The 223,071-nt window shown below is 40.3% G+C and overlaps 7 protein-coding genes and 1 non-coding gene across 17 annotated transcripts; 2 read left to right on the top strand and 6 right to left on the bottom strand.

Moving 5' to 3' along the window:
- The first annotated feature begins 27,875 nt into the window (after window positions 1–27,875).
- Window positions 27,876–35,575, top strand: ctdsp2 (CTD (carboxy-terminal domain, RNA polymerase II, polypeptide A) small phosphatase 2). Its single transcript, XM_061982430.1, has 7 exons — window positions 27,876–28,551; window positions 30,021–30,184; window positions 31,193–31,294; window positions 31,637–31,693; window positions 32,275–32,367; window positions 32,568–32,753; window positions 34,025–35,575. The coding sequence occupies exons 1-7, from the start codon at window positions 28,491–28,493 to the stop codon at window positions 34,148–34,150; spliced, it is 789 nt and encodes a 262-aa protein (XP_061838414.1). The 5' UTR covers window positions 27,876–28,490; the 3' UTR covers window positions 34,151–35,575.
- An 890-nt stretch (window positions 35,576–36,465) lies between these two features.
- Window positions 36,466–48,339, top strand: tegt (testis enhanced gene transcript (BAX inhibitor 1)). Its single transcript, XM_061982419.1, has 10 exons — window positions 36,466–36,701; window positions 37,931–38,007; window positions 38,086–38,194; window positions 40,231–40,351; window positions 42,855–42,903; window positions 43,665–43,762; window positions 45,456–45,535; window positions 45,611–45,711; window positions 45,777–45,852; window positions 47,548–48,339. The coding sequence occupies exons 2-10, from the start codon at window positions 37,952–37,954 to the stop codon at window positions 47,569–47,571; spliced, it is 714 nt and encodes a 237-aa protein (XP_061838403.1). The 5' UTR covers window positions 36,466–36,701; window positions 37,931–37,951; the 3' UTR covers window positions 47,572–48,339.
- Window positions 48,340–49,008: 669 nt separating this feature from the next.
- Window positions 49,009–133,872, bottom strand: nckap5l (NCK-associated protein 5-like). 3 transcript variants are annotated; one of them, XM_061982389.1, is made up of 14 exons: window positions 133,736–133,872; window positions 85,659–85,770; window positions 85,443–85,527; window positions 70,541–70,681; window positions 62,560–62,628; window positions 62,454–62,492; window positions 62,259–62,378; window positions 57,109–57,201; window positions 54,246–56,947; window positions 54,039–54,156; window positions 53,829–53,901; window positions 50,676–50,954; window positions 50,261–50,412; window positions 49,009–50,031 (listed from the first exon to the last, which is right to left on the bottom strand). In XM_061982389.1, the coding sequence occupies exons 4-14, from the start codon at window positions 70,679–70,681 to the stop codon at window positions 49,771–49,773; spliced, it is 4,047 nt and encodes a 1,348-aa protein (XP_061838373.1). In that variant the 5' UTR covers window positions 85,443–85,527; window positions 85,659–85,770; window positions 133,736–133,872; the 3' UTR covers window positions 49,009–49,770. The 3 variants fall into 3 exon arrangements, with proteins under 3 accessions (XP_061838373.1, XP_061838382.1, XP_061838390.1); XM_061982398.1 differs by having other exon boundaries at window positions 50,676–50,951; XM_061982406.1 differs by lacking the exons at window positions 70,541–70,681; window positions 85,443–85,527; window positions 85,659–85,770; window positions 133,736–133,872 and adding an exon at window positions 65,156–65,215.
- A 1,375-nt stretch (window positions 133,873–135,247) lies between these two features.
- Window positions 135,248–162,339, bottom strand: kansl2 (KAT8 regulatory NSL complex subunit 2). 4 transcript variants are annotated; one of them, XM_061982362.1, is made up of 10 exons: window positions 162,198–162,339; window positions 147,682–147,942; window positions 147,368–147,540; window positions 144,807–144,921; window positions 139,718–139,881; window positions 139,472–139,635; window positions 137,850–137,946; window positions 135,817–136,070; window positions 135,533–135,739; window positions 135,248–135,461 (listed from the first exon to the last, which is right to left on the bottom strand). In XM_061982362.1, exons 2-10 carry the CDS (start codon window positions 147,933–147,935, stop codon window positions 135,405–135,407), a joined length of 1,485 nt encoding a protein of 494 aa, XP_061838346.1. In that variant the 5' UTR covers window positions 147,936–147,942; window positions 162,198–162,339; the 3' UTR covers window positions 135,248–135,404. The 4 variants fall into 4 exon arrangements, with proteins under 4 accessions (XP_061838346.1, XP_061838354.1, XP_061838337.1 ...); XM_061982370.1 differs by having other exon boundaries at window positions 162,189–162,323; XM_061982353.1 differs by having other exon boundaries at window positions 162,194–162,284.
- Window positions 137,643–137,775, bottom strand: LOC133573446 (small nucleolar RNA SNORA2/SNORA34 family). Its single transcript, XR_009810922.1, has one exon. It is a non-coding gene; the product is annotated as a small nucleolar RNA SNORA2/SNORA34 family (small nucleolar RNA).
- A 1,895-nt stretch (window positions 162,340–164,234) lies between the features above and the next one.
- Window positions 164,235–169,032, bottom strand: ccnt1 (cyclin T1). Of its 3 annotated transcripts, none has more exons than XM_061982342.1 (9): window positions 168,784–169,032; window positions 168,126–168,207; window positions 167,930–168,058; window positions 167,391–167,451; window positions 166,765–166,827; window positions 166,617–166,662; window positions 166,324–166,487; window positions 166,122–166,192; window positions 164,235–166,029 (listed from the first exon to the last, which is right to left on the bottom strand). In XM_061982342.1, the coding sequence occupies exons 1-9, from the start codon at window positions 168,954–168,956 to the stop codon at window positions 164,779–164,781; spliced, it is 2,040 nt and encodes a 679-aa protein (XP_061838326.1). In that variant the 5' UTR covers window positions 168,957–169,032; the 3' UTR covers window positions 164,235–164,778. The 3 variants fall into 3 exon arrangements, with proteins under 3 accessions (XP_061838326.1, XP_061838310.1, XP_061838318.1); XM_061982326.1 differs by having other exon boundaries at window positions 166,617–166,672; window positions 166,766–166,827; XM_061982334.1 differs by having other exon boundaries at window positions 166,617–166,669; window positions 166,766–166,827.
- A 14,517-nt stretch (window positions 169,033–183,549) lies between these two features.
- sarnp (SAP domain containing ribonucleoprotein) lies at window positions 183,550–202,805 on the bottom strand. Of its 2 annotated transcripts, none has more exons than XM_061982315.1 (11): window positions 202,680–202,805; window positions 202,059–202,158; window positions 199,505–199,548; window positions 199,355–199,428; window positions 196,607–196,658; window positions 194,100–194,164; window positions 193,685–193,722; window positions 193,583–193,608; window positions 184,624–184,692; window positions 184,448–184,534; window positions 183,550–184,368 (listed from the first exon to the last, which is right to left on the bottom strand). In XM_061982315.1, the coding sequence occupies exons 1-11, from the start codon at window positions 202,710–202,712 to the stop codon at window positions 184,327–184,329; spliced, it is 630 nt and encodes a 209-aa protein (XP_061838299.1). In that variant the 5' UTR covers window positions 202,713–202,805; the 3' UTR covers window positions 183,550–184,326. The 2 variants fall into 2 exon arrangements, with proteins under 2 accessions (XP_061838299.1, XP_061838293.1); XM_061982309.2 differs by having other exon boundaries at window positions 183,554–184,368; window positions 194,100–194,173; window positions 202,680–202,787.
- A 2,457-nt stretch (window positions 202,806–205,262) lies between these two features.
- Window positions 205,263–220,826, bottom strand: hsd17b10 (hydroxysteroid (17-beta) dehydrogenase 10). Of its 2 annotated transcripts, XM_072913529.1 has the most exons (7): window positions 220,734–220,826; window positions 220,162–220,326; window positions 207,507–207,671; window positions 207,311–207,439; window positions 207,046–207,154; window positions 206,765–206,915; window positions 205,263–205,653 (listed from the first exon to the last, which is right to left on the bottom strand). In XM_072913529.1, the coding sequence occupies exons 1-7, from the start codon at window positions 220,755–220,757 to the stop codon at window positions 205,563–205,565; spliced, it is 834 nt and encodes a 277-aa protein (XP_072769630.1). In that variant the 5' UTR covers window positions 220,758–220,826; the 3' UTR covers window positions 205,263–205,562. The 2 variants fall into 2 exon arrangements, with proteins under 2 accessions (XP_072769630.1, XP_061838291.1); XM_061982307.1 differs by lacking the exon at window positions 206,765–206,915.
- Window positions 220,827–223,071: the final 2,245 nt, after the last annotated feature.

The raw sequence follows: 223,071 nt of genomic DNA, 5'->3' as shown, positions 1-223,071 counted from the left end.
CACAAACAATCATAGAACCAATCAAGCTTGTAACTCAAAACACTAGTATTGCGCATTGAAATTATTTTTAATTAATTTAATCTGTGTTTGGCTTCGCACAAAACGGCACAATTGTAGCATGTAACATGTCTTTTAAAAATAAATGAAAATGTTTAGTAGTTTATGAAGTAGTGTGATAAAGTACAGCATTTAGCTGGGAGACAGTGAAGTGAAGTTGGTTTCATGTCGGTGGTTGGATATTTGCCTGCTCTGTGATGGTGCAGGGAGATTGCACTAGAAGTGCCACTCTGGACGTTGGCCGTTAAAATTTAGGAGAGCGGACTTTGACAGAATGTAAGCATTCAAGTCCCATCTTAAAACTCATTTGTATACACTAGCCCAGTGGTTCTTAACCTGGGTTCGATCGAACCCTAGGGGTTCGGTGAGTCGGCCTCAGGGGTTCGGCGGAGGTCAAAACACACCCGACTCATCGTGTAAATAAAAACTTCTCCCTATCGGCGTATTACGGAAACGGCAACAGCAGAAGTCAGACTGATTTGCAGGTGTGTAATTTGTTGTGAGTTGATGCACTGTGTTGGTTTTGGTGTTTGAACAAGGTGATGTTCATGCACGGTTCATTTTGTGCACCAGTAATAAAACATGGTAACACTTTAGTATGGGGAACATATTCACCATTAATTAGTTGCTTATTAACATGTAAATTAGTTACATATTGGCTCTTAACTAGTCATTATTAAGTACTTATTAATGCCTTATTCGGCATGGCATGAGGTTATTAGGTGACCACAGATGACGCGCCAGGGAGGGGGTGGGGATGGGTACCCACATCTGCGGTCCACTCCAAGGTTTCTCATTGTAGTCCATTGGGTTGAGTTTTTTCTTGCCCTGATGTGGGATCAGAACCGTGGATGTCGTTGTGGCTTGTGCAGCACTTTGAGACACTCGTGAGTTAGGGCTATATAAATAAACATTGATTGATTGATGTCCTTAAAGCTGTTTTGCCGTCAAACACACCATCAACACCTTCTCCATATTTCCATAAATACATTTCCACCATCTAGATATCATGTTATATAATCCTTGGCTGGCACAAAAGCTGGTTCCTTCTTCAGTACCTTACTGCACATACACACACATATAATGCCTACACATTCACATATAATCAAAAACATACGCATCTTTTTGATTACCGGTCTAATTCAATGAACATCACTTTCTCCATTCCAATGCTTAGAAAAACAAAGTTATGAAGAGCTTTAGCTATAAGCTAATGCTAGGAAGTAAGCCCAGATGTTTTGGCGCGGATCTTACAGGGTTCGTTCTGACATTGACTCTGCCAACTAGCGGTGGAGAAACTCGTAACTTAAATTTATAGTCACAATTTATAGCAGTATTTTTTAATTAAAGTCTTCTCACTAATGGAATGTGTTTTCTGGAACATTAGGCACATAAGACATCACACCAACACAAAAGTGTCAACGGGCAGTAAATTCACAAAAATGCAAATGTGACATTTTCATTTTAAGCAAGAAATGCAAATAGCTTGATTGCACCCTCTGTCCTAATTCAGTGTATTTTATAGAATGCTCACACTATTTAATTTCCTCTGAGGGAAATGGAATGCGTATGTCACTTTGTCTGTCATTTCACTTCCTAAACTTCAAAAATAATTTTCTTATGTATAATCTGAGACATATAAAATAAACAAAATAATCTACCAACAGAACAAGACAACTACACTTTCCAAAACACGGTGTTGTTCTGTTTTAAGAAGTATAGCTCTCAGACTTTTAGTGCAAGACTTAAATGAAAAAGAAAAAACAAGAACTAGGATTTCCCTCGCCCGGACACAGGTCACCGGGGCCCCCCCTCTCGAGTCAGGCCCAGAGGTGGGGCTCAATGGCGAGCGTCTGGTGGCCGGTCCTGTCCCAATGGGGAGGTGGAGAAGTTCCGGCTGGATCTAGTCGGACTCACTTCGACGCACAGCGAGGGCTACGGAACCAGTTCTCTCGAGAGGGGTTGGACTCTCTTCCACTCTGCTGTTGCAAGCAGTGAGAGGCAACGGGCCAGGGTGGCAATTCTTGTTGCACACCGGCTCAGAGCCTGTACAGTGGAGTTTAACCCAGTAGACGAGAGAGTAGCTTCCCTCCGCCTTCGGGTGGGGGGACGGTCCTGACTATTGTTTGTGCTATTGCACCAAACAGCCACTCAGAGTACCCGCCCTTTTTGGATTCCCACAAGGGATGGAGAGCTCCCTCAGGTGAGTTCCTTGTTCTGATGGGTGACTTCAACGCTTACATTGGCAACGACAGTGAAACCTGGAGAGGCGTGATTGGTATTGTGGCCTGCTCAATTTCTGTTTCATCTGACATCACATGGACAAAGATAAGACCTTCTGGAGGAAAGTTCTGTGGTCAGATGAAATAAAAATTGAGCTGTTTGGCCACAAAACCCAGCAATATGTTTGGAGGACAAAAGGTGAGGCCTTTAATCCCAAGAACACCAAGCCTACCATCAAACATGGTAGGCTTGGTGTATATATATATATATATATATAAATATTTAGGGGTTCATATTGATAATCTTCTCTGCTGGAAGACACATATTGACAAACTGTGCAATAGACTGCAACAGAGGCTATATTTTTTGCGAAGATTAAGATTGTACGGCGTAAGCAGCCACATCATGATGATTTTCTACCGTGCCATTGTAGAGAGCATCATTAGATACGGGATCACCTCATGTTTTGGCAACCTAACTGTTAAGCTAAAAAGCAAACTGGCCGGCATGCATAAAACGGCAATGAAAATCGTAGGGAGGAAAGAATATGAGCCTATACAGAGCATCTATGAGCAGGCAGTTAGGAAAAAAGCTAAGAAAATTATTTCCAACTCACAACACCCACTCTTCTTTGAATATGGAACCCTGCCATCAGGGAGAAGACTCCGGGTCCCACTATGCAAATCTAACCGCCTTAAATTATCATTTGTCCCAGCCTCCATTAAGCTGACCAACAATGTGCAATAGAATGTTAATACATAGGTTAGCACTTTTTTAGCACATAGCACTTTAGCACATAGCACTTTAGAACTAAGCACTTTAGCACACAGCACTTTATCCATGAGCTCTAGTGCAATGTACACTGGTACTTTATCTTTATCTCCATACTGTAGATTTTATGCCTACATCAAAGTGCCACCTATGTCTATCAAGCTCCATGTTCTGATGTTTAAATGTTAGTTGTCTGGTTGTGGTTGTGTCTGTGCTTGTGTTTTTGTTCTGCTGTTTTTGGGTATGTTAAGAAAGCAATGATGCACTGTGCCCAAGACAAATTTCCCCGCGGGGACAATAAAGTTGAACCTTGAACCTTGAACTTTGAACCTTGGTGGTAGTATTATGCTCTGGGCCTGTTTTGCTGCCAATGGAACTGGTGCTTTACAGAGAATAAATGGGACAATGAAAAAGGAGGATTACCTCCAAAATTTTCAGGACAACCTAAAATTATCAGCCCGGAGGTTGGGTCTTGGGCGCAGTTGGGTGTTCCAACAGGACAATGACCTCAAACACACGTCAAAAGGGGTAAAGGAATGGCTAAATCAGGCTAGAATTAAGGTTTTAGAATGGCCTTCCCAAAGTCCTGACTTAAACGTGTGGACAATGCTGAAGAAACAAGTCCATGTCAGAAAACCAATACATTTAGCTGAACTGCACCAATTTTGTCAAGAGAAGTGGTCAAAAATTCAACCAGAAGCTTGCCAGAAGCTCGTGGATGGCTACCAAAAGCGCCTTATTGCAGTGAAACTTGCCAAGGGACATGTAACCAAATATTAACATTGCTGTATGTATACTTTTGACCCAGCAGATTTGGTCACATGTTCAGTAGACCCATAATAAATTCATAAAAAAACCAAACTTCATGAATGTTTTTTTTTGTGACAAACAAGTATGTGCTCCAATCACTATATCACAAAAAAAGAAGAGTTGTAGAAATTATTGGTAACTCAAAGCATCCATCACATTATGTCCTTCACAAGTGTATGTAAACTTTTGACCACGACTGTATTTATAATATATACATATATATATATATATATATATATATATATATGTCTTAATAAGGTTATCCAAAAAAATAGTGCTCGATACCGTAGTAGAGCGCAATATATGTATGTGTGGGAAAAAAAATCACAAGACTATTTCATCTCTACAGGCCTGTTTCATGAGGGGGGGTACCCTCAATCGTCCGGAGATTTTAATGGGAGCATTCGCATACCATGGTTTATATAGGGCACAGAGTGGGTGGGTACAGGCTGGCCTAGGGGCGTGGTGATTGGCTCATGTGTTGCCTAGGAGGTGTTTCCGTCTATGGCGGCATGTTGTTACAATTTCGCTGCGCTTGTTGAGGGATGACAGGTCTGGACGGTAAATAATAAACAGTTTCTCTTTCAAGCATAGGTTGCATCTTTTATTACCACTATTGTAAGGTGTGCTGGATGCAAGAATTTGCCATGTTATTGAATATTCAACATTATTGTCTTTGAGGTCCCAAATGTGTTTGCTGAGTTCTGTGGTATTTCGCAGGTTTTTGTTCCTGGTTGGTAGCTGTTATTTCTCAGGTTGAAAGTGACGTCAAGGAAGTTGACGGTTTGCTTGTTGGCTTCAATCGTGATCCGTAGGCCGTTCTCTTTGATAATAAACCCAACTAAATCTGAAATAGGAAAAATCAGCAAAATAATCCTGGACAGAGTCAACACAAAAATCAAGGACAAAACACCACTCAACCAATGGAGAAATACAGCAGCAGTAATCAAATGGTTCAACAACATCCAAGACAAACAACAGCACAACTTTATCTCCTTTGATATCGAGGAATTTTACCCTTCCATCACGCAAGACCTACTGACTCAAGCACTAGACTTCGCCTCAGACTACGACTCAATCACAGGCAACGAAAGAAACATCATCATCCACGCAAAAAACTCCATTCTCATCCACAACAGTACACCATGGCAAAAAAAGAACAATGCAACATTTGACGTCACTATGGGAAGTTTTGACGGAGCAGAAACGTGTGAACTCGTTGGGAGTTTCCTCCTCTCCCAGCTCGCTAGCCTCAATCTGAACCTTGGTATTTACCGTGATGACGGACTGGCAGTGTGTCGCGCCTCACCAAGGAGCAGCGAGAATACCAAGAAGCGCATATGCCAAATTTTCAAAGAGAACGGCCTACGGATCACGATTGAAGCCAACAAGCAAACCGTCAACTTCCTTGACGTCACTTTCAACCTGAGAAATAACAGCTACCAACCATTCACGAAACCCAACACAACACTCCAATACGTGCACCATGACAGCAACCACCCACCCACCACCACGAAAAGAATACCTACCGGAATCAATAAAAGGCTATCGATGCTGTCATCTAGCAAAGTTGAATTTGACCAAGCAACCCCCCCGTACCAAAAAGCCCTTGATGAAAGCGGATACAATTTCACCCTCACCTATGAACCCACGCCAGGAAACCAGCCAAAAAAGAACAGAAAACGGAACGACATCATCTGGTACAACCCCCCATACAGCAAAAACGTCTCAACGAACATTGGACACAAATTCCTCAATCTGATTGACAAACACTTTCCCAAAGACAACATCCTAAGAAAAGTATTCAACAAGAACAACATTAAATTGAGCTACAGCTGCATGAACAATATACGACAAATCATCTCAAACCACAACAAAACAATTGCAAATGAGCCGTCGGCCCTCAGACAGAGTGACTCCAAAACCAACAAAGGATGTAATTGTCGAAAGAAACCTGATTGCCCCCTCAACGGGGGGTGCTTACAAACATCAGTTGTCTACCAATCTAAGGTAATACGCAAGGACATTAACACATCCGACACATATGTAGGATTAACCGAGGGAGAATTCAAAACCAGATGGAACAATCACAAGGCTTCTTTCAGGAACAAAAACCTGCGAAATACCACAGAACTCAGCAAACACATTTGGGACCTCAAAGACAATAATGTTGAATATTCAATAACATGGCAAATTCTTGCATCCAGCACACCTTACAATAGTGGTAATAAAAGATGCAACCTATGCTTGAAAGAGAAACTGTTTATTATTTACCGTCCAGACCTGTCATCCCTCAACAAGCGCAGCGAAATTGTAACAACATGCCGCCATAGACGGAAACACCTCCTAGGCAACACATGAGCCAATCACCACGCCCCTAGGCCAGCCTGTACCCACCCACTCTGTGCCCTATACAAACCATGGTATGCGAATGCTCCCATTAAAATCTCCTGACGATTGAGGGTACCCCCCCTCATGAAACAGGCCTGTAGAGATGAAATAGTCTTGTGATTTTTTTTCCCACACATACATATATATATATATATATATATATATATATATATATATATATATATATATATATATATATATATATATATATATATATATATATATATATATATATATATATATATATGTATAGCTCCTTAGTCTAAAAGTTTGGGGACACCTAGCTTAGAACTAAACTGCTTTTTTAAAAGGTTTAAAAGGTTATAGAGGGGAAAAATGTTCCATTTGCAAGGGAGTATGAGGATGGATTAAGCGACAGTGGAAAAGGTTATATGGTATAAAAGAAAGATTCTGACTTAATAAACCCATTCTGCTGTCAGTGTGTGTCGTAATGAAAGCAAAAGGCTGCTTCACACTGCTCCATAATGTAAGATGTCTACATGTTTCTACATCTTCTCCACCAGTATGTGAGAGAGAGTGCGTACCAAAGCCAGCTGCTGATGAGGATGTTTGTGCCTTATTGGGAAGACTGTGTTCCAGTCCAGCTCACTCAGGACACCGTAGGAGCTGTCATCATGCCTCACGCCTCACATCACTTACCTCCACTCTAATCTTTTTAAGGTGAGGATTCCTATTTTCTTGTATGAAACTGCATCAGCTAACCAGCGTCACACATGCTCTTTTTAGTCTCGAGAGGTGGATCGGTCGAACAAGACCGATGTCAAAGAAGCCAACACATATTTCTTCATTGAGTCCAGTGTCTCTTTCCTTATTAATGTGTTTGTGGTGACCGTCTTCACCGAGGCCTTCTACGCTCGCACAAGTATAGAAGTGGTGAGTTTATTATCCACATCATCTTTGGCTTTTTCTAGCTACGGTACATTGTTTCTTTCCAGTACAGTGTCTGCAACAGGAAGTCTTCACTGACACCCGTTTTCTCTGAACAATGACAGTCTAGAAGTGGACATCTACAAAAGGGTAGGTTTGTGCTTGGTAACATACAGTATTACCATTGGTTCAGTTCAACTCTTAACTCACAAATACCATTTTGTAGTATTCATAAAAGAGATATGTCATCATGCATAACACCTAATTGTGTTCTTAACGATAGCTGTCAAACTATTAGAATATCTAATCGCGATTAATCGTATTTTGGCTACAGTTGGTTGAAGTTTATTTCGAACATGATAGCATTTTAAACATGTTACATCACATGTTTTCTATTTCTCTTTACAACATGCTTGAAAAGGAGTAGGAAGAAACAGAGCATATTTAAAGGCCTACTGAAATGCGATTTTCTTATTTAAACGGGGATAGCAGGTCCATTCTATGTGTCATACTTGATCATTTCGCGATATTGCCATATTTTTGCTGAAAGGATTTAGTAGAGAACATCGACGATAAAGTTCGCAACTTTTGGTCGCTCTTAAAAAAGCCTTGCCTGTACCGGAAGTAGCAGACGAGTAGCGTGACGTCACCGGTTGTGGAGCTCCTCACATCCGCACATTGTTTACAATCATGGCCACCAGCAGCGAGAGCGATTCAGACCGAGAAAGCGACGATTTCCCCATTAATTAGAGCGAGGATGAAAGGTTCGTGGATGAGGAAAGTGAGAGTGAAGGACTAGAGGGCAGTGGGAGCGATTCAGATAGGGAAGATGCTGTGAGAGGCGGGTGGGACCTGATATTCAGCTGGGAATGACTAAAACAGTAAATAAACACAAGACATATATATACTCTATTAGCCACAACACAACCAGGCTTATATTTAATATGCCACAAATTAATCCCGCATAACAAACACCTCCCCCCTCCCGTCCATATAACCCGCCAATACAACTCAAACACCTGCACAACACACTCAATCCCACAGCCCAAAGTACCGTTCACCTCCCCAAAGTTCATACAGCACATATATTTTCCCAAAGTCCCCAAAGTTACATACGTGACATGCACATAGCGGCACGCACGTACGGGCAAGCGATCAAATGTTTGGAAGCCGCAGCTGCATGCGTACTCACGGTACCACGTCTGCGCATCCAACTCAAAGTCCTCCTGGTAAGAGTCTCTGTTGTCCCAGTTCTCCACAGGCCAATGGTAAAGCTTGACTGTCATCTTTCGGGAATGTAAACAATGAAACACCGGCTGTGTTATCCGGCACAACAGTCAGGGGGTGCATTCTACGGCGGGGGTGCATTATCCGGCACAACACCTGCCGCAATACACCGCTTCCCACCTACAGCTTTCTTCTTTGCTGTCTCCATTGTTCATTGAACAAATTGCAAAAGATTCACCAACACAGATGTCCAGAATACTGTGGAATTATGCGATGAAAACAGACGACTTAATAGCTGGCCACCATGCTGTCCCAAAATGTCCTCTACAATCAGTAACGTCACGCGCAGGCATCATCATACCGAGACGTTTTCAGCAGGATAGTCCGCTCGAAATTTAAAATTGCACTTTAGTAAACTAACCCGGCCGTATTGGCATGTGTTGCAATGTTAAGATTTCATCAGTGATGTATAAACTATCAGACTGCATGGTCGGTAGTAGTGGGTTTCAGTAGGCCTTTAATACTACCCTTTTTCCACATCATAGCATTTCACTTCCTGTTTTCAATTTGTAGCACAGTTATAGCAATTTTTTCTAAATACAACAGTTCTCTTCTTAAATAGTTAAGCCAGTTACGATTCACATACAGATATGAATCATATTTTATTTTCAATAATTATCATTGTTCCTCTTCCTTACACTTTGTAAACACTTTTAATTTTCTCATCTATAATTATGGCCCAAAATTTGATTTGTGTTACTCTTTCAATGTCTACGCCATCTATTTGTATTTGTGTCTGACTTTCTCGTCTGCTGATAGCAAATAGCATTATTTTAGTTTTACTGAGAGTCAAAGATAGTCTGTTTTTGTCAAACCATCTTTTAATTTGTTCATTTCTTCTGTCATTGTTTGTATTAGCTTCTGTGTGTTTTCCCCTGAACAAAAAGCACTTGTGTCATCGGCAAATAATACTAACTTGAAGTCCTTTGCAACTTTCCAAATGTTGTTAATATACAGATTGAACAATTTTGGTCCCAGTATTGATCCCTGGGGTACGCCGCAAGATATCTCCAGCGCTTTTGACATGTTTTCACCTATTTTAACAAATTGCTTCCTTTTGGTTAAGTAACTTCTTATCCAGTTCAAGACTAGCCCTCTTATTCCATATCGTTCTCATTTATTAATTTAGAAATTATGATTAATTGTGTCAAATGCTTTAGTTAGATCCATAGATACTGCTGCTGCACACTGTTTACCATCTATTGCATTTCCTCTGTTATTTTGATTAATGCCATTGAAGTTGAAATGTTAGCTCTGTATCCGTATTGGTTCTCTGCAATTGTTCCACATTTATTAATTAATTTGTGCAATCTGTTGTTGAATCATTTTTTTATGATTTTAAAGAAAAAGATCTGTAGTTTGTGAATTGGTGTTTGTCTTCAGTCTTATAAATCGGAACAACATAGGCCATTTTCATTTTGTTTGGGAATTTTCCTGTTTGAAATGATAGATTGCTAATATTCTTCAGTAACTTTTTTTATGGCTTTCATATCTATTTGGTGACAGTCAGTCTTGGATATACATTTCTTTACAAGTTTGATTTTTTCTTCTTTTGTCACACTATTGAGGAACATAGATTTGTGATTTCTGTCTATGGTGTCATTCATGTACTCGAATGACCCCGGATCTGGAATCTTTTCCTTTAGATTTGGACCAATTTTTACAAAGTACTTATTGAAGCTTCCTTCATATTGTCACTTTTTACATATCCATTTTAGGGATGTCCCGATCCAGGTTTTTGCACTTCCGATCCGATACCGATATTGTTTTTGCACTTCCGATCCAATACCGATACTGACCGATACCGATAATGACCGATACTGGCCTATCCGAGCATGTATTAAAGTTTAAAGTTATTTAGCCTACTTAGTTGTCAGAATCATGTTGAAAAGGGTTTTAGTACTCTTGATAACAACTAGCCAGCTGAATTAGGGGAGTTTGAATAATACACAATGGTTGGTAACAAGAAACTGACCTGTTTATTCAAGGATAAACACAAAATGGACAAAATTATACATGACAAACAGAAATGGCATCATTGAAACTAGGGCTGGGCGATATGGCCTTTTTTTAATATTGCGATATTTTAAGGCCATATTGCGATACACGATATATATCTCGATATTTTGCCTTAGCCTTGAATGAACACTTGATGCATATAATCACAGCAGTATGATGATTCTATGTGTTTTGATTGATTGATTGAGACTTTTATTAGTAGGTTGCACAGTGAAGTACATATTCCGTACAATTGACCACTAAATGGTAACACCCCAATAAGTTTTTCAACTTGTTTAAGTCGGGGTCCACTTAAATTGATTCATGATACAGATATATACTATCAGATATATACTATCATCATAATACAGTCATCACACAAGATAATCACATTGAATTATTTACATTATTTATAATCCGGGGTGTGGAGGGGGGCGCCGGATGTAAGTGTCAAAAAGACAGCCAAAAGAGTTTGATATGAGAATAAATCTAAAGTTAAAATATAGGGTAGAAATGCACCCATTTGCAGGAAATGTAGTCTTGATTTTCCTAATTTTCTTTCAAGGCTTGCATGTCTACATTAAAACATTATTCTTCATACTGCATTAATATATGCTACTTTTAAACTTTCATGCAGAGAAGGAAATCACAACTAAATAGATCACTAATTTTTTCATACGGTGTTGATCTGGAAATTTTTGCCTCTGCATTTTGATGGTGTGGACGTGTGGCACCGAATGTAGATAAGCGTCTCGACAGACATTACAATATTTGAACAATGATGACGAAAACTGTTTTCTCTGTCGTGTCCGTGTGTCGAAAATTGTTATGCGCTTATTTTTTTATTTGATTTTGTGCGTGGCATATAATTGCTATGCGCAGAGGACGTTTGAGCAGGTGCGCACCTTAGCGGCTGCGCTCGCATCACAGCTAACGTTAGCCATGCTGCTACCTCTCTGCTCGGGGAGGACGTATACGTATGTGACGTATGACGTGACAGTATGTGACATGTGTAAGAAGGTGCGCTCGCTGTCTGTGAGAGGGAGACACAGGAAAGAGTGAGAAGAGCCTGTCGTGTAATGCCAGCAGCTAAAAGCAACTGCGTGAGATTCCACAGACCTGTGGATGTGTTGAAGGTGTGCTGGAAAATGTGGAACGGAAATTACGGAGCAGCAGAAAAGTGGAATGTATTATTTAAATCGGTGCGTTGGAAAACACGGACCGGAGTTTTTTTTTAAACTGGATTTGGATTGGCATTTTCCCATGCCTTGCCGATACGCATTTTTTGGCAAATATCGGCGGTCGATCCGATCCAAATATCGGATCGGGACATCCCTAATCCATTTTAAAGGTATTGAGGGTGTCATCCCTACTAGCAACATTTTAATAATACTATTTAGGATGCCCCATGTTGCTCTCATGTTATTTTTGTTCCTGTCTAATAAGTCCATCCATCCATTTTCTACCGCTTATTCCCTTTGGGGTGACTGTAATATATTTTTTTCTACATGTCTGTAAAATATTGGTTTAAAATGTTGGTAAAATATTTATTGCATCTTTTGATCTTTGTGTTATGTGTTTTTATACAATGTATTATTTTTAATTGTAAGCATTTATCAATTCCTTTGTCATCCATGGTTGATGGTTCATGGTCTTCTTTTGCTTATTACAGAGTTGTTTCAATGGACAAAGTTTGTCATAAAGCATCATGAAAGTATTTTAAAAATTACCATTAGCATCATCAACATCATTTTCAGAGTACACATTGTCCCAACTTTGATCACTTAGGTCATTCTTAAAAGAAATCATACTTTCCTTTGTGCATATTCTTCGAAATATATTTGCGTCATCAATTTTCTTCTTTTTATAGTTTTCTTCAGAGATTTGGAAAACCTGTAGATGATCACTTGTATCAGATATTAGCAAACCACTTGTTGTATTATAATCAAAATCATTAGTAAATATATTATCAATAAGTGTGGCGCACTGCCTTGTGATTCTACTTGGTCTTAGGATTTTAGCATATAAACTCATACTGCACATTGTGTCTATGAGGTCGTCAATAGTTCTATGCTTATTAGGGTTCAGGAGGTCAATGTTAAAGTCACCACATAAGAAAATTACTTTTTGTCGGACCTCAGTGAAGGGTGCCATGATCCAATTTTCTAACATGTCAATGTTTGACTTAGGTGATCTATATATACAACTGATTTTTGCTTTTTTCATGACATATTTCAGTAGTTATACATTCCAAAATAATGTCAATAGCAAATTACATTTTATTCACGACTTTGTACTTCAAGTCCTTCCTCACATGCACAGCTACTCCTTCTCTGTTCTTGTTGGTTCTGTTGATGTAATTCAGTTCATCTCCCTCCAGTTCAAAATCTATTCCTTTTTTATCATCAATCCATGTTTCTGTGACAGTGATCACTTTGAAGGGGTTGTTGAATTGTTCCAAAAAAAATGTCATGGTGGTGTAATTAGAATAAAAGCTTCTGATGTTGAAATTAATTATTGACAGTTTGTTGTTGGCGTTAATGCTGTTATTATATTTTTCATATGTATAAAAAAAGCAATTATTTCTGATGTGGGGAAAAAAGTTTTTGTCTGGATCCATATAATTTTCCAAGTCCAGATTTGTATGTTCCATACTGCAAAATGTTTTTAATTCCATATTAGGTTGAGTGCTCTCAGTGGATGTGCGTAGACGAAGTTGAATGAAGTTAGTCCAGTTCTCCAAGAAATCAGGTTATTTCGAAGTGTATGTGTTAAAAGTATCTGTCCAAGTCCTCAATTCTTTTCGCCACCAAAACATTTGCTTCCTCCGGTGAGCCATATTCTTTATGAATATTTTACAGTTTGATACCCAGTTGTGTTGTATTTTTCCTTGTTTTCTCAAGTGTCTTGCTTTTTTGCCAATGTCAGCATTCTTTTTGGTGAAATGTTTATCTATACATGTGTCCCTTTCAGTTTATGTCCTTGCTTCACCAGTGCAATTTTGTCTTTTCTGCTCACAAGCCTCATAATGACAACGTGTTTTTTTTGGTTTGTTCTTTTGGGCAGTGGGTGACAAGCCTCAATGCTTTGCTGGTCCACTATTATTCCTTTGTTTTGCAGGAATGATCTTACCTGTTGCTCCGTTGAGCCTTCGACTTGTTCATTGATGTTGCTGTTGTGCACCGCCACAGCGCCCGCGTACAAGCACGGATTCAGCAGTGGTGATTACCACATCGTTCATACGGGAAAATTGTTCCATATTGTTCATTTGTCCTATCTTTCTCGTCATTCTGGAGCTTCAGCCATTTGTTTGACCTCCCCCAGGAGATCGAGGAGCTGCCTTTGTTGCAGTCGGACCGCCTCACCTCTTCTGTCAAGAAGTCAACAGATTTGAACGCTTTACTTTGACAGCCCTAATTCTAATAATGTAACATGTTTTAAACAACTGAGGATTGACTACAGAACTGTCAAGTGGATGAGTTACACTGTAGGAAGTAAATGCATGTTTTTAAGTGACTATGTGCTCATCACTAAGGAGTCTGAACTTCCTGGAATTATATTGGGAGGAATTTGGAATAGTTAATCCCCTAATTTTGAACCTCAAAGCCCAATCCTAAATTGTGAGGATTAATTACAAGAATATTGGATTTTTCTATATTAATAATTTTAGAGTGTTGTTAAAAAGGGAAGATAATATTCAAGGTTTTTGTGTTGTTCACACAGGGTGTGTTAGATAGGAGGAAGTTTTCAACCGAATTGTATGTGCCATCGTCTTTGTGGTCGTTTACATACACAGTTTACGCTGAACTGTATGTGGCTGTATGTGCTGGGGGCGTTCCTCACCATAGCATATCTGGCCTTTGTGGGATATTATACATATGTATTTGTTAGGTAACAGTAATGCATAACTACTATTCTTTCATGTCTATTGGTGCATACTAAAAGTTGATGAGACATGGTTTACTAGGATAAAAACATGTCTTATTCCTATTTGTGTCTGCATTTTTTGTGTTGCAGACGGGGTTTTGTCTGATATGTTGCTCATGGTGCATGTGTATGTTATCGTGCCCTGGAACACCGCTTCCAATCATGCCAAATAAGCATAAGTATATTGTGCCTGAGTGCAGAAACAATACATCATTAATTGATCTGGACTAATTAGCTGCTTCATGCTGCTATTTTTTTTTTTTTTTAGATAAAATGCATTGATGGTCGTTGTCATTACATTATCAGTATTTATAATGACAAGAAAAGGGGCTGATGTTCAAACATGCATGTGTTATGAGTTGGTTTTGATAGATTGATGCAAAATCTTTCTCCAAATGTTCTATTGTTATTATGTCAGTATAAGATGGGTCAAATGCAGAGAATAATTTCGCCACACCTAGTGTGTGCGTGTGTGACAATCATTGGTACATTAATTTAAAAAAAAATGTATATGCAGTATTTTACAGTGTAATATTGCGTTGTTTGTCCCTGCAGTTACTCTTGAGTCCACTGAGTGGCGTCGCAGGCTACCATAGAGACCAACAGAATGATACCATTGACAACACACCTTGAGTGATATTACCGCGTTACATCATGTTTGACAATCTGCTATATCGACTGAACAACAGTATCACGTCTTTAGATGTTTTTTGCAAGAAATTAAATGCAACATTCTAAAATGTTTAATATGGAAGTGGCCTGTCTTTGTCATACCTGTCAGAAAAGTATTGAGCAGTCGTAATTAAACATTGCTGGTTTCAATTTTGCTTAAATTCCAAAGGTGAAGTGTCTTAGACAGCAGGGGAGTGGCGGACGGACAGGTTTTTTCTTTGCATTATGGCTTTTTTCCCTCTCTTGTCATCTGTCATGGAGGCTGAGTTATGTAAGAGAAGAGAGTCTTTCCACCGCCCCTCTCTGTTTTTGTTTTTCTCAATGAGCCAAATGTCTCCCTGCTTAGGCCTCACAGCCTGTCGACGAGGCCCCTTTCCTGGAAACTTCTAGCGGCAGGCCTGCAGGATGGGCAGGGAGGGAGGGAGGGGGGTTGTTGGTGGTGGGTGTTTTCTTCGAGCAAGTCGCATAATTGTAGACCCTACTGTACCATCCTAGGCCTGCATGAGACTAAGCAGATTTGAGCTGCTATTCCAGCTGCACTCGGGCATAAGACACCCATACACCATGGACAAGTCGCCACTTCATCGCAGTGAATAAGATTATCTTATTTTTAGTAGGTTCAAAATGTCGATCATGATTCTTCTTCTGTGTACATTGTAAACACTTTGAGTTTGAACAGTTGCTTAAACAGGATCATATTATCACTGTTTGATTACTTTGCTTAATCCATTCCAAAATTGAATACCACATACTGATATACTAAATGTTTTAAATGTTGTACGCGCATGCAATTGTTTTAAATTACATTTTTCTCTGAGGTTACATTCCTAAAGATAATTGTTGTACATTCTTGGGTAGTAAGTTTTAGTTTGCTTTGTGCATAATTTTGGCTGTTTGCAGATTCACTATATCATTGAATTTCAGTATTTTTAATTAAATAAATAAAGAGTTTGAATGTTCTCTATATCCAACATTATTTAAAATTATAACTGACCTCTTTGTGTAATACAGTTAGTGAGTGAAGCATACTTGTGTAGGTATTTCCCCATATTTCTACACAATAACTCAGATATGGGAACACTAGCAAGCAGTAGAGAATATGGAGTTTCCAATACACAGTGTGCTTTATTGATTATTGATGTATTTATTGCCACCTTGTATTGTATATTTTTTATATGAGCTTTCCAGTTAATGTAATCTTTTATTACACGCAACATTTGATTTAATTAACTCTTACAATTTCTACTCTGTCTATTTGTATTTGTGTTTGACTTTCTCTTCTACTATTGGCAAATAGCTTTGTTTTAGTTTTCCTGGGAATCAAAGATAGTCTGTTTTTGTCAAACCATCTTTTTAATTTGTTCATTTCTTCTGGGTTTTTTTTGTTAGCTTCTGCGTGTTCTCTCCTAAACAAAATGCAGTTGTATTGTCAGCAAATAATACTAACTTTAAGTCTTTTGTAACTTTACAAATATCATTTATGTAAAGATTGAACAATGTTGGTCCCAGTATTGATCCCTGTGATATGCTACAGGATATATTTTTCATTGTAAAGTGTGTTTGCCTAACTTCACATATTGCTTCCTGTTGGTTAAGTAGCTTCCTATCCAGTACAAGACCAACCCTCTGATGCCATACCGTTCTATATCTTTTTATTAAAATGTTATGATTAATTGTGTCAAATGCTATAGATAGATCCATAAACACTGCAGCTGCACACTGTTTACTCTCTATTGAATTGGTAATCTCTTCTGTTATTTCCATTAAGGCCATCAATGTTGCAATATTAGCTCTGAATCCATATTGGTCCCCCGTGACTATTCTATATTTGTTCATGAATATGTCCAATCTGTTATAAAATAGTTTTTCATTGATTTTAGAAAATTGTGGACGTAAAGAAACAGGTTTATAATTTGTAAATTGGTGTTTGTCTCCAGTCTTATAAATCGGTACAACTTTAGCTGTTTTCATTTTGTTTGTTTATTTTTATTTTTTTATTTTTTTATTTTTTTATTTTTCTTCGATCAGTGGTCAACAAAATAAAGAAACAGTTGTACATTCATAGATTGAAAATGAAAATGTTGCAGAATTCCCAAACAAATCCCCATCTGTTTGGGAATGTGCCTGTTTGAAACGATAGGTTTACTAATATACATAAATGGTCCTGAGATCTCTCAATAACCTTTTTATCGTTTCCATATCAATTACATTACAATCAATTGAAGTCTTGGATTTGCAATTATTCACAATTTTAACATATTGCATATTGTGGCAGGTTATTGGAGAAAGTTGAGATTCATTTTGGATTGACTGATTTAGCCAAAGAGGATTCTGAAGTGTTGAAAAAGGATTTCACCCATTTGCTGAAAACTTTGAGCTGTTTGCAGCCTAACTTGTACATCAGCAGACCAAACCCTACAATCCGCAAAGGAGATGGAGGACTTTAAAGAATGTACTCTTTAAATATTTGTTGTCTTTGGCTTGTGCTGCCTTTTCACTAAATTTGATGGAAAATTTTCAGATTTTTTTGTTGAACGTCGTCATCGTGTGTCCAAACTTTGTCTGATAAAGACAAAGGACATGTATTACATTGGAGAACAAAACAAGGAAAGAACATGGCTTCAATGAGTTTCTATCAAGAACTCAAAATCACCAAAATGAAGAGGTCAAAGAATCCCCCACGCCCCAAAAATTACCTACTTCCATTTCATCCAGTTTCTCTTCTATTCCTGCCTTCCTGGATTTAATTGCCCAGATGAACGATCTGGTTCTTGCTGGCACTAGAATGACATGGACGCCAGGGGAGGCGTCACATGCTTTTTTGTTGTTGTACCAGAATATGATGAAGCATTTGTAGCACTTGGCTTCACTGTAACCACGGTGGGAGACAAGGAAAGACCGGTGTGTTGTTTCCTTTAATGTTAATAAGCTCACAATGTTTTGCACGGGTTATAACAATTTTAAAGACAAATTATACTACTTATAGTCACGGTGGAGAGTGGGGGGGCCAAAATATTTTTCTTCTTCCAAGAGGGGCATAACAGAAAATATTTGAGAAGCACTGCTTTAAATCAATATTCCAGTACAATGAAATAATAAATATACAGTATGTCGTTCTTACTGAAGGGTAATTCACAAGTTCCGTGTTTAGTCGTTTACAGACCCCCAAAATATTCTGGAGAATTTGTGAATGAGTTTGCTAAACTGCTATCAGTTGTATGCACTGAATACAACTCTTTGATAATAACAGGTGACTGTAATATTAATGGAGACAAGTATATGGACAATACTGCCAAATAACTATCGATCAATGAATCAAATATTATTTATATAGCCCTTAATCACAAATGTCTCAAAGCCCCCACCCCAATATTTTTTTGAAATTATTGCTAAAAATGTCAATGTGAATCCTAAATCGGATAGCCCCTGAATTACTGTCAACTGGAAAACGCAATGAATTTGTTTGTTTTTTGGTGAAAACATACACTCAATAAAGTCAAACATCAGAACAAACAAGCAAAATATCAAAAGGCTTGAACACCTTCAATCACTGAGGGATGAGTCAACTACAATGTTTATTGCAATGAACCCAAAAACGATAGAGGAAACTGTTCAACAGCTGAATCCAACAACGTGTTGCATTGACACCCTCAGTGTCAAGTTTGAATACCCTCAAACTTATTTAAATCTGCTGTAAAGTCAATTGACATTGTTTTGTGTCCGATAATTAACTGTTCAATCAAGTCAGGCACTGTACCAAAATCCCTAAAAGTAGCTGCTGTGTTGAAACCTTTGTTAAAAAGAGAACACTTGATGCCTCTATACTGGATAACTATAGACCAATATTCCATGCATGGCCAAGATCATTGAGAAGGTGGTCCCAACCAACTGAGTCAATTCCTAACATTCAACAAAATAGTTGATACATTTTAATCAGGTTTTCGTTCTCATCACAACACAGAAACTGTTCTGATCAAAGTGATCAATGAGGTTGAAGACTGATTTAGGAATAGTATCTATTCTGATTCTTTTGGATCTTAGTGCTGCATCTTACACTGTGGACCATGTAATTTTGTTGCATAGATTGGCAACACTAAATTGGCCCTAGTGTGTGGATGTGAGTGTGAATGTTGTCTGTCTATCTGTGTTGGCCCTGCGATGAGGTGGCGACTTGTCCAGGGTGTAACCCGCCTTCCGCCCGAATGCAGCTGAGATAGGCTCCAGCGCCCCCCGCGACCCCGAAGGGAATAAGCGGTAGAAAATGGATGGATGGATGGATTGCAAACATGGGTTGGATTAAATAGGAAAGTACTGCAATGGTTGTAAGTCCTACCTGGAGGAGATACATTATTTTGTAAGCATTGGAAACTTTTAATCTGACGGATAACTAATGTCCTGTGGGGTTTCTCTGGGCTCGGTTCTTGGACCCCTTCTGTTTAGCCCTTAGGACAAATCTTACCGAACTGTAAGGTTGATTATCAGAGCTATGCAGATTACACACATTATATACTGTATATCACTGAACCCAGATGACTACGGTTGCATGTGGCTGCTTAGAAAAAGTAAACTACTGGATGAGTGAAAACTTCCTTCAAGTAAATAATAATAAGATGGTGGTAATTGTGTTTGGTAACAAGGAAAAAAGACCAGCTGTCAGGAAGTGCCTTAAATCTCGATCTCTAAAGGCTAAGGACCAAGTCAAAAAGTTCTAATTGACACAGATCTGACATTCAGCAGTCAGATCAAATCTATCACAAAAACAGCTTTCTATACCACCTAAAGAACATCTCAAGAATGAAAGGATTATTGACTTAGAAAGATCATGAGAAACTAGTCCATGTGTTATGTGTACAGGGAGGAGGAGACGGCACAGACAGGGGGAGTGTTGTTTAAACTAAATGTATTTATATATATATACAGTATATATATATATATATATATATATATATATATATATATATATATATATATATATATATATATAAACAATAAATTATAATATGAATAAACAAGGGAATGGAGTGTGACTAAATCCAAGAGTGTATGGTGTGTGACTATGTGTGGGAATTAACTGCTGAGTGTTACCGTGAGTGTTTGAGCGAGAGAGGTGGAAGTCCAATCGGGGCAGAGCAGGCTCGTAGATCCGTGAGCAGGCAGGAAGTCGAGGGCTTATAGCAAGACGTCGAAGGTCTGTGTCCAGGCGGGATGTCGTGATCCAAGAGGCAGTCAGGGAAGCAGAGGGAACGCGGGAAGACAAGACACACAGCTCATAACGTAGGAACGAAGGCAGGCTGCAGGGAGGACGACAAGGAAGACACAAAACCAATCAACACGACGGGGAAGAAGCACAGAGAGAAAATGCGTAGAGCTTGGTTAGTAGGCTTACTGTACTGGAACAGATGACTACGTTCTGGCGCGGGATAGCAGGTTGTGCAGGCCTAAGAAGGCAGGTCCTCTGACCAGTGACAGGTGTGCGGATTGCTGGTGATTTTATTGCAGCTGCTTGCTGCAGCCAGACTGACACGCGCCCGGCGCGCTCCCGGAGGTGTGCTCAGCGCAGCGCACACGTTAATGCGCACTGAGGTGTGCTTGGGCCGTGACACCATGCTTTTATTTCCAGCATACTGGACTATTGTAATGGTCTTCTAACAGGAATCCCACAAAAGAGCATCAAACAGCTACAACTGGTTCAGAACGCTGCAGCTCGGGTCTTAACCAAAACAAAGATGTCTGAGCACATTACTCCAGTTTTAAAGTATTTACACTGGTCCCCAGTCAGTCACAGAGCATACTTTAAAGTTATTCTGCTAGTGTATAAATCTGTAAATGAGTTTGATCCAGAATACATCAGAGAAATGTTAGTCAGGTATGAAACCAGCAGGTCTCTGAGATCTATGGACACAGGTCAGATAGTGGAGCCCAGAGTTCACAGAAAACATAGTGATGTTGCTTTTAGTTGTTATGCTGCAAATAAGTGGAACAAATTGCCACCAGAGCTGAAATCAAAGCTAAAGACACTCTTTTTCTCTACTTATGTATGGTTGCGTATGATTGAGAGGGAGATTTTGGTTATGTTGATCATGATGTAATGTGTTTATTGATTATTTAAATGATTTTACTGTTGATATTAATGTGTTTCTGTTGTTCCATTAGATAATGTAAAGCACATTGAGCTGCCTTGGGTATGAAATGCGCTATAGAAATACATTTGCTTTGCCTTGCCTAACTATTCCCTCTTGAGTCACGTTCGTGAGGAAGATTGAGTTCGGATTCCTTGCTATGGTGTCATTGAAGTCCTCAACTGACACTGGGTCTGGAATCCTTTCCTCCAGTTTTGGTCCAATATTTACAAAGTAGTTATCAAAGCGTTCAACTACTTATTTCATAATATAATTTTTTACGCCTCCATCTGAAAAGTATTGAGGGTAATCCCTCTTAATACCATTTTTAATAATGCTATTGAGGATGCCCCATGTTGCTCTCATATTGTTTTTGTTCTCGTCTAATAATTGACTGTAATATTATTTTCTATGCTAGTTAGCTTGTTCTTATACTTTTTGTACTTATGTTCTGCCTCTATAGAGCTTGGTGTTATGCATTTTCTGGATAACGTATTTTTATTACAAGCATGATTCAATCCCTGCGTCATCCATGGTTAATAGTTTTTTTTCTGCTTCCTACTGAGTTGTTTCCATGGACAATGTTTGTCATAAAGCACTACGAACATGTCTAAAAATACCATTTGCTTTATCTGTGTCATTTTCACAGTACACATTGTCCCAATTTGGCTTTTCTAGCTCATTTTTGAAAGCAATCATACTCTTCTCTGTGCATGGTCTTCATTATGTCTTTTTTGTCCTCCGTTTTTCTCTTTCTATAGTTTACATTATAGCTTGTGAAAACTGGCAGATGATCGCTGATGTCGGTCATGAGCAGACCACCGGTAGTATTATTTTCAAAATCCATCCATCCATCCATTTCCTACCGCTTGTCCCTTTTGGGGTCGCGGGGGGTCGCTGGAGCCTATCTCAGCTGCATTCGGGCGGAAGGCGGGGTACACCCTGGACAAGTCGCCACCTCATCACAGGGCCAACACAGATAGACAGACAACATTCACACTCACATTAGGGACAATTTAGTGTTGCCAATCAACCTATCCCCAGGTGCATGTATTTTCAAAATCATTGGTGAAAATATTATCAATGAGTGTGGAACAGTGTCTTGTGATTCTGCTTTGTTTTTTGATTTTAGAATATAAACTCATGCTTTACATTGTATCTTGGTATAGAATGATTTAAGTTATTGAGGTAGAATCTGAGATTGTGTGCTTCATGTCTGCTACTATATAATATTTGATGACAAGACAGACCTGCATCTAGTTATTTTTTAAATCTTCTTAGAGGCTATTAATTGCATTTTTATCACTGTGGTCCTCTACAATTGATAACAATATAGCATGGTATTTATTAAAATATGTTGCATGGGAAACTAAGCAGCCACTGTGAAGACAAACAATAAACCACAGAACTGTGTTTCAAGCACTGCACGTCTGGATCATCATCATTGCATTTTGTGTCCTTTTTATCCCATCACTTCTCTAAGCTCCATTACCCATTGTTGTTCTTCTGCATCAGTTGTGAAGATGGATTAAATGTGTTTTTAATAGTAGCCTATGTTACGATACAACTGCAGCACCCTCTTCCAATGCAGGGCCTCATCTGAAGTTTTTGCCTTCTTGTAGGAATGCATTATTTCACGGGAAAGACCGAAGGACCACGTTGAATTAATTTCAATTTGTTTTTTGCAAACAGTGGCACCATATTTAAACCACATGACATTTTCCAGCTGTGTGCCATTATTTTTAAACTTGCACTGTTTTGTACACAATTGTGTGTGCTCCTCTTAAATGCACAGCTGCAGGAATGCAAACAACAGACTGTTCTTGTTTGTGTCTTCATTGCGGCCACCATGAGCACTGGCTCTCATCTCTTTGTAAACCAGGCGTGTATGTTTGGAATAGGCCATTTCTTCTCTGAACATATTTCTTTATGGCTGATTATCACAAGCAAACCAGTCACCTACAGTTTGTATCAAGCATAGAGGCAACACATGCCAGTTATATTCGTAATGTAGAATATCCTTGCAAATACCAGGAGACCAACTGGTGTGTCTCATTGCATGATGTCACATCCACTAAACAAAGTTTTAGTCCAAATAACCATAATCTCATGTTAAATAGAAATACAGTGTTCCCACTGCAGTGTAGGCTCTTATTGTCATCAACTAACATTTAACTTTGTATTATTGTCAAACAAAATCTTCGTTCTGTAATACAGCCGATTTCGAAATCGATTTTCAAAATGATTCACGATTCTTAATCATTTTTTTATTTTCCTCAAAATCTGTCCTGTCCAGCCACTTTAGTAAATGTTTGGGTAGAATTATATTAGACAAAACCCGTTTTTTTTTTAAAGTAATACAGACATTTATCAGAGCTGTTTATCTAGTATATGGAGAGATGTAGTTAGTCATAAAACTGGCACCCAATGTTATAAAAAAGCATTAATTTTGAATCTAAATTCTTTTTGAATTAAGAATTGATTCTGAATCGAGTCGTTACCCCAAGAATCGAATCGAATTGTGTGGTGCCCAAAGATTCACAGCCCTATTAGCTAATTAGTTTGCCTACACTGTAAAACCTTACCATTTAATAATGTTTTTTTTTTTTACAAAATACTGCACTCAAAATTTACTGTAACATTTAAACAAATGACTGTAAACATTATGATATTCTTCTAGTTCACAGAAATGAACTGTTATTTCATAGTAAAATACTGTAATCATAGTCCTGCGTAATATCATAACAAATTACTGTAAATTCAAGCTGATTTGTCTGTTAAGGGGCTGTACTACTTGCACATTCTTGTACAGTAAGTGGTGGTATGCTGTTAAACCGAGAGAGTAATAAACAAAATAAAAATACATTTGTGAAATTACGCCATTTAGTTGTAAATTTATTGTAACAAACTTTTGCAGCTTTTAGTTGTAACTTTGTTTTAATTAACTGTAAAGTTACAGCTCTGCAGTTACAGTAAATTGCTGTAAAAATACTGCAATTGTTAGCCATGAATTTGATATGAATTTATAAATGTCTTACAAAGTGAACATCCGGGACGGCGTGGCACAGTCGAGAGAGTGGCTGTGCCAGCAACCTGAGGGTTCCTGGTTCAATCCCCACCTTCTACCATCCTAGTCACATCTGCTGTGTCCTTGAGCAAGACACATCACCCTTGGTCCTGGTTAGCGCCTTGCATGGCAGCTCCCGCCATCAGTGTGTGAATGTGTGTGTGAATGGGTGCAGGGCCGGCCCGTGGCATAGGCCGTATAGGCAAATGCTAAGGGCGCCGTCCATCAGGGGGCGCCACGCCAGTGCCACAAATGTTGGAGAAAAAAAAAAAAAAAAAAGTTGGTACTATTATTTCTAAATACAAAAAATAATCCCACGTTAATTAAAATGCAAATTAAAGCCTATTTAATAGAAATATTATTTGTTACAACATTACGCCCCCCCCTTTCCCCCGCACGGTGCACGCCCCCCCCCCCCTCAGGAAACAGAGTGGACCGACACCAGCAGATGACATGGCACCCCAAACCATCACTGATGGTGGAAACTTTACACTAGACTTCAGGCAACGTGGATCCTGTGCCTCTCCTGTCTTCCTCCAGACTCTGGGACCTCGATTTCCAAAGGAAATGCAAAATTTGCATGGTTGGGTGATGGTTTGGGGTGCCATGTCATCTGCTGGTGTCGGTCCACTCTGTTTCCTGAGATCCAGGGTCAACGCAGCCGTCTACCAGCAAGTTTTAGAGCACTTCATGCTTCCTGCTGCTGACCTGCTCTATGGAGATGGAGATTTCAAGTTCCAACAGGACTTGGCGCCTGCACACAGCGCAAAATCTACCCGTGCCTGGTTTACAGACCATGGTATTTCTGTTCTAAATTGGCCCGCCAACTCCCCTGACCTTAGCCCCATAGAAAATCTGTGGGGTATTGTGAAAAGGAAGATGCAGAATGCCAGACCCAAAAACGCAGAAGAGTTGAAGGCCACTATCAGAGCAACCTGGGCTCTCATAACACCTGAGCAGTGCCAGAAACTCATCGACTCCATGCCACGCCGCATTAACGCAGTAATTGAGGCAAAAGGAGCTCCAACCAAGTATTGAGTATTGTACATGCTCATATTTTTCATTTTCATACTTTTCAGTTGGCCAACATTTCTAAAAATCCCTTTTTTGTATTAGCCTTAAGTAATATTCTAATTTTGTGACACACAGAATTTTGGATTTTCATTTGTTGCCACTTCAAATCATCAAAATTAAATGAAATAAACATTTGAATGCATCAGTGTGTGTGCAATGAATACATATAATGTACAAGTTACACCTTTTGAATGCAATTACTGAAATAAATCAAGTTTTTCAAAATATTCTAATTTACTGGCTTTTACCTGTATATATACATACATATACATTGATATATACAGTATATAATTTATATGTATTTATTTTGCTGTTTTTGTTTACATGTTAAAGATGTTTTAATGAATATACATGCATGTTTAACATATAGATTCCTTTCTTTCATGCAGACTAGAATATAAGTTGGTGTATTACCTGATTCTGATGACTTGCGTTGATTGTAATCAGACAGTAGTGATGATAACGTCCACGTTTTCAAATGGAGGAGAAGAAAAGTTCCTCCTTTCTGTCTAATACCACATGAAAGTGGTTGGTTTTTGGCATCTTATTTGTCCAGCTTCCATATTCGTTTTTATACACTTTACAAGAAATATATTGGCGTCAAACTCCGTAGCTTGCTAGCTTGTTTGCGCTGGCTTTCGGAGACTCGTGTTTTGAAAGCGCAGGCGCGATGGAGCGGCACTTTTATTGTGAAGACAGGAACGTCCTCATGTGCGGTCAGTCTTGAGGCTTTTGACGGGATGTACGGTTGAAATAAAAAAAGTATATTTTTTCCTTCACACTTTTGATTGATTGATTGGAACTTTTATGATTAGATTGCACAGTACAGTACATATTCCGTACAATTGACCACTAAATGGTAACACCCCAATAAGTTTTTCAACTTGTTTAAGTCAGGTCATGTGACCACCTGGCTCTGTTTGATTGGTCCAACGTCACCAGTGACTGCATCTGATTGGTGGAACGAAGTGAAACGTCACCAGTAACGCAGGCACTTTGAAGGTATGTCTGACAGACCAAAACAAACAAAGCGTGCATTAACAGATCGATAAAAATTAGTAGCAAGTAGCGAGCGGAATGTAGATAAAAGTAGCGTTCCTTCTCTATAAATATACTTAAGTAAAAGTAAAAGTATGTTGCATTAAAACTACTCTTAGAAGTACAATTTATCCCAAAAGTTACTCAAGTAGATGTAACGGAGTAAATGTAGCGCGTTACTACCCACCTCTGGTTGTAAGTAAAAAAAAAGGTCAAAGACAAAGCTATTCGGTTTCTTGTGAGTATATACACTTCACTGCCGATGTGGGGGGGCGCCACCTAAAATCTTGCCTAGGGCGCCAGATTGGTTAGGGCCGGGCCTGAATGGGTGAATGGGTGAATGGGGAAATAGTGTCAAAGCGCTTTGAGTTTCTTTAAAATAAAATAAAAAGGTAGAAAAGCGCTATACATGTATAACCCATTTACCATAACCCATTTAGTCAGACATCCACTAACATTGAGAAAATGAATGTATTGTACTTTATGTGTGGTCAGGGGCGCCAAAAAGGGGGGGCGGAGGGGGGTAAAGGAGACGGATTCTAAAGTTAAAGTTAAAGTACCAATGATTGTCACACACACACACTAGGTGTGGCGAAATTATTCTCTGCATTTGACCCATCACCCTTGATCACCCCCTGGGAGGTGAGGGGAGCAGTGGGCAGCAGCGGTGGCCGCGCCCGGGAATCATTTTTGGTGATTTAACCCCCAATTCCAACCCTTCAATTCCAACCCTTGATGCTGAGTGCCAAGCAGGGAGGTAATGGGTCCCATTTTTATAGTCTTTGGTATGACTCGGCCGGGATTTGAACTCACAACCTACCGATCTCAGGGCGGACACTCTAACCACTAGGCCACTGAGTAGGTAGGGGCCCAGAGAGGCTTCTAATGATGATGAAATTATAATACAGAAAAAATAATGACACTGTTGGGGGCCCTGTAAAGATTATTTTCATGGGGCCCAAAATCCCTAGCGGCGCCCCTGTGTGTGGTATTTTAGTCAAGCTTTGAAAAAAAAAGATATTATTGTTGCCTCATTGCCGTTTTCAAATATTTATGGCTTATGTGACATAAATTATGTCCAAGTCTCCATATCCCCTGAATGGGGTTCAGTTCCTACTAATGAAGAAAAATAAACATCAACAAGACTGGCCTAAAAATAAAAATGTTTTATCAAGAGTATAACTCGACATACATTAACAGATTACAGTACGAATGGAGTACAGATAGTTTGTATACAGAGAAACAGTGTATGGTACATTACGTAAAACATATGTTGAGAAACATACATTCATACTGTACTGAGATATTGATATTTTGATGACGGATTACGTGTGTTCATTGCTTTTTTTCCAAGCATAAGCGAAAAAGGGCATGGCACGTTGACTCAACATTCATTAACATGTGATGGTGACGTTTGTTTGTGTTTATCTAATAATAAACACAAACAAGCTCCATATAGCAGGAGCAGCGCCGGAATGTGGCGCTTGCAGGATGGGGAGGAATGCCTTGACCACGCCCCTTCACCGTGGCCTCTCCAATCAGAAAAGCTGGTCGGTTTCAGGGCACCCGCCGAGTCCCAACAGGAGAAAAACAACGCGTTGGATATTTGACAAAACTAATATTTTACGCCACACTTCGCCCGGGAGGCAACTTATCTGGCGTGGGAAGTCACTCCAACGCCGAGCTGAGAGCTTTTTTGTTGCTCTTTCCAACCGTCCGGCCGGTGTTGTTTATGTGTAGTAAGGGGGAGCTTGAAACCGGCCTCCCTTGCCCCATTTCCTCGGTTGTTTTCCTCCTCGCGCCTGGATTCTCCATGTTGTTGCTGCGAAAGTGACGACTTGGCGGCGACGGGAGAAGGGGGCTGCCCGCTCGTATCACCACCGAATAGCTCAGGAAAACCGAGGGGGTGGTCACCCATATATCACCCGGGGAACATATCCATGTGCCTTTCCCTCCTCCTCGATCGGTCTGCGAAGGAAGAAGAGCGAGGAAAAACGGCGGGGAAATAAAGAAAGCGAGGGCACCTCATCGACGCCACTCTCACCGAGGCGGCTGACAGGCGAGCTGGGTGACTACTTGATTGGTCCGTGAAGACAAAACCCAATGAGGGATGCCCATCAGCGCCCGGGGTCAGGTTTTGTGGAATTTGAGGGCTCTGTGATTGTCAGATGGAAAGTTCTGTTATCACCCAAGTGCAGAAAGAAGACGTCCAAGTGTCACCAAAAACAGGTGAGTCGATGTGCTGTTGTTTTAACCCTTATTCCTCCTTCTTTCGATCTGCAATCCACGTTTAATGCTCATGGGCACAATTGTGGGTATACACGACAGTCGCAATAAGTGTAAAATAAAACTACGAACTGCGCACTCAATTTGAATGTGATCTAAACTTTGAAGTTCCCAGACGTCTTATCATGTGCTGCTGTGATAATCGCTGCAAATATTAGTGTTCCCAAAACCAAGGTGCTCAGTATTTATTTGTCTCTCAAGTTGCAGCTTGTTTGGCACAAACCCACACTTACTACGAGAAGAACAGGCAAAAGTGCCGCCAAAATCGGCAGCCTCACAGCGGGTCAAATTACGAAGGGCTTATCGGTACCCATCCAGGGATTGCCTTGCTTTTTTGAGTGTTTGCATGAAGCCACCAAACACCGTAAATAACCACGCTGCCATTGGAGAATGTGTATAGAAAAACCAGGTGCCGCGGTGCTGACAGCGGAATGCACACCCCCACTGCACACGCCCATTGTGACGCCGTTCAAAGATTCTGTTTGTGCGCTTTTCTTGGCCTTGAAAGCGGCTCAGCTGCCTGATTCATGTTTTGCTTGTTAATGTAGCGCACAATGCATGATTGCACGTAGTGTTGCCTCAGTAACCAGGCACAGTGTGTTTAGGAAAGGGTGGCTCCAACAGATAGAAGGGCATTGGATTTGTCTGTGGAAATAGTCTTCTTCCCAGGCGTCCAGCAGCAGAGGATATGTGAAATACACTCTCACTAGTCTTCCTGTTGGAAATCAATAAGCAGATCAGGTAACAAATCATTGTATTGAAAGTCTTTGAAAGGCTTTTGTTTGTGACTGTCAATCAACAAATGAGGATCTGTGTTCTTTGTCTCTTAAACAGTGTGTGTGTTCTGCCTGCCGTCTTTACAGCACGGAGGGTTAGCACAGATTACACATGATGAAATACACAGCTGGATCAGCACACTTTGAGGCTGTTTTACAGCAGTTCCTCTTTCTAGGAACCTTGAGTAGGCCTTGCATTGTGGGGCGTGATTGAACTTGTCACACAGATCACAGAAGAGGTCTTGGGAACAATCAAAATAGCAATAGCCGATCATAGCTTGTAGAGGTGTGACCGCTGGCCGGGGGAAATAGAAAAGGCCTTGGAATGTTCTCTGTCTGTGCTTTCTGTCAAAAGTACTGCTGTAAAGTGTGGGTTTTCCCGCCCTCTGTGATTACATAACCAGCACCGGCCATTTGCAGCAGCAGAGGCAGCCGCATTAAAACCAGATTTCATGTTGCAGGCTTTCAGATGGACGGCGGACGCACATGTTTGCAAATGTTACAAGCTCCGACTCATAAGACTAGTTGATACTATTTCATTCCTGGTGACTGGTTGTAACCTGTATATGTCCAAGAAAAAAACACATTTTAATCACTGTCCTTTTTCCCTGTGTGTGTGTGTGTGTGTTTGAACAGGCCAGGTGAGCCGCTCTGCCCTGAAGCAGCCTCGGAGTTGTAACATCTTCAAAGCACTCTTCTGCTGCCTCCAAGCTCAGGATGGCCCCAAAATACCCCCACCACTGCCACCACCCTCCCAGCAGGCCTTGTTGGAGGCACACGAAAATGGGACAGTTGTCAAGGTAACACAATTCTCATTCCAGAAACAATTACAATCACACTGAAATAAACTTACCAGCCAAACATTAGATTCACCCGCAAAATCTAATCAGATCCAATAATGGCTCAGTATGAAAACATTTTTACAGCCTCGCAAGCTTTTACAATAAGCCTATTGTTATATTAATTCCTCTCTGACAATGTCAATCAAAACTACACATCGCTTTCTTTTTGTTAAAATGTTTCAACTCATTAGAATCCCACAAGAGGTGCAAATACCTGATGTTATGTCGTTTTGAGAATGATTCTGAATACATGTATGTGTCAACACAACATTGTTTATGAATATGATAACACATCTGTAAATGTTAAACGGCGTGTGTGGAATGTTGATTCTACCTGGATGATAAGAATTAAAGCAGACATGAGTATCGGCTGTTCAATGGGTGATTAAATTGCTGAAGTGGAAGGGATAGAAAAAATAAGGAACAGAGCGTTTACTGCACATGTTTGTGGATGCTCTCATCTTGATTAGATTTTTCATCACCATTCGAGGCATATTCATGAGATCCCTTGTCGTAATCTTTACCTCTCAATGATATGCACGTTAGGCAACATAGCAATAATTCATGTCAATCTGACAGCAGACATGAATAGCAAAGCTCACAGTGACAAATAATTTGAATTCCATGTATTTTTATGTCCCACATGATAATTTTAAAGGGGAACCTGTTTTGATTTTAAAATTTTAAAACAGATAGACACCTGGGACCACAAATAAACAATTATTCCACTTTAATATTTCTGACTTTTATTTACACAAGTATGATACTGTTTTTTTAGTTACAGTGCCTTGCAAAAAAGAGTTGGCCCCACCTTGTTAAATGTGCTTGCCATAAACAATAAAGCTTTGGTTTTCATGTGAATTGCGCCATTTTTGTGACTGTCATGCTCTTAATTTACAAACAAAGCACACACTGGTCAAATGACTGAGATGAAAGTAGCATTCAGAAGTATGTGTGTGTTCTTAGTTGTGTGAACCCAGCCTCCTGCCTGAGGTGAATGTCCAGGACCAAGGAAAGATCTGCGTGGTCATAGATCTGGATGAGACGCTGGTGCACAGCTCTTTCAAGGTGGGTAAAAGTCTTTACATGCATTGTTGATTCCAAATGTCTTCTGTGTTTTGACCTTTCAAGATGCGTTCTTAAATGACAAAAAGTAACATTTAGTACATACTTGTGTTTATTCAAGCTCTAAATAGGGTTAATAAGGTTCTTGTAAATGCAAATGAAAGTTTATAAAATCAGCGTCTGTAAAGCATGAAGTACATTATGTTTGTGCAGTCAATGCCATGTTATTTATGGTTGCAGTGTGGCATCCAAGTGTTCAGCTGTTATGTAACGCCATGTGAGCATACACAAGGGATTCACGAGCATGCGCATCCCAACCGTCTCCTCTTTGTTTCCCCCTTCCAGCCAATTAACAATGCAGACTTCATTGTGCCTGTTGAGATAGAGGGGACCACACACCAGGTAAGCTACTGTGCAAGTGTGTTTGCCTCACAGGTTCAGTGGGTGCGGGGGTTGTGTGTGTGTGCTGTGCTGATGTCTTTTCAGCAGTCACTGAGCTGGAAGGGATGGGTCTCCTGGCTCATGATAGCTGTGCAGAGACCTCTACTGGCCAGATGTTGAACAAGGAATATTACCAGAATAGGAACAGTAGCGGGAAGAACCTCAACCTAGACCATCCTAGATGTTGTCAATAGGCGATGCCCACATTGTTAACTGTGGACGAGGGTGTCTACAGACTTTGTGCAATTCCCTGTTGATGCTAACTGAGACTTATGCAACATGTAAAATATGTGCTTGACTGACTAAATGTGATCCCTGGGATGTCGTATGCTGCAAAAGAATCTGTGCAGGCCTCTGCCTGGTTCAAGTAATCCAGGATAGGCTGGTTAACACTGGCATGGCCTATTCTTGATTACTTGTTTCAGGAAGTGACCATCAGCAGCTAATGGAAGGAAAGAATGCCTCCGATTTTCTAATAGACTAAATAAGCTTACTGTGACATATTCTGACTGTACACTTACTGACGCTCTCTGTGTTCCCAGGTGTACGTGCTGAAGAGGCCGTATGTCGACGAGTTCCTGCAGCGAATGGGGGAGCTGTTTGAGTGTGTGCTCTTCACCGCCAGTCTGGCAAAGGTAGACTTTCACAATTTAGTCCTCTCCACGTGTTGTACCAGCTATGGTTTAATGTCTAATCTCATTTTGTGTCTCCTTACACTATGATAGCAGCTGCCTTAACATGATTAGTTTGCGTGCTCATACTGTAGTTGTTGAAATGTTAGTTTCCTCAGTAGCTCCCCTCACTTTCTCCCTTACTCTTCACTGACTTCCACCAGTACGCTGACCCAGTGACGGACCTGCTAGACCAGTGCGGTGTCTTCCGGGCTCGGCTATTCCGGGAATCTTGTGTCTTCCATCAGGGCTGCTATGTGAAGGATCTGAGCCGCCTGGGCCGGGATCTCCACAAAACCCTAATCTTGGACAATTCTCCCGCCTCCTACATCTTTCACCCGGATAATGCTGTGAGTTTAAATCTGCTCCAAGTAGCCCTGTTGATGTGAAACTATGATGCATCAAATGTTGTTAAACAAGCAAGTACAGTCAAACCTCTTGTTAGTGGCCACAAATATTTCCCACGCAGAGAAAAGTAGTGTTATAAACCTTGGATATAGGGGCTACCTGTTTTGTGTCCCAGAATGGTTTTGTCACTTTATATCACAGCCACTAATATCCACATTTGCTGCAATGATGTTAATAGATGAAGTCTCAATTATTGTTATTCTAAAATTGTTTACTCTTTTTAGGAAAAACTTGCCATTTTATTATTTATTTTCCTGTAAGAATTGCTTTTTTACATAATACTTACGTTTAATAATTTAATAAATATCAAATTAGAAACGATGCTCACTTGCGGTTTACTTAAACCTATTACGGACATTTTCATGCACGTCATATTGTTCCGTGCCAACGAGTATTCTCTCTCATTTGTTCTCAAACTTTTAACGAATCCGTTAGCAGCAGCTCTTTACTCTTGCCGTCTCAATAAATCATCGCCAATACTAACGTCTCATCCCGTATCCAGCTTCAAAATCTGAGTTCGTCATGGCTCCATCCATTGTGAAGCCTGGCTCAAAATGGCTCCCAACCTGCATACAGTGGCCCATTTTGTATTTTCTCTTGGGTGGTCACTATAGACAAGTTTGACTGTTGTTAATTGTTGTTTTTTTGACGGAATACAACACTTTATATGTAATAGTGGCAATATTCCAATTGGATTATTATAACACCAAATTATGATAAAGTTCTCATATTTTGTTAGTTGAGAAGTAGAAGGACTGGGGTGACAGATTAGACATTAAATATTTGTCCATGTCTCAGGTTTAATGCGTAGTTCAAATAGTTTTACTGCTTGAGACATATTCTAGACAGATGTAGAATTACTTGTAGGGTGGCGCGGCTCAGATGGTAAAGCGGTCATCTGGGAACTGGAGGTTTCCTGGTACAAATTCAGATTCTGCCATTCTAGTCACTGCCGTTATGTCCTTGGGCAAGACACTTCTCCCACCTTGCTCCTAGTACTACCAATTCTAGTATCTGAATATTTTGACTCTCTTGAAAAAGACATTCCTAATCTCAATTGAACTTAACTTAAAAAAAGGTAAAACAAAAAAATTGAGATCACACATTTCTTTGGTCAAAAATATATATATATCTATTTTGAGGCAGAACAATTACCTACTTCTGCTAATTAGTTAAGTTGGAACCCTTGTAAGTGTCCCTGTGTTGCCCTCAGGTCCCTGTGTTGTCATGGTTTGATGACGTGGATGATGCTGAACTCCTCAACCTCTTGCCCGTGTTTGAAGAACTTAGCCAAGCGGATAACGTTTACACCCAGTTGGACCAGCTTCGCGGACATTAAGCTGCTCAGCAAGCAACCTCTGTAGAGCTCCTCTCCAGCTGCAATGCAACCGCATATCACACATTGTAACCTGAGCTGTTGGGATGTTGTTTATTCCCACCTCCGCACAAAATCCTCTGTTAGACAATGACATTAGCACGGGCTTAAGGAAATTCCAGGCCTATAAAGCACAAAGTCTGTGCCTCAATTTACAGAGTGCATTCGAAGGCCTTTAGCATGCTCTTGATCACGCCAACCACTATTGGAAATCACCACCAGAGTGAGCAAACAACAACCAAAGCGCCACCATCAAAATCACTCCTGTTTGTGTCAACAGTGCAATGGTTGTTTTGGCAAATCAGAAGCCTGTATGCCCTAACATAACTTTGGAACGTGGTTTTATTGAGTGTGCCTTTAACGAACGACTTAAAAACTATTTTTTAACATTTTCACCAGATTTTATACATGATTAATTTTTTGATAGGAGAATCTATTTTTTTAAACTGTTCTATGCAAGTCAGTTTTGTCAATAATTCCAATGAGTACATCAACATTAGCCTTAACTAAAGTTGAGCATCAAAACAAATGTGTGTTTTATTAGTACAGTTCTACATTCATGTTTTCTACATGACATTCTTTAATTGAATTTCATATGAGTTTCAGATTGAAAAACGGGGCAAAAATCTCCTTGATATGACTGTACACACTGGAATATTGTTGGCACATAGCATGATCATGAATACCAGATTCAATCAAACTTTATAGTTTCCTGATCATCATATGACAACACATTTTTTTACAGAAAATGCTTAGATCTAAAACGGTGCCTTTCTAAAATTGAGACCAATAAAGATGATCTGCCTGAAAGAGATTGGATGCATCATGCTGGGCATGAGGAAACACTGTCGTAAGCAAGTGTGAAGCCATGAGGCTGTGGTACTTGCATTGTAACACTTGAAAATGTCCCATTTTTTTTATGTGAGTGTTTTTTCTATATTTATTGGCCAAAATCTGTATCGTCCAGTAATTGCTCAAAATGTTGTATGGTTTATATTCCACTTATTAACTTTAAGGCTGACCTTGTGTTTAAAGGTAATACAGTATCTGTGCCTAAAGTTCAATAAAAGTCCAACTTACATCTGCAATTCAATCAATACATACATGTTATTTCAGCTGTCAGTCACTCAACATGTTTCAATTTTAGGTGTTTTTTATTTTGGGTATGTCTCCTGGGGTTTTATGTGATGTTTAATGCCTAATGCAATTATTGTTTGCATGTCAAGTAGTTTAAAAAAAGACAATTGAAATGTACCTTTTGTGATGACCCAAAGTATTTGTCTTTGTTTAAAATGTAAATCACTGTGTCTACCATATTTGACCAAAACTATAAAACACAAGGTGCTACCAATTTTTAATAGCAATAAAAATTGGTTCTATTTTCCTGTATGAGTGCTTTTGTGTCATTTCTTGCCTTACGTCAATATATTATACAGCAAATAAATCACCAATTTAAAAAAAACATTTATTGCAAGTTATTTGTGAAAGAAAAACAGTCTATAGTATGTAAATGCACAAATGTGGATAATCACAATATATAAAGTCAGATAACAAAATGCCGGATGAGTTAACAAGCTTCCAATCAGAACTTTTAGAGAAATATTGCAACCTTCAACGCAAGAAGGATGATATTTTTGACAGAAAAGCAATTATGTCATAACATGCCACAATTTACTAGGACCCAATCACACTTGCATGACGTCATTACTAGTTTGCTTGATAGCGATGATGGCTTTAAGACACTGTAATCTATCATAGTTCAAAGAGCATTTCTCACCACGTCACATTGGGGCAATATCCATCTATCAACCTTGCATTTTCAGGTTTGTTTTAAAATGCCATATCTGTGTTGTAATGTCACAACTATACGATGCATTCTTAACACAGAACACAATATTTACCTTATCATCGAAATAAGTGACCAACTTGGGTTAAACTAAACAGTAGGTCGTGTTAAGGTCATGACAAAGGGATCATAATTGAAATACGTAAAAACAGTGTAGTTCATTCATTTCCAACATTCGAGCTTTGAGGCCCGTGTACATGTTATAATCGCGTCTACATAAAGCTTGTCGATTTGTTCAGTCCATCTTAAGTGATAGTCTCCAGAATGAATGGTTGAATCCTTGTATTGTTTTCAGTAGGCGGACGTAAGCTCTTCGTGTGCTCTTGCTACCAGTGATGGTGGTGCAGTATAAGGTGTCGGCCATTTTAGGTAGTCGGTGACAAACTGCGAAGCACTTTTCAATTTAGCTTGTGATATTATTACAGATTCGCATTTATTCTTACGCGTTACCCTAAACCAAAGTCGCCGTCGTGTGATTCTCAATTGACGTTAGACATTACTTTCATTTATTGCGCCATCCTCTCGCCGGAAATAGGTCTGCAATTTTCTGGGCGTTTCCATGGTGACATCAGCAGGCCCCTGTGTGACACGTCCAGTTTAGCTCCCGCAAATCAACCCGAGACAGAAAGTAGAACGGCACACAAAACGACCCACCGGAGCGCAGAACAGGTGAACGGAACTTACATTACTTGAGAAAACATTGGCATGTTGGATTTTGAGTGTAATTTCCATGTGTTTTGGTTAATTGTCGAGATAACTGAATTGTGGCCACAGACCAGCTCGCGAACACTAGCTTAGCAGGCTGCTGTTATGATAGCGCATTTGGCTAGCACCTCTAGCTATTAATAACACTTAGCAGCCGACAAACAAACTGTTGCGCAGCGTATGTTTTTCTCATTTAAATGCTTATTTGTTTTAATTATACGTAAGTGTCTTATGTTTGTCGGTCATTTTATCGTAAAACCAACTGTTCTGTGTCTTTGCTTTGTCTTTTGATTTGTGCTAGTTTAGATACGTAGCACGCAGTTAGTTGTACGACACAAAGCCAAACACACATTTATGTCCTCTTTAACAGACCACAGGTCATTTTGTAGCTTTTATAATAACAATGTTGGTGAGAAGATGACTTAAATTGTAATTCCGCAAAGCGAAAACGATAAACGAGAGTATTATATTTGTAGTATACGTCCGCGTTTCACAGGAGCGATACTTGGTACGAAGAACTTAGACCAGGGGTCTGCAACCTTTACTATCAAAGGATACATTTTGTTGCCTCTTTTACTGAGGAAAAATTGCGCAAAACCTAACACAGCATATACACTTTTAAAAGTTTTCATCTTTTTGATTTTACAGGAAACTAATCTGTCTATGTAAAATTTAACTATTCATGGTGAGCTTACCCAAGGGGTTGTACGCTCCAGAAGCTGAACTGAACACACAGGCTTCTAGTCTCTCATTTGCCTCCCTTACACCTCATGACTCAGCCTGTGCGCATTCACAGCCTCACAAACACTTAGAAATTATAAAACTCTTTTTAAAAATTCTAATTTTTCTCACTCCGGGATTTAAACAAATCTAAGGGAGCCACAACAAGGAGGCAGAAGAGCCACATGTGGTTCCAGAGCCGCAGGTGGCAGACCCCTGACTTTGATCAAATTATAAAAATACTTAGTCTTCACAAAAAGTCTAGTAATAGCAGAGTGTCTATATGGGTTATGTGTTACTGCTGTACTCAAGTCACTTTCTAAGGTTCGAGACAAAGTAAATAACTGGTGATAAAGTGAACTCTGAGAGTAAATGTTGTCATTGTTGCAAAAGAAAGGCTTGCTGTTACTTCTCAAGGTTAGTTTTCATTGTGAGCAATAATGAAACCTTGAAAATGTCCCTTTCTTTTTCAGATCTCAGCTTCCTGTTCCATCATGAATGTGTTTGATCGCAACATCAACTTTGACGCCCTCTTCAAGTTCTCCCAAATGTACGTAACGTGACACATGTCAAACCTGCTCCTAATCTACATCAATAACCTTCCTTATCAATGCTTTTTGTCTTGCAGATCTCATTCCACCCAGGTGCACTTGAAGAATGTGTATTCCAGCTTGGCTGTGTGTATGTTTCTGGCTGCAGCTGGCTCCTATGTCCATGTGGTCACCCGCCTCTTCCAGGTAATAAAAATACATTTGGCCGGGATTTCTCTGTATAATGTAATTTAACTTGATTTATATTCCTAAAGATGTAGTAGGTACGTGACCTACTTATCTCCATTGCAGCGGTGGCTAGTGCCTGCTCAGATCAAGGTGGTTTGCGACGTGCGACATTATTTTCTGTGTGGGGTGCGTTATTTTTGGACTAATTGGAGAATACAGAGGTTAATGACGTAGTTCACATTTCCTAGAAGTGCCCCGACTTCGAAATTCCTTAGTTTGATTTCTGGAATAGCCATTAATCAACACACAAAATTGTATAGCTCCAGATCATACAACATTAAACTCTTAAGATAAGTTTGCAATGCTTTACTTATATTTTAAAAAAAGTGTATACTGTTAGTATATATCTATGCAATCCTGAAATATGAAGTCAATCTGAGCATTAAAACATGTTTTTTGTGCTACTTAAAACTCTGTCCGCAGCAGCCAATATTAAAATCTACAAAAATTGTGTAATATTTTATCCAGAAAAACTCCATTATGGTCAGTAATGGTGATAATCTTTGGGCACCTCACGATTCGATTACGATTCGATTGAAAATCGACTATCGATGCATCTTTAATTTATGTATATTAATGGAGTTTAACTATTCTCTTTGTTTCGCTAAATAAGTGCTTTTATCACTTGCAACTTTTAAAAACAGAAACAATTAAATTAATTCCCACATTTATTAAAGTAATGGAAATGTGTACAAAACTGGAACATAAGTGCCCTTTGGCTCCCTGCGGTCAGCCAAAATTTTAAACTGTCTGCATTACTTTATTTACAAAAAATAAATCGACTCGATTAATGACATTTCATATTAATGGACAATTATTCACTCTAAATGGTGTTTTATGATGTTTTTTAAACCATTTAAAACGGCATGCCTGTATGCTCTTGCCCCTAATTAACTAAATAAAATTATAATTAATTATTTTTTCATTTTTAAGTGATTTTTTTTGGCTTACTGAACTAACTAAATAAACCAACCATATGCTTTTTATTTCATGCATTTATAACAAATAATAAGGGAGCTATGTTGTTTTGAAGGTAATTTTCCAAAATATAGGTCACACATTTTCTATGGTCTTATTGGATAAATCAAGATAAAAAAGCGACTGATTCTTTAACTTCAAAAATTCTTAGCTTTCTTAATATTTGGCTTATCACAATGGTTCTTGCAAGTACCATTGGAAAACATTTTCCAAGGTCTTTAAATGCTATCAAATGTTTTGAGATATATTGCATTAGAAATTTGTTGTCACGCACCTAAAATATGTGTTGATGTATCCACAAAAATGACATAAAAAACTTGAATTGGGCGTCAAAGGTTTGTATATGCACTGTGGTTGACTGGCTACAGACCCAGGTTGTAGTCAGCCCCTTGCCCCAAGTGAATTGAATTGAATTATTTATTTCAAACCTGCACAGTACAACACTTTTTTTTTTTACATTTTGGCAGAGACATTTATGCAAGGCTTGAAAAGGGGTTGGATGAAGCAAATGCTTATAATATCCCAACCCCTTTCACTCATTCCACATTTAACATAAACAATATAATACAAGAACAATACTATACAAACAAAAACAAGAAAAGCTCCTGTACACTAACAATACAATAGTACCACTGTTACTATGAGACAAGACAAGACGAAACAAAACACACACACACACACAGGCCCAAACACTCTCTGACCATACACCTCTCTCTTATCGCTCTGTGCTGAGGGCATCACTCTCTTTCCTCCTCGTACTTCTTCAGTACTTCTTTTTTAAACAGTCTTTTAAATTGAATCATGTTAGAACAGGTTTTTAACTCGTCCCCTAAGTTGTTCCTAAGTTGTTGTTACCTGGGACACGCTCAAGTTGAACTGTGAGGCGGAACTGGTAGAATAGGGATGGATGAAGAAACATTTCTGATCACGATTGGACGAAAGCACAATGATTGCTTGAATAGCAGAGTAATGTGTGTTCGGTCCTGTTCTCACCTTGGCTGTGTTGTGGTCATCAGGGAGGAATGCTGTCTGCTCTGGGATCTCTGGGAATGATGATCTGGCTCGCCATGACACCACACAACCCACAGACAGAGAAGAAGAGGCTGGCTATCCTCGCTGGATTCGCCTTCCTTACTGGTACCCTGACTCATAACATTTCTATTTTGTCAGAATTAACTAATGTGTTAACGCACATTAATCCAACATCAGAAAATGCGTCTGGGGCAATAAGTATAACTATAGATTAAAAGATGCTAATTCAAAGTATAATAGTGAATCTTCCAACAACCCACGATTCGATTCCGATACTTGGGGTGACTATTCAATTTAGAATTGATTCTTGTGTCAACATTCTCGATTTATAAAAAAATATTTTCAAAGCAGATTACAAAAGCACCTCTTGGCTGCTGGCATATGATATATACCGTATTTTCCGCACTATAAGGCGCACCGGATTATTAGCCGCACCTTCTATGAATTACATATTTCATAATTTTGTCCACCAATAAGCCGCCCCGGACTAAAAGCCGCGCCTACGCTGCGCTAAAGTGAATGTCAAAAAAACGCTGCGCTAAAGTGAATGTCAAAAAAACAGTCAGATAGTTCAGTCAAACTTTAATAATATATTGAAAACCAGCGTTCTAACAACTCTGTCCCAAAATGTACGCAAATGTGCAATCACAAACATAGTAAAATTCAAAATGGTGTAGAGCAATAAATAGCAATATAATGTTGCTCGAACGTTAATGTCACAACACACAAAATAAACATAGCGCTCACCTTCTGAAGTTATTCTTCATTCGTAAATCCTTCGAATTCTTCGTCTTCGGTGTCCGAATTGAAAAGTTGCGCAAGCGTGGGATCCAAAAATGGCCGGCTCCGCCTCGTCGAAGTCATCGGATTCAGTGTCGCTGTTGTTGTGCAGCAGTTCTGTGAATCCTGCCTTCCGGAAAGCTCGGACCACAGTTGTGACCGAAACTATCTGCCCAGGCATTTACGATCCACTGGCAGATGTTGGCGTATGTCGACCGGCGCTATCTGCCCGTCTTAGTGAAGGTGTGTTCGCCTTCGGAGCTGTGTGAAAAAAGCCACCCGGCCTCTTCGCGTAAACTTCCCTTAACCACTCGCTCATCTTTTCTTCATCCATCCATCCCTTCGAGTTAGCTTTTATGATGACGCCGGCTGGAAAGGTCTCTTTTGGCAAGGTCTTCCTTTTGAATATCACCCTGGGTGGAAGTTAGCATGGCAAGCTAGAACCACAGTGAAGGATGACTTCTCATTCTCTGTGGTGCGAATATTCACCGTACGTGCTCCCGTTCCACAGTGCAGTTCACAGGAATATCAGTTGCTGTGAAATACGGTAGTAATCCGTGTGCGGATGGAGAGATTGCGTCTTTTTATGAACCGGATCCTTGTCCTTTGTAGGAGCCATTTTGTGGTCTTTACAGATGTAAACAGGAAATGAAACGTACGGTGATATCCGCGCGTTTTTTCTTCTTCTTCCGGGGGCGGGTGAAGCGCTTCCTGTTCTATGGGGGCGGGTGAAGCGCTTCCTGTTCTATGGGGGCGGGTGCTTTCCTTGGCGGTTGCTTGCGTAGAAGAAGAAGCGCTTCCTGTTCTACCGGGAAAAAAGATGGCGGCTGTTTACCGAAGTTGCGAGACCGAAACTTTATGAAAATGAATCGTAATAAAGCGCACCGGGTTATTAGGCGCACTGTCAGCTTTTGAGAAAAATTGTGGTTTTTAGATGCGCCTTATAGTGCGGAAAATACGGTATGCACAGCAAGTAAGCACGGAGATTAACTTAAAAAGCGTATTTAAAAATGGATTACTTAAAAAAAAAAAATATATATATATATATATATATATCGTATTTTTCGGAGTATAAGTCGCACCTGCCGAAAATGCATAATAAAAAAGGAAAAAAACATATATAAGTCGCACTGGAGCCTGGCCAAACTATGAAAAAAAACTGCGACTTGTAGTCCGAAAAATACGATATATACATATATATAATTTTAAAAATTATTAATCTATTCAGAATCGCGATTTGGATGTGAATCAATCTTTCTCACCATCCCTAACTGGTACCTGGGATTATGTATGGCTCCTCAACAGTACTAATTTCGTGTACTTTTGTCTGTGGTCGGTCATGAGTAGCAATGTGAATCCTCCAACAACTCAAGACCCAACTTGGGGTAATTTGATTCAGGAGCAATTCTTGATTAAAACTGATTCCTGCAAAATATTGTTGGGCATAAAACATATAATTAAAGCTTTATTATATAAAGATAGATTACAGGCTACAAAAGCCCTTCTTGGCTGCTGACGTACAACATACGCACAGAGAGTAAGCCTAAAAGCATATTTTAAAAAATGTACCGGTAATTGAAAATTATTGATCAATTCAGAATGAATAAACAGTTATTGTGAATCGATGTTTGTTTGTTTTTATACCCCGAGTGCAGAATCACTGAAAATCTCTGTATTGTCTCTGAAAACACATTTCGGGCAGTAATTATTTAAAATTATTCCACAGCGACTCTGATTTATCTGATTAAAATGTTTATTATTTGACAGCCCTGTTTATTTTACGACTCACTTGCCCTAACTAATTTGAACTTCTCCCTTCTCCCTCCAGGTGTTGGCCTTGGGCCCACCATGGACTTTGTCATCGCAGTCAATCCAAGGTATGCCAACATTGCTGTAATGTTTAACTTGTGCAGCTAATAATCTTCGGGCATAAAGAGCATTGGCAACAATTTGTCCTCACATTTCCTCTCCACATCTCACATAATCTTGTGTTCACTATCATTCTCTGGAAGGTTGCAAGTGAAAACTGATTTTTGCATCTTATATGGTGCAAAAGTGATGACATTGAGTGGCATCATCATTGTTTAGCCTTCATATCAAACATATGTTCATGGCCTGTCATAAAATGTGCCCAAGATTAATATTTATAGTCTGATTTTCATAAATGCATATTTTATTGTTAGTTCTTTAACACTAGGGTTTTCAAAGTGTCACGGTGAGTGAATTTAATGCAGTTATGTATTACAGTTGGGGCCTCTGAAACATTTTGTGAAGTGTTCCTTTTTACTGTAGGAACTAAAAAATAAAACAAATATCCTATTACCCTGAGACATAAGTTAGTTTAGCAGATTTGAAAAAATATATTTTTCAACTTTTGTCAAGTTGCCTACAGTGAAGTTTTTTGTTGCCTCCGTAACATTGTGCAAACCTGTTTTATACAATTTTACCCTTCTACTAATATTTTTTAACATATTCTTACATCTATTAGTTCAAATATTTGATTGGGAGCAGTTTATGGGTATATCAAGTATTCTTGTGACTTTTTTTCAACCTATCATGGATGTTTTTTGTTAGGATTTGTGTGTCTTCTGTACGGATAAACAAACTCATGTTTCATCTTCTTTTCTCTCTTTTGCAGCATCATTTTGACAGCATTCTTGGGAACCTCTGTTATTTTCATTTGCTTCACTCTCAGCGCCCTCTATGCCAAGCGCAGGAGCTACCTGTTCCTCGGAGGTAAAGTAACTCCCAGACACTAAAAGCATTACATATAATGTATGTATGTATGTGAGGCTTCCTTGCATCTGCATGCATACATTGTATGGACAGAGTATTTGGACACCATCATTTACACATTCAGGGACAAAAAGGTTCACTCAAAATGATTACACTTTTTTATGTGGAAACTAAAAACTCTAAAGGCATTAAGCAGAGTAAGGAAAATATGTCATTTTTTCTTAACTTTTTAGGTCAAAAACAGACATATACGGGGCATTGTACTCATCTGCTGTTGCGGACATAAAATTAGCCTTCTTCAGGTCTTTGAACAGAGTCTTCAATGCATCTCTAGCAAGTATATTAACTTAAAAGTGTCTGAGAGGGTTGTTTTTAAGTGTTGTTGTCATACTTGTCATTTTGTTGTCATTTATCACCTCATCTACAATGCCCCGCCTGCATTCTTTCATGGTTTCAGAATCTGCAGAGCTCCTCCCTCTTTGCTAAAATCCAAAAACGCAAAGGAAAGCTGCTGTTGCTCTCTCTAGCTGTGCACTGTTTGTACGCACCATGGTGGTACAGCTGCTGTAGGAAGATGCAAACAAACTGCACTTTTGCTGCAATGTCTCTAAACATTGTAGCTGTAGTAGTGCAACACTATCATTACAAATGAAACATCCTTTGGCGTTTTGTTTTTTTCGTTAACCCATGCAGGAATGAACTACATTGTGGGTGGACTGTTGCTATGCTACGCATAGTGTTGTACTCATGGTCTATACCAGTGGTTCTCAACCTTTTTTCAGTGATGTACCCCCTGTGAAATTTTTTTTAAATTCAAGTACCCCCTAATCAGAGCAAAGCATTTTTGGTTGAAAAAAAGAGATAAAGAAGTAAAATACAGCACTATGTCATCAGTTTCTGATTTATTAAATTGTATAACAGTGCAAAATATTGCTCATTTGTAGTGGTCTTTCTTGAACTATTTGGAAAAAAAGATAAAAATAACTAAAAACTTGTTGAAAAATAAACAAGTGATTCAATTATAAATAAAGATTTCTACACATAGAAGTAATCATTAACTTAAAGTGCCCTCTTTGGGGATTGTAATAGAGATCCATCTGGATTCATGAACTTAATTCTAAACATTTCTTCACAAAAAAATAAATCTTTAACATAAATTTTTATGGAACATGTCCACAAAAAATCTAGCTGTCAACACTGAATATTGCATTGTTGCATTTCTTTTCACAGTTCTTTTTGACAGACATTTTAGTGACCAACCTGAGCTTGTGCTTCACTGAGTTTATGAACTTACATTCATATTTTGTTGAAGTATTATTCAATAAATATTTATAAAGGATTTTTGAATTGTTGCTACTTTTAGAATATTAAAAAAAAATCTCACGTACCCCTTGGCATACCTTCAAGTACCCCCAGGGGTATGCGTACCCCCATTTGAGAACCACTGGTCTATACCATGTAGATATTTTCGCTGACAAATAGGGTTTTCAGTTGCATTACATAGCCCTGCAGGGGGTTAGTCCATTTATAATGTATAGTAGCTTAGATTTCAGATGAACAAATGAGCTCCTGGCTTTACTTTTGTTGGATCAATGGATTACCAAAATGTGCTTTGAAACACGCTTTTGTCCTTACAGTGTATTAGTCCCCTCATGGTCTACGTGACATTTGCTCAATGTTTGGTTGTTGTCAGGCACATTGATGTCAGGCCTGTCCATCCTCTTCCTGATGTCGCTCATGAACATGTTCTTTGGATCTGTGATGCTCTTGAAGGTAAGTGCAGCATTGTCTCGCCACATATTCAGCACACTGCCGAGTTAAAGCTGACGTGAATCTTTCCCCCCACAGGCTCACATGTACCTGGGCCTGCTCATCATGTGTGGATTCGTCCTGTTTGACACTCAGCTCATCATCGAGAAGGCAGAGAATGGAGACAAGGACTATGTCTGGTGAGGACGTTAGCCCGTGTCCTCATGATAGGACACAAACTAACTACATTTGTGGCCTGGTGCAGGCACTGTGTGGACTTGTTCCTCGACTTCATCACCATCTTCAGGAAACTGATGGTCATCCTTGCCATGAACGACAAGGTACTTTTGCTGTTGTCGCATGTTTGCTGATGCTCGTTACCGCATAGAGCAGGGGTGTCAAACTCAAATACAGAGTGGGCCAAAATGAAAACTGAACAAAGCCGCGGGCCAAGGTTGAACAAATTAAGCTTTTTCATAGGGACCCAAACAAGTTTTGCATTAAATATTGAACAAGCAAGGCTTACGTATATAACTTTATAGTGACATGCAAAATCGAGTTTCAAATAATAATAATAATAATTAAAAAATATCAATGGCATGTCAAATACAATTTAAATAAAAATTGAATGCCTCTTTTTCTATTTGCAGCCTTCTGAGGTAAATATCAACATTAACTTTTTCCACAGGCTAATAAATTTGAAAATAAAATAATGAATAAACCAACCATTCAGGACTTTAAACTGCTCAGTTTGCAACACACTGATCTAATCTGATGTGCCCAAGCCAGATACCTGGCATCTTTTCTTGGATGCTAGTTCATTAATATCGGGGCTCAGGCCAGGGGCGTCACTAGCTTTTAAGGACAGGGGGGGCTTAGCCCCCAGGAGATGCACAGGATGCGAGCGAACGTAGCGCACGAGCACAAATCTTCACTAACGGCTAACAAAGACTTAGAAATGATTCATTCTTATTATTATTATTTCAGTCGGTTTATTTTCAATTTGTGTTCAGTACAACAACAAACATGGGTTTGCACAGTGACATTTTGTTTACAGCATCAACAAGAAACAATTACTTGCATGATCCTGAGCTGACGTAACGTCCGCTTTTCATCCCTTCCAACAACGTGCCCGCCCAGTCACAAGATATGTGCGGCTCCTGTACGCACACACGTAAATGCAACGCATACTTCATCAACAGCGATACAGTTTACACTGAGAGTGGCCGTATAAGCAACTTTAACATTGTTAGAAATATACACCACACTGTGAACCCACACCAAACAAGAATGACAAACACATTTTGGGAGAACATCCGCACAGTAACACAACATAAACACAACAGAACAAATACCCATAACCCTTTGCAGCACTAACTCTTCCGGGACGCTACAATATACACCCCCGCTACTCCCCCCCCTCCCCCCCACCACCACCACACACACACACACACACACCTTGTAGCGTCCCGGAAGAGTTAGTGCTGCAAAGGGTTCTGGGTACTTGTTCTGTTGTGTTACTGTGCGGATGTTCTCCCAAAATGTGTTTGTCATTCTTGTTTGGTGTGGGTTCACAGTGTGGCGTACATTTCTAACAATGTTAAAGTTTTTTATACTGGCACCCTCAGTGTGACCTGTATCGCTGAAGATCAAGTACTCGTTGCATTCACTTCTGTGTGCGTGCCAAAGTCGCACATATTATGTAACTGGGCCAGCACTCGTTGGACTGGACGAAATTGGGACGTTACAATTCTCGGGAGGGGCACTGAAATTAGGGAGTCTCCTGGGAGGTTTGGCAAGTATGAGATTTAGCGGTGTATTGCGGCACCGCCGCTGTATATAATCGGCAGGACAGCTCTAGTGTTAATTTGATGTCGCCTCAATTACACGGTGGGCCAAATTTGGCCCGCGGGCCAGAGTTTGACACCCATGGCAGAGAGCAAACATTGTCACGCTATGTCAGCCATCAAACATCTAAGGAATTTGTTAACAGCAAATTATCCAGAGTTGACTTTCATTTTCTCTCATCTTTCCAGGATAAGAAGAAGGAAAAGAAGTAGACGATTGTTGGCTGAAAAAGCAAGCTAACCTGTCAAAAGACGGCACAGCTTGCAACACACGATGCTTTTGTCTTTGTTTCTTTAATTAACTCCTGTGGTCTTATCTGATTTAAAATAATTTCATCTTTTTCACCTTCCAAGGGTTTTGAATGTTTGTCCATGTATACTCATGTTAGTCCTGTGAGGTGGCTGTGAGCAGGGAGTAGACTTAATGCTGCAGTGAACATGCTTGGCCTGTAGAGGGGAGCGTTGTGTCGTCAAACCTCCCCTCGTGGAGCGTTGTGTGAAGATTTTCATCATTCTTATTGTTTAGTGCCATGACTTAATGATAGGCTCCTTTTAGCCAGGTCACGTAAGCTTCTGACAGTGAAAATCGTTTAAGTTGAAGTCAAATAATTACATCCACCGATTTGCTTTATTTATGATTTTATGATTTATGCATGTCATAACACAGTGACACCAGATTCATTCACAAATAAGTAATGTTTTGAATGACCTCAACCAGGACACAGCAGAGTTTAAGATATTTTCTTTTACATCGCTTATTAAGGGGTGAGTCGACGTTATCTTTTCAACTCTGACAAATGATAAACGGGAAAGCTTTTCTTTCCCTACTGTAAATTCCAGAAAAATCTGTTAGTTTGCCAAATTAGGTGATGCTATCCTAACATTTTTGAGTGTATACTGTGAAGAATTTATTTTGTTGATGTAAAATGTAAACTAATAATTTGATACATTTGCTCAAATAAATGTTGAATGCAAAAGTTATTTTAAGATCATTGTTCATAGTCATGCTAGTTTTTCTTACTTTGAGTCTTAAGTTATGTTGACAGCAATTATTTTAATACAAGTCAAATCATTTGGAGAGAAGGCAATTCCAATCAAACTACCCTGTAGAGCAGAGCCATTCAACTGGCAGCCCAGAATTGACACCATAATAGCACCTGAGCCGAGCTCAAACTTTTTTGTAGCAAATGCCTAAAAACAGTAGAGTGCTCCTGTTGTGCAAGGAACTTGGACCACTGTAAACACATTGGCAGATACTTGCATTGACATTTTAACCTTGCTGGCAAACAGAACATTGGGGTCCAAACTTGTGATCTACATAACTGAGGTGTTCCTTGAGGCACCCTGTTTAGTACCGGTACTTTCCCTTTTGACAGTTACAATGTTCCCTTTTGACAGTTACAATGTTCTTTGTAATGGGGTTTAGAAACGTTTCTAAATTGCATTACAGATGCTGTATGTAGTCATGTGTTAACTTCTGTGATTGTACTTGTTTTTTCTCAAGGTTCCATTTTAAGTCCTCTTTTCAACTGGTGGCTTGTGAGTTCAGGTCAAAACTTTTTGCAGCAGATTAAATGTTTTTATGCTAAACTAAAAGTTGCTGTGGTCAGATGACAGCAGCATGTAAGAGCATGAAGCTAATACAACTGGTGCAGATCAAATGAAAACCTTTTTAATTATAAAGTTGAAAAACGGCAGTACGTACAGAGGATCTACCATCTAGGCGACAAACAGCAACACATGTTGAAATGAACATCATCTAAGCGAGGACATGTCCATTTTCAAAGAAAGGACAAAAAGATGAGAATGATATACATTTGAAATAAATAATACAAATACATATTCATTGAATAGTGTAGCCATTTCTCTTTCTATGTTATTATTGCTGGTATATATTACCTTTTTAAATGCATTAGGTTTTAAACAGACATTTTTCTGACAACCTTCATGGTCGCAAAACAGTATCAACATGATTGATAAAATCATTTTCATTTACACAAAAAATGTGACCGTTTTTAGCAATTTAAAAAATTAACATTCTCTTTTGTTTACTTTTTTGAACTGCCACATTAAATTAAAAAAAAAAAAAAGGATGTGAACATAAAGGAACCAGGATGGGAGAGAACAGACATGTTGCTCACTATCTAGCGGGATGACATTTGTGCTATTGTTAGCTTGGCCATGCGTTTGGAGTCCTGTACACGAGTCCACCTTGCACAGAGGTCAACGACCATCATCTGGTGGTTTTGGTTTCACTTTGTCGGGAAATCCTGAGGAGAAGTCACATTGATCCTTTTTGCTGCAAAGCAGCTATCAAGGCGGAGTCATCACCTCCTTGTAAGGTTCCTTTCCTGCCAGATGACTGCATGTTGCTGGATCAGGATGAGAGTGGACTTCTCCAGTCTGTTTGCATCATCCTTGGCTGCCGCACGATGACAGACTGTCGTACAAAGAGTCGCTGAGGGACTCGGGCGTCTCCAGAACCTGCGGGCGGCTCGGGGACAGCGCCTCCTCAGGCCGCTCCCTGAGCAGCTCCAGCCCGGCCTCTCGGCTCATCTCGGGAACGCTGGGCGTGCGAGTCTTCCCCCTGCGAGACATTCCAGACTGGACCGGGACGGGCAAGCTGCCTGGGTCCACCACACGGCTGGAGGACGGAGCGCTGGCCTTCAAGCTCTGATAGGAGGCGGACCAAGAGGAATTTTAGGTCATGTGCTCTTATGTAACAGACATCAAGAGGGTTTGAGAAATGTGTGAATTATTAAAATCCTGCTGATGAATTATTTCACAGGGAGAAAGTACTTCTGTGTTCCAACGTTATGTAAGATGCCGGTTTAAAAATGTATCCACAGGAGGTATTTTTAGCGCACAAGTGACAGATTAGTGCGAATCAAAGCAAGCGTACTGCTCTGAAGGGCGTGCCGAAGGACACCACCTCCTCTTCCTCCTCTTCCACAGCCAAGTACACCTCCGCTGGTCCTGCTGGAGCCTTCAGGTTGGGGAAAGTCCAAGTCTTGGAGCGAGGAGAAAACATGTTGGCTCCATGAGCGTCTTTGTCTGCAGGGAAAGACAAACAATACAGAATTCACATGCTTACATATTTAAGCACTATGGTTGTGAGAAACAATTAAGAAAATAAAAGTCCACGTCATGCATCTTTAAACTAATCCAATTAGTCATATTATATTATCATACACACTTGTGGCCCCACTTCCTGTAAGTGATTCATGTGTGTATCCAATGTGAATAATAATAAAATAGGACAATAAATCTTAATGAAACGTGGCTTTTGCAGGTCTGAGCTGGTCGTGTTCCTTCACCTTCGCGGATGAGGCCGGCCGAGCCTCTTCCCTCCATCTTGGAGCTGTGCTGCATGCTGGGAATCAGCTGCTTGTGCGGCGTGCAGCTCTCCTCCTGAGGCGTAGGCTCCCTGTCCAAAGTACGGGCCCTTCGCCCGCCCTTCCCCGGGGAACCAGAAGGATGGTGGTGCTCGGCCCTCGTCCTGGCCGGGCCCCGGCTAGCCGCGCCGCTGCTGCAGTCGGGTAGAGGGAACGTGCCAATTCCGCTGTCCAGAGTGTAAGTGGAAGCACCAGATCCTGCTGGGACACGATGGAAGTGACAAATGATCAACAGGTAACTGTTATTCACCACAAACATACAACATCCATGATGGATTCAAATAACCAATCATTTTAAAACTGGGATATATTACTCTAAATGATCTACTAATGCAGCAACAACATTTGACTTGCTTGGTTTCTCTAGTGCACAGACTTTAGAGTGAGTGAGTGAATGGGTAGGTGGGTGACTAACTTGTTGAGTGAATAAGTGAGTGAGTGGGTGAGAGGCTAAGCTGGTGAGTGAGTTATTAATTAATTGAGTGGGTGAGTGAGTGAGAGATTAAGCTAGTGAGTGCGTGACTGGGTGAGTGATTAATTGAGTGAGTGCAACAATATTTGACTTGTTCTATTTCTCTAGTCCACAGACTTTAAAGTACAGGGGTGGGCAATTAATTTTTACCGGGGGCCGCATGAGAAACCCGAGCACTGCTGGAGGGCCACATCGAAAATATTTCAATTAAATTTTGCTCAATGTTATTTTTGATATATACCGTAAGATAAATAATAATAATAATAATAATACTTTCATTTAACCTAACTTAACTTTATACCAAAAGCACTGCTTTGGAAATCATTTGTACCCCTTTCAGAGATCACATTTAGTTCCCCTTAAACATCCTCATGTTGCACAATGAAATGTAAGCATAGGATGAAGTGTGCATTCCTGTAACTTTCTCTCGTATCAGCATTCCATGATTAATATAAATAAATTAACATCAATAATAAATGACAGTAAAATAAGCACACGTATGACTGAGGAGTCATAGTGTAACTTTGTGCGGTGTTTGAGTTGTCCGACTTTTTGTGTGGCCATAAACGCACCAGTAGCTTAGTGCTATGTGTGTTGGTGACAGATGACAAGTTGCTTTTGGCCTGGTTTGTACGGTAGAAAATGACTAGTTTTTCCAGATAGAAGTGTTTTACTCATGTTTTTGGTGTGGTTATGGCCGAATATAAACAGTTTTGCTCAATAAAGTGATCGATATAATTCCTGGCCTCGGAGCATCTCGATAGACGTTACAATAATTGAACGGTGTTCAATTGAACGGTGTTGACGGACACCGTTAGGGCCGCTTGTTGTCACTGTCACTCAGAGTTGCATTGCAAAATTACACAGAATAAATGTGTTTATTTTGTTTAGAATTCAGATAGGATTTGATTTGGTGCGCGGCATATATTTGCTGTGCGCAGAGGACGCTTGAGCAGTGCGCAATTGCGCAGGCGCACACCTTAGAAGGAACGTTGCTTGGCAGTCCATGTCTTGTTGAAAACACGCCAACTTTTCTCTTTTTAGCGTCTCGGGAGTAACCGTGCATCACTTGTCGCTGTGCACCTTCACTCACAGGTTACACACGGACATACGCCCATAAATAAGACTTTTCAAAATAAAAGCAGCACAGTTGTATTGCGCGCACGACATAGATGTTTTTTCAACTTTATTTTGTAATTTGTGATTGCAGCTGTTCACATTCACTCACAATCACGCACGCGCATACGTCCACACGGAAGTAATACAAAAAACGCTTTTCAAAACAAAAGCAGCACCGTTGTATTGCACACTCGACATAGATACTTATTAAAATTTATTTTGTAATTTATGATTGGCCTCACGCAGGCCGGACAGGGACGCACAAAGGGCCGGATGTGGCCCGCGGGCCGCAGAATGCCCAGGTCTGTTAAAGTGAGTGAGTGAGTGACAGGGTAAGTGGGCGAGAGAGTGATTGATTGAGTGACAGAGAGTGAGTGGGTTAAGTGAGTGAGTGAGTGAGTGACAGGGTAAGTGGGCGAGAGTGTGATTCATTGAGTGACAGAGAGTGAGTGGGTTAAGTGAGTGAGTGAGTGAGTGACAGGGTAAGTGGGCGAGAGAGTGATTCATTGAGTGACAGAGAGTGAGTGGGTTAAGTGAGTGAGTGAGTGAGTGACTGGGAAAGGTGGGTGAGTAACTCAGTGAGTGAGAGAGTTAGTGAGTGAAACAATATTTGACTTGTTCGGTTTCTCTCGTCCACATACTAGTAGGTGAGTGAGTGGGTAGGTGGGTGAGTGACTCAGTGAGTGAGTGAGTGCAACATTTACAATGCAACATACCTTAAAATGAGTGACTATGTTGGTGGGTGAGTGAATAAGTGAGTGATTGAGTGAGTGGGTGTTTGACTGTGTAGGTGGGTGAGTAACTCAGTGTGTGAGTGAGTTAGTGAGAGAAACAATTTGACTTGCTCTGTTTCTCTAGTCGATTGACTTTAAAGCGAGTGAGTGAGTGTGTGAGTAACGCAGTGTATGAGTGAGTGCAACATTTGACTTGTTCTGTTTCTCTCGTCCACAGACCTTAAAATGAGTGACTGGGTAGGTGGGTGAGTGAATAAGTGAGTGAGTGAGTGATTGAGTGAGTTAAGTGAGTGAGTGGGTGAGTAACTCAGTGAGTGAGTGAGTGAGTGAATGCAACATTTGACTCATTCTGTTTCTCTCGTCCACAGACCTTAAAATGAGTGACTGGGTAGGTGGGTGAGTGAATAAGTGAGTGAGTGATTGGGTGGGTTAAGTGGGTGAGTGAGTAAGTGACTGTGTGAGTAGATAGTCTAGTGAGTGAGTGAGTGAGTGAGTGAGTGAGTGAGTGAGTAGGTTAGTGTTTGAGTGAGTTAGGGAGTGAGAGAGTGAGTGGGTTAGTGCGTGATTGATTGGGTGAGTGAGAGAGTGGGTTGAGTGAGTGGTGAGTGCGTGCGTTACTGAGTGAGTTAATGGGTGAGTGAGTAAGTGAGTGGGTGAGCAGGAAGGTTAGTGGGTGGGTGAGTGAGTGAGTAGGTAGGTAGCACTGCCATCATCAGTACAAGGTTCCTTTGTGTTAAGACTTCCTCTTACCAGCGAAGTGTTGGGAGTGAACTGAGTCTGTGAGGTTCTCGTCTGATGTGATTTTACCGAGTCGGTCTGATGCCTGTTTGTGAAAAATCACACGAGTTACAAATGTCGCACTTCAGAAAAAACACTTTACGGCCCCCACTTCATTCTTGATATGAGAAGAATGTGTAGAAGTTTGCAATGTCGTCATCTTGTATGAAGACAAGAACTAACCTTTTCTACGTCTACAACGCCAATGATGTCGCTGTGCTGACTGAAGACCGGTCTGGACGTCTTACAGTCGAACGAGAGCCGCCGCTGTGGCATTAAAATGGGCTCCTTGCCGTCCACCCTACAACCAGGAAGTATAAATGTTGGCTCATCACTGCTAAAAGTATTTCAGAGTGCGATGGAGAAGAAAAAAGGTGAAAATGTGGTCACCTGTTCAGCAGCTGTTGCATAAAGTTGTCCGATCGTCCTCCTCTGTACATGACGGCTAGCTGTCCCTGAGTCTGGTCCATCACCACCTCACAGGAATGACCCCTCCCCGACCTCTCCACGTACGCCCTCTCCTCCTCCAGCGCCCTCCTCAGTCCCTCGGCCTTCTCCATCAGCGTGGAGATGTTCAGTCCTTCCACGCCCTCCTTACATCTGCTGGCCAACTTCACAGAGTCCTTGTTCACCGACGGGATGTTTATCTTCCACTCTCTCTTCTCGTCCTTCGCCTTGGGGGCGTCGGCCTTGCGGCTCAGGGCGGGCAGCTTGCTCTTCTTGCGGCCGAACCAGCTGGCGATGCCGTTGGACGCCTTCTGCTTGACCTCACCGCCCTGGCCCTGACCTCTGTCCTGCTCCTGCAGCTTCAGCATGTTCTCCTCAATGCCCTTCATCACCTTCTGCTCGATGGCCGACTGTGGGCTGGGGACCGGCGGCGGAGGCAGCGGCTTGTCGCCCTCAGACACAGGGGGTCTGGGCGGAGGCGGCGGGAGGCTGTCTCCATACATGGGGTTCTTTTTACCTCTCCCGCTCATTTTGGTTCTTTCTTCTGACTTGGAGGAGTAACGAGGGACGTCGGGAGGCTTAGCCGCTCTGTGGGCGGACGAACCCTGGGAAGGTTTGGACGGTGACTTGGGGGGTACCTTGTTGGGGCTGCTGCTCCCCTTCACATTATATGCCAGGTTGAGCGAGCTGGGACACTTGATGTTGTTGCGTAATACTTGAGGAGCGTCTGTGTTCGGCGATGGTAGACCGAGTTTGCTCTTGGAACTTTCCGTCTTGCCCACACAAAGGGCGGGCGAGGGAGAGAGCTGAGAGGTGTACTTCAACCCGCCGCTGCTCCCTCTTGATTTCCCATCCGAAGAGTCCGAGAACTTAGAATGTCTCTGCTCCTCCTTGTGGAGCGCCGCTGTTTGGCTTTTTTCCTCAGCGGTCTCGTTCACAGCGTCGACGCCTCCTAAACCCGCTTGGAGGTCCTCGGAGCTACGCAGCTTGCCCAGCGCTGCCAGCCTGTCCTTGAAGGCGTGGTGACTGGAATCACCCTGAGACCTCGAGGGTCCTGTCGCCGGCCTCTTCGGGATGGAAGATGAGTCACCTCTTCTGGTCAAAGGCGGTGGCGGTGGCGGCGGCGCTTGTGACATCTGAGCGTGCTCAGAGCTCTGCTCTGTGGCCTCCTCTCGGGTTAGGGAGGGGTTAAGCTTAGCATTAGCATTAGCCATGCTGTGATGGTTCACCCACACCAGACTGTCTTCGTCATCTTCATCGTCTGATGTCATCTCGAAGGAAGAGGAGGATGACTGCTTTCGCTGAGGAAACGTGGCGAGGACGCTCTCAGGAAGTGATTTCACAAGCTTTCTTTCACCACCGTTTGCTTTCGCTTGAGCTGGAAGAGTGGTTCCTTTCTCCGGAGCGTGTGTGGGCTCCTCCTCTCCAGAGTTGGAGGACACTTGACAAATGTTTTGGTAATGTGGTATATTCTGACATACTTTAAAAGAGGATGTGGACGAGGGAGCGGCCATTTTAGAGGTGGCTTTGGGTGCGGGGAAGCGGCCATAAGCTTCATCTTTAGGCGGCGGGGAGGAGCAGGCGTCCTCAGGCTGCGGCGGAGAGGTCGGTGCAGAGTGCGTGGCAGGGTAAGACTCAGACCTCGTGGGCGGGGGCGGCGGCTGCCTGCACCGCTCAGTGGTGGTGGCTCTGCGGGTGGGGACGGGAGAGTGGTACACCTCGTAGTTGTTGGTGCGACAGGGGATCCTGGAGCTGCGTGTGAGTTGGGGGCTAAGACGGACGGCGGGGTTGGAGGTCTGACACTTCTCGCTTATGGATGGGATCTTCAGGAACTTAAGCAGTTTGGATGGCGAGTTGATGGCGGCGGCTTTCACGTCACTGAGGCAGGAGGAGCTCGGGCTGACGGAGGAGCCGGCTCTCACATCGGTAGCCGGAAGATCCGCACAATCCTTCTCGGGAACGGAGCAGAGAGGGTCCTCACTGGAGTCACAGGCGGGGACCACCTCCAAAGCAGGAACATGAGGGGCGGGAAAGAAGTCAGTGAGTTCTTCACTGTTATGCTTCTGCTCTACATCCTCCACGCTCACACTGCCGGTGTCTGCGCCGCATTCTGGTGGCTGCTGGACGTCATTCTTGGTGCTTTGTTTAGACGGCGAGACCGAGACGGATTCCGTTGTTCGGCTTTTACTGTGACATTCATTCGTAGCAGCTGCAGGAGCACCGTGGTTTTGGGTGGCGGCGGGTGCAGGGCAGGGGTGAGCGCATGTCTTTGGAGGTCCGTCTGGGCTCCTCTTGCAGTGCAGACAGCAGGTGTTTCCCCCCTCGCACTTCGCCGCCCCGTCACCGTTGACATGTTGGAGTGTGTCGACGTCAGTGCGCGAGCAGTGGCAGTGCAAGTGGTGGGATTTGCCCTGCAGGGGGTCCGCCGAGGCCAGGACGGCCTCGGTGGACATTAGCACCTGGCTGTAGTCGCAGAAAGACAAGCTCGTGGTGGTCGGGTGAAACTTGAGAGGGTCCGTCTCCTCCATCTTGCGCAGGACCTCCAGAATGTGTGCTTTCTTCTTGAAGAAGGGAGAAAGAGCCTCCATGGAGGCGGCGGGACCTCGGTGGCCAGGAGAGGAGTGTTGAGCGCGGAAGCCGTTTCCCTTTGGACAAAAAGAGAATAGTTTCAGCATCGACAACACAAAAGATCTTCAAGTGCAAGCGTACAGGAAAGATTAGAGACGTGGGCTATTTGTAGAAACAATAGTGCAGCAAATGTCAGACACGTCAGTGATTACGTCGTCATGTGGTTTTCTATCATCACCTTGGCTTGTGCTTCAGTCTGAGCGGCCTCCAAATGCTTGGCAGAGTCATTGTGCAGCTGTGCATTGTAGTCTGGGAGGGGTCCTGCCTGGACCTGCAACCAGACACTCATGAGGCAGCCATTGTATATACATTGGCAGCTACTGTATACGCAACAACCACACACTGCGTTGCCCTGCTTCCTTCGGGAAATGTTTGCAGCACAAAAGATACGATCCATTAGTCAGCTAATTTTGGGAAGTCAAGGGTGTTTGAAGCCAACATTTCCCACAGTGAGACAAATGTGTGTGAGGTTCAAGCAGGTCTGTGGCAGAGAATATAGTCCACTGATCAATGCGCTTCAAAAAACCACAGTTGTAAGGAAGCATCCTCAAGTTGCCTGCATGGCGTTCTTATCACCGACACGACCTGAGGCACAGCACCAGAAATAATATCTTACCACTAACATATTATACATGCACAATATGTAGATTGCCTTCAATGTAAAACACTTTATATGGTCAAGCAACCGTAAGTCAATGGTCCAAACAAGTTAGCATCAAGAAGGTTTGAAACTGAAGTTTTATAGAAAAAAATTGCTTTTTTTGTTATTTCTTACAATGGGGATGAAAACATAATTGTTTGGTAGCCCTGTATATGTATATGCTATATTTAAATTATTGTATAAGGGATCTACAAACCCTAACATTACACATTAGGTTTAGCAAAATTCAGAATTTAATTCAACATGTCTCCCAAATTAAAATCCAATCATTTGAATTGAGGTTGCACACAGGAAGTAGAATTGCAAATCAAATGAGAGTTGAAGAAGGTGGAGTTGAAATTGTATGATATGTTGTGTATTTCACAATAGTGCTTTGCAGTACACTGCAGTGACGTGCAGTCACTAGAGGCAGGTGAGGCGGGGCCTCACCTGCCATCATGGAAAGAAAAAAAATGTAAAAAGAAAACATTTTTATCAAATTGTTATATGTATCCAGTGATTATACTATAAAGTTATTTTCAATTTAACTTCACCAGTTTTAGATTATTTTTATTCAAAATCGCTGAATTTTCACATTTGCCGTTCAAATACTGAGAAGAGACGGTGCGGTGAACAGCAGCCAGTTGAGGCACGTCACTCATTTGTGCCTCAACATGGATTGCGGACTCGGCTAACTGCTGGCCTGCTGTGCAGTGAGACCGTATTGCTATATGAACTATATTATACATTTCCATAGTTTAGTTAGCTGAGGTATATAATGTACAGTGTATTTTGTCAACAACTGTATGTGTGTAACGTATTTCTTGTGCTGAGCGATCATAAAACGGCTGCAAAAGACGCATTGGCTGAGGCTCCAGTAATCCCGCCTCCTGCACCCCCGCCGTAGATTGTAACCCCTGACGGGAGTGTTATATCAACTAAAGCCCACACTTAAACTTTCCACGTGCAAGATTGAATCTATTTAAAAAAAGTTATTTCATAAGAAGCCAAAAAGTGCAAAAACAATAATGTTCGTGTTGGAGGAGTTGTGAATGACTGCAGGGCCACAACATTAGGTACACCTGCAGACTGCAGGTGTACCTAATTCATAACTTCTCCAACACGAACATAATTGTTTTTGCACTTTTTGGCTTCTTATTATATAACTTTTGTAACCTATTTTTATGGGATTTCCTCTTTGTGTTGTTAAGTTCCTGTTATGCGCTGTTATACAGTAAATGCCTTGAGCTCTTATTTTGAAGGCGCTAAGAGCGGAAGTGATGACATGGGGGGGAGCGGAATTTTTTGAAAGAAGGTAAATAAAGTGGTCCTCGTGTAAACTGGAGCCTCCGTGTTTGTTATTTTGTAGTTTCATACAGTATAGGCCAGTGGTTCTCAAATGGGGGTACACGTACCCCTGGGGGTACTTGCAGGTATGCCAAGGGGTACGTGAGATTTTTTTTAAATGTCTGTCAAAAAGAACTGTGAAAAGAAATGCAACAATGCAATATTCAGTGTTGACAGCTAGATTTTTTGTGGACATGTTCCATAAATATTGATGTTAAAGATTTCTTTTTTTGTGAAGAAATGTTTAGAATTAAGTTCATGAATCCAGATGGATCTCTATTACAATACCCAAAGAGGGCACTTTAAGTTGATGATTACTTCTATGTGTAGAAATCATTATTTATAATTGAATCACGTATTTATTTTCCAACAAGTTTTTAGTTATTTTTATATCTTTTTTTCCAAACAGTTAAAGAAAGACCACAACAAATGAGCAATATTTTGCACTGTTATACAATTTGATAAATCAGAAAGTGATGACATAGTGCTGTATTTTACTTTTTTTATCTCTTTTTTTTCAACCAATAATGCTTTGCTCTGATTAGGGGGTACTTGAATTAAAAAAAATGTTCACAGGGGGTACATCACTGAAAAAAGGTTGAGAACCACTGGTATAGGCCACATTTATAAACCCTCGGTTACACTTTTTTAAATAGATTCAATCTTGCACGTGGAAAGTTTAAGTGAGGGCTTTAGTTGATATAACACTCCCGTCAGGGGGTGCATTAATCCAGCACAACAGCGGCGAATGGACTTCATTTATAAGTAAAGGTAAGACCATAATAACGTTTTTTTTATTAAATGTGCTTTTTTGTGTGCTACAGTTTGTATGTGTAAAGCTAAAGTTAAGTTAAAGTACCAATGATTGTCACACACACACTAGGTGTAATGAAATTTGTCCTCTGCATTTGACCCATCCCTTGATCACCCCCTGGGAGGTGAGGGGAGCAGTGGGCAGCAGCGGCGCCACGCTCGGGAATAATTTTTGGTGATTTAACCCCCAATTCCAACCCTTGATGCTGAGTGCCAAGCAGGGAAGAATGCTGGTATGAGCTTTTAAACATAACCCGTTAACTGCTGCCAATCAAATGGTGAATAAGATACTCTTTAGGGTTCATATGTTTGTAAATCTGACTGTGATAAAGTCAGTGCCTCACCAGCCATGAACCTCACCGCACGTCACTGGTACACTGTATTTCATACATGGCTGACTTACATATTTCATAGAAATATTGTTACTATAAACCTCATATACATATCATATTTTAATTTCAGAAAACATTTTTCATTGACAATTAGGAACAAAAAGATCTTCTATAAAACAGATCATTGCCATTGAACATTCCAAAAATATTAACTGCTCATAGGGTTGAACTTGAAATGGTGACATCATATAAGTACTCGGGGATTTTTATTGTCTTCTAGATCACACATTGAAAACCTTTATCAAACCTTAAAATGTAATTGGGTTTTTTTCTTTAGAAACATGTCTTGTTTTACCCTACAAGTTAGGAAACGCTTGATCCTGACCACTTTCATGCCTTTGCTAGATTATGGACACTTGCTTTTTATGAATGCTCCTGACACTTATTTGAAAAAAAATTAGATCGTGTATATCACTGTGCCTTACTTTTTATTACTGGTTGTGGCAACCTTGCCCCCCTCTGCGCTTTGTATGCAACGGCAAACTGTCCAGCTTTGTCTCTTTGCAGATTTTCTCGATGGATGGTTTTTATATATAAATCACTTCTCAGGCTTGTTCCCACCTATGTGTGTTCTTATATGTGTAGAGACTCCAGTTGCTGCAAATTTTTATCATGTTTGTTCCTAGAACCAACACAATTATTGGGGGAAAAGCCTTCAGATTGGCTACGCCCTGGTCTTGGAATGACTTACAAAAGGTTCTGAGGTTAACTGAGCTGATCAATTTGAGGGAATTTCAGTCCAGTTTATAAGGATCAAGAAACCAGTTGTATTAGGCACTGTACTTGTTTTTACTGAAACATTTAATATTTTTTTGACCTGTCGTGTCATGCTCATGTTATAAGTAATTTATATATTTAACTGTGGGGTGTGACTGCTGCGGTTTTTGTTGTATATATATTTTTGTAACCTTGTTTTGCTTCCCTCTTGGCCAGGCCACCCTTGGAAAAGAGATTTAAGCTCAATGAGTTTTTACCTGCTTAAATTAAGGATATTGATACATTTTGATTTATTGTATATATTTTAACTATGAAACGATGGAAATTTTTGGAAAAATACTTCATATCCTAGAAGTATTCAAAACGGACGGTATTAGTGTGTGTTTATTGTGTTTCTATTTTTAGTAGTGCTGTCAAATTATTGTTTTAACTACAGGTTATTGCTTGCTTGTATAATTTCAATTAACTTAAAAAGGACCCCAATATTTGGACACAGATGCAATGTTCTTGTCAGAGTGTCATACAGGAACATTTTGTTAAATGTTTTACTTGAATGCACAAAATTTATTTGCTCAGAGCTTGGTAACAGTTTTATCTAAAGTCCAGTCAGAGTTTATTTGAAGTGAAATTTGCAACAGTCGGAGTCTCCTCACTTATCATTGCACTGACGTATGCATCGACCTGATCACTGACCGTGCAACACCACACACCTTTTTAGGAAACCATCTGTGGTTAAGGAAAAGTAACATGAACGGTCAAAATAAATTGTGTGATTAATCTGTGTATACGCATGATTAATGCATTACTTTTTTGTGATTAATCATATGATATAACTTGTTATTTTTGGCAGCCCTAATTTTTAGTATTTTAATCCAAAACCTTTGTTAAAGGTGTCGAAAACGTCCTGTTACTTGGCTCCAAATTTATAATTGTGCACAGTTTTATTATTGTCTATTTTCTAAGTGGTAAGCACTACTCTGTTGGGGATGTTGGTCTTAGGGTGGGATTTGGGATGCTGAGTGGCTTTTGCAGGTGTGCTTGGCATTTTCTGGGCTTTGGGTGCATGTATTTGGCTTTTTGGTGTTATGGTGCTTTTGGTGCGGCTTGCTGTTCTTTAGGGCAGGGCAGCAGTAACAGCCTGCTGGTGGCGCTCCCTGGAGCTCTCGGGTCAGGGGCCACTTCCTTCTGGAAGCATCCTATTAGGAGCCTCACAAAGGTTGATAGTTGATTGTTGGGTGTGGGCGGCACAAAGGTTATATGATCAGGAAAAAAAATCGGATTGAATACGCTCTACTTCTTCCTATTCCTTTTCGGACATTGAAATTGAATTGTGTAAGTGTAAACAAACCATGTGACATATTCCATGCTTGTTTGAATAAACTATTATCTTATTGCACGTTGAAGAAGAGGAATAGTCACCTGGTAGTGAGCAGTAGGATGATTGGGCAGCTTCTGCTGAAAAAGCTCACAAAGTGCTCGGTTCTGTCTCTCTAGGTCAAACACCAACATCTTCAACTTGATGCATTCTTCCCTCAGATCCTGTTTATGAAAACACACAGAATAGTAACACGACACTAACACACCTTGATGCCACTGTAGTGTATCGTATGTTACCTTCTGATTTAGCAGAGCTTGGACTACATGGTTGGCCACCTGAAAACCAAAACATGATTTGTACTCTTGTGTTGATTGGAAATGTTAATTTTTGTTTGGAACTCACCTCATCCAAGCATCTCTCGTACGCTTCTCTCTGACTCTCATTGGCCAGCATCAAGGAGGAATTTTCTGCCTGTGTGAGAGAGAAATGATGCAACTTTTAACCCCCAGGTGACAAAGGCTGACTTTTTTGTCCTTTCAGTAAATTTTTGCTGTGTTTTTGGCCATCATTGTTGTTGTTGGATTGTTTTTCATGTTAAATTTAAAAATGTCAATGTCCAATTCTTTCACATGTGTACAATACACTGGTAGTTATTCCACAACACCCCAAAGCCAAACAGGACATAAAAGTCCTTCATTTTTCAAAAGGCATAAAAATATTTGTATTTCTTTTTTTTTAAATTTGTTTGCTCAAATCTCTCAATCAACTTCAGCCGAAAACAAAATTATCCATCCATCCATCCATTTTCTTCCACTTATCCGAGGTCGGGTCGCGAGGGCAGCAGCCTAAGCAGAGGAACCCAGACTTCCCTCTCCTACCGGTCGGACGTGCCCTAAACACCACCCCAGGGAGGCGTCCGGGTGGCATTCTGACCAGATGCCCGAACCACCTCATCTGGCCCCTCTCGATGTGGAGCAGCAGCAACTTTACTTTGAGATCCTCCCGGATGACAGAGCTTCTCACCCTATCTCTAAGGGAGAGCCCCGCCCCCTGACGAAGGAAACTCATTTCGGCCGCTTGTACCAGTGATCTTGTCCTTTCGGTCATAACCCCAATCTCATGACCATAGGTGAGGACGGGAATGTAGATCGACATTGTTTTCTAGAAAAGTCAGGTGTCTTCAGAATAAAACTTGTTGTGGCACTGTCACGGAGCTTGCTTTGTCAATCTTCATCAATCATACTTGCAAGCGCCATTAACAGTACTCCTTGAAAACAGTACTTTTTTAATCCACAGGGATTTCTTCCTTTTTGCCACACTGGTCTGTTGGCTTTTTACTTAGGATAGGATAGAACCTTATTCATCCCATCCCACAAAGGGGAAATGATGTGGTCGCAGTGCAGATACAAAAAGTCCACAAAAACTAAGATAAAAACACATGAAAACAAGAGGGAAACATTAAAAAGCACAAAGAATGGGACTTAGTCAGCAAAATGAAAAAAGGGGAAAAACACAGAAAAGGTGTGTCTTGTGAGTGGAAGGCTCCGCCTCCGCTAAAATGATACATCCTGCGTTTTTGTAGGTAGGCGCAGGCATACTTGGCCTGGTCCAAAAGTTTGTAGATCGAAAACTTCGCAAATAGAGGGGTTCGTAAATCTATTTCCACTGTATTGTAGTATACATTTGCATAACATGATTTATTTTACAAATTTAAACTTGTGACATTATTAGGATTAGGATTCAATGTATTGTCATTACACATGCATAAAAGAATACAGGCTAACGAAATGTGGTTTAACATCAAATCCAGAAATGCATTAATTTCTATACAGTATTTGTATGTACAGAATAAATCATTTGATTAAATTAGATGTAATGGAACGAGAGTAATAGATATACACAAGCTATGATATGAATATTTAAACGAGATTATAGTACATAACTATCCATCAGTATTTAAAACAAGTATACATTATGTTCCAAACATACAAATGGGTAAAATCCTTAAAATCAGTGTGAATATAATGAATAGGATCAGTGGGAGTGAAGGAGAATCATCTCATCAAAAGGCCTTCAAAGGGGTCATTTATTTATGTGTATATGTATATATATATATATATATATATATATATATATGTATGTATATATATACACACATACATATACATATATATGTGTATATGTATATATACATACATACATATATATATATATATATATATGTATACACATATATATACATACACACATATATATATATATATATATGTATACACATATATATATATATATATATATATATATATATATATATGTGTATACATATATATATATATATATGTGTATACATACATATATATATATATATGTGTATATATATATATATATGTGTATACATATATATATATATATATGTATGTATATATACATATACACATATATATGTATGTGTGTGTATGTATATATATACATACATATATATATATATATATATATATATATATATATATATATATATATATATATATATATATATGGTTGCCGATACGATACAGGGACGATATACATTTTTAGAACGATACGATCTGGAACGATTCATTGAGTTGAAATCGATTCAGTAAGTTTTAAGCAAACAAAAAAATCAACCGGTGTGATTGTGAAATAAATACTGGATACTGCAGGTGAAGTTTCCTATATTCATGTTATTTCTTGTAAGGGAACTGGGTATACATAAAGTCAACAACAATTTATGGCCAAATGCATTCACATCTTATTTAAATAAAGTGCAACCAACAGGTTGAATTAACAAGAATAAACCTTTTCTGCTCACATTTTCAACATGCAAGCAATTTTCAATAAAAGTACAGAAACCAACACTTTAACAGTAGATTTACCTGCTACCTCTGCTTTTGTTTTTCACCATAAAAATATTACAATATAAATATGAAAAATAAAGTGCAATCAACATCTCTTCAGGTTGAATTAGCAGGAAATTTACCTGAGAAAGTAAATGCAACCAAATCATTCCAGTTTAAAAGAGCAGTGGTTTGACTTGCTCCTACTCTCATTTTTAATAAACAAGAAACATCATAAAGACATAACAGAGCTGACAACAGACAGGTGGAACCGGACTTAAAAGCATTAATGGGAACTCTCCAAAACAATGTAAATGAGTTACGAAGTGATCTCAACAATCTCTATGAATAGATCATCAATTGTTTACAAAAATATGTCACAGATCTCCAAGAACAGATTATCAGAGACAGAAAAGAGTCTTGTGATGAAATGATGGAATTTAGAAAGTTCAGAGAAGAAATGACGATTCTCAGTGAAGACAACACAGCATTAAAAAGGGAGGTGGAGAAGCTGAAAGAGGAGAGTGCAATATTGCGCCAACAGTCGAATGACAAGCAGGAAGACAACACCCACTGGGACAACAGCAGTGTTGTGGAGAACATTAAAATGGAGATAGCAGCAGTGCGCCAACAGTTGCAACTAAATAACACTGATTTGAAGAAGTTCAGGGAGGAGATGGCTGCATGCGCGTGGGGGAACAAGCTTTTTTTTTGCCATACCAGAAAATAATGAAGCACTTGGCTTCACTGTAACTATGGTGGGAGACAAAGAACGAACGGTGTGTTGTTTCCTTTAATGTTAAATTAAATTATACTATTTATAGTCACAGTGGAGAGTGTGTGTGGGGGGGAGGGAGCGTAACAGAAAATAATTGACAAGCACTGCTCTAAGGGAAGAAGATCTTTACTCAGACATTCATAGGGCAACACAAAAGATGGCTGAACAGGAATGTATAGAACTGAAAATCTTCAGCAGCATAGATCACAATAGTCCGGAATTAGAATTAGATAAGGATATAGATCCCTATACAATTTTTTTCTTTCATACCAGGAATAACTGTTTTTAATATACAGACGAACAATACTACATTAAAATCGACAACAAACTGTCGATTATTCATTTCAAAAACAAAATTTTGTATGCAAACTACAATAACGTGAAGCATTTTTTTGGAACGATTCAACAAACCCTTCAAAGTTATCGCTATCTGAAAAACATGGATAGATGCTAAAAAGGGTTGGATTTTGAACTGGAAAGATATGAACTAAACTATATCAACAGAGCCAACAAGAATGGAGGGTGAGTGGCTCTGTATGTGATGAAGAACTTAAACTACAAAGTGGTAAAAAATATGTCATTAGCGATTGAGAATATCTTAGAATGTATCACCATTGAAATGTCATGGAAAAGGCAAAAACATACTGATCAGTTGTACATATAGATCACCTAAGTCAAACATTGATACGTTTGAGAAGTGAAATAAGGCAACTTTTACTGAAATCAGTGAAAAATTACGTTTTTATGTTTAGATTTCAATTGACCTCTTGAACCCAAACAAAGAAAAGTCCATAGATGACTTTAAAGATGCAATGTATAGCCTGAGTTAATTTCCTAAAATCACAAGGCCAAGCAGAATCTCAGGACACAGCGCCACACTTATTAATAATATTTTTACTAATGATTTTAATAATAATACCACAAGTGGTCTGCTAATATCCGACATCGGCGATCATCTGCCAGTTTTTATAATCTATGACGGAAACTATAAGAGGAACATTGATGACAAAAAGACATTTCGAAGAATATGCACTGAACAAAGTATGAAAGCTTTCAAAAATTAGCTAAGAGATCAAAGTTGGGGCACTATTGTACAGTGAAAATGATGTAGATGTTTATGGTATTTTTTTTTAATACTGTCATTATGCTTTATGACAAACATTGTCCATTGAAACAATTAGGAAGAAGCAAAAGAAAAATAATCAACCATGGATGACAAAAGGACAGAAAAATGCTTGCAACAAGAAGAATACATTTTTATAAAATATTTATAACACAAAGATCTAAAGGAGGCAGAAAACAAGTACAAAGCATATAAGAACATGCTAACTAGCATACTACGAACACATAGGAAAGAATATTACAGTCAATGATTGGACCGGAACAAAAACAATATGAGAGCAACATGGGGCATCCTAAATAGCATTATTAAAAATGGTGCTAAAAAGGATTATCCTAAATACTTCTCAGATGGAAATTAATAAAAAGACAATATGAAAAAAGTAGTTGAAAGCTTCAATAAATACTTTGTGAACATTGGAATACATCTGGAGGAAAAGATTCCAGATCCCGAGTGAATTGAGAAATTAAACGACACTATAAGAAATCCCAAATCGATGTTTCTCGAAGGTGTAATCAATATTGTGAAAAAATGTCAATCCAATACCTCAACTGATTGTACCGAATTGATATGGAAACGAGAAGACATTTTATTGAAGCGATTTCAGAATCTTTAACATAAATCAGCAACCTATTGTCACGTGAGGGTCGCATCTTTATGCGGGATCGTTCTTCCGGATGCAACACGGACACTCCGGACGAAAACGTGAAGGTAGGATATGATTTATTAATCATAAATAATACACCGTACCAAAAAGACAGAAACAAACAAAAGAAAAGTGCGCCGAACGTACGGGAAGTTAAGGCAACAACTTAGGTCAGGAATCGAGAACATGAATAAACCAACTTAACAATAGCATACCGCAAACAAGGAAGCCAGACCGAGTGTGGCGAGCAACGTGAATAAATAGCTCTCTGATTAGTGCTCAACAGCAGGTGAACGTGCCGAACACTAATCAGAAGCAGGTGAAACCAATTAGTACCCATGGTGACCAAAACAAACCCCCAAAGTGCACAAAACAACTAAGGAAGTCCAAAACTAACAGAACATAACTGAACAAAACATGATCCGACCACGGATCATGACACCTATCATTTCAAACAGGCAAATTCCCAGACAAAATGAAAATAACAAAAGTCATACCAATTTATAAGACTGGAAACAAATACCAGTTTACAAACTACATACCTGTGTCTCTACTTCCACGACTTTCAAAAATTATTGAAAAACTGTTTAATAACAGATTGGAGAAATTCATTAATAAAAATGAAACACTCACAGACAACTAACACGGAAGGATACAGAGCCAACAGTTCAACATCAATGGCATTAAACAAAATAATGGAAGAGATCGCCAATGCAATAGATAGTAAACAGTGTGCTGCTGCAGTGTTAATGGATTTAACAAAAGCTTTTGACACAATCAATCATAATATCTTCATAAACAAATAAGAAAAGTATGGCATCAGAGGTTTGGTCTTGAACTGGATAAGAAGCTACTTAACCAACAGGAAAGCAATACAAGAAGATAGGAGAAAAAACGTCTACAGAGCTAAAAATATCTTGTGGCGTACCTCAGGGATTAATACTAGGACCAAAATTGTTTAATCTTTATACAAACGGCATTTGTTAAAGTTACTTAGGACTTAAAAGTTAGTATTATTTGCAGATGATACAACTGTGGTTTATTAAGGAGAGAACACACAGAAGCTAATACAAATAATAACAGAAGAAATTAACAAATTAAAAAGATGGTTTGACAAAAACAGACAATCTTTGAATCTCAGTAAAACTAAAATAATACTATTTGGTAACAGTAGAAAGGAAAGTCAAACACAAATACAGATAGACGGAGTAGACATTGAAAGGGTAAAAGAAAACACATTTGTGGGTGTAATAATAGATGATAAAATGAACTGGAAACCTCATGTAAAAATTATACAACATACAGTAAATAGCAAGAAACACATAAATAAAGAATAAAGCAAAATATGTTCTGGACCAAAAATCACTCCATATTCTCTACTGCTCGCTAGTGTTACCATACCAGAGTTATTGTGTAGAAATATGGGGAAACAACTACAAATGTGCGCTTCATTCATTAACCGTGTTACAAAAAACAATAGTTAGAATAATTCATAATGTTGGATATAGAGAACATGCAAACCATTTATTTATTGAATCACAAATATTGAAATTCAATGATTTGGTGCATTTGCAAGCTGCTAAAATTATGTACAAAACAAACTATAACCTGCTACCCAAGAATGTAAAAAATATTCTCAACTAAAGAGGAGAAATATAACCTTAGAGGAAAATCTAATTTAAAACATTTGTATGCATGTATAACACTTAAAACCTTTAGTATATCAGTATGGGAAATTTAATTATGGAATGGATTAAGCAAGAAAATCAAACAATGTACTAATATGATGCATGTTTAGGAAACTGTTCAAACTGCAAGTGTTCACAAAGTATGAAGAACAATTATCATAAATATCTTGAACCTTAAAAAAAAAGAGAGATGATTATTTATGTTTTTAATATTGATTTACTTACTTACGGTATATTTATTTATATATCAATTATTTATTTAGCTGGGATAGGCTCCAGCCACCTCTGCGACCCAGAGAAGGACAAGTGGTAGAAAATGGATGGATGGATTTATTTACTCACTGTTCTGTTACAGAGAACAAAGAAATGGGATAAAATTGCTATGATATGAAAAGGGGTAGGGTTAAATAAGCTCTGCTTCTTCCTACTTCTGTTCGGATATGTTGTAATGAAACAACTGAAAATATGTGATGCATTACATTGTAGTTGTATTGGATGCATGTTCGAAGTTAAATGAACTGAATTGAACAAGTTTCAGCGACTTAAGGACCAAATGGCCGAGGGTAGAATCAGAATCAGAAATACTTTATTAATCCCCGAGGGGAAATTCAGAATGTAATGAACAAAGTTGGAAATGTAAGTAAAGGGTGATCACTTTTTCACTGACAAATAACTTTTTTTAAACTTTTTCAATAATACTAATATACTACCGGTATGTTCATTACACGGTTCTCAACGGGGGAGGAAGTTGCTATGTCGCCGTTGTTTGATCCGCTGTCACTTCCGTTTTGTCCGTCGCATCCTTTGTGGTTTAAAGTTAAGTTGTGGCTTTATATTATTGTTTTGTGTCCTTTTTATTTGTTGCTGCTTTTACAATCGTGGCGTTGCTGGAAATTTTTGTGTTGTAATTAATGATATTGTCTTGTGGAGTTTGCGTTTCTCGATCACCGTACATACCCGCCGTTTTTGTTTTGATGACGCCGCAGACGGACAAACAGACATGAATAACTTTTAAAGTCTATTCAAAAGTGCTAAACTTCAGACAAAGTCTGCCGTTCTTTAATACAATATTTTTCTTTTTCTAGTATTGATAATAATACAATATATTGCCTTTCAAAACGATCTCTGATCGATACCCATCTTCCAGAAGGCAAACTTGCCAAGCATAGATCGATTTACTTGAAATTTAGGAATACAAATTGATCTATCGATTTGTTGATCACTCGTTACATCCCTAAATATAACCCAAATAATAATGTGCTAAACTTCCCACTTCACACATCTCGGAGTCCTCACCTCCAACTCTTTCAGGCGGTCCATAAGCTCGCTGCTGTTGTCCTCCAAGTAAGACTCCACGTCCGCCTCCTCGCCCTCCTCGTCCGAGCAAAAGTCCTCGTCACACATTCTCTGCTCTGTCTCGTCAGACATCGTTTTCATCTGGAACACAGTGCATGTAAATGAGAGCAGAACTCATATGAAAAGGATGAGGACAACAAAGACGGTCATGTGACAGCAATAGAAATCAAGTGAAAGCTAACACTTTGGTTATCTAAGAAAACCCAAACAAAGGCTGACTTTGGCCTGTTTCAGATCAAACAGCGTGACGTTGTTATCATCGTGATCCTCTGACAACACTCATTCTCACACTAATTTTAGGGTGTCTGCGCACAAGCAAAATGTTATGCTTTTTTATCGCCTCTGCAACACAGCCTGACTAATAATTCAGCTTAGTCTGACACGCTCACTGGACTCTGTGTTTTGAGCAAACTGCCACATATCCCTCAACACAAAAGTCCTCAGGGCGACACAACCACCAGACTGACTGACCGGCTGGTTGGCATCAGACAGACTAGAGGAAGTAGGAGAGTCCACGTGTGCACAGATCCAACGTCACACCTTAAGGAGTCATTAGAACGGATGATGAGAGTCTGATGCTGTGGCTGAAGGCCAATCAGGGAGCGGCACAGTTTCTAGTCGGGTTAAACCTGACTTGGACAGCTGGCACACAAAACAAGAGCTCTGAATAATAAAAAACTGCCAAAAGTAAGTCACACGGTCTCTCTCTTGGTTGGACCGCCTGTAACTGTTTGTATATGCTAATGCAATGTCACTACTAGCTTTGACTAAATATCCTGCAGGCTGTCAAGTTATTTGTCTTTATAAGGATACATTTCTTTATGGATGTTCTAAAGTCCTCTGTTCACAAAGTGTTGGATTTAACTCAACTTTCCACAGCTAACAAGTGATTGTCTCTCGACATTTTTAAAAATGAAATGAATACATCATTAATTAGATATATTATTAGATACAGTGGAACCTCCATTTGTGAACCCCTCATTGTGCAAACTTTTTGATTTACGAACCACAGGACGAATACAAATATGCTTTATTGTTAGAATCTTGTCTCTGTGTACAAATGTTTCTTCCACCCATTTTGTGCCCAGCAGCACATCCATTGCAGGCAGCTGAATCTGCTGTTAGCTACTGTGCTACAATGTGTGCTTTTCAAGTGTTTTATTTAGCCTTTTTAAAGCATTTTTCTAGTTTTGCTAGCTCAATATGAGTCCAAAGAAAGCAATGGACAAGCTATGAAACATTCAGGAAGTATCCACCGCGTTGCTCCCCCTACGCTGCCCTGTTATTCTGCTGCATGCAAAGAAGATTAAGCGAACAGGTAAAGTGGATTTTATTTATCTTTTGCTAATCATTGTAGCGACCTGGCTGTTGAAGTTAGGGAGTTTTGTGATTTCAAACTGTGAGTGCACCACAGGGCTAGTGACAGTGTGTTTGTGTGGCAGCAGGGTGGCTGCAAAGGAAGGACAGTTCAGCGAGTTGTTGTTATTTTGGCTCTTTTCCTAAATAGAAAGTTGATCCATCACCCTTTTTATTCAATATTTGTTTGACATATAGTACTGTATAGTGTTTTATATTGCTTTTAAATTGTACAAACGTTTACTAAAATATGGACTTTTGTCGAGGCTGGAAACCTTTATTCATGTTTACATTGTTTCTTGTAGAGAAATATGCTTCAATATGAAAATTTTCTATTTACAAACCCTGTTCAAGAACCAATCGAGGTTCCACTGGATCACATTAACTTGCTTTGTTGCTTAAAATGCAAAGCTAAGATGTGGATGTTTGTTCAAATATTAGCGCAAGAGTAATGTCAGAAAAGTTCCAGGACTCGGGTCACCAAAGACATTTCAAATGGAGTCTAACACACTTATCTAGCCTTGTCTGCCAGGAATTTGTGCACTCCTCAAAGGATTTGTTCAGGATCCTTCCACAAAGCCGTTGTCGTTTGCGCATTGTAGAAAGCAAACCCTGCAGGATCTCTTTGTAGATGGAATTAATAATATTCTTCTTCTGTGGCAAGAACTCTCAGTGTCAATGGCACTCAATGCAATGAATATCAACAGTCCTGAAATGTTTCTGACACGCCTCATTTATTGAACTATATGGGTTTGGTTTTACCATCTTTAATGTACAAATTGTCTGAAAGTGGCCATGCACACCCTTGAAGTTTTATTTTAGCTGAAATTACCACTGCTGGTTACAACCACTTAGTCGGGAGGCTAAAAAAATGTATTCATATACAAATCGCTATTGTTAGTTATTCTGATTCTAAAATCAATTCATGGTTGTCAATTATTTTTATTTTTTTTAAGAACTCGAAAATCGTGTTGAACGATGAATTGATTTATAAATTAAAATTGTCAACCGAAAAATTGGAATCGAGTCGAATCCTGACTTGTAAGATTGCCTACAGAGTAAACCTCATTTTGCCTCAATTCCACACAATTGATATTACTGAACAATCACTTTGTCAATATATTGTTCATTATCCCCATCCCTAGTCACAACATATATTAATGATTAGAATTGTTGGTCACAGTCTTCTATAAATTGTATAGCTGTGTCATTTTCCCTGCTGCACTCTTAAACAACAGTGAATCCTGGTATTGCCACTTACAATGTATCCAGGCCATTGTGGAAGAAAAAGATGCATTGATGGAAGAACATGATCAATTGAGTGTATTCTAGTAGTCATTCGACTTAATTTGGAGCACATTCTTGGACCTAGATGTGAGTAAATGAAACAAGCTCGGTCAATCTTCGACTAGGGCTGCAACTAACAACTAATTTGATAATCGATTAATCTGTCGATTATTCCTTAGATTCATCGATTAATAATCGGATAAAAGAGACAAACTACATTTCTATCCTTTCCAGTATTTTATTGGAAAAAAACAGCATACTGGCACCATATTATTTCAACTTGCCAAATAAAACAAGGAAAATGTTGCAAAAATGTTTAGTTTTTTTTATAAAGTGCAACATTGTCATGCACAATAGCAATAATTTTGCTTGGGGGAATTTCAAACCTGGCTACTACCTATTCCAACCAATGTTGGATGCTGAATGTCTTTCCTCTAGTGGCATGGTCGTAAGGCAGATTGACTACATGTTCCATTCGTCTCCAATGCATGTATTGCCAAGGTAGGCTTCCGTGGCTACACTTGTCTACACGTCAATAGTGAGAGCAATTTTGCAGCACCTTCATAACGTTTAGTTACACTAAAGCGTCACTCAAATCTAAATAGATTTATATGAAATATAGTATTTATATGTGTTATATGTGTTTTATGTTGCACGATTGCACCAAGAAAAATTCCTAGTTTGTGAACCCGTTTTCAAACAATGGCAATAAAAAAAAATATTCTGACTATTCTGATATAGCTTTATCGGCTCGGCTACATTGATCCATTATGAAACGAACTTGAGATATTTCTGTCCGTTACGTTTATTTCGAAATTGGTAACCGTGCGTTTTCTCTCTCAAAACAGAGTTAAATGTGCCGGAGACACATTATCAGCCCCGCGTTGCAACAAAGGGATAACGTTAACGTTACTCACAAAAAAGCTGAACTCATGAATGCCTGTTGCCACTCAAAAAAACACAGAAAATGTACTCTCCAAGAAGTTCCTAACACTCTGAAAGTTAATACACAACAGTTGCTGCTTCGCTTCCTTAAAAAATCTCCTCGTCGTCACGTGAGCTGCACATGACACATCATTGGCTGGCTTACTGCCACCTCATGAGACGTAGCCTCAGCGCCCCCCTGGCGCTGTTTTGTACTGTTTTTGTACTTTGATTATTGTTTCTCAGCTGTTTGTAAACGTTGCAGTTTATAAATAAAGGTTTATTTAAAAAAATAAAAATAAAAATAAAATAATAAAAAAATGTAGCCTCAGCGCATGCGCATAGCATAGATCCAATGAATCGATGACTAAATTAATCCCCAACTATTTTTATAATCAATTTTAATCGATTTAATCGATTAGTTGTTGCAGCCCTAATCTGGACTCATCCGACTACATGACTGTTTTCATCACTCCATAGTCCAATCTTCAAGCTCTAATCTCTGTGCTTTTGAGCACATTGAATACTCTTCCCCCACTCTTGTCAGTTTTATTTACAGTGGCAATGCAGTCACTTTCTGGTGCAAGCCGTGAGGGCTACTGTTCATGATTATATCAATATATTTCACTAGGCTTCACGACTATCCTTCCACGTCATTTAAATTAATGTTTGGTTACGAAACATACATTAAAAGCCAGAGTTCATTGCAAAGCATCTCAGTAGCTTCGACAATACATTCACATCCCGAGGTAGCGATTCCTATAAAATCTAAAAAAATAAAAGGCAGCCTTTACCGCATAGGTGTCAAACTCAAAGCCTGCTATCAATTGATATGGCCTGCGAAAGCCTGTAAATAATATGAGTCAATAATATGCAATATATTTTCTTACTAAATGTGTATGTTCTATTTTCACACATTAAATTGCATGTACTGCATTAAATACACTTTGATATTATCTAATATTGCAACAAATATTATATTACCATATGTGTATTCCAAACATTTTTTTAAATAAATACCGGTAAATAAAAATATGGATGGCTGGATGGATGATAGATGATAGATGATTTAAAAGCGAGGTATCCATTAAAATTGAACACTGTAAAAATGACAATGATTGTTGAGTTGATTAAAAACTGGCAGCTCAGTTGGAAGAACTTTACCGTGAAAAAATAAAAACTGTGGTGCCGATTCTCCATTTACAGGAATACACTGTAACACCAACCGTTGATTTTACGGTAAAAAACTGGCAGCTCAGGTGCCAAAATTTTACCGTAAGAAACAGTGGTACATTTTTTCATTTTACAGGAGTGTGCTGTAAAAACCACCAGAATTTTTTTTTTTTTTAAATCAACATTCTTTATTCTTTTTTTTACAGTGTATGTGGAAAAAAAACATAAAATGCATTGGCAATGATATTGTCTAATGAGGCAAATCCTTACACAATAATCTTCATATATTATCCTCTGGTAGAAGCGGCCCTTTGAGGGCAGCCATAACTGCGATGTGGCCCTCATTTAAAACAAGTTTGGCACGCCTTTTCTACCTACTGACACTGACAGTAGCACATTCTTACACTCTTACAGTGATAATACGACACATGGATCTTTTAATAGCAGGTGCATCGCTGGTAATATTATTGAGCATGCCTGAAATATCAGCACTACATTTTATAGCAACACTTCAGCTTTCTCTAGAAACCACACATATGAACCTAATGGTGTCACGAGATGGAATAGTCTTTGTCATTAATAATTACATCATGGTCTTGTAAAAAAATAGCAAAGCATTACATGGAAGAGTTTACCTCCAGTAGAGGTGACATATGTGTAGCGTATATGCGTACGTGCAAGATCATTCATTTGACTGCCATAAATGGTCTGCAGGACCAAATCTGTGTTTAATAATTCCGAACACATGCACTGTTAATGCTGTTTAAAAAGTATGTTAAGCATGTTAGAGATCACTTGCTATCCCGGCCATACATGCAAGCACAAAGTTTTCTGAAGAGGCGTCCAACAGTTCCATTGTGCCACCGGAGCTGTTTGCAGAGTGTTTACAGGAAGATTATTGAAGACTGCTGGTAACCCCCACTGGCAGACCTGAGTGCTAACGACAGTGTCAGTTTCTCATCGAGCACAGTCCTACTATAGAAGAGATACAACGTGTGTCGGATCCATTCTCAAGCAAAGAAGACATTAGCTATTATTTCACCCTGGTTAACAGAACCCTACTTAGAGTTTAGAGAAGCGTTTCCCTACACGGACACATAATGAAGCTCACAAGGTTAACATAAAAATTATAGCATGCACAAAAGACAACAAAAGGGATGCTAAATAAATGTTGAACTTTGCTACCGCAGCTGCTGTGGTTTGCTTTCATGAGCAAACAACACATGATAAGCTTCAGACAAAACTACAAATTGTTTTAAAATAGTCACACATCACACAGAGATAATCTGCATCCAGATTATTGTTACGGCTTTAGCAGATGTCATTAACAAGCGGATAAATAGCAGATAATTTAACAGGACTAGTTGATGGGTGGTTGATCTACCAGCTGATTGTCTTCAAACAGATATTTTTCTCTATGTCAGTGGTTCTTAACCTTTTTTCACCAAGTACCACATCAGAAAACACTTGGCTCTCCAAGTATCACCATAGTGACCAACACTGTAATACAGTAGCGTAGTAGGTCCAAGTATTCCTTATTTAACAAGTATATTATTGGCCACTTTAACATTATACACAATCCACAAACATCACCAACAATGATACCCCATATACAGTACATATTTACAGACTTCTCTGGCAAATTACGAAATGCCGCCCACAAATTGAGAATAACTTTTCTATATAATAATACGCTAATAATAGACCGGATTCATGCAGCAGGTCTTAATAAATCATGTTTTTAAGTGATCTATATGTCTGACATCACTGTGCTTACTGAACACTGTTCATCTGACTAGTGTGAAAACTCCATACCACACTAAAGAACGACACACTTCAGAGCAGATTGAAAGAGTTGGGCTGGGCAAGGACATGATTGCTCATGTAATGCTAAGAACTACAGTAGATACGTCAGCAATCAATGCAATCTTTCCTCCCATGAACAATAATCCTCAAAGGCAAACCCTATAGAATGCTTTCTTATGCACGCAATAAAATCTACAGGATTGTTCTTCCCCACTAGTTATTAGGGATGTGCCGATCCAGCTGCCACCGATCAGTATCAGCCGATTTTCATGAAAAAGAGTGTGATCGCCATTGCACATGAATGATTTTTAATGTCGATCACAAACGCAGATTCCCTCTGGCTAAAACTGTCATGACCTGCCTCCACAGGTCAGACTTTATGTGTACTTTTCCTGTGTCTTTTGAGTTTAGTTAGTCTCAGTGCTCCTTCCTCATTTTTTCCACTCCCTGTGCCCTTCTCCTGCCCTGTCAGTCAGTATGACGCACTGATTGAGTACACCTGCCTCTGGTTAGTGATCAGAACACTTACCTGCCGCTGATAATCAGAGGACTTCATATGCCAGCCTCGCTTCCCAGTTGGTGCCGGATCATTGCAAAACGGTTTATGTTGCACGTGTGTCGTATATGGATTTGTTATGCCTTGCTGTTCCTTGGGATTATGCTTCACGTGCACTTCCTTGCTGCACTCTATTTACGTTTGCTACAGTGAAAAATTATTCCTGCCAACACGCCGTCTCCTGTTTCCACATCTTGGGGTCACAACTACCGTGACAATGCGCAAAAACTATTCATTCTTAGTCCCCTGGATGACAAGCAGCTAGCACCTATTTGTGTCTCTATACACTCCACCCCATTGCGGGGAAAAAAAACCTGCATTTCTTTGTATCTCAAGGAGGACAAGGCTAAACGTATTACACAGAGTAAGCCAGGGGCAGGCATTTTAATAGCTAAGCTAATCACTACACTGGTTAGAAACAACAGAAAAAATAAGTGCTTAATAAAGCTTAAGAAGTGTAAATGGAAGCACGTTAGGAAGTAAGCAGATATTAACAGAAAATTAACAAGTAGATTAATAAGAGTTAGAGAGAGGATAATATAACAACTGTTGTTGTTATATTGTGTCAGCATTGTCACAGTCAGTACACAACATGTATATAAGAGGAGGGCGGATCGATCCATAAATTGGTGGTGTCGACACCAAGGGTAGTATCAGTATATGATCGATACTAGAGTGATTAGATCAATATTTGTATTTTCTCAAAAATAATTACCGGTAGGGACCGCAATGTCCCATTGGGACAGAGGACCCTATTGTAATTGTAAGGTTTTATTATTATTATTCCGCCGCCTCTTTGAGCTGTAATTTGACCCTCTTAACATGCTTCAAAACCCACCATATTTGACACACACATTAGGACTGGCGAAAATTGCGATCTAATCAAAAAACCTAGCCCCAAAACTCAAAATTGCGCTCTAGCGCCCCCTAGGAAGAAAACACAGACAACACTGCCTGTAACTCCCACTAGGAATGTCATAGAGACATAAAACAAAAACCTCTATGTAGGTCTCACTTAGACCTAGATTTCATACACTGACATCCTTCAGCAAAAATCAACAGGAAGTTTGCAATTCCCCTTTCAAAACAAAAGTTTTGTAAAAACAGTCACTTTTGCCTCTTTGAGCTGTAATTTGACCCCCTTAAGATGCTTCAAAACTCACCAAACTGGACACACATCAGGACTGGCAAAAATTGCGATCTAATAAAAAACCTAACCCCAAAACTCAAAATTGCGCTCTAGCGCCCCCTAGGGAGAAACCCCAGACACAACTGCTCCTAGGAAGTTGTGTCTCAACTCAGACAAAACTGCCTGTAACTTCCAGTAGGAATGTCGTAGAGACATGAAACAAAAACCTTACTTAGGTCTTACTTAGACCTACATTTCATTCATTGACAACCCCCAGCAAAAATCAACAGGAAGTTTGCAATTCCCCCTTCAAAACAAAAGTTGGGTCAAAACAGTCTCCTTTTTTTAAACATTATGTCCTCTGAGCGCGTTTGTCGTGTCAAACTAGCACAGGTGAGAGATTGAACCCTTCTGATTAAAAGTTGACGTAAGAGTTTTAATTACTGCTCCGGTTTGTATTTTATGTGCCGTCAAAGTCGGTCCCATCCATCGCTGCTTGCAGCTTAAATTTTTCTTGTTTTTGTTAATGTTTACAAACTCAAAGGAACAATTCCCTAGACATAAGAGAACATCAAGGCAAAAACCAAAGGATTTAAATGAAGAGTAGATAGTAGTCTTTGCATTTGTCTACTACAGTAATCCTTCATTTATCGCTATTAATTGGTTCCAGACATGACCACAATAAATGAATTTCTGCAAAGTAGGAATGATTCATAAATGGATCATTGTCATAGCGAGAGCATAAAACACTGTTTATTATCTTCTAAATACATTTTTCAACATTATAAGGAGCCCTCCAGACATGAAATAACACCTTTTAATCACCTTTACACTCTTTAAGGCAATATAGTAAGTTTTGCAGCAAAAACCAGCACAAACGATTGGGACTGGTTTGAAGAGATTTTGAAAAAGTGGGGAGAGTAGTTATGAATCCTAATTCATTAATAACTTAAAAATTATAGTTAGACCAAATTTTTTGCAGCACAAACCAGTACAAACGTAACACAAACGAATGAGACAAGTTTGGGGAGCTTATGACATGGTTGGGCCAAGGACGGCTCTATATAAGGGACAAGAGGGGGCAGAGCCCCCTCTAATAAATGCCTTGCCCTCACATCAACATTTTTGAAGTTGGGAAAGTACATTATAATATACACAACATTAAAAAACTACAAGTTGACAACATTATTGGCAGTAGCGGAGAAATCAGCTGAAAAATGTACACGATAGACTTGTATCATCATCCCTCATCTTTGTCCCTCAGCTGTGTCAGGTTAAATAAATAAATAAATAAATGGGTTGTACTTGTATAGCGCTTTTCTACCTTCAAGGTACTCAAAGCGCTTTGACACTACTTCCACATTTACCCATTCACACACACATTCACACACTGATGGAGGGAGCTGCCATGCAAGGCGCTAACCAGCACCCATCAGGAGCAAGGGTGAAGTGTCTTGCTCAGGACACAACGGACATGACGAGGTTGGTACTAGGTGGGGATTGAACCAGCGACCCTTGGGTTGCGCACGGCCACTCTCCCACTGCGCCACGCCGTCCCTACAGGTTCCGCGAATCTGCTCACACACACCCCTCCCCCTCAGCCTTCAGTAAACCAGTGTTGACGAATGAAAACAAGACGAAAATGTTGTCAAAAACAAAATCCAATCATGTTTAATTTAATCTTGTAGAAAAGTGGGATAAGTTGGGAATATATCCAATCATAGTTATTTAATAGCGTCAAATATGACAAGGGTGGGGGTTAGCTACGAAGTAGAGCCAATCAGATGCCTTTCCTTGTCAGACAAGAAAGTTAATTTCCTCACCGGCGGAACCAAACAAAGAAGTGTGGATTTAATGTGTTCAACATTGTAATATGTGAACACAGAGGAGAAAGTGAAGAGGACACATTTTATTTTTGACGCTATATGATGCCATCAGCAGGAGAGTCACCGTGACATCTACACAACTGTAAGTTAGCTATGTGTGTTTGCTGGCTGGTTATGAATACATTAACAACTTAATAACTATAGTAGACAAAACATGTTTGCATCACAAACGTAGAACAAAAGAATGGAACAAGTTTTGGGTGATTTGGACCAGGTGTGTGTGTGTGTGTGTGTGTGTGTGTGTGTGTGTGTGTGTGTGTGTGTGTGTGTGTGTGTGTGTGTGTGTGCATAAAAACCGTAATGGCACAAACGCAAATTTTTGCAGCACAAACGATTGGGACAATTTGGAGAGATTTGGACAAGGAGGGTGGGGGGGCAACTTCACACAGGTAAGGTAGCACTGGACTGAGAGCGCCCTCACAGTGCCACAAAGGACCTTTCACTGCGCTCGACTGACTGACTCACAGCTGCTGGTGTTACAAGGAAAAGAGACGTGTTAATGCTAGCAGCATGTCAGCATCACTCGTGGCCTCACTGGTGACCTCACCGCTGTGACACCCAAGTGCCATTCTGTCTCGGACAACTGAGTGTGTCATCTTATTTAGGGGGATTGTATCCATTAACAACAAGCTCACGTCCTTGTAAAATGAAAGTATAAAAATGATAACACAAAAAAGGGGCTATGGCCGATAATGAAAGGGGGAAAAAACAATAATAGAAATCAGATAAGAGCAAGGTCAAACAGCACACAAAGCTTTGCTGATGTAAAAAAAAGCCAAATGTAAACAAAGAGCGACGAGGCGTCACGTTCACAGCATCACCTTGCAACCACTTAACAAAGCAGAGCAGATCGTGTGTTTACCTCTGAGCCAAGTGAGCATGTGCTGCTTTTGTTCGTCCTAAAATGAGTATAATGGATACCTGCACATGAAGAATGTGAGCACCCAGAATGCTGAAGTGCATTCATCCTCAGACAAACTAAGTGCAACTTGACACCAGAGCAAGACTAACATGCACCCTAAAACAGCAGCAGAGTCCTTTAAAACCCAGTTAGCCAGCAGCGACAGACCGCAAAAGTGCGGTTTAACTTTTCATGGTTGTGTGTCACCGACACAGAACGCCATTTTTTTCCAATTCATCTTGCAACATGTCTGATGACGAAAACCAGACAACACATCATTTCTTGTCATCACTGTCTCATTGTCTTGAGAAAAAAACTTAAGTGTAGTTGACAATATCAAACCAAGTGCACCACTGTCAAGGAAAAACAGACCTGCTAGGTATTAGAGATGTAACGATATGTGTGTGAATGTGAGTGTGAATGTTGTCTGTCTATCTGTGTTGGCCCTGCGATAAGGTGGCGACTTGTCCAGGGTGTACCCCGCCTTCCGCCCGAATGCAGCTGAGATAGGCTCCAACACCCCCCGCGACCCCCCCAAAAAAGGGACAAGCGGTAGCAAATGGATGGATGGATGGATATATATATATATATATATATATATATATATATATATATATATATATATATTCCTTGCGCACTAATTGACTAAAAGAGCGCACACTTGCCGCTCGCCCGACACTGCCGCGCGAGTGCGAAGATGTCACTTTATGGATGGGAAAATGCATTTTTAGACAATATGATTTGCCTGAGCGGCTAGGAGACACAGAGAGTAACAAGCGGTAGAAAATGGATTAGAAAGGACAGATTAAAAAAAACTAAAATAAAAACTTTTTTTAACTTTGGACTTCCCGCAGGCCGGATTTTGGATGCTGGCGGGACCGCGGGCCATAGTTTGGGGACCCCTGGTCTAGATCAATAAAGTTTGTCTAAGTTTTAATGGGAAAATAAGTTAATGTCTTTTCTATTCATATTAGCATTTAAGCTAGCTAGTGCTCGCTTGCTTCTCCAGTAAACGATTAGTGTCACCAGTCCGTGAGTTTATCAAAGTGTTATCAATTACGGTTTTACGATCTTTTTATTTAAAAATGGTAAGACTACCCGTGACAAGTTTTGCCTCGGTTTATCATTTTACCGTTAATCGTTACATCCCTACTAGGTATACAGGTGTTGTCCACAAACTGCTCTCTTAATTGATGCTACCCTACACTTTCATTAAATTCGGTGGAGTTCAGTTAAGTAGTAAGGTACAGCAATGCCCAATCAAATTAATCGAAAATACTACAGTTCATTTTGCCATTTGAATGCACCACACTGCTACGGTAGGTCTGGCCAAACAATCAAAGGTAATGTGGCACTTAATGCCTGTCCTCCATAGTTTTGTACATAGCAAAGCGGTTTAGCTTGTGCATAGGGATGAGTACTGAATACAGTACCTTTATAAGTACCCCCCAAAGTCTGTCTGTACTTTTAGTTACCAATTCACGTAAAATCAAATGCTGCCATATTTCGATACCTGTATTGCATGTAATGTCACATTCGGTTGCAGACGCTGCACCGGCCTAAGCCCTTAGCTGGGAAACAAGCAGTCAAGCACTCAGTGCGGACTCAGCCGGACTGCTTCTAAGTTAAGTCATAATTGCCCATGCCAATAGAGCAAAAAAAGACACTCAAAAGTAAGGCCCCACTTTTCAAAAGGTGCTTGCTGTATGCTAATTTACACTGGATTTGCCATAAACATGCTAAAGATTAGCATTAGCGATTTTAATTGCCAATTTCAACACCTCCAAATTTAGTAAAAAAAAACTACAACTAAGAAAAATGTAACAATCAAACAGCCGATGTGTAATAAGTACAATTCTTACAGTATAAGCACTTAGTAAGACTCAACAAACCGCAAGACTGGCATATTGAATTTAATGGCATAAACTACTTGCAGACTAAGGCACTCCAGACAACATTGCCTATACTAGGGGTCGGCAACCCAGAATGTTGAAAGACCCATATTGGACCAAAAATACAAAAAAAAATCTGTCTGGAGCCGCAAAAAATTAAAAGCCTTATATAAGTGTTATAAGTCTAAGTCCAAGTCTAATGAAGGCAACACATTATGCAAGTGTCTATATTAGCTATAATAGCCTACTATCAAAATGACTGTCGCAGGCTGACGCAAATCTTCTCTGCCAAAAATGTTGACGTGTAATATTTACAGTATTCTACACATTTTTACAACATTGAAAAACATTAGTGGAACAGAGGTTTCTCAGAGGATGAGATAACTTCTGGAAATAACTGGCTTGGAATGACCAAAGGCATAGATGTGTGTGTCCAAGTTAAAGGAAACGGCAGGCTGTCTTCTTCTAATGGATTTACTACAATCTTAGCAAGCTGGGTAAAGTTTGCTGTGGTCTATACCGGCACACTAACAACTATCAGAAATGCAGTCAATATTACAATTACATAATATGTCATGAGACATGCTAATATAAATTAAATACACAGAGGACATGAGTAAAGGAAATTAAATGAGCTCAAATATACCTACAAATGAGGCATAATGATGTAATATGTACATGCAGCTAGTCTAAATAGCATGTTAGCATCGAATAGCTTGCAGTTATGCAGTGACCAAATATGCCTGATTAGCACTCCAACAAGTCAATAACATCAACAAAGCTCATCTTTGTGCATTCACATACAGCATAAAAAGTTTGGTGGACAAACTGAGACAAAGAAGGAGTGGCATAAAACATGTCTTTCTGTAACAGCGTCACAACTTTTTAATTGTTCATAGGGCGGCGCTAAAGCGGCTCTAGAGCCACGGGTTGCCGACTCCCGAGTTAGCAAGTTAGCTGTACATTCAGAAGATGGACGGCTTGGATCTCCATTTGGATATCTCTGTGTGGAGTTTGCATGATCTTGCTTTGTGTTTATTTCGGGTACTCCCACATTCCAAAAACATGAAAATCATGTAATCTTGTCCAGTCTTAACTTCTGAATCTTAATTCAGTGATGGTCATTTTCAGCCTTCTTTACTCTGGCCATGTCTCAGAGCACTTAACATCTTGAACTCGTAGACACGTTGTACATGTAAACAAACTACGACTCTAAGCCGCGGGTTGCCGACCCTCAGCCTATACACACCGGCCATCTAACGTCTTGGAATTGCAACTGCATGCAAAGTCTAATACGGTTTAACATAATACTTGAAAATGAGACTCAAAAGTGAAAGAAAACACGCTTTACAACTTAACAGCACAGCTGTCACAGCTACCAATTAAAATCGGTACCGTTGAATACCGCTATCCATTTTTGGTATTAGGAATTGGTACCGTATGTGTTCTAAAGTAAAAGGTGTCCATGCCTACGCGTGTGTTAATTTAATCAGTAAACAAAGCCGTGTGAGCACACAAACAATGTTCTTGAATATAAAAAGAGTGCCAGTACGTGCCGTTGTAGAAAAGCATGGAGCTGGCGTTCGTTTTATTTATCCATTTCTTGTGTCTTTCATGTGTTGCATTATTTTCTACATGTAACTCTAGAATTATTATAAAAAGTGTTTTGAAAATTTTTCGATTTGGTTTTCAATGGACCCTTTGGAACATATTTGCAGACAACAAAGAAAACACAGCTAGGTATTCATATTTACATATTCATATGTCATAATTTCATGACCATACATTCTATCATGGATTGCCTTCTATGGGCACAATCAATAAGCGATCAATACAGAAAACAATAGTCTGATAAATGGAAGATAGAAATGGCCTTAAATACTTTCATGTAACTGCTTTGTGAAGGACATTATTTGACATGTTTTCACTCACCTGTGGTTTCACCTCTTGTTTGACCCGTGAAGAGGATTCACACTGCCATCAGGCACCCCGGTCTCCCAAAGACAAAACCAAGGAACTGAGGAAGAAAGGAAAAGACGACACTTAAGACCATTGATATTTTAGTCGCGTGACATCCTGGCATGTCCTTTATTAGGATATACTGAGGAGAGGTGAGTGAGAAGGACACCGGGAGGAGAGAAAACCCACCGCTCTCTGGAGACGGCGGCGCTCAGCAGACGCCAGCCAGGCCGAGACCACAAGCCCCCTCTCCTCTGCATCCTCCGCATCCCCCTCCAGCGCTCCTCCTCTCTCCTTTCATCTTGAGTCATTGGGAAGCGTAATGAAAGAAAGGTGGATGAATAATTCAGCGGCGTAAAAGATAAGATCTTCTTTTGTGTCCTTTTTCTGATGTTTTCACTTGTGTGTGATTTTAACCTTTTGGCCCGCTAAACTTCTTAAATAGGACGCCGTGTCTGCTGCAGCAGTTCAGCCCCATCAGCGCTGATTTCTTTAGGCGTCAAGCTAGCGCCTTAACTCCTCATTCGCAATAGCCGTCGAGTGGCGAGCGGTGCCTGATCCTTGGAGATCATGTCAAACTGAAATGGGATTAGAGGTGTGGAGCATCTGTCCACCCGGTCAGGGTCTTTATAGAGCACGGCTTCTTGCTACACCTGGTGTACTGCACAAAAAGAAGGCCCTGATATGTGGTCCGTGTCCATCACGAAGGTGATGGCACCACTGACTATGGATGGAGATAAAATATTGAGGGAGGTTTGGCGAGACTGGCAATGAGGGCAAGCCCAAGTAAAAGAACCAAAATATTAAAATAGAGTGGAATACAAAAACAGTTAAATCATTTCAGTGGCACTCTTGAGGATTTGGTGAGACCGAGTCAGGATACGTCAAACGCCATGCTTCCATTTGCCAATGTGGAGCAACCAACACGTCTTCTTAGGCAAAGTGTGTAGGCAACACATGTAAACAATGCCACACACAAAAAAAAATCTACCGCCCCCACTATGACGGGAACCGAACAAAATCGGGGGATTCGTTCCTTGAAGAAAATGTAGGCCAAAGTCGGGCGCTCCATTCGCCGTCATTGTCTGCACGCCTAAGTTTGTGATGAACATCAAAGAGCTGTGGAAATGTGGGGGAGACAGAATCGGGCTGCCGGGGCTCCCTCGGCAGTGCTTCCTGCCTGATGTTTGGCGACGTGAACCAAGACGAATCGTACACAAGCAATATTTGGAGGGGTGCGGGGGGGTGGAGCAGAGTTGGGGGAAGGGAGCTTGCCTTCCCAAAAGGTTGGATGTTGTTGCCATGTACAACTAGGGAACGATCACACAAGGAAGCTTAGATCTCTCTCTCTCACACACACATACACACACACACACACACACACACACACACACACACACACACACACACACACACACACACACACACACACACACACACACACACACACACACACACACACAAATAGACAGGAGGAAGCGCATCGTCAACTTGCAATTTTTGGTGGTATATTTTGTTTTTGTTTACACACACACTACAAAGCAACCCCTCCACTACTTGTCAGATTTACAATGTTTTGCAGCCATAACAACGTTATATTTGAGGCCACAACAGTAAGCATGTGCTCTAAGTAAGCAGCTCTAAGTGCTGCGTGCATGCAGCCATCAAAGCAAGTCCCAGCGCTGCATTACTCGGATTTATTTCAAATTGAGTCAGTGGTGAACGTGGCCATGCAGCTCCAAATGTGCAGCTCACCTTGGGGCTAATGTTCTCTGTCATCTAGTCAGCAGAGCTCTCCTCCTGGCAGCATGGAATTAAGGCAGCAACAAGAGAGAGAGACAGCAGCCTTACATTTCTCTGATGAAATGATTTCTCTCCTCCCCCTCCAGAGCTGCGGCGAGGAAGCCGGTTTCCTCTATGCCGCTGCTAGGACAGACTCATCCATGGGCAGGGGCGCCGTGTGTATGCAGAGGCTGCCATGTCTCCTATTGTTCCAGGACCAGCGAGGAAGGAGGCTTCCTAGCAGACCCTGCCTACTACAACAGCTGGGGACCAGCCCCCCCCCACAACTCCTGCCTCTGCCTCTTCTGCTAAACATTAACCCTGCAGCTGCTGGTTGAGGTCGTAAAGAGGAGAGGGGGGTTGTGTTGGTGACTGAGACCCCTCCATGAAGGGAGCACAAAGGAACAGGAGAGGGAAGGAGAGCGAGGATATCCGACGAGCACAGAAGGAGAGAAAAGCTGTGTTCTAAGAGGATTGTCTCTCTTGGTCACTTTTGTGATCAGTGTTTTAACTGTGGGAAGGTGCAGTGGAGAGGATGTGCTCCAAGAGAGTCAGCCACACTAACACTTTGCTAATTGACCTGCTTGATCCAAATGAAGAAATGGAAATCAGTGAACACTGAAACAAAAACCATCAAAATATGTCCGTCATGATGATGTTTCCAATGAGGATGTGCCAATCCCACCGAAAATCCACCGATCAGTATCGGCCGATTTTCGTGAAAAAGTATGTGATTGTCATTGCCGATAAATAACTACCGGTCGCCCACCACATCTGCGGTCCCCTCCAAGGTTTCTCATTGTAGCCCATTGGGTTGAGTTTTTTCTTGACCTGATGTGGGATCTGAGCCGAGGATGTCGTTGTGGCTTGTGCAGCCCCTTGAGACACTCGTGATTTAGAGCTATATAAATAAACTTTGATTGATTGATAAATGCCTTATAATGACAATATCAAAAGCCAATCCCCTCTTGCTAGTGTTGTAGTAATTTTCAGTCTTCTAGCTGACAAGCTAGCAGCTAATTATGTGTCTCCATTCACAGTGTGGAGATGCTCCCGTAAGTCAGTGGTTCTCAAACTTTTTTCACCAACTACCACCACAGAAAAACACTTGGCTCTCCAAGTACCACCACAACGTCCAATATTAAAACAGAGTAGCGTAGTAGGCATAAGCATTTATTAAAAACAAGACAGAGGTTTTATTTAACAAGTATATTTATTATTTGTGGCCACTGTAACATTACACACAGTTTGAACAGTAACACTGTGTTTGAATCACTGATGTGATTGTTTGGCGTGCCACTAGATGGAGCCCGCGTACCACTAGTGGTAGACATAAGTTAATATTAATCACCTCCATTACAGTAAATAAACTGCATTTCTTAATAGTTTAAGTATCGTTATCAATTATGGAGGACGAGGCTAAACATGTTACACACCGAGAGCAAGCAGAAGCAGGCATGATAATAGCAAAGCTAACCACTGAGGTAGCTTGAAACAACAGAAGAAACAAGTACCTAGTAAAGTTTAAGAAATGTAGATTGAACCAGGTTACAGCAGAAAGTAAGCAGTTATTACCAGGAACAAGTAGATTAATAAGTCGAGAGAGAGAGAGAGAGAGAGAGAGAGAGAGAGAGAGAGAGAGAGAGAGAGAGAGAGAGAGAGAGAGAGAAGAGAGAGAGAGAGAGAGAGAGGATAATATAATAGCAACTGTTGGTATGTCAGCATTGCCACAGAGGGTGGAACGATCCATTTATTGGTGGTGTCGACACCAAGGGCAATATCACAAGAGTGATTTGGTCAATATTTGTATTTTATCCAAAAAAATTTTTTTTATTTTTGTTCATGTATACAAACTGTGGAATAGTTCCCTGAACACAGGACAATTTGGAGGGCAAAAACCAAATCATCTAAATGCGTAGCAGATAGTACACTAGTTTTTGCTTTTGTTGAGTTAATGTGTGCTATTGACTTTGTGTTGCTCAAAAAAATGTATCTAATAAAAAAATAAGGAACTACTTAAAACATTGTGCTAATATTGTTAAATTGTAAATAGCACTCACAATAACATTGAAAGATTTACAGTTAATGCAAGTGATCGGTGTCGGCCGATCTCACTCATGGATAATCGATATCGGTATCGAAATCGGAATCAGCAGGATAAATCCCCGATCCCTACTTTCCATCTAACAGAAGCAAAAAGTACATGTCACACTGAAAATGTTTCCAAGAAGGTTGCAAACGACTTAAACGACTGATTAATGTTGTATTACGGCCAATGGCTTTCATTAATGATCACTCCAAGTCACACGCACACGCACACGCACACACACACACACACACACACACAGCTGATAGAAAGATACAACCTAGTAGTACAAAGAGGGGGTCCATGCAGCACAGATCAAACATGCACAAGAACTGCGAACTATATGAACGTTCTTTAGCTCAATTGGCCCTAATTAGGTAGACGTGCGTCGTGACCTGCATCGACATTACACTAAACCAGACTTCCTATAGTCTAAATCAGACACCCTCGGGCACATCACATGATCATGTCCCTTGTTTCAAGCCATCGTCATTCACACTGGACCAAAACAGTCAACCCACTTTGGCCAGCAGAGAAGCGTCCCAGATTCAATGGCTGCTTTTCAACAATGTCCACAATGATGGAGTCCATGCGGTAAGGTCAAAATATAAAAAGACGAAGGGGGAAATTGACCTGAGAAGTATGCTTAAGTCATATTAGACTAACTACAAAAAATGACCACATGTTAATTATTACTTTAAAATACTTCAATCTATCCTCACCAAAAATACATGTCTTCTTAAGGTGCACCGGACTATAAGGCGCACCTTCAATGAATGGCCTGTTTTAAAACTTTGTTCATATATAAGGCGCACCGCATTATAAGGCGCATAGAATAGACGCTACAGTAGAGGCTGGGGTTATGTTATGCATCCCGTAGTTGCGAGACCTGTTGTGGCTCAATATTGGTCCATATATAAGGCGCACCGGATTATAAGGCGCACTGTCAGCTTTTGAGAAAATTTGAGGTTTTTAGGTGCGCCTTATAGTGCGGAAAATACGGTAGTCCGTTTGCAGCTATTATTGTCGAAATAGCTGGGAAAAATATATTTTAAAAAAACAGTTGCTGAAATGTGAGGTGTGTACTCATATTTCTTGTGTACTACATATGACTCATCCTGGCTGTCTGGTCACCAGTGTGAGTTCACACAGCAGACACTAATGATGTCACTTCACAAATACTTTTCAACTACTTGGTTAGTCTGCCTAAAATGTCTCTAATTCCTAAATGGTAACAAATGCCACACTGTGGCGAAACCTCTGGAATTAGAGGTGAAAACCGACACTTTTTGCGTATTTTGAAATTATTTGTGGTGATGTATAGAGGCAAAATTATAATTTAAAAAAACGTCACCAAATTGTACAGAGACAGTCAGCTCTTATTTGTGAGTTGAAAAATTTTAAAAAGTGAAATTATAGACTTTAGATTAGGGTTCTTCCAACCTTTTTTTTTTTCTGAGAGATACTTTTACCAAATAAAAATGACCCACGAATACTATTTGTTTTATTTTCATTCGCTATTTCAACCCAAACAAAGGAAAAACGCTTGTTTTGCCAGATCATGAACGAAATGTTGGTATCCACAACTCACATTTATTATTCTAAATTGTTGTTTATTTATATACTATATTTATTTCTAGTGCGTGTTTTTATTACTTGTTGAGTTGGTTTTACAAAAATAAAGGGTTTTGTGTTTTATATGCATGGCAACAGAAAATGTGTACGTGTACTTAAATTAGGCAGCAGATCTCCAATCCAACAGTGTGGTAATTGTCTTTATACCGTCTTGTGCTTATTAGTCAATAAACATGTCTGATTTGAACAGGTATACAGTAAAAATACTGAGCATTTAAGCAAATATTCTATGACTTTCTTTGTGAGCCGCCCAACATCACCTGACAAGCTACTGCTCGGAGACTCCTTTATCACCGGGGGCCGTATGGCGTAGTAGGTAGAGCGGCCGTGCTAAAAACCTGAGGGTTGCCGGTTCCCTCCCCGCCTCTTGACATCCAAATCACTGCCGTTCTGTCCTTGGGCAGGACACTTCACCCTTGCCACCAGTGCCGCTCACACTGGTGAATGAATGATAGGTGGGGGTCGGAGGGGCCGTAGGCGCAAATTGGCAGCCTCGCTTCCTTCACTCTACCCCAGGGCAGCTGTGGCTACAAATGTAGCTTACCATCACCAGGTGTGAATGAATAATGGGTTCCCACTTCTCTGTGAGCGCTTTGAGTATCTAATAATAGAAAAGCGTGATATAAAATCTAATCCATTATTATTATTATTATATCATTATGTCACAAAAAATCAATAAAAACAAAATACACAAAAAGTCAGTGAAACACAGCAATCAGTATGATCTCGTGCCATACTGTACAAACATTTACCTGAAAAAAAGGGATTTTCAACACAACCCTCCCACATGATTTTTGGGCTTCTCTGCTGTTGTTTTTATGTCCACTCTCTTTGTCCCGTTGTCAATTTGAGTTGATTACGTGACAAGCAATGTACACCAATGTTTACTGAGCAGACCGGAAGATGTGCCGATCTGGCTGCCGGCAGTACTGGAGAGGATTTTGTTTATTAATGGATGGTACAAATACGAGAACGGGATACAAATGAGGGTGTTCCTCTAGAGAAACGGGAAGTCTGTGCAGTGCACACTTGAAACTAACATATTGTTAAATTACTACCTCTGATCAATCAAAACTGTGCATTTAAACCAGGGGTGCTCATTACGTCGATCGCGAGCTACCGGTCGATCTCGGGGGGTGTGTCAGTCGATCACCAGCCAGGCATTAAAAAAATAGTCCTAAAAATGAGCGATCATAAATCTTCACTATGACGTCACTTTCGTCACTTGATTGACATTCACGGCACCCGAGGGTCTTCTGAGATGACGCTGACTGCTGCCAGCTCATTAAAATTACCGACTGGAAGGCGAGAAACACTTTATTTCAATAGACTCTGGCGCCGTACCTGTCGTCAAAACTCCAAAGACCGACTGCACAGTTGCACAATAAAAGCTCTGCTTCATCCTGCCTGCGCTACCAAAATAAGAGTCTCAGAAAGCTGGCATGCACAAGCTAGCAAGCTACGGAGTTTGCCGACAATGTATTTCTTGTAAAGTGTATACAAAGGAGTACGGAAGCTGGACAAATAAGATGCCAAAAACCAACCACTTTCATGTGGCATTGGACAGAAAGGAGGACTTTTTTTCTCCTCCATTCGAAAATGCGGACATTATCAGCACTACGGTGTGATTCCAATCAATGCAAGTAATCAGAATCAGGTAATAAACCAACTTATATTCTTGTCTTCATGAAAGAAAGGAATCTATATGTGTTAAACATGCTTGTATTATCTTTAAACACCTTTAACTTGTAACAATATTAACTATATGTGTTAAACATGCTTGTACTATCTTTAAACACCTTTAACTTGTTAACAATATTAACTATATGTGTTAAACATGCTTGTATTATCTTTAAACACCTTTAAGTTGTTAACAATATTAACTATATGTATTAAACATTCTTGTATTATCATTAAACACCTTTAATTTTTTAACAATATTAACTATGTGTTAAACATGCTTGTATTATCATTAAACACCTTTAACTTGTTAACAATATTAACTATATTTATTAAACATACTTGTATTATCATTAAACACCTTTAATTTTTTAACAATATTAACTATATGTGTTAAACATGCTTGCATTATCATTAAACACCTTTAACTTGTTAACAAAAACATATATTTCATAAATAAGTAAATATAAATTATATATATGAATGAGGTAGATCCCCACGACTTGATCAATTGAAAAGTAGCTCCCCTGCAGAAAAAGTGTGAGCACCCCTGATTTAAACAATTGTAAAGGCATTTAACACGACTGGTTTATGTGGTTAATTGTTCACTGTAAATATTATAGATGATATATGGACAGTACTTTTACTGCCTATAAAGAGCATCGCCTATTAATTTTTGATGAATGAAATGATAACAGTTAATAAGGCCTGAGCAGTAAGCATGCATCACACAACTTAGCCTTGCAATGACTTCAAATAAGTGGATGAGAGATTGTTAAGACCCTAATGCACAGCGACATACGTATGGGGATGAATGGGACAGCGAGGGACTCCCTTCCCTCCTAAGAGGGTCTTGTGGCTGAACAGGCCTGACCTGAATGAGAGACAGTCACATGGTTCCCTGGAGCGAACACAAGCCAGAGAGGATGACTGTGGAGATAAAAAGGCCTATTGTCACACGCTCTGCCATCCCCTTTTTTTGACACGCTGAATGCTTGACAAACTCAATGTAATGTGAGAGCCACACATGAGGAAGTCCCTGGGCAGCAGAATAAAGCGTCTCAACGGAAGAAAAAGTGTCTGTGGACAACTTCTCCCCTAGGAAGTGACACGTGAGAGAAGTCACGCGGAACACAACACACTGAATCTTAACAAATGTGTCTGTCACAGAACATTTCATCACAAAAACAATAATAAAGAAAAGTTGCATCGATTGCAGCATGTCCGTTGATGTGTGATTCCGTTTCACACATTTTGTAATGGTGCGCTAGAGTCATACCTCAGTTTTAATTTCTGGTACGGCGAGGGAACAAAACCGCTTAGACTTAAAGGGGAACTGCACTTTTTGGGGGCTAACACATCCGCTTGCGACGGCATTCTATGGCATTAGCCGTAAGCTATCTGCTGTGTCAACAGCTGAATTGCTTTTGAGTTTATAATGCACAACACTGCGATAAGACACCAATCTGTATTGACTGAAAAACATGAACAATCATATTACAGTATCTGTAAAGTATTAGCCCACATTTCATGTTTCGTTTGTACACAGTAGCTTGACAGCATATGTACTGTAGTTGAAATAACACGCATGATCATGATCATGTACCACTCGATGGACGGTTGTCTATTTGGTGCAGCTAGCCGGGGAAGTTTTTCGCAGTTGATTTTGGGTAAGCACGCCTTTTATGTCGGTATAGCTTGGCTTCAAGTTCCACATTTGTAACGTCCAGTCATGCCAACCTCACTCACCCAGATTGCGTCTACTGAAACGTTTCACCCTCTGTTCGTGCTCGCTTCTATAACCAGCAGTTCATCCTCCGTATATTCAGCTTAAAAAAGATAAGGTTGTGAAGCTTCAACTGTCCAAAAATAGTCGTCTTTGTTGTCTATTACCAAGTCTGCCATGATTAGAACACACTTGCGTTTTGTTTCCGGAAGTAGGAACATACATTTGTTGCCGGAAGTCGGAAGTGCGCTGCTATTGGACCGGAAATAAATGCGGTGAGGAAGGAATTTCAGGTAATGTATAAAATAACCAAAATACTGTAAATATTGTACATATTACATATTGTTATAAAGGTGTCTGTTACTACATTATATATAGACTTGCAGTGTGGCCACAATCATTCCATTGCCTAAAAAACCCACAATCTCCTCCCTCAATGATTATCGCCCCATTGCACTCACCCCCATCATAATGAAGTGCTTCGAGAGGCTGGTAAAGGAATATATTGTCTCCAGACTTCCCCCCAAATTCGACCCATACCAGTTTGCTTATCGCCCTAACCGCTCCACAGAGGACGCCATCTCCTCTGCACTCCACCTGAGCTTAGAACATCTGGAAGGAAAGGACACACACGTGAGGATGTTGTTTCTGGACTTCAGCTCAGCATTCAACACCATCATCCCGCAGCACTTGGTGAGCAAACTGGCCCCCCTTGGATTCAGTACCCCCCTATGCAACTGGCTGCTTGACTTCCTCACAGACAGACCCCAGTCTGTGAGAGTGGGCAACAACACCTCCAGTGCCATCTCCCTGAGCACCGGCTCCCCCCAGGGCTGCGTCCTGAGTCCGCTGCTGTTCACGTTGATGACCCATGACTGCTGCGTCAGGTCCACTACTAACCACATTGTGAAGTATGCGGACGACACAAGAGTAGTGGGCCTCATACGTGACAACAACGACATGGACTACAGGGAAGAGGTGAAACATCTGGTTTACTGGTGCAGAACCAACAACCTGGTCCTGAATGTCAACAAGACCAAGGAGATCATCGTTGACTACAGGAGGCACCAATCCAGCCACGCTCCACTCTTCATCAACGGCACAGCGGTGGAGATAGTAAGTTAAAGTTAAAGTACCAATGATTGTCACACACACACTGGGTGTGGTGAAATTTGTCTTCTGCATTTGACCCATCCCCTTTGATCACCCCCTGGGAGGTGAGGGGAGCAGTGGGCAGCAGCGGTGCCGCGCCCGGGAATCATTTTTTGGTGATTTAACCCCCAATTCCAACCCTTGATGCTGAGTGCCAAGCAGGGAAGTAATGGGTCCCATTTTTATAGTCTTTGGTATGACTCGGCCGGGGTTTGAACTCACAACCTACCGATCTCAGGGCGGACACTCTAACCACTAGGCCACTGAGTAGGTAGTAAGCAGCACCAAGTTCCTGGGTGCAGATAACTGACAATATAACCTGGTCCCTACCCTACACACCGGAGCTCTTGTAAAAAGAGCTCAGCAGCGCATGCACTTTTTGCGTCGGATGGAAAGAGCACAGCTCCCTCCCCCCATTCTCACCACATTCTACAGAAGCACTATAGAGAGCCTACTGACAAACAGCATATCTGTCTGGACTGGAGCCTGCAGTGCCTCAGACTGGAAGTCTCTCCAGAGAGTGGTGAGGACGGCGGAAAAGATCATCAGGACTCCTCTTCCTCCTATCCAGGAGATCGCAAAAAGCCGCTGCCTGACCAGGGCTCAGAAAATCTGAAGAGACTCCTCCCACCCCCACCAAGGACTGTTTTCACTGCTGGACTCTAGAAAGAGGTTCCGCAGCCTCCGAAGCAGAACCTTCAGGTTCTGTAACATCTTTTTCCCTCAGGCCATAAGACTCTTGAACGCATCATAATTATCCCCTCAACTCCCCCCAAAATGGATTAACTCGCTGTAAAAAAAAAAGACAATATAACATACATCCATAAACGTGGATGCATATGCAAAAGGGCAATATATTTATCTGTACAGTAATCTATTTATTTATTTATATATGCACCTTATTGCTTTTTTATTCTGCACTACCATGAGCTGATGTAACGGAATTTCGTTCTTATCTGTACTGTAAAGTTCAAATTTGAATGACAATAAAAAGGAAGTCTAAGTCTAAGTATATCAAACGGTTTCGAAGTTGTTTTAGAGGGCTTTGAAGGCTACAATGTGACTACCATTAGCTGCATCTTGCAAGTGTGTTCTTGTCTCATAATGATTGTAAACGATAGGCAAAATTCCAAAAAAAGGGCAGTTCCCCTCTAAATGATTTAAAAAATAAAACATAAGAAACGTCAAACAGCTAGCAGGTATTTATCTAATGAATAAAATTCTCAACAAAAAAATACATCAAATAGGACTGTCAAAATGAACACGTTAATGCTGATTAATCTATCATCAATATTAAACTGATTAAAAATGTTGACATAATTAACCAATCTGCAGCGCAAAATGACTCAAAATCCCCAAAATGTCTCTGGCAAGGCATTTTGAGCAGTTTTTCCAAGTAGTGTTAGCTCCACGCTTGTGTAAATGGACAGTTGATATGATAATGACAGGCTGCAGAAGCAACCATGTCAATATGGAAGACGCTAAACAACACAAATCACTTCTTTAAATACCACATAATCAACAAATTAATGTGAATAAATATTTGTTAGAAAAAACAGATAGGTTTTTGTTAACATAAACACGTTTAAAGGTGATTAATAAATGTGTTTAGTGCATTTGTATATTCCCTTCTTTCTTTAAACACCAATAATATGGATAAAAAATAAATCATATCTAATCACGCTCAATCAAAATTAATCCACAGCAACATTGTGATTAATCGGATTTGTTTCTTTTATCATTTGAGAGCACTAGCATGAAATTATATCTTGTCACACTGGTAAAATAATTGACTAAGTAGTTTTTTGTTCAAATTGTTGGGTTTTTTGCCTAAATCATCTCCTCATGACGCCAGCCACCTATTGTAAAATCGCCTATATCCTAAGTTGTACAGATCATGTGATTTTACCCCTTTAAGATAATGGCCTCCGTGTGACTTAAATGGAAACTGCACTTTTGGGGGGAATTTTGCCTATCGTTCACAATCATTATTTGCTTGACTTATGATTTTAAAGCAAGTTATCCCTCAAATTGCACAATGTAAAAATGACAATAGATTTTACGAAAAAATTCTGGAGACTGAGCTGCCAGTTTCGAACTGTAAAAAACAGCTTTGGTACCATTTGTCCATACACAGTAGGTAATACATTATAAAAAACAACATCCGTAGATTTTAACGGGAAAAAACTAGCAGCTTCGTTGCATGCATTTTGACATGTAAAAAAACAGTGCTACTGTTTTAGCATTCCATTTACAGTTATATCCTGTAAAAAAACAGCTAATTTCGCGGTAAAATTCTGGCGACTGAGGGCTTGATTTACTAAAGTCCAAATACCATGCGTTAACCAGCGTGTGCAAAAAATTTAATACGGTAGCTATGAGGGGGCGTGTTGCTTGTGATCTACTAACACTGCGTGTGCAATTGAAGCGTGGCGCAGACCACCTTATTTAAATGAGGATTTTGCGTGCATATGGGGCTTTTACCACCGAGACATTTCATTTTCTGCACATTCATGTTATCATGCGACTACCTGTGTGCGATGTGTTGAACCAGCAGCACACATCTATAATGTGTAACAACTTTTCTGAATCACAATCTAGACAACAGAAACATATGCACACTGACACTTGATTCTGTGCGTGAGGCTGTGGATCCCATCAGAAATTACTCAAACGCAAGAAAATGCATATTAAAAGACGTATTTTTATGTAGGACATATATTATAGTAATATATTACCTAAATTTAAAAAAACGAACTACATTAAAAAACAATGGCAGTAAACACCAAAACACATTAATTGAATTAATTTTAATCAGCCCCTTAAGTTCTCTAGCAGCAATACAATTATGAAATGAAATTGCTAAATAGTCTAATATTTTCATTTCTGATCGTCCACCAAATTGTTGACATACACACATAGGACGTAGGATTCTCATCCAATCCTCATCTCTGTGTGTAGATAAATCACATTGCACGTGCTAAATATTTATATGTACATTTTCTTCTCCCAGTATTATGGGCGTTTTGATGATTAGCATATATTTCGCATTTTAATGGAGACGGAGACGCAGAATTGATTCTCTGCCTTATTCTGGTCACTTAACAGATACAATCCACTAAACACATGCAAAGCTGATCTACTAAACGTGTGCAATCAAGTTTGCACGTGTTCTAGTACACGCAAACCTCAAGTAAATCAGGCCCTTAATTGCCAGATTTTTTTTTAGTAAAAGCTAAAGATTTGTATTTTTTACAGCAAACGTAAAAAAAGATAAGCAAATGCATAGGCAATTATTTACAGTGACTATACATTTACATGTATATTCTTATATCATTCAGTGTTATAAGCAGCCCTCTTAGGGTAACCATAACTGCGATGTGGCACTCAATGAAAACGAGTTTGACACGCCTGATATAGAGTAATCGATAGATTACTCGATTCCTAAAGTGATCGATAGCTGCAGCCCTATTGCAGATCAATTTAAATATTGAACGATATTTGTCTCATTGTATATTTAGCAGAGGTGAGTTGGTGAATAATTAATATAATTAATTACAAGTCCTGATTCTGTAAATGACTCATTCATGACTAGCATGTCTCTCCAATGTGCATTATCACAATAAATTTCAAACCTCTTTTGTGGGTTTGTATCGTTAAACCTAGTATAAATACATATTGTTTCTATTGTGCATTACCAGTTAGGAGCGTTTGGACATTGCAGCGTGTTTGCCTGGCAGCCACCGTACAATCGCTAGCCACGTCTCCTGCTTGCCAAAGGCCGGGCAACATTGTATTTGTGATACTAAGCGCACTTCCTGTCCCTCACTCACTGTGTACGGGCAGTGGCGGTTCTAGCTCTCTCTCCTAAATGATGCAACAATTAACTGCAAAAATAGCCGGAGGGTTAATCAATAATGACCAAAAAAAAACATTGTCTGCCCCCACCGAGCAAGCGTAGCTAGGGAGAAGCAACGGTTCATCAGCACATGGTTGATTTGAATAGTTTCTGTGCACATAATGTGAGACATCATCCTTGAATTAGAGTTGTAAATCAGACTTGCAGGGTACAAACGCTCATTGAGGGCCTGGACACTTTAATGGGTAGTAATGTGCACAGCTCCGTGTGGGGATAGAGCACAGCCACTCCATCCCTCCCTAAAGACGTGTGCAGGGTGTACAGTTGTGATAATAAAGCTCCAGAGGTGTTTATGTGCTTATTTGCATATATCGGCCCTCATCAGGCTGGAGCTGTAACCAGTATGCTGGGCAAGTGTGTAACGTACACCAACGAATTGTCTTATTTTACACAAACGATGGATTACTACAGATCCACCATTGACTCTTGTTCATTAGCAAAAGCAGCTACGACTACCATGCTAGTTGTATTAGCTTGTTGGTTCCAAGCAGGCTAAAATATTCCCATTAGGCTGACATTAAAAACACTGCTGGTCGCTGAATTTGTTGAGCAGATTCATTATCGTAATGTTTTTGTAACTTTTTGGGATATTTAAGTAGAAATGACATAAATAAACACACAGCTTACCCTGATGCTGTGCCACATGTGCTTGTTAGCATCTGGCTCTGAATGATGCGTTTAAGGGGACTTGGTTATGGCGGCACTGTGTTGAAGTTGTAAATGAGGCGAGTGAAAAAGCGACAATTTGGTGCTTCAAATTTTTAAAGTTTCAACTAAATTGTCTTTCCAAAGCTACAGCAACCTTCCTAAATCCATCAAATGCATCATCCCTGGGAGGCAGTGAGTTACTAAACTGTATAATCCTGTTTATACATCCATCCATCCATTTTCTACCGCTTATTCCCTTTGGGGTCGCTGGAGCCTATCTCAGCTACAATCGGGCAGAAAGCGGGGTACACCCTGGACAAGTCGCCACCTCATCACAGGGCCAACACAGATAGACCGACAACATTCACACTCACATTCACACACTAGGGTCAATCAACCTATCCCCAGGTGCATGTCTTTGGAAGTGGGAGGAAGCCGGAGTACCCGGAGGGAACCCACGCAGTCACGGGGAGAACATGTAAACTCCACACAGAAAGATCCCGAGCCCGGGATTGAACCCAAGACTACTCAGGACCTTCGTATTGTGAGGCAGACGCACTAACCCCTGTTCCACCGTGCTGCCCTCCTTACGGCATGTTTATAATATTGAAATGGTAGAAATTAGCACATTTTACACTTCAGCAAACCAGACAACCAGCATAAGCATTTGCGTGATTGGACAGCATATGTGATGTGTACGTTGTCCAAATATTTCAAGTGTACTGAATTTAGTATTTTTGTAAGCACCGACCCAATGCTGTCTGTACTACCGGGTATCGATTTAAGTAAAAGCAAACGGTGCCATATTTCAATTAGAGCTGCGTCGATAAAACGATATCAATATATATCGCAATAGAGACGTAATCGACATAAAAAAAAATTGTTAAATTGTTCGACATATGTATATATTTTCTTGCTCGGAAGAAACCGGAAAGAATGAAACATTGTTGGTAGCATGAACAAAGGCACTCACGGTCTGATAACCAAGCAAAACAGGAAGTGGTCAGCGAGCAATGGAAGGGACAAACTAAACAAAAATGGTCGATAAAACAGGAAAACACACTTCAATAGTAAAGCAGTTTTTTTTAAATGGACTGTAGTTCTTTGCCACGCTCATCTTTACTTTTCAAACCTCATGCGTTCCCTATTCGGATGTACGGAAACAACAAGTAGGAACTAGAGTGCAGGACTGTGTGGAAAAATAACTGGCGGCACAGTGGGCCCGCTTCTCGGGGTCCTGTTGGTGGCCGGCCTGCCTACATGGGGCCGGTGGTTCCTGGTTACCTGGATACCGCACCTGCTGTTTTGGTTTGGGCCGTACTTTGGTTCCCGCACATACTGGCAGACAAACATATTGTACATACTAACACACATACATATGCACACACACGATTATTCATACATATGTACATTTATTCATACAACATACGTGCACACATAGGTACGTACGCTCGCACATACTTTGAACATACACAAATACAGTACATACATACACACAAACGGTATATACATACATACTGTACATACATAATGGGGCATTCCATCAAATTTAAGCAAAGTGCTATCTCTTAACCAAAAAAGGGTTTAATAAAACAAGTAAGTAATGATACATGCATTTTTACTGAGATTATATTATGATCTGTTTATACCCAGGGCACTCATTTAGATAGTAATAAGATAAATAAATACAAATCATCTTTTATAGGGTACTTTCTATTAACAAGAAGCTGTAACCCAATTGTGACCCCTAAATTTAAATGTATATAAATTCCACATAAAACATTTTTTTGATTTGTTTCAAAGGTGGAATTTAAAAGATCTGGATGATTAAGTTTAAATTGAAGTTTACGTTTCTATGTCTTTCAACAAAGGTTTAAAAACACATTTATTGTAGGCTTATTTTTTTAATTAAAAGACTGTGCTCAAAAAATCATGTCCCTAGTTTGTATGTCACTACCGAACCATAAATGCTTTAGAGGCGTGTCTGTATCTAAATTTAGGCCACACCCCTACATTTTTGACCAGGAAGTGACATTACGCATCTGCCCCTCATGGTTGAATGGTAAATCACCTAATCCTATAGTTTTTAAATAAATGTGTTTAGAGATGTCCGATAATATCGGCCTGCCGATGTTATAGGCCGATAAATGCGTTAAAATGTAATATCGGAAATTATCGGTATCGTTTTTTTTATTATCGGTATCGTTTTTGTTTTTTTTATTAAATCAACATAAAAAACACAAGATACACTTACAATTAGTGCACCAACTCAAAAAACCTCCCTCCCCCATTTACACTCATTCACACTCATTCACACAAAAGGGTTGTTTCTTTCTGTTATTAATATTCTGGTTCCTACATTATATATCAATATATATCAATACAGTCTGCAAAGGATACAGTCCGTAAGCATACATGATTGTGTGTGCTGCTGGTCCACTAATAGTACTAACCTTTAACAGTTAATTTTACTAATTTTCATTAATTACTAGTTTCTATGTAACTGTTTTTATATTGTTTTACTTTCTTTTTTATTCAAGAAAATGTTTTTAATGTATTTATCTTTTTTTTTTTTTTTTTTTTTTTTTTTTTTTAAAGTACCTTATCTTCATCATACCTGGTTGTCCAAATTAGGCATAATAATGTGTTAATTCCACAACTGTATATATCGGTTGATATCGGTATCGGTTGATATCGGTATCGGTAATTAAAGAGTTGGACAATATCGGAATATCGGATATCGGCAAAAAGCCATTATCGGACATCCATAAATGTGTTACAAAGTCTGAAAATCAGTGTGTATCTTTTAATACTGTCACTACCGAACACATGTTCTCTTGCATTATGTAAACGTTTTCAGCTTTTATGCAAAATATTATGTTTTTACGAGTGTACAACTCTTCCATAATGTGTTTGCTAGCCATATGCTTGCTAGCATTATTTAGTTATGGTCAAAATTAGCTAGAATTGTCACACCCAAAACATATGATAACGTTTTGGTGCAAAGTAGTTTAATCCTACTATTTTGAAATAATGTGGTCACAAAGTCTTAAAATAAGTGATTATTTTCAAGAATCATTGTTTAGATCATCTATTTAAAGCAAATAAGCATGTTTTTAATGGAATGCTGGTTTCTATTTGTAATTGTAGAGTTCATAGAAATAATCAACACAACAACATCCATCCATCCATCCATTTTCTACCGCTTGTCTCTTTCAGGGTTCCTCATCGCAGGGCCAACACAAATAGACAGACAACATGCCAAAGCCAAATAAAAAAATGGAAAAGAAAAGTTGAGAGAATACAGAGAAAGAGTGAAGGCTGATCCAGTTAACACCAAGAACATTTGAAGAAGGAATAAGACAGAAATAAAAAAGAAAGGAAGAAGGAAAGTTTGAAGTCATCAACGATTTATCGCCCAGGGAGCAAAGGAAGGCGAACTCTAGACCTGGAGGTCAAAGACTACGTGGTCAAAGTGGACCGAATCTGATTTTTTCGAGATCTAATTTTTTACAGCTGACTGTTTAAATAATAAGTAACATGTGATCTTTATCAGACTCCAGTATAAACGTGCACAGGCCCCAATGTCACGTGCGCCGTTCTATAAAGTGATAACAAAGGAAGTTGACCAGATTCTTTAAATGAACAAGGAAGTCACTACATGGCCACCACAGATCAGCGTGTTAGTGGGTTTGTGACGTGACCGTTGTGTAGAGGAAGTAGTCAGATGACGGAAAACAACTGAAGGAGGAGGAAGAAAAGCATTGCAGAAAGGAAAGTGACCAATGACGTAGCTCGACCAAAGAACGTCAAAGTTGCAAACAGGTCACATTGCCGTTTAAACTGCAGTCACATTTAATAAGATTAGATTCCAAACACATTCGGACTGCCTCCTGATGTGGCCCAATATGATACGAAAATATTAGACCTTGGAGCGTTTAGACTGGCAAAAATTATCCAATCTGATTTGGTGTCCATTGTAAACAGAGCCAAAGCAATGCTCATTAGTTTTCAGAAATTTTGTGAAAAACCTCAAGAATTATCTGTCTGGTTTTTGTTGCAGTGCCTGGTGTCTGGGTCACGGGTCGGAGCCACCTTCACGCAAACCTGATTCCCATTTCCTCCTGACTACTTAAGCTCTCCAGTCCATTCACTCGTCGCCAATAGATTCCTGCAGGTTCACCCTTTCAGTCGTGTTCATCTCCTCTGCTTAGGCTCCACCTTACGATTCTCTTTCCTGTAGCTCTGCTGCCGTGTAGTGTTAACTGTTTCCTGTCCACACCTTTTGTGTGCGATTTCTGGTTTTTCACACCTTTCGTGTACATCCTTAGTTATTTTTCCCTCACTTCTTTTTGAGTGCACTTTTTGTTTTTTTTTGTTGTTTTTTTTCTCTGCGTTGGCGTCCTAACGCACAAAGCTGACCGTGACACTGCCTTGATAGTTGAAGGGCTTATAATTAGAGGAAGGTTACATTTGAAATAAAAATATCAACATTTAATATATTTTTCTCCTGGTCCATATTTTCCACAGGTCATAAAAAATATCAATATTTATCGATATTGACCAATAAAATCTATCAATTTTCTACTGCTACTAAGAACAAAACTTATATCGTGATACAGTTTTCAGCCATATCGCCCAGCCCTAATTTCAGTACCTTTGATGCTCCTGATGTCACGTCCGGTTGCAGACTACCGGACGGCTCAAACACTTGGTGAGGAAACAAGTACTCAAGCAGTGCAGCCAAACTGCCTCTGGTAGTGTTACAATTTTCAATGCCAACAAAGCAACTATGCCTGATGAAAAACACTCAAACAAAGTGGGGCCCCCTGTTTTCCAAAATGTGCTAGCTTGATGCTAATTAACATTGGCTTTGCCTTACACATGCTACTGATTAGCATTAGTGATTTTACATGGCAATTTAAACTCCAAATTTAGTAATAAAAACTCCAACTAAGATGTACGTTACTATCAAACAGTTGTTGTAAAAATAAGTACTATACTTTAAATAGTTTAAAGTCACAACATGAGACACCATTAGCACATTTCACTTAATGGCAAGGACTACTTCCTGACTAGGCAACACACCGTAGTCCATACACTACTTTCATATAACGTCTTGGAATTGGAACTACATGCAAAGTCTACTAAATAATACTTGCAATTGAGCAGGTTATTATAACTGTGCTGTCGAGTTGTTATATCTTGTTTTCTTATTACATTCCTGAGTCTTAAATAGATTTAACTATTAAACAATCACCATTTATTAACACACACAAAAGTACTGAAAATAAGTTACCTCTATCGTTCAAAAATAAATATATGTATCCCTACACGCAGCTGAGATGCAACAAAGAGGATATAAAAGATCTAAAGACATCAAAAAGGTTCCTGGAGATGTATTGCAAGAAGACAACATTTCCCAAGACTTGTGTGAACTATAATGAGTGACACAACTCTTTTGTTGAAAAGAGCCAGGAATGTTATTTCACTCTACTTTCTGTTGGGTGTTGCTATGCATCACTCGGTTATGGTCGCATTTGGCGACATCATATCTAGTGTTTTGGGCCGTCGGTGCGGTCGGCGTTCACGCTTGCCTAACTGGCACGGGCAGGCGGAAAACTAACACTCAGGCGGTCTCGGCCCGGCATACAAACCAGACTAGCAGAGCGAATTAAACAAAAATGACAAGAGTGAACACACTCTTAAAGACAAAAAAAATACACAACAAAGGTCATGTAAACACAGACATGAAGATGACCTTCCTCAGTGCACAAGCCAACTAAGTGTGAACAATGTGGCAAACCCCTACAACCACTGCTATGTAGAGTCAAGTACATCGGACATGACATTGTGGTCTTGGTGACATTTGGGCCCAAACACAATCAGCCTCCTCCATGGTGTTACGAACATGCTGCGTGAGACGTCCAGGGAACAAAGGAGACACAGAAGAGTCAAGGAGGCGCACGCGATGCAGCAATGCGCAGATTCACCACATTTTGGCCACGTGTAAGTAGCGGGATTTAGTAATGTTATCTCAACCTCCTCTCTCACTGCTCAGTCTAAACGGTAGAACTATTTATGGTATGGAATCAAAGACAATATGGATGTGCTTGTTTAAGGCACACTGATGTTTTGGATGGTGTAGATTGGAGTGAAGTGCTCACTAAGCACATAGTGGGAGAGGCTTTAAGGACGGTGGGGGTGAATAAAGCTGCTCAGTAACAACCTATTTCCAAGCAAATGAAAATAAACTGCAGGGGAGTACAAAGGAAGACTGTTTGGAAAAGGCAATGCAGCCTCATTATGGACTGTATAGTTTTCCAAGCACATGAACTCATCAAGCGGGTCACAGAAAATACGGCTCGGACCCTCGCGTCAATCCCTTCAGAATGGGAAGGGCCTAAGTTTGCAGTTTGATCCAACATATCCAACTTTATAAGCATTGTGACAATTTGATTTATCTTTTTCGACAAATCTTAACCCAAATAATGTTGCTGTTTGAGGCAAAGGTTTTTAACTTATGCAACCTTGGACAGATTTGACTTGAAAGTAAAGACATGACATCAAATGTGAACAGTTAACAAACATTAATTATGTAAAATGTACTTTTTAATGATTTAATAAAGTTATATGTGTCTCTACAGTAGTGCCTGTTTTCAAGAAATTCTCGCTTTTCAACTTTTCTTGATGTCTTCCTAATGGTTGTTGTACCACCTGTGACCCGCACATAGCTAGATTAGCCTGCCACATGTTTATGCCAGTAACCCATCTATCCATCCATTTTCTACCGCTTGTCCCTTATGGGGTCGCGGGAGGTGCTGGAGCCTATCCCAGCTGCATTCGGGCGGAAGGCGGGGTACACCATGGACAAGTCGCCAACTCATCGCAGGGCCAACCCTGATAGACAGACAACATTCACACTCACATTCACACACTAGAGCCAATTTAGGGTTGCCAATCAACCTACCCACAGGTGCCAGTAACATCTTTGTTAAAAAAAAAAAAAAAAAAAAAAAAATACAGGCTTCGCTACACATCTTAAAATTAAGCCTGGAGTTCTGCCAACTGTCAGCTACAGGCGTGGAAGCTTTATGTTGAATATTTTGTTTTTCTTCAGCCAATAAGCTAACCCAGCATGATGTAATGACTGTAATGTGGGGATGACGTGGGGTGGTCGGGAGAGTGGCCGTGCCAGCAACCTTAGGGTTCCTGGTTTGATCCCCAGCTTCTACCAACCTAGTCACGTCCGTTGTGTCCTTAAGCAAAACACTTCACCCTTGCTCCTGATGGGTCGTGGTTAGGGCCTTGCATGGCAGTTCCCGCCATCAGTGTGTAAATGTGTGTGTGAATGTGTGAATGTGGAAATAGTGTCAAAGCGCTTTGAGTGCCTTGAAGGTAGAAAAGCGCTATACAAGTATAACCCATTTTTGTTAACATTGTAGCTCAAATGGTTATGCTAATGTTACTGACGTTTGCATGCTAACTTAGAGATGTCAAAGTTAACGTGAAAATAACGAGATACGCAAATTTCCTTTAACGGCAGTATTTTTTTTAACGTGCAATCAACAAAAGCCCAAATCGTAAGTGCGGGAAAACGTACCAGCGCTGCAGCCACAAGCGGGTAAAAACAAAGCACAAATGGACAAGAAAGGGGCACACTGAAGAGCAAGGCTATCCCCAAAGCCCAAAAGTAGGGTCTCCTGACAATACCAAAGCCATGTGGATTTGACACCGCCACGAGCCGAGTCATCACCGAAGCAAGTTGTGTCCCAAAAGCTGCCAGCAGATGCAGAGTACCTCTGATCCTACCAACAGAGGCAGACCATGCCAGTAAGCCCACAACCGATTAACATTTCACAGAAATTGCCGAATTGGGTGTCAACAGCCTCAATGCTACAATATAGTGTAGTAGGAGGGGCCGCCCACAGCAGTTGCATTGTGGAGACTCAGGACGCACACCATCGACATGCACACATAGGCAATTTTTTTAGTTATCACTTCTATTTGCTGTTTTAACGTGACCCTTTGTCAGAAGTGGTTAGCATGTGTTTGTTTGTGTGAGATTGTGTGCGTGTCTGTAAAGAGTGTTTGTGTCCGTTTTGTGTTAAGCTGTTTTAAAACAAAAAGCATAATGTCTAAAAAAGAAACATTTGCATTAAGCTAACAAGTCCAAGGTTGATAGTAATAAGAACTTGAAAGCCATCAGTCGATGGTACTTAGACTTAGACTTAGACAAACTTTATTGATCAACAAGGGAAAATGTTTCTACACAGTAGCTCAGTTTCAAAGGATGGAAAGGACAATGCAGGTATTAAGTACCGGTAAACTAAAAATGTACCATAGTAGCAATATAAAATATAATATCCATCCATCCATCCATTTTCTACCGCTTGTCCCGTTCGGGGTCGCAGGGGGTGCTGGAGCCTATCTCAGCTGCACGTGGGCGGAAGGCGGCGTACACCCTGGACAAGTCGCCACCTCACCGCAGGGCCAACACAGATAGACAGACAACATTCACACTCACATTCACACACTAGGGCCAATTTAGTGTTGCCAACCCACGCAGTCACGGGAAGAACATGCCAACTCCACACAGAAAGAACCCGAGCCCGGGATTGAACTCAGGACTACTCAGGACCTTCGTATTGTGAGGCACAGGGGCGTCACTAGCTTTTAAGGACAGGGGGGGCTTAGTCCCCAGGAGATGCACAGGATGTGAGCGAACGTAGCGCACGAGCACAAAACCTCACAAACGGCTAACAAAGACTTAGAAATTATTCATTGTTATTATTATTATTTCAGTCGGTTTATTTTCAATCTGTGTTCAGTACAACAACAAACATGGGTTTGCACAGTGACATTTTGTTTACAGCATCAACAAGAAACAATTACTTGCATGATCCTTTAAGATACACTGAAACACAATGAAAGTCATGGCATTAGCCTCTATGTTATTACTTCACAACATAGAGGCTAATGCCACGACTTTCGCTCACAATACAATAATTGTTTGTTCCCAAATATTTTGAAGTTGCACAGATTACATTTTGGGCACATATGTGACTAAAATGGTTGTAAATTCAAGCCCTGGAAATATTACTTAATTACTTGAATTAAAGTAATATCTGGATCGGGATAATTTGGCTTATATATAATATATTTATATATATATATTATGGCAAGTCGTTAAGGAAATTAAATATATATGGAAGTCTGAATAGAAATGAGAAAGGTTTATATATACTGTAAATAAGAAAGACTTAGAGTCCGTCTGCTCATCTGAAAAAGAGCCAAAGCTGTCAAATTGCTGAGGGACCATCTTCAAATTTCAATGCTGAAACAAATAATGCAAACAATAAAATGTAACTTCCAGGGCTTGAGATTAACGTAGTCCCGTCGTCCCGGGGACGGTAAAAAAAATGCACGGGACGAAATTAAATGCTCCCCGGGATGATGGCTTTTAACCATTTTTTTTTCTTTTTATGTATTTATTCATATTACATTTTATATTAAATGTCTTGGTTTTTCCTCCCTCTGAAAATCCTATGAAATGTTTAACAAGCCATCCTATAACAATACAACAGCTATTAATGTAACAATACAATAAAACAAATATATTTAATGATGTTTTTTTTCATTATTTTAACAATAGGCTAATGTATATTACTTTATATGGATTCTACAAGAAACACAAAACTTAAAAACTAAATTATTTACAATTGCAGACACAAGGTTTCGTGCAGCTTCGCTCATTGTAAAGGAAGACGGAAGTCCACGCAGGAGAAAAATGACTACAAAGATGGTGTCTGGGTTTTTCTTATGTATATATATAAAAATGCATATTAAGTCTTTCATACATATACACAGAGGTGTGGACTCGAGTCACATGACTTGGACTCGAGTCAGACTCGAGTCATGAATTTGATGACTTTAGACTCGACTTGACAAAATGTAAAAAGACTTGCAACTCGACTTCGACTTTAACATCAATGACTTGTGACTTCACTTGGACTTGAGCCTTTTGAATTGACATGACTTGACATGACTTGCTACTTTCCCCAAAACCCAAAGATGAAAAAGTTATTCGGGAGCGCTCCGTATTTTTCATTGTGTACTTGTCTATCAGCGTTGCGTGTGTCAGCTGGTGTGGTCTCAGTACAACAGCCAATCAAATTAGATCTACTTTGTTTTCATCACACAGCATTCATCCAATCAAATTGCAGGACAACCAACGAAGAAGACATGTCCAAACCACACGCCAGTGAACAAAAAATGATACCTAAAATAATTTTGTTTGGGTATAAAAATTACGAGGTGGTCAACACAAAACGGTTTGCAGTATGCAACACATGCGGTTCGAAAATTACTAATGGAGAGGCAACAACTTCCAACTTCGTCCGGCATTTGAAGTTGCACAAAGAACGGTAAGTTTTGAATGTAAGATAACGTTTATTGGCTAAGTAACGTGACTTTTATTTGCTGTGTAGTTGAATCAGTGAGGCTGTAAACTCACTGCTAACGTTATAACGTTATTGCAAACACGGGAATCTGTTGCAGTTCACTACCTTATTCATACTTTTTGTTCAGTGATTTTTTTTAAGCAGGGTTACGTTAGTCAATATATCACACGTAACGTTAGACGGCGGTCAGCAGCACCGCGTATTTTAGCCACCTAAAAAAAGACAAAAATAGTAAAATAAAGGTCAGTTAAAATGTATACTATATTATGAATATGTGTACCGTTTTAGCTAGCTTTCTGACATACTGTTGGTTGTTTACCTCAGTGGTCCCCAACCACCGGGCCGCGGCCCGGTACTGGTCCGTGGATCGATTGGTATCGGGCCGCACAAGAAATAATTTTTTTCTTTTTTCTTTTTTTAATTAAATCAACATAAAAAACACAAGATACACTTACAAGTAGTGCACCAACCCAAAACAACTCTCTCCCCCCTTTTGTTCTGGGCATTGAACATGAAGACTCTTCCTTCACTGTTCCGAGTGGCCATGAGAGTCTTGGCAGTGCCTGCCTCCAGTGCTCCAGTGGAGCGAGTTTTCAGCCATGGTGGCATCATACTACGCCCCCATCGTGCACAAATGACTGACAGACTCTTGGCTAATTTGGTCTTTTGCAAATGCAATGCAGCATAGGGCCCTGACATATAAAAAGTACAACTTTTTTGTTATGTTCACGTATATGTCATGTTTTTTCAATGTTAACACTTTTGTACAAATAAGTACATTTGCACTTTATTTTTCAATGTGTTTGTTCTGTAAAGGAATGAGTTAATGTTTAAAATGACTGGTTAATAGTGCTATTATAAAGTGCAATGTCAGCACAATTTTCTTTCCTGCAATTTAAAATGCACTTGTTTTAATAAATAAATACAGCGTTTGAAAAGCATACACAATCTGTGTTAATATATTAGTCTGTGGTTAAAAGGACTTGAAAGGACTCGAAACTCAAAATGCAGGACTTAGGACTTGACTTGAGACTTTCCAGTCTTGACTTTGGACTTGACTCGGGGCTTGCCTGTCTTGACTCGGGACTTGACTCGGACTTGAGGGCAAAGACTTGCGACTTACTTGTGACTTGCAAAACAATGACTTGGTCCCACCTCTGCATATATATATATATATATATATATATATATATATATATATATATATATATATATATATATATATATATATATATATACATACACATATACAGTATATATACATATACAGTATATATATATATATATATATATATACAGTATATATATATATGTATATATATATAAATGTATATATATATATATATATATATATATATATATATATATATATATATATATATATATATATATATATATATGAAAGACTTAAAGGTATACGATATAGGCTCCAGCTCCCCCCGCGACCCCAAAGGGAATAAGCGGTAGAAAATGGATGGATGGATGGATGGATAGAGGATGTTGTGGATCATGTTGACTATTGGTCCCCCTAATTGTCAATCATCCTGGTGATGTTACGTAATATATATACATATATACATATATATATATATATATATATATATATATATATATATATATATATATACATATATATATATATATATATATATATATATATATATAAAATAAAACAAAAGGCTTTTCGATAAGCCATTTTTTATTTATTTATTTATTACAACGCCAAAATAGGCCTAACAACGCCAATGGTTGTAATTCTGTAGCACTTTGAGATTTGGAATCAAATGTAAAGTAGATTACAAATACAATCTATTATATAAATAATATATATATATATATATATATATATATATATATATATATATATATATATATATATATATATATATATATATATATATATATATATATATATATATCCTTACGTAACATCACCAGAATGATTGACAATTAGGAGGACCAATAGTCAACATGATCCACCCAGAAATAAATAAAACAAATGGCTTATTGATAAGCCATTAAAAAAAAAAAAAGTTTTAATATTTATTTATATGTATCATTATTCTTCTACTCACCTTTCCAGTAGAGGCCTCTCCCCTCTCACTTTATGTGTTCCTCTGCCCTGACTCCTACAGGTCAATAGGGGTTGTGGAGTGATTATTATTATTATCTACTGAAGATATCATACGTGAATGAGCTCAGCTCCTGTTCTCCTCCATGTGTAAAGTGAGAAACACAGCTGATGCTCCAGAAGGAAGTAACCCCAAAGATAGCAAATGGTAAAAAAGAGGTCGCAGAGAAAATGCGGACTGGATTTTGAGTGATGTGGGCATTTTCTATATGAACAAGTGGAATGGATTGGATACTGACGCACGAAAGGGGCTCTCTACCGTACGCTATGAAGTGAGGGGAGACTGAGTGAATAATGACAGGTTATATGATTATTTATTTAAACTCATATTCGGGCCACTTTATAATGAATATGTCGGCATGTATTTGTAAAAAAAAAAAAAGAAAAGAAAGAAATATATATATAAATTTTTTTTTTAACACCAAATTATTTAGGAGGCCTTAAGAATATTTTAGGGGGGCTTGAGCCCCCCTAAAATAGGTCTAGCAACGCCAATGGTGAGGCACATGCACTAACCCCTGTGCTGCCCTAAAACATAATATATATGTAATATTTACATATTATATATACAGTATATAATATACACTGTATTATTATATAATATTTTTATATAATATATACAATATATAACAAATCCCAATTACCATGTACAATATTACAGTATATTTAACAGCTGCAGCACTGATTAATTATGAGTAAACTACTGACAAAATGCGATGAATCTGAGTTTACTACTTTAATCATTTAACAGCCTTAGTCTCTAATATATGGTAACTGTTATTTTGGACACTGCAGATCAGTGACGTGCTGTGAGGTTCATGGCTGGTGAGGCACTGACTTCATCACAGTCAAATTTACAAACATATGAACCCTAAAGAGTATCTTATTCACCATTTGATTGGCAGCAGTTAACGGGTTATGTTTAAAAGCTCATACCAGCATTCTTCCCTGCTTGGCACTCAGCATCAACGGTTGGAATTGGGGGTTAAATCACCAAAAATGATTCCCGGGCGCGGCGTCACTGCTGCCCACTGCTCCCCTCACCTCCCAGGGGGTGAACAAGGGGATGGGTCAAATACAGACGACAAATTTCATTACACCTAGTGTGTGTGTGACAATCATTGGTACTTTAACTTAACTTTAACTTTACACATACAAACTGTAGCACAGAAAAAAGCACATTTAATAAAAAAAACGTTATTATGGTTTTACCTTTACTTACAAATTAAGTCCATGCGCCGCAACTAAAGCCCTCACTTAAACTTTCCACGTGCAAGATTGAATCTATTTAAAAAAGTGTAACCGAGGGTTTATAAATGTCGCCTATACTGTATGAAACTACAAAATAACAAACACGGAGGCTCCAGTTTACACGAGGACCACTTTATTTACCTTCTTTCAAAAACTTTTGCTCCACCCCATGTCATCACTTCCGCTCTTAGCGCCTTCAAAATAAGAGCTCGAGGCATATACTGTATAACAGCGCATAACAGGAACTTAACATCACAAAGAGGAAAGCCCATGAAAATAGGTTACAAAAGTTATTTAATAAGAAGCCAAAAAGTGCAAAAACAATAATGTTCGTGTTGGAGGAGTTGTGAATTAGATACACCTGCAGTCTGCAGGTGTACTTAATGTTGTAGCCCTGCAGTCATTCACAACTCCTCCAACACGAACATTATTGTTTTTGCACTTTTTGGCTTCTTATGAAATAACTTTTTTAAATAGATTCAATCTTGCACGTGGAAAGTTTAAGTGTGGGCTTTAGTTGATATAACAATTCTACGACGGGGGTGCAGGAGGCGGGGCTACTGGAGCCTCAGCCAGTGCGTCTTTTGCAGCCGTTTTATGATCGCTCAGCACAAGAAATACGTTACACACATACAGTTGTTGACAAAATACACTGTACATTATATACCTCAGCTAACTAAACTATGGAAATGTATAATATAATTCATATAGCAATACAGTCTCACTGCACAGCAGGCCAGCAGTTAGCCGAGTCCGGAATCCATGTTGAGGCACTGAGTGACGTGCCTCAACTGGCTGCTGTTCACCGCACCGTCTCTTCTCAGTATTTGAACGGCAAATGTGAAAATTCAGCGATTTTGAATAAAAATAATCTAAAACTGGTGAAGTTAAATGGAAAATAACTTTATAGTATAATCACTGGATACATATAACAATTTAATTTTTTTTTTTTCTTTTTACATTTTTTTTCTTTCCATGATGGCCTCACCTGCCTCTAGTGACTGCACGTCACTGCTGCAGATGGGTTACAATGTACAGTGGCTCCCCGCATATTCACGACTCAGCATTCATCACTTTGCAAATGTTTTTGTTTTTTTTCTCCTCAATTCACATCTTTAGGCAGAAACATCTCAGTTACACTAAATCAGTAACATATTTTAATATGCCAATACTAGAGCACAATAGGTACAGCAAAAAGGTACATCATACAATAAGTGCAAAATAGTGACAACGTAACAACAGTGTTAGATGGCGGCGCCCTGAGTGCATACTTGCCAACCTTGAGACCTCCGATTTCGGGAGGTGGGGGGAGGGGCATGGTTGGGGGCGTGGCTAAGAGGGGAGGAGTATATTTACAGCTAGAATTCACCAAGTCAAGTATTTCACACACACATTATATATATATATATATATATATATATATATATATATATATGTATATATATCTCCTCTCTGAGCTGCCACCTTAACGTGGTAGAGGAGTTTGCGTGTCCCAATGATCCTAGGAGCTATGTTGTCCGGTGGCTTTATGCCCCCTGGTAGGGTCTCCCAAGACAAACTGGTCCTAGGTGAGGGATCAGACAAAGAGCAGTTCGAAGACCTCTATGAAGAAAACAAGCAAGGAACCCAGATTTCCCTTGCCCGGACGCGGGTCACCGGGGCCCCCCTCTGGAGCCAGGCCCGGAGGTGGGGCACGATGGCGAGCGCCTGGTGGCCGGGCCTGTCCCCATGGTGCCCGGCCGGGTAGCACCCCGAAGAGGCAACGTGGGTCCCCCCTCCAATGGGCTCACCACCCATAGTAGGGGTCATAGAGGTCGGGTGCGATGTAAGCTGGGCGGAAGCCGGGGGCAGGGCACTTGGGGGTCCGATCCTCGGCTACAGAAGCTAGCTCTTGGGACGTGGAACGTCACCTCGCTGGGGGGGAAGGAGCCTGAGCTAGTGCGCGAGGTGGAGAAGTTCCGGCTAGATATAGTCGGACTCACTTCGACGCACAGCAAGGGCTCTGGAACCAGTTCTCTCGAGAGGGGCTGGACTCTCTTCCACACTGGCGTTGCCGGCAGTGAGAGGCGACGGGCTGGGGTGGCAATTCTTGTTTCCCCCCGGCTCAGAGCCTGTACGTTGGAGTTCAACCCGGTGGACGAGAGGGTAGCTTCCCTCCGCCTTCGGGTGGGGGAACGGGTCCTGACTGTGGTTTGCGCTTACGCGCCAAACCGCAGCTCAGAGTACCCACCCTTTTTGGATTCACTCGAGGGAGTACTTGAGAGTGCTCCCCCGGGTGATTCCCTCGTTCTACTGGGGGACTTCAATGCTCATGTTGGCAGCGACAGTGAAACCTGGAGAGGCGTGATTGGGAAGAATGGCTGCCCGGATCTGAACCCGAGCGGTGTTATGTTATTGGACTTTTGTGCCCGTCACGGATTGTCCATAACGAACACCATGTTCAAACATAAGGGTGTCCATATGTGCACTTGGCACCAGGACACCCTAGGCCGCAGTTCCATGATCAACTTTGCAGTTGTGTCATCGGATTTGCGGCCTCATGTTTTGGACACTCGGGTGAAGAGAGGGGCGGAGCTTTCTACCGATCACCACCTGGTGGTGAGTTGGCTGCGATGGTGGGGGAGGATGCCGGACAGACCTGGCAGGCCCAAACGCATTGTGAGGGTTTGCTGGGAACGTCTGGCAGAGTCTCCTGTCAGAGAGAGTTTCAATTCCCACCTCCGGAAGAACTTTGAACATGTCACGAGGGAGGTGCTGGACATTGAGTCCGAATGGACCATGTTCCGCGCCTCTATTGTCGAGGCGGCTGATTGGAGCTGTGGCCGCAAGGTAGTTGGTGCTTGTCGTGGCGGTAATCCTAGAACCCGTTGGTGGACACCGGCGGTGAGGGATGCCGTCAAGCTGAAGAAGGAGTCCTATTGGGTTCTTTTGGCTCATAGGACTCCTGAGGCAGCGGACAAGTACCGACAGGCCAAGCGGTGTGCGGCTTCAGCGGTCGCAGAGGCAAAAACTCGGACATGGGAGGAGTTCGGTGAGGCCATGGAAAACGACTTCCGGACGGCTTCGAAGCAATTCTGGACCACCATCTGCCGCCTCAGGAAGGGAAAGCAGTGCACTATCAACACCGTGTATGGCGAGGATGGTGTTCTGCTGACCTCGACTGCGGATGTTGTGGATCGGTGGAGGGAATACTTCGAAGACCTCCTCAATCCCACCAACACGTCTTCCTATGAGGAAGCAGTGCCTGGGGAGTCTGTGGTGGGCTCTCCTATTTCTGGGGCTGAGGTTGCTGAGGTAGTTCAAAAGCTCCTCGGTGGCAAGGCCCCGGGGGTAGATGAGATCCGCCCGGAGTTCCTTAAGGCTCTGGATGCTGTGGGGCTGTCTTGGTTGACAAGACTCTGCAGCATCGCGTGGACATCGGGGGCGGTACCACTGGATTGGCAGACCGGGGTGGTGGTTCCTCTCTTTAAGAAGGGGAACCGGAGGGTGTGTTCTAACTATCGTGGGATCACACTCCTCAGCCTTCCCGGTAAGGTCTATTCAGGTGTACTGGAGAGGAGGCTACGCCGGATAGTCGAACCTCGGATTCAGGAGGAACAGTGTGGTTTTCGTCCTGGTCGTGGAACTGTGGACCAGCTCTATACTCTCGGCAGGGTCCTTGAGGGTGCATGGGAGTTTGCCCAACCAGTCTACATGTGTTTTGTGGACTTGGAGAAGGCATTCGACCGTGTCCCTCGGGAAGTCCTGTGGGGAGTGCTCAGAGAGTACGGGGTATCGGACTGTCTGATTGTGGCAGTCCGCTCCCTGTATGATCAGTGCCAGAGCTTGGTCCGCATTGCCGGTAGTAAGTCGGACACGTTTCCAGTGAGGGTTGGACTCCGCCAAGGCTGCCCTTTGTCACCGATTCTGTTCATAACTTTTATGGACAGAATTTCTAGGCGCAGTCATGGCGTTGAGGGGATCTTGTTTGGTGGCTGCAGGATTAGGTCTCTGCTTTTTGCAGATGATGTGGTCCTGATGGCTTCATCTGTCCAGGATCTTCAGCTCTCACTGGATCGGTTCGCAGCTGAGTGTGAAGCGACTGGGATGAGAATCAGCACCTCCAAGTCCGAGTCCATGGTTCTCGCCCGGAAAAGGGTGGAGTGCCATCTCCGGGTTGGGGAGGAGATCTTGCCCCAAGTGGAGGAGTTCAAGTACCTCGGAGTCTTGTTCACGAGTGAGGGAAGAGTGGATCGTGAGATCGACAGGCGGATCGGTGCGGCGTCTTCAGTAATGCGGACGCTGTATCGATCCGTTGTGGTGAAGAAGGAGCTGAGCCGGAAGGCAAAGCTCTCAATTTACCGGCCGATCTACGTTCCCATCCTCACCTATGGTCATGAGCTTTGGGTTATGACCGAAAGGACAAGATCACGGGTACAAGCGGCCGAAATGAGTTTCCTCCGCCGGGTGGCGGGGCTCTCCCTTAGAGATAGGGTGAGAAGCTCTGCCATCCGGGAGGAGCTCAAAGTAAAGCTGCTGCTCCTCCACATCGAGAGGAGCCAGATGAGGTGGTTCGGGCATCTGGTCAGGATGCCACCCGAACGCCTCCCTAGGGAGGTGTTTAGGGCACGTCCGACCGGTAGGAGGCCGCGGGGAAGACCCAGGACACGTTGGGAAGACTATGTCTCCCGGCTGGCCTGGGAACGCCTCGGGGTCCCACAGGAAGAGCTGGACGAAGTGGCTGGGGAGAGGGAAGTCTGGGCTTCCCTGCTTAGGCTGCTGCCCCCGCGACCCGACCTCGGATAAGCGGAAGAAGATGGATGGATGGATGGATATATATATATATATATATATATATATATATATATATATATATATGTATATATATATATATATATATATATATATATATATATATACATATACATATATATATATATATATATATATATATATGAGAAATACTTGACTTTCAGTGAATTGTAGCTATAAATATATATTTCTTTTATTGTATATATATATATATATATATACATATAAAATAAATACTTGAATTTCAGTGTTCATTTATTTACACATATACTTGTTGAGTTAAGGGTTGAATTGTCCATCCTTGTTCTATTCTCTGTCACTATTTTTCTAACCATGCTGAACACCCTCTCTGATGATGCATTGCTGTGTGGCACGCACAAAAGTGCTTTCATCAAATGCACTAGATGGCAGTATTGTCCTGTTTAAGAGTGTCACAACATTGCTGTTTACAGCAGACGAACTGCTTTACAGTAGACCAAAATGTGACTTCTGTTGTTGTGTGTTGTTGTTACCGCGCTGGGAGGACGTTAATGAAACTGCCTAACAATAAACCCACATAAGGAACCAAGAACTCGCCCTAGATCATTCTACAGTTATAACGTCATTGGGCAGGCACACCGTTTATATTGTGGAAAAGCGGACTCAGGTCCGCATGGATTCTGAGTCCGCCTGAATTTCGGGAGATTTTCGGGAGATAATTTGTCCCGGGAGGTTTTCGGGAGAGGCGCTGAATTTCGGGAGTCTACCGGAAAATCCTGGAGGGTTGGCAAGTATGCCTGAGTGGCACAGAAAACTGTAAGCGATTCCATCTGTTCTATCCATCATCTTACAGTAGTGAGTGCAGGAGTATTTAGGGCTCGTGCTTCTATCAATTTAGCTTGTTAGCTTGATATTAAAGTTAAAGTTCCAACGATCGTCACCAACACACTAAGTCTGGTGAAATTATCCTCTGCATTTGACCCATCCCCTTGTTCACCCCCTGGGAGGTGAGGGGAGCAGTGAGCAGCAGCGGTGGCCGTGCTCGGGAATCATTTTGGTGATTTAACCCCCAATTCCAACCCTCGATGCTGAGTGCCAAGCAGGGAGGCAATGTGTCCCATTTTTATAGTCTTTGGTATGACTTGGCCTGGGTTTGAACTCACGACCTTCCTGTCTCAGGGCGGACACTCGAATCACAAGGCCACTAAGCAGCTCCGATTCTGATATTCATATTACTCCATGCGTCTGATCCCCTCAAGCTGCGCCCCCAGTTGTGTCCCCCTCACTTCTGAAATTCAAATGTTGTGCCTGATTACACAACAGTCACTTTTATTGCAAATGTTGATCCAAAATTGGAGAACTTCAACGTCAAGCTAGCAGGGAGGGTGTGTCAATTACTCTCGCTTGTTTACAATTCACAGTAAAGAGTACCGTACTTAATGGCGAGTGAATCCAATAGGAATAATTAGCTCTTCCATCCAAGAGGCACCAACATGTCATATAAGTTACTACCACTGATGGTGTCCAACATATAGCAACTTCAAAGTGAATAATTATGTCAACATTTGCTCTCCACTTTAAAGACTGTTTGTGAAGATTTTAAAAAAAAGTGTAACTGATGTGGGAGTAATCCTGATTCGCCGTGGACAATTGCATGATTCATTTAAAGGGATATTTTTACCATTTAAAAAGGGAAAAAGAGGAAGTGGGCAGCTGAGTGGAAAACATCTGTGTGATAGAATATGCATGATAATTCTTTCTCCCACTTCCATGCAAACTTCATCATGCTGTCGTGCAGTCCGTCTGGGAGCTCCTCTGCCATGGCGCCACACCTCCGTGGGGTCCCGGAGGAATATTTTGATATGCTAATGCGGGACAGCAGAAGCTGCTTGGGCGTGTCACCATGGTAACGCCGGTACCTGCATGCCTCCGAGCCTAGACTGATAAAGGCGTGATAAGGAGCCTATCTTCAAAGTGTGAGCGTACACTACGCCACACAGCAGAGATAGTCGACTACAGAGAGGTGCTGAGCCGTCTGGACCCCCAACCCCCCGCCCAACCCCCATCCACTCCCAACTTCACTACTAAATGTTGTCCTATAGGACCAAACTATGACCGAACACAAACAAACATGTCAAAGACAAAAAGGACCTCAGGATGATGAAGTCACTGAAATGATTATGAACTGACCTATCATTCACTTATAAATCTCAATGAAGACATTTTGATAAATGTTCTGTAGTTTTGGCAAGTTAAAGTCCCAACGATTGTCACACACACACTAGGTGTGGTGAAATGTATCCTCTGCATTTGACCCATCCCCATGTTCACCCCCTGGGAGGTGAGGGGAGCAGTGAGCAGCAGCGTGCGCCGCGCTCGGGAATCATTTTGGTGATTTAACCCCCAATTCCAACCCTTGATGCTGAGTGCCAAGCAGGGAGGCAATGGGTCCCATTTTTTGTAGGCTGGGGTTTGAACTCACGACCTCCCAGTCTCAGGGAGGACACTCGAACCACAAGGCCACTGAGCTGATTATCCAGCCATTATCAGCTGATATGGTAATTGACTTCAATCAGCAAAAGAATCACAAAGGCCACTATTCGTTTTCATGCATTAAAGTGTAGACATGCAGCTTTAACGTAAGAGTTTAAACATAACATTAATAGTTTAGGACATTTAAAGTAAGAACCTCTACCCGAACATACCATTTTTATTTTTTTAATCAATCTTGGTAAATAAATGTCTGAAAAGGGTTGTTCTACAGTAAATTTGGGTTCTGAAGATTTAGACATGCAAGCAAATCAGAGCTTTTCTCTGGTAACTCACACGTGATACAGACACAAAAAAGTGTCTGAAAGGTATAGGCACCCGGTTACACGCTATCCTAGCGATTAGCACGCTGGTTGCACAGTTAGGGTTAAGATGGGGGTTTGAATCTTTGTTTGAACTGGGTGAGTTTGCGCGTTCTCTCAGTGTGTGCCTGTTTTATCTGAGTTGGAAAGTTATTCTAAATTGTCCATACGTCTGATTGTGAACATGTTATTTTTATATATTAGGGACGTAACGATAAACGGTATTATTGATAAACCGTGGTCAAACGACAGTTTGTATTACCGTTTAAAAAAATGTTTTTCGTAAAACCTTTATTGATAACCACGTGTTTAAAAAACTTACGAACCGGCTAGCTCACTCGCTAGCTTATATATAGGGAGGTAAATATAAACAGTTTAAAATTAAAAAAACGTTGGTTTGTATTACCGTTTTGAATTAAAAGGATTGTGAAACCGTGATTGATAACCTCACTTTGATCAACTCACGGACCGCTGACACTGCTTATTTACTGGAGAAGCAAGCTAGCACTAGCTCGCTAGCTAGCTTACATGCTAACATGAACACAAGGCACATTAATGTATCTCAACTTTAAGAAATGACATACTAGTAGTGTTTTCCACAGATTGCTAATATATTGGTGTGGTAGAGGAGTGGCCGGGGGCGGTGTCGGTATGACACCATTATATAATTTGCATAATTGGCAATGATATATATATATATATATTTTTTTATCCATCCACTTCCCACCGCTTGTCCCTCTCAGGGTCACGAGGGTGCTGGAGCCTATCCCAGCTGCACTCGGGCGGAAGGCGGGGTACAACCTGGATGATAAAAAGACTAAAACAATGCTATACATATATTTATTTATTTATTATTATTAGTCTTAAAGGGGAACTGGACTTTTTTGGAATGTTGCCTATCGTTCACAATCCTTATAAAAAACATGACGACAATTGTTCATGCATTGTAAATATTAAATAAATGTGTTCAAAGGTCTGCTTGCAATGGAGCCTATGGGAACAGCTCTATTAAATAAACATCCAAACACCTCCATCAGTTTTATATACATGCTGTAAGTTTATACATTTATAATAACATTTCATATTTCCATATTTTGCTCATTTTAAGCGTACTTTTTTTTTCAACAACATCACTGATTTCTGCTCACTGCAGACTTCATGAGAGCCAACAAACATAATAAATCATCACTTACTGTACAATGTCTGCTGTTATTAGGATACCGGCTGTTAGGATCTTGATATATTCCTATTTAGATGAAGAATGACTCATAATTCTCGTGAACAAAAGGGGCGTGGACCCAATCGTCTTTTCGTGTCGTTCCCGCCATTGACAGGTTTAAATTGGCTGTCAAAGTGTACCAACTTGTCAGAATACATCTTCATCTTTCTACTATCCAGATGAGATGCATGAGTTATGATCTACAATGAAGTTTGGCGAGCAAGGAAACGAGAAAGCAGTTGGTCAGTCGATCATGTCAACATTGGCATGCAAGCTCGTGATCACGGTGCCGCTAAAAATAGTTTGTCTGCGTAAGCGCTTATAATAACAATATCACGAATACTTGGTTAATATTGAAGTCACGAAATGTAAATGGAGTATCCTTGGCGCTTTTGGATGGTTTTTTTATTGGGTTTTATGGGCGACATAGAGGACCTTCCATTGGCTCTGCTGTAAGCAGACTTTTATTTACGTTTATTTACAAGTTAAAATGCATTTAAAAAAAATAAGTATGTCGTTAATGTCTTTCATAATGATTGTGAACGATGGGTAAAATAAAAAAAAAAAGTGTATTTCCCCTTTAAGTTTACTTTTTTTCTATATTAAATTTTTCTGCTCTATATTCAATTGTTTCTGCCTATTTTATTACGACAATGTAACACATGCTGCACTTTGTACAGCACTGGTTTATTGACATACTGTACATTAGCCTGCCCCCCCTGAATGTTGGAATTAAGTTGTTTTTTCAAATATTTGTATTGAATTTTGCAGACAGTACAGTATGATGATCATGGCAACAGCAAGTTGAGGTATCCGCACTTTTTACAATATGTAATATAATAAATCCCACTCCTTACAATACCCACCCACTCAATTCCCAAGGTAATTGTCACCTAGTGCCCACAACAAATATAGACACACATAAATACAGGTAAAAGCCAGTAAATTAGAATATTTTGAAAAACTTGATTTATTTCAGTAATTGCATTCAAAAGGTGTAACTTGTACATTATATTTATTGATTGCACACAGACTGATGCATTCAAATGTTTATTTCATTTAATTTTGATGATTTGAAGTGGCAACAAATGAAAATCCAAAATTCTGTGTGTCACAAAATTAGAATATTACTTAAGGCTAATACAAAAAAGGGATTTTTAGAAATGTTGGCCAACTGAAAAGTATGAAAATGAAAAATATGAGCATGTACAATACTCAATACTTGGTTGGAGCTCCTTTTGCCTCAATTACTGCGTTAATGCGGCGTGGCATGGAGTCGATGAGTTTCTGGCACTGCTCAGGTGTTATGAGAGCCCAGGTTGCTCTGATAGTGGCCTTCAACTCTTCTGCGTTTTTGGGTCTGGCATTCTGCATCTTCCTTTTCACAATACCCCACAGATTTTCTATGGGGCTAAGGTCAGGGGAGTTGGCGGGCCAATTTAGAACAGAAATACCATGGTCCGTAAACCAGGCACGGGTAGATTTTGCGCTGTGTGCAGGCGCCAAGTCCTGTTGGAACTTGAAATCTCCATCTCCATAGAGCAGGTCAGCAGCAGGAAGCATGAAGTGCTCTAAAACTTGCTGGTAGACGGCTGCGTTGACCCTGGATCTCAGGAAACAGAGTGGACCGACACCAGCAGATGACATGGCACCCCAAACCATCACTGATGGTGGAAACTTTACACTAGACTTCAGGCAACGTGGATCCTGTGCCTCTCCTGTCTTCCTCCAGACTCTGGGACCTCGATTTCCAAAGGAAATGCAAAATTTGCATGGTTGGGTGATGGTTTGGGGTGCCATGTCATCTGCTGGTGTCGGTCCACTCTGTTTCCTGAGATCCAGGGTCAACGCAGCCGTCTACCAGCAAGTTTTAGAGCACTTCATGCTTCCTGCTGCTGATCTGCTCTATGGAGATGGAGATTTCAAGTTCCAACAGGACTTGGCGCCTGCACACAGCGCAAAATCTACCCGTGCCTGGTTTACGGACCATGGTATTTCTGTTCTAAATTGGCCCGCCAACTCCCCTGACCTTAGCCCCATAGAAAATCTGTGGGGTATTGTGAAAAGGAAGATGCAGAATGCCAGACCCAAAAACGCAGAAGAGTTGAAGGCCACTATCAGAGCAACCTGGGCTCTCATAACACCTGAGCAGTGCCAGAAACTCATCGACTCCATGCCACGCCGCATTAACGCAGTAATTGAGGCAAAAGGAGCTCCAACCAAGTATTGAGTATTGTACATGCTCATATTTTTCATTTTCATACTTTTCAATTGGCCAACATTTCTAAAAATCCCTTTTTTGTATTAGCCTTAAGTAATATTCTAATTTTGTGACACACGGAATTTTGGATTTTCATTTGTTGCCACTTCAAATCATCAAAATTAAATGAAATAAACATTTGAATGCATCAGTCTGTGTGCAATGAATAAATATAATGTACAAGTTACACCTTTTGAATGCAATTACTGAAATAAATCAAGTTTTTCAAAATATTCTAATTTACTGGCTTTTACCTGTATATGCAAACATAGATTCAATCTAACAAAATATGTTAAATATAAATAAAATAATAGATAAGGTAAAATAAATAAATAAATAATACATAAGATATACAATAAAATATAACGTAAAGGTAAATAAACACAAGGAATGGGGCTCGGGGGGGGGCTTCAGCGGTCAACTCTGTCTAAGTTGTGTTACTCGAATCGCTTGGGGTGATGTCAAGCTTGTCCCTAATAAGGTCTAAGAGGGGGCCCCAAGTTTAATGGAAAGATGACACAGCTCCTTTCTGCGAGAACCGAAGCTTCTCTAATTGCAGACACCGCAAGACATCTTGTATCCAACTGTTATGGCTCGGCGGGGACGCAAGCTTCCATTTAAAAAGAATTGTACGCCTAGCCGGCAGAGTCGTTAACACAATGACATGACGAGGGGTTGTAGGTAAACCGTCCACCTGCGGAACGCCAAAAAGGGCAGTCAGCCGGCTGGATGTTATTGTCCTGTCGAGAGTCTGCCCGAGAGTTTCAAAAATAGCAGAAAAAAAACTTGAGTTTTGGGCATGTCCAGAACATATGCAAATGGTCAGCTGGGGATTGCCTACAGCGGTTACAAGCGCTATGGTTGGGATATATTTTAGCCAGTCTAGCATTGGTGAAATGTGCTTTACACTGTATTAGGCCATGCCTAGCACATATAGACGATGAATACCAGTCTCACAGCCTTTCTCCACTGCCCGTCAGGTATAGGTGCCCCAAGGTCATGTTCCCAGGATTCTCTGGCAAGTGAAGTGTTAAGTGGATTCAGAAGGCCGATTTCATTATACAAACCCCGTTTCCATATGAGTTGGGAAATTGTGTTAGATGTAAATATAAACGGAATACAATGATTTGCAAATCATTTTCAACCCATATTCAATTGAATGCACTACAAAGACAAGATATTTGATGTTCAAACTCATAAACTTTATTTTTTTTTTGCAAATAATAATTAACTTAGAATTTCATGGCTGCAACACGTGCCAAAGTAGTTGGGAAAGGGCATGTTCACCACTGTGTTACATGGCCTTTCCTTTTAACAAAGACTCAGTAAACATTTGGGAACTGAGGAGACACATTTTTGAAGCTTCTCAGGTGGAATTCTTTCCCATTCTTGCTTGATGTACAGCTTAAGTTGTTCAACAGTCCGGGGGTCTCCATTGTGGTATTTTAGGCTTCATAATGCGCCACACATTTTCAATGGAAGACAGGTCTGGACTACAGGCAGGCCAGTCTAGTACCCGCACTCTTTTACTATGAAGCCACGTAGATGTAACATGTGGCTTGGCATTGTCTTGCTGAAATAAGCAGGGGCGTCCATGGTAACGTTGCTTGGATGGCAACATATGTTGCTCCAAAACCTGTATGTACCTTTCAGCATTAATGGCGCCTTCACAGATGTGTAAGTTACCCATGTCTTGGGCACTAATACACCCCCATACCATCACAGATGCTGGCTTTTACACTTTGCGCCTATAACAATCCGGATGGTTCTTTTCCTCTTTGGTCCGGAGGACACGACGTCCACAGTTTCCAAAAACAATTTGAAATGTGGACTCGTCAGACCACAGAACACTTTTCCACTTTGTATCAGTCCATCTTAGATGAGCTCAGGCCCAGAGAAGCCGACGGCGTTTCTGGGTGTGGTTGATAAACGGTTTTCGCCTTGCATAAGAGAGTTTTAACTTGCACTTACAGATGTAGCGACCAAATGTAGTTACTGACAGTGGGTTTCTGAAGTGTTCCTGAGCCCATGTGGTGATATCCTTTACACACTGATGTCGCTTGTTGATGCAGTACAGCCTGAGGGATCGAAGGTCACAGGCTTAGCTGCTTACGTGCAGGGATTTCTCCAGATTCTCTGAACCCTTTGATGATATTACGGACCGTAGATGGTGAAATCCCTAAATTCCTTGCAATAGCTGGTTGAAAAAGGTTTTTCTTAAACTGTTCAACAATTTGCTCACGCATTTGTTGACAAAGTGGTGACCCTCGCCCCATCCTTGTTTGTGAATGACTGAGCATTTCATGGAATCTACTTTTATACCCAATCATGGCACCCACCTGTTCCCAATTTGCTTGTTCACCTGTGGGATGTTCCAAATAAGTGTTTGATGAGCATTCCTCAACTTTATCAGTATTTATTGCCACCTTTCCCAACTTCTTTGTCACGTGTTGCTGGCATCAAATTCTAAAGTTAATGATTATTTGCAAAAAAAAAAAAATGTTTATCAGTTTGAACATCAAATATGTTGTCTTTGTAGCATATTCAACTGAATATGGGTTCAAAATGATTTGCAAATCATTGTATCCCGATTGTAGCTGAGATAGGCTCCAGCGCCCCCCGCGACTCCGAAGGGAATAAGCGGAAGAAAATGGATGGATGGATGTATGGATGGATGTATTCCGTTTATATTTACATCTAACACAATTTCCCAACTCGTATGGAAATGGGGTTTGTATATGACAGATATCAAACGTCGTTGGTCAGAGTCAAAAGAGAGAAACCGTATAACCCATTTACGACTTTAAGACAACACATGGCAGGCCTCCAGCATTTAAAAGTCACATACACTAAAGTACAACAATATCGTCTCAAAGTTTGACGAGCAATTCATAATTGTGGCTGTCCTGAGTTGACCTTTGACCTCAGCTACCTTGACCATCTTGTGTCAATGAGAGAAACAAGAGGCTGTGAAGCAGACATTGTTACCAGGCCACAATGAACACATTCAGTGTCAGCTAACACGGCTGCTGCCCATTGCAACGCCTCGTCAACATCCACACAAGCAATGCAAGAAAGAAAAAAAAGAAAAAAAGCCAGTCACTCCACGCCGCGTTTTCCCTCCGTCATCAGAAGCCTGGCTAGCGCCCTATGTGGCGTCTGCACAAGTAACATGATGTGGGACACAAAGGCGTGTAGCACATCTGGTAACAATTAGAGGCGAACACAAGCAGCCCGTACTTCTCACTGCTTGTTACACTCCAATAAAGTCACCCTTTTTTTCATGATGTAATGCAGCACTACTTGGATACGCTACCTCAAACTGCATTGCACAAACCTGACGACAAACATTGACACGAGTGGGAAACAGAAATCCTCCCCCATGGATGGAGTAACTTGTAAAAAATGGAAAACTATTGAAGCGTTTTGGCTGTCAGACTATAGGAAAACTGTGTTTTTGATGCTTAAAAAATAAACACTTGAACACAATTGACTCCGTGTGGAAGGGAAAGATGCGACATGTTGAAAACGGGCATCGCAGTCAATTGCACATGCGCGTGTTGGGAGACCATCACAATAATCGTGGACTCACAAGTACATTCGTGGGGATTCGCTACATTAGCATCACTTGGGGTTGAGTTCATCTTTACTCCCCGCGCTGAGAACGGAAATGTCTCGACACTTTTAGCTGCGAGAGCCAGCACTTGGATGAAGAATTATTGAATTCAAGAAAGACCTTGCAGCAAAGTATGGATGTAGTATAGGGTTATAGTTAGCGGTGTTCCAATCCGATATTAATATCGGATATTGGACTGATATCAGAAAAAAAAAAAACATTGGATGACATCGACTTGCATCTAAAATCTCCAATGCAAGCTCCATTACAAGCAGTTTTGTGTTTGTGCAAAACTGGACAGCCAGTTAACATCTAAATGTCCTCCAATGAGCACACAAAGTTGGTCTTATCCTGTATTTTCGTGAAGTCGTTTAAAAAAGGTAAAGATGGTAGGCTATAGGCTACTAGGAGCTAGCAGTTACACAACAGCTACGCACACAAGCCTATGTCATATGTCCTTAATTGAACAATATTAAAACCTGACATTTGTCAACATGAATAAGTATCAAATAATTATACCGGTAGTTGCATTGTACCTACAGAATCAGTCTCCAATGCAGAAGCATATGAGAAAGTATCCAGTAACAAACGTGTCCGCATCATTAAAGTTATAAATAATGATAAATGGGTTGTACTTGTATAGCGCTTTTCTACCTTCAAGGTACTCAAAGCGCTTTGACACTACTTCCACATTTACCCATTCACACACACATTCACACACTGATGGAGGGAGCTGCCATGCAAGGCGCTAACCAGCACCCATCAGGAGCAAGGGTGAAGTGTCTTGCTCAGGACACAACGGACATGACGAGGTTGGTACTAGGTGGGGATTGAACCAGGGACCCTCGGGTCGCGCACGGCCACTCTCCCACTGACAATTATTTATTGTCTGTACTTTTATGCCCTTAGTTAAATGTTTTCCATACCTACCAATGTTATGTGTTTGACTATTTTCACTTGATCAAACATTTTGTCACCTTCTGCACTACAAAATGTATTAGGAGTCCTGCTGATATTGTATTGGTTTAATATCGGTATCAGCCAACACCTAAAGCTCCAATATCGGTATTGAAATCAAATTAAAAAAGTCATATCGGGTCACTCCTAATTAGGATTAGGGCTGCAATGATTAATTTATATATATATATATATATATATATATATATATATATATATATATATATATATATATATATATATATATATATATATATATATATATATACATACACATGGAGTGCCAGGAACTGCTGCAATAAGGCGCACATGAGATTGGTGAATTGTGGGTGCTGTGATGATGTTGATGACGTGCACTTATCAAAATACAGGAATGAGAGTTACGGTAAGCAGAAAAATCTTTGTTTGTTTGAACAATTTTCCATAACATACTATAACTTTTGGAATCATTCCAGTGATAGCAGACATTGTACAGTAAGTGATGTTTTATTACGTTTGTCGGTTCTCATGAAGTCTGCATGCGTTGTCGTCAGTGTTGCAGTTCAAGGAAAAAGTGAACGTTGTGATGCGTCTATGAAAGTAATACGCCGCCATATGCCTCAAATGATCAAAATACATAAATATTACATGTTCTTATAAATGTGCCTGTTACATAATACTTACAGTTTGTACAGTATATAAAACTTTAATGGAGGTGTTTGGATGTTTTTAAGTGCTTTATAGGCAGAATAGAGCGACTCCCATAGGCTCTATTGTAAGCAGACTTTTGATCGCATTTATTAAATAGTTATAATGCATAAAAAAATATTTAAATATATGTTCTTGTCTTACATAAAGTTTGTGAATGATTCCAAAAAAGTGCAATTCCCCTTCAAGTTAGTGAAACAGCGTCCATGTGACTCTGCGCTCATCGTTGTCTTTGCCAACAAGTCTTCAATAAAAGGTAAAAGTGATGTTGAATGTTTTGAATTTAGCCATTTTATTCATCATTTATGTGTATTTCACACTGTTTTCTGCATGTCAAATTATAATTATTCTCTATAAAATGTGTTTTTTCTTAGTACTTTGGGGTGTCTGTCACAGATGAGTTGGATTTACATTACTCTACTTCTTATGGCAAACCATTGATCCAGTTTTTATACGATTTGGTCTTTGTTGGACCTTTTAAAACAAAGATACCACCATGTAAGGGGACACTTTGGCAAGGGCCCTTTTCTGTTCATAAAGGCAGGTTTGGATGAGTTTGATGTGGTAGAACTTGACCTCTGACGTCACAGAGAACAACAGCTGTTATAGCTGTAACGTGGGCCCCAACCCTGTTTTCTTTCATCTGTACTTCCTGTCAGCCATACTTTTATCAGTACATGATGTACTGGTATGTTCAATTGTATAAAACAGGGGTTATTTAACTATAAAGAGGGGCAGAGGCCCACTCAAATATAAACACTGAATTACTCTTAATATTAATCATATTCGATAATTATATCTAACCTACTTACAGTTTAACAGGCGAATAACCTTAACAAATGATATGAAACCGCGTGTTAGTTCCAAAGATTATAGTTTATTTTATTTAACAGATAAACCTTACACTTTGGTCAGGCTGATTAGAAAATTAAGTAGTAACCAAAAATACTGCATAAGAAGCGACTCATAAATAACTAACGAAAAAATATTTTACATACAAATATGTTGTGCTAAAATAAACAAAATGAATAATGAACACGAACTGTCAATACAATTAAAGTGCTAATGAAAATAGTAGCTTCACCACCCTCGTCATATTTTTTGCGCTTAAAAACTTCTCTATGACTTTAGCTACAGACTTCTTCTGTTAGTTTGATATTGTCATTACTGCCAGAAGTGGTGGAAAATTGTATTTTTTGGCGGGCCCTCTACAACAATAGGCCCTATGGTTAAGAAACACTCATATAAAAGATCAGCACGCAGCAATGTGAAAGCGCTCAGCATAAATGCCTTTTGAAGAAATTTGCAATCCACAAACACTGAAAGATTCATTGAGATTCACTCTTCAGAGTGAAATCTAAATATTTTACAGATCTTAATTTTCTCCGTTCAAATCCTGCAACCCTAATTCCTGATCTTAGACTTGGTCTTTGTTCAGAAGATGTTAATAAGAGTACATTCGACCCTCATCCACAGCACACATCATTAACTTTTATAAGTGGGTAATTAAACTGAGATGTTTCTGTTTTGGCCAGAAAAAATCATCCAGAATGTGAAAAAAACAACAAGAAACACTCCCTCATGACTCAAGTGACACTCGGAAAATGCGATGGGGTCATCACTTTGGCTGAAAATGAAGTCTTGTGTGGATCTAATAACACTTTGTCTGCTGGAGACACTTTTACTCAAACTATTACCTGCTACCCAAAAACATACAACAATTCTTCCCAACAAAAGAGGAAAAATATAACCTTAGGGAAAAATCTAACTTAAAACATACTTTGGCATATCAGTGTGTGGAATTAAATCATGCAATGGATTAAGCAAATAAATCCAACAATGTACTAATATTATCCAATTTAAGAGACTGTTCAAACTACAAGGAAGAAGGATTGTAAGACATATATAATGAATAAGATAACTGTTGTATTTAGAGTACATTGATGTAAATTGTGTTATAAAAGAGTGGTCCCCAACCACCGGTCCGTGACACATTTGCTACCAGGCCGCACAGAAACATTAATTAATTTATAAACTACCGCATTTTCTCCGGCTTAATTTCCGCCTGTCCCACTAAACCCACCAATAAGTTTGTTAATAGATGTATATTACAACTCCTTTGTTACAGTACATGGGACAATGCACATATAAAATATGGACATATAAAATGTTAATGTGCCAGATTGTAGCCAAAGGCACATTTTTCATACTTATTTTTTTTTTGCTGTTTTTATTTGCCACACATAGAAAGCCGGTCCGTGAAAATAATGCCCACATTAAACCGGTCCCTGGTAGAAAAAAGGTTGGGGAACCCTGTTATAAAGAAGTGAACATAGGTGTTAAAAATTGCTATGAAGTGAAAAAAGGGGGGTAGGATTAAACATGCATTGCTTCCTCTTACTCCATTTCGAACATGTTGTAAAGACAATTGTACGTATGTAAAATATGTGATGGATCATATTGAAACTGTATTCATGTTCGAAATAAACGTAGGTCGTGAGTTCAAACCCCGGCCGAGTCATACCAAAGACTATAAAAATGGGACCCATTGCCTCCCTGCTTGGCACTCAGCATCAAGGGTTGGAATTGGGGGTTAAATCACCAGAATGATTCCCGGGCGCGGCCACCGCCGATACTCACTGCTTCCCTCACCTCCCAGGGGGTGGAACAAGGGGATGGGTCAAATGCACAGGACACCTAGTGTGTGTGTGACAATTATTGGTACTTTAACTTGACTTTAACTTAACCTACCAATATCAGCATTACCATTCTGTAAAAAAAAATGCATTCCAAATCCATTTCTTAGCATTATGAAAAACATTTGTCATTATTTTCAAGCGAAGTTTGAAGCTCACTATTCTTGCAACACACCAATAAACTCTGCAGACACAACAATGCAGACTTCCTCTATTTGTTGTTTTTTTTTTGCTTCAGTTGCACTTCCATTGTGATGACTGCAACACTAACCCTCCTTCATGTGTTTGGGGGGGGGGGGGATTACTCCACTAATTGCTATTAAATGATGATTCAGCAGTTCCAGATGCTGCACGACACATTGAAACAATAATGAGACAACATGGACTGAGGTGGAAAGAAGCGACATGAGCGTGTGGTGCAGTGCAGACGACACATGTCCCAAGTGAGAAGAATATCTCACCACTGTGGGCCTTTTCTGCTCCACATGCACATCAGTCAGTCAAGCAGCAGCTGACAGCTGCCATCACTAGACGCACTTACACCCTCCCAAAGAATGGATGTGAGACCATCAATGTGCTTGTAAGAAAGTGTCCGGGGCCTCACAACTCACCGGTGTTTCTTCCGCCCTTCGCCTGCTGCCACCGAAGCCTCGACATGACTACCGGCCCGTTTTACTCGGAACCACACAAAAAGACACAATGTGTGCGTGTGTGTGTCATCGAAGCAGATATTTACCTCATTGTGTCGGAGATCCTCGACGCCTGAACACCACCTCAGCGACAGGGCGCCGGTTTATTGGTAATCATGAACGTGCTGGCTTCATTTCTTCCGCTGCTGCTTGGCTGCTGCAGCCTGAGCTCCTCCGTGTTTAGGTTGAGGAAAAGTGATGTCATTGCATGAAGCTTCTTCTACCCGCCCACATTTTTTGAGGGGCTGTCCTTTCGCTGCCAAACACAACTTCAGCCCATACTTGTGCATGGCTTCAGCTATTTTATCAACTCTCCGCTGCACACATCTTATCTGCACTCTTCAATGTCAAGGATGGATGCTTAATGTCTTCTTTTTAATGTGGAATGCTGCTGCCAAACTACATCTCTCAATCAAAGTTTATTTATATAGCCCTAAATCACGAGTGTCTCAAAGGGCTGCACAAGCCACAACGACATCCTCGGCTCAGATCCCATTAGGGCAAGGAAAAACTCAACCCAATGGGCTACAATGAGAAACCTTGAAGGTTGCAATGGACGTCGAGTGGATCTGGTTAATAGTGTGAGAGTCCAGTTCATAGTGGGCCCAGCAGGGGATCATCTTGAGTGGAGACAAGTCAGCAACACAGAGACATCCCCAACTGATGCACAGATGTGTGGTCCACCCCGGGTCCCGACTTTGAACAGCTAGCACGTCATCTGAAAACCTCTCCACGCAAGAGAGGGGGCAGAGCAGAAAAGAGACGGCAGATCAACTGGTCTAAAAGGGGGGTCTATTTAAAGGCTAGAGCAGGGGTAGGGAACCTATGGCTCTAGAGCCAGAAGTGGCTCTTTTGATGACTGCATCTGGCTTTCAGATAAATCTTAGCTGACATTGCTTAACACGATAAGTAATTAATAATTCAGCTGTTAATCACAGTGTTAAAAATAACGTTCAAAATATAAGACATTCTCATGCATTTTAATCCATCCATCCGTTTTCTACCGCACCTGTTCAAGAAGTCGCATTAATGGTAAGAAGTATTTTATTTATTATTGGTTAGCTTCAGAATAACAATGTTATTAAAAATAATAAAAGACTTATTATACTCTAAAAATGTTGGTCTTTCTTAAAAATGCACGCATTTAGTTGTATTCAGTGTTAAAAAATATTATATGGCTCTCACGGAAATACATTTTAAAATATTTGGCTTTCATGGCTCTCTCAGCCAAAAAGGTTCCCGACCCCTGAGCTAGAGTATACAAATGAGTTTTAAGATGAGACTTAAATGCTTCTACAGAGGTAGCATCTCTAACTGTTACCGGGAGGGCATTCCAGAGTACTGGAGCCAGAATCACTAATAAGCCCGAGTTCTTTGAACGCAGATTTCTTGCCATGACATATGGTACAATACTATCAGCAAGATAGGATGAAGCGAGACCGTGTAGTATTTTATACGCAAATAGCAAAACCTTAAAGTCGCATCTTAAGTGCGCAGCAAGCCAGCAAGAGGAAATTATAGAAACATGTGATTGTGTGTCCTGAACAAGAACAAGAGAATTTGAGTGCAGTAGTTTAATGAAAGCAGGCAAGTCAGATCGTATGCACAGAACCATGTGACAAAGAACGGTCATTGAACACATTAAACTTGACAAGTTCGTCAAAGAGCTCAGCTCAGGTGGTCTTTGTGGAAATGGGGCGTTTGGTAAAGTTTTCTTCATCTGGGCGCATTGACTACAGCATCTTCTTCCTCTCCTGCAACCTCTGACCCCACCTGGTGAGAATAAGCATGAGTCATGAAATAAGCAGTGCAGTTAAAGGACAATAGAGTAGGTTGAAGTCAACCTGATTGTCCACAATGTCGCGGACATCTCTTTCTGAAAGCTCCTGTCCTGAATTGTCCAGGTCAACTTGATCCGGGTCATCTGCCGTCAGGATGTCCATGGGGTGCTCAGCTATAGCTCGAATAGTTTGGTCCTCCAAAGCCAGGGCTGTGTCAAACTGCAGAGGCGATGGAGGACCGTGCATACCATCTCCTTCCACATCCAGGTCCTGTAGAGCAGACGTATTCGCCCGGTAAAACAAAATTAACAAGCTATTCCAGAGATGGAACCCAAGTCCACACGCACATCACTGAACTCCAAAGGCAGGTTCTCTGTGGGCTGGAGCTCAGCAGCACTCAGGTACATGTCTCTGATGGGTGGGGTCAGCTGCTCCTGCGGGGGAGGCTGCTGCTCTGGTTGGTACATGGGAGGAGGCAGGGCGAGGTGAAGCGGGCATCGGGGTTCATCAGACTGACCCATGTGTACTGTGCGGTCACATGGGACATCCTTCATGCCTGGACAGGTTTTGAACAGCACCTGGTTGCTGTCCTGGAATATGTCTGAGTTTTTGACTGTCAAAGACAAGTGTCCACTCATACATGATTATTGAAGCTGGAAGAAACTGCAATGTAGAGCAGGGATTTTTTTTTTCCTGCGGCACACACAGCGAGCGTTCCCCCCAAAGAAAATAACAAGGTTGGGGTCTCTGCAGGGATCTAAATAACATTTTGTATGCGACTCCGTTTCAGACTTAATATTACTGCTGTAACTATGTGGGTGTTATTTCATGTCTAGAGGGCTTTAACATTAAAAACATATTTAGAAAATCATAAACAGATTTTTTCTATGCCCTATAAAAAAACATTCAATGTATAATCAATAATTCCTACTTCTCGGAATCAATTACCAACGATAAACGAGGGTTTGCTGTACACTACTGTTGGCCATCAGAAGTAGTTTAGTATTTTATATTAAAACATTTTTTTTTTAAAGTTGATGGGTCCAAGGATATCTTTAACACGTGAAGCCAATTCAAAACTGCTGTGCTGCTTCAACATTAATTGAAAAATTAAACAAAACAAAATAAATGGGCAAAAACTGTGAAAAACTAATGTTTTTTAGACATTACATCTTTGAGAAAAAGGTTTGGCTACTGTATAGACCTAAATAGTATGGTCCTTTTAGAAACACGCCCATAAATATGTCACGATGACAGCGTGTGACTCGATGCTGCTAAACCGAACTAAAACTATTGAGGACATGTCAACTCACCACTGAATAGAAGTTCAGTAGAAACAAAGTACAGTTGTATATGAGGCCACTCAATTCATCAAAGTAGAAGAAACACCACACTGATGATCAGCTGCTGAAGTGAGCAGTCGCCATAATCATGTGGCCCTCTCTAGTGGTTATGGCCTAAAACAACCACATAGAGCGTTTATGTCTCTATGCATGCTGCTGGTATGATAACCCCGTAAAACTCTGAGCACATGCCTTAAAAGGCAAAACAAATTTGATCACCAAACAGAAATGACAATGATGGGGAAAGGAAACACTAATAAAGTAAAAAAACAAAAACAAATCCAACGCCTCATGTGACCCACAAGGTGCCACTGTATCGCACCACATAAGACATCTCATTGTGAAGTTCAAATGTCTGACATGACAGAGTTTTGAACTGTGAACCTAATAAACGTTTGTAAAATTGAAAATAGCACCGGAAACATCAAGTTAAATGCGGTCACTAAATGAATGCAGAAATCAAATAATACTAATACTAATAAGGGATCATATTTATATAGTGCTTTTCAAGACACTCAAAGCACTTTAAAGTGAGAGCTGAGAAACCGTTATTCATTCAGTCCACATTCACACGATGATGGTGGTAAACTACATTTAGCCACAGCTACTCTGGGGTAGACTGGAACTAATTTGTGCTTACAGCCTCTCCGACCTCCACTAAACATTCATTCACATCCATACAGCAGTGTGAGAGGCACTGGGAGCAAGGTGGGGGAAGTGTCTTGCTCAAGGACACAACGGCAGTGACTAAGATGGCAGACGCTGGATTCGTACTAGGGTTCCTGGTATGAACCGGCAGCTCATCTCACTACCAATGAAATGCAGACTTTATTTGTTCCTTCCAACTGAATTGATTATCCCATTTTGTAAGTGGGGGGAAATCAACAGACCACAGGAAGGAGTTTATGTCGGCTCCTTTGAAACCAGCAGCTACTGCAAACAACTGGTCTTGATCGGGGCCAAAGAAAACCATAAACAGATTTAAACAAGAGGGTTTCCTCTTGCTGAGAACATGTGTTTTCTTCTGCTGAGGATACGGGAGACACAGTGGTGGGTCATGGGTAGGCAGGAATTGGTGCAGCGACTTCCATCCACAAAAGAAATGCATTTCTCTTGCACTGTTCTTCCATGTAGCTATCAAACATAAAACAACTGTTAGTCAACATAAAAGCATATAATGATACGTTTTTTTCAGGGCCAATATCTATTATTATCAGTCAAGGAGGCCGATAACCGATATTTGGAGCCAATATTTATTTGCAGTAAATGTTAGTAGACAGCTTGACAAGACTTCAAGTTGTTTTTTAATATTATTTTTAGGAAACGGTCTAGTAGCTATAGTGTTTAATGCTGCGCTAATGTTATGGTTAATTAAACTCCAAAAAACATTATGGGATTTCACCAACACTTTGTTATGTGTCCAACACTTGCTTTTCAAAATATGGGAAATCTCCTGAGAAAATTAATAACAATATGGGATTTTTCTACATCACAATATCTCGCCATTTACTCAATTTTATAGCCGTTTATGGATTTAATAAATTTTAAGGGGTCCTCATGAGGAACCCTAAAATACTGCAAACATTCAAATAAATCGATTCTGGGCATCATCACATAGCATATAGGCGAGACATTTTTTCAAGCTGGCTAACATAATTTCTTTCTGGGTGTTAAAAAAAGTATTAGAATACTGCCTCTTCTTTACTTATATTGTCATGCTTTGTCCTGCCTTGTTTTGGGGGGACTTTTCCTTTGTTGGGGGTGTTTTCCTGTTTAGGGCTCTTATTTTGTCCACATTTCCTGTTCGGTGGGTTTTGTCATGTAGCCACTTCACTCCGGTTGCTGAGTGCGAGTCTCATCACTAACTGGTGATTAAGAATTATTGTTCTCACCTACAGCTTAAGTCTCAGAGGGTTTGATAAACCAGCCTCACAGCTTAGTTGATGTGAGATTATTGATTTGTGACTGGTGATCATGCTTCGCTACGTTGCTTTACGTTCTTAACATCCCTGTTTTTTTGGTGAACTTCCCAGTTGCACGATTTCCTTTTGTATATTTGAGCATTAAAGACTCTTTTACCTGCACACTGTTGCCAGCTGTATTTCCCTTTGTATTTTGATAGAATCACGAAACATTATGAAACGTGTCACTCCTTTTAAATCATGGCAGATCTTTCAGTAGCGCAACAAACACGGAACCGGTAAAACACCGGGAAATGAAAGTCCAAAATTGGATATCCCAGCAAAAAATTGAAGTTTTGAAAGTCAAGCAGAAGATATACACTGTGTACGAGCGACCAACACTGCACGAGTAAGAGAAAGGTGTTTGGCCGCTGAGCGCTGCAGTGGAAAAAAAAGTAGACTTCGCAACGGGCTGGTGCTTGAGCAGTGGTTACTACTATCTACTTTACTAATTATTTTTTAAATTGTAAACATTGGTGTCATATGTGTATGTATTGTATCTGCTGATGTAGTAATGTTGTAGTTGTAAATCAATTTTTTTTAAAAAGACTGATACCGATAAAAAGAGGCTGATACCGATATACGTCAAAATGCCAAATATCGGTGCCGATAATCTGTCGATCTTTAATTTTAACTATGATGCTCCCATATAGCATAAACAGCTTCAAGAAACTAAAAACATACTGATAGAAAATTACCTGAGGTACTCCTTCTGTAACAGCCTGTCTGCGCTCTCTCAGCTGCCGGTGCAGCAGAGCTTCCACTCCATAACGACGGCGATATCGACGAAGAGCTTTGAGCTTTTTCAGGTTCTCCCTCTCCTTTATGGACAGACCTTCAGGTCCTGTCAGAAGACTGCCTCCTGTTTGCAGCACAAATATATTGTTGGGCACAGACACTTAATGAAAGATTAATTGTTTTAAACAAATACTGTGCATATTTACCAATAGTTTCATGCTCTATTTTGCGGTTGTGTATATATCTACGTTTCTTCTCCTTCAACAGATGCTGCAGGCGTTTGAACTGGTCAATGTAGAGGGACTGGAGCCTGATGAGTTTCTCTCGAGTGAAGAGTGCCACCTCTTCTGCAGTGTACACTCCAGCATGTCTGGGCAACACAAACGTTAGGTCATCTTTTCCTTTTTCTTTTTGAGGCAATGCTGGCAAACTCATTTTGGTAAATGGTAATGGTCTGTATTTATATAGTGCTTTACTAGACCTGGAATGATACGAAAAGCGCATTACATGGTACGTCACATTCACACTGATGTCGGAAGCTGCCATGCAAGGCGCTAACCACGACCCATCAGAAGCAATGGAGAAGTGTCTGGCCCTGGAATTGAACCTGGAACCCTTGAGTTGCTGGCACGGCCGCTATACTATATTTGCCACGCTGCCCCATTTTCATCTCAGCATTATACAGAAACACATTTGTAAAAGTATTACTCTTGGAATCTCTTCATATTATCATATCTTACTGAAAACCACATTGATCATTTAGGTTATTGTGAGGTTGCAACCACATGACCTAGCGGTAGAGCTGGACGATTATAGCAAAAATAAAAGTCAAATATTTTTGATTGTTATTGTAATCACGTTTAATAACAAGATTATTCATTAATTTGAAAACACTAATATTTATTGCACCACCAAAACTCAACTTTGAAATAGTTTAAAAAAAATTGATATAAATTAGAAACGAATAAACCACAATAAATGAAATATTAATAGTAATACTAATAAATATAAATAAAAATTGTATTACAAAAAACCCAATAATTATTTTTTTTCGTTTCAATTGTTTTTAATTCTGTTTTTTACCTTTCACACTCATTTTACCACTATCGAGTGTGCTTTTCGTGTCAATTTTTTTAATGTTTCTTAATTACAGTAAATACAAAAATCCTCACATTTATTGGTGCAATATATCTTTGGACAGTTTTGACCAATATTTTAGGTCAAAGCATAATAATCCTGTAAATGTATCAATAAGTGCTTTAAGTACCTTATATACCATATTTTCCGGATTATAAATCGCAGTTTTTTTTCATAGTTTGGCCGTGGGTGCGACATATACTCCAGAGCGGCTTATGTGTGAAATTATTAACACATTACCGTAAAATATCAAATAATATTATTTATCTCATTCGCATAAGAGACGAAGCAAATGTCAGCAATCGTCACACACACGTCAGCAAGCGTCACTCACACGTCAACCAATAAGAATTCGGCGGGGGAGGGTCATGGCAGAAGTGCATTGTGGGTCACGGGATGCTAACTGCTATATGCTACTGCCGTAGCTATTAAAATGGATCACATCAACATTGGCGGTAACTTATAAAAACTGAGAAGGACTGAACAAAAATGGCACCGAAAAGGAAATCATATACTGCACATTACAAGCTGGACGTAGTGAAATATGCAGCAGAGAACGACAATCGAGCAGCAGAAAGAAAGGACATACCAGAGGCGACACCGGGGAGGAAGATTTCATGGGATTTAGCGATCGGGAGTGACAGATTGTTTGGTAAACGTATAGCATGTTCTATGTTATAGTTATTTGAATGACTCTTGCCATGATGTGTTGCGTTAACATACCAGGCACGTTCTCAGTTGGTTATTTGTGTGTCATATGGCGTACACTTATTCAGCCTGTTGTTCACTATTCTTTATTTATTTTAAATTGCCTTTCAAATTTAAATTCAAAAGTTCTTGGTGTTGGATTTTATCAAATAAATTTTCCCCAAAAATGCGACTTATATTCCAGTGCGACGTATATATGTTTTTTTCCTTCTTTATTGTGCATTTTCAGCCGGTGCGACGTATACTCCGGCGCGACTTATAGTCCGAAATATACGGTATATGTAAGGTACTTTTTGAAACCTTAAGACCGGATGTGGCACACAGGACTATTATTGTAAGGGGGGTGGGGTGCTGTGCGGTTATTCTGAGCTTGAAGAGTAATGAAAGGACTTGACAATTTAAAAAAAAAAAAGAAAAAGTTTAAAAAAAAGTGTGACCGTGACTCCCAAGTTGCTGCTGCTGTCCTCCTGTTTGTACATTAATGTTACATCCATGATGTCGTTCACAAGCGGATTAGATGTGTTGTGGGTGTATAGATTGTTCTGGCTTGCATTAGCTATGTAGTTTAGCTGTAGTTTCAAGTGGCCGTCCCGACATTGTTTATTTTAGGACGTGGTTCGGGGTGAATGAGCGTTCCAGGACACATTATTTTCGCAAATAAATGTTCTTTCTCCTCACAACAGCAATTCAGTCACATTTATGTACATTTCCCTAATATTATTTTGTGCTTATCAGCGGATTCCGTTTCATTGGTCAGTTATCTGCGGTTATTTCAACTGGAAAATCTCATGCCTTACTTTTTTTGATGCGTGTAGTGATTATTGATTACCGTAGCGCTGTCAAATAAAAATGAGTAACCATGATGAGATCTCAAACTTCGAATAGACACTGTTTTCTCACTCATACGCTCACTCATCTGTTTCACCGTCATAAGCTCCGGAATTTGCATGCACGTTGCGTGGCCCATTATTAGTTTTTTTTCCCAATTATTATATTTTTATGATCGTAAGAAGCCATCATTGAAATTGAAATGTTATTAATTGCATAGCTGTATGTGATTGAGTGGCTCCATACACTCTTAAGAAAAAATACTTTTCACAAGAATTAAAGGATTCAACATCACTGAAGTGGACTCTTTTTTTTTAACTATGTTGTTGCCCATAGTTCCTTCTACACTCACAAGGAGAGGAAGTACACATTTATGAAAACACGTATTTTCCTTACATCTGGATGGGTCCATTCATTAGGCATTAATCCATAAAGTCCATTTTTTATGCATTGGTAAGCAGTGTTGGGTTAGTTACTGAAAACAAGTAACTAGTTACAGTTACTAGTTTCTTTATTTCAAAAGTAACTCAGTTACTAACTCAGTTACTTACACCAAAAAGTAATGCGTTATTGTGAAAAGTAACTATTTAGTTACTTCTTTTTTTCTTGTTTTTTTTTAAAGCTGCCATTACCATTAATTAATTAATTAATTAATTAATGCCCTTTTAGCCTTCATTTCAGTACTGTTATTGCACTGGAGAATAATACAATCTGTTGATCAGCGCTAGGATTTTTTTCAAAATGCATTAAGCCATAAAAATGGGGTCCTACAGTAAATTTTTGGGGTCCCACTTTTTTGTAAGCGTTTTGAAAAAATAATAAAAATAAACGTATGTATTATCCTGTTGTATCTCACATTCTATATTGTGTTTTGGAAAAAGGTTGTCATAAACGTTACATAATTCATAAAAAAATAATAATAAAAAAAGAAAACAAATTTGTATACATATGTAAATGTATTCAGTTATAAACATTCATTCACTTTCTTCTTTCCTTCATGGATCTAAACTTTACCGCTGCTGGTAATTTTTTCTAATTTCAAAATGTTTTAGTTTTTTTTAATGTTGTTTTTTTATTTGTTTTCGCCTTTTTTGTCAAACAAAACTATGTTTTTAATGGCAAACACACAAAATATGCAAAATCTTCCACCATTTTTCAAAGTGGAATATATATATATATATTCCGAAGTAATCGGAACCTTGGATAGGTCAATAATTCATAATAACATTGATTTTGATTCAATATTATGTTTTGAGCAATGACAGTTTGAAAGAAATGGATTAACGTGGACCCCGACTTAAACAAGTTGAAAAACGTATTCGGGTGTTACCATTTAGTGGTCAATTGTAGGGAATATGTACTGTACTGTGCAATCTACTAATAAAAGTCTCAATCAATCAATCCACTCCCTCGCTCTTTCTGTCTCTGCCCCTCCCTCACGAATGCTGCTGCGTGCGCACAATTTGTTTTGTTTTCAACCCCTTCTCTACCCTGAACGTACATTGAAAATACACGCAACCCTAACTCAAAATGCCGGACATTTGAGGCATTTAAGAAACTCCGCCCGGACAGCCCCGCAAAAGAAGACATGTCTATGGTCAGTCTAGAAAATCTCCATGTTAAGAAACTCGGCTTCAGTTGCACCATGTCTTGTTAGTAAACACAGACACTCCTCCCCTCCCACACCCGCACCCACACCCACACCCAGACACACACACACAGCGCCTCTTCTCTTATCCCCGTTGTGACACAGGAAGAATCAGAAGGACGACACTGCAACTCTCCAATAAAACACACTCAGATCTTCTGTTTTTAGCCGATACTACATAAAAAATTACGTAAAATAACGCAGTAACGCTTCATGTAGTAATGGTAACTGAGTTACTTCCATCCATCCATTTTCTACCGCTTATTCCCTTCGGGGTCGCGGGGGGCACTGAAGCCTATCTCAGCTACAATCGGGCGGAAGGCGGGGTACACCTTGAACAAGTCGCCACCTGAATATAAAAAATAACACGTTAGATTACTAGTTACCCCAAAAACTAGCGGCGTTACAGTAATGCCTTACTTTGTAACGCGTTAGTCCTAACACTGTTGGTAAGTAACCTCGCTGATGAACGCCGTACGATCATTGTTTATCGGTGTTGTCAAACAATTTGCTAATGACATTTATTGCTTTTTTGGTGTGAAGTTCATGTTTTGCTTTAATATTCAGTTAGAGTTTAACTATATTTTTCTGTTTGGGTTCAAAAACATTTAGTGATATCAAGTTACAGCCGACAAGAGATGTATTAACCAAGTTAAATATTACTATTTAGTGATGGATTCTTGAAGCTCAGGGTTTTATAGTTTGTTTTAATTTCATACAGACATTGACCAAGTAGTCAAACTTCTTAAAAAATACCTATTTGAAGAAGAACAGACGACAAAAGCATATGTATGTATGTAAGTATTTCTGTGTTCATTTGATTTCTCGCTAGGAATACGCTACATTGCCTCTCAGTTGCCGGATTCTGACACAACAGAAACGTCAGATGCAATCCAGCAATTTATTTAGTTGCCAAACTCCTCAGCACTAATCCTCATGCTCTAGAATAAACCAGTTGGTATGAAGATTCTTACTTTAGAGGATCCTCGTGGTCACTGTCAATGCTGTCTGCCTCACTTTCGGGGTCTCCTCTCCACGTCTGGTCCAACACTAGGGGACCCTGCTCTTCTTCACTCAGACTGTCCTCCTCTGTACAGCAGAAAAAACTTAATTCAAGACGTTACACAGTAAAATGCACTACAAGGAAATTAGATGGTGTTATGACCATTTTGAATATGAGATTATATAAGCATGTTGTGTGTAGGTAGCTCAACCGCCAATAATAACTTTATTGTTTTACATCACATTCTTAGCCAACATCTCCTGTCGATGCAATAACGTCTTTTTCTTTATCACATGCGCCAGGTGCAGAGCTGGAAATTGATACGGTTTTTACGATTCAGATTCCATTTTTGATTCAGCTTAACGACATGGTTTATAATTGATTCTCTTATTTGTTTTTATTAGAAATAAAGGATAAACAGATTGATTAGCATCAACTTTGTTTAGTTTTGCAGAAACAAAAGTGTACAAATCTAACAGTGAGGTCTTCCCTCTTGGCACTTGGTGGAAGCGGTCGCATTCCCTCCCTCTCTGTTTCTCCCTGCTTGCTCTCTGTCTTGTCTTGTCTATACTTTCTCTCTCCCTCCTTCAACACCACCTGAGAGTTAAACTTTGCGCATAATGCCTGCAAAGGAAGACTCCAGGCCTATAGACACAACATCACCTACACCCTGGACAATGGGCATATGCATATGCACACACACACCCCCATCCCACGCCTTTGCCTGCACTTAAACCACCCTGGGGCGATGGAAGGATGTGGCGCGCTAATAGATGGCAGCGGCCTGTCACCGTTGCCCACCCCCTTTAGTTGCACGTTTTGTGGTTTTTGTGTAACATGTTTATATGTGCTTACGCCTATACAGTTTTTTTTCTTGACCTCAGTCTGGACCCCCTGTTCAAGACTTCAGTTTGAAACCGATCTCTTTTTACGTTTACTTAACGACGCTCAACTTCTCTATGTGTACGCTGGTGTCCTACCTCCACCCACAGAGACGAAGAGAGTGGATTACTAACAAGAGTGTTCACTCCGTTTATTTAATTCTGCCACAGATAGAGTCTGCACTTTTCCAGTGCTTTTTTTAGTTCACTATGCATGAAGAATGAGTGGATACTTTATTTTAATAAACTAACTTGTGAGTACAAGTTAACCTCGGAAGATTTGCAATTACTTTGAGACTTAACTATACATTGCTTTGTCACTACTGTGAAGTCGTATTAATTTACTGTCCATCTTTATGAACTGAGCACAAGCAAAATATAAACGGCTCATCAGAGGAAACTATTATTCCTTGAACACATACTGTACAACAAATAAAAACTGACAACATAAAAAATCAGTCATCAGTCAATGTCTGCTCTCACTGGGATGCCGATTGGTGGGATGTTCCCAGCTTCCTGTTTACATGAAGAATTAATCATAATCCTCACGCAAAAAGGTGGAAAAAAAAGGTGGGTGCAAACCAGTATCTTTTGGTGTCTTTCTCATGATCCCAGAGTCTAAGTTGAATGTCAAAGTTGACCAAATTCTCGGTTTATGGTCACAAACTTTTACTATACAAATGAGAGGCATAATTTATCGAGTATGGGGTTGTGAATAGGGATTTTTACGGTTCCAATTTCACTTTCGATTCTACTTAAAGATTTGGTTCCTTATCGGTTTTCTTATAGATAAGTTTGGGAAAAAAAGAGAACAAAAAGGTGGATTAGCATCAATTTTGTTTAGTTTACAGGTAACGTGACTTTACAAAGTCAACAATGAGGTCTTAAGAAGCACATACGCAGCATAGAAAAAAATATATTTTGAAAATAAATATGAGGAATACCGGTATATATTTTTCTCTAAGCTTTTGACCACAAACTTAGTATCTGCTCGGAGACATTTGTCTATCCAGGCCTGAGTCATTGCACTATTCCCTGACAAGGTGAAAGGAGAGAAGTACTTTAGACATGACCTGGAGCGAGTACTTACTGCCCGCCTCGGAGTCAGTCAGAATCTGTCTCTTGCATGCTCATCTAAATGAGAAGGCATTCCTTTTCAATTTGACAGGTAATAGCGCTTACATGATAGGCGGTGTTAGTACCTTGTAGTTACGCCAGCTGACTGCTGCTGGGATGAGATTGGCGCGATTCAAAAACGTGACATTCGTTTACAGTTATTGCAAGCTGAGTTCAAATGTTTCAGCATATTGCTCGTATGTCATCATTTTGATGTAATAGCAACCTTGCCGTTATTACAAATAGCGCTGTTGAAATCTTTTCTTGTAAAATGTAGCCAAACTTTGGATTGTTTATGCGGCATGGGAGCCATGTTGCTGTCTGACGTCACTATGCACGTTGCGTAATGACATCCTTCCTGCCCATACAAATCGTTAAAGGAACCGTTTGAAAAAATGGAAAGTGATTTCAAGGAATTGATACACTGGGAATTGGTTCTGAACAAGAACCGATTTTCGATTCTTATCGATAGGTGTGAATGATTAGCAAATTTTTTTTTAAAGTGCAGTTTCGCTTTAACACACGTACAAATTACCTAAAGTACGACTTGCTTCAGAGCGACCTCCATCAAGGCAGCGTGTCTCTGCCCGACTGTACCCACTAAGCTGAGACAACAGCATCTCTGGCGATGGACCAGACGATACCTTTCTCATCTGAGCACGAAGAGCCATTGCATTCCTGCGGGCATGCTCAACACAGAATGTCACTCTGCAAAAACACATTAGGTGAACAAGTGAGAAAGCTGCTTGTATATGTAAATTGGGTGTTTGTAGGGTGAACACAAAAAATACAGGCATGGGTGCCATGCTGTATAAACTACACATGTAAGACATTGCTTATAAGACTTACCCATCTTTCCTCTCAACCTTTGGTGCAGCGTTTGGGCAGCGTTTGCCATTTTTGACCGAAACATAATTGCACTGCTTGTACGGGGCATTTTTATCCTCTAGAATGTGTTTGATGCAAAACTCCAGTCCTTCCAGGCGAGGCTGGGTGCATGGTCGTTGTGTGAAAGCGCAGGTCTGAGCTTCTTGAGGACGTGGCGCCTGCTGTGTTACCCTGTTCCGGCTGGTCGGCAGAACGTGTATTCGTATCCTGTTCATTGCAAATCTGAAAAATCGTTTTGACAGTGCATCACAGATTAAAATCAGTTACCCAACACTGCTTTCATACTGTTTAAATGAATGTGATGTTGTTGTAGATGGTAGTATGGCAGGTGGCTTATCACACTGAACATTGACTGTTATACTGATATTGTATTAACAAGCATAGGGCAGCATGGAGGGACGTTAACAACTTGAGTACCGTATTTTTCGGACTATAAGTCGCAGTTTTTTTTTCATAGTTTGGCCGGGCTCCAGTGCGACTTATATATGTTTTTTTCCTTCTTTATTATGCATTTTCGGCAGGTGCGACTTATACACCGGTGCGACTTATACTCCGAAAAATACGGTAGTCTTACAAACAACTAATGTAAAAAATTGCTGCGGTCCTCAGCGTGTTCGTTCTCTGTCTGTAAAAACTCACCAAGTGGCTGTCAAATTATGATTTACCATCTTAGAGTGTGATTGATTGAAACAAATATATTAGGGGGGCACAATAATTATAAGTAACACTCCTAATTTATTCCGATATAAGCAATTATGTTGTCACACCAATAAATCTGTGCCTTACTGTCGTAAACTCCCCCTGAACTCATTGTAAACAAACATGGCACCGATTGTGTGGGACTTCAACGTTTTAGTATGCGTCATTTTGTGTGCTATTTGGACCAAATGTAGGGCTTCCACGATTCACCAATTATTTCAGTTAGAAAGAAACTTTGATTTGCACTTTATTGCTTTCATTATTCGTTTGAGTTTAATTATTACAAATTCATAAAATCCACTGAACGACCAACCTTTTACCGTCAATGAAGATACTAGTTTTTGTCAGGACAAGCCTATAGGTAAAGTTTGGTCAAATACAACTTTTTTGGAGTCTTTCTTACCTCAAGGTGTACACAAACTACAGCTAAATCTAAATATAAATTAAAAAATATTATAGAGAAAAGGCCAACTTTTTGAACGGCTGTGTGGCGGCTGTTTGGGTCATCAAAGTGATGTGAAGCAAATCAAGCATATGTACATGGTATGAACAACGCAACAGATTTTATAATCATATGAGGAAGTACTACCCAAGAGATTATTCAGAAACTGAAAATGCATTAGCAGTTTAGCTGCAACTTGTACTAAAAAAATAACTGCATTTTGATTATGATCCGGATAATTTCTACTATGTTACTTTACGAGCTTCAACTTGTGTGTGTGTGTGCGTGTGTGTGTGTGTGTTCTTGGGCATCTGTGAGTGGTATTGGGCACCAGCAGAGACAAAATAGTGGATGACTGACATGAGGCGTCACTCCGTTTCTTTCATTTCGCTACAAATAATTAAAAAAGTTATGGGCGGATTTTATCAATGTTTCAGAAATAAATGCGATAAGGAACAACTGATTACATTTTGGGCCTGATCCAGATCACTGGCTCGATTGAGGAGTGTTTATAGCTATTTATTTACTATTACTTTAGGACGGTATAAGATCTGGTGGAGGTCTGTGCTCTTTAAGTGCTTTTCAGGTTTTTGGGTTTTTTTTTCCCAGGTAAAAGATTCAACTTACACTACAACCAAGGCAGGAATTTCACAACAGCCATGGCTCTCATTGCCCCTCTGTTTGGCCATGTGCCCCTCTAAAAATTATATGCGCCACGGCCACACTGGCCGTGATAACCCGACGGAAGCATCTCTTTTCCTCTGCATGATTTTCATGCCATTACAGCTTCTTTGAACAGTGGTGGGTTTAATTCTGCCTCGTATTAACCGTCGGAGTCTAAAACACAGCATCACAGGGCGAAACAGAAGTTATATAAAACCCACATAGCAGTGTGTAATCCGGATGTGCAAACATCTACGACTCCTTAAAGAGGGAACTGAACTTTTTTTGGAATTTTGATAGGCAAAGTATTAAAAAAACTGCAGTTCCCCTATAAAATGTATAGTTTTTTTGATGGCCTTCCTGCTCTGACATTTGGCCTTTGTGCCCTCAAAAGGTTGACGACAGCAAAAGCCTTGCCCCTAACATTACGAAATTCCAGTCCTGACTACAACTCGACTTCACTATCTAGGAACAGAACTCATTCATAACCTGAGGACCACCTGTAATCGCATGTACTTCTAATTGGGAGGAACAGGTGAGTATTGCTAACAAACAAGGTACCTTTAGTACCCGTTTATTTTGAAAACAACTACCGTATTTTCCGCACCATTAGCCGCACCTAAAAACCACAAATTTACTCAAAAGCTGACAGTGCGGCTTTTAACCCGGTGCACTTTATATATGGATTAATATTAAGATTCATTTTCATAAAGTTTCGATCTCGCAACTTAGGTAAACAGCCGCCATCTTTTTTCCCGGTAGAACAGGAAGCGCTTCTTCTTCTACGCAAGCAACCGCCAAGGTAAGCACCCGCCCCCATAGAACAGGAAGCGCTTCTTCTTCTACTGTAAGCAACCACCCGCCCCCGGAAGAAGAAGAAAAAACGCGCGGATATCACCGTACGTTTCATTTCCTGTTTACATCTGTAAAGACCACAAAATGGCTCCTACTAAGCGACAAGGATCCGGTTCATGAAAAGACGCAATCTCTCCATCCGCACACGGATTACTACCGTATTTCACAGCAACTGATATTCCTGTGAACCGCACTGTGGAACGGGAGCACGTACGGTGAATATTCGCACCACAGGGAATGAGAAGTCATCCTTCACTGTGGTTCTAGCTTGCCATGCTAACTTCCACACATGGTGATATTCAAAAGGAAGACCTTGCCAAAAGAGACCTTTCCAGCCGGCGTCATCATAAAAGCTAACTCGAAGGGATGGATGAAGAAAAGATGAGCGAGTGGTTAACGTAAGTTTAAGTTTACGCGAAGAGGCCGGGTGGCTTTTTTCACGCAGCTCTGTCCATGTTGATATACGTATGTTTGTGATTGCACATTTGCGTACATTTTGGGAGTGAACAGAGTTGTTAGAACGCTGGTTTTTAATATATTATTAAAGTTTGACTGACCTATCTGACTGTTTTTTTGACATTCCTTTAGCGCAGTTAGATGCGGCTTACAACACGGGGCGGCTTATTGGTGGACAAAGTTTTGAAATATGCCGTTCATTGAAGGCGCGGCTTTTAACCCAGGGCGCCTTATGGTGCGGAAAATACGGTATATGCTTCTAGTCCATCACCTAACTCCTTCCCGGCAGTGAAAAACCGTGGTGGTCAACCAAGCCAATATGGCTGTTGTGCAGCACCGGTGCTACTAAAAAAAAATAAATTAGTAGCACAGATGTTTTTTGTAGCACAGACATTTTTTGTAGCAATATCAAATGTCCTAAATATCACTATTTCATTTTTAACACTCAAACAAGGTACACATGTGCACTCACACCTATAATAAACACAATGCCGTCAAAAGGCCTCCTGCAACGCTCAATTCAACACAGAGAACATCCCTAAACTGTGCAAGCACTGTAACGAAGACGGGTGTAGGGGTGCGCGATATGGACCAAAACTCATATCCCGATATAGTTTGGCCCATAAACTAACCCAAAAATGGGAAATATCCTTTGATGTAACTTAAGAGGTGTTTTGAGGTTAAAAAAAGAAAGAAAAAGCTTTGAAAATAATATAAGAAAATTAAAATATCTCCAATCTTCTTTAAAAAAACATTTTGCTATGCACAATTCTTCGTCTAACAAAAACATAAAAAAACAAACTGTAAAATAAAGTGCCCTGGTTTAGGAGGACATGTTTAAACGTCAGCAGCAACATGAAAATAATTGACCTTTAACAATGGTGTTTTTATAGGTAAACATTATAGGACATACACACAAAGATTTTAGCCAAGAACACTTACCTACCTGCCACCTACTTCATGATGCTGTGTGAGAGGCAGTTTTCTAGAAATTAAAAAGTAATTAATTCTAGTTCCTCGTTACTTTACCAAACGGAATTACTCTTTAATAAATGTAAAACATTACTACGACAAGTAATTATTGCATTACTTAAAAACACTTCAAATATCTGGCATAATGCAGTTGTGATGAGTCTCATCTGAGAGCATTGTGTATGTGTGTGCCTTTTACAAGGTGGTGCCTGTTGCCTAGTGACATCAGTAAGTCTGAGTTTGAGCTGTTTTGTTAGCTTAGCAGGCTACCAGCGGCAGTTTGTTGGCTCCGACGGAAGCTCTTTCGAATCTTTCACTGGTTTGTGTTACCTGTGCTTAATAAATAGATTGAATGTGCTTCCATGGCTGTATGTTCTTGTCAACAAACGGGGTATTATTTTAATGGCAAGTTGGTCACTTCTAGCACTGATTTATTGTAACATTTTCCCTCCGACCTTCGTAGATACTAGTGTGCAGTGCAGTTAGAGTCAAGTTTTAAGGTAGTGAAAAAAAACTTTATTTTTTTTATACTAACCAGTTCCTCCAACTAAGACTGTTTCTTCTGCAATGGGAAGGCTGAGTCAGCATAAGTTTGTAAATTTGGAGGAGTGGGGCTCCCCTCTGTGCATGTCGCAGGAGGAAGGGACAGCTCTCTGAGTGATCAGTGACAATTCACCTGAATTACTTGTCCATTTGGTTATGCCAGTTATGAGTGTATTTCAAACATGTTATACAGGTAGGCAAACATTTTACTCTCTATTGATCAAATTCGGATGGATTTCTTTTAGAAGCAAAATGCGATGAGGGTTGAAATCCCTATTCGCACATGTGCGACAGTTTGTTTGTTTTTCTCCCCAGAGTCACATAGTCAATTTTTAGTCGCATTTGCAAGTAAATGTGTCGCACCATAAACCCCTGCACATGGAATGGCACAAAAGGTTACAGGCAGCACATTTTTGGAGACTCTAGTAGGGCTGGGCAATATATCGAGTTTGTAAGATGTATCGATATATTTTTAAACAAGATATGAATTGAGAAAATAGCGTAATATCGATAGAATTTATTTCACATTAAAATGACCAAACGGCGCTTATTTGTTGTGTTCCTTGTTCTCCCCTGCTTATCACTCCCTCTAAAAACTCCATGGGCTACTAAACCCCTCCCCTTCCTCATTGTGTTGTTTACTATGATGAGTCACGATTGGTCAAGATTAGAGCAAAACATTACGGACAGGCCAATCAGAGGCAAGATAGGGCGGGTAATCGAACCAGGAAGGGAAATCACAACAGACACAGATGCGCACATCCCAAAGAAGAGGGAATATTCAAGCGGGCGATTTATATATTTAAAAAACTAGTGGAAGATGGCAGAGGGATTCTCTTCCTTAGATTTTTCTTTTAGCGATCTAGACAACGTCCAGGAAACCCACAATGCGTCTACTTGGCCACATTTGGACAAATGTATGTGTCTGGATAAAACATTCATTTGAGTTGTTTACCATGTAAGCCCAAATCAAAACTGTTCTCGAGTTGCCAAGTTGCATATTTCGCACGAGAAATGCTGCCAAAAATGCATGGCGAAGTGAGGAAGATCATAGCAGCACAATTAAGTCAAGTCACTTACTTGGCGCTGACTTGAACCGTACGTGTGTGACAGTCCATTACATCGTCGACTGGGAATTAAAAAGTGCCTGCCTGCAAATGTATTTTTTATCTGAGTTTGATACATTTTGTATTATTTGCACAGCTATGTTATTTATTTTACGTAGAAAGAATATTTTTTATTTTATTTATCTTATGTTATTCTGTGTTACTTAAACAGTTTATTTTCTGTGCTAATACCCACCTTGACTAACTGGGTTAATAAAAGTGCCACTGACTGTTTACACTACAGTTGTGACTCAGTTCAATTTCAGTTAATCTCCCTCAAAAATGAATATCTTCAAATGTATACTTTCACCGGAAAATATATTGAGATATATATCGAATAGAGCAGAGCCAGCAATGGCCACAAGGACCCACCTGCCTGTCATGCAGGCAGCATCCCAGTTGGTCCCCCAAAGCAGGGCTGCAGGTCAAGAAAGGGGAAAGTAGCGGTACCAACCCCAGCCTAGGCCCTCTTGGAGGAGTAAACAGTGCACATGGTCTACTGACAGAAAATAGTTAACTTTTGCACCGTTTGCCACAGGCCCTTGCAAAGACTGTATTTGGTCTGTGATAGTTGTTCTCAATGAGTCTGTGTGTTACCTCATTGTTGTTATTGTTTTTATATTGGTATTGTTATTGTTCTATTGTTATTTTTACATTGATATTGTTAATGGAATTGTGAGGATCCAGTGAGGGCCGCATTCATTAAAATAAAAGGATGGGTGGGGGGGCATTTTGATAGCAAACCAGTGTATGTCAATATATGCTAAGCTATCTGAACAAAACATCTATGTTAGCTTTGGTGACAGAGGTAGGTGACAAAGAAAATTAGTGTAATGTAATAACTAGGGCTGTCAAAAATAAAAAGTTAACTAATGTGGTTAATCACAAAAAATATTGCATTAATCACGTATACCGTATTTTCCGCACTATAAGCCGCACCTAAAAACCACAAATTTTCACAAAAGCTGACAGTGCGGCTTATAACCCGGTGCGCCTTATATATGGATTAATATAAATATTTATTTTCATAAAGTTTCGGTCTCGCAACTACGGTAAACAGCCGCCATCTTTTTTCCCCGTAGAAGAGGAAGCGCTTCTTCTTCTATGGTAAGCAACTGCCAAGGTAAGCACCCGCCCCCGTAGAAGAGGAAGCGCTTCTTCTTCTACGGTAAGCAACCACCCGCCCCCGTAGAAGAAGAAGCGCGCGGGTATTACGTTTCATTTCCTTTGTGTGTTTACATCTGTAAAGACCACAAAATGGCTCCTACTAAGCGACACGCGTATAACGCAGAATTTAAACTTACATCACAGATGGTGTCAAAAAACAAGTGAAGCACACAAATACAACACTCGCCGTCATTCCGGGTGGATTAACCAAAGAACTCCAACCGCTCGATATTGGTGTCAACAGGGCATTTAAAGCACGACTGCGAACGGCGTGGGAACAATGGATGACCGAAGGCGAACACACCTTCACTAAGACAGGGAGACAGCGCCGGACGACATACGCCAACATCTGCCAGTGGATCGTAAATGCCTGGGCGGATATTTCGGTCACAACTGTGGTCCGAGCTTTCCGGAAGGCAGGATTCACAGAACTGCTGGACAACAACAGCGACACTGACTCCGATGACTTCGACGAGACGGAGCCGGCCATTTTGGATCCCGTATTCGCCCAACTTTTTAATTCGGACACCGAAGGAGAAGAATTCGAGGGATTTATGAATGAAGAATAACTTCAGAAAGTGAGCGTTATGTTTATTTTGTGTGTTGTGACATTAACCTTCGAGCAACATTATGTTGCTATTGCTCTGCACTATTTTGAATTTTACTATGTTTGTGATTGCACATTTGCACATTACCGTACATTTTGGGAGTGAACAGAGTTGTTAGAACGCTGGTTTTTAATATATTATTAAAGTTTGACTGACCTATCTGACTGTTTTTTTGACATTCCCTTTAGCGCAGTTAGATGCGGCTTATAACACGGGGCGGCTTATAGGTGGACAACGTTTTGAAATATGCCGTTCATTGAAGGCGCGGCTTATAACCCAGGGCGGCTTATGGTGCGGAAAATACGGTACATGCAGATTAATCAAAAATGTGTCTGCTCCTTTACCTTCAACGGATTCTAACAATAAAATTGCATTTGTGACCAAGTATTGAGGTATATTTTAATTTAATTGAAATGTTTAAGGTAATTGAAATCATGCAAGCGAGTTTATGTTACTAGTAATAGATGCAACAACACCACGAGCAAGGCATTTAGCCTTATACCTTATATGTAAATATAAGTTATACGGTAAGAAGAGATCGTCAGCTTCAATAGATATGGTATCTAATTAGCCTGTAAAAAATATATATTTGGATTTTTCGGTAAAAAAACTGGCAGCTCAATCCCCAGAATGTTATCAACTGCAGGTTTGTTTTTGTTTTTACAGTGCATTACTGTTAAATATAAAACTGTACCACTGTTATTTTTAAGGCAACATTTTGTCGACTCAACTGCTAGTTTCCCCCCCGAAAAATCTATGGTAAATTTATTTTACAGTGCATTGCTCTAAAATGAAAAACAGTACTACTGTTGTTTTACATTAAAATTCCGGTTACTGAGCTGGGTTTTTTTTTTTTTATTGTAAAATCTGCGGCAAGCTTTTTTTTCTTTACATTTTACATGGCTATAGAATAAAAAAAACTGCACCACTATTATTCTTGTAGTAAAATTATGGTGACAGGGCTGCCAGTTTTTTACAGAAAATCTACTGGATATATATATATGTTTATTTTTTTTACAGTTCATTACAAACAGGACCACTGTTGTTTTTATGTAAAAATTCTGGTGACTGAGCTGCCAACTTTTTACAGTAAAATATACTGCAAGTTTTTTTGTTCCCCCCCCCCCCCCCCCCGTGCATTACTGTAAATGAAAAAACAGTACCACTGTCATTCTTATGGTACAATTCTTGTGATTTGGCTGACAGTTTTTTTACAGAAAAATCTTCAGTCAATTGAAAAACTGTTATTTTTACAGCATTCTGGTGACTGATGTTCCGTTTTTGCCGTTATATCTATGTCCATTGTTTTTACAGTGCATTACTGTTAATGGAAAAATATGGTACCAGTGATGATTTCACTGTAAATGTTGGCAACTGAGCTGCCAGGTTTTTACCGTAAAATATACTGGCGTTTTTACAGTGTAGACTTGCGGACATGCCATCAATGTTTGTGCAGCTTGAAAGAGGTCAGTTTGAATATGTATTCAATTTGGTAGCCACTAGTCACCCTTTCGCGGGCCAAACAAAATGACACGACGGGACAAATTTGGCACATGGGCCTCGCTTTGGGCATTGTGTGTAGATAGTGTTATTGATATTTTGTTACGCTATAGTGTTATTGTTTGTTATATTGTCATTGTTGGTGATAATGTTATTGATACATTTCAATCCCATCAAAATCAATGTTATGAATTATTGACCTATTCAAGGCTCCAATTAGGGTTGGGCGATATATCGATATATCGCGGGTTTGCCTCTGTGCGATATAGAAAATGATTATATTGTGATATCGGAGTATAGTTGTCACGCAGTTGCATTTAGCTGCGGGCATTACACTACAGGCTCTTCTCACTCTTTCAAGTCTCCTTCTCACAGGGACGTAAAACAAGCGCACCTTCTTCCATACGTCACATACTGTCGCGCGTGTAACGTCATACGCCCTCGCCCAACAGAGAGGTAGCAGCATGCTAACGTTAGCTGAGGCAGGTGGTACAAGCGGAGTGGTGCGAGTGACAATACAAGAGAAGGTGCGAAACTGATCACAAATGGGGGAAGAACAATTAATGCCCAAAAAAAACAGCACGGGGTCCATCATCTGGCGGTAGTTTGCTTCAAGCGGGAAGATATTCAGCAGACAACAGTAATATGCAAAGTATGCAGCAGAAGCGTTGCTTCTAAAGGTAGCAGCCAACGTTCCCTCTGAGGTGCACGCCTGCGCAATTGCGCACTGCTCAAGCGTCCTCTGCGCACAGCAAATATATGTCACGCACCAAATCAAACCCATCTGAATTCTAAACAAAATAAACACATTTATTGTGTGTAATTTTGCAATGTAACTCTGAGTGACAGTGACAACAAGCGGCCCTAACAGTGTTCGTCAACACCGTTCAATTATTGTAACGTCTATCGAGATGCTTCGAGGACAGGAATTATTTCGATCACTTTATTGAGCAAAACTGTTTATATTCGACCATAACCACACCAAAAACATGAGTAAAAAACTTCTATCTCGAAAAACTAGTCATGTTCTGCCGTACAAACCAGGCCAAATTCAACTTGTCATCTGTCACCAACACGCATACCACAAAGCCACTGGTGCGTTTATACCACACAAAAAGTCGGACAACTCAAACACCACACAAAGTTACACTATGACTCCTCAGTCATACGTGTGCTTATTCTACCGTCATTTATTATTAATGTTAATTTATTGATATTAATCATGGAATGCTGTTACTAGAGAAAGTTACACTAATGCATGCACACTTCATCCTATGCTTACATTTCATTGTGCAACATGAGGATGTTTAAGGGGAACTAAATGTGATCTCTGAAAGGGGTACAAATGATTTCCAAAGCAGGACCCCCACCCAGACATATTGTACAATACTAATCCATAGCTTATGAAAAACAAGATTTCTTTTATTTTCATTACAAGTGGGCCAAATCACTAATATTACTAAATAAGCTCATGAAAATGACTCCTCTCATTTGAGTGTTATTATAAAAGATTGGTTTGAGACAGGTGTGCTGCTGGTATTGCCATGTGTGATGTTGCTCACATGTGCTCCACTGAATGCTCAGGGAGTTTTTGTTTGCGCTCAGACACATGAACAATTAGAAGGAACATTGGTAGCAGCACTACTAATTTGTTCTTTCATTTAAAAAGTCACCCGCGAGAGAATGAAGAGTGCTTGAAACTCCGCAGTTAACATCTCTGGCCGGTGCCACACCCAAAAAAATGCCGAAACAACCTGCGCTGACAAATGAGCCTGACGTTTCCATTTACAGATCAACACCATATGAAAAACATAGTCACAAACACAAGGAGATAACGTCCGCAGTAACTCATTACATAGCAAAGAACATGGCCCCATAAACATCATCTATGCAACATTTTGACCAGAGAACCACCATTACATGTTATGTAGACCACAAGGAAGTGTTTTCCATTTAGAAAAATAATAATAATATGACTCCTTTAATGCACCCTATTATATGCATCAAGTGTTCATTCAAGGCTAAGGCAAAATATCGAGATATATATCGTATATCGCGATATGGCCTAAAAATATCGAGATATTAATAAAAGCCAATATCACCCAGCCCTAGCTCCAATTACCTCATATCAAATGGTTCATTTAGAAATAAATTGGAGGGGAGAATATTGCATATTTTGCTTCCCAAGAAAAACTTTTTCTTTTTTTTTTTTTACAAAAAAGGCATACAACGTACAAAAACTTAATATCAGTGAATTGATTTAAAGGTGAACTAGAGATTGAAGTGTTCAAAGTAAAAAAAAATTAAATATGACTTACTTTTAACACTTTAATAAGTGGGACCCTCAGGTAGGGTTGGGCGATTATATGACCATGATCGTTTGATTGCGATTAATTTGAGTTTGATCATGGTCATCAGCTGTTCGCATATTTCCTCGGTCAAACTTGGCAGAACTGTCTGTTAAAAGTTATTGCAGTAGTAAACAGTAGAGGAGCAATCCTGCACGGAACAATCCACCTTTATTGACCGTGATCCTGTGTTTGTCTGTGAATGTGTGTGTGTTTGTGTACGTTTGCGTGTGTTTTTGTGTCTGTGTATGTACACGACCTCTCGTTCTGCTGCACGAAAATCAGGCTTGTTACAACGTAATTAATATTCAATCTGCATTGTGTCTCCTCCCCTACACCTAGTGTGTGTGTGAAAATCATTGGTACTATAACTTAACTTTATACAGCCCAGAAATGCAGCGGAGAATGACAAAATAAATAAATATGACTAACACTAGCAAAAAAGTTGAAACACAACATTAAGAAGAAGCAGCGGTTTTAGTGAAAGTCTTAAGTTTCACTATCTGCTGTAGCGCATCAGTAATCCTGCGCTGAATGCGGACTTGCAGGCACTCACAGGAGTCGTTGTTAGTCCCGACTGGGAGAATAAGCACACCCACTAATTTAATGACAAAATAAAAGGCCTTTTTATATTTTGATATTTTTTAATCAGACTTTTTATGTGTCTGCAAAGATTCCACTCCTCTGATATAACATGATCTAAAAACTTCTGCAGACAGACACTTTTGTGTTCTTTTTGTTTGTCCATTAGAAACATTTTTTTTCCTGAAATAATCATTAAACCTGTTTTATGTGTTGGTATACATTATTTTACAGTACCTCAAATTCAAAGTGCACTTTAATGTAATTGTATTCAATATAATACAGTATTTGTGTTGTAAAAACTCCACAATCTGGGTCACCGCTTGCTGTTTGCCAAAGCACTGGTGAGAAGCACTAATGTATACAAGTGATTAAAGAATGCAAATAATAATTTACTATTTGGAAGTGTTGTTTAGTAAATGTTAGCTTGAAATAAAAGTATTGTATTGTTCAGTACACCAATTATACTTTGTTTACTGCAGAATGCACTTTTTGATGAGAAGCAAAACAAAAAAAGAACTTTTAAGAGCAAAAAGTTGTCTTTACTCCCACAAAACGTACCAAAAAAGAAGCAAAACCGTGGTCCTAAAATCGAGGTACGGACCGGAGCGTGGATGTACTGTGGATGTACTGTTGACAATTGTTAGCTGTGAGCAAATACTACCTCAATCAAACATTTTGGAAATATCTGTTACAAGATACTGCATTGGTAAACAGTAGGGATACAACACTACTCGCCATAATCCTGCACGGGACAATCTGACTTTAATTTTAAAAAGTAATCATGATATTAATCGAGATTGGATGATATGAAAAAATTAATCGTGATTAGGCCCCAATTACTTCACATCAAATATTCGACTTTTATTTTTTTGAAGAAAACAAAAAAGGGGTTTTCTTTTACAAAGAGGAAACAAAACCTACAAATTTCATAAAAAATTTACAAAAACTTTACATCAACGGATACATCTGAAGTTGATCTACAGATTTAAGCGTTCAAAGTAAAAATACAAATTATTATATGACTTACTTACACTTTTATAAGAAGGACCCTGTATGGTCCTTAGGTCTTATAATGTTGCTTTTTATATAAAACGGTCAATGCTCAAACAATTATAATGAATCAAAATCAATATTGTTGTGAATTATTGACCCGTTTAAGGCTCTAACTATTTCACATCAAATATTTTACTTCTATGTATGGCATAAACAAAATGTATGCCATACAAAAAAGGGTTTTCTTTGACAAAAAGGGTATAAAACACATAAAAACATAAAAAAAATAACCTTAAGATCAACAAATAGATCTGAAATTGATCTTCAAATTTAAGCGTTGAAAGTCAAACAAAAATAATATATGACTTTTAAAACTTGAATGAGTGGGACCCTCAGGGGTCGAAGGGTCTTACGTCGTTTTTTATTTTAAAACGGTCAATGCTCGAACAATTATAATGAATCAAAATCAATGTTGTTGTGAATTATTGACCCGTTTAAGGCTCCAACTATTTCACATCAAATATTTGACTTCTGGGAAAACCCTTTTTTGTATGGCATGAACAAAATTTATGCCATACAAAAAGGGGTTTTCTTTGACAAAAAAGGTATAAAACACATAAAAAAAAATACCTTAAGATCAACAAATAGATCTGAAATTGATCTTCAAATTTAAGCGTTGAAAGTCAAACAAAAATAATATATGACTTTTAAAACTTGAATGAGTGGGACCCTCAGGGGTCGAAGGGTCTTACGTCGTTTATTATTGTAAAACGGTCAATGCTCATTGGTCAAACCATTATTCTGAATCAAAATCAAAGTTGTTGTGAATCATTTACCTCTTTAAGGTTCCAATTACTTCACATCAAATATTTGAGTTTTGAATTTTTGGGGAGAAAATATTGCATCATTTGTGTTTTTACCATTAAAAATAACTTTTGACAATTTTGACAAAAAGGGCAGGAAACATTAAAAAAATAAACTAAATAAAACAATTCAGAATTTGATTTCGACATTTAAGCACCGAAAGTAAAAACAATATATATTAATATATTACTTATTTTTTAAGACTTTAATGGGTGACACCCTTACGGGTCCTGGGACCTACAACGTTAATAACATTTAGCCAATCCCCAAGGGTTAAGGACTACCTTACTACAAAATCACTATAGCTGCTGGTAGAATTAGTTCACAAATTCAGTCACGTGAATGAAACATAATTCGGAAAATAATTGGAATAATTTGTGCGGCCCTCAGGTAAATTAAGTTTTTGACCCCTACCGTCGGAGAATGTTGGTCACGTCCAACCGACAACCACGCCGAGCCCGCCTCTGTTGACTGCGTCACTCTTTGATGGCGTCCGCCATCTTTGTTTGGGAGTTGCTAACGGTAGCTACCGCGTATTATCAACAACTTGCTGCAAAGACAGGCATCTTTCTGTCCGGTGAGGCACGGTCATTGTAGTGGAAGTAATGACATGATTCGGTAATAAAATATGAGTTTACTTCTATATCCAAATGAAGTAACAGCGTACCTTACCCACCTTGTGCTGGTCCACCACAACTAAGCCGCCGAAGGCGAAGCACAATGCGCGGATTTTCTTGCATCCACCCACAGCGCCCAGGCAGTGTAGGAGAGCCCGCCTCCTTCAACTCTGATTGGTCTGAATCATGACTCTGTCATTTGGTGAAAATGTTGGCAATCAAGATCAGGCCTGGGCAATTATTTTGACTTGGAGGGCCAAATTTAGAGACAAAAATGTGTCTGGGGGCCGGTATATCTGATTTTTAGGAACACTAATACAAAACCTCCCAATAATGTCTAATTGAATGCTAAAAACGTTATGACAGACCGCCTTAAAAAAACAGAATGGCATTTTTTTACTGAATGAGACACCCAGAATGTACATGAAAATAAAGAATGTGGGATTCACAATATTAACTATTAATGATAAACCACTGAATATTGGCAACATATGAACGTCACACCCCCTCTCGATTGACATATTTTGCAATCAAGCGAAATGCAACAAACACAGCAAAATATGAATGCGAAGGGTAATTAAAAAAAACCCACCTACAATCTGATATATCACTAAGTTTTAGAACTACGTTGTAAAAATCTCCTTCCACGTCTGTCCCTGACACTCTGGAAACACTCTGTGGAAACGCTCCCCACCCACACTGCTTGGTGCCTCGTCTGAGCTGCTGTAACTTAGATTACCATAGTAACTAATTAGATTACCATAGTAAATAATTAGATTACCATAGTAACTAGTATATCATGCAAAAGCGCAGATTCCAACCATTGGAATACTTTGTGTAGTTCAAGACTTTGGACAATAAAGTACTATCCACCTATCTAAGACTTACGCTAATTTATAAACATCACTGCACATCATAATGGCAGCTACAATTTCCACCTTAAAGATGTAAAAAAATGCTTTTGGGAATGTCCGGCGGGCCAGATTGAAAAGCTTAACGGGCCGCAAGGGGCCCCCGGGCCTTATTTTGCCTCGGTCTGATCAAGATGGACCGACAAGAAAATTTGTGGTGTTAGTGAAAAATGAAGCAGAATCTTTTTCAGTCTTTCCATTAAGTTCTCAACTTTAATAGGAAAAAAATCACTTTATGTAAAACAAATGTTCACACTGAACATGTTACATGAAAAATAAAATCCCACTGATATTTAATTTAATACCGGTCCACTGAATTACAAAACTTCCAAGATGCAGGAGAACCTCAGGTAAAATGTAATGTGATTTGCATTGCTAGGTTGCATGGCAGTTGTTGAAAAGTTGATTTTAGAGTTTATGATCCCACATTAGGATTTTTCAGTCAATTAATTACAAATTCGCAGTTTCATTGTAGGAAAAAACCTTTTGTTCAAGTCAGTGCATTTACTCCAAACAAAATGACTTATCACCGACTCACAATGTAGTCTGTCAAACCAAAGGATACACACATACTTAGAGGATATGGCTGTTTGACAGCTCCAAGTAAAATAAAATCCTGTTACTGGGTAGGATTTGCAAAGCCAGAAAAGTATTGTTGATCATCTGAATTGATAACATAACTACTTAATGAACAGGTTAGTTGAACGTACAATTCAAATGGAGCAAGACAACTTTAATGATTGCATCAACTCACAAAGTTACACGGGGGACTGTCACTTAAAAAAAAAGAAAAGAAAAAAGAATAAAAACAACCCCGAAAAAGGATGTCTAAATAATCGACAAGGTGGTTATTCGATATCCTTTACTGAGCTATTATAGATATGGTTGCCACAATGTAACCACAATCAAATAAATGTACACCATTGGAGACTAACAAGTGACAATTCCAAACAAAGAATGCAAGTTTCTTTTTCCTAGTCCAGTCTGACCAAATCAGCAGGATTGTTTTTTTTAATTATTGGAATCCCTTTACCAATAAGCATATCTTCTCTGTCTCTTTTCAATAAGTAGGATTTCATTAAAACTGACATTATTTTACAACCATTTAAAACAATGACTGCAGAACTCAAAATCTAAAAAAAATATTTCATTACACCATTTTCTTCTTAACAAAATGTAAAAATATTTTGTGTATTCTTTTAAACATGTTACAATTGTATACTTCTACCGAATAAGGTAGGGAATAAAATACAGGACACCAAAATGGTGGGGAAAGCCCAATTGTTTCCAGTTATGGCTGCTCCAACAAAGAAAAAAACATTTTGGAGATTGAATCTAAAGCCTGTCTACTTAATAATAATAATTGGTAAAGACAGGGGAAAAATAAAAAAATTGGAGTATATTATAAAAATAAATAACTCTATAAAACAGACAACCAGACAGTTGTAGTCATTTTATCTAATCTTAATTTCCTCCAAAAAAACCTAAATCATGTAAAGGAAAGTAATGTCCCACCATCTAAAATAATTTGATTGCAGCCAAATTTGCATCTATACCTTTAAGTTAATAACATGTTTTGTTCCAATCAGATGTTCAAGCTTTTGCGCCTTGAACCTCAAGTGATCAATACAAATAAAACATTTTGAAAGTCGCATCAGCTCATGACGCTTATAAAATGTCTAAAATCAGACAATACTTTATGTAACAGACAGCAACATACATTAAAAACTCATTTGGGTAGTGGCGGAAGAGGTGGAGGAGGGTCTGAAGGCAAGGGTGGGGGTCTGGCATTGCTCCCTCTGGATCCGCCAGAGTACCTGAAGTCTGCGTACTGGGATCTGTAGTCAAACATGGTCGGCTGGGACGGCTGGACACCCTGCGCGCTCAGAAGCGAGTTTAACATCTCAAAAGTGTCCTGGTACTCATTGGACTGAGCGCCACCTGTTCCCCCATGTCCGTTAGTGTCTGTCTTGTCGCCTTTGGGGAGTGAATAGCTCCCCTGGTGATGGGAGAGGCCAAGGGCCGGGAGGATGTCAGATGCCAGTGTTTGGCCAGATGAGGAAGACATGGATGGTAGCTGATAGGGATTTCGAGAAGACTTGCTCATTTTAGAAGCAGGGTGGGATGCTGCCGAAGGGTCTTGGGGATGTGTCCTCTTGCGGGAGACAGAGGAAGATGAGCTTGTTCGAGACGAATCATTAGGGACCTTTTTGCTGCTTCCTAATGCACTTCCGGAACTTGAGTGTTTGTGTGAGGAGGAAAGAGAAGCACCACTCAAAGAGTGGTGGTGGTGGTGATGGTGGTGGTGATTGGACCTGTCCCTGTGCTTGTCCCTGCTCTTGCCCTCCTCACCTGAACTCCCCCTTTGCTTCTCTGGCACACGAATACGCACTTTAATGTCTTGGTCCTGCCCTCTCCCGCTGTGTCCACTGCTGCCTCCGCCAGCCAGGGGAAACTTCATTTTCAAAGAACTTCTATCGTGTCTTTCCTTCTCCAAGGGGATTTTGAGAATAATGGGTGAGGGGTTGGACAGGTCAGAGGAAGACGAGCTGGACTGCTGGTGATTATGCTGCTGTTTCTCCTTTCTCTGCTGCTGACCAATGAGAGCCTGGGCAGCATTGGCGTACTCCCTCTTCACGCTGGCTTCCATGTTTTCCAACTTCCTCTTCTGAGCGGCCAATACATCTGCGTTCTTGGCGCGGTATTCACTTAAGGACACCTTAGCAGGGGTGTGGATCTCATGGTTGGTCTGCTGCTCAGGCACCCCCTGACTCTTGCCACTCCAGGTCTGAGCACTGCCAGGCGTACTGTCCTTGTCAGCCGTGGTGGACGAAGACGAAGCAGAAGACGGGGCCGAAAGGCTCATCAGACCCGCCACAGTACTTTCCGAAGAGGCCATAGAGATCATGCTCATCATGGTGTCCCTCTGGTCACCCTCCTCCTGGACTTTTGGCTTGGTCTTTGGTGTCTGACCTCCTGCCTGAAAAACAATACCCTTAAGAGTCAACAAATCTCATCTGCTCATTACAGGCCAACTTATTAGTGCTCAGTCACCACGGAATCAAGTCGTACCTTCCAGTTGCGGATGCGTTTCAGTCTGCTAGGTGTTTTCTCCAGAATCTGCAGGAACTCGTGTGTGAGCTCTGAACAAAGTTATTTTAGGAATATGAAATACAACATCAGCAGAAGAGAATTAGAAGCCACACATTAGTTTAATGCCAAATTGGTGCGTGACTTGTTCTTGAACATTTTCCCATTCAACTAGAGTGCATACCATCTAGCAGCTTAAGAGTGACTGTGGGGTCAACATATTCCCACCAGTGTTTTCCATCTGTAGAAACAGGAATCTCCCAGTTGGACCACTTGCAGGCAAGATGGATACACACACAGGCCACGACCGGCGGACTGTACTGCAGGCAGAACGTGGTCAAGTGGAGACTATGTGGCAGCGTACATCCCAGAAAAAACATACATAGAAAGAGGGGAAAAAACAGAGCAGATATTCAGTATATTGAGTATTTACAAAAATGTGTGTGAAAATAAACAGGAGGTAAACGGAGTATATACCTGTTGGTGGCCATGAAGTAAGATGTTTGAGCAAGATCCTTACTTGCTGAAACAACAACAGAATGGAGAAGCACACTTAAAATCTGAGCCACAAGGACTTTGATGTGAGCCCTCCAAAATTAGCTCAAAATTGTATTTTGATGCTCACCTCTAACCAGCTGGGTGCACTTGACAACATGAGTGTGGGGATGGTCGATGGTGATTTCAAACGCTGCAAGAACAGAGGACAAAACAAAAAAAGACTGAGTGATATGAAACAGTTAAACCCAAAAAAAGCGTGCTTCCAAATCGACGGTTAACAAACGAGTCCTGTTAGCCCAAACAAAAGAGTTATTTGACTTCGCATGAGGTCTTCCAGTAATATTCTGCCCTAAATGAAAAGATTGAATGTTTATTATGAACAATATGAAAAGGTATATCAGGTGTCGTTTTAACATTGATTTTTATTTGTTGTCATCTGATACTTCTCCATAAATTGGAATGCTTAGTGGAGGGCCGTATGCAGATATAAGAACATGGTTCATAAAAATGCAGCAACTCATTCTGTACACCTCAGATAGATGGCGCCAAATGAAGAAACAGAAAAGGGAGATGATCAATACTAAAGACAAAGTTGCAAACTGCTATTTCTGTGGATTGGTGACACGCGAGCGTGACTGTGCAGTGTTGCAAACTGCATGCAAAGTTTCTGTCGAACAAAAGTAAACACAAGTTACTTCTTCAGAATCACAGGGAGGGAAATCAAAGGACCCAAGTCTTTCCTTCCGAACTTACCCAAGGTCTGGAGTATTATGCTCTCAAGAATGACCAGGTCTTGGGCTTGTTGCAGGTAGGCCTGAAGTTGAGAGGACAGGCACATTACTCACTGCAAGGCCTGTATCCGTTGTTAAACAAGATCAACTGGTCATGCAGTTTGATTCTGGTCATGTGTAATTGTCTCAGAGGTTTTGTAGCATTCATCTTGAAAGACTGACTTTACTCAATCAGTCTTTCAGTTTTGTGCTGACAAACGCTCCCAAATAAATGAGAACTCAAATGACACCTCACATTTATGCCATCTCATTTAGATTCTCATATGACCAAACACGTCCCTTTATGTCCACTTCTTTCAATGTAAAAAGGGGAACTGTTGCAAGAGCGACAGTGAAGCTAAATGCTGCAATCACATTATTATTTTGAGATTTGTTTCTTGAGTATAAAGTAGCGGAAGGCCATGTAAAAGCGTCACTCGATGCAGAGAGTAAGGCACTGCCCTTTTGGAGAATAACAGGCACTCACGGTGATCAAATGGAAGCTAAAACCATAAAACTTACATCACTGCGAACATCTGGTGAGGGATCCTGTGGGTTGAGACAGGCATGAGCCACCTTAATAACATGTTCTAGCTTTCGGGGCTGCTCCTCCACCTTTGCAGCGAGGAAAAGAGCGGCTGGAGCAATGACCTGCAAGTAAAATTTAAAAATATATAATTGAAGTTCAGATGACGCTACACATTCAACAAGTACTCACATTTCTGTGGAATCTGGTGAAGGACTGGACCATATAGAAACGATGCATGTACACAATGGCCGTGTTTATTGTAAGCTGGGACCTAGTACACAGTTGTTAAGGTAAATGGCAACAAGATTTCAGGTATGAAATGTAAACATCGATTCAGTTAGTATAAACTCAGCCTTGTGGTACAACATTGCAGGAAAGCGAAATAAATCACGTTACTTGTCCGGAGCTAGCCGGAAGCTGCAGTTCTTCGTAAATATAACTACTTACGGTTAAATGCAAAAATCGTATACTATTATAATATGCTGAGAATACAATGCTACTCGGGGCGACATGGACTTGTATACGTATTTAATAACATTACTAATACAGTGAGATCTGAAGCTAATGCTAACGTCCTATAGGCCTGCCGACAACACAGGCCTTCACGACTTTGGGGTTCGCCAAATACGCCGCTCTCAGACAGCTGAGCCGGGCCCCTATAATACACTAAAATAATCGATGTTTAGGAAAAACGAGGGTATTTAAAATGAAACCACACAAAAAGCAGTAACGACTCTCTCGAGTAGAAAAGGCTAAACGTAAGTAGCGAACAAGCTAGGCTAGCTCAGGTGGCTAACGTAGCTAACATGGCTAACAGCGCCGACAGTCGGGCCACGACAAAAGATACACATTGAGCCGCTGTCCCATGTCCTGTAGCAGGTTGGCTGCCTGTTGTCTGTACGAGAGCTCCTTGTCCGGATCGAGTCCAGCTCGCCGAGATGGATTGTTGTCGATCTGTTGCCGGGTGTAGTACCATTTGTTATTACAGCTTGCAGGGAGAGGACTAAGCGAAGCCGCCATCACTGAGAAGGAGGATAGTTTAAAATTTCAGCGCGTCACAGGAAGTTACGTCACATCGAGTGAGTGGGCGGAAAACGGGCAATTTCACTCACTGATAGGTATTAGTAAAACGCCGGAAATAACCTTACTGTGAAAACTACAACTGGCATGTTACAACCCCTGGAACATTTGAAATCACCTGACTTTGAGGATGTTCATTTATTTGTTGAATATTGCAGAATAACGGCGGACAAGGGACAGGACAAACAACTCAAGTAATTTCAAATGGTAACTTTCCGGCTTCAGATCGATAGCTAGGAACTTTATTTATCCCTTTGGAAAGTTCCTTCTGAGAAATTAAAGTTCCGGCAGCAGCAGGTAGCACCAGAAAATAAAGGAAAAACACTAAAAAAAAAATGAAAAAATAAAAATAGAATACAATTGAGGAACAAAAAGTTATAAGCATATAAAGATATTATACATTATACATGTCTATGTATACACATGTGTTAAAGCAGCAGCAGGAGTGTGTTGTGTTTGTGTCTATGAACAGATGGTCTTGCCTATATATACAGTTTAATCTTTAGATTATAGCAGTGGTTCTTAAACTTTTTTCACCAAGTACCACCTTACTGTAAAATATATATATATATATATATATATATATGTATGTGTGGGAAAAAAATCACAAGACTATTTCATCTCTACAGGCCTGTTTCATGAGGGGGGGTACCCTCAATCATCAGGAGATTTTAATGGAAGCATTCACATACCATGGTTTATATAGGGCACAGAGTGGGTGGGTACAGGCTGGCCTAGGGGCGTGGTGATTGGCTCATGTGTTACCTAGGAGGTGTTTCCGTCTATGGCGGCATGTTGTTACAATTTCGCTGCGCTTGTTGAGGGATGACAGGTCTGGACGGTAAATAATAAACAGTTTCTCTTTCAAGCATAGGTTGCATCTTTTATTACCACTATTGTAAGGTGTGCTGGATGCAAGAATTTGCCATGTTATTGAATATTCAACATTATTGTCTTTGAGGTCCCAAATGTGTTTGCTGAGTTCTGTGGTATTTCGCAGGTTTTTGTTCCTGAAAGAAGCCTTGTGATTGTTCCATCTGGTTTTGAATTCTCCCTCGGTTAATCCTACATATGTGTCGGATGTGTTAATGTCCTTGCGTATTACCTATAGACAACTGATGCTTGTAAGCACCCCCCGTTGAGAGGGCAATCAGGTTTCTTTCGACAGTTACAGTCTTTGTTGGTTTGGTTCGTGGGACACCCAAAGATTCGCAGCCCTAATATACATACACATATACACTGAACAAAAATATAAACGCAACACTTTTGTTTTTGCTCCCATTTTTCATGACTGGAACTCAAATATCTAAAACTTTGACTATATACACAAAAGACTTATCCCTCTCAAATATTGTTCACAAATCTGTCTAAATCTTTGTTAGTGAGCATTCCTTCTTTGCCAAGATAATCCATCCCACCTCAGAGGTGTGACATATCAAGATGCTGATTAAACAGCATAATTATTGCACAGGTGTGCCTTAGGCTGCCTACAATAAAAGGCCACGCTGAAATGTACAGTTTTATTACACAGCACAATGCCACAGATGTCGCAAGTTTTGAGGACGCGTGCAGTTGGCATGCTAAATGCAGGAATGTCCACCAGAGCTGTTGCTCGTGAATTGAATGTTAATTCTTCAACCATAAACCATCTCCAAAGACGTTCTTAGAGAATTTGGTACATCCAACCGGCCTCACAACCGCAGACCACGTGTAACTACACCAGTCCAGGACCTCCACATCCAGCAGGTGCACCTCCATGATCGTCTGAGATCAGCCACAGCTGCTGCAACAATTGGTTTTCCTAACCAAATAATTTCTGCACAAACTTTGACAAACAGTCTCAGGGAAGCTCATCTTAATGCTTGTCGTCCTCATCGTGGTCTTGGCCTGACTGCAGTTCGTCATCGTAAACGTCTTGAGTGGGCAATTGCTCACATTCGATGGCGTCTGGCACATTGGAGAGATGTTCTCTTCCCGGTTTTCACTGTTCAGGGCAGATGGCAGGCAGCTTGTGTGGCGTCGTGTGGGAGAGCGGTTAGCTGATGTCAACGTTGTGAATCGAGTGGCCCATGGTGGGGTTGGGGTTATGGTATGGGAGGCGTATGTTATGGGCAACGAACGCAAGTGCATTTTATTGATGGCATTTTAAATGCACAGAGTTACCGTGACGAGATCCTGAGGTCCATTGTTAAGCCATTCACCTGAGACAATCACCTCATGTTGCAGCATGACAATGCATGGCCCCATGTTGCCAGGATCAGTACACAGTTACTGGAAGCTGAAAACATCCCAGTTCTTGCATAGCCAGCATACTCACCAGACATGTCACCCATTGAGCATGTTTGGGATGCTGTGGATCGGCGTATACAACAGCGTGTTCCAGTTCCTGCCAATATCCAGCAACTTCGCACAACCATTGAAGAGTAGACCAATATCCCACAGGCCACAGTCAACAAACAGATCAACTCTATGCGAAGGAGATGTGGTACACTGCGTGAGGCAATTGGTGGTCACACCAGACACTGACTGCTTTTCTGAAATTTCTGAAAATACAACATAAAACATTTTTTTAATTTGTTGCAATGGTGTAATTTAAACAATCTTGATGATTAAGTTTAAAGAACGTTTTTACGGCATTGTTTTTCTTTTAGGTTTAATTTTTAAATTAATAAACTGTACTAAAAAATTAATGTCCCTAGTTTTTATGTCACGACCAAAATGCAAGAATTTTAGATGCATGGCTGATTCTGAATTTAGGCCACACCCCTACATTTTTGACCAGGAAGTGACATTACATTTCTGCCCCTCTTGGCTGAATGGTAGTCACTTTAGCTTCATTTGGGTCATCAGATGGGCACCCTTCTTCACTGGTGTTTCAATGACAGGCCCACGACACCTCCAGAGGGCTCATCGGCAACAACTGGCATTCCCAGGTGAGCCCCCCCTCTGCTTTCAACCATTATGTGCTGTGGGTCTTACTTGAGCTCCAGATGGTGTTTCTCCTCTTCACCCACAGCCACCGACTGGCTGCCTCTGCTACCCCTGAGAGGGCTTTGATAGTTTTTCGCAGGGTTTGGCCTCGAACTCCACTGTCTTTAAGCAGCCTGATGGTTGTCCGGCTCACAAAGCCTCTGCAGCCAATTTCCACTGGGCAGACCATGGCTTTCTGCTCAGCATCAGCTGCCAGCTCGGTGTACTTAAGGCTTTTGCGTTCAAATCCCTCCTCCACAGCAGCCTCCCTGGGAACTGTGAGTTCTATTATGTATGTACACGATGTGCAGTGAGGAGGACCAGAGCACCATGTCTGGTCTGAGGTTTGATCTGGCTATCTCTGAAAGAAAGCAGAGCTTTTGATTGAGATCCACCGCCATTTTCCAGTCACAAGCCCCTCCGACCTGGCCTATGTCTGGTATATGGCCTTTGGTTGACTCTGCACCTTCTCGGATGAACTCTCTTGTGGATGTATGATGTAATGTTGAGGGGGCAGGGCATTGATCTTCTCTCTTCTGGCCTCTAACGTGACTGCTCGGCACTTCAGGACCTGGTTGTGCCACCAGGTGTAGCGCCCTTGTGACAGACTTGTCTTGCAGCCAACGAGAATATGTTTGAGGCGTTGCTGAGCTAGAGCAGCCGTATGCCACACTGGTCCGCTCTCACCATACTTGCCAACCCTCCCGAATTTTCCAGGAGACTCCCGAATTTCAGTGCCTCTCCCGAAAATCTCCCGGGACAACCATTCTCCCGAATTTCTCCCGATTTCCAGCCGGACTTAAGGCACACTACCTCCAGGTCCGTGCGGACCTGAGTGAGGACAGCCTGTCGTCACGTCTGCTTGGCCAACCAAAAAGTATCCACAGAACACTATAGTGTTCTGTGGTTACTTTTTGGTTGGCCAACGGTTTACGTTGTATTGCGCACCCTGACGGCAAGTGTGGGAGTAGGTTCTGAAGTATGATGTAAAGAGACATAACTTCGTCACCTCGCCTGGTTATTGACTCCAACCCAGAATATTACACTGCCCATACCTACGCTCCTTCAAAGGCTGTGGTACTGGCTGCAAAGCATTGCACTTTCAAATACAACAATGAATAGAGAGGAGTGTTATGTGTGTATATGTGTAAATAAATGAACACTGAAATTCAAGTATTTATTTTATTTATACAGTATATATATATATATATATATATATATATATATATATATATATATATATATATATATATATGTATATATATATAAAAATATATATATAATGAAATACATATATACACATAGCTAGAATTCACTGAAAGTCAAGTATTTATTTTATATATATATATATATATATATATATATATATATATATATATATATATATATATATATATATATATATATAAAAAATAAATATAAGAAATACTTAAATTTCAATGAATTCTAGCTATTAATATGCCCCCCCACCGGCGGGAGACCCCACCCACCTCAACCCCCCCAAATCTCCCGAATTTTGAGGTCTCAAGGTTGGCAAGTATGGCTCTCACCAAGGCCAAGGCCTCCTCTCCCCTGCTGCACAAGGCTGATGATGTCTCTGTGCCTAAGATCCTCTTTTACTTGCAGAGTAGCTGCTGCTGCAGTCCATTTCATTCCGGTCACCTAGGTAGGAAATGTTTGGGCAACACATGGGTCACGAGACTCTGTTAGCGTCATTTCCAGCCTTATCTTTGTATACTCCTGTACTAGGCTGGAAACAGAAAGCTCCAGAACACCTCTTCCATACAGTCCGATGTTACTGAAGCATTTGGGAAGACCCAGCCACTTCCTGGCAAATGAGCTAACCACCCTCTCCAACTTTTCTACCTTTGTGGTTGGTATGTCTTAGATGGTAAGAAGCCACATTGGAGGCACCATTGCTTCAACCGGCCAGGGAACATGGTCTTATCGATGTTTTCAAGGCCAGTTATGGTATCCTGCTTGAGCTGGTCCACATGCTCTGTGTCTTTGAGGGTGGCATGATACCAACGTTCAAGACTCTAGACAGGCTTCTCAGACACTGTTGGTATAGCCTCCTCACCCACACAGAGTCGATGTTCCATCAGCTTCCCCCTCACAACAGAGATGCTTCTGGACTTGCTTGGCTTTCTTTCCACTGGATGTTTTCTTGCAGCTTGTTCAGCAGCCACTTAGCACACGCCTTGGTTGTGGTGATGATGGTCATATCATATAGGTACTGATCAGGGGCGGATTAAGAAATTTTGGCCCCCTGGGCCTGACATGGTCTTGGCCCCTCAACCCCGCGCGTGCACGCGCACACACACGCACGCACTATGCAAGAAATAGATCTGGATGTAGACAGCAAGAATGCTATAGTGGCTGGACAGGCACTGGACATGTCCTGAACTCAGTGTCAGACGTGGCTGCCGAATACTTGGATGAAGTGAAGCAGCTGACAGATCTCATGCTGCCCCATCTGAAGACTGTCCTGGCCAGGCAGAGGATGGACTATGGGATGGATGAGGAGACCTTCCCAATGGACCCTGTCAGTGAACAGGCTAGTAACATTGATGGCACCCCTGTGCACAACATTGGGATGGAGAGACAATGTGGCAAGGTGGACTACAGACTGAAGAAGTTGGGCACACTGAACGCAGTCAATAGGTCAATAATTTTACAGAAGAGCCAGGAGCTTCAGAGGTTTCAAGGCAGCAGCACAAGCAAAAAGAGAGGTTGAGCTCAACTGGAGTAAACTCATGAAGGCAAAATTCGAGAGTTGGGCTGACGAGAAACAAGAGATGGCTCAAAGACAGGAGAAGAAGAGACTAGACATGCTGGACACACTGAAATCTTTTGGTGGCCCCTTCACGATAGTGGGGAAGTTGAAAAGTTCCTTGTCGATGAAAGTCTGAACAAGAATGCAAAGCTGCAGAGAATGAAGCTTGAGGTTCAGTTTGCCAGAGAAAGCACCAAGCTTCTGCCTAAAGTCAATCCTATCTTCAGAATCCAGGTGACAGACAGTTCCCAGAAATGGCGAAAGTGCAATTCTCCCAGTCATAATGGATACTTAGAATTTTATGGTGGTGGTAAGTATTCATGAAAACAGGTAGCCTAACATTAGTGAATGGGTGAATTCTGGAAATAACAACCTAAAAATCTTACACAGTGCACCTTTAAGCAAGGGGTTTCTTTCGTGCTTTCAATTTCGCAAAATCATCCACCACATCATTGAAGTCCAACTCTCTTGTCAGCTCACTCTCAATTGCCATTAGAGATAACGCATTTAATCTTTTCTGAGTCATTCTTGTGCGCAGCTCATTTTTGACTCTTGACAAAAGAGAGAATGAGCGTTCTCCCTCACAGTTACTGACCGGTAGAGTGAGAAAAATCTGTAGCGCAATGTATGTATTAGGAAACGTAGGCTGTAGTCCAAAATGTATTATTGTTTTGAGCAGTCCTGAAGGGGTCCTCTCCTCATCAGTGTTGTTGAGCTGTATAAAAGATTTGAACTGTATAAGCTCCTGTCCAAGACTTTCATTGAGGTCAGATGAGTATGATTCAGTGAGAATCTTGGCCTTGTGAAGGACTGAAGCATTGGACTCTGTATCCAAAGAGAAAAGGACACTGAACAAATTGTTCAGATGTTTGTAGGCCTCCAGACGGTGATTAAGGCTTGAACTCAGTTGATCAATAGAGGCAATAAATGTCTCTATTTGAAACAGTTGCCTTCCCTCAAGCACAACATCTGGGGATGCTGATTCATCAGCAAACTTTTTACGTTTCTTCATCCGTTCAGCCCTGTAAGATGGGGTGCCACCCAACATGTTTAAGGCTTTCTGCTCAAAATTATCAAATAGATCTCTTTGGGAGAGAACAAAGGTGCGCAGAGATTCCAGCAATCTAACTGCTGTACCAAGGTCCATGTCTGCTTTTTGAAGTTGCAGACTTGTGGCCTGAAATCTGGACAGAACAGTGTCCCAAAAGCCTGCCATGAAGGCCATCTCAAGTGAATCCAGCTTCCGCACTAGACTGTCAGCTTCAGTTTGTGTGTCTCGTTTCTCTGTGTCATCAGTGGAAATACCCTGTAGTGCTGCTCTTATTTTACTGTAGTTCTGCCACAGTGCTTTGGTAGATTCTGCACGGCAACTCCAACGCGTGTTGGATAAAGCTTTAAGTGTGAGATCTATGTTGGAATTGCCAAATACCCTGTCCCATCGGTGTGTGGATGCAGTTGTGAAGTTGTAAATAGACTGAATCAAGTCAAAATACTTAGAGACTTCATTTCCACATCTGTCAATGCTGTTGACTCCCACCAAATTCAAAGAGTGAGCTGCACATGGAATATAGTGTATTAATGGGTTGCTTTTCTTTAAGTGAGCCTGCAACCCATTATACCTCCCTGACATGTTGCTGGCATCATCATAAGCCTGCCCCCTGCAATTTGACAGCTCTAACCCTAGATTTTCCAACACAGACATGACACAGTTAGCCAAACTTTCACCTGTATGGCTAGTAATGGGCTCAAAACCCACAAAGCGTTCAACAACACTGCCCTCTTTGCCAACAAAACGGAATATGAATGTCAATTGGTCCACATGAGATAAATCTGGGGTTGAATCCACAATGATAGAGTAGTATTTGCTTGCTTGCAGTTCATCTGCTATAGCCTGTTTGGTTTTTGCACCCATCAATTCAATGAATTCCTCACAAATGGTGGAGGACAGATATGAGGTATTACCTCGACCCATCTGCCCAAACTTTCTGATGTGATCCTTTAGAAAGGGATCAAATTCAGCCAGGACCTCCAGAATACCAAGGTAGTTCCCATTGAGAGGAGACCCTAACGATTCATTTTTACCCCTAAATGCAAGGCCCCTTTCTGCAAGGAATTTAATGACTGCAACAACTCTTTGTAACACCTGCCTCCAATAGCTGCTCTCTGCCTGAAACTGTTTGAACAGGTCTGCATCAACTGTGGCACCTGTGGCGCGGTTCAAGACTGCTTGCATGCAGGTTATGTGCTCAGCACTTTGCTCATGTTCACCAAATCTTTCTGAGTGTTTCCAATCACAATAGCCTGTCACAAAAGAATGCGTTTTTGGGGAAAACAGTTTGCATGCAAAGCAGTAAACATTACCAGTAGAGGGAGAGTACATCATCCACTCTCTTTGTACTCGTTGTCCATTGGGCAGGTGTGAAGTAAAATGTTCATTGTTTAGGCATCGGGTTTTGCCTCCTAGCCCACTGTTCCTCACAGAAGCTGGATAATGGCTGTGACGGTTGTGAAATGATTTTGCACCTCTTTGAATAAGAACTTCCTTCATTGACTCAGTGAGGGTATCAGCCCATTTAGCGGGATCACTAGGTAGAGTTGTCACTGTAGATGGTGTTGAAGAAAGACTCAACTCATTTTCTATGCTGTCCAGAGGTGCAGTGACCTCACATTCATCCGAGCAACTGGCTACTGCTGAGTTGGTTGAATCATTAGCATCCGAAGCATTTGGTTCAGTGCGTACACTTGTAGTGGTCTCAGGATCTTGGGAGCTACATGCTAGCTCAGGTGCATTGCTAACCTTAGCTGAATTTGCAGTAACATTTATAGAATTGCTTTCAGCAGATGTCTTTGTACTGAAGAAGCTGGAGATATTTGGAACACTCTCAAGTAAAACTGATTCCTTTTTTTTCTTTTCTTGCTGAATTTTTTTTCTAGCTCCTCCACTTAGACGTTTATGATCCATATTTCCCTTCTTTCTGTGCACATTGGCTCTTTGCCTATCACAACAGCTTAACCAACTATGTGTATGTGTGTGTGTGTGTGTGTGTGTGTGTGTGTGTGTGTGTGTGTGTGTGTGTGTGTGTGTGTGTGTGTGTGTGTGTGTGTGTGTGTGTGTGTGTGTGTGTGAGTGATGCAATTTTCAAAACTAGCAATCTAGCATTAACAGTCAAAAGCAGAAATCAGCTGATTTCTATAAGAACTGATAACAGATTTCCAATCAATGCTAAACTCAGACAGCGAAAGTCACTAGATGACGTTTTGAGTCGCCAGTCATGTATGGCCAAAAGTCTCTAAATCGAATGCCAACGTTGCTTAATCGCCAACACACTGGGACTCACTGAAGGACTGACAGTGAATAAAAAAAGATGATTAAGATAATTGTGTACTTTTCTCTTCTGATATTTTCACTAAGGACCCCAAGCTATCTGCATGCAGCAACAATGTCTGACAGACAGGAGAGCGGAGTGGTCAGTGATGAATGGCAAGGGAACAGACTGATTTGTACTGAGGAGAAAGAGAGAGCCAATTACAGTGAAATAAATTCCAAAAGAGCCAAGTGACTAGCTGAAGGCAGGGACAAATGCCTTGGAGTGACCAAAAAGAGTGCAAAGTACCAAATGGCAAAATGTGGGAAGACCAACAGGCAGATCTGCTTTTACCACTTATCTTCACAACCAAAAAGTCGCTAAATGATGTTTTCAGTCGCTAGCCAGGTATGGCCAAAAGACGCGAAATCTAGCGGTAAAGTCGCTCAATCACACTGACAGTGAAACAAATAATTTTTAAAAAGATAGTAATCGTACAATGTCTTGTACTTTTGTCTTCTTTCTTAATATTTCTCAAAGGACACCAAAATGTCGCTATCTGCAGGCAGCTTGCTAGCTATGATGGCAGCAACAATGTACCTTAGAGTGACTGACCAACAAGAGCTCAAAGTACCTAATGGCAAAATGTGGAGAGACAGACACAATAAATTGCATTAAGATGAAGAGAACTGTTGCTATTATTAATTTTAACAACAACCAGAAAGTCGCTAAATGTCACCAGCCAGGTATGGCCAAAAGTCGCTTAATTGGCCACACACAGTAACAGAGAAACAAACAAACAAAAAAAAAGATCATAAAGATAATAGTTGTACAACTTTGTGTACTTTTGTCTACTTTCTAAATATTTTCACAAAGGACACCAAAATGTTGCTATCTGCAGGCAGCTTGCTGGCAGCAACAATGTCTGCCAGACAGGAGAGAGTGGTCAGTGACGATCGAATCGAGAAAATGACAAAATGGGTCAAAGACCAAAAAGTTATTAACTGACAGCAGTGACAAATGTCAGACTGTAAACTTTTTTGAAAGAAAAGGACAAAATGGGAAGATGCTGATAATAACATCAAAATGGAAAATATAAGAATTTCCAAGTAATGCTCAACTCAAGTGTGTGTGTGTCGTGTGTGTGTGTGCGCGTTAAACTTCTTGTGGAATGATTTCAAATTATCTCTGAGTCTGAACTGAGGGAAAGGAAACCAAATTTTGAGCAGTCACTCACGAGTTCAAAGTACCAAATGAGGAGATTCTAAAAGAACAGACCGGTTTATGAAAGACTCGATGGGGGAGGGGCACAGCTAAGAATACTTGAGTGAGATTCTGTGATCCAAATTCGAGATAGAGCTTTTTGATAATGATAATTTGTCAGAGTAAGGTTGTGTAATCAAAATTTGAGAATGAGCTTTGCCAATCAATCAAGAATATTTGCATTAAGTTCTGTGATCAAAATTCAGAAACAACCTTTAATAATTGATAAAGAATATGTGAGTGAGGTTGTGTGATCCAATTTGAGAATTAGCTTTGATAATAATGATTTAGAGCCTCTGGCCCTCTGTGGATCGTGGCCAAGTTGGCCTGGCCCCTTGGGGCCTCTGACCCTCTATGGATCGGGGCCAAGTTGGCATGACCCCTCGGGGCCTCTGGCCCTCTATGGATCGTGGAAGTTGGCCTGACCCCTTGGGGCCTCAGGCCCTCTGTGGGTCGTGGCCGCGGGGCCAAGTTGGCCTGGCCCCTTGGGGCCTCTGACCCTCTATGGATCGGGGCCAAGTTGGCATGACCCCTCGGGGCCTCTGGCCCTCTATGGATCGTGGAAGTTGGCCTGACCCCTTGGGGCCTCAGGCCCTCTGTGGGTCGCGGCCGCGGGGCCAAGTTGACCTGGCCCGTTGGGGCCTCTTACCCTCTATGGATCGTGGCCGCGGGGCCAAGTTGACCTGGCCCCTTGGGGCCTCTGGCCTTCTGTGGGTCACAGCCGCGGGGCCAAGTTGGCCTGGCCCTTTGGGGCCTATGACCCTCTGTGGGTCGTGGCCGCGGGGCCAAGTTGATCTGGCCCCTTGGGGCCTCTGACCGTCTATGGATCATGGCCGCGGGGCCATGTTGGCCTGGCCCCTTGGGGCCTCTGGCCCTCTGTGGGTCGCGGCCGCGGGGCCAAGTTGACCTGGCCCCTTGGGGCCTAAGATTATTATTTTTGCAAAAGTAGTTTTGCATGCGTCGCGGCCGCGGGGCCAAGTTGGCCTGGCCCCTTGGGGCCTCTGGCCCCCTGGGCCTGGGCCCGGTAGGCCCGTTCATTAATCCACCTATGGTTCTGATGGGCGGGAGACCAAGACCTGATTTACTCTTCTGACCTCCTACCACCCACCTAGAGGATCAGATGATGACCTCCATAGCCATTGTGAACGCAAGAGGTGAGATGCTACACCCTGACATTATTCCTATTTCAAGTCGCTGCCATGCTGTGGTACACTCACCAATTGTCAGGCATAGCTGGAGGTCCTGGAAATAGACCAGTTATGGAATTCGTGACATTGAAATAGTGGAATGCCGCCCAGAGGAGATCATGAGGAACTGACCCAAAGGCATTTGCTAGGTCCAGGAACACAACATGGAGATCTCTTCCACCCTTTTTGGTAGTTTGAATTTGACTCCATATCAAGTTTGTGTGCTCCAGGCACCCCGAGAAGCCTGTAATCCCAGCTTTTTGCACTGAAGTATCAATGTATTTTTTTTTCCAGGTAGATGGCCAGCCTGTGAGCCACTACACTGAAGAAGTTGTTTCAAGGTTAACTCCTAAACCCAACATGAAATATGTCTAAATTTGGCTGTATTAATGTATCTTTGTGAGTTAAACTTGGAACATGTGCTTTTGTAAGGTTTGCAATTGCAAAAATAATTTTTTTGCTGAATATGACAGTATTGTTCTTAGAATCCTAAAATACGCATTTGAAGAAATAAAGTTGTTTCAAGGATAACTCCTAAACCAAACATGCAAGATGTTTGAGGATGACATAATTTTTCAAGATGATAATTCATCTTGCCATAGACCAAAAACTGTAAAAACTTTCCTTGAAGAGAGATACATAAAGTCATTGTCATGGCCTGCAAATAATCCAATTAAAATCTGTGGTGTAAATTGAAGAAAATTGTCCATTACATGATTCCAGCCTACAAAGCTGAGCTGACAACAGCAATCAGAGAAAGTTGGAGCAAGATTGATGGAAGAGTAAGCTGTTATAAAAGCTATTTTCGTGCAACAAAGTTTTTTTTATCATTTATCATTTTAATAAATAAATAATAAATGGGTTGTACTTGTATAGCACTTTTCTACCTTCAAGGTACTCAAAGCGCTTTGACACTACTTCCACATTTACCCATTCACATACACATTCACACACTGATGGAGGGAGCTGCCATGCAAGGCGCTAACCAGCACCCATCAGGAGCAAGGGTGAAGTGTCTTGCTCAGGACACAACGGACATGACGAGGTTGGTACTAGGTGGGGATTTAACCAGGGACCCTCGGGTTGCGCACGGCCACTCTGCCACTGCGCCACGCCGTCCCTTATGATTCCATAATTATTTCACTCTGCTTGATCTAAAATGAAACAATTGCTGACGACCACAAATTTTTTAAATTTATTTTCTTAAGCCAGAATGTTGACATTTGATTCGAAATGACTTGTCATGTTTCTTTTTTTTCCTAAAAACATTAAGCTAATGAACATCCTCCTAGACATAATTTTTTCCAAGGCTTGTACAATTGAGCAATATAACTAAACTAAAACAGTAACATTACAATAGTATAGTACTATTAATAAAAAAAAAAAACAAATCAATGTACATGTGATTTAATGATATTAATTTTTGGTTTAACCCGTATCAAGAATGTTGTACTGGACTTGGGGAATTTATGTTTGCATAATTACGTCCAGAAGTGTATTGATTTCTTGTTTTAATCATACAAATGCTATATTAAAAGTCTTGACTGCAAATTATTCTAATTCAAATACTGTCTTTCTGTCTTGCCTCTGGTGAGGGCGGTCACATTTTTTTCCGCTCCCTCTTCTCCCAGCTTGCTCTCTTTGTTTCTGTCTTGTCTGAACTTTTTTGAAGCCTCTTCTTTGCACTGTCCTCAAATCTAAACATCAGACATGGATATGATCAGCTGGACTCTCGACGCAATTGACAAAAAAATTTCGACGAGGAAAAGAGGTTCGGGGGAGCCTGGCTGCCCTGATGGAACCATTGCTGCGGGGTACGTGAGAGATTCCTGGGATAAATGGAGAATCATGTGCCTCTCAGTCCTTTCCATCGAGGACGTGGAAGACATCTACCTATTTGGAACCGTGATCGCGGGGCACCTGCTGATTGGGCTGGGCATTGCTCTGGTGTATCGTCAAATTCGTAAGACGATGGCAGCCACTCAAGGAGCCCAAAGGCTGCGGCAATTTCATCATGGACAAGCTTGCTGAAAAGGAACATTGAATTGAATTTGAGAGCACCCAGTATGGACGAATAGAACAGACAAGTCATTGTTTTGTCTGCTCGTGGAAAAAAACATCCTAATCTACGATTTGACTCCCTCGAATGGCCTTGATGCTGTGGAAACAGGACCAGGCTGTTCTTTAAAAACACCCCTGAGGACACCTCAATGATGGACACTTTTGACCCCCCTCCCTCCTCAACGACACCTGGAGTCGAACTTTTGCAGATCGGCCTCAGTCTAAAAAAAACATTACATCATCACACCCAAGACAATTGGGCACACACACCCGCACCCCCCCACACCTTCACCACCGCTTGTTTTCCCCTCGGGGTGATGGTCGGATGGCAGCGCTTCATAGCAGCGGTCGCCTTCCAGGGCCCTAACTCCCCGCCCCTCTGTTGCGGGTTTGTCGTGATTAAATAAACCGTGTTTATGTGTGCATTGCATGGAGGTTTTTCCTCACTCCAGACTACTAGGCACCCTTAGGAGCCCAGTCTAGATTGTATTTTTTTACTCATCTTTTCCCCCAGCGTTTTACCTTTTTCCCATCTTTTACGGGGCGCCTTGTGGCGACCCATCAGCGTTCCTGTTCTGTAACCCTGTACACTGTTTGTCTAATTTTGAACGGGTTTGTGCTGAAAACAAAGTTTTGTTGTACTTGTGCAATGACAATAAAGACCTATCTGATCTGATCTAAAACCTATGGCTATTATTGCAATTACTGCACGTCAAATGTCCAAATACTTTTGCTGTAATTCCTGCTATAATTTGGTTATACAGTAGTAAAAAGGTAAAATATATTGCCACTGTTGAAATACTATACTGTAAACACTGTACACTCATAAGATATTTAAGTATTCTAATATTGTATTTGGCGAGCACTTTCAGTGCAACCAGAGAAAAAACAGACTTAAAAGTCCTAGCACTTTTTTCAAACTTCTGTTTTTTTGTATATTTTAATTCCTATAAGCCCAAAATGTTATATAAGAATTGATTATGACACATCAAATTGTACAGTTTCAATGTCTGACAATTGTATTGACCAAGGAAAATACACACACAGCACTGATGGAATTAAACAGAGGCCATATAAGAAAATTGAAAAGTCTTACTTTTATAAAATGGACAACTGAAGCAGTGACTCAACCATTTACAGGCATCAAAAGTACAACTTAATACAAACGAAACAAAATATAATCAAGTTATTACATTTTAATGGATTATTCCAAAACATTTGCCCTCAGATCAGCTGAAACAAAAATTACAACTTTTTGTTAGTTGGTTCTTATTCTGACTCGGTCTGTAATATATTACATAATTTCAACTTCCACGGCCATGATTTTCTTGTCTGATGATAAACTATAATGAACAATTGGGAGATTTTTAGTCATAATCAAAGTAATAAACTTAAAAGTAAATTATGCAAATCAAGTGTTTATACTCCCAATTGAATTTTAGATACAGTCAGAATATACAGATTTGATAAGCAAAAGACAAATGTAATTGTTAATGTTAATTTGCATCTGATTTGGAGACATTGTGTTTCAGCATTTATGGTTAAAATTGTGCCAATTCAAAAACAACGTAAGAATTGACATTGAATGTGTCGTTATGAAAAATGAATTTCCATTAACTGAACCCAACTATTTGTATTTAATTGCATCTTTGACACCCAAGGTGACCATTTGTAAGAGTTAGAACATTTTGAACCTTGGTAAATGAAAACTAGAAAAAGAAACAAAAAATACACACACAGTTTACGGTTTACACTATTCCAAATCGTGCAGCACGCTTTACTTTCTTTGCCTGCAGGAGAGGGGGAAAAAAATCATAAAAACACAATCGGATACAACAAGAAACCACAACCGTCAGGAATAAAATCTACCTCCGTGTCTGCTGAGCCAACTGTCCCACTGCCTGTCTGGATCCCAAACCGCTCCTTTCTTTTTTTCAGCTTTTCATCCTCTTCCATCTGGCAGACATGACACAAAATGCATTTTAAAAACAGAAAGGGGTGTACAATGTATATAGACCAACCACGCCAACATGGCTCACAGTCACCTTCTGCGAGACGGATGAGACGTTCATGCCAAATCTTTCTGCCCTTTTCTTCAGCTGATCAACATTTACCTGATAAAAACAGGAAGCTTCAAGTTAATGATTCTATTCACATACATGGGGTGCCCTTATTTTTTCACATGTGCTTGTTTGTGTAAACGAATGCTACTACCGTATTTTTCGGATTCTAAATCGCAGTTTTTTTCATAGTTTGGCCGTGGGTGCGACATATACTCTGGAGCGACTTATGTGTGAAATTAACACATTACCGTAAAATATAAAATAATATTATTTATCTCATTCGCGTAAAATACGAAGCAAATGGCAGCAATCGTCACACACACGTCAACCAATAAGAATTTAGCGGGGGAGGGTCATGGCACAAATGCATTGTGGGTCATGGGATGCTAACTGCTATATGCTACTGCCGTAGCTATTAAAATGGATCACATCAACATTGGCGGTAACTTATAAAAACTGAGAAGGGCTGAACTAAAATGGCACCGAAAAGAAAATCACATACTGCAGATTACAAGCTGGACGTAGTGAAATATGCAGCAGAGAACAGCAATCGAGCAGCAGAAAGAGAGGACATACCAGAGGCGACACCGGGGAGGAAGATTTCATCGGATTTAGCGATCGGGAGTGACAGATTGTTTGGTAAACGTATATCATGTTCTATATTTTATAGTTATTTGAATGACTCTTGCCATGATGTGTTGCGTTAACATACCAGGCACGTTCTCAGTTGGTTATTTGTGCGTCATATAACGTACACTTATTCAGCTTGTTGTTCACTATTCTTTATTTATTATAAATTGCCTTTCAAATGTCTATTCTTGGTGTTGGATTTTATCAAATAAATTTCCCCCAAAAATGCGACTTATACTCCAGTGCGACGTATGTTTTTTTCCTTCTTTATTGTGCATTTTTGGCGGGTGCGACGTATACTCCGGAGCGATTTATAGTCCGAAAAATACGGTACTCCTAAACTGCTGCAAGCAAAAGGAGGACATTTTGTTAAAACATGCACTCCTGTGTTGCCTGCCTGCTATTATTTCTTGCCAACATTTGATTGGCCTTCTCCGCTGTCACACCATCTGGTTGTAAAATAGCGCCAATACTTGCACACGCCGTTTTGCTAGTTAGCCAGTCTAGCAGCTAGGGGAGTCCGAGTTCATCTGCCACTGTCCTGCTGGCCGTTTGTATTGTCAGTGTCATAACAGTCAGATTTTAATATCAGAGGTTTCATTTCCATTAACATTAGAATCAGTGTGTGTGTGGTAACTAGGCACAGCCAGGTGGCAATATGTCTAAATATAGAAAAGTGGACATGAGGCACCTCTTTAAAAGTCAAAGTGTAAGTGTAAGGAATATGTAGTTTGTATGTAGTATGTAGTTTTTAACTCAACTTACGAGTATTTTGAAATACGAGTTGTTGCTTGGCTTTTTGTTATACTTTAGGTTACCAGCATCAATTTGAGTTATGAGTATGTTCCGTGCCACGATAATGAGAAAGAGCCTCCCAACCAGCGTAGCGAGTTCCAGTATCGACTCTGCAAACCCCACCCCAAAACATCCTGTCTTCAAAGCAGAAGCCAACCAACAAACCGAAGTAACAAAACACGATCGACAGTGTAGCCAATCCAGCTCGACAGCAGCAGTGCCAGTCCGCACCTACTGAAGCAGCAGCCAGCTCCTACTCCAGCCAGACAATGGTTTAAGTTTATTTCTAACATGCATGCAGTTACAAAATAATACATCCCATATTTCCAGATTCTCGTTACATGTCCGAAAAGGAGTAGGAATAGCCTCATCCCCCCTCATTGTTTTTGCGTGTTTATATCGTCAATTAAGAGGTGTTCAAATTATCCGTGAGGTAGGGAGGAAAGGTGAAGTACCGGTACATCCCGAGAAGCTAAGTAAGCTTGCAGACCTCCATACACTATCAAGTGCGAGGAGAGAGATGGCAGACCAGAAACCCAGTGAAGCGTACAAATGTAAGTAACAAGCGTAATTCATGATTTTTATAATAATGACATTCCTGGTTTTAGTCAGACTTCAAAACTTTGCTACTGCACGTAAATATTGGTTTTAAACAAATACACAATGAAACATTTTACATACCGAAGCTGATGCGCCAGCAGTTGCGTGTGTCGACAAAAACGTTGTCTTCTAAATGTTCTTCTTCTTAATAAAGACGAGCGAAAGAAAATAAAAGCACGGGTATAGCCGAACATAGCGTGTGATGGCATCGTAAGGTAAAACATTTGTCGCATCGGCCTTACGACACTGCTCGCAAATGGCATTGATTGATGACATAGCGAGTCAAGTCAAGTAGAAGAGGGGAGGGGAAAGAGGGAGAATTCGAATTGAGCCTTAAACCTACCACTTTTCCATTTCATAGCAATTACTAACAGATTTTTTCACTTCCTGATCTCAATTTGTACACACTTTGAATCAATAAATATTCATGTCCTCAATAAATAGTTAAATAAGTTATAATTTACATAATTAGATGAATAAGATTATTGTATTTAAAAAATTTTCTTTCAATCTTCTTTCTACTTTGTAAACACTGAGGTTAAACAGTTTCCTAAACTGGATAATTTCAGAACATTGACTCATTTGCTTAATCAATTCCATCATTTAATTCCACATTCTGATGCAAGAAAAGTCTCAAGTATTGTTCTAAATTTGATTTTTCTCGAAAGGTTATTTTTCTCTTCTTTTGAAAAGAATTGTTGGACACTTGTGTAGCAGGTTAGTTTGCTTTGTACATAATTTTGGCTGTTTGCAAATGAAACATAATCACTGAATTTTAATAATTTTGATTTAATAAATAAAATGTTTTAAGGATTCTCTATAACCAACATTATGTGTTATTCTGACCTTTTTTGTAATGCGTTTAGTGAATGAAGTGTATTTTTGAAGTTATTTCCCCATATTTCTACAGAGTAATTCAGACATAGTAACACTAGCGAGCAGTAGAGAATATAAAATGATTATTTGTCCCGAACATATTTTGTTTTATTCATTATTGTTGCATTTTTGCCACCTTATGTTCAGAATCAGAATCGTTTTTATTGCCATTGTTTGAGAACGGGTTCACAAACTAGGAATTTTTCTTGGTGCAATCGTGCAACATAAAACACATATAACACAGATTTGGTAATAAAAAGAGCTGTAACTGAGCCATCAGATCTTGTTATTGTTCATGTGCCTGATGGCCGAGGGGAAAAAAACTGTTCAGGTGGCGGGAGGTGTGGGTCTGGATGGACCGTAGTCTCCTGCCTGAGGGGAGAGGGGAGAATAGTTTGTGTCCAGGGTGAGAAGAGTCAGCTGTGATACGACCCACATGCCTCCTGGTCCTGGAGGGATGGGAGCTTGCAGCCAATCACCTTCTCAGCAGCACGTACAATGCGCTGCAGTCGATGCTTATCCTGGACTGTGGCGCCAGGGAACCACACGGTGATGGAGGAGGTGAGGATGGACTCGATGATGGCTGAGTAAAACTGCACCAGCATCTCCGAGATGAGCCCGAGGAGGGTAGTGTCATCCGCAAACTTGAGCAGCTTTACGGACTAGTGACTGGAGGTGCAGCAGTTTGTATACAGGGAGAAGAGCCAGGGGGAAAGTACACAGCCCTGAGGAGTACCAGTGTTCGTGGTTCGACTGTCCGAGACAATCTTCCCCAGCCGCACGTGCTCTCTTCGGTCTGTCAGGAAGTCATTGATCCAACTGCAGAGGGAGTCGGGCACGCTGAGCTGGTAGAGCTTGTCTCGTAGCAGTCCAGGGAGGATGGTGTTGAAGGCAGAGCTGAAGTCCACAAACAGGATCCTAGCGTAGGTTCCTGGGGAGTCCAGATGCTCCAGGATGAAGTGGAGGGCCAGGTTCACTGCATCATCCACAGACCTGTTGGCTCTGTAGGCGAACTGCAGTGGGTCCAGGAGGGGGGTGGTGAGGTCCTTGAGGTGGGGCAGGACCAAGCATTCAAAGGACTTCATGACCACAGACGTCAGCGCAACCGGCCTGTAGTCATTAAGTCCTGTGATCTGTGTTTTCTTGGGGACAGGGACAATGGTGGAGGTCTTAAAGCAGGACGGCACATGGCATAGCTCTAGAGAGGTGTTAAAAATGTCAGTGAAGACAGGAGCCAGCTGATCCGCGCAGTGTCTGAGAGTGGAGGGGGAGACACCATCCGGCCCGGGGGCCTTCCGCGTATTCAGCTTCAAGAACTGCCGGCGTACATCCTCCTCTCGGATGGAGAGGGCCTTTAAAGTCCTGTGATGTTCTTGGAGTCCTTTAAATCCTTTAATGAAGTGCTGGCGTTGGTGGGGAGGGTGATGGTGGGAGGAGCAGAGCTTTGATGAGCTGAAGGCCGTTCATGACGACAGTCATGTATGTTGAGGCCCTGAGCGAGAGTCCGGTCATTCAGGGCCTGGGGGGCTTTGGGCTTATAGTTCGTAAGGGCCCTTAGCCCTCTCCAAACGGCCGCAGAATCATTGGAGCGGAACTGTTCCTGTAGACGGTTAGAGTACACAGATTTAGCTTTCTCTACTTCCCTGTTGAAGGGATACTTCGCTTCTCTGTAGGTACTCCGGTCCCCGCTTCTCCATGCAGCCTTCTTCTTCTTGCGCAGCTGTCGGAGCTTGGGTGTGAACCAGGGCTTGTCGTTGTTATAACAAGCCCTGGTGCGCGTTGGAAAGATGCGCGCCTCATTGAACTGAATGTATGAGGTCACAGTGTCCGTATACTTGTCCAGATTGTCCGTGGCCGCTCCAATTGCCTCCCAGTCTGTTTTTCCAAACATGCACGCAGCTCCTCCACAGCCTCGGCGGTGTAACACTTAATGGTCCTCATAACAGGTTTAGCCAGTTTCAGTCTCTGTCTGTATGAAGGGATTAAGTGCACCATCACGTGATCTGATAGTCTGAGAGCAGCGTGCGGGACTGCATGATATGCCTTGTTTATTGTAGTGTAACAGTGATCCAAAGTGTTCTCCTCTCTGGTCGGGCATTTAATAAACTGCCTATACTTAGGTAATTCCTGGCTCAAATTTCCCTTGTTAAAGTCACCAAGCACGATAACAAGAGAGTCCGGAAAAGACCGTTCCACATGTAAGATCTGGCCTGCAAGCGTGCGCTGAGCGTCACGCACGTCCGCGCAGGGTGGTATGTAGACAGCCACCAGTATGAATGAAACAATCTTAAGCGGTGAGTGAAAGGGCTTACAGTGAATGAAAATATATTCCAGAGAAGGAGAGCAGTGTTGGGATATCACCGTCACGTCTGTACACCAGTTGCTGTTGATGAAGAAGCAGACTCCACCGCCTCTTTTTTTGCCGGAGATCCCCGCGTCTTGGTCTGCGCGGAGAAGATGAAAGCCCACCAGTTGAATTGCGCTGTCTGGGACACTCGCGCTCAGCCACGTCGCCGTGAAGCACAAAACACAAGATGAGGAAAAGTCCTTGTTTCTTCCCATCAGCAATGCTAGCTTGTCCATCTTGTTGGCAAGTGAGGGGACGTTGGAGAGAAAGATGGCAGGTAAGGGCGTGCGTAATCCCCGTCTGCGGAGACGGGACAAGGGCGCCCGCTCGCTTTCCTCTTCGGTGCGGTTTCCCTCTTTTGATCAAAGAATGGACCAAATCCGCAGCTGACGCTAAGATGACCGGTAATAAGTCTGTAGGGGTGATGGATCTGATGTTCAGTAGCTCTTCGCGGGTGTAAGAGCAAGCAGACACACAATTTACGCACAAAAACAAACAGAGCGCACAAGAGCACCGAGGCAGCCGTGATCGGTGCCATGATGATCAAAATAAATGTTGTAAATTTTATGAGATCTCCAGTTCATTTCATCATCTATTATTAAACCCAAATATTTGATTTATTTTACTCTCTCAATGTCTACGCCGTCTATCTATATTTGTGTTTAACTTTCTCTTGTGCTAGTACAGAATAGCATTATTTTAGTTTTACAGAGATTCAAGGATAGTCTGGTTTTGTCAAAACATATTTTTAAATTGTAAATTTTTCTGTTACTATTTTTTAGCGTTTGTGTGTTCTCTCCTGAACAAAATCCAGTCGTGTTGTCTGCACATAATACTAACTGTAAGTTCTTTGTAACTTTACAACTGCGGTTTATATAGAGATTGAACAATTTTGGTCCCAGTATTGATCCTTGGGGTACTACGCAATACATATAGCGCTGTAGGAGGATGTTTGCCTCGCTTCAGGTATTGTTCCCTATTGGTTAAAGGTACCTATTATGCAAAACCACATTATCATACCTATTGGTTCCTGTTTTTGTGTATTTAGGATCTGCATACGTCCCGAAAATTTGATATCAACCCACAAAGGCATTGCGGAGATATTTATAAAACAATCTTGCCTTCGTTCATTCTTCCTTAAAGGCCTACTGAAACCCACTACTACCGACCACGCAGTCTGATAGTTTATATATCAATGATGAAATCTTAACATTGCAACACATGCCAATACGGCCGGGTTAGCTTACTAAAGTGCAATTTTAAATTTCGCGTGAAATATCCTGCTGAAAACGTCTCGGTATGATGACGCCTGCGCGTGACGTCACGGATTGTAGAGGACATTTTGGGACAGCATGGTGGCCAGCTATTAAGTCGTCTGTTTTCATCGCAAAATTCCACAGTATTCTGGACATCTGTGTTGGTGAATCTTTTGCAATTTGTTCAATGAACAATGGAGACAGCAAAGAAGAAAGCTGTAGGTGGGAAGCGGTGTATTGCGGCAGGTGTTGTGCTGGATAACGCACCCCCTGACTGTTGTGCCGGATAACACAGCCGGTGTTTCATTGTTTACATTCCCGGAAGATGACAGTCAAGCTTTACCATTGGCCTGTGGAGAACTGGGACAACAGAGACTCTTACCAGGAGGACTTTGAGTTGGATACGCAGACGCGGTACCGTGAGTACGCATGCAGCTGCGGCTTCCAAACATTTGATCGCTTGCCCGTACGTGCGTGCCGCTATGTGCATGTCACGTACGTAACTTTGGGGACTTTGGGGAAATATATGTGCTGTATGAACTTTGGGGAGGTGAACGGTACTTTTGGCTGTGGGATTGAGTGTGTTGTGCAGGTGTTTGAGTTGTATTGGCGAGTTATATGGATGGGAGGGGGGAGGTGTTTGTTATGCGGGATTAATTTGTGGCATATTAAATATAAGCCTGTTTGTGTTGTGGCTAATAGAGTATATACATGCATTGTGTTTATTTACTGTTTTAGTCATTCCCATCTGAATATCAATCAATCAATCAATGTTTATTTATATATCCCTAAATCACAAGTGTCTCAAAGGGCTGTATCAGGTCCCACCCGCCTCTCACAGCATCTTCCCTATCTGAATCGCTCCCACTGCCCTCTAGTCCTTAACTCTCACTTTCCTCATCCACGAATCTTTCATCCTTGCTCAAATTAATGGGGAAATCTTTGCTTTCTCGGTCCGAATCGCTCTCGCTGCTGGTGGCCATGATTGTAAACAATGTGCGGATGTGAGGAGCTCCACAACCTGTGACGTCACGCGCATATCGTCTGCTACTTCCGGTACAGGCAAGGCTTTTTTATCAACGACCAAAAGTTGCGAACTTTATCATAGATGTTTTCTACTAAATCCTTTCAGCAAAAATATGGCAATATCGCGACATGATCAAGTATGACACATAGAATGGACCTGCTATCCTCGTTTAAATAAGAAAATCGCATTTCAGTAGGCCTTTAAAACGAGAGGTTTAGAATATGCCCCATTTGAGATGTTTTCCCCCAGTTGTGACATCAGCAGATATCTCTATATATGGTATAGTTTACCCTCAGTGCATTGTAGTCAATAAGATCCTTCTTTATCTCTATTCTCTTGTTGTGGGGCTGACTGTCTTGTACATGCACATGCATCCTCTGCTGTTGCCTTCTCTAATATCAATTGAACTATTCGCTACTTTGTATCCATCAGGAGACTTAACATGGGCACGCTAAAAACTACAACATGGCTGGTGGGAAGAAGACTAAGTCGAAGTGGAGGCACGCAAATAAGACCGCCCACAAAACGGTGCATCCTGGAGATGGTCAGAAAGCAGCGTGAAGATGGTCTGTAAAACAATCTACGCAAAATGTTTAATAAAAAAACACCATGTTATGTACACCACAAGTAAGTGTTTTAAATGTAGAAAAAAAAGAATGACCCATTTAAGTAGCTTCTTATACATTTGAAGACCAGCCCTCTGATACCAAACCATTGTAATTTGCTAAGATATAATAATTTGTGTCAAAGGCTTTAGTTTACTCCATAACACCACAGCTGCACATTGTTTACCACCTATTGCATTGGTAATCTCTTTCGCCATCAATGTTGAAATGTTAGCTCTGTATCAGTCCGCAAGTCTTCCACTTTTATTTATGAGATTTGTCCAATCTGTTGAATAGTTTTTCAATTATTTTATAAAATTGTGGAAGTCAGGAAACAGGTCTATAGTTTGTAAACTGGTGTACAACCTTTGCCAATTTCATTTTTTTTGGAAATTTACCTGTTTGAAATGATAGATTGTTGACATACGTTAAAGGTTCCGAAAGGTTTTTATCGTTTCCATATCAATATCAATTTTCGTTCTAAAATATATATGAATAAGATATAAACTATCCATAAGGTGGACATCCCGCACCATTAAAGAACAGTCCAGGCACAGTGAGGGTGAACTCCTACTGTACTTTTAGAGGCAAACATCCAACGTGAAACCAACTTTACCGCCAACCACCATTACCAAATGCTGTAATGCCTACATTACTTTATTAACTAAAAGTTTGTTTTTCTTTTTAAAATGCATGTTACATGTAAAAATTGTGTTGTTTTTTCAAATGGGCAACGATTTAAAAAAACGGGTGTTTTGAGTTACAAAGTTGCCTTCTAAAACCTTTCAACAAAGTGTGTGCTTACGGGAGCTTTGCTGGTCGCAGTGGTGCCTAGGCAGGAGAAAAAAGAAATACATTATATAATTGATTGCATTATATTTTGCATTGCAACAATAATCACACATACCTGTGGATGGACTGGAGACATTGTTGGGTAAGCCAAACCTGAAAACAGAAATATGGCGTCTATTATTTCATGTAGTTTGGGACTTAAGTTAATGTTTAGTGTTGATGCATCCATTTTCCCCACACCCTTGGTTGTTATGCTTTTAAATGTATTTTTGCATATTAGTCAATTGTGTCCGAAATGTACCACAGTAAGGGGCTCCAGTCTATCAAATGAGCGTTGGATGGGTTCAATGTAGGACTAAGATTATGAGACTAAAGCCTAAACTATAGTAATGTATTTTCTATTCAAATAAAGTAAGGAAATGAGCTTCACAAATGACACTGTGGTGTTAATGATGCAATGGGTGTTAGTTGTGCCAATAAAATCACAATGACAATGTGATAACACGACAATGGCATCCATGCTGACTCACCTCGCAGCACGCTGGGCCTTCTTGTCTTCAGCTGATGCAGGCAAGTTGAAACGTTCAACTCTTTTCTGTAGTCGCTGCTCAAGAAAGGATGAGCAGGAGAATCAGACATTTTTGTAGGAAACGAGGGCTTTGCAAAACTTACAGCGTTGAAAATTAAATGATTTGCAACAGCAAAAGTGTTCATTCCGTCAACTTTGCAATGTAAAAAAAGAACATGTCAGCAACGAATGAGCTATATCCATACAAACATTATTCCAATCAATACATATCAATGATGTAAACAAATACCAGGCAAAGGTTTGGACACACCATCTCATTTATAGACAATAGCACAGTAAGTGTGTTTAAAGAAAACTTGACTGGTACTATAAACATACCCACCATTTTTAATTACATTACTTACATTAAATATTTGCACTCAATGAAACACATAAATACTGTGTTAAACCCATTATTTATTACAAATGTGACTCAAAGCGCTTTTACATAGTGAAACCCAATATCTAAGTTACATTTAAGCCAGTGTGGGTGGCACTGGGAGCAGGTGGGTAAAGTGTCTTGCCCAAAGACACAACGGTAGTGACTAGGATGGCGTAAGCGGGGATCGAACCTGCAAAACTCAAGTTGCTGGCACGGCCACTCTACCAACCGAGCTATACTGCCCCAATAATAATAATGGTTACATAAAAATTTTAGCTGCCCAAATACTATCACGTCATTTGAAACGGGAGTAATCTATACAACAAAAGGTGTAATTCATGCATGTTACTTTTTAATAGTGCACAATTCAATCACATGCTGATTGTTACTGATAATATGATTAAAATAAGTTCCAGGCAGTAGGAGCATTTGGACATTAGAATGTTGTGATTATTTTCTATACACACCAGCACAGATGATTGTTTTATATGTGAACTAAACACCGATTGCCAAATTAAACTACTCTCAAAAAGTTAGTGATATAAATACATTTACACAAATGGAACCATCACAAGTAAGTGAATAACTTTATGATCGGTTGTTAAATATGGGTTGAAAACATTAGATAATGTCAAACCTTTCTAATGACACAAAGCAAAAAGTCTTGCTTGTCAAAGTTGCCCCATCAGGTGGATCTTAACCAAAACAGCTGACTGTCATTGAGACCACCGGGTGTGTTGCAGGTATAGTGTAGCAACAATAGAGTCTTTCAAAGCCCATTTTGATGAGTCTTTTCATCTTTATAGAATGAAAATAACAGTATGTTTACATTTAAACTTACAATAAGTCATCTTAGTGTGTTTAAAACAGGCAAGGCAGTGTTATTTTCTATGTATTACATTTTGGAAATGACAGCGCACATTGAGCAGTGTATATGCATGCTTTGAGGAGAGTTTTGAAACTCTTCACCCTGGCCAGCATTTACAAAAGTGTGCGTTTCTAAGAACAAAAGTGTGTGTTTAAGTGTAGACGAGAGGCCTAAACGCATAAAAAAGTATGTGGTTATAAAGTATCTGTGTTCGTGTGGACATGGCCTGAATATCAATTCTAATTGAACCATGACATCAATGATAACACACCTATTATGAAGTTTGTTTGTTAAAGAACAGCAAATTAAACAAAACGCAGTGGAACATTGAACACTCGGATATGTCTAATCAAGTTTAGAGAAGGTCAGATTAAGTTCCCCTGTAAAAGGTGATAGTTCATTTTAGGCTCATCCTAAAATTTCACCCAAAACTTGAATATCTTGAACTTTCAAAGATGTGAGTACCCTTTGAGGAAAAAAAGAGGAACATTTCTATCAGCATGAAGTGCTGCCCTGCCAACCCCGAAAGAAAATTTATAAAATCAAGACTACATATCTTGCAATTGTGTGCATTTCTACCGTATATTTTACCCTTAGATTTATTCTAATCTACCAACCTCTTCAGCTGTCTTTTTGACATTTACCGTACATGTCCCACAGAATTGTTTCTGATTTTAGTAAATAACTTACTAAAATTATTCTCATTGAAAATGTAATGTAAAATTATATAATATGAATGCAAAGAACTCAGAAAACGTTGCCCATTTAGCAACTCTAACCTGTAGCCACGACTCATCGTGTAATATATATCTGGTCTTGTGACCTCTGTTTACAATCCGTCACGTCAAAAATATATCTTTATGCTGGCTAGTAATAAATACTATACAACTACAACCGGTTCAGAACTAACTGTGATCGGATTCTAATCATCCAAATATAATTAGCAACATAGTGGACAGCAGTCAACTTTGTGGCTCGAAGAGCGAATGGAGGCAACAACAGCTAGCTCGATGGCTAGCTAACCATTAACTCAGTGTTTAGGCAAGAGGAACAACGAGTACCTGCGGCTGAGGTGAGCGTTCAACAAACTTATTTTGTATTGATAATTCATTAAAAAAACACAAAAGTTAGATTTTGATGCAAAAATGAATGTTTAAAAATGCGGAAATTAACATTATTGTGAGTAGTGTATTTATAGTAGTAAACATATTGCACATACTTCATCGGCAGTTGCTGGAGGAGTAATTTTCACTATCTTCTTTTCAGCCGGCCTGAAAAACAAACATGTAAAAAAAAAAGCCATTGTGAAAAAGTAGTGTGTCAAATTGAACTGTTCTCTTACAAGAAACTTATTTACACACACAGTTTCTAATATAATAGCGAAATTAATAAGAGTGTAACGATTGATCGATGTACCTGCGCATGTATCTGTACCTTGCAAAGAAAGGTTAACCAACTCTTCCGGTTATATTACTGGCAAAATGCTCAGTCTCTAGAAAATATGGAGGAACTTCAACTTCAGCGGCAAGACTCAGGAGGAACGTAGGGCTGCATAATTAATCGAATTTTAATCGTAATCACGATTTTGGCCGCTACGATTAAATGAGGGTGATCGTCGGCGATATTAACATTTAAAAAGCAGGCTCCGCTGCATATCAATTCAAGTACCATCATAACGAACAGTCAGCCAACCACCAGGGGGAGACCGAAAGACAGCGGACTCATGTGAGCGCAAGTAAGAGTGAGTGAGAGGGTGACTGACAGTTGGTCGCCTGTAGCGCCTGAAAAGATTTAGGAAAATAAATGGTGCCCTTCTCTCCCGTAGAGTGACTTAAATTTTAACACCGAAACACGCCCGCATGCCTCACCGTTCTCTAGGCCGCCTCCCGCTCGTTCCCGCACGCCCGGAAATGCTACTGCGCGTAAAAACAAACACCACAACAAATTGCACAGCAAAGCTGTGCTGGTGTACACATTTAAACAAATTATTGAGTTGCTGCAACAGGTTAAGCATTAAAAACACTTCTCTTCTTTCCTCAACCGCCATCGTTTGCCCGTGATGTGAAGCTAATAATCCAAACAGAATTACGGTTGCTCACCAACGGCCCAAAGCTCCGACGTACAGACTACCGTAACATCAACGTGCACCGAGGGACCCCATATCCATCCACCTCTCAAACACACGCATAAGTAACGGATGTAATACCGTTTTATTTCACAAAGGCGGTGAGGTGGCGACTTGTCCAGGGTGTAACCCACCTTCCACCCGAATGCAGCTGAGATAGGCTTCAGCACCCCCCACGACCCCGAAATGAACAAGTGGTAGAAAATGGATGGATGGATGGATTAATGGATGCCCTATATTTACTGTGAGCAGTAAAGTGTGTTCCTTGTATGTTTTTTGTGTGCATAATCTTATTTTTTCATTTGTTTGCCCTTTATGGTCGCAGTCTGCAATGGCATATTTATTTTTAGTAAGCCCTTTGTCTTCTGTAAATTTTATTTTATAACTGGTGAACTATTTTTTTTAAATTATATTTCATTTTGAACACCCAGTTAACATGCGGTTTGATTAAAATAGAAAGGGCAATAAAAATATGTTTTACATAACATAGTAAATAATCGTGACTAAAATATTGATAAAAAATAATCACGTTTATTATTTTGGCCATAATCGTGCCGCCCTAGAGGAACAGCTAACCTCGTTAAACAAGCATGGCGCACAAACAGTAAGATAATTTCAAACTCCTGCTCTGAAAATGTGGAATATTTAAGATACATTTTTTTTGTGAATGTTGTGTACACCCCCCTGGGCTAAGGAAGACGCTGCACTGAAGGAAATACATGATATGCTAACGCACATGACCTGTTAGAAATGATCAATGGGAATGAAAATGCATATCGGGACGCTGCTGTAATTATCTTGGGGTATTTTAACCACTATTATCTATGGTAATTCCCTTCCAAGAAATAACAGGAATGTAGGAAACTTCACCTGCAGTGTCAAGTATCCAGAATTTAGTTCATAGTCACAGTGGTTGATTTTATTTTTGCTAAAAAGTTACTAAATTAAGTTGGATCATATTACACCTATACTGGCTCACCTGCACTGGCTTTATGTGCACTTAAGATGCAACTTTAAGGTTTTACAACTTACGTATAAAATACTAAACAGTCTATCTTAATCCTATCTTGCTGATTGTATTGTACTATATGTCCCGGACAGAAATTTGCATTCTAAAAACTCCGGTTTATTAGTGATTCCCAGAGCCCAAAAAAAGTCTGCGGGCCATAGAGTGTTTTCTATTCTGGCTCCAGTACTCTGGAATGCCCTACTGGTAACATAGATTCTAACTCAGTAGAAGCATTTAAGTCCTATATTAAAACTCATTTGTATACTCTAGCCTTTAAACAGACCCCTTTTAGACCAGTTGATCTGCCGTCTCTTTTCTGCTCTGCCCCCCTCTCCTGCGTGGAGAGGTTATTAGGTGACCACAGATGAGGTGCTCGCTGTTCAAAGTCGGGACCCAGTTTGGACCACTCTGTGCATCAGTTGGGGACGTCTCTGCACTGCTGACTTGTGTCCATTCAAGATGAGTTTTTTTTCTGGCCCTGATGTTGGATCTGAGCCGAAGATGTCGTGGCTTGTGCAGCCCTTTGACCCACTTGCGATTAAGGGCTATATAAATAAACTTTGATTGATTGAATCGATTTCAACTCACTGAATTGTTTCGGATCGTATCGCTGTAAAAAAAATAATATCGTTCCTGAATCGTATCAGCAACCACAAATTCTGAATCGAATCATTAAAACTAATTGTTACACCCCTATAAATTACGGTAATCTAGTATTGTACATGAAAGATGGACAGGGTCCAGTTTAATCAAATCAAGTATGTGTGGAGGGCCCGCAAAAGCTATGAATTTGCTGCAGGATAATATAATTAAAAAAATAAGAGTCAACTCACAGCTCGGCCACAGGAGATTCCGAATCCTTAAGGACTTTACCGTTGTCTACAATCTCCTCACTCTTAACAAAGTCCTGAAATGAAAACGGAAACAGTAAAAACAAAATAATCTGTTTATCGGCGTAACATGAGTGCAGATGACCACATTACCACTGTATCATCTGCCAGCACGTCATCCACATCCACATCATCTTCTGTGAGTTGCACAATGGAATAGCCACCACCGTGAATGAAAGGAAATGTTAAACATAATTACAATAAAATGCATGACAGCAGTGTTATTCTAGACAGTATTATCCAATTCAAATGTTTTTAGAGTACGGTATGCAAACACTAGAATAATTAAATACTATATAGTGTGTTAGAGTGCATCTGGGAAGCATTCACAGCGCTTCACTTTTTCCTAATTTTGTTGTTACAGCAGGTTTTCACCCAGGATGTCTCTGTACATTGCTGTATTAATCTTTCCCTCTAGCTTTCCTGACTAGTTTCCCAGATCCTGCTGCTGAAAAATATCCCCACAGCATGTTGCTGCTACCACCACGCTTCATTGTAGAGATGGTATTGGCCTGGTGATGAGCGATGCCTGGTTTCCTCCAAACATGACGCCTGGCATTTATGCCAAATACAGGGTTTCCCCTTAATGTATTTAAATGTGGCGTACCGCCACAACATTTTTATTACTGCCACACCTTGAAAGTAAACTTGAAAACAAATTAAAGTAATATAATACATTGTAGCCCCCAGAAGAAATTACACAACGTCCGACGCTATTTTTAACAGTTATTACTAATCTTATAACAAATGGCACAATTCCAACAGGTTTTACTTTCCGTGTACACACTTTCATTTCCGTGACTTGAGTCTATACTTCCCCTCCGGACACACGTCAACTCTTCCTCATTCTCCGTCAATCACCTTTCGGGCACGGACGGTGTGTTTGCAAACATGGGAAAAACTGACATTAAATCCAAACCACACGAAGGTTAAACATTACCACCAGCAGATCGTTACAGTTTGAATAGATATATGTATAGCCTATTATTTGCGCACTATTGACAAGTGATGTAAGTAAAACTTGACCACTGAAAAAAAGACTTTGATTACCAAAGACAGTGCTGCCCAAATGTAAACAAGATGCACGCCATTGTCTGGAGCGTTGTCAGCATGTCTGCGCTGTGGATATAACCAAAAATACTGATCTCACTTTTGAGCTTCATGGCAAAGGCTGTGAATATTTAAGTACATGTGATTACTTATGTTTTATTTTTAATAAATGTGCAACCCCCCACCCCCCAAAACAAACAATTTCACATTGGCATTATAGGGTATTGTCTGTAGAATTTTGATGACAAAAATTTATTTATTACATTTTGGAATAAGGCTGTAACATAAAATGCGGAAAAAGTGAAGCGCTGTGAATACTTTAAGGATGCACTGTAGATTAATTTATGTATCAACAGAATATTATGTCTCTTTACAAGTGACCCCGGATTTCCACTGAATGTGGAACAGCTACTGAACAAAACCGCCAGTGTACAGTACGACAATCCCCACCGCCGTAATGTTGCGGCTCCGCCGTGCAGCAAAATTGCGCAGACTTTTACGAGATCTCACGAATCCGCGCATAATTACATAAGGGAAGTTGTAATAAAGCAAACCACAAACACTTTATTCTGTCCTTCCAGAAGAACAGAAGCAAATAAACTCGGTCCTGCCATTAATAATAGGTGTTAAACTGCAACACCGATGAAAGTTTTTGCCTTGATAAACTATTTTTTGTAGCAAGCAACAATATCATCATCATTTGCGAGCGGTCAACCACTCCCCTGTTCTCTTGGTCCCCGTGTCAGCTGGTATTTCACATAGGCTCCCATATAGCAGCCCAGGATATGTCTGTATATTATTCTTTAATTTTAAACCTCCAGAATCGTCCATTTTTGTGTCAACGAGGTGAAATTATGTCTGAAAACCTGTGACAGGTTGACTTCATGTCTGTCGCCACGTCCATTAGGACATTTCAAAGTGTAAAATACGATCCACCTTTAAGACAGTGTTTTTTATTTTGAAAGTCCATCCATCCATCCAGCCATCCATTTTCTACCGCTTGTCCCTTTCGGGGTCGCGGGGAGTGCTGGAGCCTATCTCAGCTGCATTCGGGCCGAAGGCGGTGTACACCCTGGACAAGTCGCAACCTCATCGCAGGGCCAACACAGATAGACAGACAACATTCACACACTAGAGCCAAATTAGTGTTGCCAATCAACCTATGCCCAGGTGCATGTCTTTGGAAGTCGGAGTACCCAGAGGGAACCTACACAGTCACGGGGAGAACATGCAAAGTCCACACAGAAAGATCCCGAGCCCAGGATCGAACCCAGGACTTTCGTATTGTGAGGCACCCGCACTAACCCCTGTTACATCGCTATTTTGAAAGTAAACTATATATTACTGTCCAACACAAGCAGATTTGAGCTAAATTGAACGAATTTGTTGCGGCGTCCTGCAAATATAGAAGCTCTGCACATAGTAAGTGCTGGAATGCGTAACGTAAACAGAATGTCGGTAATGTTCCGCAGACGGTGAAAACAGACACATTGACTTAAATTAAAACGGAAAGAGGCCGCCGCGCGGGTGCTGTTCCGCGTCAGTTTCATATCCAGTGGAAATCCAGGGTTTGTGCGCTGTTGGCATTGCTCCTCACCCTGCTCCTCAAGGTAGGTCTGCAGGCGTGCGATGAGCTCGCCTTTGTTTCCCTTGGTTTCAAGCCCTCTTGCTTCACACTCCTGCCTCAGCTCAGCAAGCTGAAAAATAACAACATAATGATATTTTAAAAGGTTTAATAATTTCAATTTAGATTCAAAATAACGTTGATTTCATAGCGATTGGCAACGTTATTAATTGTAATTACAGATAAATCAAAAACGAAAATATTTAGCTATACTGCACTTTTTAGGAGTAGAATATCGTGGCTGTTACAAGACCGAAAGTAGGTCGAACATGCTGCCGTCACCTGCGTTTCAAACTTCAGGATATGTTGCAGTTTATTGATATGCGTTCTCTTTTGTCCGTTAAGTAAGTCTAAACCAGCTGTGACTAGGTGTGTTATCACGTACTTTATACGTCTGTGCGGTATAGTAGGACAACATGACCACACGGTATTGGTTAGCCTTAGCAGCCGGTGGACACATTGTACTGGTCAAACTGTTCATTTTATCGCTAGTCTTCTAACAGACATTTACGCTAACATGCGTTATAATATTTCATTCATTGTGAAAGCCGGCCTCTGTGAGTTAAATCATTTATAATAAGTAGGAGTACCAACCTTGAGTTTCTGTAGCTCTATCACTTCGGCCATCTTTCTTTGTTGGTGAATAAACTTCCTCCAATCAAACACGCGCTGCTCTTTCTCAGCGGCAAAACTCTGAATCCACTTTATCACAGCGACACACCGTGGACAGAAGGACAAACTGCAGTTTTCACAAGCGCTCATTTACGTCAATCTAATACACATTGTATTGCCAAAAGTATTTGGCCACCTGCCTTGACTCACATATGAACTTGAAGTGCCACCCCATTGCTAACCCATAGGGTTCCATATGATGTTGGTCCACCTTTTGCAGCTATTACAGCTTCAACTCTTCTGGAAAGGCTGTCCACAAGGTTGCGGAGTGTGTTTATAGGAATTTTCGACCATTCTTCCAAAAGCGCATTGGTGAGGTCACACACTGATGTTGGTCGAGAAGGCCTGGCTCTCAGTCTCCATTCTAATTCATCCCAAACGCATACTTGCCAACCTTGAGACCTCCAATTTCGGGAGGTGGGGGGTGGGGGGCGTGGTTAAGATATATATATATATATATATATAAAGAAATACTTGAATTTCAGTGTTCATTTATTTACACTTATACACACACACAACACTCATTGTTGAGTTAAGGGTTGAATTGGCCATCCTTGTTCTATTCTCTGTCACTATTTCAGAACACACACATTATACAAATATACATTATAAAATCAATAGGAAAACGGGAGCTCTAATTTGGGAGTCTGAATTAGGATCAGAAGTTCCTATATAAACATTGCGCACTCACGTCGCCTTTTTGTATTGATTACTGCAGCTGTGCACTGGATTCATTCACAAATACAAACTACAACTCACAAACACTTTAGAGTTAGGCTCCACCATCAGAATGTGTACTTAAACTTATAAAGATCACATGGATATTATTCAGTGAGTTGATTCAACAAAACTAACCTGTTATTCAGGAGGAAAAAGCACACAGGACGTTTCAATTGTTCACAGACTGGTCGCTCTCATCAGAATGACAAGACACTTCCGGTCTGCAGGTGATAGCATTCAATTGGGAAGAAACGCCCTACTGCCCCCTACTGGCCAATGTGAATACTGATAAATGTGGAATGACAGCTCCAAAAACGAATTCAAACCACAAAATAAAATAAATAAATCAACACAAAAATGTGACACATTATGGGTGGGTCACATATGCATGTACAGTAGATGGCAGTATTGTCCTGTTTAAAAGTGTCACAACATTGCTGTTTAAGGCAATGTTGTGAACAGGCTGTCAACACGTCACTCAGGTCCGCATGGAGCTGGAGGGGGCGTGGCCTCCAGCTCCGCCTGAATTTCGGGAGATTTTCGGGAGAAAATTTGTCCCGAGAGGTTTTCGGGAGAGGCGCTGAATTTCGGGAGTCTCCCGGAAAATCCGGGAGGGTTGGCAAGTATGCCCAAACGTGTTATATCGGGTTCAGGTCAGGACTCTGTGCAGGCCAGTCAAGTTATCCACACCAGACTCTGTCATCCATGTCTTTATGGACCTTGCTTTGTGCACTGGTGCACAGTCATGTTGGAAGAGGAAGGGGCCCCACTCCAAACTGTTCCCACAAGGTTGGGAGCATGGAATTGTCCAAAATGTTTTGGTATCCTGGAGCATTCAAAGTTCCTTTCACTGGAACTAAGGGGACAAGCTCAACTCCTGAAAAACAACCCCACACCATAATTCCTCCACCACCAAATTTCACACTCGGCACAATGCAGTCCGAAATGTACCGTTCTCCTGGCAACCTCCAAACCCAGACTCGTCCATCAAATTGCCAGATGGAAAAGTGTGATTTATCACTCCAGAGTAGGCGTCTCCACTGCTCTAGAGTCCAGTGGCAATGTGCCTTACACCACTGCATCCCACGCTTTGCATTGGACTTGGTGATGTATGGCTTAGATGCAGCAGCTCAGCCATGGAAACCTAATCCACGAAGCTCTCTGCGTACTGTATGTGGGCCTATTGGAAGGTCACATGAAGTTTGGAGCTCTGTAGCAACTGACTGTGCAGAAAGTCTCTTTGCACTATGCGCTTCAGCATCCACTGACCCCTCTCTGTCAGTTTACGTGGCCTCCTTGGTGGCTGAGTTGTTGTTGTACTCTACCATTTTCTTATAATAAAGCCAACAGTTGACTTTGGAATATTTAGGAGGACGTTTCACGACTGGATTTGTTGCACAGGTGGCATCCTATGACAGTTCCACGCTGGAAATCACTGAGTTCCTGAGAGTGCTTGATTTTATACACCTGTGGCCGGGCCAACTGATTAGGACACCTGATTCTGATCATTTGGATGGGTGACCAAATACTTTTGGCAATATAGTGTAGCTGTAAGATAAGGTATTCGCAAGTTTACTTAAACATATAATGTATTTATTTATATAACGTTACTAAAGCAAACGTAGCATGTCTTATTTTTGTTCAAATGCAAAAACATTGGCCTTAAAAATCCTACTTTGTTTACTCTGTCCTATCTTCTTCAGTATGACTTATAGTATATCCTACATTTCAGTCAGTTCATTACACTTTTAGTCAAAATGTAAGAAAAATCATTAAAACCAAAAATTTAGTCATTACATGTTTATTTAAAAGTGTGTTTGTTTACAAAACCACCAGAGTAAAAAGTACAGCTATGTACTGAATAATGCACAACTTTTTACACATATCTTATAGTCACATTCCGAGATGATATAGTGCAGCTTTTTAGAATGTACATACATTGTCCATAATTACACATGTACGCACACATCCACTAACACAGACACTCAAAGTTGCATGCGAATAGCTCCGTCGAGTCTAATGACCTCTCCATTGATCATAGGATTCTCTGCCAGCGACGTCACCAGGTGGGCAAACTCAGCAGGGTCACCCAGACGTGAAGGGAAGGGCACTTGGCGGGCGAGAAAGGAACGCACTTTCTCTGGAAGCCCCTCCAGGAGGGGAGTGGAGAACAAACCTGCATTGATGAAAGGAATGTACTGAATGTACTCCACGTCTTTCATTATTTTCTATCCAAACATTTTTAGTACAAAATGAATACTTTTTTAATCAATGTTCGATAAATCCACCTTTCATTCGTCACATTTTTTTACTGATTTATATGTTTGATGACTTCATTGATCGCCATTATTTGAAAATGCCAATACCGATCACATGCATAAACTGTACATTTTTAAATGTATTTATGAAGAGTGTTTTTGACAGTGTAACAATGGCAACAACATATTTAAATTAGCTCCTTATTTTCTTTCATTACATACAATTATTTGAGCCAATCAAAGTCAAAAGTACAAATTCACAAAACAAAAGTAAAAACTTTATTATTAATTTTGATTATTTGTTTTTTTTGCCCTCAAAGTCCTCCTGTGTCCAAAGAATTCTTCCCGGAATTTGTAAATGTTAACAAAAACAATAAAAAATATTTGGAGAAAAAATAAATATCGACCTAGTCACTAGTATTGATCATATACTGATACTATCCTTGGTAACGACACCACCAATGTGTGGGTTGATCCGCCCTCCTCTTACGCGTAGTGTACTGACTGTGGCAATGCTGACATATTATTCATTATTATTATTAATCTAGTTGTTAATTTCCAGTTAATAGTTGCTTACTTTTCTAAGCACTTATTAATTGGTGGTGTTTAAAACTAGCCTAGCGGTTAGCTTAGTTAGTATTAAACTTTGCTAGCTTTGCATGCCTGCTTCTGGCTTGCTCTCGATGTGTAACATGTTTAGCTTTGTCCTCCATTGATAATGGTACTTGATAATGACATTTAAGATATTAAGAAATGTAGGTTTGTTTGCCCTAATGTTATGGATTATTTTTAGCCTAAGGAAGCGTCTCCACACTGTGTATGGAGATACATAATTAGTTGCAAGTCGCTCGTCACCCGGTGGACTAAAAATAAATACGGTGTCAGCCAAAAGAGATTGGCATTAATTGGTAATGGCGAACCACACTTACATGCACACCTAATATCTGATTTTGGGAACGGCGTGGCGCAGTGGGAGAGTGGCCGTGCGCAACCCAAGGGTCCCTGGTTCAATCCCCACCTAGTACCAACCTCGTCATGTCCGTTGTGTCCTGAGCAAGACACTTCACCCTTGCTCCTGATGGGTGCTGGTTAGCGCCTTGCATGGCAGCTCCCTCCATCAGTGTGTGAATGTGTGTGTGAATGGGTAAATGTGGAAGTAGTGTCAAAGCGCTTTGAGTACCTTGAAGGTAGAAAAGCGCTATACAAGTACAAGTACAACCCATTTGATCCAACAAGCAGTGACGTGCACAAACATTGTCAGGAGTGTATAAATACAAGCAGGGAGCATGAAAAGGGTCACGTGCACTTACCAGGTGCTATGGTGATGACCCTTATGCCCAAAGGGGCTAGATCCCTTGCAATGGGAAGGGTCATTCCAACGATGCCACCTTTAGAAGCCGAGTACGCTGCTTGTCCAACCTGCAATCAATATGCACATGTATCAATGTAAGCTGACAAGCTGTGATAAAAATACATTCATGATATCCAACAGTTTGGGTGCTGTGATAAAAATATAACTTTCGTGTCACATCTACTTTGCAATCATGAGGACTTCCGTGTTTATTCTTAAATCACCTGTCCATCAAAAGCTGCCACGCTGGCGGTGTTAATGATGCACCCTCTGTGTCCGTCTGTGTCCGCCTCGTTTTTGGCTATCGCTCCCACAGCCAGGCGGATGACGTTGAAAGTTCCAGCAATATTCACCTGCATCACACAAGTAATGACAAGATTGTTGTGTTCTCCTGTACCCACACACGTCTGGCTGCCTCACATTGATGACACGCTGAAAGTCCGCCAGGCTATGAGGGACGTCCTTCTGAAAGTTGTAGGTTTTGACCGCCACGGCGATACCAGCACAGTTAACAGCTAGGTCCAATTTACCAAATTTCTCTCTCGCCAAGTTCACAGCCGACTGCACGTCTGCCTCTGATGTCACCTGCAAGAGAAGACAACGTTCTAAACTTACAATTTCATGAAATCAACTTGAGTGAAGTCATTCAAAACAAAAAACAAAAAAAGAGCACTGACAATAATACAATGTTGGTTATCGCCGGTAACACACAAATGTACTCTTTCTAAAGTGGCAAATAATTCAATTTATGTATCTGGTGAAATTCAAAACTGTACAATGAATTTATAAAGCAAGAAATAATTTGCTGCCGCCAAATATAAAAACATATTCAAAAACAGAGATAGAAAATATAATTTGTAGGGTAAATTGAATCTAAGACAGCATGTGTTAACTCAACTCTTAAAAGTATGTGCTTATCAGTTTGTGGAGTGACTATGTGGAATCAATTGCATGAGAAAAACAAAAAACAAAGCAATAACATTCAATTTAAAAATACAAAAAAAAATCTTCATAGGTACACAAAGATAAGGAAATAGAAACTATCCAAGGGATATATTTTATTCATATAAACTACACTTGATGAAATAATGAGTTTATTAATTTATTGTTTTTATTTTATTTTGAGAGTTTATGGTTGTGACTAAATGTGAATTATGTAATTATATAGTAAACATACTATAACATGTATTATGATATATACTCAATTTTGTTATACAAGGTAATCATGTTATCGGTTGTTGATAAAGAATCCGATAATTATATCTGAGTGATGGGGCAGGATATAAACTTTTGCTACTTCCTGCTCCTTTTCGGATACGCACCATGTTGTTTTCTGTTATTTTATTTACCCTGTTAAAATTGTATACATGGAGAGTATTTTTGGTTGTTGTGATCAAAATAAAATGATAAAGTCTGAAGTTTAAAATTCAAGACTAGAATATAATCATTTACAACAGGGGACCCCAACCACTGGGATACAATAGAAAATCTGTTAACCATAGGGGTGTGACAAGATTAACAAGTGACAATATTTCTTGTTTAAAGAAAAGCTGTCATCTTGCAGTCAGGTTTTACTTTTTTTATTTATTTTTAACTAGTCAGAAGCGTATTTGTCTGGCCGTGAGCGAAGGATTGGAATGGCAGATTAAGTGCTTTCTGCACACTACAAGAACTCGCAAACAGAGCAAACTTCTCCACTTCCTGTATCAGCGGCTTGAGTCGGCCACTCAAGAAGGGCATGGCGGGCTCTTTCCTTTATTTGATGTCGACGCAGAAGACGGCTAAACTGTCAATCATTCCAAGATGCACTCAAAACACGCTGAATTGCTGCCCTCAGAAGCAGCCAAGAGATAAAACAATACAGCCCAATCATTGATACAACTGACAGCTAATGCAAAGCAAAGCTCTTACAAAAGGACATATTTGATTACATTTACTTCATTTAAACTTCTATCATTTTTTGGAAACAAGTTCAACAGTTAAAAGCTCATGCATGCAAAGTCATAAAAGACTTCAAAGTGCACCTGTATTGTCTTGTGACCCAGCCAACTTCAAAAACGTTGCTTTGTTAAAAGCAGAGGCCCTGTTAGGAATTCCTCCGCCACCCATTCAACACTTGCCAGTCAGGGGGAGCCCTTGGAATTGTCCCAACTGGACCATCCTACGAGGGGCCACTGCTTAAAATTGATGTTAAAACCCTGTCTCGTTCTTGTGAACCCAATATTGTCTGGTCTTGGGAGATGAAACTGTATTGCCACACCGCTGCTATATAACACCTTTTTCGATTGTTTTGAATTATCGTTTATAAGTAATCCTGTGAATGAGGTTCAAATGTATATCCATTTTGAGAAAAATTTGGTTACTTTTATTTAATCATAATCAGTGTTGGGAATAACGAGTTACTTTGCAAAGTGTTACTGTAACGCCATTAGTTTTGGCGGTAATTAGTAATCTAACGCATTATTTTTTATATTCAGTAACTCAGTTACCGTTACTACATGATGCGTTACTACATAAAAAATAATGTAAAATAATGTAAAATAACGCAGTATCGGCTAGAAACAGAATATCTGAGTGTGTTTTATTGCAGCGCTGCGGTGTCGTCCTTCTGAATCTTTTGTCACAAGGAAGAGGCGCTGTGTGTGTGTGTCTGGGTGTGGGGAGGGAGCAGGGAAGGGGTGTGCGCGCAGCAGCATTCGTGAGGGAGGAGCAGAGATAGAGAGAGCGAGAGAGTTATGATAAACGCGCATGCGTCGCCAGGCTCAGCTTTTTATCAATAGATTTATCAGATTTAATTTTTTATTATCTATAGCAGGGGTGTCAAAAGTGTGCCCCGGAGGCCATTTGCGGCCCACAGCTAATGTTTTAAAGGCCCACGGCCCATTCGAAAAATACTATTAAAATAAACAAAAATATAACAAAAGTATAGCGTTATTATGAATTATTGACCTATCCAAGGTTCCAATTACTTCACATCATATATTCCACTTTTAAAAATATTTTTGGTGGAAGATTTTGCATATTTTGTGTGTTTGCCATTAAAAACAGTTTTGTTTGACAAGAAAGGGTGGAAAACAAAAACAAAAAAACAACATAAAAAAAACTAAAACATTTTTAAATGAGGTATAGATCTGTAGTTGATGTAGACTACAGAGATTTAAGCGTTAAATATAAAATGTATGCCCTGGCACACCATTATCATTATTTCATGACCGAAGCAATACACTTTTTACACTTTTATACTGAAATAAATACACCTACAACTTATTAAATAAAAACATAGAAAAAACAAAGTTCAGATCCATGAAGGAAAGAAGAAAGTGAATGAATGTTTAGAACTGAATACATTTACATATGTATACAAATTTGTTCTTTTTTTAATAATTTTTTTTAATGAATTAAGTAACGTTTATGACAACATTTTTCCAAAACACAATATAGAATGTGAGATATAACAGGATAATGCATACATTTATCTTTTTTTTTCAAAACGCTTACAAAAAAGTGGGGCCCCAAGAATATACAGTGGGACCCCATTTTTATGACTTGATAGGGTCCCTGGGACCCCATTTTGAAAATTCCTAGTGCCAACACTGCTGTCAACAGAGGAGAAAAAATGCTGTATTTAAATATATTATTTATAAAGCAAGTTCGAGTATCATTGGCAAATTTTCACCTAGTCCCGGCCTTGGCGTGCTGCCCGCCTTGGCACGCACATACAGGTAAAAGCCAGTAAATTAGAATATTTTGAAAAACTTGATTTATTTCAGTAATTGCATTCAAAAGGTGTAACTTGTACATTATATTTATTCATTGCACACAGACTGATGCATTCAAATGTTTATTTCATTTAATTTTGATGATTTGAAGTGGCAACAAATGAAAATCCAAAATTCCGTGTGTCACAAAATTAGAATATTACTTAAGGCTAATACAAAAAAGGGATTTTTAGAAATGTTGGCCAACTGAAAAGTATGAAAATGAAAAATATGAGCATGTGCAATACTCAATACTTGGTTGGAGCTCCTTTTGCCTCAATTACTGCGTTAATGCGGCGTGGCATGGAGTCGATGAGTTTCTGGCACTGCTCAGGTGTTATGAGAGCCCAGGTTGCTCTGATAGTGGCCTTCAACTCTTCTGCGTTTTTGGGTCTGGCATTCTGCATTTTCCTTTTCACAATACCCCACAGATTTTCTATGGGGCTAAGGTCAGGGGAGTTGGCGGGCCAATTTAGAACAGAAATACCATGGTCCGTAAACCAGGCACGGGCAGATTTTGCGCTGTGTGCAGGCGCCAAGTCCTGTTGGAACTTGAAATCTCCATCTCCATAGAGCAGGTCAGCAGCAGGAAGCATGAAGTGCTCTAAAGCTTGCTGGTAGATGGCTGCGTTGACCCTGGATCTCAGGAAACAGAGTGGACCGACACCAGCAGATGACATGGCACCCCAAACCATCACTGATGGTGGAAACTTTACACTAGACTTCAGGCAACATGGATCCTGTGCCTCTCCTGTCTTCCTCCAGACTCTGGGACCTCGATTTCCAAAGGAAATGCAAAATTTGCTTTCGTCAGAAAACATGACTTTGGACCACTCAGCAGCAGTCCAGCTCTTTTTTTCCTTAGCCCAGGTGAGACGCTTTTCGCGCTGTTTCTTGGTCAACAGTGGCTTGACACGAGGTATGCGGCAGTTGAAACCCATGTCTTTCAAGCGTCTCTTGGTGGTGGATCTTGAAGCACTGACTCCAGCAGCTGTCCACTCCTTCTGAATCTCCCCCACATTTTTGAATGGTTTTTTTTTCACAATCTTGACCAGGGCGTGGTGATCCCTATCGCTTGTACACTTTTTCTGACCACAGTTTTTCCTTCCCTTTGCCTCTCCATTAATGTGTTTGGACACAGAGCTCTGAGAACAGCCAGCCTCTTCAGCAATAACCTTTTGTGTCTTTCCCTCCTTGTGCAATGTGTCGATGGTTGCCTTTTGGACAGCTGTCAAATCTGAAGTCTTCCCCATGTTTGTGTAGGCTTCAGAACTGGACTGAGAGACCATTTAAAGCCCTTTGCAGGTGTTTTGAGTTAATCAGCTGATTAGTTTGTGGCACCAGGTGTCTTCAAAATTTAACCCTTACACAATATTCTAATTTTGTGACACACGGAATTTTGGATTTTCATTTGTTGCCACTTCAAATCATCAAAATTAAATGAAATAAACATTTGAATGCATCAGTCTGTGTGCAATGAATAAATATAATGTACAAGTTACACCTTTTGAATGCAATTACTGAAATAAATCAAGTTTTTCAAAATATTCTAATTTACTGGCTTTTACCTGTATGTGTCCTCTTTTTGGGATTTCACAATATGGTCAGCCTGGATACTATCAATACTTTTCTTTTGTTGAGCACAAAGAAAAGAACATTTTAGTTAAATGTAAGTTGTGTCAATTCAAATCTGCTGAAACAGCTACAAAAGCAACATGCTTCGACAAAGCTAGTAAAGAGAGACACACTTCACCTCCTAAACAACAGCGGCTGAATTTTAACGAGGCACTGCTAGCAAGGACAACATTGATAGAGCCATTGCAGCGTGTGCTAGAAGACATGCAGGCTATTTATACAGTGGAGTCACCCGCTTTCAGGCAGCTAATTAGCATGATACCGGTGTCAAACAGCAAATGGCACGAAAACATTTTCCAAGCTCCTGGACACAGTGGACAGTGAGTACATAAACATGGAAAGCAAGCTAAAGAAGACACTCCATCATTCAGCACTGAAGGTACACACACTCTGTCAATTCTCTTATATACTCTTTCATTCTAGACTTCTAGAGTGTTTGATTATCACATCAATTTAAATGCATGGACTATAAAGTTGACAAACATAAAGAGGTATCCTAGTGGGCCAGGCCAGTCTTTCCTTATCTCTAAACTAAAACTGGGGAAATGCGTGAAATGAGTGTTCTGGGCTTCAGACATGATTTTATTTCAGAATTCCTTGAGAGAAAAAACACCTTGTTAGGCTTTGTGTATGTAAAGTTAAAGTTAAAGTACTTCCTTGGTTTACAGCTATGTTGCTATTATGCTGTTTGTTACTTATGTATGTTGTTATGTTGCAGCTATCTAAAATAGTTTTGTCAATTTGTTCTGGCCTGAAATAATTTGGCCCTTTGAAACATATCTTTGTCTTTGTGTGTTGTATGTAGACCACATTGCTTAGCAGAGTTCAGTGATGCAAATGCATGTCGAGTTGATCAACAGATTGTAATATTCTCCACTGCAATAACAGTACTGAAATGAAGGCTAAAAGGGCATTAATGGGAGCTTTAAAAAAAGAAGAAAAAACGAAGTAACTAAAGAGTTACTTTTTACAGTAACGCATTACTTTTTGGTGTAAGTAACTGAGTTAGTAACTGAGTTACTTTTGAAATAAAGTAACTAGTAACTGTAACTAGTTACTGGTTTTCAGTAACTAACCCAACACTGATCATAATACAATTTGACTTCATGACATCGGGTCAAAGTTGGGGGTGATCGCTACGGCCAGAGCATACAGAAGGAAACAAACTATGTTTACAAGCTTTCACACTGGGACTGCTGAAACAACCTCCCAAGCTCGTGAGGATAATGAGGAGACAAGAACGCAAAAAGCATGTCAAATGAAAACAACAGTGACTTAAAATATAAGTGTCTCGAGATGCACCGATCAATCGCCCACCAATCTGTCGAGTCCAGTTAAAAAAGTGTGTAATTGGCCAATGCCAATACATTACTTTTGATGCTGATCTCAAAAAACGATGCCCTCAGGCTGAGACTTTATTCATTTTTGGTGCCTTGGCTGACAAAAAGTGTATGTCCATACACAATGTGGAGCCGATCCCCCAAGTATATTTTCACCTCCATTGCAGCAAATAAACTACCTTTCGTATAAGTATCGTTATGATTTAAAGGACGTGGTTAACATGTTACACACTGAGTAAGAACAAGCACAAGCAAACTAGAATGAAGGCTAATCGCTCAACGAGACACTAAGCTAGCAACAGAAGAAATGAGGTGCTCAGTAAAGTTTAAGAAGTATACTGTAGATGGAAGCACATTACAGCAAAAGCTATTAAAAGGAAATTAACGAGTAGATTTTTCTTAGTTTTCTATTGTTTTTGTAATGTTTACAAATTCAGTGAAGTCTCTGGACACAGGAGGACTTCAAGGGCAAAAACCAAATAACTTAAATGATTAGTACATAAGTTTTTGCTTTAGTTTAGTTATTGTGGACTTTGTTTTGCTGAAATAATTTCATGTAATAAAAGACAATAAGTAACTTGTTTTAATATTGTGTTGATATCGTTACACTGCCGACCTGCGAGTTTTTTTCTTCTGATTATAATGGTAAATAAAATTTGCAGTTAAAGTGGTCATATGATTTTTTTCCAACATTTAAAACACTTCCTTGTGGTCTAAAGTACCTGACATGTAATGGTGGTTCTTTGGTCAAAATGTTATGTTTTTACAGACCGTTTTCAAGCCGTTTTGTGGGTTGTTTTATTTACATGGCTCCAGTCCGACTGTGTCTTCTCCTCGCCATCTTTATTGTAGTTCTTAGCGCTTCCACAGCGACTCTACTGAACGATAAGTTAGAACTATACGCTACTTTGTATTAGAAATGGCAACAGTGAAGGATGCATGTGCATGTATGAGCCAGTCCGCCCCACAACAAGAGTAGAGAGAGACAAAGATGGAACTTATTTTATTGACTACAGTGGCGGACCCGCGCATTGCCCTTTGGGTGAATTTGTACCATATAAGGATAATCCGCTGACGCCACCAATTGGGAAAAACGTACCCAAATGGGCAAATTCCAAATGCGTTGTTTCTTCGTATACATGAAAGAAGGCAAGATTGTTTTATAAATATCTCCGCAATGCCTCCATGGTTAAAGTTCACATTTTCAGGACTTATGCAGATCCCAAATGTACAAACCCCGTTTTCATACGAGTTGGGAAATTGTGTTTGATGTAAATATAAACGGAATACAATGATTTGCAAATCTTTTTCATCCCATTTTCAGTTGAATATGCTACAAAGACAACATATTTGATGTTCAAACTGATAAACATTTTTTTTTTTGCAAATAATCATTAACTTTAGAATTTGATGCCAACAACACGTAACAAAGAAGTTGGGAAAGGTGGCAATAAATACTGATAATGTTGAGGAATGCTCATCAAACACTTATTTGGAACATCCCACAGGTGAACAGGCAAATTGGGAACAGGTAGGTGCCATGATTGGGTATAAAAGTAGATTCCATGAAATGCTCAGTCATTCACAAACAAGGATGGGGTGAGGGTCACCACTTTGTCAACAAATGCGTGAGCAAATTGTTGAACAGTTTAAGAAAAACCTTTCTCAACCAGCTATTGCAAGGAATTTAAGGATTTCACCATCTACGGTCCGTAATATCATCAAAGGGTTCAGAGAATCTAAAGAAATCACTGCACGTAAGCAGCTAAGCCCGTGACCTTCGATCCCTAAGGCTGTACTGCATCAATAAGCAACATCAGTGTGTAAAGGATATCACCACATGGGCTCAGGAACACTTCAGAAACCCACTGTCAGTAACTACAGTTGGTCGCTACATCTGTAAGTGCAAGTTAAAACTCTCCTATGCAAGGCGAAAACCGTTTTTCAACAACACCCAGAAACGCCGTTGGCTTCGCTGGGCCTGAGCTCATCTAAGATGGACTGATACAAAGTGGAAAAGTGCTCTGTGGTCTGACAAGTCCACATTTCAAATTGTTTTTGGAAACTGTGGACGTCGTGTCCTCCGGACCAAAGAGGAAAAGAACCATCCGGATTGTTATAGGCGCAAAGTTGAAAAGCCAGCATCTGTGATGGTATGGGGGTGTATTAGTGCCCAAGACATGGGTAACTTACACATCTGTGAAGGCGCCATTAATACTGAAAGGTACATTCAGGTTTTGGAGCAACATATGTTGCCATCCAAGCAACGTTACCATGGACGCCCCTGCTTATTTCAGCAAGACAATGCCAAGCCATGTGTTACATCAACGTGGCTTCATAGTAAAAGAGTGCGGGTACGAGACTGGCCTGCTTGTAATCCAGATCTGTCTCCCATTGAAAATGTGTAGCGCATTATGAAGCCTAAAATACCACAACGGAGACCCCCGGACTGTTTAACAACTTAAGCTGTACATCAAGCAAAAATGGGAAAGAATTCCATCTGAGAAGCTTAAAAAATGTGTCTCCTCAGTTCCCAAACATTTACTGAGTGTTGTTAAAAGGAAAAGCCATGTAACAGTGGTGAACATGCCCTTTCCCAACTACTTTGGCACGTGTTGCAGCCATGAAATTCTAAGTGAATTATTATTTGCAAAAAAAAAATAAAGTTTATGAGTTTGAACATCAAATATCTTGTCTATGTAGTGCATTCAACTGAATATGGGTTGAAAAGGATTTGCAAATCATTGTATTCCTTTTATATTTACATCTAACACAATTTCCCAACTCATATGGAAACGGGGTTTGTACAACAGCAGGTACCAATAGACATTAAAAGTTGGTTTTGGATTACAGTGCCCCTTCAAAAACATGTGATCAGTATCAGTTGATCTGACCTTTGGATGATCAGTATCGGAATCGTCATATTAAACCCTGATCAGAAGCACACTAGGTGTGTCGCTTCCATGCAAACACGTCACAACATTTGAGTGGGAAGTTGTTCTGACACTCTCGATCAGGGGTGTCAAACTTGTTTTCATTGGAGGGCCACATTGCAGTTGTGGCATCCCTCAAAGGGCTGCACTTGTAACAGTAAATAATATATAGATATAAAGGATTTTCCACATATTCTTACACAATAGCCTATGCATTTGGTTAATATATATATTATTGTAAGTGCACTGTAAATAAAAAATCTATAGATTTTACAGTAAATCAAAAAGGCAGCTCAGTAGCCAGAATTTTACCTTAAGGTTTATAGTGTTTTTACAGCACATTACTTTAAATAGAAGAATGGTACCAATGTGTTTTAAGTTAAAAAACTGGCAACTGAGCTGCTTTCCCCTTCGTACAATCCACGGTAGTATTAATGTAAATGGAGTAATCGTACCTCTTTTTTTTCCTTCACGGTAAGATTCTGGCAACTAAGGTAGCAGTTTTATTACCTTAAAATACATTGTCATTTTCAGTGTACAATCTGATGTATAGCTAAATATACAAATCCCAAGTCAATCATATATTTAAGTAATTATTTTGTTTTTAACAGTTTCAAATGTATGATCATGTAAGATTTGTTATCAAATTAAAGTTTACAAGATATTCAACTGTATGCAGTATTTATTTTTTTTCTTTCAAAATGGAGATAGAAAGTACTTTATTGACGCATATTATTTACAGGCTTTCGGGGGCCACATAACATTTCATTTTAGTTCAACACTTGTGCTTTAGATCAGTGGTTTTCAACCTTTTTTGAGCCAAGGCGCATTTTTTCAAAGAGGCACACCACCAGCAGAAATCATTAAAAAAAACGAAACTCAGTTGACAGTAAAAAGTCGTCGCAATTTTTGGATATGACTTTAAACCATAACCAACCAGGCATCACAATTCTCTTGTCTCAAAGTATGTCTACTGTCACGACCTGTCACATCACACTGTGACTTGTTTTGAGTTTTTTGCTGTTTTCTTGTGTGTAGTTTTAGTTCTTGTCTTGCGCTCCTATTTTGGTGGCTTTTTCTCTTTTTTGGTATTTTCCTGTAGCAGTTACATGTCTTCCTTTGAGCGATATTTCACACATCTACTTTGTTTTAGCAATCAAGAATATTTTAATTGTTTTTATCCTTGTCTGTGGGGACATTGTTGATTGTCATGTCATGTTCGGATGTACATTGTGGACGCCGTCTTTGCCCCACAGTAAGTCTTTGCTGTCGTCCAGCATTCTGTTTTTGTTTACTTTGCAGCTGGTTCAGTTTTAGTTTCGTTCTGCATAGCCATCCCTAAGCTTTAAGGCCTTTTCTTAGAGGCACTCACCTTTTGTTTATTTTTGGTTTAAGCATTAGATACCTTTTTACCTGCACATTGCCTCCCGCTGTTTCCGCGATCTACAAAGCAATTAGCTACCTGCTGCCACCTACTGATATGGAAAAGTATTACAGGGTTATACTCTGCCGAGCTCTAGACCAGTGGTTCTCAAATGGGGTTACGCGTACCCCTGGGGGTACTTGAAGGTATGCCAAGGGGTACGTGAGATTTTTTTTAAATATTCTAAAAATAGCAACAATTCAAAAATCCTTTATAAATATATTTATTGAATAATACTTAAAATATGAATGTAAGTTCATAAACTGAACATCAAATCAAGTAGGCTATTCCATTCATTACCATAAACCCAGAGTTTCCCCCATGGCTCATGCCATAATGGTTTGATCCTACCTGGCGGTGCCACACGGCACCAACTGTCAGTCAACTATCGATGTAGAAAACAATGGAGGCGTGGTTAAAGTGTAGCAGTAATGCAGCTGAAAACAAGGAGGAACATGTGCCAAAGAAGGCCAAACCTGAGCCGGCAAAATTCAGACAGTATTCCGAAGAATATGTGTTAATGGGATTTACGGCTTCGAGTTGTAAAAACCCCAAGGCATTGTGTTTTTTCTGTTGAGAAATGTTAGCGAACAGCGGCATGAAGCCCGCGCGTCTTCAGCGGGCATCTCCGGACAAAACACGCTTGCCACGTCGGTAAGCCACCTGATTTTTTTAAGAGGAGAGTAAATGAATTCAGGTCATCTCAAGACACGATGCAGAAAGCCTCCACAACATCAGCCAAAGCCCTGGAGGCTTCTTACGCGGTGTCTTTGCTTGTTGCTAAAGCCAAAAAGCCGCTCGCTATCGCTGAAGAGCTGATACTGGACCCCAACTTAAACAAGTTGAAAAACTTATTGGCGTGTTACCATTTAGTGGTCAATTGTACGGAATATGTACTGTACTGTGCAATCTACTAATAAAAGTTTCAATCAATCAATCAATACTTCCAGCCGCTGCAGTACTGGCCGAGACAATACTGGATAAAAACGAAGCCGAGAAAATAAAGAATGTGCCTTTATCAAATTACTCTGTTTGCCGGAGAGTAGATAAAATGGGAAAATACATTGTTGACAGCTAGATGTTTTGTGGACAGGTTCCATAAATATTGACGTTAGAGATTTATTATTTGTGAAGAAATGTTTAGAATTAAGTTCATGAATCCAGATGGATCTCTATTACAATCTCCAAAGAGGGCACTTTAAGTTGATGATTACTTCTGTGTAGAAATCTTTATTTATAATTGAATCACTTGTTTATTTTTCAACAAGTTTTTAGTTATTTTTATATATTTTTTTCCAAATAGTTCAAGAAAGACCACTACAAATTAGCAATATTTTGCACTGTTGTACAATTTAATAAATCAGAAACTGATGACATAGTGCTGTATTTTACTTCTTTATCTCTTTTTTTTTCAACCAAAAACGTTTTGCTCTGATTAGGGGGTACTTGAATTAAAACATTTTTCACAGGGGGTACATCACTGAAAAAAGGTTGAGAACCACTGCTCTAGACAGTACAGACACTCAACAACAACACATAATTTGCAGACTATAATTACTGCTTTGCAAAAAATATTTTTAACCCAAATAGGTGAAATTAGATTATCTCCAACGGCACACCAGACGGTATCTCATGGCACACTAGTGTGCCGCAGCACAGTGGTTGAAAAACACTGCTTTAGATTAACGTTTGACTATCCAGAATATTCCACAATGACATTAAAACGTTAACAATTGTAAGAGTAGACTTGCAGCACTGACCAAAAAAAAAGGAAATCAAACACACGCACATCATCAAATGTTGATATTCTCTTTTCTATCTGGAACACAAACACAGGACTTGTGCCAATTGCAAGTCAGTATTTGTTTTGTACAGTAATTGTATTTTTGTTCCTTTTAAATTTGAAACATCAGTAAGCTAAACGCATTACGTCGGTGGGCCAAAAAAGGTTGTGGACCTTTTTTACTTGAACAAGTGTGTCCTTACATCTGCTGGAGCGAAGGCACACTGGTCCCCCAGACTGGCAGCCAGAGCTTTGCCATCAGAGGAGGGCAGGTCCAGAATGACAGCCGATGCTCCGCTCTGCACCAGACGCTCCACTGTGGCCCGTCCCAGACCTGAGGCCCCACCGGTCACTAGACCAACCATACCCTATAAAAACACAGCAATGGAGATGGACATTATGGGGGAGAAGTTTGCACACATGATAAAAAAGACAACTAAACTATCTAGTTACAATCTAGATTTGTGGTGTTCATATAGAAGACTGCTAAACTAACAAGCCACTAAGATAATGACAACACCTTAATTAGTTTGCTATGATGGAGGAGAGGTTGTGCCAGCATGACAGCAGGTTAGCAAACTCACTAGCAGCTCGCACAGTAGACATGTCAGCTCGTGGCTAAGCCATTTCTAAAACTACAAGACGAGACACCTTTCTGTCTGGAAATTATTTGAAAACAATACATTTTACTTCGTATGGATTGTATCTTGTACTCCACGGACCATGCTACGTGCAGGGGGAAGCATTACAAAGGTTTATAGTTTATTTTCCTCACCTTGACACACCGGATGTTCGCCATCTTGGATTTGATGCAAACGTGACGTCACGCCCGACCAAAGCTCGTGTATTTAACAGATGCATCACCAAACGTAAACTCGTACGCCCCCTGTACTCAAGGAAGTTTCTGGTAAAAAGTTCAATATAATTCTAAAAGTAAAATATTGATTGTTTTTGGGCCATACAATCAATGTATTATTCGTTCATTTTCTTTTGCATTTGCAACCAACACAAAAAAACAGATGCCCATCTTGTGTTTTTTAGAATTCGTTTTTAAAGTAAAAAAAAAAGAAAAGAAAAAAAAGATGAATTTGTTTTTCTTATTTTTTTATGTCTTAATTGAAGCAAATATGAATAACAAGTGTATAAACTTAATTTTAGCAAATGCCTTGGCATATGACGTAACGCCCCTTTTTCTTCTTCGCGGCTTAATTCCCATGATGGTCAAGCAGCTTCAGCGTAGGAATAAAAACAAGTGTGAGTGAGTGTAAAGTTTGATCAGAAAATGTTGTATTGCTGTTCTGTTCTTGGGTGTCCCAGTCGTTCAAATAGAGAGATAGGAAAGAGTTTGAGTCATACAGTCCCGAAATAAGTGGTCCATAAAGGTAATAAAGTCAAGGAAAAGCGAAATTGCGTCTAAGGAAATGGCTCTGAAAAATATCACTTTCATCATCTTGTGGAATACAATCGGAACATGCTTGTGTCTGCAGCGATCACTTTGTAAAATGTTTGTTTGAACATTTGATTATTTTGAGAAACCTTCTACGATGGCACCGGGTTTAGTGTGTGTGTCTCACAATATGGCATGGCCACAATTTGGCTCGGGGTCTTTCTGTGTGGAGTTTACATGTTCTTCTGAAGTGTATTTCTGGTCTTGTCATCCTCGTCCGGACAGAAGGGTGACACGGCAGTGTGGCTGAATCAAAAGAGACGTCGGAGACGCTTTACTGAACCAAAAGTTGCTTTATTACAAGCGAGCGCCATTTACACAGGACTGCAGTTCCGGGTAGGAGGTCAGGTCAAATATGGAGGACTCCTCTCCCTTGAGAAGCCAAACCATCAGTTTACACAGGTAAAAGCCAGTAAATTAGAATATTTTGAAAAACTTGATTTATTTCAGTAATTGCATTCAAAAGGTGTAACTTGTACATTATATTTATTCATTGCACACAGACTGATGCATTCAAATGTTTATTTCATTTAATTTTGATGATTTGAAGTGGCAACAAATGAAAATCCAAAATTCCGTGTGTCACAAAATTAGAATATTACTTAAGGCTAATACAAAAAAGGGATTTTTAGAAATGTTGGCCAACTGAAAAGTATGAAAATGAAAAATATGGGCATGTACAATACTCAATACTTGGTTGGAGCTCCTTTTGCCTCAATTACTGCGTTAATGCGGCGTGGCATGGAGTCGATGAGTTTCTGGCACTGCTCAGGTGTTATGAGAGCCCAGGTTGCTCTGATAGTGGCCTTCAACTCTTCTGCGTTTTTGGGTCTGGCATTCTGCATCTTCCTTTTCACAATACCCCACAGATTTTCTATGGGGCTAAGGTCAGGGGAGTTGGCGGGCCAATTTAGAACAGAAATACCATGGTCCGTAAACCAGGCACGGGTAGATTTTGCGCTGTGTGCAGGCGCCAAGTCCTGTTGGAACTTGAAATCTCCATCTCCATAGAGCAGGTCAGCAGCAGGAAGCATGAAGTGCTCTAAAACTTGCTGGTAGACGGCTGCGTTGACCCTGGATCTCAGGAAACAGAGTGGACCGACACCAGCAGATGACATGGCACCCCAAACCATCACTGATGGTGGAAACTTTACACTAGACTTCAGGCAACGTGGATCCTGTGCCTCTCCTGTCTTCCTCCAGACTCTGGGACCTCGATTTCCAAAGGAAATGCAAAATTTGCATTGTTGGGTGATGGTTTGGGGTGCCATGTCATCTGCTGGTGTCGGTCCACTCTGTTTCCTGAGATCCAGGGTCAACGCAGCCGTCTACCAGCAAGTTTTAGAGCACTTCATGCTTCCTGCTGCTGACCTGCTCTATGGAGATGGAGATTTCAAGTTCCAACAGGACTTGGCGCCTGCACACAGCGCAAAATCTACCCGTGCCTGGTTTACGGATCATGGTATTTCTGTTCTAAATTGGCCCGCCAACTCCCCTGACCTTAGCCCCATAGAAAATCTGTGGGGTATTGTGAAAAGGAAGATGCAGAATGCCAGACCCAAAAACGCAGAAGAGTTGAAGGCCACTATCAGAGCAACCTGGGCTCTCATAACACCTGAGCAGTGCCAGAAACTCATCGACTCCATGCCACGCCGCATTAACGCAG

This window comes from Nerophis lumbriciformis, linkage group LG01, assembly GCF_033978685.3.
Source record: "Nerophis lumbriciformis linkage group LG01, RoL_Nlum_v2.1, whole genome shotgun sequence".
Taxonomy (NCBI): Eukaryota; Metazoa; Chordata; class Actinopteri; order Syngnathiformes; family Syngnathidae; genus Nerophis; species Nerophis lumbriciformis.
Note: the sequence above shows the minus strand (reverse complement) of the source record. Positions and strands in the feature narration are given on the sequence as shown.

Excerpts from the sequence above, each read along its gene's own strand:
- sarnp (XM_061982309.2), bottom strand. The coding sequence starts at position 202,712 with ATGGCCGAAGTGATAGAGCTACAGAAACTCAAG. Across the intron at positions 202,159-202,679 it reads TAGAGCTACAGAAACTCAAG|CTTGCTGAGCTGAGGCAGGA; the intron begins GTTGGTACTCCT and ends GTTATTTTTCAG. Across the intron at positions 193,723-194,099 it reads AAGGCCCAGCGTGCTGCGAG|GTTTGGCTTACCCAACAATG; the intron begins GTGAGTCAGCAT and ends TTCTGTTTTCAG.
- tegt (XM_061982419.1), top strand. The coding sequence starts at position 37,952 with ATGAATGTGTTTGATCGCAACATCAACTTTGACGCCCTCTTCAAGTTC. Across the intron at positions 40,352-42,854 it reads TGGATTCGCCTTCCTTACTG|GTGTTGGCCTTGGGCCCACC; the intron begins GTACCCTGACTC and ends TTCTCCCTCCAG. Across the intron at positions 42,904-43,664 it reads GTCATCGCAGTCAATCCAAG|CATCATTTTGACAGCATTCT; the intron begins GTATGCCAACAT and ends TCTCTTTTGCAG.
- ccnt1 (XM_061982326.1), bottom strand. The coding sequence starts at position 168,956 with ATGGCGGCTTCGCTTAGTCCTCTCCCTGCAAGCTGTAATAACAAATGG. Across the intron at positions 166,488-166,616 it reads TACTTCATGGCCACCAACAG|TCTCCACTTGACCACGTTCT; the intron begins GTATATACTCCG and ends GCTGCCACATAG. Across the intron at positions 166,030-166,121 it reads AACGCATCCGCAACTGGAAG|GCAGGAGGTCAGACACCAAA; the intron begins GTACGACTTGAT and ends ATTGTTTTTCAG.
- kansl2 (XM_061982353.1), bottom strand. The coding sequence starts at position 162,261 with ATGCAAGAAAATCCGCGCATTGTGCTTCGCCTTCGGCGGCTTAGTTGT. Across the intron at positions 147,943-162,193 it reads GGTGGACCAGCACAAGGTGG|ATTTGCAATGAACAGGATAC; the intron begins GTAAGGTACGCT and ends ACGATTTTTCAG. Across the intron at positions 147,541-147,681 it reads AAGGTTGAGAGGAAAGATGG|AGTGACATTCTGTGTTGAGC; the intron begins GTAAGTCTTATA and ends GTGTTTTTGCAG.
- nckap5l (XM_061982389.1), bottom strand. The coding sequence starts at position 70,681 with ATGAAAACGATGTCTGACGAGACAGAGCAGAGAATGTGTGACGAGGAC. Across the intron at positions 56,948-57,108 it reads AGACTGAAGCACAAGCCAAG|GGAAACGGCTTCCGCGCTCA; the intron begins GTGATGATAGAA and ends TTTTGTCCAAAG. Across the intron at positions 50,032-50,260 it reads TCGGCACGCCCTTCAGAGCA|AGCTTGAAGGCCAGCGCTCC; the intron begins GTACGCTTGCTT and ends GCCTCCTATCAG.
- hsd17b10 (XM_072913529.1), bottom strand. The coding sequence starts at position 220,757 with ATGGCGAACATCCGGTGTGTCAAG. Across the intron at positions 207,440-207,506 it reads ACTTTCAGCGTGTCATCAAT|GTGAATATTGCTGGAACTTT; the intron begins GTGAGGCAGCCA and ends TGTGTGATGCAG. Across the intron at positions 206,916-207,045 it reads GGTCATCACCATAGCACCTG|GTACTCAAAGCGCTTTGACA; the intron begins GTAAGTGCACGT and ends TCTACCTTCAAG.
- ctdsp2 (XM_061982430.1), top strand. The coding sequence starts at position 28,491 with ATGGAAAGTTCTGTTATCACCCAAGTGCAGAAAGAAGACGTCCAAGTG. Across the intron at positions 30,185-31,192 it reads AAAATGGGACAGTTGTCAAG|TTGTGTGAACCCAGCCTCCT; the intron begins GTAACACAATTC and ends GTGTGTTCTTAG. Across the intron at positions 31,694-32,274 it reads TAGAGGGGACCACACACCAG|GTGTACGTGCTGAAGAGGCC; the intron begins GTAAGCTACTGT and ends CTGTGTTCCCAG.